Genomic DNA, 288,358 nt, shown 5'->3' on the forward strand with positions numbered 1-288,358 from the left:
TGATTTTTTATTTTTTTTTACCAATAATTAGTTGATATGTTTTTTTAACCAAATTGATATTTAGTATAACCAAGTTGATGATTTGGACATTTCGTATTACTCTTAATATGTGAATCTACATTGGCTTATTGATCAATGGGTGTACTTCACCTTCCTTACAACCAACCGCTCACTACTTTTGTTTTCATTTATAACAATTACATGACAATTTTCTTGTCACTAGTCACCGGTCACTGGGTCAATGGGACTCGAATAGGGACTTCATGGGTGTTTAGGTGTATAATGAACTGACCTCACTAGGGAGCGTGACAAAGAAGGCCTACTTCTACTCCCATCAAAATTGTACCCTGAAAGGGAGTTTCGCCAATGGTCTCTTGAACTGTTGTTGAGTGTTTGTGCAGTGAGGCATTTCGCGATGTTCTTGTTGCGTTGTATTATGGTTGTATCGTTCCCAGAAGACTAAACACACGCCCATTGAAATGACTGTCAACCAGTCTATACAAAGTTGTGGAAGGTAGTTTCCCTTTACTGCACCGTGACACGTAGATTTAAATCAAGGAAAACTGCATCAAGGATATGTCACGTTCGTTTTTGCTGTCACAATTTAAGCAGGCACTATATGATATTTAACACGGATGCCGACTTGGTACCAATGCCGCAGAACGTTAGAATTAGTTCTACTACTTGTCCCTTTGAAAGAGTGTCACGATAGCTGCAAACCTCTACCAACGAGATGAATGGTAACGGACTGTTGCCAACATTATGTCAAAAGGTGAGTTTAGAGTTTTCGTAAAAGGGTGAGTGTGTGGGGCGTGGGTGGGGTGAGTTCAACCTTTTGGGAAACACTATTTTAAAGGATGGCTTCCAAATCCGCCTTATTCCCAGTGCGTTAATGAACAGTTTCCGTATTGCCACCACGTTTGCAGTTGCTGTGAAATAAACTGGTATAGGCCCTATCTATTAGTATCTACAAATTGACATGTGAACAGGTTCGTTTTTAAGTAGATTTGAATGGTGTGGATGCATAGGAAGAAACTATGAATAAATAGTAAACGTGCAGCTGGTACAGCAATGTGTAAATCTCTTTTTCTGGTGAAGTGTTGATCTCTACGTTTGGAACAGTGTTTTAATTATACTCTTCTCTGAAGACGAGCAGCGTGTAATGTTCGAAACGTCAAGACACACCTTTTTTTTTTTTTTTTTTTTTTTTTTTACAGAGCCAAAACTCCCACAAAAGAAACACTTCCACAAAACAACCAGATCTTCAAATAAATCCCTGCTGACCCCCCAACCCCTGTTATCAAAACCAAGGCGTACGGTTCCCACTCTTTCCAATATGCATCGGTTCAGTTCTGGAACAGTCTTTCAGGGGTTGTTAAACAGGCTGAGACATCAGAACACGTTAAAACCCGGTTCAAATCTTTGTACAATAATTGTTGATTTCCTTTTAAAGCGCATATGGACCTCACGGTGATATGTGCTATATAAGAATGGTTTTATTTAAGAGATTTAGACTTGGTCGAACCCGCAAATTCATTATTCATTTACTGTTTTGAGTTTTTGCCTATGGTTCATTTTCAACTATAGTTTAGGTTCATTTTCAATGTTTACTTTCTCACTTTATTGTTTAAATATAATGGCAACTTATTCGTAGTTTGTTTTTAAAATGTTGAAAATGTGCCTTAGGGGAAGATGCTAGAAGAAACAAACCGTTGCTTTAAAATCCTTGTTTCGGTATACATTTTTTTGACCATTTTATGCTGTAATTGTTTGGGTTTTTTTTAATAAAAAATATGAATAAACTATGAATAAATAGTAAACGTGTAGGTACGACCATGTGCAAATCTCTTCTTTTCTTTTGAGTGTTGGTCTCCACGTTTCGAACATGCTTTTAAAATGTTGAAAATGTACTGGCGGGAAGATGTGAAAATAGAATTAGCTGTTGCAAACAACTTACCAACCAAATGGACCGAGAGTATAAATGCAAAAAATAGTTAATGGCCTGACGTTTCGACCCTAGCAGAGTCTTTCTCGAAGGCTAAATGACAACACAACAAACATGAACAGGTAACTAAGTGAAACATAAGCAGTGAAGTGGAAATACATGAATGGGGTTAGAGGGGAAGATGTAATACAAGAAGAAAAAACCGTTGCTCCAAAATCCTTGTTTCGGTAGCAATTATGATCGTTTTATCCTGTAAAGGAAAAAAAAACATGTATTGTAGAGACACGGGAAGGAGAGCCGATCCTTTAATAAAGGATGAGCATTCGCCAAAGTACAATCAATAATAACGAAATGCCAATCAATGACGTCTGAGATGCATTAACGTATTAATTAGCATATATTTTGTTTTGTTATCCGTTTGTTGCTGCATAAAAGCACATATATATATATATAATAATAATAAAAGTCAATTGTATATCATTTTTTTTCCCGGTAACATAGAGCAGCTTTTCTTTGAATTGTTTTTAAAAACGAAAAAATTTTGCTGTTTTCTCCATAAAATACTTCTGGAAGAACTAAGTAAAGAATCGCGTGCACAAACCCAGCTAAATGGAGGAGGAGATGGAATTGCCTATCCCGGTGCTCACGCAAAACCGGAAAGTGAGGAGGGTTATATTTGGTTGTCCCTTGAAACTCAAAAAAGGAAAACCTGTGCGTTATATTGCAAACAATATGGAACTTATCAATTTTCTTAAATGTTAGCCAAGAAGGTTAGATTAGTTTGTAAGATCTAGAGACTGTTTCTGTTTCACCTTGTTGGAGAAGAATTGTTTTATCTCTTTTTTTTTTTTTTTTTTAATACGGAAGTCCATTAGCGCCAGTAAAATATAAATTTCAAATCCGTTATTTACGGATTCGCAATCCGTTATCACGGATTAGCAATCCGTTATTACGGATTTGAAATCCGTTATTACGGATAATCGCAATCCGTTATTACGGATTTGTAATCCGTTATTACGGATTCGTTATAATCCGTTATTACGGATTCGTTATAATCCGTTATTACGGATTCGCAATTTGGACAGGGAACTGTCCGCCGTCTTTTTAGGAATCTTAGATCCCGACGGAGTTAAGTGTAAGGAAGATGCTTCAGAGAAGGTCTTCGTTTATATAACTGTCATAAGAACAATGGTTAGAAGACAGTGTTGTAGTTCCATTAATTCTGGGTGACCCAATGACTTTCTAAGTCCCCAGAGTGAAATAATTAAAAGGATACAAATTAAATTAATTAACATCACTTGGTTGGCAAAATTTACATTGATTATATCTGAGTAGTTTTAATGAAATACATCAAGTACAGTCTCCACCGTGAAGCATTTTTTTGTCATGATATATCTACATGTATCCATGCATACCCTTCAAATTTCCGAAAACGCTCGTTATTTGCTTAAAGGCAGTGGACACTATTGGTAATTACTCAAAATAATTATAAGCATAAAACCTTTCTTGGTGATGAGCAATGGGGAGAGGTTGATGGTATAAAACATTGTGAGAAACGGCTCCCTCTGAAGTGCCATCGTTTTCGAGAAAGAAGTCATTTTTTGAAGTGCCATCGTTTTCGAGAAAGAAGTCATTTTCCACGAATTTGATTTCGAGACCTCAGATTTAGAACTTGAGGTCTCGAAATCAACCATCTAAACGCACACAACTTCGTGTGACAAGAACGTTTTTTCTTTCATTATTATCTCGCAACTTCGTTGACCGATTGAGCTCAAATTTTCACAGGTTTGTTATTTTATGCATATGTTGAGATGCACCAACTGTGAAGGCTAGTCTGTGACAATTATTAATAGTGTCCACTGCCTTTAACAGAAAAACTATGATTTCAAGTCCACTAAATCATGATGAAAACATGGCAGTTGTTTTATTATTGTTTTTTTGTTGAACATTTAACATTTAACATGTAACATTGCAGAAATCGGTCCCTAAAAACGGTACACATTGCCCTGGATTTGGCGAATGTTATGATATGAAATAAATTTAAATGGTTGGAAGGATGTTTTGAAAGTATAATGTTATGACCGCACACAATGCCATTTGTGTGATTTTCTCTATACACGTGTAAAACTGTCGATAGCTCTCGTCAATCAAACCACTGCACTCTAGGCTGAATAACCAGCAAGTAGCGCTCTCGGGGGATCCTCGAGGGAATCCGTAATTTCGGATTATAAATCCGTAATAACAGATTGCAAATCCGTTAATAACGGATTGCGAATCCGTAATAACGGATTTGATTTTTTTTTTTTTTTTTTTTTGCTGGCACTAATGGGCCATCGTAGTTTAAGTAGTGAACTAGTGGTGACATTAAATTCGGAGAGTTCTTGACATTCCTCCACGGGCGTTGTTAACATGTTTTGAGTGCGTGGCACAATCTGAACTATTTTTGTTGTTTGATCTAGACGGTCTTTGTTGCCAGCTGATGAAGCATAGCATGAGTGCATTTTGTTTCGGGTCGTGGAAATGGACTTACGTGTATGAGAAGGCCTACACAAAACGTTTTTTTTTGTCACCCCTTTGAGGAGCGATCAACTTTTTTTCTCACCGTCTCATAATTCTTATGTTTCTCAGCGGAGTTTGGGTTACAGTCAAAGTCTTGACATTGATTCCTTGAAGCAATTCAACCCATTGTTATGATGTGACGTAAAGCTGTAGGTCCCGTGTGTTGTGTAACACATGTTAAATAGCCTATAGTTACTTTAGTAACTAAAGTTATAACTTGTTGGACTTAAAGCATATGATAATGCGTTTTACCCTTATGTTTGTGTGGTAGTGCTTTTTGCTTACCATGCTCCATGGCTTTACCGGCCAGGCTTCGGATTGATGACACCCAATCCTACATCCGTATGGACTGTAAAACGGGTAATCCTGTTTCCATCACCTTGAAGTTGGCAAGTCTGGCGATTTGCGTAAAAAAATAAATATATATATACGGCCCGTGTACGTAGTTCAAAGGCATCCCATGACTATGAATGTCTTTATAGTTCAGAGGATGGGTACATGCAAATTATGAATTTATGCATTGCGCCCATCTTGAAAATCCAAGATAGTTGCCTTTCTCAGTAATTGTTTGTAAAACGAAAGAAAGCACAGCTGGTGTCTAAAATAAATAGTAGAGTTGTATTCCTTGACAGGATCCTCATATAAGTGAGGTTAGGGAGAATTGACGAGAAAATATGGATATGTGAATAAAATGTACGAGCGGAAGGCGAGCACTGTAATCACGAATGTACACTTCAGAGTTGATTGGTTGTGTAAACGTTTCAATGAATTGGATTTCTCAACAATACCAACACTGGTTTATTAGTCTATCTAATTCCGTAAACCTTGTCAAACGACGCGTCGTCGCGACGGTTGGTCACATACAAGTTTTGTACAAAATATAGGCATACTTAAAGTCACCTGGAAGTGGTGTTTTTTCAAAATAAAGCTTTTGTCACTAATATATGTGTTTTGATGAGCTGAATGTGAATAAACAGTTAACTAAGGTTTACAAAAATCAGTTCTTATGTTATTTACAAATTTGAGAGTAGACCCCGACCCGAGAGGGCGCTGTTCGTGACGTCAATCGAGGCAGACTTTGCCTGTAATGCGTAGAGTAAACACAATTGCAAAGTACATGTACGGACCAAGTCGTGAGTTTGTACGTTTCAAAAAAAAAAAAAAAGTTTTTTTCCGGCAATGCCGACCAGGTGTTTTGCTGCTGAATGCAGAAAAATGTACCAACTCACGACTTGGACGTACATGTACTTTGCACGTGTGTTTACTATACGCATTGCAGGCAAAGTCTGCCTTGAATGACGTCACAAAAGGGGTAGGCGGAGTCAGCCCCCAAAACAACTTTATATATTTTTTAAACATATAAATCGTGACAAACAATTACTAAACAAATTGTTTTATTGTTCGTAAGCATATACTCTTATGTTTGAAAGAAGAAAAAAATCTACTTCCAGGTGACTTTAAGTGCTTGATGCAACATATAAAGTTCAACGTCAGTTTGCTCAGCTCGCAATAAATTGTTGTACTACAGTGCACTGCAGTGATTTTCTTTCAAATGAAAATGTTTTTTGTTTGTAGATTGAAAAACTTTTTATCAGCTTTGTTTGCACTTCATGAAAGTAATTTTGAAGTTGAACTTTGTACCTAAGTTTGTAAATGGCTCTACACTCAACTTAAGATTATTTTACGAATCTACACTTCTACACGAAAAATAAAGAAAAAAGTGCAGACTCGTATGAATAATCTGCACTTTTAACAATGGAGTGACGTCACAGATAGTTCAAAATTATAAAAACAACTGGTTGTCTGTCGCGTAGTCAGCGACCGTATTAACCGTGGTAAACAACATTTTGTTAAACATCACGAATTATGTCCAGATTCCTAAATTATGGAACACAGCCGGAAAATAGCATGGCCAGCAAAATAAACTTGGGCAAGCCTTTGCCCTTTAGAGTTACCATTTACTTCAAAGCACCATAGAAAGTGAACACAATGCCAACCACGCAATAATTATTCACGTTCTGAGACATAATGCCGCAAGTTGGATTTGGGTTATTTTATTTTTGTATGGACTGAGTGAGCTAACCCAATACATAAAAGCATTCTTGTGGCTTTGGTAGTGAACCTTTTGAAGTTTATGCAGACTGTGTATGACCATGGGTTGAGGTGAATATAATTATTGGCATCGTCCACAGGTTAAATGGCTGCCAAAATGTAACATGAAGAAGTGATTCCTATTAAAAATGCTAAGCTTGGGTATTCTTAGCATGTGGAAAGACGTTCCACTGCACGATAGTATATACATTATCTCTAATGTTGGTCATAAGAATAAAATTGTGTACATAAACAAGTTATTAGGTTTCATTATTATTAAACAAACTATAAAAAAAAAACAAGTTATCTTCAAATGTTTAATTTTTTTTCAAACGCCGTACCTTGGCCCAACTCCATAGAGCTGAATAGATGTTAAATTTGCATCGGGGTTACAGGAAGTTATATTATGGTTTCCATTCGTTTGAAGTACCCGCTACTAAAACATAGGATTCGAACTGACTCTAGTCACCGGGCAATCTCGGTGGTCTTTTTGGTATTAATCTGCTCTAGAACTACAAAGGTTGTATTTATTTATTTTATTTATTTATTTATTTCGAGTTCGAGTCCCCGCCCGAGTAATAAGCCTGTGATTATTATACTATTAGAGAAACAACTTTTGGTTAACAATGAGCAGAAATTAACAGGATATCAGCAATTAATTTGTGCGTGTGACATGGTAGTTCGGTTGGACAATTTAATCTTGTAGTTGTGCTACCTTTTGTGCCTAAAGGGACACGTTGCCTTTGATCGGTCGAGTTGGTCTTTAAAAAGCATTTGTAACCACTTGTATGAAACAAAAATCCACATGATTAGAAAGATACTTCAAAAGCAGAATATAATGATCCTCAGTATGCCTCGAAATTTACGTGGTTTCCCGTCTACCTCGTCGACAAACGCGGTCGGCCATTTTATGGGAGTCAAATGCATTTTATGGGAGTCAAATGTTTGACTCCCATAAATGGCCGACCGTGATAGTTCGCAGAGTAAAAGGAAAACCACGTCATTTCAAGGCAAATGTGTGTGGATCATTGTATTCTTCTTCAACACCATCTTTCCAACCATATCATTTTATAACAAACGGTTACAAACGCTTTTCGAAGACCAACTCGACCGATCCAAGGCAACGTGCTCTTTTAAGCAACTGTTTAAAATTGGGTCCGTATTAGATACCTGCGATAAGACTATTGTTTAAAACCAATCTCAACTTGTCTGCTATTAATTGTCTTTATCCAACAGGTATACATAGCTATTACATTAGCATTTCTGCTTCGTGATGTGAATGGACTACCGTCTGGTCCCCCCGTTACCAACTACTCGGGGTTGTGTTTAGACATGAAACCCTCTGGGCACGGAGGCCAACCGAGCGATAGTGCGCCGCCTTACACCTTGTATTTCAACGAATCCGAATATTCGCCAGGAAAACATCTACAGGGTAAGCCGGTGTCCCGGGGAATTCTGTTCCCCGGGGAATTCTGTTCCCCGGGGATTCGGTCCCCCAGTAATGGGAAATTCCGTCTTTCGTCTATGTTAAAGGCAGTAGACACTATTGGTAAATTACTCAAATAATTATCGGCATACAACCTTTCTTGGTGACGAGTAATGGGGAGAGGTTAGTGGTACAAAACATTGTGAGAAACGGCTCCCTCTGAAGTGCCATAGTTTTCGAGAAAGAAGTAATTTTCCACGAATTTGATTTCGAGACATCGAAATCAACCATCTAAACGCACATAACTTCGTGTGACAAGGGTTATTTTTCTTTCATTATTATCACGCAACCTCGATGACCAATTGAGCTCAAATTTACACAGGCTTGTTATTGTATGCTTATGTTGAGACACACCGAGTGGGAACACTGATCTTTGACAATTACCAAACGTGCCTTTAGCATCACCACTGAGTACATCCTTGGTTTGAATTACACTAAGTTAGATAGTAGGTAAAACAAGTCATTTGGTGCTAAGTTGCCTCTTCTTCCCTGGGGAAAAAATATGCTTAGCATTTTTTTACCGTCCCCTCCCTCCTCCCGACCCGAATCGAAAACTACCTTTTGACATGGGCTAGAGGAGAACGATTCAAAAGAGGGCGCTATCAGAAGAAGGGTGGGGGGGGGAATCCGGGGGACAGAAATTCCTGCTACACTTGAGGCATTTGTTGTGTATCCACTACGAAACTGACACTGTCGTAGCGCTTCAACGGGGAAAGGTTTTTTCTTCTCAGTCAATGCAAAAAGGGAACCTTAAAATCAAAACATTAATACATTTTTTGAGGATTGCAATTAGGATTTGGGTGTATACAGAATGTCTTACCCAAAACACATAATGTTATAGTATGTGTCCACAATAACTATCTCAACATGACTTGTTTTATAGCGCCCTCTTTGGGCACAACTTCCTTTAGCCCATTAATTTACCGTGGGACACACCGAAGAACAAACATAACCCTACGACACACGCACAATTATCTTTAATCATTTTTATCGAAGTTCTTGTCCCCATACAGTCTATCTTTCTTTAGACATTCTACATTTGAATTGTTAACAACATTAATGACAGTGCCTTTTCTATCTCATTACACTTAATCAACTTGAATGATCGAGCTAATGAGAGACTTTTGGGACGCTTGGTGGCAGCAGACTTACCAGGTAAAATCCATTGTTCTCGGGCATGTGCGCACGCTCAGAACTACGTAAACAATGGGAACTTCCTGGTAAGTCTGCTGCCACCTAGCGCCTCAAAGTATCCCATTGTTACACAGTTTTCAACATTTTTTTCTTTTGCAGTGACGCTTGAAACCAGACAGAATGGAAGTGGACAAACAGAACACTTTAAAGGTTTTTTCATCCTCATCGACAACCTCGACGAGACCATAGTTCCACATGGCACCTTTGGTGAAGTAAGTGTAGGAACGCAGGTTCTCAACTGCTCAGGGAAAGGACAGGTAAAGAACGATTTTGTTGATATCATTCGAATTACAGAACACTCTAACACTGTAGACAAATAATGGAAGTTAAGTTAATCAATAATAAACAAAAGCAAAGAGGGAAAATCGGTGGAAAATACACTCTCAAAAGTTCCGGGTCAGAAATTTGACCAAGACTCCGGGTCAGAGTGTGTTGACCCTTTCCGGGTCATCGTGAACCGGAAAAGGGTCATCTCGTTTGACCCGTTTCCGGGTCATCGTGACCCGGACACAGGTAACCTTGTTTGACCTGGTGCCGGGTTGGCCTTAGTTGACCCATTTCCGGGTCATCAGGACCCGGAAATGGGTCAAATCTGACCCGGGATTTTTTAGAGTGTAATGTATGTTATTCCATCAATCGCTCACTACCATGAGTACGCAAGCCAGAATCGAATTAAAGCTGCATATGCTTACGCCTGGTTTAGCTTTAGTTTCAGGTTAGCTGAAATTCATGAGAATCTGTTATTATAACTGTTTTATTTTGTGATACTTCATTTCCGCAATTTTTCGAAGTTCATATTACGCACATCTGGGACCTTTGGTATCAAATTTGCAAACGTAACAGTTAAGCACATAGGCCTACATAAATAATTGAGAGGGAAACAAAATTAAATTGGGAAATTGGGAAATACCATCGGAAATAATTATGAAAGTTTACATTGTCCGATTTTCGCCGAAAGAACGTTGCCTGATTTTGTCTGAAGTTGTTTGGGCACGGCTGATGAATGTGAGAAAAGTAAATATAATAAAAACAACTATTTTGTATTATGACCATGCCAATGTCGGTAGGGCTATTGTTTACATTTGCTCCTTATATAAAAAAAAAACCCAAAACCGACGAATTGTTATCATTCCCTTTTTTTATTTTTTTTTATTTTTAGGGGGGGGGGTGGGGGGTCCAACACCTTAGATGTAGGGTAGACTACTCTTACGTTGTGTATCCCTTTATGCATAAAATAACACACTTGTGAACAGTAGGCTCAGTTTTGGTTCTCGAAGTTGCAAGACCGAAAAGAAAGATAAAAACACTTCTTTTTGCAAAGAATAGTGTGACCTCTTTGTTTTTCTACATTATCTCACTTGAGTCGATACAATATTTTGTTGTTTTCCTGAGTATCACCGCTCTCCATTTCTCTTTACTAGGTATAATGATATTGTTTTGATATGGTCATTAATTGTTAAAGGCAGTGGACACTATTGGTTATTACTCAAAATAATTATTAGCATAAAACCTTTCTTGATTACGAGTAATGGGGAGAGGTTGATGGTATAAAACATTGTGAGAAACGGCTCTCTCTGAATTGAAGTGCCATAGTTTTCGAGAAAGAAGTAATTTTCCACGAATTTGATTTCGGGTTCTCGAAATCAACCATCTAAACGCACACAACTTCGTGTAACAGGGGTGTTTTTTCTTTGTTTTATATCTCGCAACTTCGATGACCGATTGAGCTCAAATTTTCACAGGTTTGTTAATATTTTATGCATATGTTGAGATGCACCAACTGTGAAGGCTAGTCTTTGACAATTACCAATAGTGTCCACTGACTTTAAAGATGGCTGTAGTTGCTTGGAATTGTTATCTTTAACATTTTCATTTTGTTTCAGTTTTAACATTACTTTTTCAAATTGTATTAGTTTACACATTTCTCTCATTACTTCAGGATGCATGGGGACATACAAACAGCGAGCCGAAGACCAATGTCACTGCTTTATGGATGCCACCGATGACATGGACAGGCCCTCTCGTGGCAAGGTAGGTTGACTTTATAAAGCGTCAATAAGGGTGCACCAGACCACATAAAGTCACACAACTACAGCATAAACTCCCGCAATAACATGTACTGTGAAAAAATGTTGTCAAAATAATAATTTGTGAATACAATTGTTAACAGTCAACAAGTTAGCAGTAACTCTAAAAAAAGTATACATGATTTACAGGCAGAAGTTATTGCCAAGTTACAAATTCAACTGCTTACAGAATATGCAAATCACGAGTTCAAATCACTCGTCGTGTAAGCTGTTACTATTTCTAAACAGCCGTTGGAACAGCCACGGAAGATGCTGATAGGTTAAACCTTTTTAAGCGACACTCTTTCGAAATCTGGTATTGTTTTTTTAAAACACTATAGCGTAGTTAACAGTAAGGTTAGTTGTGGATTGTTTGCAGCAATAACAGCGATATTAGAACTAAAACCACGAAATTTCAGCACTTGGGTAATGGACTGACACTAGCCATGGCTCTCTTTAACATCGGTCTTGTAAAAATGGCGATTATGTTAAAACCGATGTTTAAAAACAAACAAACAAAAAAGGAGGGCTAGGACTAACAAATGATGGAGTCCAATTACTCGATGGGATCGACACACAACCTGGGAGCGAGGTTGACAAACTACACACGACAATACCCCGTGTTGCTGCTTTGTTTTCGTTTCGTTGTCTTCCTATTTTGTTTATGCTTATACTGTTTTGTTTGCTATTGCTCACTAGAAGATGGGGCAACGAATGTGTATATTATTTTTAAAATGCAGTGATTTTGGTTTTGTACATTTTACAGAGCAACAGTGGTATATTCGTTTGCGGTTTATTGGCAGAACATCACATCTGATATCATCACATTTAAAAATCATTCGGGTATGTCATAACTAATAAATATTTTACCATTAACGAGAAACATACGATACATTACATTACTGTTTTGCGTTTCTTGACTGCTCAGATTTTCTCCCATTCTTTTACGTTTTGTGGTGTCCCCCCCCCCCCCACCACCGAGAACACCCTTTCCATGTCACTGCCGATGGGTGGTAAGGAATAGTTTGAAGTACAGCCAATATTCGCAAAACGTAATGCCATCCATTGGTGGTCGGTCGTTTTAAAATTGCATTTTCCGAATTATTGTCTGTACTTCAAACTACGAGATAATATGCTTAATTATGCACCCGATAGAGCAGGCAACTATAGGGCAATGCTTATTATGCAATAAAGTGTTTTTTGGGACGCTTGGTGACAGCAGACTTACCAGGTAAAATCATTTGTTCTCGGTAATGCGCGCGTTCTCAGAACAACGTAAAGAATGAAAATTTACCTGGTGAGTCTGCTGCCACCTAGCGTTCCAAAGTCTCCCATTGGTTTGTATTCCCATGTAACATTTAAATGGGTTCGTCAATAATATGTTAACCAAAAGCTTATTAACACCAAAATCAGTTTTTGAGTGGAGGATTTGGTTTAATATTTATTACAGACAATGAATCTCCAGTAATTGACTGCCCTGTTGTTGATGCTGTTAACGTAACTAAAGGAACCAGTGGCAGCATGGTCAATTTCATGGTTACAGCACATGATGCCGACGATGGTGAGATAAGTCCAACTTGCTGGATAGAAGATGCCCTTGGTACTGAGACGCTCTATCCAAGTTACATCTTCCAAGTTGGAGACACAATTGTAACATGTAACGCAACTGATACATCAGGCAACACTGCTACTTGCTCATTGACCATAACTGTCTTAGGTAAGTTCTAATTTTTTTTTGTGAGATGGCAAATCCTTTACCAATTAACTTTAACTGTGGAAATTAAAGACATACAAATATTTACTGATAACAAACGGCAATTCAAAGCGGTTTTTTCCTTCTTCTTGATTTGCAGACAATGAAGAGCCCAATATGATCTGCCCACCAATTTATAATGATGCTGTCAATGTAATGAAGGGAGTTAATGGAAGTACGGTAAACCTGAATGTGGCGGCACATGACGTTGTGGATGGTGAAATCAGTCCATTTTGTTTGACACTCTATACATTGGAGACAGTATCTCAAGAGTACATTTTCCCCGTTGGCGAAACAGTAGTACTATGTGTAGCTACGGATCGATCAAACAACACGGCATTTTGTTTTTTTTACGTTTACGTATCGGGTATGTACAATGTATTCAATCATACGGTTAACAAATTATGAGGTTTTCAAAATGCCATTTTGTGTGTAAGATTTGAATGATGTTTGTTACAATGACGTGCTTGATCACAGGTGACCACTTATGTTTGAATTCCGAAGACTATCGAGACAGTTGCTAGATCACATAAAAAAGCCGCAATAGTTTGCGTAGTTACGTAAGAGACGATGAACACCCTCATATAATGGGAGACTTTTGGGACGCTTGGTGGCAGCAGACTTACCAGGTAAAATCCACTGTCTCGATCATGTGCGCACGCTCAGAACTACGTAAACAATAGAAATTTACCTGGTAAGTCTGCTGCCACCTAGCGTCCAAAAGTCTCCCATTCTTAAATGAATACATATGACACAATGGTACCAGGGTCTACCCATCTGGAGGTTGCTACACAAAAACTTGCCCCGAAGCATTTTACAAAGGAACTGTCTCTATTGTTCGAGGTCAAAAATGTAAGCGGTAATTGTGACTAAGCAAGTCATTGTGCAACCCATTATTCGAATCTAACTTGCAAACAAAATGGCTTATTTTGGCAATACAACAATTAACGTTTCTAAGCTTTAAAATAAAACCCAGTAAAGTTCACCATACAAACATATACTTTTTTATATAATGGATTACGTCACCTTTTTGCAGACAACGAAAGTCCAGTAATTAACTGCCCTGCTGTTGCTGCTGTCAATGTTAGTAGCGAAACCAATGGAAGTACCGTCAACCTCAATGCGACAGCAAATGATATCGTCGATGGTCGGATCAATACAACTTGCTGGATAGACGATACATTCGGTATTCATAGAGTATCACCAGATTACATCTTCCCGGTTGGAGAAACAACTGTGACATGTAACGCATCCGATGCATCAGGCAACAGAGACACGTGTTCTTTTGGCGTAACAGTTTTAGGTAAGATGTGATGTCATTTGTTTTCCAATTGGCCCTTTTTGTTGACAGTTCAAAAGATAGACAAGTCCCTAGACCGATCCAGTAGGCTCCAGATGTTATCTTCCCCGTTGGAGACACATCTGTGAACTGTGAAGCGTATGATGAATCAGGCAATAGAGACACGTGTACTTTTCACGTAATCGTTTCAGGTAAGAGCTTTTGACCAGGTTGTCCACTTGCAAAATTTCAAGCAAAATTTGCCTTTACACTTCAACAGATAGACAAGTCCCTGAGTTCAATGGGTTAATGTACCATGTAACGCGACGGATTCTTTCAATGTAAACGTAATGAAGCTATACGAAACTTCATCCGTGAGATTTTCAACCAAATACACAGTAAACGCTTTGTAAACTTGCAGCAAAAAGGCCTCAATCTCTTGAACCCAAATTGGCTTTAACAACGAAGGTTTTTGTTTAATTTTGCAGACAATGAGATTCCAGTTATTGACTGTCCAGCTGATGATTCTGTTACAATAAATAACGGAACCAGTGGAAGCACAGTAAACCTCATGGTGACAGCAGCAGATGTTGTCGATGGTCAGGTCAAGACAACTTGCTGGATAGAAGATGACCTCGGTACTAAGATATACTATCCAGGGTACATCTTCCAAGTAGGAGATACGATTGTGACATGTAACGCTTCTGATGCATCAGGCAACACTGCAACTTGCTCATTTAACGTAGCTGTTGTAGGTAAGTTCTTAAGGAGTGGGTATCCTTAACTGATAGTGACATGCTGAATCCAGACTCAATTTGTTTTACAGTGGAAAATAAAGACGAACACTATTCGTTAAAAACAAATAAGACTTTCAAAGCATTTTTGTCATTTTTTTCAGACGATGAAAATCCATTCATCAATTGCCCACTTGTCGACGCTGTCAACGTAAAGAACGGAACCAATGGAAGTACAGTCAACCTAATGGTGACAGCAAACGATATCGTCGATGGTCGGATCAATACAACTTGCTGGATAGACGATAAATTCGGTAGTCAGAGAGTTTCTCCAGATTACATCTTCCCCGTTGGAGAAACAACTGTGACATGTATCGCATCCGATGCATCAGGCAACAGAGACACGTGTTCTTTTGACGTAACAGTTTTAGGTAAGATCTGATGATGTCATTTATTTTTCAACAGCAAAATGTTCAAGCCCTTTTTATTGTGTTTAAAAGATAGACAAGTCCCTCATTACAAAGGGATCTTTAATTATTCATACAGGTGTTTGCACAGATCATGAAGTACCTGTTATCAACTGCGGTAAATAAAGACTTTCAAAGCATTTTTTGTCATTTTTTTCAGACGATGAAAATCCATTCATCAATTGCCCACTTGTCGATGATGTCAACGTAAAGAACGGAACCAATGGAAGTACAATCAACCTAATGGTGACAGCAAACGATATCGTCGATGGTCGGATCAATACAACTTGCTGGATAGACGATGCATTCGGTATTCAGAGAGTTTCTCCAGATGTTATCTTCCCCGTCGGAGAAACAACTGTGACATGTATCGCATCGGATGCATCAGGCAACAGAGACACGTGTTCTTTTGACGTTACCGTTTTAGGTAAGATCTGATGTTGTCATTTATGTTTCAATTGCAAAAGGTTAAGGTCCTTTTTATTGACTAGTTAAAAGACTAATAGGCAAGTCCCTCATTATAAAGTGATCTTTAATTGTTCATACAACTGTTTCCACAGATCATGAAATACCTGTTATTAACTGCCCAGCTGTTGATGCCGTCAACATAAAGAACGGAGCCAATTGAAGTACAGTACACCTAATGGTGACTGCATTTGATGTTGTCGATGGTCAAATCAGTCCAAGTTGTTGGGCACTTGGTATATTCGGTACCGACAGAGTAACTCCAGAGTTTGTTTTCCCTGTCGGTGATACCATAGTACAATGTAACGCTACGGACACGTCTGGTAACACGGCGACGTGTTCTTTCAACGTAAACGTATCAGATCTGTAACCGAACAAAAGTTCATCCGTGATTTTGTCAACCTCTGATACACAACCTATCATACACTCAACCCCAGTGACCATTTTTAATATATTTTGTAATTTTTAGCCAAAGACCTCAAGCTCTTAACCAAGATTTATTGAGAAACGATGATTTGTTTTGTTTACTTCTGCAGACAATGAGATTCCAGTTATTGACTGCCCAGCTGATGATGTTGTAACCATAAATAACGGATCCAATGGAAGCACAGTAAACCTCACGGTGACAGCAACAGATGTTGTCGATGGTCAGGTCCAGACAACTTGCTGGATAAAAGATAACCTCGTTACTAAGATATACTATCCAGGGTGCATCTTCCAAGTAGGAGATACGATTGTGACATGTAACGCTTCTGATGCATCAGGCAACACTGCAACTTGCTCATTTAACGTAGCTGTTGTAGGTAAGTTCTTACGGAGTGGCTATCCTTAACTGTTAAAGATATGCTGAATCAACGTTCAATTTGTTTTACAGTGGAAAAAAAGACTAACATTGTTGGTTTATTCAAACAAACCTTTAAAGCAATTTTGTTGTTTAACAGACGATGAAAATCCATTCATCAATTGCCCACTTGTCGATGCTGTCAACGTAAAGAACGGAACCAATGGAAGTACAGTCAACCTAATGGTGACAGCAAACGATATCGTCGATGGTCGGATCAATACAACTTGCTGGATAGATGATACATTCGGTATTCAAAGAGTTTCTCCAGATTACATCTTCCCGGTTGGAGAAACAACTGTGACATGTAACGCATCAGATGCATCAGGCAATACAGACACGTGTTCTTTTGACGTTACCGTTTTAGGTAAGATATTATTATGTCATTTATTTTCCAATTGGCCCATTTTGTTGACAGTTCAAAAGATAGACAAGTCCCTGAATTACAAAGATCTTTAAATGTTTTCTGTTACCATTGTTTCACAGATCATGAAATACCTGTTATCAACTGCCCAGTTGTTGATTCCGTCAACGTAAAGAACGGAACCAATGGAAGCACAGTAAACCTAATGGTGACAGCAACAGATGTTGTCGATGGTCAGGTCGAGACAACTTGCTGGATAGAAGATGACCTCGGTACTAAGATATACTATCCAGGGTACATCTTCCAAGTAGGAGATACGACTGTGACATGTCACGCTTCTGATGCATCAGGCAACACTGCAACGTGCTCTTTTAACGTAGCAGTTGTAGGTAAGTTCTTACGGAGTGGGTCTCCTTAACTGATGGTGAGATGCTGAATCTGTGTTTAAGTTGGAAAATAAAGACAAACACTATTCGTTAAAAACAAATAAAACTTTCAAAGCATTTTTGTCATTTTTTCAGACGATGAAAATCCATTCATCAATTGCCCACTTGTTGATGCCGTCAGCGTAAAGAACGGTCTCCCATTGGTTTTGTATACCCATGTAACATTTAAATGGGTTTGTCAATAATATGTTAAAAAAAAACTTATTAACACCAAGATCAGATTTTGAGTGGAGGATTTGGTTTAATATTTATTACAGACAATGAAATTCCAGTAATTGACTGCCCTGTTGTTGATGCTGTTAACGTAACTAAAGGAACCAGTGGCAGCATGGTCAACTTCATGGTTACAGCACATGATGCCGACGATGGTGAGATAAGTCCAACTTGCTGGATAGAAGATGCCCTTGGTACTGAGACGCTCTATCCAAGTTACATCTTCCAAGTTGGAGACACAACTGTAACATGTAACGCAACTGATACATCAGGCAACACTGCTACTTGCTCATTGACCATAACTGTCTTAGGTAAGTTCTAATTTTTTTTGTGAGATGGCAAATCCTTTACCAATTAACTTTAACTGTGGATATTAAAGACATACAAACATTTACTGATAACAAACGGCAATTCAAAGCGGTTTTTTCCTTCTTCTTGATTTGCAGACAATGAAGAGCCCATTATGAACTGCCCACCACTTTATAGTGATGCTGTCAATGTAATGAAGGGAGTTAATGGAAGTACGGTAAACCTGAATGTGACGGCCCATGACGTTGTGGATGGTCAAATCAGTCCATTTTGTTTGACACTCTATACATTGGAGACAGTATCTCAAGAGTACATTTTCCCTGTTGGCGAAACAATAGTACTATGTGTAGCTACGGATCGATCAAACAACACGGCATTTTGTTTTTTTTACGTTTACGTATCGGGTATGTACAATGTATTCAATCATACGGTTAACAAATTATGAGGTTTTCAAAATGCCATTTTGTGTGTAAGATTTGAATGATGTTTGTTACAATGACGTGCTTGATCACAGGTGACCACTTATGTTTGAATTCCGAAGACTATTGAGACAGTTGCTAGATCACATAAAAAAGCCGCAATAGTTTGCGTAGTTACGTAAGAGACGATGAACACCCTCATATAATGGGAGACTTTTGGGACGCTTGGTGGCAGCAGACTTACCAGGTAAAATCCACTGTCTCGATCATGTGCGCACGCTCAGAACTACGTAAACAATAGAAATTTACCTGGTAAGTCTGCTGCCACCTAGCGTCCAAAAGTCTCCCATTCTTAAATGAATACATATGACACAATGGTACCAGGGTCTACCCATCTGGAGGTTGCTACACAAAAGCTTGCCCCGAAGCATTTTACAAAGGAACTGTCTCTATTGTTCGAGGTCAAAAATGTAAGCGGTAATTGTGACTAAGCAAGTCATTGTGCAACCCATTATTCGAATCTAACTTGCAAACAAAATGGCTTATTTTGGCAATACAACAATTAACGTTTCTAAGCTTTAAAATAAAACCCAGTAAAGTTCACCATACAAACATATACTTTTTTATATAATGGATTACGTCACCTTTTTGCAGACAACGAAAGTCCAGTAATTAACTGCCCTGCTGTTGCTGCTGTCAATGTTAGTAGCGAAACCAATGGAAGTACCGTCAACCTCAATGTGACAGCAAATGATATCGTCGATGGTCGGATCAATACAACTTGCTGGATAGACGATACATTCGGTATTCATAGAGTATCACCAGATTACATCTTCCCGGTTGGAGAAACAACTGTGACATGTAACGCATCCGATGCATCAGGCAACAGAGACACGTGTTCTTTTGGCGTAACAGTTTTAGGTAAGATGTGATGTCATTTGTTTTCCAATTGGCCCTTTTTGTTGACAGTTCAAAAGATAGACAAGTCCCTAGACCGATCCAGTAGGCTCCAGATGTTATCTTCCCCGTTGGAGACACATCTGTGAACTGTGAAGCGTATGATGAATCAGGCAATAGAGACACGTGTACTTTTCACGTAATCGTTTCAGGTAAGAGCTTTTGACCAGGTTGTCCACTTGCAAAATTTCAAGCAAAATTTGCCTTTACACTTCAACAGATAGACAAGTCCCTGAGTTCAATGGGTTAATGTACCATGTAACGCGACGGATTCTTTCAATGTAAACGTAATGAAGCTATACGAAACTTCATCCGTGAGATTTTCAACCAAATACACAGTAAACGCTTTGTAAACTTGCAGCAAAAAGGCCTCAATCTCTTGAACCCAAATTGGCTTTAACAACGAAGATTTTTGTTTAATTTTGCAGACAATGAGATTCCAGTTATTGACTGTCCAGCTGATGATTCTGTTACAATAAATAACGGAACCAGTGGAAGCACAGTAAACCTCATGGTGACAGCAGCAGATGTTGTCGATGGTCAGGTCAAGACAACTTGCTGGATAGAAGATGACCTCGGTACTAAGATATACTATCCAGGGTACATCTTCCAAGTAGGAGATACGATTGTGACATGTAACGCTTCTGATGCATCAGGCAACACTGCAACTTGCTCATTTAACGTAGCTGTTGTAGGTAAGTTCTTACGGAGTGGGTATCCTTAACTGATAGTGACATGCTGAATCCAGCCTCAATTTGTTTTACAGTGGAAAATAAAGACGAACACTATTCGTTAAAAACAAATAAGACTTTCAAAGCATTTTTGTCATTTTTTTCAGACGATGAAAATCCATTCATCAATTGCCCACTTGTCGATGCTGTCAACGTAAAGAACGGAACCAATGGAAGTACAGTCAACCTAATGGTGACAGCAAACGATATCGTCGATGGTCGGATCAATACAACTTGCTGGATAGACGATAAATTCGGTAGCCAGAGAGTTTCTCCAGATTACATCTTCCCCGTTGGAGAAACAACTGTGACATGTATCGCATCCGATGCATCAGGCAACAGAGACACGTGTTCTTTTGACGTAACAGTTTTAGGTAAGATCTGATGATGTCATTTATTTTTCAACTGCAAAATGTTCAAGCCATTTTTATTGTGTTTAAAAGATAGACAAGTCCCTCATTACAAAGGGATCTTTAATTATTCATACAGATGTTTGCACAGATCATGAAGTACCTGTTATCAACTGCGGTAAATAAAGACTTTCAAAGCATTTTTTGTCATTTTTTTCAGACGATGAAAATCCATTCATCAATTGCCCACTTGTCGATGATGTCAACGTAAAGAACGGAACCAATGGAAGTACAATCAACCTAATGGTGACAGCAAACGATATCGTCGATGGTCGGATCAATACAACTTGCTGGATAGACGATGCATTCGGTATTCAGAGAGTTTCTCCAGATGTTATCTTCCCCGTCGGAGAAACAACTGTGACATGTATCGCATCGGATGCATCAGGCAACAGAGACACGTGTTCTTTTGACGTTACCGTTTTAGGTAAGATCTGATGTTGTCATTTATGTTTCAATTGCAAAAGGTTAAGGTCCTTTTTATTGACTAGTTAAAAGACTAATAGGCAAGTCCCTCATTATAAAGTGATCTTTAATTGTTCATACAACTGTTTCCACAGATCATGAAATACCTGTTATTAACTGCCCAGCTGTTGATGCCGTCAACATAAAGAACGGAGCCAATTGAAGTACAGTCAACCTAATGGTGACTGCATTTGATGTTGTCGATGGTCAAATCAGTCCAACTTGTTGGGCACTTGGTATATTCGGTACCGACAGAGTAACTCCAGAGTATGTTTTCCCTGTCGGTGATACCATAGTACAATGTAACGCTACGGATACGTCTGGTAACACGGCGACGTGTTCTTTCAACGTAAACGTATCAGATCTGTAACCGAACAAAAGTTCATCCGTGATTTTGTCAACCTCTGATACACAACCTATCATACACTCAACCCCAGTGGCCATTTAATATATTTTGTAATTTTTAGCCAAAGACCTCAAGCTCTTAACCAAGATTTATTGAGAAACGATGATTTGTTTTGTTTACTTCTGCAGACAGGGAGATTCCAGTTATTGACTGCCCAGCTGACGATGTTGTAACCATAAATAACGGATCCAATGGAAGCACAGTAAACCTCATGGTGACAGCAACAGATGTTGTCGATGGTCAGGTCAATACAACTTGCTGGATAGACGATAAATTCGGTAGTCAGAGAGTTTCTCCTGATTACATCTTCCCGGTTGGAGAAACAACTGTGACATGTATTGCATCCGATGCATCAGGCAACACAGACACGTGTTCTTTTGACGTTACCGTTTTAGGTAAGATCTGATGTTGTCATTTATGTTTCAATTGCAAAAGGTTAAGGTCCTTTTTTATTGACTAGTTAAAAGACTAATAGGCAAGTCCCTCATTATAAAGTGATCTTTAATTGTTCATACAACTGTTTCCACAGATCATGAAATACCTGTTATTAACTGCCCAGCTGTTGATGCCGTCAACATAAAGAACGGAACCAATGGAAGTACAGTAAACCTAATGGTGACTGCATTTGATATTGTCGATGGTCAAATCAGTACAACTTGTTGGGCTCTTGGTGAATTCGGTACCGACAGAGTAACTCCAGAGTATGTTTTCCTTGCCGGTGATACCATAGTACAATGTAACGCTACGGATACGTCTGGTAACACGGCAACGTGTTCTTTCATCGTAAACGTATCAGGTTTGTAACCGAACAAAAGTTCATCCGTGATGTTTACTGACCTACAACGGTTCCCACGGGATAAACAATTTCGTTTTTAAACTTGTATCAAAACAAATTTGAGCTCTTAAAACCGAACTTGGTTTTTTAATCAAGGGTTCAGACAATGTAGTTCTTGTGTATGTTTTTAATGTACACAGTGGAACCGATTGAAACCTTAATGTTGCCAAATCATTGCAACTTGTCGTTCAAACGTGTAATTATTTGTCTGCAGTGTTCACTTTCCAATGTTGTAATTTGAACATTATATTGTTACACGACTGTGAAAATGTAACGTAATTGACATAACAGTCATTACTGCATTGATAAGCTTATGGGTGTTTTAGCTTAGTTTCAGGTTAAATGAAACTCATGATTGTTTCTATTTTGTTTTACTTCATTTCCGCTATTTTTGTGTTATGCAGATAACGCAATTCCTGTATTGGACTGCCCTTCTCACATTAGCGAAGTTACTGAAACCAACGGAGCCGTGGTTGACGTCATCGTGACGGCATATGATGACGTCGACGGCCACGTCAATTCAACATGTTGGATTGCAGAGAACGAAGTAGTGCCAGGGTACATCTTCCCAGTTGGTGACTCAATGGTAACTTGTACCGCAATGGACGCAGCGGGTAATACTGCATTGTGCAATATTCTTATCACAGTTTCAGGTGAGTTTATTGTTTTGGGGGAAGATACGTTGGTTTGTAAGTATTGTGTAGTTACGTAATGGATCAGATACTTTTCAAACTGCCATTTCAGTGATTACGTTTACACCACAAAAATCAACGATGTTGATTTTGATCATAATTATTTCACAGATTTGAGCGGAGAATGTTATTATCTTTTCTGACACTTTTTGGGAGTAATATATTCCCTAAAGGCACCCGACACTATTGGTAATAACCCAAAAAACTTAGTAGCATAAAAACTTACCTGGTAATTAGCAATGGAAAGCTGTTGATATTAATATAACAAATTGTAAAAAACGGCTTCTTCTGAAGTAGCTTAGCTTTGGAGAATTTAATTAGTAATTTATCACTAGAGCTCTGGTGCTTCTGTTCAGCAGAGTGTGGGTTCGAATCCCGGTCGTGACACATGTGTCCCTGAGCAAGACACTTTACTATAGTTGCTTCTCTCCACCCAGGGGTAAATGGGTACCTGTGAGAGAGATGGTTCTTGTGATTGATTTAGCCGAGTAGCGCAAATTAATGTTGCACAGGCTGCATACTCCCCAGGGAGCTGAGATGGTTTAAGGAGTGATTTAAGGCCCAGTGACCAGGGGTAATAATGTCGAAAGCGCTTTGAGACACCCCTCGGGCGTGAAAAGCGCTATATAAAAACGGTCTATTATTAGAGTATTTTTGGTGAATTGAATTCGAGACTGCAGCCGAGAAATCGAATTCAAGCATTTGAAGGCACACAACGAGTGCGACAAGGGTGTTTTTTGTCCATTATTATCTCGCAACTTCGACGACAAAGTGAGGTTAAATGTTCACAGATTTGATTTTTTTTTTCTTTTCTTGTTGTGCCAAGTGAGCATGTTATAGCACACTAAGTGATACGCCAAGTGAGAAGACTGGTCTTTGGCAATTACATAGCGTTCAGTGGATTAAACGAATGCATGTGTCAAGCTTGCTTTCATTATAAACATTTGTGTAGGCCCTACTTTGAGTTTAAACGAATAGAGTACGCTTAACGTGTATGTCGGCCTGATGCACATTTACCTGGTGCAGGAACATCGCTTAACGTTGAAGATGTGGTTTGGAGTTGTTCATTAGAGACCGCTTGCATTGGCCGCAATACGCCTTTCTTAATATTTATGAATGAGGTACGTCACAATGCTAATCCAAAACGAGACGATGGGCGCATTCACTGCAAGTGGTGGCGGACGTGCCCCCATAGCCTCATTTTGGGTAAGAACTATGACGTCATGCATAAATGTTAAGAGAGGCGTACATACAGTGGATAAAATATGCACACAGTCCACTCGTCATTGCCGACAAATTGTCCCCATTTTGAAATGGTTTTAAATTAAACTGTATCCATCCTTGTTATGTTTTGCAGATATAGCAGAGCCTGTTATTGAATGTCCAACCCATGAGGCTGTTGACGTAACTTCAGGAAAGAACGGCAGTACCATCAACTTAATGGTTACAGCAAATGACATTGTTGATGGACAAGTCAGTGTAACTTGTTACATAATAGATACGTTTGGAATTCAAACTGTGGCTTCGGGATACTTTTTCCAAGTTGGGGACACTACAGTTAGTTGTATCGCGTCTGATGAAGCAGGCAACGTTGCATCGTGTACATTTGACGTCACTGTCTCGGGTAAGTTGTGAAGATATTCAAATTTCCAATCTTCATTTCCTTCTCCTTTTTGGGGGATGGGTTTTAAATTTACGAATTATTGTAGAATGAAGTTTCGAACCTGTCGCTAGTATTTCCTAAACCGAACCACAGCTTTCGTTCAATTGACAGCTTTGCCAGGTATTTATAACCATTTTTGGTTCTGTTTCATTATACCTCACACTTTCAATAAGTTATAAGCATTGTTGTTGTTAGTAAGTTGTTTCTTTTCCTTATTCGTACTTCCCCTATTTGATTGTCTCTTTCTGTCCACATGCTGATATTTGACTGTAAAACACCTTTAATGCCCGGTCCCACTGCAGCGATTACGAGAACGATAACAATAACGACGCCAGGAGAACGCATTGTATTGGTTGAATATGAGCGTATGCGTATTCTGCGTTGAGCAATTCAACCAATAGGTTCTCTTTGCGTCGTGATCGTTATCGTTCTCGTTATCGCTGCAGTGGGGCCGGGCCTTTATTACCTTTTGAGTTGATAACTCTTTGTTTCTAAATGAAAACTTTCCGTTTTTCCCCGTTCAGATAGAGAAATACCAGTCATCGATTGCCCACCCGTTGATTATGTTAACGTAACTAAAGGAACCAATGGAATTACGGTTCCCTTAACGATAACTGCGCATGACATTGTCGACGGTCAACTCAGTACGATATGTTGGGTAGTGGATACGTTTGGAATTGAACCAGTGTCTCCAGCCTACGTCTTTCACGCTGGTGTCACTATGGTAACATGTAACTCGTCCGATTCATCCGGTAACATCGCACTCTGTACCTTTGACGTCACTGTTATAGGCAAGTACAATGTATCAACTGTTTCAGTATTGGTTTATGATGTGTTACACCCTGGTTTGATTTACTCGTTACGAGATACTTGATGCAGATTTACTTCCTTAAACCAAGTTCTAAAAACCGTTTGTATAACTTGTGTGTATTCGTTCAATTCCCTTTACGTTTCCTTGCAAAACGGTTTCCCTTTTAGTAAGACTTGTGTTTGTATGTAGAGAGCTTTATCATGGTAGAGCCATCATGATTTTTTGTTCCCAATGGTATCGATACAATCTACCCGAGGCTAAATAACAATAATAGTGATTAATGATTATTATCTGTTACTATTGTTATTCGATACAAGGAACACGACCACTCATTCCCATATTGGTCAACCAAGGGATAATAATATACAAATTGTGTACAAATATTCAAGTCAAGACAGTCGGAAGCATACCTAGATAATGATTAATGAAAGTTAAAGGCAGTGGACACTATTGGTAATTAATTATCAAAGACTAGCCTTCACAGTTGGTGTGTCTCAACATATGCATAAAATAACAAACCTGTGAAAATTTGAGCTAAATCGGTCACCGAAGTTGCGAGATAATAATGATAGAAAAATAACCCTTGTCACACGAAGTTGTGTACGTTTAGGTGGTTGATTTCGATACCTCAAGTTCTAAATTTGAGGTCTCGAAATCAAATTCGTGGAAAATTACTTCTTTCTCGAAAACTATGGCACTTAAGAGGGAGCCGTTTCTCACAATGATTTTTACCATCAACCTCTCCCCATTTCTCGTCACCAAGAAAGGTTTTATGCTAATAATTATTTTGAGTAATTACCAATAGTGTCCACTGCCTTTAACTAAAACCAACCAATGGATAACTTATTGTGGTATTAATTAACTTTCAAGCCGATCTATAAATCAGTTTGTAAGAATTTAACCCATTTTTTCCCCATGTTTCCAGACAATGAAATTCCTGTTATTGACTGCCCTTCGGGTGTTAATGCTGCTACAAAAACAAATGGAACGACCGCTGAGTTAATGGTTGCTGCATTTGATATTGTCGATGGCCAAGTCGACACGACTTGTTGGATTGGTGAGGCGTCTGTACTCATGAGAACCATATCACCGGCGTACGTTTTCCAACTTGGCGACACATTAGTGACATGTACAGCATCGGATACATCTGGTAACACTGCCACGTGTTCATTTGTGGTAACAATAACAGGTAGGTATTGTTTGCAGCTCTGCATGGTGTGAATAAATAGGAAGAAACTCAAAGTAATTCGTAAACTTGCGGGTACAACCTATTTATTTTTTTATTTTATTTTATTTTATTTTTTTTGGGGGGGAATGACCATCAAATCAAAGTGTAAGTTTTTATATGAAAGTTAACTTGTTATGGAGACGGTGATTGGTAAGGACCACCTGCGAAAGTTTTTGTTCTGAAATGTTCCTGTTGATGTGAAAACAAAAAAAAAACATTTAAATTTTCCTGAGAAATGATTACATTCATCAATCGTGTCTTGGATTTCGGTTTTTGAATGCTGCAGTTTGTAACCGCTGTCGCCTAGCTAAACCTGTTTGTATTCGACGGTTTTTTTTTTTTCACACAACTTTGTCTATCTTTTCTCATCAATTAGAAAAGTTGTTGTTGTATCTTTGCATGACGTTAGAAAAAAAAATCTGCCGTGTGTCTTAACAACAATTTATACACCTTTAAAATGCTTGCTGACTAGAAAATATGTCGGTGTATGGGTACAAAAAAAATAATATTATCTATCCCCGGTGCAAATTTAACATCTTTTATTATCGTTGCGGTACCCGCTGCCAAAACATAGGATTCGAACTGCCTCTAGCTGCCGGGCAACCTCGGTGGTCTAGTTGGTAAGACACTGCTCTAGAATTGCAAGGGTCGTGGGTTCAAATCCCTCCGAGTAACATGCCTGTGATATATTTTTTTTCTCAGGACACGGGAAAGTGGTGAGTATACAGTGCTAACACAACATCGGTGTATGGGTAAAAAAACAATAAATTAATACTCTTTATCCCCGATGCAAATTTGATATCTCTTAATAAAAAATGAATGTTTCTTGGGGAAGATGTTTATATGTATGGATAGCTTATGTACTCAACTTTCATATGAAACCGCCATGTCCGAAATTAATCCATGAATGTGTGAGCACTGCTCACTTTTGTAAAGGATATGAAAGTTAGGTTGCACTGTAATTAGCCTCCCAATATGTGAGAGTTGGGTACTTTGGAGCTTACAAGACTCACTCCAAGACGTCAGCTACTTCTGAGAAGTGCTCACCCAAGCGTGAATTATTTTCGAACTTGTTGGTGTCATATTAACGTTGATTCCATAAGGTATCCATCCATCTAAACCTTTTCCCCAGAATCGTATTGAACTGACTGTATAACACATATTATGCGTATTATGTGTTATTTTTTGTTTTACCTCAGACGAAAATGAGTGTTTAGAAGCTCCCTGCCCAGATAATATTATGTGTGCCAACCTTCTTGATGGATTCACCTGCCTCTGCTCTGCTGGCTATATCTGGAATGGAACTCATTGTGATGGTAAGATACACATTTCCAACAAAGGTAAATGTCGTTGTTTTAGGCAAGCGTACATTTTGGGCATGCGCATATCAGTCGCCCATGAATCAACGCGTGAGGCTTGTTCAAACGCGTATTATTATGGACTCTTGCACTCACACACAAATCAATTGAATCGGTATTGAACGATGCCAAAGAGTGTAATATATCTGGGCCCAATTTCATAGAGCCGCTTAATCCGAAAAAAGTGCTTTAAAATGTTCTGCTTATAGAAAAAGTTGGCAGGATAACAGTCAAAGATTGTACACAAAGCATGCTTTTGGCTGGTAACCTTATTCTGGTAAGCAGAATTGTGTTCAGCTATTTTTTTGTGCGCAAGCATCTCTGTGACATTTTGACCAATATATAACACCAATGCCAACAGAAAACCTTCCCATCTCCTCCGGTGTCGCTCCTTCACACATTGATTGTGATGTCATTTCCGCAAAACTTGCTCAAACAGACATGGGCCCATTTTCACAGAGCTGATAAGCACAACAATTTGCTCACTATGAAGGTTTGCCTATTGGCGTGGGTGTTATTTAACCAGGGTCTAATTTAATTGATGAGGCATACGAGTTAGCTGAGCACATTAAAATTATGCTTACCAGAATTAGATAAAAACAGGATTACCTAACGAACTTCTGCGTGATTTTCAGGATGAGCAAACGTCAAGCAATATGCAACAAGTGGAAATTTTGTTGATAATCTTGTTTTGTATCAAGGAACACATGTCACGCTAAGCAAATGTTTGTGCTTAGCAGCTCTATGAAATTGGGCCCAGAATCCAGACTACACATCAGTACCCTCAATCTTTGATTGACCAATCGGCAGACGGTTAAAAACCGCAAGCACGTTGCATCATAAGTACTCTTCATCATCGCCCTTAAAGCCAGTGGACACTATTGGTAATTGTCAAAAACTAGCCTTCACAGTTGGTGTATCTCAACATATGCATACAATAACAAACCTTTGAAAATATGAGCTCAATCGGTCATCAAAGTTGCGAGATAATAATGAAAGAAAAAACACCCTTGTCACACGAAGTTGTGTGCATTTAGATGGTTGATTTCGAGACCTCAGAGTTCTAAATCTGAGGTCTCGAAATCAAATTCGTGGAAAATTACTTCTTTCTCGAAAACTATGGCACTTCAGAGGGTGCCGTTTCTCACAATGTTTTATTCTATCAACCTCTCCCTATTACTATTTACCAAGTAAGGTTTTATGCTAATAATTATTTTGAGTAATTACCAATAGTGTCCACTGCCTTTAATCGAAGGGAGTAGAATTCCTCTGCAAAATCCTCAATCATCCATGACCTCATTCCGACTTCATTCTTCAGACTTAGGGCCTAAGATCTTCCTCGTAGGACCTGGGTCCAACTCAATCGTTTTAGAACTGGATGGGGCTGTAACACCTCACTCCTCCGCGATATAAAACCTAAATATGTGTCAGAATGGCAGACCACAAACAACAAACAGCATCATCTGTGACTAACCAGACTTTAGAACAAACAGAATGCAAGCAGGGACAGAAAAAGAAAAGGAAAACAAGAGGACACATTCAAATACCAAATAACTTATACAATGTTCACCCTATTTAGATCACGGATAAAAAGAAGAAGATAAGTTGTTGTGTCATAGCGTTTGCTTTGTAACTATTATGTAATACTGTTTCGTTAAAGCTATGCCTGTCTTTGAAATAGTCTCATGTATTTAAAATGTACTTTAGGATCATACTTTTTTATATCAAATATTTCATCCACTTTTCATTTCAGATGTTGATGAATGTATAAATGTGCAATCACCCAGCTGTCCGGTGTTATCCACGTGCGTCAATTCCATGGGTTCATTCCAGTGTCTGTGTCAAGGTGGCTATACATTAACCAGCCAATCGGAAACCGGGTTACTCTTCTGTTTGGATATCGACGAATGTCTGGATGAAGGCTTAGTTGATTGCCATAGCAACGCTGGATGTTTCAACCAACTTGGTGGCTACACATGTTTATGTTTAGAATCACAGGGTTACAGTGGCAACGGAACATTTTGCGCAGGTAACTATCCGCGTAGGCACATGGGGGCCTTTTGGGGCATTTGCTGTGTGAAATCACTCTCTGAATATTTCGTTTGTAATTCTGTATGTTCACTGAACGAAAACTCAGAAAAAAAGTTCAAAATTAGCGTTAGTACAAAATACAAATGTTTAACTCTTGTGTTATTTAGTTGTTCACACTTTCCATTCCCGTAGCATATGACCTGTGTGAAAGCTCGCCATGTTTGAATCAAGGCATCTGCAGCTCCACGCTAGGGACTGGTGTCTACAATTGTGCATGCACGGGTGAATTTACAGGAACCAACTGCGGACTCTATGTTGAACCTTTAGGTAAAAAAAAAATGTCATTATTTTAACCCAAGAGAATGTCTATCACCAATGAATCTGATGTTTGTAATTTTAAAGGCTCTGGACGTGACACGTTTGTAAATATTGTCAAATACCAGCATTGTCATTTGGTATATCACAACGAATGCAATAAAAACACTTCTTATTGTGGTGGTTTAACCATAAATATTTACACATTACTTTTGATATTAATACATGTATTTGTATTGTTTATAATAACACTATAGTACGGTCCCGCGTAATTTTGTTTTTAAAGGTTGTTGAAGGCACTGGACACGTGTGTGTTTATGGTCAAAGACCAGTTTTAACACTTAAGCAGTAGCCCGACCTATGCACAGAACAATAAATCTGTGAACATTGTGCTCAAATGCTCATCGAAGTTGCAAGAAAATAATGACAGCAAAATAATCTTGTTTACACAGCAAGTGTGCTTTCAGATACCTGATAAAGGTTTCAGGCCCAATGTCTCTCTCAGATACCTATATTTGAGTGAGAAATTACCAGTGAGTCCTCTTTCTCAAAAACTACGTTATTTTCTCAAAATACTGTAAACTCACATCAACAGCTAACCAGCTGGAAGTCCTCATTATTCCTTGTTGCCATCTTAACTCATACGTTGTGAGGATCGACAAAATCATTTACTATTTTTTTTTTTTTTTTTTGCAAAACAGGTCAGCCAGCAGTTCTGAAACACCCTCGACCAGATGTCACAGTAAATCAATACGAACCAGTAACGTTGCAGTGTAGTTTTGATAATGTGCAAAGTTTCGCCTGGTCTAGAAATGGCGAGATTATCCCTGGGTCCGCCGGTAAATCATTCCTCACCATTGGTGGGGCTACATTATCTGACAGAGGATATTATAAGTGCATTGGGACCGGTCTTCAAGATGTAGCGATCGAAACAAACTCTTCTCTACTGCTGATTGCAGGTAAACAAAACAAATTATAATAGCCTAGTCAATTAAACCCTAGTTTTTTTGTATACTTTAATTTGCTACATGTTGCAACTCGAGACAACATTTTCCCAAGAAAAATATGTAAAATTGAAACAAGTTGGAACATGTGTCTGCAAAATTGATGCGTATTTATTAGTAGAAGTTCGCATTATCATTGACTGTTTTTTGCATGCAAATGTCAATCTTTGCTGTCACACAGTGAGTTGACATAAGAACGTTTTGAACAGCAAACAAAAACGTTTCAAAAGCCCACCATAGACCTTACTCATGGTGTGGTCACCTTGATTTTACTCAATTCCAACTCATTGTAACCAAACTGAGGCTGGACGAAATAATAGTATGGTGCCATCCACAATGGACGTACCATTTATTACTGTACATGGAAACAGGGAACATGATCAAGATGGTGATAGCGTGATAAAGGTCTAGGGGAGACTTTGGAACGCTAGGTGGCAGCAGACTTACCAGGTAAATTGCCATTGTTTTTTACGTAGTTCTGAGCATGCGCACATTCCCGAGACCAATGGATTTTACCTGGTAAGCCTGCTGCCACCAAGCGTCCAAAAAGTCTCCCATTTGTCTCACTACGCCATCTGTTGAAAAAACTAACTAATATTGTATGTCAATAATAGTATATAAGGGAAACGTTTAGTACCACACCTGTCATGTAACCTGTCTCCCTTTCTTACCACCAGGTGTGTCTTCATTCACAACGTTTAGTACCACACCTGTCATGTAACCTGTCTCCCTTTCTTACCACCAGGTGTGTCTTCATTCACAACGTTTAGTACCACACCTGTCATGTAACCTGTCTCCCTTTCTTACCACCAGGTGTGTCTTCATTCACAACGTTTAGTACCACACCTGTCATGTAACCTGTCTCCCTTTCTTACCACCAGGTGTGTCTTCATTCATAACGTCTAGTACCACACCTGTCATGTAACCTGTCTCCCTTTCTTACCACCAGGTGTGTCTTCATTCACAACGTCTAGTACCACACCTGTCATGTAACCTGTCTCCCTTTCTTACCACCAGGTGTGTCTTCATTCACAACAATTACTAGATATCCAACACTGACATTTAACGAGAGGTTCTCGGATAAAACCTCATCGGAATTCCAACAAGCATCTGCACAAATTACAAGCTTTGTAAGTGTATCATCTCTTTGTAGTATAGAAATTTAGATCAAATAATATATCGGCAACACGAATAATTTTAAATGACGCTCAGAGGGTATTGCTAATAGTGGATAACGATATATTTTCTTATAAACAATAAAACTGTCCATGAAGTTAAATCGTTTCCCTCGTGCTGAACATTTTTCCATTAAATTGACCACTTTGGGTTGACTTTCCATTTCACTTTGAAAAAAAAATATAAAACAACAATAAACTGTAACTTTTTATTTGTGTTTGTTTGTTGTATAATGTTGTATGTTTGTTTGTTATTTTGTTTGTTTGTTAGTTTTTTTTTTTTGGGGGGGTTAGTTTGTCTGTGTGTTTGCTTGTTTTTTTTTTTGTTTTTTTTTTGTGGGGGGGGGGGGGCAGGGTAGGGTGTGGCAGTACCCGCAAAGACAAACCCTATGACCAATATATTCGACTTCAAATGTTCCTTTTCTCTAACAATTGTAGCTCACTGAAGGTGTACAGTCTGCCGTTGCTTCACCGACTGTGGTCGTTGAAGCACTCCAAAGTGGGAGTGTGATTGCCACTTCCAACATTCTTACTCTGGACCAGACTATGACATCTGACCTGGAGAAGCTAAATGCCATCTTGGAGACGTTGTTGGCGCTTGCAATGGCCTCAAATGGATTTCTGGATCCGTCGTCTATATCGATCCAAAGCACGGGTAAGAGTGTAGTAAGCCGTTGAGGGCTATGGCTGAAACATGGTGGATGTTTAGCAACACCCTTTGGCAACAGTCGTAGCCGCCATGTTGGATTTGGCCAAGGTCATGTTATGGATGTATTATAATAGTATTATTCATAAATTCCGCACTCAAGCTGCCTGCCCTACCATTGGCTTGTTGGTGAGGCATTTGCATACTTTGGGTAACCAAAGTAAAATTGTAACAATCCGGGCACATATACATCACACTATTAAATACACTTTAACCAACTCAAATATTGGGCAACTTTTATGAGGAACATCATCATAATTATTAAAGACCTGCTTGAACGAAAAAGTCAAGTCGTGAACTTGAATTCCACTTAAAATGTTTTCGATGAATAAGGAAATCGAGTCATATGATTATAAATAGGTTTCAATTGTGTAAAAAAAAACAATCATTTTGTATGCCCTTGTCCAGAGCTTTTCTGCTAGATTTGCAAAAAGCCCCATTACGTAATCACTCTCAAAACGTCATAAGTAGATAAAGCCGCTTTGTTGCAGCGTGGAAACTCCCACAAATGACGTCAGCGGCATTGTCCTTTTAGTTTTTCAAAAAACCTTTAGGTAGGGGCCTGATTTTTTACTCGATAATTACGAAAGGTTCAGAAGTGTACACATATCAAAATTACATTAAAATGGTGAACAAGTGCATCATAAACAAGTAAAAATACCATTTCTGTTGAAAACATTCCGCTCAGGTAGCTGTTTAAGTTATGTCATACACCCATTTGTTTCAATATACAGAGTTATACTAAAAATGGGGGGAAGTTACAAGCTTTTAACCTCACGTTAACATCGTGTAAAAATCATTTCATTGCGAAAATTGTTAACATCATCACAGCATTATGACGTCTTAATTCGAAGATATCTGCTTACCGGTAGTTGTATTTGACCCTTTGTTTGATAAAGAAAAAAAACAACGTGTGGATTACGCAGACACACTTCGTGTTGATATTCAGCACAAATTTTCGCTCTCTGTTAGAATATTGAACACAACAGAATGTTACACCTTTTCAGCAAAGTGTTAGAGAATGGTAACGTAAGTTTACCCGTTTTCATGAAGATGATCTAATGCAAAAGGAGTACATCACAAAAACTGTTTTACACTAACGTTCCCCTTGAATTCCCTCCTCTTTCCGAAGGCAACTTTGTTATATATGTTAAAGGAACACGTTGCCTTTGATCGGACGAGTTGGTCTATGAAAAGCGTTTGAAACCGTTTGTTATGAAATGCACATGGTTAGAAAGATGTTTTAAAAGTAGAATATAATGATCCACACAAGTATCACTCAAAATGCACGAGTTTCATTTTACGTCGCGAACTAACACGGTCGGCCATTTATGGGAGTCAAAGTTTTGACTCCCATATGGCCGACCGTGTTTGTCGACGAGGTAAAACGAAAACCACGCAATTTCGAGGCATATTTGTGTAGATCATTGTATTCTACTTTTACAACATCTTTCTAACCATATCGATTTTATAACAAACGGTCACAGGACGCTTTTCAAAGACCGACTCGACCGATCCAAGGCAACGTGTTGCTTTAAAGACACTGGACACCGGTAATTGTCAAAGATCAGTCTTCTCACTTGGTGTATCTCAATATAGCCTATAACAACAAACCTATGAAAATTGTTCGTTATACTATATACATGTACATCTCCCCATTACTCGTTACCGAGTCAGGTTTTATGCTAATAATTACTTTGAGCAATTATAGTGTCATCAACTGCCATTAATTATTAGCATGATTGTTTTTAAATCATTTTATCATTACATGTATTTTCCCTTGACCACTTGGCAATGCTGCTTCAAACGTTGTTGTTAACTTTATACTTTGGTGAATTTGTTTTACAGGAAGTTGTGTGGAAACCACGTGGTCGTCAATTTACGGAACGATTACGTTCCCGCCTAGAAAATTGGGAAGTATTGCTGATTCTGAACCAGATCTTCTGTGCCCCGACTACACACTCAATGGTACGTATCATCAGTAAATTGACCGTTAACACTGTAACACGGGTGTGCGGCACCACAATGTAACCCGAGCCCTTAATGTAGCCTGACCTAAATGTAGCCCCAAACATGTACCTAGGTCTGGGCTACATTTAGGTCAGGCTACATTTAGGGCTCGGGCTACATTATGGTGCCGCACACACGGGTCTTCGTTGATAATTTGTACCGTCAAGTCATGACTCGCGTTACGTTAAGTAAATGGAATTAGAAATCTGGTTATTAACTCCCGGACGTTTTTTTTTTTTTTTTTTTTTTGGTGATGTTAGATGTGAAGGTGTGTTCCGATTCTAAATCACTACCGGTGTAATTAAACTGTAGTCTATACTGACTGGAATGATTCGAGCGCTATGGACAAAACTGACTCACGAGGTGCGTTTTTGTTTTGTTTCCGGAGCCGAAGTAAAGGGAAAACAGATCGCTTACCAAGGTTTTAGCCATAATGTAGTGACAGGTGATAGATGATAGGTGTATTTTGATATACATGGATCTACTATTTTTCCTCCATCCTCTGTGATTTAGTATTTTGATTATCTGGGTAATAATATATATCGTTTATGTTATTATCTTGAGACGAGTTGTGTGAAATAAAAGTTGACAGGTTTTGAAATGAATTGTGATTTGTAGCCGGGATGGTCATCGGAACTGCTGTATGTGTTGGCGACGGGTTCTCGGTGGCAAGATGGAGTCCAGCCAACCAGCCTGAGTTAAACTGTGGACGGAACCTAACGACTGATGAAAAACTGGAAATCTTAAACCAGGTATAATTTAGATCAACCTCTCCCCATTACTCGTTACCGAGTGAGGTTTTGTGCTGATAATTATTTTGAGTAATTACCAATAGTGTCCACTGCCTTTAACTACTTATTATTACACACCTGCTTATAATTGTGTGCTGTGTTGTCTTAGCCTTCGAGGAAGACTCTGCTAGGAGCGAAACGCCAGACCATTAATTTGTTTTGAATATACTTTTTCTTCTTCCAGGTCGTTGTTACAGAAACGAATGTAATGGAAGTCGCAACTCAAGTCGTAGCTCTTACGGAGGACGCAGCATCAATGACTGACAATGGCGTCTCGTCTACTGCGGATATCATGGAAAAAGTAGCCAGTGTCGATTCAGTTACTTCAGAGGTAAACAAGTGACGGGAAAACAAACTTATTTTTAGTGTTGTTCTTCGAGGACAAAACTTAAACGCTTGATTAATTTGTAATGCACAGTTCCGTCTTTAAGTGAACGAAGTTAGGTTTAAACAAGTGTTCACGCAGATGCGAGGGCACTTGGCAGAGCAGTGACACGTAAATCTACATATCCCATGTTCTGCTCTGTAATACAATTTTCTTTGTTCAACCCCAACATTTGTACTCGCAGGTAACGGTTACTATTGTGGATGCCGTCGGAAATCTTATCGATGTCAACGACGAAGCCTTGAAACAAGCTGAAGCTACTACAAGAGGTCCGAGCAGGGTCGTCAAAGTCCTGGAAAAACAACTGGAGAATGTGCAAGTCTCCATGAATTCATCTTTCCGTGAAGTACATCCCAACATTGCCGTTGAGGTCCGGAGAGTGGCCGATTCGACCCTCCTGAGCGGGTTGGGGTTTGCGAGTGCAGCTGCATCGTCGGAGGAGGGGAGTTTTGACAACTCCAGCCTGGTGGTCATGGAAGGAAATGAAATGAGCAACCACGATGAGATGACAGCTGTGCTTATTCTTCCTCCTGAAGTCAATATCTTAGCGCGAGGTTTGTCCTAGTTTTGATTTCGGTCCTTTGTATACAATGTTATGTACTGAGCTCTGGAAATGCCATCTAAAAATAGTTTGCGGGAAAGTTTCCCCTGAGTTTATCATCTGCTGTTAACAGTGCCACGTAAACTCAACTGTTGTACTTGAATGTCGTTGCTATTAACAGAAGTATGGACATACATTTTTTTACCAGTGAATTGAATTTAATTTAATTTGCATTGGATAAAACATGTCAGTATAAATAGTGGGTGACAAAATTCAGCTATACAGTCGTTTTTTGGCAGTAACATCAGGTTTCACTGAACATGAACACAGCAAATACATGTACATTTGGAAAGCATGTCAAATTTGTATTACGGGTGCACAGTGTTATAAAAGCCTATCTATTGTTTAACCTCTAAAGGAACATTACATAATTGTTTTTCTTTCTTTTTTCTTTTATTTTCGACGTCATGCAAAAATAATGTGTAATCGCGGTTTGACTATTTTTATCTTAACCCAGATGACCGATCGATCTCAAACCTCTACTTGTTTTTCAGTTAACGTGTATGCTGGATGTTACAAGAAGTACTCACACTGCCAGCAACTGTTTTTTTTTTGCGGAACCACTTTCTGTAATGTTCCTTTATAATGTGTTTGTCTTTGAACATTTTCAGATGACGAGGATGAGGGAACTCGTGTTTCTTTCACCGTCTTCAGAAAAAGAAACTTATTCCAGTCAAGTAGGCTTACAGACTTCAACCAAAATGAAAACAATTTCAACCGCACGATTAACACTCGTGTCATGTCGGCCACTGTGGGAACTCAACCGATCAGGAACCTCAACGAACCGGTGACAATAATACTAAACAGGCTCGATGTAAGTCAATTATGAAACATTGTCAGTATATTATATATTATATTATTATCGGTGTATGGGTAAAAACCAAAATTAATATTCTTTATCCCCGATGCAAATTTAACATCTATTATATCGTTGCGGTACCCGCTGCCAAAACATAGGATTCGGACTGCCTGTAGCTGCCGGGCAACCTCGGTAGTCTAGTTGGTAAGACACTGCTCTGGAATCCCAAGGGTCGTGGGTTCGAATCCCACCCGAGTAACATGCCTGTGATATTTTTTTCACAGGACTCGGGAAAGTACCGAGTATACAGTGCTAAACACATCGGTGTATGGGTAAAAAACAAAATGAATATTTTTTATCTCCGATGCAAATTTAACATCTAGTATTATCATTATAATTATCATTAGTACTATTAATTGGTTATCATTATTTTTATCATTTTCATAATTATTATTCAATATCGTTATCGTTATCATTATCGTTATCGCTTGAATATCGTTATCGTTATATACCTATACCCATGCCTCAACTTGTGTAGTGTGTCCGTCAATGCTTGATCGCGTGATTATCAAGCCACCGCCACCAAATTGAGAAAGAAGCCATTGGAATACAAAATATGAATTATAAAACTCGCAGTCTACAAAGAATATTCTCTACGTGACAGATATATGGAAACAAATGTGTAATGATTAAACATTTGCGAAAACTCGTTGCGATGGAACTGGACACAGTTTAGTATAGGGGTGTAGAGCAATGTATTCAATTATGTTTTGAACGTTTCCAGAGAAACAATTTTTACTGATAACAGTGCCTATTTTTTGTTTTCCAAAGCCAAGTTCCAATGAGTGAAAAGGGCCGGTCAATAATTTAGTTCCAACATTGTCTAATGCCGATTTCAAGTTGTTTTAAAATTAAATCAGACAAAGTTCACTGGTTTCTCAAACATGGCAGTATTTCGGATCCAAACAAAATTAAGTTCTCATAATTTGAGACTATAAATCCACGTTTTATTGTTTTAAAATCAATCGGTATTCTAAACGACATTATTCCATTGGTTTGTTTTCCTTCTCAGAACGGGTCCTTTGTGAACAACACGGCTTGTGTTTTCTGGGATTTCGATTTTGGAATCTGGTCATCCGAAGGATGTACATTGCGTGAGAACTACGGGACAGACCAACAGGTTGCTTGCAGGTGCGATCATCTCACCAACTTTGCAGCTCTCATGGTAAGGCGAACCATTGACATTCTGTGAGATAAAGTTAGAGACGACACGGACACCAAGGATTTTTATTATTGGTTAAAGGCAGTGGACACTATTGGTAATTGTCAAGATCCAGTATTCTCTCTTGGTGTATCTCAACACGTACATAACATAACAAACCTGTGAAAATTTGAGCTCGATTGGTCGTCGGAGTTGCGAGATAACTATGAAAGAAAAAACATCCTTGTCACACGAAGTTGTGTACTTTCAGATGCTTGATTTCGAGACCTCAAGTTCTAAACTTGAGGTCTCGAAATCAAATTCGTGGAAAATTACTTCTTTATCGAAAACTACATCTCTTCAGAGGGAGCCGTTTCTCACAAGGTTTTATACCTCTCCCTGTTACTACTTACCAATTAAGGTTGTATGCTAACAATTATTTTGAGTAACAACCAATAGTGTCCACTGCCTTTAAGGGTGCCCTATGAGGAATTTGCAAATCTCTACTGGACAATTTCAAGGGCACCACTGCAATGGTCAGGCGGCTTGGAAACAATAATTGCTTTCGTTGCCTCCGTGAAGTATCAGGCCTGATATTGTCAACGAGATTTAAACAAATCTCGGAATTTCGTTAGGGGCAAAGAAAAACGTAAATGAATGTTTAAATTAATAGGAGACTTTGGAACCTTGTGTGGCAGCAGAATGGACCCTTCCCATGAAATATGCTAATCACATTCACGCATGCGTACAGACCTTGTTGGTTGGCAAACGCCATAGAGTTGTGCACTAAGCAGACGCGCAATCGCATCTGCGTCACGCACCATTAGCCGTGTACAAAACAGCGCGTTGTTCCCTCAATTTGCCAACCAAAACGTTAATGCGCACGCGCTATGTGTAATTTACATATTTCATGGGAAGGGTCTACCAGACAGATTTCCATTGTTTTGCATAGTTCTGAGCATGCCAGCAATCGTGTAAACAATAGATCTGGTAAGTCTGCTGTCACATCGTTAATATTCATTATTTTTATGAGTTTTAGTATTCGATATATAAATTGTAGGATTTAATCATTTCTTTGATAATTTAGATTACACAATGTGTCTGTTCTTAAAAGCAGTCAGTGGTGGGTCTAAACAAAACTATAAAAAAGCAAGTGCGTCTGTTTTCTTAAAGTTTTAGTATATTACCAATCCGCACTATAGTAACATCCTACATAGCGTCTATGTACTTTTTGTAGAACAAAAAAAAAAACACAATGTCCACAGATTTACATTAAAATTAAACAAATTGAATAATATTGATAGTAGAAAGCTTCCCTAAAAATATTTCACGCTGGAGTGCTGTAGTTTTTGAGACATGAGTTAAACAATGTCATTAAAATAATTTTCGTCTCAGTGATCATGAGACGAAAATTATTTTAGCATGTAAAAACGTATTTTCATGACATTGTTTTACCCATTTTTTTAAAACCTACAGCACCCCAGCAAATAATTGTTTTAAGTTGTGCTTTATCAATATCTTCAAACGGTGTAAGTTTAATGTTAATCAGCGGACATTGTGTTTTGTGTGACAAAAAGTACCCAAATCCTTTTAAGCCACCACTGTTCTGTTCAATGAGGTGTTGTGTTTCTGGAATACATTTTGTTTTCTAACATACTATTTTGTTATTGTAACAACTATTTACGGGTTAATAATTCACAGGATATTTATCCAGAGTCTTCGTTGACCGAGACGCAAGAGTTTATTCTCAAGTTACTCAGCCTTATTGGGTGTGGAATGTCCATCCTTGGTCTGAGTGTTACCATGGTTACCTACATCAGTCACAGGTAATTTATTGAGGCCATGTGTGTCTTCATATATGTTTAGGCTAGATTTTACTTAGCACTGAGAATTATCTAAAAGATGAGTAGTCGGTATTAAAGGGAAGGTACACCTTTGGTAATTGTCGAAGACCAGTCTTCTCACTTGGCGTATCCCATCATGACCATAAAATAACAAGCCTGTGAACATTCGGGCTCAATTGGTCATCGAAGTTGCGAGAAAATGATAAAAGAAAAAATACCCTTGTTGGACGAAATTGTGTGCTTTCAGATAAGAACACAAGACTTCTAGCTCGAAGTCTTTTATTATTTTAGTGAGAAATTACCTCTTTCTCAAAAACTACGTTATTTCAGAGGGAGTCGTTTCCCACAATGTTTTATACTATCAACAGCTCTCCAATGCTTGTTACCAAGTCAGTTTTTAAGTTAATACATGTACTTGTTTTGAGTAATCACCAAACGTGTACCTTCCCTTTTAGCGTGGTGTAACTAGTATTGTGGCATCATATTTTGCTCAACAAGAAAACACAAATCGCACTTCAATAACCAACTAAGCTCTACGGGTGAAATGGACCACTAATTCATCTTTAGTCAGCCTCTGTCCTTTATACAAGCATGTTCAATGTAAATGTGCCACAAATGTGCCCCACCTGGTTCATCCCACCAAGAGGTTTGAGCTTGAAACTAGACTTGCTGCTTCTTCTCACCCTTACACTCTTGATCTGGGTCCAACTTCATAGAGCTGCTAAGCACAAACATTTGCTTAGCATAAAATGTTTGTATTGATAAAAACAGGATTTCCCAACCAAATGTCTACGTGATTTTCAAAATAACCACACAGTAGCTGAATAGGAAATGCAACAAAATGGTAATTTGGTTGGTAATCCTGTTTTTACCAAGGAAGAAATTTCATGCTAAGCAATTTGTTGTGCTTAGCAGCTCTATGAAATTGGGCCCTGCTGAGATGTAGACAAAGGGAACAAGTCCAGCAGCTAGCGTCAGCCTACTGCATCTCTTTGGAACTACTTGCCTTAATATCAACTCATACCTTTAGCTCCCCATAGTAATTTTCATCGTGTTTTCTTCTAGTAACTCCGTACCAAAAGTATGTCAAGCCTAGTTGGGTCAGAACTTGCATTAAAGGCAGTGGACACTATTGGTAATTACTGAATATAATATTAGCACAACACCTTAGGTACGAGTAATGGGGAGAGGTTGGTATTATTATACAAATATTGTGAGAAACGGCTCCCTCTGAAGTGACGTAGTTTTTGAGAAAGACGTAATTTTTCGCGGATTTGATTTCGAGACCTCAGATTTAGATTTTGAGGTCTCGATATCAAGCATCTGAACGCAAACAACTTTTTTTTCTTTCATTATTATGTCGCAACTTCGACGACCAATTGAGCTCAAACTTTCAAAGGTTTGTTATTTTATGCATATGTTGAGATACACCAAGTAAGAAGACTGGTCTTTGACAATTACCAGTAGTGTCCAGTGTCTTTAACCATGTATTTTGTATTCCTTTGTCAACTTTCAGGAAACTTCGTGAGAAGAGCCCAAACCAGATCCTTCTTAATCTCTGCTCATCTCTGTTGGGTTTATACATCACCTTCGTAGTTGCCACGGTTTTGGATTCACAACAAGGCGTGGCCGAGGTAGACGTGTTACCATGCTGTATTCTCGCTGGTCTCCTGCATTACTTCACTCTGACGTCACTATGTTGGATGGGCGTGGAAGGGTTCAACATGTACCTACTTTTCATAAGAATAGTCAATGTATACATCCCAAAATTCATGTTGAAAGCAGCCCTCGTAGCTTGGGGTAAGTAAAGTTGTAAATTGTAATAAAGTAGCACACGATATAACAATGGCCATCGGTTATGGTATCGTTGGATTCAGATCATTTAACAAGCTTCTTAAAACACAAATGTTTTTCTTTGTTCATGTTTGGAGTGTAAAAGTCACGTTTGATCATTCACATGAGCACTTTCCTAAATGACACAATTTTGTATGTGCATGATAATAATGATATTGCCATGACACACAATTACTTATCACATGATTTTAACATTTTTTTTTGTTAAAGATTCCTGTCCGAAAAACAAGGATCCTAGTTATTGTTTAACAAGGGTAGCTTTCACACGACTGTATTTTCTATTTGTCTAATGTTGATGTGATTTAGTAGATGTGTCCTATAGTGAAAGAAATTATCTCGTGTGAAAGCACCTCTGCAAGACTACATCCCTTTTTTTTTTAAAGCCATTATACACTTCCGGTTTCAGAAAAAAAAGTTCACAGATGTACAAATAACTTACAGGGTTTACGCAAGGTAATGGTGAAAAAATTCTCTTGAAATATTGTTCCATGAGATGCTTTACTTTTTGAGAAAACATTAAAACAATATCAATTCTCGATATCGAGAATAACGGATTTATTTTAAACACATGTCATGACACGGTGAAACGTGCGGAAACAAGGGTGGGTTTTCCGTTATTTTCTCCCGACTCCAACGACCGCTTGAGCCTAAATTATCACAGGTTTGTTATTTGTATATAGAAGTTGTGATACTCGAAGTGTGGGCCTTGGACAATACTGTTTACCGAAAGCTTTGTTCAATGGCTTTAAGAGTCGTTTCTCTGTAGGTCGTCTGTGCGGCACCTAAATGTAGCCCGAGCCCTAAATGTAGCCTGATCTAAATGTAGACCCAAACATTTAGGTGCCGCACAGTCGTCACATCAGTTTTCAACTCAGTACAAGTCGATATTTGGACAAGCTGGCATGTATATATACACCCTGTTCGCCTTGGATCGAAGACGATACCACAGATTCTCAGACTTCACGAATACTGTCATAAATGATAGCATTATTTTCGAGTTGGTGGTGTTTCTCAGAAAATTACGTTGACAACTTTGCCATTATGTTCTTATTAATTTTTAGTAAACCACAAGTGCCCCGCTGCCGCTTCCCTGGTCGATTCGTAAACTTTAAGTGTAATCCATGGCTGATGGCCATCTTGATTTACTCCATTCCAAGTAACCAAACTGACTACGAAATAACAGTCTGGTGAATGTTTAGCATTCATTACTGTTATAAAAACAGGCAGCATGACCAAGATGGTGACATCGTGATTGAGGTATATAGGCAATCATAAGTTGAATGGCTTCTGACTGAAGACATTGACAAAATGGAGAGATAAGCTGGCATTGCGCCGGCACGTCATACAGGTCGCAAGTTTCAAATTCCACTCTAGTCATGTTTTCTCTATTTAATCCAAATTATTAAAACATTCAACTTTTGTTGCAGGTGTCCCGATGCTGATCGTATCTATCACTGTTGGAGTAACCAGAGAGGACTATGTCGAAACAGACTTGTAAGTTAAACTTTAGATCTGTTTTGGGGCAGCTTTTCATGTTTAGTTTAATATTGTTTTAAATTAATCTATGGATAAAATTAAATGCACGGGAAACCCTTGGCTATTGTCGAAAACCAGTATGGTCACTTGGTGTATTCCAACATATGCATCAAATAACAATTCTGTGAAAAGTTTGACTAAATTAATTATTCATCTCAGTGGCAAGACAATAATGGAAGAAAACAACCCTAATTATTGCACAAAATGATGTGTGTGCTTTCAGATGTCTAAAGGCTTCAAAGTTTAGACCTGAAGTATTTTAATGTTTGACTGAGAAAAAACTATGTTACTTCAGAGGGAGCTATTTTCACAATGTTTCAAGAGCTATCCATTGCTCATTGCCAAGTAAGTTTTTATGCTAACAGTTATTTTTAGCAATAGTGTTCAGTGCCTATAATGGTCACGAATAGTTTATATTCTTCATCCCCGATGCAAAACGAAAATAAATTAAATATATTTGTGTTGTTTCTCAGTTGTTTCTTAAAGACTACCCCGATGATTGCTTCTCTCCTGGTCCCAATTGGACTCATCATCGTCTTCAACCTCGTCATCTTTTCCATGGTCGTCCGGAAATTTATCATCACAACGTCAGACAAATCAGCTCTAAGGACCAGTGAGAAGCGACTCTCGAAGCGCAAACTGCACAAGCAGCGTTTACAGAACGCCCTCACCGTCATGACCCTGATAGGATTAACGTGGTCAATAGGATATCTTAATCTCGTCCAACCAATCAGCTTCCCCATCCAGCTAATCTTCTGTCTACTCAATACACTGCAAGGATATTTCATCTTCATGCTGTACGGTGTACGCCAACCCGAAGTCCGGAGACACTGGAAGCACTGTTGTGCGCTTCAGCCATCGAACTCGTGGTCCGGTAGGACTTATTCAGACCAACAATCGTCATCAGCTAAAACACAACTAAGGACACCATTTGACCCTAAGAGTGTACCCCAGCCAACATCGCAGATATATCGTAGAGGCTTTCATAATTAAAGGAAGTAGATTGTTGCCAAAAATAACTGAAACTACTCAATCTTGATGCAGCACGGTAACCTATAATAGTTACTGTAACTGGCTCTTTAAAGGCAGTGGACACTATTGGTAATTACTCTAAATAATTATTAGCATAAAACCTTTCTTGGTAACGAGTAATGGGGAGAGGTTGATGGTATAAAACATTGTGAGAAACGGCACCCTCTGAAAAACTAAATTTTTCACAGTGCTGACACACATCGGTGCATAAGTAAAAACAAAAAAGTAATGATCTATTATAGTTGGTATTTGTGTACTTAAAATTATTTGGTATTTTCAAGTATTTAACATTTACTAGTAGTTTGTTCGTTACCATTTTTTTTTTTTTCATTGTGTTTCTTTTGAATATTTGTTATTGTTGATGTTCAGACGAGGGCTGGCTGGACCAGTGATCGATGATTAGTATTGTATGGCTATATTTCTTTTGTATTGTAATTCAGTAACTTTTAAAGGCAGTGGACACTATTGGTAATTACTCAAAATAATTATTAGCATAAAACCTTACTTGGTAACGAGTAACGGAGAGAGGTTGATGGTATGAAACATTGTGAGAAACGGCTCCCTCTGAAGTGCCATAGTTTTCGAGAAAGAAGTAATTTTCCACGAATTTGATTTCGAGACCTCAGATTTAGAACTTGAGGTCTCGAAATCAACCATCTAAACGCACACAACTTTGTGTGACATGGGTGTTTTTTCTTTCATTATTATCTTGCAACTTCGATGACCGATTGATCTCAAATTTTCTCATGTTTGTTATTTTATGTTTATGATGAGATACACCAAGTGAGAAGACTGGTCTTTGACAATTACCAATAGTGTCCACTGTCTTGAACTTGGTGTCGAAGACAAACATATTGACCAGAGCGGGATTTGGACCATCGTCCTCCAGCTCCAATCCCACTCAGGCCAATTTGATGTCTTCGTTCTCCCAAAATTATTTCACAAGTGTTCTTTTTGTGTAGGCGCCTTGATCGGTTTTCTGGAGAAGTGCGCAATAATCCATTATTATTATTATTGAAATATTATACCCAGTCAGAGTCAGTATTTCTTGTCGTTTACTTTTCGTAACTTTTTACAACCATAACTTGTTTACACATGCCGTCTGTTTTTGTGCATGACGCTCTCTTGTCGTTATTAATGCGACCCTTGCTGCAATTTATATTATTCATGATTAGTATTATAATTATTTGCCGAATGTATTTAGCCCTATAACTTCAGTTTAATTGATTCGTAAAGGGCAAAACTTGATTTTTCCTTTGTTTATTTCCTTCTCAATATTACATGTTCACATTGGTTGACTTGTGTTAACCTAAGTGATTGAACAATTAAAGTTATCGTTCGAAAGAAGAACAAGTAAAGCAGTTCGATTGTTTTGGTAAAAGAGTGCCAGGTCATTAACAAATTGTCATCCACGCCGCTATTTCGGGGACCGCCCCCCCCCCCCCCCCAATTTACAATAAACAATGTTTAGGAGTGGTAATGAGCAGATTGCAGATTCGCAAACATTGACTATGACAAATAACATGACCTCTGTCAATATGTTTTTACATGACACTGTTTGTCCGCTAGGGTTGCAAATTGTACTGCTTCCCCTAAATCCCCTCAATTTATTTCGCCTTTTGGTTTCTGAAGGTCATAATTATGCTTTCCCTCCGTCACTCTCAAAAACTAAATACTTTAGTATACAGAACGTAAATTAAAAGTTTATGAAAATTAAAGTAAATTTTGTGCAGAAAGTTAGTCGGAGTGAAGACCAGGCATTTAGGAGACTCAAAGTCTAGTCGAAACCAGCGTGGTGATCACCCATAAGAACCTTTAAGGGGTGGCTATTTCCGATCCCTCCTTTACTTTCCCAACCTGAATAATCACCCTTTCCTAGTTTGGGGGGAGACATGACGGACCCCAATCACTTACTGGTGCCAGCAGTAAAAGTCATGTCCCTTTGGTACGGGAATAGGATTCGAACCGGATGTCCCAGCTCTGGAAAGCCCGCAATTAAACTATCCAGTGCACCGTTGCCAGTGCCCGTTGGTGTTTGAAGCTGGTTTTTATAAGCAAAATATACAGAAAAGAAACACAACCGGGTATTGACATCAGGTCTCGGAGCTTCGAGCTAATTCGCACCTCATGTAGCTACGGCGCGATCTGGCTGTAAATGATAAAAATAAAATAATAATATACTTGAACAAAATTTCAATACCAAACCAACCTAAACACGCAACTATAGACAAAAAAATACAAGTGGGGGTTGTTAACCCCCACCCATGGTTTATAATGTGAAGTATTAAAAGGTTTGTTATCGTGGAAGCAGTTTTAAATTGTACAAATTGACCAAATAAATCTTGAGAAATCGAAAAGGTAACGGTGGGACTTTCTCTCTGCTCTTCAACGTTTTATGAAGCCCCATTATAGTGCCACTTGACAAGTGCATATATGTTTCACTGAATGAGATGTATTTCACAGCACCGCCACTTATTATCTTGCGGTCGCCACTTATTATCTTGCGGCCGCAACTTAGTATCTTGCGGCCGCAACTTAGTATCTTGCGGCCGCCACTTATTGTCTCGAGGCCGCCACTTAGTATCTTGCGGCCGCCACTTTTTATCTAGCGGCCGCCACTTAGGCCTAAATGATTTGTAAACATTCCCCTTACGCGAAATGCCATGGTTTCATCATTTACTCCCGAACGTTGCAACTTAAACAAATTGACACACTTGACCAGCAACTCCAGAAAGAAGGTTAGTTATTTCTTTCGAGTAGGTCTACGCCATCAGTTCGAAAGTCGCCTTTAATAATGACGTATAAAAACAGGACCGATACCGTAGGATATCATTGCATTATTTTTCACTTATTCTTAAGAAGCGAACCGTAGCCTGTATGGTAAGTGTTGGGCTTTCATTGGTAAAGTCCCGAGTTCAATTCCCGCTGCCACCAGTATTTTTTCTTTTTCTAAGTGATAATACAATTCATTATTTAAGTAGTGTTTAAAATCACCTCCTAACACCAACGGGCACTGTGGCGACACAGTGCACTGGATCGTTCGCTTGCGTGCGTTCCAGAGCTGGGAGACCCGGTTCGAATCCCGCCCCGTACCAAAGGGACATGACTTTTACTGCTGGCACCAGTAAGTGATTGGGGTCCGTCATGTCTCTCCCCAAATTAGGGTAGGATGATTATTCCGGGTCGGAAAGTAAAGGAGGGGCCGGGACTAGCCATCCCTGAAGGGTTCTAATGGGTGATCACCACGCTGGTTTCGATCAGACTTTGAGTCCCCTGAATGCCTGGTCGTCACTCTGACTAACTTTCTGCACAAATTTGTTTTAACTTCAAAATGCTTTTAAACATATTGACTGTTTATTATTTTAAGGTTTCCTTTCCGCTTATTTTAATGCCAGGCGGTCGTAACAATTTCAAGGCTGAAAACAACTAATGAAAAGATGTGTTTGAAAATGTTGCCGAATTCTTTATTTTACCAATTCACGTGGTATTTGAGGGGAGCCATAAATAGGGTCCGAGGAGACAAACATTATTTCCTTGAGTCAACTTTTATCCGTAAGCTTCAATATGAAGAACATTGAAGTTCCAACAACCCCGTAAAAAATGCAAGGCTTACCCCTTGCGATTTTATCAAATTTTAGCACAGATTCATAAAAAATGCAAGGCTTACCCTTTGCGATTTTATCAAATGTTAGCCCAGATTTATCAAAAATGCAAGGCTAACCCTTTGCGATTTTATCAAGTTTGTCATCAAAAATGCAAGGCTTACCCCTTTCGATTTTATCTTTTTTAGCCCAGATTTATTAAAAATGCAAGGCTTACCCTTTGCGATTTTATCAAATGTTAGCCCAGATTCATCAAAAATGCAAGGCTTACCCCTTGCGATTTTATCAAATGTTAGCACAGATTCATAAAAAATGCAAGGCTTACCCTTTGCGATTTTATCAAATGTTAGCCCAGATTTATCAAAAATGCAAGGCTAACCCTTTGCGATTTTATCAAGTTTGTCATCAAAATGCAAGGCTTACCCCTTTCGATTTTATCTTTTTTAGCCCAGATTTATTAAAAATGCAAGGCTTACCCTTTGCGATTTTATCAAATGTTAGCCCAGATTCATCAAAATGCAAGGCTTACCCCCTTGCGATTTTATCTAATTTTAGCCCAGATTCATCAAAATGCAAGGCTTACCCCTTGCGATTTTATCTAATTTTCGCCCAGATTCGTCAAAAATGCAAGGCTTACCCCTTGCGATTTTATGTAATTATAGCCCAGATTCTTCAAAAACGCAAGGCTTACCCCTTGCGATTTTATCTAATTTTAGCCCAGATTCATCAAAAATGCAAGGCTTACCCCTTGCGATTTAATCAAATTCGTCATCAAAATGCAAAGCTTACCCCTTGCGATTTTATCTAACTTTCGCCCAGATTCGTCAAAAATGCAAGGCTTACCCCTTGCGATTTTATGTAATTATAGACCAGATTCTTCAAAAACGCAAGGCTTACCCCTTGCGATTTTATCTAATTTTAGCCCAGATTCATCAAAAATGCAAGGCTTACCCCTTGCGATTTTATCAAATTCGTCATCAAAAATGCAAAGCTTACCCCTTGCGATTTTATCTAATTTTTGCCCAGATTCGTCAAAAATGCAAAGCTTACCCCTTGCGATTTTATGTAATTTTCGGCCAGATTCGTCAAAAATGCAAGGCTTACCCCTTGCGATTTTATCAAATTTGTCATCAAAAGTGCAAGGCTTACCCCTTGCGATTTTATCTTTTTTAGCCCAGATTTATTAAAAATGCAAGGCTTACCCCTTGCGATTTTATCAAATTCGTCATCAAAAATGCAAGCCTTACCCCTTGCGATTTTATCTAATTGCATCCCAGATTCGTCAAAAATGCAAGGCTTACCCCTTGCGATTTTATCAAATTTTCGCCTAGATTCATCAAAAATGCAAGGCTAACCCCTTGCGATTTTATCTAATTATAGCCCAGATTCGTCAAAAATGCAAGGGTTACCCCTTGCGATTTTATATAATTTTAGCCCAGATTTGACAAAAATGCAAGGCTTACCCCTTGCGATTTTATCTAATTTTCGCCCAGATTCATCAAAAATGCAAGGCTTACCCCTTGCGATTTTATCTAATTATAGCCCAGATTCGTCTAAAATGCAAGGCTTACCCCTTGCGATTTTATCAAATGTTAGCCCAGATTCATCAAAAATGCAGGGCTTACACCTTGCGATTTTATCAAATTTGTCATCAAAAATGCAAGGCTTACCCCTTGCGATTTTATGTAATTATAGCCCAGATTCTTCAAAAATGCAAGGCTTACCCCTTGCGATTTTATCTAATTTTAGCCCAGATTCATCAAAAATGCAAGGCTTACCCCTTGCGATTTTATCAAATTCGTCATCAAAAATGCAAAGCTTACCCCTTGCGATTTTATCTAATTTTCGCCCAGATTCGTCAAAAATGCAAGGCTAACCCCTTGCGATTTTATCTAATTATAGCCCAGATTCGTCAAAAATGCAAGGGTTACCCCTTGCGATTTTATATAATTTTAGCGCAGATTTATCAAAAATGCAAGGCTTACCCCTTGCGATTTTATCAAATGTTACCCCAGATTCATCAAAAAGGCAAGGCTTACCCCTTGCGATTTTATCAAATTCGTCATCAAAAATGCAAAGCTTACCCCTTGCAATTTTATCTAATTTTCGCCCAGATTCATCAAAAATGCAAGGCTTACCCCTTGCGATTTTATCTAATTATAGCCCAGATTCGTCAAAAATGCAAGGCTTACCCCTTGCGATTTTATCAAATTTGTCATCAAAAATGCAAGGCTTACCCCTTTCGATTTTATCTTTTTTAGCCCAGATTTATTAAAAATGCAAGGCTTACCCTTTGCGATTTTATCAGATGTTAGCCCAGATTCATCAAAAATGCAAGGCTTACACCTTGCGATTTTATCAACTTTGTCATCAAAAATGCAAGGCTTACCCCTTGCGATTTTATCTAATTTTAGCCCAGATTCGTTAAAAATGCAAGGTTTACCCCTTGCGATTTTATCAAATTTTCGCCCAGATTCATCAAAAATGCAAGGCTTACCCCGTGCGATTTTATCTAATTTTCGCCCAGATTCATCAAAAATGCAAGGCTTACCCCTTGCGATTTTATCTAATTATAGCCCAGATTCTTCAAAAATGCAAGGCTTACCCCTTGCGATTTTATCTAATTTTAGCCCAGATTCGTCAAAAATGCAAGGCTTACCCCTTGCGATTTTATCAAATTTTCGCCCAGATTCATCAAAAATGCAAGGCTAACCCCTTGCGATTTTATCTAATTATAGCCCAGATTCGTCAACTAGGCCTAAATGTTTTGTAAACATTCCCCTTCCGCGAAATGCCATGGTTTCATCATTTACTCCCGAAAACAAAGGAAGGGAAGCGAACGTTGCAACTTAAACAAATTGACACACTTGACCAGCAACTCCAGAAAAAAGGTTAGTTATTTCTTTCGAATAGGCCTACGTCATCAGTTCGAAAGTCGCCTTTAATAATGACGTATACAAATAGGACCGATACCGATGGATATCATTGCATTATTTATTTTTCACTTATTTTTAAGAAGCGAACCGTAGCCTGTGTGGTAAGTGTTGGGCCTTCATTGGTAAAGTCCCGAGTTCGATTCCCGCTGCCACCAGTATTTTTTTTCTTTTTCTAAGTCATAATACAATTCATTATTTTAGTAGTGTTTAAAATCACCTCCTAACACCAACGGGCACTGTGGCGACACAGTGCACTGGATCGTTCGCTTGCGTGCGTTCCAGAGCTGGGAGACCCGGTTCGAATCCCGCCCCGTACCAAAGGGACATGACTTTTACTGCTAGCACCAGTAAGTGATTGGGGTCCGTCATGTCTCTCCCCAAATTAGGGTAGGATGATTATTCCGGGTCGGAAAGTAAAGGAGGGGCCGGGACTAGCCATCCCTGAAGGGTTCTAATGGGTGATCACCACGCTGGTTTCGATCAGACTTTGAGTCCCCTGAATGCCTGGTCTTCACTCTGACTAACTTTCTGCACAAATTTGTTTTAACTTCAAAATGCTTTTTAAACATATTGACTGTTTATTATTTTAAGGTTTCCTTTCCGCTTATTTTAATGCCAGGCGGTCGTAACAATTTCAAGGCTGAAAACAACTAATGAAAAGATGTGTTTGAAGATGTTGCCGAATTCTTTATTTTACCAATTCACGTGGTATTTGAGGGGAGCCATAAAAGGGGTCCGAGGACACAAACATTATTTCTCTGAGTCAACTTTTATCCGTAAGCTTCAAGATGAAGAACATATGGAAGTTCCAACAACCCCGTAAAAAATGCAAGGCTTACCCCTTGCGAGTTTATGAAAGTTAAGCATAGACTCATCAAAAATGCAAGGCTTACCCCTTGCGATTTAATCAAATTTGTCATCAAAAATGCAAGGCTTACCTCTTTCGATGTTATATTTTTTAGCCCAGATTTATTAAAAATGCAAGGCTTACCCCTTGCGATTTTATCTAATTCGTCATCAAAAATGCAAAGCTCACCCCTTGCGATTTTATCTAATTTTAGCCCAGATTCATCAAAAATGCAAGGCTTACCCCATGCGATTTTATCTAATTATAGCCCAGATTCGATTTTATTTAATTTTAGCCCAGATTCATCAAAAATGCAAGGCTTACCCCTTGCGATTTTATAAAATGTTTTGCCCAGATTCATCAAAAATGCAAGGCTTACCCCTTGCGATTTTATCAAATTTTAGCCCAGATTCATCAAAAAATAAAATGCAAGGTTAACCCCTTGCGATTTCATCTAATTTTATCACAGATTCGTCAAAATTGCAAGGCTAACCCTTTGCGATTTTATCAAATTTGTCATCAAAAATGCAAAGCTTACACCTTTCGATTTTATCTTTTTTCGCCCAGATTTATTAAAAATGCAAGGCTTACCCCTTGCGATGTTATCAAATTCATCATCAAAAATGCAAGGCTTGCGATTTTATCTAATTTTAGCCCAGATTCGTCAAAAATGCAAGGCTTACCCCTTGCGATTTTATCTAATTTTCGCCCAGATTCATCAAAAATGCAAGGATCTACCCCTTGCGATTTTATCCAATTATAGCCCAGATTCGTCAAAAATGCAAGGCTTACCCCTTGCGATTTTATCTAATTTTAGCCCATATTTGTCAAAAATGCAAGGCTTACCCCTTGCGATTTTATCTAATGTTAGCCAAGAATTATCAAAAATGCAAGGCGATTTTATCAAATTTGTCATCAAAAATGCAAGGCTTTCTCCTTTCGATTTTATCTTTTTTAGCCCAGATTCATCAAAAATCCAAGGCTTGCAATTTAATCTAATTTTAGCCCAGATTCATCAAAAATGCAAGGCTAACCCCTTGCGATTTTATCAAATTTGTCATCAAAAGTGCAAGGCTTTCTCCTTTCGATTTTATCTTTTTTAGCCCAGATTTATTAAAAATGCAAGGCTTACCCCTTGCGATTTTATCAAATTTGTTCATCAAAAATGCAAGGCTTACCCCTTGCGATTTTATCTTTTTTAGCCCAGATTTATTAAAAATGCAAGGCTTACCCCTTGCGATTTTATCTAATTTTAGCCCAGTCTCATCAAAAATGCAAGGCTTACCCCTTGCGATTTTATCAAATTTGTTCATCAAAAATGCAAGGCTTACCCCTTGCGATTTTATCTTTTTTAGCCCAGATTTATTAAAATGCAAGGCTTACCCCTTGCGATTTTATCTAATTTTAGCCCAGTCTCATCAAAAATGCAAGGCTTACCCCTTGCGATTTTATCTTTTTTAGCCCAGATTTATTAAAAATGCAAGGCTAACCCCTTGCGATTTTATCAAATTTGTCATCAAAAATGCAAGGCTTACCCCTTGCGATTTTTGATGAATCTTGGCTAAAATTAGATAAAATCGCAAGGGGTAAGCCTTGCATTTTTTATGACGAATTTGATAAAATCGCAAGGGGTAAGCCTTGCATTTTTAATAAACCTGGGCTAAAAAAGATAAAATCGCAAGGGGTAAGCCTTGCATTTTTGATGACAAATTTGATAAAATCGCAAGAGGTAAGCCTTGCATTTTTGATGAATCTGGGCTAACATTTGATAAAATCGTAAAGGGTAAATCTTGCATTTTTAATAAATCTGGGCTAAAAAAGATAAAATCGAAAGGGGTAAGCCTTGCATTTTTGATGACAAATTTGATAAAATCGCAAGGGGTTAGCCTTGCATTTTTGATAAATCTTGGCTAACATTTGATAAAATCGCAAGGGGTAAGCCTTGCATTTTTGATGACGAATTTGATAAAATCGCAAGGGGTAAGCCTTGCATTTTAATAAACCTGGGTTAAAAAAGATAAAATCGCAAGGGGTAAGCCTTGCATTTTTGATGACAAATTTGATAAAATCGCAAGGGGTAAGCCTTGCATTTTTGATGAATCTGGGCTAACATTTGATAAAATCGTAAAGGGTAAGTCTTGCATTTTTAATAAATCTGGGCTAAAAAAGATAAAATCGAAAGGAGAAAGCCTTGCTTTTTTGATGACAAATTTGATGAAATCGCAAGGGGTAAGCCTTGCATTTTTAATAAATCTTGGCTAAAAAAGATAAAATCGCAAGGGGTTAGCTTTGCATTTTTGATAAGACTGAGCTAACATTTGATAAAATCGCAAGGGGTAAGCCTTGCATTTTTGATGAATCTGTGCTAAACTTTCAAAAACTCGCAAGGGGTAAGCCTTGCATTTTTTACGGGGGTTGTTGGAACTTCAATATGTTCTTCATCTTGAAGCTTACGGATAAAAGTTGACTCAGAGAAATAAAGTTTGTCTACTCGGACCCCATTCATGGCTCCCCTCAAATACCACGTGAATTGGTAAAATAAAGAATTCGGCAACATCTTCAAACACATCTTTTCATTAGTTGTTTTCAGCCTTGAAATTGTTACGACCGCCTGGCATTAAAATAAGCGGAAAGGAAACCTTAAAATAATAAACAGTCAATATGTTTAAAAAGCATTTTGAAGTTAAAACAAATTTGTGCAGAAAGTTAGTTAGAGTGAAGACCAGGCATTCAGGGGACTCAAAGTCTGATCGAAACCAGCGTGGTGATCACCCATTAGAACCCTTCAGGGATGGCTAGTCCCGGCCCCTCCTTTACTTTCCGACCCGGAATAATCATCCTACCCTAATTTGGGGAGAGACATGACGGACCCCAATCACTTACTGGTGCTAGCAGTAAAAGTCATGTCCCTTTGGTACGGGGCGGGATTCGAACCGGGTCTCCCAGCTCTGGAACGCACGCAAGCGAACGATCCAGTGCACTGTGTCGCCACAGTGCCCGTTGGTGTTAGGAGGTGATTTTAAACACTACTTAAATAATGAATTGCATTATGACTTAGAAAAAGAAAAAAAATACTGGTGGCAGCGGGAATCGAACTCGGGACTTTACCAATGAAGGCCCAACACTTACCACACAGGCTACGGTTCGCTTCTTAAGAATAAGAGAAAAATAATGCAATGATATCCATCGGTATCGGTCCTGTTTTTAATACGTCATTATTAAAGGCGACTTTCGAACTGATGGTGTAGGCCTACTCGAAAGAAATAACTAACCTTTTTTCTGGAGTTGCTGGTCAAGTATGTCAATTTGTTTAAGTTGCAACGTTCACTTCCCTTCCTATGAAGCCCCATTAGTGCCGCTTGACAAGTGCATATATGTTTCACTGAATGAGATGTATTTCACAGCACCGCCACTTATTATCTTGCGGTCGCCACTTATTATCTTGCGGCTGCAACTTATTATCTTGCGCGGCCGCCACTTATTAAATTGCGGCAGCCACTTAGTATCTTGCGGCCGCCACTTATTGTCTCGAGGCCGCCACTTAGTATCTTACGGCCGCCACTTATTATCTAGCGGCCGCCACTTAGTATCTCGCGGCCGCCACTTAGTATCTTGCGGTCGCCACTTAGTATATTGCGGCCACAACTTACTAAGTTGCGGCCGCCACTTATTAACTTGCGGCCGCCACTTAGTATCTTGCGGCCACCACTTATTGTCTCGAGGCCGCCACTTAGTATCTTGCGGCCGCAACTTATTATCTAGCGGCCGCCACTTAGTATCTCGCGGCCGTCACTTAGTATCTTGCGGTCGCCACTTAGTATCTTGTGGCCGTCACTTATTATCTTGCGGTCGCCACTTATTATCTTGCGGCCGCCACTTAGTATCTCGCGGCCGCCACTTATTATCTTGCGGCCGCCACTTAGTATCTCGCGGCCGCCACTTATTATCTTGCGGCCGCCACTTATTATCTTGCGACCGCCACTTAGTATATTGCGGCCGCCACTTATTATCTTGCGGCCGCCACTTAGTATCTTGCGGCCGCCACTTAGTATCTTGCGGCCGCCACTTATTATCTTGCGGCCGCCACTTATTATCTTGCGGCCACAACTTACTAAGTTGCGGCCGCCACTTATTATCTTGCTTCATAACGGTCAGCCCAGCTTGGACACATTTCGAATGCAGCCGTCTGTTTGAGTTTTAACAATAAACATGGCAACATCTAACAAGTCAGATTTGTGTTTTCTTCTGAAAAGTCCAAGCTTTCTCAATTCACGCGTTAGGGTCCGCATACTGATTATGATTCTATGATTGGCTGCTAAAGAGCACAGTATTTCCCTGCAATTTAAAGGAACACGTTGCCTTCGATCGGACGAAATTGGACTCCCATAAATGGCCGACCGTGTTAGTCGACGAGGTAAAAGGAAAGTCGTGCAATTTAGATGCAAATTACTGGTGCGTTATTTTGGTTGAGACTTTCCAGAAAAGGCCGAAAAAGACTGAATTTCAGAAGCCCTTTGTACTAGTTAGTATTCAAACCGAGGTCACGCATGAAAAATCACGGGGGCTACTCGCGCAGATAAATGGCAAAGGGGACTTATTAAATCGAGTGTTCTGCGGGTGGACTGCGCATGGGCGCCATTTCAAAAAGTGAATGTTTTGTTTCCCATTGATAGGAATGGTCATTGTCTGCACTGATCTGCTCAGGTCTATTGTTGTATCAAAATAGTTACTTGCCGAAATGGCGTCCAGTGGGATTTCACATTCCAGCCCCGAGTTCCGCATCTTGCGCCTTGTGGCGCTATATAGTCTTTGGTTTCTACCCTTCCATATCAAATTTAAAGCAAAACACTACACAAAACACAATTACTCCGACACCTGTATCCAATTTGAACCCAAAATTGGAAGAAGAAAAATCACAAGGGAACGCACAAGACTGTGCAACAATGAGGAGAACCAACGTTTAAATGGGCAGGAGGGGGTGGGGGGAAACGACAATGGCCGGGAAGCGTGCAGCCGGGAATGTCTGAAATTTTTCATCGTGGACTTTGTTTAAAACATTTCAAAATAAGGCTTTAACAAGACTGTAAGATTTGATCGAAAAATATAAAAAAAAATCCTCAGTAGAAGGCCATAGTCCAGCAAATTTATCAAACAAATTTGAACCCATAATTGAAAAATCACAAGAGGTAAGTCCAGCAACAGTGTGAGCCGAATTAAAGAAAAACACAAGGGGTTAGGCAAATTTGTTTGTCCAATGTTGACTACAATTTTAAACAATCAAAAAGGGAGGGGGCGGGGGTAAGTCTAGCATTTTTATCCAATTTGGACCAAAATTTCAGAAAAACAGTAGGAGTTAGTCTACTTCCAAATTTAGGCCGAACACTAAGGAAACCACAACCGGTCAGGCATTTGTTGTCCAATTTTGACCCAAAATTGAAAGAAATAACAAACAATCACTAGGGGTAGGTCCAACATTTTATACAATTTGAGGCGAAAATTTCAAAATCATGAGGGGAAGACCGTGCAACAATGAAAACCAACATTGAAAGGGGGCCTAAGGAGATGACCGGTGTCATGACAAAAACTGTCCGCTGGCAATAAGTGTCCGCTCATTAGCATATATTGCGTTCTGATTGGTCAAGCGACTATGACGTCTATGGTATGGCCGGGATTGTAGCTTAGAAACCACTTACAGCTTCCGTCATGTCCGTAGTCGAGACAACTCAGAGAGAACAAAACGATTGATATTTTTCTTATGAATTTTATTTGATTTTTTTATTGGACGTCTATAATATTTCATACAGGTATGAGAAAAAAAGGTTCAGTTCTTCAGTGAAGAATGGCAAACAGCAAAACATTGTTCATTACACACTAAAGAATATTGTAATTTAATAAATAATCTCAAAACACCATTTATTAACAACAGTGGTGGAACTTTATAAACTAAATACATCATTAATTTTTCTGGCAATTATAAATCTGTAAAACTATTCCCGAAAATTATACCGTTTTTTTTTTTTTTTCTTTTTTCTTTTTGGCACAAGCCCTTCTGTTTGAAGGTATTGTACTTATAGTTGTCAAAGACCAGTCTGCTCACTTGGTGTATCTCAACAAACCTGTACAAATTTGATTTCAATTTGCCATCAAGGTTGCGAGAGAATAATGAAAGCTGTGTGCTTTCGAAGCTTGAATTCAATTCCGCAAATAATTTAGCGAGAAATTACTTTTTTTTTCTCAATAACTATGTTACTTCAGAGGGAGCCATTTCACACAATGTCAACAGCCCCCCCCCCCCCCGGTTGCTCGTTACCAAGTAAGTTTTATGCTAACAACTATGTTGAGTAATTACCAATAGTGTCCACTGCCTTTAATTACAGACTTATTAACAGATAGGATTACAGCGTATTATTAACCATCTAAATCAATTCTGTACTGACTATAAAGATCAAAACACTTCAAACACGGTACAAAGTAACTAAAATTGTTAAAATTGCAGTTAATTTATTTGAACAGTTAGGTAATATCAAGAACTAAAAGACTAAAAGCAATGTTAATTTGTTTTTTAACGGATGTGAAATAAATCTATGAAGTTATCACGGCACATATTTTACAAAAGGTTGCCCGCTGTCTTGAGCTACTTTTTTACAAAAAAATACACACTCATGATAAAATGCAAGCTAACATACATGCTTCATCTGAGCTAACTATACATTGGCTTCATAAAATAGGGCGAAAATCCAGGGGAATAAACATAACAAATTACCAAGCAAATCAAATCAATATTTATCAAGAGCATAAAGTTACAGATTTAGGGCACTGTATATGTTTGGTAATTTTCAAGACCAGTGTTCCCACTTGATGTATCCCATCATATGACTAAAATGACAAGCCTGTGAAAATCAACAGCTCTCCAATGCTCGTTACCAAGTCAGTTGTTAAGTTTTTAATATTTGTTTGAGTAATTACCAAACGTGTACCTTCCCTTGAACTACGAAATATTTATTAAAATTTAAAATAATATAACCACAAGTGAAACTGCCTGAGTAATAATTTCAAATGATTTTGAAAAACTTGACTGAAAAAGTTTTTGCTCTGAAAAAGTCTAAAAGTATTTACAATGTAGACCAAACCAGAAGATATTCCAAGGCAAAAAGAAATGAATCAAAGATCATATTTAAAAACACTGAACTGTTCTAGGAAAAGTATACTGAGAACATTGTAACTAGCCAACTAACAACAAAAAAAGCAACCACAACAAAATATAATAGGATTTGAGGTATTGCACGGTGAGGTACATTATGTTTGGTTTGCGGTAACACCATGTGACTGACGATGACTAGAGCAAGCTAATCGAAACGTTGAGACAACTTTAGGAACTGACTCCGCTGTAGTAAGCTAAAGTACCCCCAGCCTATTTTCTATACCATTCTCCCAGGTAATAGTTAAAAAGCAGGACATTTCTTCTCAGAACTGAGAAGTCTCCTGGATGAATACCCGACCACCCAAACAATCTACCGCGATAGTAGAATAAAGAAAGACAGAATTCATGTAAGAACAAACGCTACCATGGCAAGTAGATACACACATGGTGTTTTAACAGTTACTGCAAACCAAAGAACAACAACATAACCATAGAGATAGGTCTATGGACATACCACACCTTCGAAGAAATCAGTCTATTACTGAGATTGACACATTATATCTACTATTATGTATAATGTACAATGTTCATGCAACTACTAATTATACGTACATGCCACTAAAAACTGCATGCAACTACAATACAGAAATACAACTACATAAATGCAACTACTAACAGAAATGCAACTATGAACTACAGATAATGCAACTATATTACACAATAATACGCACACCACACTCATGGGTCTACAACTGTTTGAAAACCAATGATGCATTTAGTTTAAATCTCAATGTCGTTTCAATTAACACTCTCTGCGTCGATGTTTAAAAAGTCTTGTCAAATACAAGACCTCCAAAGAGTTGTTCAATAGATATGGGTTGTTCATGTGGTGTCTTTGTATAAACAAAAGTTGTAACCATGATTGTGGATGTGCACCAATTCAATCTTTGAAGAAATCAGTCATTAACTGAGATTAACACATTATAATTACCAATCTATACATGGTACTACTAACTACTGAACTGTAACTACTCTATGTAATGAATGTACATGTATATTAATGTTTGGTTTTTACCCTTATACCCTTATTCCTTATAACCTTATGCAAGTTTACATCTAATGGATGTACATTTGTACATGTACATGTACTTCCTCGATAAACAACTTTCAATTAGACCCTAGGTCTACATTTCCTTTTCGGGTGGTAATACCCTATTACTTGAAACAGTTAACCAGGAAAGTATCAACTTTCTCATCTATCTATAATAATAAAAAATAAAAACATCAAAAACTGAAACCAAAAACAAATTGGGGTTTTTCCTTTTTCTTTGCAACATTGCAATGTCATCTAAGCCCAATTTCTTGGCGATGCTTATAAGCAAATAATCTGTGCTTACGGAAGCACGGTTACGTCAAGCCTAATTCCTGGGTAGCAAGAAACTTTTCCTAGTTCCAGTGCGTACTCAATGTTACTTAGGTATATCTCTTTGCTTACACGGGTTTTACAGTAGGCGGAGATAGACGATTGTGAGCGCAGAATTTGGCGGTAAGCAGAGCCATGAAATTGGGCCCCATTGGACAAAACAGAAAAACTTCTTCAATACTATAATCTGATTGGACTAGCCATGAACATCATCATCAATACCGTCATCTGATTGGACTAGCCATGAACCTAACATCAATACTGATCTGATTTGACTAGCCGTGAACCTCATCATCAACACCGTCATCTGATTGGACTAGCCATGAACCTCATCATCAACACCGTCATCTGATTGGACTAGCCATGAACCTCATCTGATTGGACTAGCCATGAACCTCATCATCAAAACCGTCATCTGACTTGACTAGCCATGAACCTCATCATCAAAACCGTCATCTGATTGGACTAGCCATGAACCTTACAATTAATACTATCATCTCATTGGACAAGCCACTGACCTTACAATTAATACTATCATCTCATTGGACTAGCCATGCACATCATCATCAATACCTTCATCTGATTGGACTAGCCACAAACCTCATCAGCGATACCGACATCTGATTAGACTAGCCACAAACATCATCATCAATACTGTCTTCTGATTGGACTAGCCACGATCCTCATCATCAATACTGTTATCTGATTGGACTAGCCAAAACCCTCATCATCGATACTGGCTTCTGATTGGACTAGCTAAGATCATTTTCAGTTGCCAATCAACTCAAATGTCAAGCCATAGAATCATAGGCCCTTTTCGACAGCTTCGGCTTGGATTCGGCTCAAGGCTAGCATTGCCTCGCTGATTGATTTTACAATTGTGCGTATATATACATACTCGCTCAGGGCTTCATGGGAGAGAATGGAGCCTCATAAGCTGAGTCCAAAGTCGAAGATGTGGTTTAGAAAAGGGCCATAGCAAAATGATGCAGACACCAATCATAATTAGCTTCTCACATCATTTATTTCCACCCAAATATTTGTCCATCTATACAAGATCCGAACCTAACGTTTATTTGGTCCTTACACTTCAACTACATGTACAAAACACCGTCGGTATTCCGGCAAATCACGCCACACAATGCCCCCCCCCCCCTTTACAAACTTTGTACAAAACTGAAACCAGTTACTTTCATCTCCCTTACATGTATGTAATTCCCCGAAAGTCAAACATTTCTGGGTAAAGAGAGTATCATCTACAACAACGTCACTTCCTCATTATTTCCAGAGCGAAATCTTCTACCTGCTTTCTGGACAACGCTTCAGGCCTGGAATTTCATCTTGGAGGGGCAAGGCTATTTTTATTTTTTAAAAGGGCACTTCCATCTTAAAGTCTATGGGAAACTTTGAAGGGGCACCAAGGCCAAGACAAGAGCAACGGAGGCCATGGCCTTTAAGGCCATGGCTTCCATGGCCTTCGTGAAAATCCAGACCTGACATCTTCTAAACCCTTTCAGTAGTTATAAGGCAGTTGCATAGACCCATGTCCCGTACTCGGCTATCCACTTAGTGCGCTTTCAGTACATCGTACTTTGCGCTTCCTCATTTGTTTGAGCTTATAGCTCAGCCTCCTGTTGGTATATCCTGAGCTAACGAAAACAATCATGAAATCTTTATATTTTATCTGTGGACAATTATTCCCGCTGTTGATGTGTCGCATTCACTTACTCCTTCTACACAATGGGGCTAAATAAATGGCTTCTGTAACTTCCCCCTAACTTCAGTTTTTCTTTTTGGTAAAAGAAAATTCGCCCCAAATATTTCACATGGCATAGCTGCCTATTCAACATTTAATTTGTAAATTATCCAGATATTGAACCATGATTGCTTTTCTCTATCCAGGAATCCTGGTTACCGTAGACTGATTTCAAGTACTCATTGTAATCCCAAGTAACAAAACCCTGAGTAAAACCCTTAGTGAGTATTTTACTATTTGACAATATCATATGTGTATAGTGATTATACGATACATGCACACCAAGGTAAATGTAATCTTTGGGTATACATGTAACATGTCTAAGTGACTGGTTAAATAAAAGATTTAATGACCAAGTAATTTATTTGACATTATTAAAACGTCTCCGGATTATAAACTGGGGGTTATTTTCTTTTTCTTCTTTCGCTCCATCTTTTCCCTCACTACCTCCCTATCCTAGAGACCCAACAATTTCCTCCGTGAAACAGAAATCCCTTAGACCAACAACCCTTCCAGATCCCGATGGGTAAAGCTTTCACTTTCAGGAACTGTCAAAGCATTTTCCTACATGGTCTCGGTACTGCTTCGTCTTGTCCGCTGAAAACTCACGTTTGCATCGAGGGCACTCTTGTACCTTGTCTTGCGATAAGCTCTTTGAGGACGATGAAGCACCCGCACCATTCGATGTCGCACCATTCGATGGTGATTCATTGTCTCCGTCGATGCAGTCCACTTCGACAAAGGCCGGGAGAGGCTGTTGGGGTGACCCGAACCATGGTACACTAACGGAACAGGCTCTTGGCGGTGGGGTGCCAGCAGCGCCAAGGCTAGCAGCCATAGGCACCTGGTGGCGTGGCTTGGCTTGGTTCATCTGTTGTTGAAGTCTCTGTCTCAACTCGCGCTCTCTCTGGAGGTCTCCCATCAACAAATCAACCTGTAGGTGTGGATGGTAAGGTTTAAATAAACTGTTCACTTTAGAGACAGTGGACACTATTGGTAAGCGTCAAAGACCAGTCTTCTCACTTGGTGTATATCAACATATGCAAAAAATATCAAACCTGTGAAAATTTGAAATCGATTGGTCATCGGAGTTGCGAGATAACTTTGAAAGAAAAAAACACCCTTGTCACACGAAGTTGTGTGCTTTCAGATGCTTGATTTCGAGACCTCAAGTTCTAAACTTGAAGTCTCGAAATCAAATTTGTGGAAAATTACTTCTTTCTCAAACATTATGGCGCTTCAGAGGGAGCCGTTTCTCACAATGTTTTATACTGTCAACCTCTCCCCATTACTCGTTACCAAGTTAGGTTTTATGCTGATAATTATTTTGAGTAATTACCAATAGTGTCCACTGCCTCAAACAATTCTTATCTCTCCAACAATTGTCTCTTGTTTGACCTATCCTAAAGAAAAATGTATGTTTCTTGTGAAGAAAAGAAAGTAAGGGTTCCTCTAATATAAAGGAACTTGCATGGGACAACAAGGAGTAAAATTATCACTTTTTAGATGTTTATGGCAACATTTTATTCTGGCATTTAATTAATCCCGTTAAGATTAAAACAGCTGGTTTGAGTATCGGTCTTGACACTTGTAGACAACCTAACCATTAATGTTTCTTTCTTTGGGTGGGACGTATAAAGCCATAGGCCCTGTGTGTTGTATAATGCACTTAAAAGACTCCAGTACATCAGCAAGGGGGGTTTGACCTGAAGTTTTCTGGTATGGTTGGCTGTAGATTGTGCCACAGCACCTAAACCGCTACATGGTAAGCAGCTACATGGTGCTATGTTAATGACTTTAATAGTACGAGTCGATTCAATGGTGGCTCACTTTTTTGTATATTGTTGGTACACCTACATTTGCTTGTTATCCCTTGGCTTTGTCTTTGTGAGTCTTATATTCAGTGTTAGTCTGTCAATAGGTTAGGGTACAAAAGCCAAAGCTTCACCCAATCCTAAGTATTGCTCTAATGCTAACTTGCTTATATAATATTGGCTACTATTTATAACAGTCACTGTTAATATCATAAAACACGAATTAAGTATTTTATCATGTGAGGCTATTACAAAACCAATGTTTTAATGAATTAATGTTTTTTTTTTTTCAAACATAGCTCTGTATACCTAGCAAAATAATGAGTGCTTTGAGACACTCTTAGGTGTTATAAAGTTTGTGGTTGGGGTACAAAAGCCAAGGCTTCACCCATGCAATCCTAAGATTTGCCATTCTGAATTTGTATAATGTTAGCTTCTATTTAACTGTCATTGTTAATATCATAAAACACAAATTATGTATTTTATCATGTGAGGGTATTACCAAAACAATTTTGTTAATGAATTAATGGGTCGTAACGTAGCTCTCTGTATACCTAGCAAAATAATGAGTGCGTTGAGACTATTAAGGTGTGGAACTATTATTACAAAGAAATCACAATAAGAGGGTATCTTGAAAAAGCTGCAAAAGAAATGAGAACAAATGGTGACAGGATGCAAAATTAGGGGAGGACCAATTAAGTGTTTTTTTGTGTTTACCTGTTGCCCCATTTTCTGGCAATTCCTCTTCCACTGCTCAATGTGGAAAGTGTTCTTCAACTTGAGATTCTCCATGTCTAACTGTTCTTGTCTCAGATCTTCCTCGAAGAACTTCATCTATGGGAGGGAGATGTCAAACAGTACAATAATAATATTAAATTCTTATAAGCGCACGCATCTACCAAACAAGGTACTCAAGGCGCTGAGTTATACAAACTTTCAGAAAGACGAACTATGTAGCACCTTATAAGGGTTTACAAAGTGCTATACAGTGCATATAGCAGCCACAGCCAGGAACACCGGGGCAAACCCCTTCTCTTTTCGATAAGTGCACTTTAACATGTGTTACTTTTTCCTTCCTCTGTAATTAAATTGCTCTTTGCTGTAATTTAAAAATGTTGTAAAAAAATTACTTCCATACCTGAGCAGAGACAAGTTCATTGACCTCTTTAAGGTCAGCAAACTCAACTTTGACCTTCGCTAGCTCCTGTTCCAGGGTGCGACAGTTAGAACACTGGTGCTGCCGTTGCTGAACAGCCTGCAAGGTCTCCATAAGCTTGTTGTAGCGATCCTCAAAAATCTAGAGATAAGACAAGATTAATTATTGATTATCAAATATGTAACAGCCACGATCAAAAGGAAAAATGAAGGTTCTAAGTCAAAGTGTAAGGTTTGCTTCGTAAAAGTTTAGGAAAGTTTTGCATTTTGCTCTATCAACCAGGCGCCTACATCCTTCTGGACTGTGAAGAGGTAACACTGTTTTAGCCCCAGGGCAACATGCCCCTGGTGACAGTTGATTTTGGCCGACAGCGCAGATTAGTGAAGTGTAGCCCTCACCTTAAAGACATTGGACACTATTGGTAACTGTCAAAGACCAGTCTTCTAGAGGAGAAAGACCTGGGGCCGATTTCACAACGGGCTAAGATTGATCATAACTGCAAAGCAATCGTAGTTGCTTAGTAAAGCGTGATGTCACAATGCAAATCACTACGATAATACTGACAATTTGTCTTACGATGAATTTTGTTACTTTTATCGAGGCAAAAATTTAATGCTAAGCAAATTGTTTTGCTTAGCAGCTCTATGAAATTGGGCCTTGATGTGCTTGGAGGGGGGGGGAGGGAACATTGATCCCTACCTCTCTCTGCCTCTCCGTTGCTTGGCGATCCTTAAACAGCTGTTTGTTCTCGACCATGACTTGATCCATCTGAATGGAGTAGAGTTGAAGTTCCTCCTCCAGACGCTGGACTTGCTGTCGGTGTTTCTTACGCTCATTGGAGAGAAATTGGCTGCTAATCTGTAAAGGAGCAAGATATTTTTATTATTATTATTATTAATTTCTCATTATGAAACCCAGGCTACAATGTTTAAAGGCACTGGGCACCTTTCGTCAAAGACCAGTCTTCTCACTTGGTGTAGCTAAAAAAATGCATTAAAAAAAACTGTGAAAATTAGAACTCAATTGGTCGTCAAAGTTGCAAGAGAATAAGGGAAGAAAAGTTGTGTGCTTTCAGATGCCTAGAATTCGAGACCTCAGCAGAGGTCTCAAACAATACTGTTTCGGGTCTTCTTGTATTTGTGACAATACTAGGCTTCCTAAAGAAAGAGACTATTTGCTTGTTCACCATGTACCTTTTTCAAATAATCTTTTTGTTGTTAAAGGAACGTTAAAGAATTAGTAAGAAAACAAAATCTTGAAGATCACAGATTCACATCAATCTTACAGGGTCTAATGATGATGCAAGCCTAAAGTGTCATATTTGATGAGAAATAAAAAAAATTAACTTTGCGTTTGGAGTTTATCGCAAAAATGTGTAATCGATCTTTCACTTTTTTTCTTGTGACCCAGATGGCCGATCAATCTCAAACTTCTACAGGTTTGTCAGTTTTTGTATCTATGGTGGATTACATAAAGTGATTACACTGCCAGCAACTGTTTGGTTGGCAAGAACCAATTCTGTAATGTTCTTTTAAAAACTCTGATAACTTTACCTGATCTTCAGTCTTGACGGGGCTTTTGCTGCCATTTTGTTTTTTTGTATCTTCCATGAGACCAGAGACTTTAGAGCCATCGGTTGTATCGAAGTTTGGTTTCTGCGCCAACTTGACTTGGGCTTCCAGCTCCTCACAGCGTTTGGACAGCGTGTCAATCATGACTTGACCAAGGTTGAGCCTCTTCTGAAGTTTATCTTTCTACAAAAAGATAAAATCGAGCAGAAACGGGGTCAGTAAAGCGTGCTATTTCACTTGTCCTCATACTCACACAGAGCTGTCACCATTCACATCTTGCAATCAAAGACAATTCACAATTCTATGAGATATTTAGAATTTACATTCGACACAACAGGGACAAAGTTTCCATAATCAGGGAGATTTACTTTGTCCATCAGAACATGAAAAGATTGGTTTATTTTCAGGGCACTTTCTGCAGAATCAAGGAGAGTTGGCAACTCGGACCCAGAGCTGTATTACATAAAGAGAGTTTCAACAATTTCCAATTAGAAGCCAACTTGTGTCCCCAAAAACGCATTGGCGAATACAGGACACCAGACTAGTCTGCCAATAGAAGACCCTTGAGATGCTGGCGGCAGCAGACATAACGGTCCTATTCTGCAGCTCTATGCGCGCATGCTCAGTATTATGCGCGTAGGTCTGAGCACGCACACTACTGTGAAAAAGGACCGTTTAAAAATCTCCCATTGGGTTGTGATGCATTAAGACCAAAAATGGCGTCCATCAACTCTCTGACCAAAGAACACTGGTCCCTTAAATGTTGCAACTCTGTCAAGACACAGCTCTGCACTTGCACTGTACCTAGCCAGCTGCAAGCCTGGAATAACACGGAGGCAATGGCCTCCGTTACCCCTGGGCCCAATTTCATAGAGCTGCTTAAGCACAAAATTTTGCTTAAGCGAAAAATTCCTAGCTTAGAAAAATCAGCTTACCGGCAAAAACTCCGTTCAATTGTTATGCTTAGTAAACAACAGCTAAATACCAGTTATAAGCAATGTATACATATGGCATGACATTTTGGTCAGTAACATAAAATAAGCAAGCTATTTTCTTGCTCAAGCAAATTTTTTGCTTAAGCAGCTCTATGAAATGGGCCCCTAGTCTTAGCCTTAGTGCCAAAACTTTCCCATAGACTTTTTGATTCTCCTATAATATGCAAGTGCCCTGCTGCAAAATCACAATCGCCATGCCCTCTCAGAGTTGAAATTCCAGGCCAGCAGCTGGATTCCATTGCAATAATTATGACTGGTCGTCAGGTGATTTAACTTGCAACTAGCGGACAAGTACGGGAGAGCACTTCAAAATAGCTTTTCTTTTTACAGTACGTAATTTTAAGCTCATTAAAAAAAAAGCGAAAAATAGTCCAAGCATACGAAGAAGAATAACTGCTAATTTGCAAAACAGTTGGATTGAATTAAGTACACTTGAATACAAAGTAAAAATGACTTAAAAACTGCTCTAAAAACTTTAATAAATAAATATTTTAAAATTGGACTAACCTGAAACTGAAGCTCGGTGACTCGACTTCCTTCCTCTGAGTCCTGAGAGCAAAGCTCTTTTATTCTCTCAACAAGTACTTCATTCTGATCAACTTTCTCCTGGACGTCTTTTTGTAAATTCTTGATGATTTGGTTATACTCTGCTGTCTCCTGTGTGGATAATAATAATAATAATAATAATAGTAATTTGGGGGGCTAATCATCCTTACACACAGCTAAGAGCTGGGCCCAATAGACCGATCCAGTAGGCTCCGCCCACAACGCACGTGTGAGCAAGAACACGTGGGGCTCTCCAATGCCTTTCTGCACAACTCTGCCGCGCGCGCCAAGCATACGCGCACGCATGTCGGACCTTAGTGTCGGACCTTCGTTGCGTTGTGATTGGTCAATACGCAATGGGGCGGAGGTAATGGATCGGTCTATTTCATAGCGCTGCTTAGCTCAACAATTTGCTTAGCACAAAAATGTCTTCCTTGATAACAACAGGATTACCAACCAGATTTCCATTTGTTGCATATTGCTTGTTACAGGTATTCAGCTGTTGTTTGCTTATCCTGAAAATCATGTGGAAATCTGGTTGGTAATTCTGTTTTTATCAAGGCAAAAAATGTCATGCTGAGCAAATTTTTGTGCTTAGCAGCTCTATGAAATTGGCCCCTGAACTGCGAAGGACACGGCTACAATGTATACGAGAAGCAGGCTCGCAAGAAACCTTAGGGCTGCCAGCCACATCAACCCAATTCACAGCCCTGGCCGGGAATAGAACCGGGGTCACCTTGGGGAGAGGCGAGTGCTTTACTCACACGCCAACCATGGAGAGACATGAAGGAGAGACACTTTGTCGTTAACATTTTCAACAACTAGCAAGAAGAATGTTCGTGAGACTTCTCAGTTCTGAAAAAGAACTGTCCTGCTTTTGAAAACTAATACTAAAGGTGGGAGGTATAGAACATTGGCTGGGACTACTACTTTAGCTTATAACTACCGCAGAGTCAATTCCTGACGATGACAAGAGCAAGCTAGTCGAAATGTTGAGACCAATTTCAAGAACTGACCCGCGGTAGTGCAGTTACAAGTACGATCATCCGATAAATCTACTCCGCCCGCTATAGTAGAATAAAGAAAGAAACCAAATGTATCCCAACATAATGAATGAAAAATAATTCTGTGAAAATTTGTACTCAATTGGTCATCGAAGTTACAAGAGACTAATGCAAGAAAAAACACCCTTGTTACCCATATTTGCGTTCAGATGCCTAATAAAAGTCTTCAGGCCTGCCTGAGTCGTTTAATATTTGAAAGCTCCCAATGGGAAACTATCTGCCAATCACCAAGAGAGGGCGCTCTTCACCAGGTAATGTCAACAACTTAGGAATAGGAGAAGCATGAGTGACGGTCACTGACAGCAAATACCTTGTGTTTTGCTTGTTTTTGATTTTGTATTTTAGATTTAGCCAAACTGTATTTTGTTTTTCGTAACACATTGCCAGCATAAACCAAACTGTTCTGAAACAGGACGTACTGGACACGAGTTCCCCAAGAATAACAAGCGATGTGCATGAGTTTTGGGGAGTGTTTCTTCTAGGGTAATTAGCAAAAATTCCAAAATGCTGACCTACCAAAACTTGAGAAAAAATCTGAAGTTTAGTTGTATGACAATGTATCCGATTTAATTTTCAAGAGGCTGAGAGACTTCTATATATTTTTTGAGTATTTTTGAATGTTTAGTATTTACCATTGTTTGCTATAGTAGTTGTGCACCCTTACCTGGTAGGTCTGCTGCCCTCTAGTGGCAGAGCTTTCAAAAAGTCTCCCATTGCTCAGTAGCGAGTAAGTTTTTATGCTAACGAGAAATCATGTACACATATGTATTTTATGTAATGTCTCATGCCAAAATAAAGGCAATTCTCAGAAATTTAGTGGAAAATAAAAGAAATAAAAGTGAAGGCACTGTGACCGATGTGATGTGATGCCCCAAACAATGGCCTTTATTACTCATTTCTTGCTGGTCCAGATTTTATTAGTTTTATTTATTTTTCAAATAAGGATCCAGGATAGGATTAAGGATGCACCATTACTCATAGTTCACATATAAAATTGTACAACCTTTTATTAAATGAGGAACTTGATTATCATCCAAAATACAATAAGCCTTTTTGAGATATGGCGGACACAATGCTACAACACTAAGGTTTGGGTAAATCTGTCTGTGTGTACCCAAACCACCTCCATGCCCAAACCAGACAGTACACCCCTAATCACGTCCGCCATACCTCAAAAAGGCTTATACTTTGCCTCACTGTAGCGTTATTGCCTCAAAGTCATTGTCCCCATCTGCAATCAGGTTATTGTGAAAATTTTCTTAATGAGTCATGTGAGAATTCCCCTAAAAAGCACCGCAGATGAAGAAAGAAAAACTGTAATCAATAGATTTTAATTACAAAGGTTGTTTTTGGCTCCCAGCCACGATGCTGATTAAACAATATGGGGATAACAAAGAGTACACAATGGACTCTGACAAGTTAAGCTTTGTGGTTTGTTTATGTGGCTAGGATTGTGAAATGTAGGCCTATTAGGGAAACCCCCTCAGTCTGCGCAGTATACAAAGTGAAGTGTTCCACATACATGTATCAGCAGTTTCACCCAGAACAAATAGGTTGAATCATACATTTTATGACTGCCTGCAGTTTCATTGCTACAGTATAAACCCTGCTCTTTATAGATCGAAATGTGAACTCTGTTCAACGGGAACCTCCCCCACCCCACCCCATAACAAAACAAAACAAAAAACTCACTAAAAATTGATAATAATACTAACAATAACTAGTTCTTATAGTGCCCTGGTCATTGGGCAAGTATCATTCCATTAATAATAATTTAGGGGGGCAAATCATCCTTACTTGCAGCATGTAAGAGCTGAGTTGCAAAGGACGCGGCTACAACGTGTTCGAGAAGCAGGCATGCAAGGGCGCCTTTGGCTGCCAGCCACATCAACCCATTATAACCACGGAGCACAGCCAAGATCGAAAGTGTTTGATTTTTCCCAAGCGAGGAAAATCGGATGGTCTGGAAAACCCTCGTGGCACAGCAAAGAACCAATGCACAACTCAACTCACATATGGCCCCGGCCGGGAATCGAACCGGGGTCACCTTGGTGAGAGGTGAGCGCTTTACGCACACGCCAACCATTAATCCTTCCTATGCTCTCTTGTGAGTTGTTGTACAGTCCCAGGCTGCTTTTGTGTGCTTAATTAAGCAGCTCTATGAAATTTGGCCCAGTGGGTTTCACAAAGAGTCAGGACCAGTCTTATCTCTAGTTAGGACGAGTTAGGACTAGCCATACGTTTTTAATTTCCCCTAGGACTACTCCTAACTCTTCGTGAAATCGAGTCATCGACCCAAGGTTTCATAACCCACACCCTGATGACTTAACCACCAGAATTGAATTTGATGCTTGGCCCTGACACTAAATTGATGACAAATTTAAGAAATATTTTCATCATTCCTCAAAGGCGTCATCGACATAATTAGAAATGACGGATGAAGGGCAAAGCTAGTGATTGGTTGATTCAGAAACTGTAATTAAAGGGAAGTACACGTTTGGTAATTACTCAAAACAAATATTAACTTAAAAATTTACTTGGTAACGAGCATTGGAGAGCTGTTGATATTATAAAACATTGTGGGAAACGACTCCCTCTGAAGTAATGTAGTTTTTGAGAAAGAGGTAATTTCTCACTAAAATTCGTACAACAAGGGTGTTCTTTCTTTCATCATTTTCTCGCAACTTCGATGACCGATTGAGCCCAAAATTTTCACAGGCTTGTTATTTTATGCTTATGATGGGATACACCAAGTGAGAACACTGGTCTTTGACAGATACCAAACGTGTACAGTGCCTTTAAAGACTTGTCATAAGTTTTCTGTTTCATAGCAATTTGGATTGATTGCAAAATATGAAAATGCAAGCACAGTGTAAATGAAAATTAATTCTCGAATATCACCAATTTACATTGACAGTTGTAATATAAGAAGTTCTCAAGCTGTTAAAAAAACTGTTATTGTTATTTTATGCTTATGATGGGATACACCAAGTGAGAACACTGGTCTTTGACAATTACCAATAGTGTACAGTGTCTTTAAGTGAGAAATGGAGATTTTAAATTTAAAGTGTGGTTGTTCATTCTATCATTCTGAGAAAATATCTTACCAAAATTGTGTCCACACTCATCGATTTCTCCTTGGCCAGAAGCGTTAGCTGCTCTTTGTAAAACACTGCTTCTCGAATCAGAAGTTCATGTTCTTCGTGCGGGACGCCACCTGTTCTTTTGCCCTCAGTTCCTTGCTGTGTTTGACTTTTATCTTGGTTCATCATGGATGATATTGCCTCCTGAATCAAAATCATAAATTGAAAACAAAAACTTAGGCCATATTTCCACACAAGGTTCAAAAAGAAGTAATCCCTGATTTATTTCAATTTCACAACATAAAGATTTTAGAATGAAAAGACCAGCGAAATATTCAACTTTAGCAGCCAACCTTTTTGATGTTATTCTTATAAATGTTGAGTACGTCTGTGTTTAGATTGTTTTTCCGACAGTGTGAGGAAACACTTGTGGGGACAAATCAACTTCTAAAGCAATAACAAAACAAAGCAAAATCTTGATACATGGGTTTAGACATCTCTATTTTTAGTTACTTACAAAGTCATTCAAGAGGAAATTGTTGTGGAGAAATTAACAGTACAAATGAAAAGCGATAATAAAAAAAACCAATTGAAATCCTGGAAAGCATTTCGACACCTACCGTACTCAGTTATTTACAGAATATCGCAAGAGGAAATGCTAACTTTGAACCCCGCCCCCCCGCCCCCCCCCCCCCCCACCGTACTAAAAAATAACCATGCATGGTTGAGCAAACCTACGTGGACCCTTTGTGCAACACAAGGTGTAGTGTACACATTTGTATAGTCTGTTGTGATGTTGACAACACAAGGTGTACACTGTATTTACAACAACACATTTCTACACCCTCTGTTGTGATGTTGTAATATTTTCTCATTTTGGACTGCCCCAAGTCTCGAAATCCCACCAAAATACAATCCAGGGTAACAGGGTTTCCTGTTGTGCATGTTAACTGCCCAGATCCCTGGATAGTTGCAAAAGGGCGGAAGCTCAGTCAGTCAATTTATTTATAAAGGGTTGTTAGATTGGTACTGTAGTTTCTCACATTGTGAACTTCACCCTGATGAGAAATGTGTGCACGCCTCTTAACACTTTCACCAAAAAGGGAAAGATATCAAGTATCAAGTAAGGCACCCGACACTATTGGTTATTACTCCAAATAATTGTTAGCATAAAAACTTATTTGGTAATGAGCAGTATAAAACATTGTGAGAAATGGCTCCCTCTGAAGAACTATTTTTTGAGAAAGAAGTGAATCGGAGATCTCAGCTGAGGTCTCAAATTCAAGCATCTAAAAGCACACAACTTTTCAACTAAGTGTTTGTTTCCCCATTATTCTCTTGAAACTTTGACGACCAAATGAGTTCAAAATTTCACAGGTTTGTTATTTTGTGCATTCTATGTCAAGATATACCAAGTGAGAAGACTGGTCTTTGACAACTACCAAAAGTGTCCGGCGTCTTTCCTAGATCCCTTAGTGTTGCAAAAAGTAGTAAACGTTGACTGAGCACTCAGGCACTCAGGGTTGTTTGATTTTTGAGCTGGTATAGTTCCTCACATTCTGAACTTCACCATAATGAGAAATGTTTGCCCGCGTCTTAACACTTTCACCGAAATGGGAAAGATATTTATTATTATGAAGAGTAATGAAACACTTGGAAACTGTCTGGGTAAACTTGAACAAATGAGAAAACAACTTTTATTTGTACCTTCTTCTGAGTTGAAACATCAGACTGCGGTAACCGTCTCTGAGCCTTCTTAAATCCTCTCATTGCTTCTCCGCCCTCTCCAGACGAATATCTCTCATCCTCTTCATTTGCATCCCCAAGACACTTCTCACAAATAACATGACCTTTCTCCATTTTTCCCAGCAACTCTGCATTTTTTCTCTGCTCTTTCGTCAGAGAGTCCCTCGTTCTTGATAACTGAGCGTACACTCTTGTTACGTCAAGCTCAAGATGTTTTGCCCTCTCATTATCCCGTTCGGAATTCTTCTTCATTTCATGGAACTCGTCTACGACCTTCTTAAAGGCATTGCTCCTCCTGTTTATAACAACTTCCGAACGACTTTTCTGGTCGATCATCAGTGCTACCTGACTCGGAGATAGCTGATCTGAAATTCTTGTGAGTAAATCTGCCATGATAAGGTGAATCACACCAAACGTAAAACACAAAGCGAAGTATGAGCAGAAGCTATTTTGACTCTTTAACCTCTTCGTTCTAACTTTAAGCTTTTCTGTAGTTGGAAATGTGGAGTAAAGCATGTAGCACCAGTGAACCATTATTCAGTTCCAAGAAAGAATGTAACATTCTGAAGAAGAAAAAAAAGGGACAACAAATTCAAATTTGGTCGCATATAATTGTACAGTATCATCATGGATTACTCCACAGAAATCGATTAGGAATATTAATTTGTAAATTATAATGTATTACAAATTGAAACAATAGTGAAGAACCTCAAATATGCACTACAGGAGAAACACTATAGATGCTCTTGAAAGCTACAACCCAGAGCTCAATTTCGTATGTAAGCATGTAACTGTTAAAGGAACACGTTGCCTCGAATCAGGCGAACTGGTCTTTGAAAAGCTTTTGGTAACCGTTTGTTATCAAATCGATGGTTGAAAGATGTTGTAAAAGTAGAATATTATGATCCACACAAGTGTCACTCAAAATAATATTGTCGACTAACAATAATGGTGGGCCATTTATAGGAGTCAAATATATTTGACTCCCATAAATGGTCGATCTTGCTAGTTCGCGACGTAAAATGAATACCGTGCAATTTTGAGTGATAGGCCTACTTGTGTGGATCATTATTATAATAAAAAATTCTACTTTTAGAATGTCTTTCTAACCATGCATTTCATAAAACAACGGTTTCAAATGCTTTTTATAGTCCAACTCGTCCGATCCAAGGCAATGTGTTGTTTTAAATGTAAGTAAGCACAAACACTTGATGTGCACAGAAAAATATTGCTTTTATGAAAACAGTTAGGCCTACCGAACCCAAGTTTACATTTGTTAAATGCAGATTGCAAGTCAGATGGTATTGGATGCCCTACTCCTAGAACTATGTATGCAGTTTCGATCCACTATCGTCTCCCGTTACAGGAGACGATAGCGGATACTGGATGCCCAATTATCCTATAAGCAAAGAAATTTTCTAAGCAATACTTTTTGCAAGTAACAGCTTTATGAAATTAGGTCCATGACAAATGAACATGGAGGTAGATATGGGCCCGTCCTTACAACCTTCCGGTAGGGTACGTCGGCATCACTCGTCGGCGGGGCATGAGAAAGGGAAAGGACGGGGAGGATCTAGTTAATTCGGTCGGCCATTATGGGAGTCACTCCTTGAACTATTTCGGTTTCGTACGCTATCGTCTCCCGATAATAGTATTAACAGACGATAGCGGACAAAACCGAACTAGGAGTAGGAGTCACCCATAATTAAATGGCTGACCGTGTCAGACAATCAGATAAAAAGAAAATCACGCAATTCAATTTTCAATTCAATTCAATTTCAATTCAAGAATACATTTACTTCCATACTCTCATAAAAGAATAAACAGCAGTTACATGTATGACGGAGTAAAGCAAGACATTTCTTCGAGGCATTTGTGTAGATCATTGTTGTATTCTACTTTTAGTACAACATCTTTTCTACCCATACATGACATGCATTTTGTAACAAACGGTTACAGAACGCTTTTCAAACACCAACTCGACCTACTTCTAGAAACTATAAGGCTCCCCTGTGCCTTATAGTTTCCTCTAGAAGTAAACTCGTGTTCCTTTAAAATGATTCAGTCTGGCAAATACTGCTGGACCCCAAAACGCTTTCTATATATATAAATACTAGGGGGCCTATATAATAATTAGGCCTACACTATTGATATTGTATTACATTAGCAAACAAATTGGAGTGATATTTGTAGCAGGATTACGAATACTATGACGATTATGATGCTTATTGTTTAGCCAACAATAATTTAGATTCACGCTCAGTAGAGTCAATCAAAAGTGCTTGTTTGTCATTTTGTGGTGTTCGAACATTCGAACTTCGAATGTCATGGATCATGGATGGGATGGGATGTCCAAAATCATATCGTTCCCAGAGTTACTCAGCTTACCTTCGTCGTTCTCATTGTCGTCGTGGGGTTGTTGAGTCGAATGTTGGACCAGGAGACGTTCCTTCACTTTTAAACAATAATAGAACAAAAAAAAAAAACTTTGCATCAGTTACAAAAACAACACCGAGGCATCACGTAAGATCGTGACCACAAAACATGTCTGATATGGGGATTTCCCTTTTGAAGAGGCAGTCTTGCTCAATATCATTAATTATTTTGCGCAATCACCTTATTCTTGGAAAATTCGCTGATGTCGCAATATTGCAAGAGCGCCCTCTAGTGGTGATTGCATTTCGCGTTGTATGACCATGGAGCAATAAACTAGTTTATTGCTCCATGGTATGACAAATCAATGAAGAAAACACTGTTTTGTTTGTGGTTATAATAATGTGTTTTCTTAAAAATATAAATATAAAGAAAGGAAACGAAAGAAAAACAACAAGGGAGAACATAATCGCATCAGTTTATTCCTGGTCCTGCCGCTGACGAATATTGATAGTACACCAATTATTTAAAAAAAATATGTTAATAACTATTTTGCGTGACTTGCTGCTCATCGGTAGGACTCAGAAATATTATTTTGTTTCACTTGTCTATGATATTAAAGGCAGTGGACACTATTGGTATTTGTCAAAGACTAGCCTTCACAGTTGGTGTATCTCAACATATGCATAAAATAACAAACGTGTGAAAATTTGAGCTCAATCGGTCATCGAAGTTGCGAGATAATCTATCAAAGTCTTTCTTACCAGTCTAACATGTCTAATTGTTTGCAGGCTTGATATGCATAAAATAACAAACCCGTGAAAATTTGAGCTCAATTGGTCGTTTAAGTTGCGAGATAATATTGAAAGAAAAAACACCCTTGTCGCACGAAGTTGTGTGCGCTTAGATGGCTGATTTTGAGACCTCAAGTTCTATCTGAGGTCTCGAAATCAAATTCATGAAAAAATTACTTCTTTCTCGAAAACTATGGCACAATTCAGAGGGAGCCGTTTCTCACAATATTTTATACTACCAACCTCTCCACATTACTCGTTACCAAGTAAGGTTTTATGCTAATAAATATTTTGAGTAATTACCAATAGTGTCCACTGCCTTTAATGAGTGCACCCCCACCAACGCTCATTGACGATTGATGATTGCGGACTGAGCTTTTACAAAAGTCCCCCCCCCCCCCCGGCCCAAAATAGTCTGTGCGGTTATTTTGAAGAACTATTTTTAACGGCTGTTCTAAAATTTGAACTTTCGGTCAGGAAATAGTGCACAGCTTGACAAACAAACAGTTGTGTTTGGTAACTATAAAAAAAGTTTCCCAAAAACAACCGCATATTGGGTAGGGATTCAAGTTATTTTGAGATTTTGTAAAAGTTTTCGCAATATATATATTTATTTTTTCTCTCTCCTGTTGTCATTAATTTTGTATTTTTTTATATTGTGGGTTAATGGTTCTTTGATGAAGTATTTTCTAAAATCATTCGTCAAATCGTTAAAAATACATAATGAGAAAAGTGTAAAGCACGCAGCGTTTTTAAAAAGAATTAATTGTCGCAATCATTGGTTCGAGTAATGCCCTTTCCGTGGATATGAAGGTGAACTAAAAACCAAGACATGCTACAAAACAAAAAGCGATAGAAGACAACGGATTGTTAAGTTATAATTTTACTGGTTTATTTATTAGAATCCACAGAGTTTATAGTCAGTAAATATTTTAATTCACTTTTAAATTGAAGCAAACTATTACACATTCATCAGATGGAATGTAATTATAAGTAAACACTCCTAATGGAATACAATTTGGCAGTGGAATACACTGTTATTGGTAAACTTAGAATTATTAGTAAGTATGTATAATGTATGTTAATAAGTACATGGGTGTACTACAATACCACTAAACTCTCAACCAAGATTCATTTCCGTATAATGGGGACCGTACGGGTGAGGGGGCGGGGACACACATTACCTGGAAAAATCCCCAATGACATCAGCCATAGGGATTGTAGCATAATACGCCTCTCTTTATTTGTAACGAGTGCGTCACTGATTCTAACCGAAAACGAGGCCATAGGCGCATGCAGTGCAGGTGGGTGGCGGACGTGCGCTTATATCATCTTTAGTTATTATTATTATTGTTCTTATTATTATTATTATTATTATGACGTCATGCATGGATATAGAGAGCTGTATAAAGTTAATAGTGACCTTGGAAATTAATGTGTCACATTTTGGGGCCGAGTTTCCATTGAGTGTGCAACATTTTGCCCCACGCGGAGGAAAATAGCACAACAATCAATCAACAACATTTATTTCCATACAAACACAATACACAAATACAAACAATAGGATGTTACAAGACTGAAAACAGTATGGAGGCATGGCCCATTAAAGCAAAGCTTGTAAGCTGGGATGCCTTTTACAAAACAAAGGAAGGTAATAAGATCATTTAAATTATAAAACAAAGCGTATAGTAATAACAATATTATCAAAACGAGACGGATAAACGAAACGCAAAAAAACAAAACACCCAACCAGACAAACAAACACCTCAAACTAACACCTCAAACTAACACCTCAAACAAACAACAATACAAATACCACAAGACAATGTTCAGTGTTGGAATCACCTGTTTTAGTCATTTTATTTCATTCAAGTTTCAACACGTACACTATTGACCAAGCTCAGATGACGTCATCACACGATATGCTTGCACCCTTTTGGGGAGATTATGCATTGTACTATTGTGCAATAAGATGACCCGTCCAGATGTACTTTTCTCAACGATGAAGGGACACGTGTCGTTGTGTGGATTTTCAATCGGGGCTAAAATAAAAAGCGTAAAGCGTTTTGAAATGAGTATGGTTGACCAGAAGTTTTAGAGACTCTGGACTCTATTGGTAATATTGTCAAAGACTAGTCTGCTCACCTGGTGTATCTCGACATAATTATGCGTAAAATAAGAAACCTGTGCAAATTTGAGCTCGATTGGTAGTAGGAGTTGCGAGATAACTATCAACGAAAAAACACCCTTGTCACACAAAGTTCTGTGCTTTCAGATGCTTGATTTCGAGACCTCAAATTCTAAATCTGAGGTCTCGAGATCAAATTCGTGTAATGATTACTTCTTTCTTGAAAACTACGTCACTTCAGAGGGAGCCGTTTCTCACAATGTTTTATACTATCAACCTCTCCCCATTACTTGTTACCCGAGTGAGGTTTTATGCTAAAAATTATTTTGAGTAATTACCAAAAGTGTCCACTGCCTTTAAAAGTAGAATAATAATACTGATCTAAGTTTGTGACTCCACAAAATGGCGGATTGTGATAGTTCACGAAATAATGAGAAAAATACACACTTACGAGGCATTTTTATGAAAATTAAATTATCAATAATATGAAGGGAAACTGACTGGGTAAATTTTGAAATGATTTTTGGTGTTCAACAAAGAATTGAGATATTGACAAAATAGGGACACTGCCAATTTAGGGCTAGATAGCTCAGTTGGTAGAGCGCCGGCACGTTAACATCCGGAGGTCGTTGGTTCGAATCCCACTTTAGTCAATTATTTGCTCAACCCCAAATAACAAGAAAATTAAATTAGTTAAATCTTTCCATATTCATTTCATAACGAACGCTCCTTGATCATCAATGCAACTCCCTTGCTCCATTCACTTTAATTGTCTTACTTCTGCAGTTATTCGTTATGGCATTATTTATAATAATATTATATAATTACGTTTAATAATCCATGACGCATGATATCATTAATTTGCTTTTTTATAATACAGCTGGTGTTTGAATAATTATTAGAAAGATAATCGTCCAATTTACAAAAATGAAAATTTCGCAACTTGCTTAGCCTTTTTTGGGAAACAGCTGTTTTTTGTTCTTTTTTTTGTTTGTTTTTTACTTGAGAGACGTATTAACTTTACAAATGTGAATAAATAATTGGGGACTTTTATGACTCTAGTGACAGCAGACATATAATAAATAGTGTTATTAACTTCTATATATATTATTTATTTATTTATTTTATATGGTACCTATAAATGGTGAATAATACGCTATGAAAAGAAAAAAAAACAATTTCATAATATAAAATAGAAGAAGATAGTACCCTAAAAAAAAAAAAAAAAAAATCAGAATCATTCAATCAATCAACCAACCAACTTATAATCAAGGAATGAGTAAAATCAAGTAATGCACAATCAATCAGCAAACTTTGTTGTACTTAAGAAAGCAACACTTACCATAAAAAGTATGACTCTTACAATGTTAACTATACAACTTATTTTTAGCTCACTTTGTGACGAAACTGATGCTTACATTAAGTTTTGGTAGTTATATATAACTATAATATAGGCATAAAATAGTTGAAAACTTCTTCAGGTTATTATTTCATTCATCTCATTTTGAACAAGTGTCCTATTTAGTCACAGGGTAGTTTGGACGGCATATAAGGGCTGACAAAATGTGACGTTGACTTCTTCACCTTTTTTTTTCTTTCTTTGGCGGTTAGACTCATATAACTATATTAGAGGCATATACAATAGTTGATTATTTATGTGAAAACTTCTTCAGGTTATTATTTCATTCATCTTATTTTGAACAAGTGTCTTATTTATTCACAGGGTGGTTTGGACGGCATAAGGGCTGACAAGATGTGACGTTGACTTCTTCACCTTTTTCTTTGCCTTCTTTGGCGGTCGGACGCAGAGCGTCCTCCTAAACTTTCTCTTAAAGTTCTCATTGAGAAAGGCGTACACTATGGGATTATTGAAGCTATTACTGAAACCAATGAGCTGGACAATCGCGAGCATCATGCGATTTTGCTCACTGTCAAGAAGTCGAAAGAAATCTCTGATGATGCTGACCACGTGGAAGGGCAACCAGCTTGCAGCGAAGAGGACTACGACCACGATCAGCATCTTAGTGGCACGCCTCTTGTTACGGAGTGACGAGGCGTTTGCCAGACTACCCGGGGCTTCAACTGGCGTGATGGCCTTGCGTATCCATAGTCGGTGCACCACACGGAGATACAGGATCGTCATAGTGAGAACGGGGATGATGTACAGGAATATGACCAGAAGGAGAGTGAAGGTTTTCTTCTGGTCGTGGTGCGGCCAGGTCTCACGGCAGAATTTGTACGTGGTGCCGCTTAAGAGGACCATCTCGACCTCCACCTCCATGACGAATAGCAGAGGGGACACTAGGATCATTGAGAAGATCCACAGCCCGGCGATCAAAATGGCGGCACGGGTTGGGGTCTGGATGATACGCGCACGTAAGGGGTGGCATATCGCATGGTGGCGCTCTACTGCGATGGTTGTCAGGGTGAGGACGCTGGATACAACTGCAACCATGGTGATGTAGTTAAGCAGCTTACACATGAACGTCCCCAGGACCCAGTCTACGGTGATGACCTCCACCAGGGTGAAAGGGATGCAGAAGATGGTGACGAGGAGGTCGGACGTTGCCAGGGAAACGATGAAGGAATTGATGACCGTGCGCATGCTCCGTTTGGACGCAACTGCGATGACGACGAGGAGGTTGCCAACGAGCGACATGATGAATATCAACGTATAGGACGTGATGAGAAACGCATCAGCCCCCGGGGACAGATCCGTGGGGTCTAGACCAACATCGTACACCTCTAAGAACTCTTTCAGAGAGGAGAAGTTTAAACAGGCTAGAAGCTCATCGATAGATTTGTTCTTTAAGTGAGTGATGTCGTAGGGGATCAGATGATCGGAATCCATGCCTGCTTGATCCATGACGACCTGCCAAAAAAAAAAAGAATTTTCTTAATTTAGTCATCTTCATAAAATAATGAAGCCTTTCCTTTAATTGAAGTGCGTCCAGGGTGAAATTAAGGACATTTAAACTCAAAAAGCAGTAAATTCTACTTTGTACCTGTAGAAATAAATTTGAGAAAATAGAAATTGCTATCTAACTGCCGCTACTTACAAACCGAAATGACAGAATGATATAAATCAAAATGAAATCAACAATCAACGGCCTGACATTTCGACCCCAGCCGTTGTCTTTCTCGAAGGCTATATAATATTAATTTATAAAATTTGTATTTTTTCCCCCATTAACACACTTTACTGAATTGTACACTCACGCCAGATTATCTTTTAATAAAAATAGATAAAGTGGAATGGCAAGTGCTCTAACTAGCCGTTAGACCAAAGGCTCATGACCATCCCGGAGACATCTCCTCTGTAGGCTACCTCCCACACGTGTGGAATTATTCAAGAGGCTTTATGAAGAAAACAACGTCTTATCAAAGTAAGGAATTAGTCTAGATGTATCCTTTTATCTATAGTCTTTTTTTTCTTCTTCTTTTTTTGCGAGTTTAAGAAATTGTGATTACGATTAACCTGTTTTTCCCCGGTGTTGCGGTTTCAGTCTTCCGCCGTGTTCAGTTTTCCGGGTGACGTAGTCGGACATATCAGCACGTTGTTCGAACGGTTTTAGCTTTCCGGCGTGTTCAGTTTTCCGGGTGACCTATCAGATACCGCCGCGAGTACCCTGGCGAGTACTGTAGTTCTCTCAGCAGTGACCCCCAAATTGTTTATGTTACGATTCTTTTCTGTGTAGTCACATGATCTCTTGCCCCATCTTTACATGTATTCATGGGTACAACTTTAGGCAGGTCACACTCTGCTTGCATAAAAAACAACTCATACGATCCACGCGTTTGCCGCTAGTTGTACTCGACTCGTGGACGCCGCCATGACAGCTACCAGAGGGTAATGGATGACTCAATACGGCACTAAAAATGGACTACTTTCGCTTACTGTGCGCAGGCATCGCATGACGTAATGCTACCGTATTTGGTCATTCGGAAAACTGAACACAGCGGAAAGTTGAAACCGCCACACCGGCCTTAAAACATGTTCAAAGTTCATACATTGACGTTGACTGAGCCGATCCAGATTAAACAATATTTTTCCCCTCCTCTTTAACCCTCAGGATATCAGTGATGAGCGGTCGAAAAAAAATGTCAGATTTTGCAATCAAGGAAATGCAACAACATAATTCGCCAAAGGGCTGAGCTATTTTTACTGGGTTGCGTGTATAGACAAACATGATTGTGTTTGCAAATCGGCAAGGGGAACTATAGAACATGTGTGGTAAATCTAAACCAACAATGCTTCGCCTTTGGATGGTGTTTGTCCCTGTGGTCATGGAATTATATGAACAGCCGGATATGGCTGTTATGAAAGCATGATTGTGTTTGAAGAAAATTATTGTCTAGTCGCACCTTACTCGACTGAACAAGGGGGACTTTTGGCCGACGCTAGGTGTGTTGCGTAAGGGTCATGACACGCGAGGCAATTTACAGGCAACCAGTTCCAGGCAATCTCCAAGAAGATAATTCAGTCATATTTGAGTGTCTACATACATTCCTTGGGAATCGTAAGACATTGTTTGCAAAATTACTTATGTGCTACCAAGGTGGTCCTGTGGCATTGCACTGCAGTTGGTTGCATCCAAGTTGCCTGAAAAAGTTGCCTCGTGTGACAAGGCTTTTAACAGCAAGCAGCAATAACAAAAGTTGTTTTCATTTTTTTTTCCATCAAAAACAAAAAAAATAGGAAGGTAAGTAGAGACTCAAGAGAGAAAAATTATTAAATGCCTGTTTTTTTTTTTTTTTTTTTTTTTTTTTTTTCCCAATCAATCGGAAAACTAAATTATTAGCCGCCCATTTTGCTTTGGTTGTCCTTAGATTCGGCACAATACCGTTTCGTCTGTTTGTATTGATTAATATTGTTTTATGTAAGTTTCCAGACAAGGCTAAAAGCTAAAATTAAGTCACTCTCCGTGAGAGACCCAGGGGAAGCAGAAAGCTTGGTTCCGCGCTCAAATATGAGGATCTGAAAAACAAACCTTTCATATGTAATGATTAACTAACGAACTCTTTGAAAAGGAATTGATATTTCGTTGAAAGTGTAATTTGATCCTTGATGTAAACCTTTCCTTAAATCTAATAGCATCGTAAAATAAAGTCAACGACTGACACTGGCGCCTATATAAATTATTCCGCTCTCGGGAAACAAATTTGGCTAATTTGAAAATCTAAAGGGCTTTAGATAATATAGGTCGAACTGAACACGAGATAAGGCTGTGAAATATTTCATGTTGTGTTGAGTGTCTGGTCGTGGGGGGGGGGGGGGGGGGGGTAGCTATACCAATCAAACCGTGACAATGGGTCCCTGGTTGGTTGAAGCTCCCCAATTGGAGAGTGTGTACAAAACCAATGGGAGTTGTTGCCAAAATAATCGAGTACAAACAACATAAAGACACTATGAGGTTATCAGATTGCTAGTGGTTTTAAACAAATCACTTTATACGGATCCGGTTAGATCGGGGTCTTTCTTTTTGTTTTACCTTTTCTAAAAAAAAATCCCTTTTGGGGTCCAGGTTAAACAAAGAATTAAATTGTGGTGTCCTTTATTCCATTGTATAAAAGACCCCGCAAGGGCACGCTCTAGAGCACACTGCAACCTTATGGATCTGGTTGGGGTCTTTCTTTTGTTGCTCTATTATTCCCTTTTCTAAAGAATTCCCTTGTGGGGTCCAGGTTGAACAAAATATTGGGAGACTTTTGGGACGCTTGTCGGCAGCAAGCTTACTAGGTAAACACCATTGTTTTTAGTAGTGTGCGCATGCTCAGGACTTTGTAAACAATGGACATTTACCTGGTAAGTCTGCTGCCACCTAGCGTTCCAAAGTCACCCATTCCTTGTGTGGTCCATTGTTCCATTGTGTAAAAGACCACACAAGGGCATGCTCGTAAGCACACTAGAATATTTTGATATTGTTGGAATCTTGCCAGTGTTGTTCTATTATTCTATTTTCAAAAGAATTCCCTTGTGGGGTCCAAGTTGAACAAAGAATTCCCATTGTGTAATCCATTGTTTCATTGTGCAAAAGACCACACATGGGCACTCCTCCCCTATGTCTGTTAGCAGTTTTCTCTCCGAATGTTTAACACCCATACTACTACAGTGCGTATAGTTCATCCGCACTCTTTGTTACTGTCTGCATGCGGAGGCCGCCAGGGAGTCCTCATATGGATGGATGGATTGCACATGACGTCATTGGCCACCATCATTGATGAAACGTACACACGCGTGCAAGGCTATCATCGGCTGAGAGTTCTACGCAGCGCGTACTCGTGTGTCATCACCACACAAGCATCGCGTGCATGTGCGTATACAGTGATAACATGACATTATCTAGCTAGGTTTGGTATCGCAAATCGCTCAAAGGGAAAACAAATAAAACACACAATAAATAAATTAAATTAAAATAAATGAACGCCTTGAAGCTTGGTCGTCAACGCTATGTGTCCGATGAATAGTACAAGTAAGCTGCTCCATATCTCGAATCTGATCTTTATATCAAACTGCATGAATTTAGGCGAATGTCCCCTCTCTAAGTTAGATGTAGAGATTTTTTTAAATCTCGGACGTGTGTCTCTCATCGTGAATTACTTGCCCTTATGAGAAGTCTTCTAAAAGCCCTTGAGCACTATACCGTGAACTGTATAACTAGATAACGAGCTTAAAAGCTTCCTGTCAGCTTTTAATAACAGTATCAAATATCGGTCTCTGGTGATGATGGACTCTGCCAAGAAATTCTCTCTGTTTTTTTTTCTTGTTTTTTTTTTTTTTTTTTTTTTTTTTTACCAGTTGGATGTTGAAAGCACGGATGAATAATCCATACTCGTTCATCATAAGATATACTTTCGAAAATGAAGTCAAATTTAGTGCGAATGAAATTTCTGCAACAATTTTTTTTTTTTTTTCTTGCCATCCTGTGCACATTTGTTACTATCCGAACCCTGCAGCTATGCCAGCACAAGCAAGCAGCAACATTTAATGGACAAAAAACATGACGTCGCAAGAGCTGTTTTTTTACTAGAGTAGCGCGCCCTCACGTATCAAAAAGGGTTGATCATCATAGACATTTATCTCTATTATATAATAGAGATACATGATCATAGACCTATTCGCAAATACCCATTGCGCAAGCGCTGAATGTTGAACCAGGTGCATGCTGGTCTAGCTAGCGATCAAACTTGATCGCTACTTAGACCAGCATGCACTTCATTCCATTCCTAATGCGCGCGTACCGAGTATTTACGATAAGGTTACATGTCATAGTTTTGCATGCGAACTCAAACGGGGGACATTCTATCCAAATGTTAACGACTGCTGGGTCTCCCAGCTCGCGTGGTAGCCTGAAAGTAACGTGACTCTTCGAGGCTCTTTATTTACGCCAGATACCAGTCTTGAGCCTGCTACGTCATCACTTCCAAAAGCACCTTTGACCTGGCATCAATTTCATATGGAGATTCGCAGTCAAATCCAACGTCAGGCTGTATACGGTCATGTAAAACAAAGTTACACGCAAGTTCAAGTACACTATGCATGCCGCTGTATATGTACATGCAGACGACCGAAAGTGCAGCTGATAAGCATCACCTCGGACCAATCAAAATACCGATAATGACAGCTTATATATTTTACGATTGCATGTTTATCCAATGAAAATTATGGTATCCAAATAAATGTCTGGTTTGGTAAAACTAATACCTGATCCTTGCGGACAAAGACAGTGGAAACAATTTAGGTCACCGTCAGCAGACACCAGCTCCCCATTTCTAATAACATCGACCTCAAAATTGCGGCAGCATGACGTCAATGCCAATGGGAGACTTTCTGGGACGATAGAGGGCAGCAGACTTACCGGGTAAATCCATTGTTCTCAGAATTATGCGCATGTTCAGAACTACGTAAACAATGGAAATTTACCCGGTATGTCTGCTGCCGCCTAGCGTTGGAAAGTCTCCTATTGCATTCAAAAGACTGACCCTCGTGTGTTGACGACCGACCCCTGTCTTTATATACGACCCTCGAGGTGTGACGTCAGATGTTCAGGCTACAGTTGACCTTATGCGCTTGACGTAGTTTAGGGCGCCCTCGCATAATATGTCAACGATGGGGTTGTCCCATACCATTGGGGGACAGAATCCACACTGGCACACATGGGCCAATGAAAAACCTTCTTTTCCTATCGAGCTGTGGGCGTTCTAATCTTGACGAGTCATCTGTTTAAATCCTTGATTTGCCTCATCTTTTGTTGGGATTATCAAAGATATTGCAAGCAATTCACCATTTAAAGTAAAGATCGTACATAAAATAAATAAGAAAATAAACTTCCCACTGTTTATCTCAGGAACAACAATGGACGTCACAAAACAAAATGTGCATGAGGTGATTTGAAATGTCTTCTCGGGGCCACCGTAGGGAAAAAGCCGCCGTTATCAAGGTCTGCTATATCTACACACGTACTATGAGAGTTAATATTCAGAGTAATTGATACGGAAAATATATCTTACCTCAACGACTGAACACCTTATACATCCTTCAATATACAAATTATTTTCTGAGAATAGCTATCTGTGGGTATAATGAGTATTACAGAACATCTCAAGACAGTAAAGACAAAAAGCTCAAAGCAAAACAAAGTAACTATACATAAATCACAGTACAAAGGACAGGCCGGCGGGCAAATAATTTGTATCACTCGAATTCATGATTTATGACTATCTCTTGTATGGCTTAAAGGCACTGGACACTATTGGTAATTTATTTGAAATAAGTATTAGCATGAAACCTTACTTGACAACGAGTATTAATGGTCGATTGAGAGCTGTTGACAGATAAACATTTTGAGAAACGGCTCCCTCTGAAGTCACGTAGTTTTAGAGAAAGAAGTAATTTTCCACAAATTTTATTTCGAGGCCTTATAATTACATTTTGAGGTCTCGAAATCAACCATCTAAAACCACACAACTTCGTATGACAATGGTGTTTTTTTCTTTCGTTACTATCTCGCAACTTCGACGACCAAATTGAGCTCAAATTTTCACAGGTTTGTTATTTTATGCATAATATGTTGAGATACACAAAGTGAGAAGACCGGTCTTTGACAATCACCAATGGTGTCCATCACTGTCTCTAATTCTTGTTCTCTAAACAGAGCCCAATTTCATAGAGCTGCTAAGCACAAAAATTTGGCTTAGCATGAAATATTTTCCTTGATAAAAACAGGATTACCAACCAAACTTCAACGGGATTTCCAGGATAAGCAAAAAAACAGATTAAATCTTCATATGCAACAAACGAAAATTTGGTTCGTAACCCTGTTTTTATCAATGAAGAAATTTCATGCTAAGCACATTTGTGTGCTAAGCAGCTCTATGAAATTGGCCAGATCTTCTTGCCCAGTGATGGTAAAACTATAACAACAAGCTGACAAACAAACAACAGGAAATTACGCGGCAAAAGACCGAAGAATATAATACAGTGGGCGGTGAGTAGATCCGAAACCCGAGCCCTTTTGCCGCGACCGACGAAGACCGCTACTCGACGGCGGGAGAAGAGAGAACCAAACATTACAAACGAATGAACGTCTGTATTGGGATTTGGCTCTGCCTTGTAGCAAACATACAAATACATCTTTCTATTGCAAAATTACAGATCGAGTTTTTGCCTACCGAAGTTCCAAAATATTAATTAACAATCTGTATAGCCCAATCTTTAATATATACAAATGGAAAATGCATATTGTCTAAAACCGACAAAAGCACTAGAACGGGACAGTAAACATCTTCAAGAAAGAAATATAAAAACAGGATTTAAGACAACAACAATATTCTAGACAGTGCATTACAACTTACAAATTTCCAATAATAAACACCTCAGAACATAACCCTGTACCCCCCCCCCCCCCCAAACATCGTGATTGGAGACACGACATACTTTAGTTATTAACAGCTATTTAAAAACTATGGAAAGTGAAAGTCGAAAACAGATGGCTACTGTTTGTAAGACAGTATTGAACAGTATAGTGTTGAGTTTGTTGGGAAACAAAGCAACCAATCATGGGATGTATTTTCTTTTACAAAACATATTGTAGAAATGTTGAAATTTGACACAACATAATTTTTGTTTTGTAATCAACAATTAAATATATTTATAAAAGGAGAACTAGCCCGGCTCCTTTTTGGTACAACGGATGCTATGATAGCACTCGTCACTGTTGCTGGATACCAGGAACGTGACCAAGTTGGTGCCAGCGCGACACTGATAGTAGTGGACTATTACATCGATGAGCAAACATGAGCAAGGGCAGGAGAAGACTAACATTAATAGATCAGAAGAAGGACGCAACACAACAAGAAACAACTGAGCTTATGGGACGCTGATGCTGGACCGGGATGTGTGGAAGACGACCACCAGAGTATCCCCCAAGAAGGCTGAACAACCTCTCGCTCAACTATACAAACTGACAGGCTGTCTGACTGACTGGACTATCACTGGGTTCAATGTACGGCTTGAACTAGATTGATTAGAAATGGGGGCGAGTTTACATTAACCAAACTGCGGTATATGTAAAGCCAACGGGCAGATTTTGAGACATGTTGACACGCTAGAGTAATGCCTGAAAACATGCGAACAGACTCGTTTAGACTTGTAGACAAGCCGTAAAATGTTTGTCAATGAAGGGTTAATAAAACAGCTTTCTTGAAACTACGGTCTCTCGAGACTGCTGCATGCTCCGGGCGAGGCTACTGCTCTCGCGACTGCGAACGGAGCCAGCAATGTCGTTAGGACGGTCTATTTGCGTGAGCAGTGCACCGAGACAAACAGTTTACGACTTGTTTACAAGTCTACACTTTAGTGGGGGGGGGGGGGTGTTACCGCCCAGGGAGACAGGGTGGGGGTCTCTGCTGATCAAGTTAGGCGTTAATATGATGCTGCGATGAAATTATCTCACACACCAAACCTCTAAGGGGACGTTATAATTTTCCCGCCAGTCTTTTTATATTAATTCTCTCTCTAAATGTTTTGCACTTCATTGCTTTCCCTGTTGGGTATTTAGTTGTTGCCTCTTTATTCAGTTCCCATCGTGTTCCTTTAGGGACACCTTAGACCATTCAACATTCTTCAACTATAATCGGGCCACATATTATTTGAATCAATCAATCAAAAAGGTGATTGGCAACCGGGCGGCTAGAGACGAAGTCCAGAAAGGGAAATGAGCAAATATTGGTACATTGCTAACAGAAATCTATGTTCAGCAAAATACTTCCACAGAGCAAATTGACATAAAGTTTGCGCATTACACGCACATCTGATTTTGTTTGATTTGTGCAAAGCCAAACACCAAGCATTCCTATGGCCCGGCGCAACTTCATATTAACGAAGGATTCGCAATTATAACAAGTCCTCTTAGAACACCTTACAACTGGGCCAGGTTGTCGGATGATCGACCGCTCTATTTTTTTTTAACAAGCTCTTACAAATCTTGGCGGTCATTTTCTGCCGTCTAGTTACCATGGAAACTCTTCACTTCACTTGTCTGCAAAACGATGACATCTCGGATTATTTTGTTTTTGTTTTTGGGGGATTTTTTTTTTCACGGCGACGTGATGGAAAATCAACAAGATGAGTGTTCGAATTGTATGTCTGTTGTTGTGAACTACTGACAACCCGTCGAGCTCCTTCGTCTGCATAAACCCAGCAAAATGTCACAAAAGTGCATCAAGCGTGTTGCTCATATGAGATTTGGGCCACTTTGACGTAAAACACCTATAGAGTCGAATTACACGAGCAAAAATAAAGACAATCATTGAGCAGTATTCCCTGTAGATGTCAAGTATTTTGTTATCCGAGAAAGAGGAAAAAAAGAAAGAGCGTGTTCCAAGTGAAACAAAAACACTACCACTCAAACAGCTTGATGGACTTCATGTTTCACTCTTTATCTCAAGTACCGGTAAAAAAGACCTTTGTCTCACTGGCGCCATCTTGGTCACGTACCTTGTACCCAAATACAAGCATGCAATAGTAACAATTACAGAACCAGACTGTTTTTCTTTCAAGCCTCGGTTTGGTTTAACAGATCGCTTGCATGATTCATGGAGCCTTCATCCATTTTCATTGTGTGCACACTAAACTGTGATCATAGACCTTTTCGCAAATACCCATTGCGCAAGCGCTAACTGTTGAATGAGGTGCATGCTGGTCTAGCTAGCAATCAAACTTGATCGCTAGCTAGACCAGCATGCACCTCATTCCACGCCTAACGTGTGCGTTCCGAGTATGTTTGCGAGAAGGTATATGCGTCTTAGGCTGAACAGTTAAATTCGTACACGCTCATAGTCCATCCCAGCGTTTCTAGTTGAGACAGGTGGGGTCGAGAGAAACACATTGTTTGTCACTTATTATTATTTGTGTTGTCTATCTTGAGCCACACCAACTACGGCTTCGGCTCCAGATTCAGCTTAGGCTATAGATTGATTTGACATTTTCAGCGTGCTTTGAGTATATACGTGATCAGGGCTCCAGACGGCCTGAAGCCGAATTCAAAGACGAAGCCGTGGTTTCGAAAAGGCCCATGGAAAGGAAAACACAAGGGAATGCCTTCTGTTGGTGAAAACCCCCACCAAAAAAGACACATGTCACATGCACCAAGACCTCAACTAGGTAGACTGGTACCCTGTCTTTGACCATAACGATGAAGACATGTATGATTTCTTTATAATGTGTTATGATTATTTGTCCGAGGTGACGTTTTGGCAGCTGCACTTTCGGTCGTCTGCATATGAATGTAGGTTAAGGTGATTAAAGGATTCGGATACTTTTTCAAAATGTCCACAGAATTACATTAAACTTACAGGATTTGAAGATAATGATAGTGGAAAGCTTCCCTTCAAATATTACTAACTAAGGTTGAATGTGTAGTTTTTGAGAAATGAGTGAAATAAGTCACAAAATAGTTTTGGTCTCATGAAACCAAAACTATTTTAGCATGTAAAATCCCCTTAACCAGTTATGATATTATACCAAAACCATAGCATAACTGGTTAATACGTTTTTACATGCTAAAACTGAGACGAAAATTATTACTTTTACTCGTTTCTCAAAAACTACAGCACCTCAGTAAGTAAAATTTCAAGGGAAGCTTTCTACTATCATAATCTTCAAACTGTGTAAGTTTAATATAAATCTGTTGACACTGTGTTTTTTGTTAGGAAAAAGTACAATCCTGTGATTAAGGATGGTGATTGGCCTACCTTTGAGGTCACTCTCCGGCGTAATTCACGAGCCTCGAAGCGTGACGTCAGATAACAGGCTACAGTCTTATTTCCACCATGCAAAGTTTCAAATCCTACTTATAGGCTACAGTTGTACACTCCCACCAGCTTGAACATCTGACGTCACACTCCCAGGCTCGTGAATAACGCCAGAGAGTGACGTGGACCACAATGTCTTCTTCCAAATGTCACCTCGGACCAATCAAAACACAGATATAGAAATACTAAATCACTGCGCGTCTATCCAATGAAATCATTGTATCAAATGAAATCGCTGGTTCTGAAAGGCAAAAGACAGGGTACCAGTTTAATGGGGACCACAATACCGGTTCCCACGTGCAGGTCCAGTCCCAACATTGTTGGTTGGTAATTCTACGTCTTTCCCCATACTGTGGGAATTCAAAAAATCAAACAAACAACAAACCCCCAACAAACAAACAAACTTAAAGGCAGTGACACAATTGGTAATTACTCAAAATAAGTATTATCATAAAACCTCTCTTGATTATGAGTAATGGGGAGAGGTTGATAGTATAACATCTTGTGAGAAACAGCTCCCTCTGAAGTGACGTAGTTTTCGAAAAGAAGGTAATTGTCCACGAATTTGATTTCGAGACCTGAGATTTAGAATTTGAGGTCTCAACGCACACAACTTCGTGTGGCCATGGTGCAACAGTGGTATCTTGTTTTCTTTCATTAATATCTCGCTACTTCGACGACCGATTAAGCTCAAATGTTCACAGGTTTGTTATTTTATGCACAATATGAGACACACCAACTGTGAAGACTAGTCTTTGACAATTACCAATAGTGTCCACTGTCTTTAAACAACCCAACTTAAACTTTAGAGCAGCAGACTAAAACAACAACATGGGAAGCGGTACCAGGAACAATAAGCTCATAACATTCCCTTGACTGACACTGTTTCACACTCTCAAATCGCCTTGGCAATGGGGTGATTTCGACTCTTCCTTGTTACATATAGTTGCCAATATTTATTTCAGATTTATACGCCGTGTCGTGAAACTAACGTAGTACAGTAGCATTTACTTAGGAATTAAGATTCAAAGCTTGTAAGGATATATCCAAACTACTTCTACTAGATGTAAAAACAAAATCGAACTCCCTCGTCTATCCCGGAAAAACAATGCCGAGTGCAAAGCTTGACATAGCCTATCGTCAATATTCATCTTGAATCAAAGTCCTTCAATATTGTGTATAATTATACCGGTCAATTAAGTATAACAAATTTGTCATTTTGATAACTGGCGCTCCCAATGCGCACACAAAAGACGTGGTCAAAATAAATCCGGTCCCATGGGTCAAAACCCGTTTCTGGGTTAGGCTGGCTAGAAAATTGGCTGAATATCTGGATTTTGAAGATTTCTTTTTAATGCATTTCACTTCGAGGTAATTTGGTCAATTTGTATCAACCAACTGAACCGCTCACAATTAATTGTGTTTATTAGTTTTATTTTATATATTTATAGGATTAAGACAATCACACGGTTCCAAAAACCAAAGGTATAATTTAAACGCACTGGACACTATTGGTAAATCTCAAAATAATTGTTAGCAACATATCAAAACTTACTTTGGTAACAAGCAATGGAGAGCTGTTGATAATATACAACATGTGAGAAACGACTCCCTCTGAAGTAACACAGTTTTTGAGAAAGAAGTAATTTCTCACTCAAACATTAAAAAGACTGCAGGCCTGAAACCCTTTTTAATCATCTGTGTTTTTTCTTTTTACAACTTCGATGACCAATTGAGTCCACATTTTCACAGATTTGTTAGTTAATTATGCATAATGTTTGGGATACACCAAGTAAGAATACTGGTGTTTGACAATTACCAAACGTTTCCAGTGCCTTCAAATAAAGGCTTACATTTTTGCGATTCTTAATTATTTTGTTCATTATAGAAGCAGACACTTCACGTTGAAGGTAATTACTCAAAATAAAGTTTAGCATAAAATTTTTAATTGGTAACACATAATGGAGAGCTGTTGATAGATTCATATTGTGAGAAACGGCTCCCTCCGAAGTAACGTTTGAGCAAGTTGTAATTTCGTAACACAAAACAAATTTGTGCTTCCAACAAGGTTTTTTCTTCTTCATTATTCTCTTGCAGCTTCGATGACCAATTGAGCTCAATTTTAAAGTTGTTATTGTATGTATACAATATTATGTTTGGATACACCAAATAAGAATACTGGTCTTTGACATCAACCAAACGTGCCCAGTGCCTTTAATAAAGGGTCAACTCTTTGCGATTCTAAATTATTTTGTTCATACGAAAAGCAGACACGCTCATTAATTTTCAATACAAAGGATCTTTGTTTATTTTCAAATACGGAGGAAGGCGCTCGTTTATTTATTTTTGTCTGAGGTTGATGATGAGAAAATCAGACACTCGACATTCAGAGACAACTATATTTGTTGGTGATCAAAAATAATAAACACGACGTGATACAGTTGACTTCTTCAAGTTAATTGATACTTCGATGAAAGACACTAAAATCCTTCACGGTGATAATTGAAACTGAGTTGAAACTGTCCGTTTGCTTATACATGGGTTTGTTTAAAACAGAGTAAGGGATTTTGGCTCCGGAGATAAAAGGGTGATCTGTCACGCCAGATTTAAAGCACGTAAGCATACAACTTTCCGGAATTGCTTAAAAGAAACTGGTCATAAAGCAGCCTAAATTGCATGAAGTTAACATGTGCCACTGGTGCCTCCTTCTCGTTGTGCTTAAAAAAGACATTTGCTAAGCAATAGTTTCTGCTTAACAGATTCATGAAATTGGGCTCTGATCCCTAGCATGCTCTGACTGGGGCTCATTGAATATAGCGGGAAATTTCACGCGTGAACGTCACACCACGGCCATAATATCATCTTGCTGCTTTAAAGCATAAAAAGTAGCTTACAAGAATAAGATTACCAGCCAAAATACCATCTCACATTATACTATCTGTGGCTGGTATCCTACCTAAAGTTGCTAAGCTCAAACAGCTAGCACAGAAATAGACCCTTCCCATGAAATATTATGTAAATTGCACATAGCGCGTGCGCACTAACGGTTTGGTTGGCAAAATGAGGGGAAATCGCGCTGTTTTGTACACGGCTAATGGGTGCGTGACGCACACGCGATTGCGCGTCTGCTTAGTGCACAACTCTATGGCGTTTGCCAACCAACAGGGTCTGTACGCATGCGTGAATGTAATTAGTATATTTCATGGGAAGGGTCCATTGAGCACCACTGAAAGCAGATCAGAATGACCATGGAGAAATATTATAAGCTTGAAGAATTGGACAGTTGCTCATAACTTCTCAACTCACAATTTTACTTTGAAATTGTATCAGTGTTGTCAATAAATTGTTATGCAATTATTACTTGCGATGTAAGTGCAGAATTCATTAAATATTGGGAGCTTGGAAGTTTGGACAATCAGAAACAAACAACTTCTCAACTTACCAATTATAAAATTGTATCAGTTTACAGCTCATAATGTTAATATGCATTTATTACGTGTGGCTTTGTGACCTCCGATCTCTGCTTTTAATATAAGGTTTCATTCAATCAGGTCCATAAAAAGATGGATGCATATGAAAGTTGAGACCCCAAACAAATTGGTTGACATTAGACCTTGAATAAGCCATTATAAATTAAAAACCAATAACGATTTATACTTTTATCCCCTAACCCTAACCCTAACCCTAACCCTAACCCTAACCCTAACCCTAAACCTAACCCTAACCCTAACCCTAACCCTAACCCTAACCCTAACCCTAACCCTAACCCTAACCCTTTTAACCGAAGTCAACTTTCCTAACATCTGCTATTTACATAATTGAATCTAAATACAAATCTGTTCTGACTCGACTAAGCCAATTTACATGTATGCACAAACAATACTTATTTCCCATTAAACGTCGCTATTTTAACTATAAAAAATGAATACGGGTTTTCTATTGAAAGCTGCGCTGCAACTACCCCCCCCCCCCCCGCCCCATCAGCGCACGTTGATGCAATTTCCTCAAAAGATATAGAATATCTTTTTTAATTTTCGCATCTGTCCCAAAATAGATTTATGTGAAGCCAAGAGGGAAAACGGATATGCAATTTGGAATTTCTCAGAAAGAAGAGATTTTTTTCATATAAATCTCTACAGCAGCGCGTATCATTGACAGTTACCCAATACAACATTTCTCGGGGTTTATATTGACGAATGTCTTTCATGGAACATCCATATCAAAGAATTAGAAAACAAAATATCAAAAAGTATTGGTATCATGATAGATTGAAGTAATACACTCCCGGATTAACGTGCCGGCGCTCCCTGTAACTGACTCAAAGATATCTTTGTTTTGTCACGTTCTAATCGTTTCTATTGTGATGCATCCCGACTCAAGGCTCTCGGTTCGCAAAGCTGAAAATGTCGACGAACCGAAGTCAACTTTCCTAACATCTGCTATTTACATAATTGAATCTAAACACAAATCTGTTCTGACTTGACTCAGCCAATTTACATACATGCACAAACAATACTTAATACGGAACGGGTTAGGATGACGGGGTACACTAACTTCTCGGAAGACCTCAGTTATTTTAGGACTTTTGAGCCAGCTCTAAAAGAAACAAGGGATTATTGTGTTCATTCTTGGTTTGTTTTTGATGGGGACTGCTTAGATAGGTAAGCATGACTTTGTTTAAAATCCCTCGTATGGAAGCCGAGAGGCGCAGGCGGAAGGACTAGCTTCACTAGAGAGGTTTAGCTGCACGTTACGCGAGCAAAAACGTGAACGTGAACGTCAGACAAGTTTGTTGTAAAAAATAAGCGTTTTAAGCATACGAGTGAATTTACCACTTTCTCACGTCAGGTACGTATATGTACGTGCAGACGTCATACGTGAGCATGCTTTAAGTGGTGACGTCACCTAGAAACGACACAATTTTCTGACGTTCACACGTTCACGTTTTAGCTTTTCTAATAAAGATGTATACTATGCGGACTTGAACTCACATTGATCAGAAACACCAGAGCTTGAGTCCGTTGCTCTTAACCGCTCTGTCACGACACACCACAAAGATGAGTAAAGCTCAAGATTTTAGAGTATTATGGAGGTTTAGCTGCTCGCAGAAAATTGTGTCGTTTCTAGGTGACGTCACAACTTTGGGCTTATGCTCACGTATGACGTATAATGCACGTATACGAACCTGACGTGAAAAATTGTATTAACTTCACGTATGGCTTAAAGTAAACCATTAAATTACTCACCCAAACATTTCAGTTGAATTCGAGTCTCAAATTCAAGCCTTCGAAAGCGCACAAAATAAATGTGACAAGGGTGTTCTTTCTTCCATTATTCTCTCGCAACTTCGACGACCCATTGAGTTCAAATGTTCACAGGTTTTGTTATGTTATGCAATATGTTGAGATACATCAAGTGAGAAGAGTGGTCTTTGACAATTACCAGGGGTGTCCAGTGTCTTTAAAACATGAAACTCATACAAAAAGGCGGCTCAAAATGTCTTGCAACTCAATAATATTGTTGCGACATTCAATACTGTATCAAGTGACTATCTCTTCAATACTAATCCTGTTGAAGCCGTGAAAGGTTGAACATACAAAAAAACCTCTACTTTCTCTAGCCTTATTATAGCACAAATCTCTTGGGTAATTGTGAATGTTAGTTTCGCCCTATTTTGTCGTCTCGTGTTCCCTAAGCTTCATATTATTTTTGCCCGTAGAGTATTTGCATTTGATTGCGACTTGTCTTGCAAAACATCCGCACGCTGATACGGAAAGTCAAAACGTGAGCTAAAGACCCTTGGGCCCTTTAAAGGCACTGGACTATCGTTAAATAATTGTTGCATAAAAAAAACTTACTTGGTAGCAAGCAATGGTGAGTCAGCTATTGATAGTAGGCCTGTAGAACATTATCATCAACGCGGCCCCCTCTGAAGATAACGTAGCTTTCGAGAAAAAAGATTTATTGTCCACGAATTTGATTTCGAGACCTCAGAGTTAGATTGTAAAGGTCCAAACATCAAGCATCTGAACGCACACAACTTCGTGCAACAAGGGTGTTTTTTTCATGATTCTCTTGATGGCCAATTATTGTATGGATATGTTGAGATACACCAAGCAAGAAGACTGGGCCCAATTTCATGGCTCTGCTTACAGCCGAGTTCTACGCTTACGATCCCGATTCCCCGCTTGCGTGCAAGCGCCGACTTTCTGCGCTAGCCTTGTAAGCGTAGAATGCCTAGTTAAGTAGAGGAAGCATGCGCAGAAGCCAAAAATACCCGTGAAATACGCTTGCCGTAAGCACATATAGTTTCCTGCTTCCGTAAGCGCTGATTCTGTGTTTACGGTAAGCAGAGCCATGACATTGAGCCCTGGTCTTTGACCGTTACCAAAGGTGTAGTCTACTACAGTGCCTTTAAATCTAGACTCTGCCTTGATGGCCATTAGGGCTTCATCTATCGGGTTACCTTCATAGGCTCCAAGTTGAGGCACCGTTTTGGTTCCGGCCAACTAATAGCTCGGGCTACATTAGTGCAGTGAGTCAAGCCCCAGCCTCTTCTACAACTGGGCCAAATATCATGGCTATGCTAACCGTAAGCATAGAATCGGCGCTTACGGAAGCAGTGAATTATTTGTTACGCAAGCGTATTTCACGGGTTAGCGGCGATTTTTGGCGCTTGCACGTAAAGCGGGGAATCGTGATCGTAAGAGCCGAATTCGGCAGTAAGCAGGGCCTTGAAATTGGGCCCAGATCATAACACCCCTTACAAAAATTCTGCTTTTTCACTGGTTTAGAGCGCGTTATATGGTTATGTCTTTGCTAGAAACCCAGTGCCCGTCCGTGCAATCGGTTGTGCATATTATCTGTGTATCTGAAACGCGCGTACGAACGTTAACGTGTACGACGTTGCCCCCTGCACCGTTCCATTTTCCCTCGGCGGCTGCGCCTCTGGAAAATAGAACGCTCCGGGGATCACCTCGGGAGTCGTAGTTTTAACCTTCGCTCTCGAAGCAGTCAATACTTGTATAATATTGATCTGTCTGTATCCATCACCTAAAAAGCCAGTCCTGTGCCCCCCCCCCCCCCCCCGTGCAGGATCGATACCAATCTTTTTTGACAAGGTGATCAACATAGAAATGGGGGTTATTGCACTATTCCTTAGCCGCGAATCAAAAAGGTGATAACTCTCTATTCCTAAGTTCACACATTACAGAGATCAGATTTTCAAGTGAGGAGAGGCGACAGTTTGACCTGACAAAACACCAAGTCAGGAAATTTAAGCGCAACTCTGGAATTTGAGATTGCACTTTAGCTCCGACCGTTCCCTTGAAGAGGTTTTTTTTATTTCCCCGTTGGTTTCGACTGCTTGAGTTCTGACAGGGATCTGAAGTACTTTAAATGCATACGTACTAAATGATGCAGAGAACAAACAACGTCAAATGTGAGCATTTCTTCCGGAAGCGGTTTCTGGCTCAAGAATAGTTCCTTGGGACTTCTTAAAATGCTTTTAGGGATTATGGTTGTACGGATATTTGGGAAATCTAGGTTTTAGAAAGTACGTGTAAGTGCTTGCTTTGGGAATAAACTCGACAGAAAAATTTCTGAAAATGTATGTTTTGACAGATGGCCAGACGTGTTTATCAAAGTGCGCCAAAATGTTTTGATGTATAGTCGTCTAATCGGGATCATTTTTATTTTTTACAGATGTTATTATTCGATTTCAATTGATGTGGAGTCAATTTGATAGGTGGAGTTACCACAAGTCCAGCTCCTATTTAAAATAAGTACACGTTTTTAAGGTAAATAACAAACTAATAGTAGGTTCAAAATTATCATAACCGTGAACAATTTCTTAAGATACTAAAAGTTAACGTAAAATGCAATTAGAACGACAGAGATGCTCTTTCGTGACTTTTTGATTACTTTCTGCCGCTATTTGCCACGAACATTTTTTTTTACTAGAATGGGACTCAAATATTAAACGTTAAACTGACCCTTTTAAAGGCAGTGGACACTATTGGTAATTACTCAAAATAATTATTATCATTAAACCTTTCTTAATTACGAGTAATGGGGGGAGTAATGGAGAGCTGTTGATAGTATACAAATATTGACTGCTTCGAGTGCTATGGTTAAAACTATGACTCCCGAGGTGATCCCCGGAGCGTTCTATTTTCCCGAGGCGAAGCCGAGGGAAAATAGAACGCTACGGGGATCACCGAGGGGGTCATAGTTTTTAACCATTGCACGAGTAAAAGCAGTCAATATTTGTTTTATAACACCCCAAACATTTCTAAGTACTGTACTATTATTATTAAGTTACAGACCTGAATGCTACAATCCACGGACGACGCGAATACAGATTGCAAACACTTTTACTGTGCTGCATGTAGTGTCGTGCAATCCGAATGGTTACAGACTATTTTTATTATCCTCGTGCACGCAACGGACGTCTGGGTTCGCCACGCCATGTGCTAGTCTTCCGACTAGCGCACGGCAAACCGACGCACTATCACACGGCCGTCGTCTAGCAAAACTAAGACATGTCATGTGACGCGCTCTAAACCAATGAGCAGGCAGAATACTTGCAAGGGGTGTTATAATATAAAATATTGTGATAAACAGCTCCCTCTGAAGTAACTTAGTTTTCGAGAAAGAAGTAATTTTCCAGGAATTTGATTTCGAGACCTCATATTTTGAATTTGAGGTCTCTGGAAATCAAGCATCTGAATACACACAACTTCGTGTAACCATGGTGCGACAATGGTGTTTTTTCTTTCATTATCTCGCAACTTCGACGACCGATTGAGCTAAAATTTTCACAGGTTTGTTATTTTAGATACACCAACTGTGAAGACTAGTCTTTGACAATTACCAATAGTGTCCATTGTCTTACAATGAAAACTTACAATATGAAACAAGGCGGTCTCATCACATTGGCACGTTCCCCTCCCCTGTGCCCTCATTGGAAATCTGGACGTTTTGATTTTAAAGGATTTGGGTACCTTTTCAAAATGTCCATATATTTTCATTAAACTTACAGGGTTTAAAGATTATGATAGTGGAAAGCTTCCCTTCAAATACTTCTTACGGGGGTGCTGTAGTTTTGAGAAACATCGACATGAAAATACGTTTGTAAAATGATTAAAATAATTTTCGTCTCATGAGAAGACAATTATTTTCATGACATTGTTTTCCCAAAAACTACTGCACCTCAGCGGGTAATATTTTCAGTGAAGCTTTCTACTATCATTATTTTCAAACTGTGTAAGTTTAGTGTAAATATGTGGACATTGTGTTTTTTGTCGTACAAAAATTACATAGACCCTTTAATGCAGAGAGTAAAACATTATATTTTTCCACATTTACACGCATTCGATGTAATTGTTTTGACATTTTCGTCATAATTATCTCATAGCAAATGACACAATAAGAACTTTAAAAGGGGTTCGTTTAATATTAATTGCAAAGTATGCCTTAGTGTTTTTTTTTCGGAAACGTTTGATTGTTTTTATATTTAGTGTATAGGTTGTATACAATAAAACACAAAGATTACATTTTTGTGGGGGAATAAAAACAGATATACTTTTCACACAACATATATAACTTCTAAGTGAAATGTTTCTCAAAATGCGTTAAACAATCGGAAGCTGCAGTATGACCAATAGTTTGTATTGCTACTAATTTAAGAATTATCTCAACGTATACATTCCCTTCTGAAATCTATAACACCAAATATTTGTTTCAAACTTACCTCGGGTGAGTAGCAGGATACAGAACAAATCGTTTACGAGAAGTTAAGCCTCAGGCCCCTATAGTCAGCCTAGTCGTAGGCATTGTCGTCTAATGAAGAAATACCCCAGGACTTTAACAGAGGGCCCCAGAACGACATCAGCAAAATTACCTTAACAAGTCATAATATTGTGTAGGCTGTCGTGGGCATCACACCACAGAAACATCTACTACTACGCATGCAGTCCGGTCTCTGTGGTCAGGTCTGGTCAGAAAATGTGCGGGAAACGACTTTAAAGGCGCGACTGCAAATCAAGCGGCTGTGGGCTAAGGCTGTGTTAGGAAGCAACAGCGAAAACGTCATAGGACTTTTGGGCATTCGGCCGTAGCCAATGCTAGAAGCCGTTATTTTGGACACAGCCTATCACAATCAGAGTATTGTGTGCAAAGGGATGTTGTCGCAGCCACGTGATGAACATTGGGATCGAGTTTCTTTTATTTCACGTGATGAATTAACTACGGAAGCTTAAAGCTGTCAAATCACTTTCCATTTTTCCAGTATTTTACCGTTGAAAGACTTGGCTTCGAATGGCTGAACCTTGGCCCAATTTCACGGCTCTGCTTATCGTAAGCAAATAATCTGCGCTTGCGGAAGCAGGGAATTCTGTGCCTTTGTCAAGCGTATCTCACGGGCTAGGGCGGGGAATGCGAGCGGAGAATGGTGATCGACAAGTGCAGAGTTCGGCGGTAAGCAGATCCATGAACTTGGGCACTGTCTCCGCGATCAACGGCCCCTGGGGAAGCCAAATACATTGCAAACCGGAATATGTATTTTTTGGGTGTGAGTTTTATGCAATTTCTGTCATTTGTTTGGCCCGGCAACATGGATATGTAGATGCCCACTAATTTAAGAAAAAAAAACCACTTGTCACACGAGTGTGCTTTTAGATGCTAGATGCAGCAAAGGCAGTGGACACTATTGGCAATTTATTTAAAATAATTATTAGCATAAAAACCTTACTGTAATGGGGAGAGGTTGATAGTATAAAACATTGTGAGAAACATTGTGAAGTAACGTAGGTTTCGAGAAAGAAGTAATTTCCCACGAATTTGATTTCGAGACCTCTGAATCAAGCATCTGAACGCACACAACTTCGTGTGACAAGGATGTTTTTTATTCACTATTATCTCGCAACCTCGACGACCAAATGGGCTCGTCGACGACCAATTGAGCTCATTCTTTCACAGGTTTGATATAGTTTATGCAAATTATGTTGAGATACACCAAGTGAGAAGACTGGTCTTTAAAAAAATACCAATAGTGTCCAGTGTCTTTAAAGGGAAGGAAGGTACGCGTTTGGTAAATGTCGAAGACCAGTCTTACCACTTGGTGTATCCCATCATAACCATAAAATAACAAGCCTGTGAACATTTTGGCTAAATTGGTCATCGAAGTTACGAGAAAAACGATGAAAGAAAAATCATCCTTGTTATACGAATTTGTGTGCTTTCAGATAAGAATAAAAATTACCTCTAGCTAGAAGTCTGTATTATTTTAGTGAGAAATTGCCTCTTTCAAAAAAAAAACTACGTTACTTCAGAGGGAGCCGTTTCTCACAATGTTTTATACTATCAACAGCTCTCCAATGCTCGTTACCAAGTCAGTTTTTAAGTTAATATTTGTTAGGAGTAATTACCAAACGTGTACCTTCCCTTTTAACCAACGTATGAGAGAGATTGGATGTTACCAGCTTAGTGTTTTTATACCCTTTTGTGATTTTCCCGAGTTCCCTTGACGGGAAGAGCAGCTTTAAACGAAATACTGTTTTATTTTTTGCTGACAAAGAGAGCATTTCGCTTTTTTTGCCTTTTCTTAACGGTAACCACCTCTTTTAAAAACGGGGTTCTTACCCTTACCACGGTGCACCCCTCCCCCCCCCCCCCGCGGACTGCACAATACAAAATGTTGCATGTTAAAGGAACACGTTGCCTTGGATCGGTCGAGTTGGTCTATAAAAAGCGTTTGAAACCGTTTGTTATGAAATGCATATGGTTAGAAAGATGTTTTAAAAGTAGAATACAATGATCCACACAAATATCACTCGAAATTGCACGGTTTTCCTTTTACGTCGCGATCAACTATCACGGTCGGCCATTTATGGGAGTCAAAATTTTGACTCCAATAATGGCCGACCGTGTTAGTCGACAGGGTAAAAAGAAAACCACGCAATTTCGAGGCATATTTGTGTAGATAATTGTATTCTACTTTTACAATTTCTTTCTAACCATAAACATTTTACAACAAACGGTTACAGAACGATTTTCAAAGACCAACTCGACCGATCCAAGGCAACGTGTTCCTTTAATGATGCATACAAATAATCAAAAACAACGGCCATGAAAATCCACATACTATGTGGAGCAAATAAACATCGCGCAGGCTTTTTGTTAAGGTTTTTGCAACGCACTTTCCATGGGAGCTGCACCCGCAACAAGTCGTATCTAATGCATGAGTGCAGACGCTGTGAGTGTCTATATGATTAAATGTAGTGCTTGGTTGTGTACAAACCTCACCATTACACACTCGTAGTACGATAGCATTAAACGCGGCAAGTCACCACTAAACCTCAAACAAAAATGGCGAAAAACAAGCTGTATTACATTTGGAATTTCATTGAGAAACCCGGCAAGCCGAAAAGTCCCTTTAATTCCTTTCTGGAGATGTGGACGGAAACCACAAACTACGTGAAGAAGAATCCACAGTTTTTGTCGACTCAGCTTCACCGAAACCTCAATCCAACTGGTGGTAAGTCTGACGACTCGATTACGAGTGTAGGCTGGGTTGGGTGTAATGGCGGAGGGGTATAGTTTAGACATAATAAGTTTAGAGAACTGAAATGAAGTTGTGGTGATTAAAGTGATCGAAGTGTGGGTTCGAATCCCGGTCATGACACTCGTGTGTCCTTGAGCAAGATACTTTACTATAATTAGTTGATGTTCTTCACCCATGGGTATAAATGGGTGCCTGCGAGGGTGTGAGATGTGAAAAAGCCTTTGGGCTGCTACAGATACCCACAACAGGTTGTGTATTCTCCCTAGGGAGCTTTAAGGATTGCAAGAATGTTAATATTGGTCCAATGACCACCAGCCGTCGATTTCACAAAAAGTTAGGACACATCTTATCTCTTAGGACGAATAACTCGTCCTAACTTAGGACGAGTAACTCGTCCTAACTTAGGATTAATATTAAGGTATGCATGCTACAGTGCAGGGTTGGGACTCGTCCTAAGTCATAATCCTAAGTTAGGAAGAGTTTTGCGAAACCGACGGCAGGGCACCATTGCAAAGCGCATTGATACGGTTATTGTAAAATGCGCTATATGTACGAATTTGCTATAACTTATTCGCATCTTACGCAAACAGCACACTAAACAACGAAGAAGTTTTAGTATGGACCTTGTCATACAAGGTATTTGTTAGGCAGCGTGTAAGTTGCAGGGCAACTTCAGTGCATGACACAGGACCAATTTGGTAGCACATGATCATTTTTTCAAACTGCCTTCACGACCCCCAAGAAAAAGGAAGACTCCGCCCCTACATTCAAATGTGATTGCCTTTTCTTCTTGAAGGTTACCTTGGGAACTGGTTGCCTGTTAATTGCCCGATCGTCTTAAAAAAAAGAATAAACACACACAACATATCATATAGGGACTCAAAACTCAATTTACTAGAGTATGGGAATTGACCACAACCTGTAAAAACATTTTAAGGCGGGGGGGGGGGGGTAGGCGCGGGGGGTCACAAGGGTGTGCGTCATTTTTGTATAGGGTGTGAAATCTGGAGGTGTTTTTTTCAAGTTGGTGGAAGAATTTGTGAAGAAAAATATTCTTGCTTTAAAATCCCGTTGTAATAGTAATGTTCGGATAATAAATGATTTCAAACTAGTGTGACATCTTTTAACTGTTCTTCATATTCCATTTTACAGGAGCATTCCCTTGCGTGAACCACGCTGCCTTTGACGGGACAGACTTTGAAGGGTTCGGCAAGCCGACTCCAAAATGGTTTGAAGTCCTCAAAGCCACGACAGGGGACACTGTTGCTCACCCAGGTACGTGTGAACTTCCAGATAATAGCATCTAGGTTCCGTAGGTCAGCGTAAAAGTAACAACTCCCTACGTCTTATGTTCAACTGCACAATATTACAAGCTGAAACATTTTGCGAAACACTGGCTGTAAAAATAACTGAGTAAAAAAACAATTATCCACTCATTACAGTACAATAAACAAATTGTCAAGCATTAATGTTGAGCAAGTCATACTTGAAACTTTGCATGAAGATATAATCCAGTGATGCTATCTCTTTAAGTGATATGGTGGTTCTGAGAAGATCCATTGCTTTATAACCAACTCGACAAATTTGACTAAAGACCATTGCATCAATTTTTTTTTTCCTCGTCGTGTCCTTGTCTGTCTCAGGGAAATATACAAAAGCATTATGCTTAAAAAATGTCCCTGCATGTTGACTAATGTAAATTGTTGTAGTTATTATCTTCAAATTCTATGCATTGCATCTGTCCTTCGTTATTACGTTCATCGATATTTGTTTTCTAGTGTATGCTTAAATTGCTATTGTTGACATGAAAATAAATGTTCATTGAATTGGATTGAACATTGAAACAAACTAATTGTCAACCATCAATGTTGGGCAAGTCATACCTGAAACTTTGCAAGTTTAAGGTACAATCATGTGATGCACGCTCTTTGTGGTGGATTTGAGAAGAGTCGGTGCTGTAATAACCCGACCTTTCGTCTAAAGACCATCAAAGCATACTGATCGAAAGGTCGGGTGTAGTAACAACCCTCCACTTGTCATTGCAATATAAAAAAATATATATATATAAAGTGTTACCGGAAAATTTGAAACTTAAATGTTCTTATGTTAATGTTTGTGCTTATACTTTCCTGAGCTCTGTGAAAATAAAAATCATAGGAATATTACTCAGGTGGGATTCAAACCCACGCAGTTTCTTACCAACTGGACCACCGAGATTGCCCGGCAGCTATAGTAAATACAGAGGCAGTAAGACTGCTATACTTTCAGAAGCAGGTATACGCAAAGATGAAACGTTCTTTTGCTTTGTTTTTCCTTTGATGATTTGTAAAAACTTACAGGCGGTTATCTTGAGTTTGGGACCACCACTGGGAAACCTCTTGGCCCATGGTTACCCAAGGATGATAAGACCACGTTCATCGTGACTGCATTTAAGGTAAGATTAAACGAAAACGAAGTAGTCAGTTGGGTGTTTCGTTTTATTGAGAAGTAGATTATGCTCAAACAAAGACATCTTAATTCGCCTAGCTCTTTCTCCCTTTTTGTTGTGCCAAAAATCCGCTATTCAACGTTTGCAGAGAGAACTTTCTCTGTAAATGGCCCCAAAATGTGAAATAAGCTTCCTGTTCAAATCAGAAATGCCAGCTCACTTACCTCGTTCAAGAAATTAAAGCTGATTTGTTTCAGCCGGCTTACAAATAAATCACCTGCACTAGTGGAAGTGTCGTGGCCGAGTGGAAGAGCACCGAATTCAAACTCTGGTGTTTCTGATGATCAGCAGAGTGTGGGTACGAATCCCCAGCCGTGACACTTAATGTGTCCTTAAGCAAGACACTTAAACATTGCTTCTTCCTTCGGATGGGACGTAAAGCCGATGGTCCAATGTGTTGTGTAACGCATGTAAAAGAACCCAGTGCACTTTTCGAAAAAAGAATGGGTTCGCCCCGGTGTTCCTGGCTGTGGCTGCTGTATGCGCCGTAGCACCTTGTAAACCCTTATAAGGTGCTGAATAAATGGGTCTCAAAATTCATCACTGCATCTTTCTGAAAGTTTGTATATAGACGATGTGACCTGTGACATCACATGTTTACAAAAGAGACACAGAGCAAGGACTTCCTGCAGGCATGCTTTGTATACAACTCAATGGAAGAAAACATAAAATCTTATATTTTATGGAGATTGCACTGTCTAATTCTTATCAACTTTTGATGTGGTGAAAGGGGGCACATCTCAAAACTTGACCAGCTTTTACTTCACAACTCTTGGTTTTATGTGAAAATTATGACACAAAAATATGTCAACATTCCCATAGGACCGGTGTAAGCAGCTTGCCTGCCAGAATACTCAAAGAATGTACAAGGTCACACTTATTGTAAACAAGGTTCACATGGTCTAAACTCAGCGCCTTGAGTACCTTGTTTGTTAGATACGCACGGTGCGCTATAATATAAGACTTCGATATCAGTGCATCCGCGCCTTTTAGAGCAAACCTTTGACTTTGCGCTCTATAAATTGATTGATTGATTGATTGGTTGATTGATTGATTGATTGGTTGATTAATTGATTGATTGATTGATCTGTCCTTTCTAAAACCATCAGAGTAATTTATCTTTTTCTCTGTCACTCTCTCTCTCTCTCTTTGTAATTGTATTAACTCCGTGAGAGACAAACGTGTCTGTCAAATGGTCGTTAGAGCTCGCCATTTTGTTCTGCATATTGTTTACGGTATCAATAATGAGAAAACGTCTTATCCAACACCATCCCAAAACCAACATCATTTAGTATCACTCTTTATATAGGCAGGTGACGAGAAGGACGCCAAAGCACAGGAAGCATTCGAGAAAGATTGGAAGGAATCTTCAGGAACCAACTTCATCCTCAAGAATGCTCCCAAGGAGCTCGGCATCTCTTACTGCGGCCTGTATAAGAAGTTTACTGAGCGTCCCGGGATACTCTACGTCCTCAGAGCTGAGCTGACCGGGGCTGGTGAGGACTCTGAGCCGGCCAAGACCTTCCTGGCACAACTCAAGGAGTTCAAGTATCCGGACTATTTCCAGAAGGTGGACACCGATCTCTTCAAGCCGGACCAAGAAAATATTCATTTTTCCGAGGGTGGGGTGAGGGAGCTTCCGGCAGGCTTCGTGTGGAAGCCATAAGCTCTGATAGAAACGCAGCAAACAAACCTGACCCGGTTTCAAAGAGCTGGTAATAGCAGAGAATATTGCTTGTAAAATTTCTGCTCACCAGAAATGAGCAGGTTTCCATTCACACGAAGTTGTGTGCTTTCAGATGCTTGAGTTCGGGACCTTAAAATCTAATTCTGAGGTCTCGAAGTCAAATTCAAATAATTATATTCAAGTAGAAAATTACTTATTTCTCGAAAATGACATTACTTCAGAGGGAGCCGTTTTTTCCAAATGTTTTATACTATCAACAACTCTCGGGTTTTATGCTCACAAGTTTAGTGTTTGTGTATAATGAAGAGAAGCAGCGCAGTTTAAACCAGAAGCTTTTAACTTATTGCCAAGAGATAATCAAACCTTTAAAGACACCGGACGCTATTGGTAATTGTCAAAGACCAGTCTTCACAGCTGGTGTATCTCAACATATGTAAAATATAACAAACTTGTGAAATTTTGTGCTCAATTGGTCGTCAAAGTTGCAAGAAAACAATAAAAGAAAAAATACCCTGGTCATCCGAAGTTGTGTGCTTTCAGATGCTTGATTTCGAGACCTTCCGAAAACTATGTCACTTCACAGGGAGCCGTTTCTCACAATGGTTTAAACTTATCAACCCCTCCTCATTATTCATTACCAAGTGAGGTTTTATGCTAATAAATATTTTGAGTAATAACCAATAGTGTCCACTGCCTTTAAACCAGAAGCTTTCAACTCATTGCCAAGAGATAAACAAACCTTTAAGTTTAAGACAACTATTTTTAACCTGTCGTTATAGGTAAATATATTTTCTATGATGTTGATATAAGATGCATTGAGTTATTAGAATAAAAAGTTGTTATGTAAAGACAATAAAAACAGTTTACGGTAACTGTAGATTTTAGGGTCTTTCGGATAGTCGTAAAGCCATTGGACACTTTCGGAACAGAAGAAAAAGTTCACAGATTTACTTATGTCATGACACGGCGAAACGTGCGGAAACAAGGGTGGGTTTTACCTTTATTTTTTCCCGACTCCGATGACCGATTGAGCCTAAATTTTCACTGGTTTGTGATGCACGAAGTGTGGGCCTTTGAATAATACTGTTTCCCGAAAGTGTCCAATGGCTTTAAATGAACACATTGCCTTGGATAGGGAGAGTTGGTCTTTATAAAAAGTGTTTGAAACCGTTTGTTGTTAAATGTATAATGGTTGGAAAGATGTTTTAAAAGTAGAATACAATGATCCGCACAAATGCCTTAAAATTGCGTGGTTTTCCTCTTTAGTTGTGAACCACAGTCGGCCATTTTGTTGACTCGAAATTTTGACTCAAAAAATGGCCGACCTTATTGGTTCGCGACGTAAAACGAAAACCGTGCAATTTCGAGGGATATTTATGTGGATCATTATATTCTATTTCAAACATCTTTCCGATCATTTTGATTTCTTAACAAACGGTTTCAAATTTTTTCATGGACCAGCTCGACCGATCCAAGGCAACGTGCTCCTTTAATATTTTCTTTTTTTGCACAGGCAAGCTGTGGTCTGTATTGTTGCACTAATACCAGATTTGTATGATGGTGTAATTCACACAATGCATTCGCTAGGTGCTGTCAAAGAGTGTCTTATAATAAATCTGCAATTGAATTGCACTGGCAAAGAAACCAATTTTAGAGTGTCTAAGGTATTTGTTGACTGAATTGAATTTAGAAATTAATGTTAACTTTATGTGTTTAAAAAAAAGAGTCACTGTTAAGAATTATCTTTCTGATTCGGAGTGGAAAATTCTACAAAATAACGGGCCGTGCATCTGTCATTACATTACATGAAACCACATACTTTCAAGGGATGCTAACGTGATTATTATATTCTGCTTTTAAAATCGTATTTCCCTAAACATTCATACACCGGGGGCTTGTTAGCCCTAAAACGCCCAAACCAGGAGGCTTTGTATCACTTTAAAGCGCAGGTATTCCGCCGGAAAGTAGAACCTTGACATTGGTCCTTGACATCCCGTGACTTACCCATATATTGAGCACAAAGGACCGTGTATAAAGTAAATAGCTGCAATGACTGGACGTTTTTGAAGTTATTAGCATGATAATGAATATTGAACTTTCCTGACCCAAAGCACTTTGCTAAAAAGGTTTTGTTTACATTTTGTAGTTTAAGTGTTTAGGCCATGCCATGAATCCCACTGTGAATGAAGATGTACGTAATATAGTTTACCTGTAGAAGTTTCCGCCTGATTGTCTCAAGAGTTTGAGAGAAAAGTGAAAATCACAGAACGATGTTGTCAGGAGAGTCGCGTATAATACCAGCAATGGTAAATACGTTGTAACTGCTATAAAACAATTTGTCTCCCGAAATTAGTTTAGTATGTAGGCCTAATAACGTTGGTATAATGGCGCGACATAATTTATTTTCGTCACATTTGTTACTTATTATTTATCAAAAACTACAGCAAGTATAATTTGAGGGACTTAAAGCTTTCTACCATAATTGTCTTCAAAACGTAACAAAAAGTACCCACATCCTCCCCTTAAAAAGGGGGTTTGGGGAACAGGGAACTATTGGTACGGCATAAAACACAAACGTCGCAGATTTACATTCCACACCAGGGCCCAATTTCATAGCGCTGCTAAGCAAAACAAATTTGCTTAGCATGAAATTTCGTCCTTGATAAAAACAGGATTACCAACTGAATTTCTACGTGATTTTCAGGATAAGCGAACAACATCTGAATACCAGTAGCAATCAATATTGAACAAATGAAAATTTGGTTGGTCATCCTGTTTTAGTCAAGAAAGAAATTTCATGCTTAGCAAATTGTTGTGCTTAGCAGCTCTATGACATTGGGCACAGATGGTATAGAACCCTATATCGAACAATTAAAATACTACTAGCTCCTCATGTACCGTGCGGTGCTCCTGTATTCCTTGCTGGTGAGGTGTTGTTTATAGTTTTGGGAAGCTACAGGTAAATTACATTACATGCATCTTCATTCATAGTAAGTGGGGACTCATGTCATGCGCTAAAAACTTACAAACTAAGGATATCAAAACTCTGTTAAGCCAGATGGTGGTTTGCAAAGTGCCTTAGGTCATGAAAGTTTAAAATTCAGTATTGTGCAAAAACGTCCAGTCATTGCTGCTTGTTATTATTATTATATTTATTTAGGTCATAAAAGTTCGATATATATTATTATGCTAATATTTACAAAAAGGTCAAGTCATTGCAGCCAACACAGACCATTGTGCCACCACAAGGCGAGGATGCAGGTACGAATATTTCGGTTATTAAGCACAACGCAGTTTCATTTCACAAGTATTGAGAGGGACGCCCGTCCTCAAAGTCGACGTATGCGCAGATTACTCAATGTGTAATATTAACCGTCGCAAAACCATCAAAAACGAAAAGCTCCCTAATAGACTGAGCAACTAGCCACCGCAAGCAAAACTAACACAACAAAAATGGCAAAAAACGAGCTGTATTTCGTTTACAACTTCATCGAGAAACCTGTCGTGGTCCCTCCATTTAGATCCTACGTAGAGTCGTGGTTCCAGACGGTGCTCTACGTGAGAAAGAACCCACAGTTTCTGTCTACCCAGCTTCACCGAAACTTGAACCCGAAGGGTAAGTCGATCCTAATGACTCCAAAGCTGCAGTGGTTATTAATGTTCTACGTGGTCAGGGTCCCTCGCTGCAGACTTAACACAGCAGTGGTGCAAGTCAGAAAAAAGAATAAGGAAGGGGTGTTAAAAAGTACAAGTATTTAGTGATGATAATGATACAGAATGTTTTATGCAGACAAACAAAATGTCCCCCTGCAAGGGGGGGGGGGGGCTCCAATCCCTTGTGTCAGGCTAGTAGACCCTCATACACTCGCCATTGTCCACGCTTTAATTGGATTGATGAGCATTCGCTGATAATTTTCCATTTTAGTTGGGCACGCGCGTTGGCAATTTGATGATACTTAAATAGGGCCGTAGGGATGATGTGTGTGTGTGTGTGGGGGGGGGGGGGGGGGGGGGGTGGGGGTGGGGGTGGGGTGGGGGTGGGGGACATTATGGGAACAACCAAGAGGCAGTGGGAATTTGCCATGTACCATAAAATGAGCTACCCTGGATCATGGGAATGGGCTACCCTGGATCATGTGAATAAGCTTCCATGGATCATCGGAATGAGCTAGATCATAGACTGATTTTTACTTAGTATCTTGTTCTACCTCTAAAGAGTATTTTTCAATCTTCCATAACCGACAGGGAAATACCCCCTCGTGAACTATGCTGCCTTTGACGGGACAGACTTTGAAGGCTTTGGCAAGCCATCTGAAACCTGGGATAACGTACGTAAAACATCCGTGGGGTCGACTACTATGCATCCAGGTAAGTCTGGAATAAACGAGCGTGAACAAAAATTATTCAGTTTTACTTCCCTCGATCTTTAAAGGCAGTGGACACTATTGGTAATAACTAAAAATAATTAGTAGCATAAAACCTTACTTGGTAAAGAGTAATGGGGAGAGGTTGATAGTAGAAAACATTGTGAGAAACGGCTCCCTCTGAAGTGACGTAGTTTTCGAGAAAGAAGTAATTTTCCACGAATTTGATTTCGAGACCTCAGGTTTAGAATTTGAGGTCTCGAAATAAAGCATCTGAAAGCACACAACTTCGTGTGACAAGAGTGTTTTTTTTTTTTCATTATTATCTCGCAACTTCGATGACCAACTGAGGTCAAATTTTCACAGGTTTGTTATTTTATTACATTTTTTTTGTTGAGATACACTAAGTGGGAAGACTTGTCTTTGACAATTATCAATGGTGTCAAGGGTCTTTAAAACATCACGATGGTACCACTGGCAAACGCATAATCTCCCCGCCCCTTTAGAATTCGAACATGAAACGCTCCATACAGTCCATAAATTGTCCGTGGGTATATACCAGCTCTTATAATATTTTAATAATTTGTCAACTTACAGGCGGTTATCTTGAGTTTGGGACCACCACTGGGAAACCTCTTGGCCCATGGTTACCCAAGGATGATAAGACCACGTTCATTGTGACTGCATTTAAGGTTGGTATTTATAAATATAACAGTTAATAAACTGTCACTTTTATCATTAACATCTTTAAACAAATTCAAGGGATTACAATATTTTTAAACTCGTGGAATTTTGTCCGCCTGTTTTTTTTTTATTATAGTTATAGCTCGTTTGTTTTTAACTGCTTTTACTTTTTATTTAATGAGAGACAATTTAAATGTTATTGTTTTAACTGTCATCAAATCACGGTTTATATCAAAATTGAGACTAGGATGTGTATGCCTCATGATAGTTTTGTTTGCACTTGTTTAGGCAAGTGACGAGAAGGACACCAAACTCCAGGAGGCATTCGAGAAAGATTGGAAGGAATCTTCAGGAACAAACTTCATCCTCAAGAATGCTTCCAAGGAGCTCGGCATCTCTAACTGCAGCCTGTATAAGAAGTTTACCGAGCGTCCCGGGTTGCTGTACGTCCTCAGAGCTGAGCTGACCGGGGCTGGAGTGGACTCTGAGCCGGCCAAGACCTTCCTGGCGCAACTCAAGGAGTTCAAGTATCCGGACTACTTCGAGAGTGTGGACACGGATCTCTTCATGCCGGACCCAGGAAATATTCAATTTCCTGAAAGTGGGAAGAAGGAACTTCCAGCAGGATTCACATGGAAGCCATAGACATAGCTTGGCAAGGAAACGCAGCAGCGGTCGATTTCACTAAAAATTTTATAGGATTAATCTTAGGACTTAGGACGAGTAAAGTTCCGTATCCAAATACGTAGGACGCATTGAACCCATCCTAAGTTAGGACGGGTTTCTCGTCCACACTCGAGATAGGATTAATTATAGCGTTTCTCGGAAATGGCTGTATGAATCATAAGGTAGCTACTCTAGTACAAATACCTCAGAAAGATTTGTCTTTTTAAATGTTTGCCTATGGAAGAATTAGATTGATTCGTTAAATCTTGAACAATCACATTTTGGAAGAGAAAATTGTATGACAATTTCTAGCTGTAAATTTAGAAATGAATAACCAAAGGTGAAAAGAATGAAAAAAATTGTTCCTGATCGTCAACCTTTTAAAAATGCGTAGCAGTAGTTTTAAATAGAATTAAAGTAGACGTTGTTTTTCAAAATGTACTGGATATAGGCCTACAACTTTGGTAATTTTCAAAGACCAGTCTTCTTATTTTGTGTATCCCAACATGCATAAAGTAACAAACATGTGAACAATTTGAACTCAGTCGGTCATCAAAGTTGCGAGATAACAATGAAAGAGAAAACACCATTGTCGCATCCCAGTTCTGTGCTTTTGTATGATGCATTGAATTAGAGACCTCAGCTGAAGTCTCGAATTCAATTCAAATAATTTAGTGGGAAAACAATTCTTTCTCAAAAACTACGTTACTTCAGAGGGAGCCGTTTCTCACAATAAAACCAAACAATAATACGGTCAAATCTTGATTTTGTTAACAAACTATACTATAGAGGTTTTCATCAACAGGCTTAGTGACAAAAGTAGGCCTACTATAGGTGTTATATAACATTGAAATCTATATTTTCAGTTATCATTGATAGACAAAACCAAAATATTTCAAAACCATTTCGCTCTTAAAGGCAGTGGACACTATTGGTAACTGTCAAAGACTAGCTTTACAGTTGGTGTATCTCTCTAAAATGCATAAAATAACTAACCTGTGAAAATTTGAGCTCAATCGATCATCAAAGTTGCGAGATAATGTAAGAAGAAAACACCCATGTCACACGAAGTTGTGTGCGTTTAGATGCTTGATTTCGGGACCTCAAGTTGTAAACGTGAGGTCTCGAAATCAAATTCGTGGAAAATTACTTCTTTCTCAAAAACTATGGCACTTCAGAGGGAGCTGTTTCCCACAATGTTTTATACAACCAACCTCTCCCCATTACTGGTCACCAAGAAAGGTTTTATGCTAATAATTATTTTGAGTAATTACCAATAGTGTCCACTGCCTTTAAAGGGAAACATTGCATTGGATCATGCGAGTTGGTCTATGGAAAGCGTTTGATGGTTGAATAGATTAAAAGTAAGAATGAAATTATCTACAAAAAACAACCTCAAAATTTCACGGTTTTCCTTAACGTCGTGGAACACGGCGCGCCATTTTGTGAACTCAAGATAATTTGACTCCACAAAATGGCCGATCGTATACGTTCGGAAAATGAAAGGAAAATCATGCATTTTCTAGGCATGTTTATGTTGATCATCATATTCTACTTTTCCGCATTTCATAATAAATGTTTTCAACCGCTATCATAGTTCAACTCGCACAATCCAATGTGTACGTATTCCTTTAATCTCTATTTTTGTGCCAAAGTGTAAATGAGTATGTTATTTTCATTACCCGGAGGTAGAATAAATACACATTCATGAAAGTCACATTGAGTTTTAGAAGCAGTACCGTATCAGTTTGTTACCGCGTCTGGGTTCATGATGAATTATTCACGATTTGGACTTGGTGAATACATTTTGAGATTATCACAATCCGATGATCCCTATACTAAAAGCGATAAGGAGTTGTTGATAGCGACGTCCACTGACCTTGGATTAAATTTAAATAAATATAATTTTCAAAATAATTAATATGAAACAATATTCAACCAAGCTTGTTATACCGTAAAAAATGTACACCTCAAATTATGCACTGCATCTTCTAATATGTTAAAAGATACACCATATTCCTTCAGTAACATTTAAAATTTATTTTAATGCTGTCACACAGAATATCAATGCACATTATGTCGAAATTATAGATACACACAATGGTTCAAAAATAAGCAGCAATTTAAAGACAACTTTTAGATTATAAGGAAAGCGAGATGCTTTTGTTCACTAAGCGGTTATACCTTTCGAGCCAGTGGACACTACTGGTAATTGCCACAGACTAGCCTTCACAGTTGGTGTCTCTCAACATATGCATAAAATAACAAACCTGTGAAAATTTGAGCTCAATCGGTCATCGAACTTGCGAGATAATAATGAAAGAAAAAAACACCCTTGTCACATAAAGTTTGTGTGCGTTTAGATGGTTGATTTGGAGACCTCAAGTTTTAAAACTGAGGTCTTGAAATCAAGTTCGTGGAAACTTCCTTCTTTCTATGGCCTTTCAGAGGGAGCCCTTTTTCACAGTTTTTTATACCATCAACCTCTCCCCATTACTCGTTACCAAGTAAGGTTAAATGCTAATAATTATTTTAAGTAATTACCGGTATACCAATAGTGTCCACTGCCTTCAAATATAGACCTGCGAACCCCTGTAACAGTGGGCGTGACTTTCTGTGGATTTTATCATGATTGACATAATCCTTCAATTCATGCAGGATTGCTCCAAACATTAGTAATATCAAGGTCACATGAAGAATGATATCTACAAGCGTATAGGTCATTGTATACAAAACTAACCCAATTGCACAAACAGTCGGTTTATTGACACAATTTCGGCTTCGCACGCTAGGATTAAAGAGGCCCTTTGGTGACCTCGGTTGGTAAAATATTTTAATGGTAGTATAAACTGCTAGAGCAGAACCGACGACGTGGATCATTGCACTTCAACATGGCCGCCAGCAAGCCAAATCTGTTTTACATTTGGAACTTCTTCGAGAAGACCGGGGGCTATAGCTCTCGTTTTTCGTCTTTCGTAGATTATTGGACGTTCGCCGCCAACGTCGTGAGGAAGAATGATGACTACATAGCGACTCAGCTGCACCGAAACCTCGACCCAAAAGGTAAAAACGTATACTGAGGGTATTCGAATTAGAGCTAAATTATAGCCTGAACTCAAACCGTGTTAACTGTTACGTTTTTGACATGTAGCTTTACTATGAGAGCTATACCACCATGCATAATGTGTGTGTACCACTCATAGATCACTGGGTCCTTCGTCTGGTGATACACTAGTATGTGTTCAAGACTCTCCTGCTATTAATACCTGAACCAATGCCACAAGAGGGCGTGCTCACCCTTGACAGCTGGAAATTAACCGCATGAGATAGTAAGATAACAAACATCCAAAAGTGTCTTGAACAAAGGCTAGTGGTCTACCCGACGTTCACGTTTTTAGAGTACCAACGTACTGTTAAATTAGCCCAGGCTGGACTCACAGTGGCACTGACTGACGTCCAACAAGGCTACTATACAACTGCATAGACCTATATTAGTGGGCGTGACTGTCTGTGGATTTTATCATGATTGACACATCAGGAGTCTGGCTCTTTGATTGTGTAATAATGTAAGTAGGATTTGAAACTGTGCATGGTGGAAATACGACATGGAAAGGTTTTCAGTAACACTATATATGTACTGACTATCTCTAATGAGTTGGGGTGGTTCTGAAAAGAACCGTTGATTTCAACTCGACGTTTTGATCAGAGCATACTGATCGAAACGTCGAGCTCCAGAAGGCGATCAGAGCATCTGAGTGAAACGTCGAGTTGAAACCAACGGTTCTCAGAACCACCCCAACTCATTAGAGATAGTCATTACATGGTGTTACCGCAAACTTTTTCATAATGGTAACAATGTACTTTAGCTATCTCCAGAAGAGGATCAGAAGAATACTTTTTGCAACGTCGAGTTGAAACCAACGGGAAGCCAACTCATTTAGAGATTATCATTACAGGGTGTGTGACCACAAACATTTCTCTACTTTAAACGCGTTTAACTAAACTTTTAGACTTACAACTCAAGTAATAGGATAATAAATGATGATAAGTTTGAAAACTGCTTGGAAATTCCTTTAAAAAACTTTTTTTTGTAAACGTAGCCCCTACATTGAGCTTGGTTAATTTTGTTTTCAAACAATTACCGATTAATCTATAATATTGTGAAACAGATAGAAATGACAATGAGCACAGATACTTGTATCAATAGAACATAAACAAATTATTTTTGTTGTATACCCAAGAACTTGCTTTTTATCGTGAAATGCAGTGCCTCAAAATTGAACCAAAGTGTTTAAGTTCATTTCCAGCTTTCTCATAATAATAAAGGTTTTAAGGAGGGTGGTGATAAGGGCTAAAACTCTGCCTTCTTGCTACTCGAAAGGTCCTGAATGGTGACCAACCAAGTAGATGGTACTTAAGACAAACCTAAATCATAAACAGTGCTAAAAACGAGGCCGAAAATAAAAGGTTAAACGTATGACCGGACACAACAACAAGATACTCGTGAGGTTGTGTTTTTGGTGAAATAAGTCAGTATTTGAAATAAGTCAGTATTTGAAGCGGTTATTACGTGCGTCATCAGTTTTGTTTTGTCGAAGAATCACAACCTACTTGCCATGTTTTTGTCGTAACTGTAATTGACTGTGATGAACTTAAAACAGCTGTGATGCCTGCTGTAATTCCCTGTTTGTTCCGCTCCCCAAAAAATTCAACATATGTTTTTATTTGGGGTGAAGCGGGTCCTTTATATATGTCACCTTTCTTGAGGATAAGAGTCTTACACTTTTTGTCTCATCAGGCTGAACTTATTATCACAAACATTCATCTATTCGATCGTACGGAGCCCCTAAAGGGACAGGTAAAAAGAAAGTTGAAAAGGTATAACAAAAATAGCAAAAAAAAATCGTCCCCTCGAGATACTATTTCATTACCTCGAAATCATTTTGTTCACTCGAAATATAATTTCGTTTCCATCAAAGTAATATCGTTACCTCAAAATACTATTTCATGGGAAGAAATAACATTTCGAGGTAACGAAATAACAGTGTTTTAATTACAATTTCAATGTTGTATTCCCGATCGGGAACAATTCTGTTAAGAAAGTTAGTTTGCAAGTTTTCAAAACTTTTACCAACAGCTACCTTCCCATACGTGAATCATGCTGCGTTTGATGGAACGACCTTTGCAGCTTTCGGGCAAAGCAAACCAACAGCGGAATGGATGGAAGTCGCGAAAGAAGGACGTGGCGGCACGGGCACCACGGTAGCCTACCCGGGTAAGTCGTCAAAAAAACACGGCCTATTAAAAGTCCAAGTCACGCTGCAAAAATATTTCACATGGCACTGGACAATATTGGTATTTACTCAATATTGTTAGCATAAAAAATTACTAGGTAACGAGCAATGAAGAGCTGTTGATAGTATAACACACTGTGAGAAACGGTTCCCTCTGAAGTAACGTAATTTTTGAAAAAGGATGAGATTCTCACTAAAATATTTGAATTGAATAGCTGAACTCGCATTCAAGCATCTGTACAACAAGTAGCGTGTTTTAGTACAGCAAGGGTGTTTTTACCTAATCCATTACTCTCCCGCAACTTCGACGACCAACTGAGTTAAAATGTTCACAGCTGGGTTTGCATATGTTGAGATACATCAAGTGAGAAGACTGGTCTTATGTTGAGATACATTAAGTGAGAAGACTGGTCTTTTGACAATATTATTATCAAGGGTGTCCAGTGTCTTTAACCTAAACAAAACTTCAACGTTGTGGTCCGTTATATAAAATACATAAGCCCCGAGCGAGTTGACATACAGATGTTTTTACACAATCGAGTCATTAATTATCTCAAGTATACTGAATATTAATTAACCCCTTCTCCCGTTTAACGTTACAGGTGGATACAAGGAGATCGAGTCTACCACCGGCAAACCACTAGGTCCTTGGCTGCCCAAGGGTGATAACATCTTTCTCGTGTCAGCTTTTAAGGTACGGTTGACGACATCACATATCTATTCGTTCAAACATTTTAAACACGGAAAACGAATCGATAAAGTTAAGCAATCGATGTTTCGTTTCGAGCCAGTGTTGTTGACTCCAGTAAGTGTTGTTGACTGGAGTCGTTGTCTTGGACTCGAGTCGTGACTTCACTGGCTTGCGACCTGACTTGACTTTTGAAGAAAAACAAATGACTTATGACTTATCTTGACTTGAGCAAGAATGCATTGTCGCTTGACTTGAGCAAAACTTACTTGACTTGGTTTGAGCAAAAATGACTTGTTGCGACTTGACTTGATTTGAGAAAAAAAATTACTTGGCCAAAAACTGGCTATACAGTTCTCGTGTTGGCAAGGATTTTCACGTGGGATGTTAAACTTTGCATTGTTGGTGAGGTTTGCGGTAGTATCTATCGTAATCTCTTTTGAGAATATTGTTGCTCTGGAGTTGAGTACCACGGGTTCTTTTCAGAACGAACTATAAAATATCTCACTTGAATTTCACGTGGTGCTTTATTTTTGTTCGTGATAACAGGTAGCTGATGAGAAGGACACCAAACTCCAAGAGGCATTCGAAAAGGACTGGAAGGAATCTTCAGGAACCAACTTTATCCTCAAGAATGCTCCCAAGGAGCTCGGCATCTCTAACTGCGGCCTGTATAAGAAGTTTACCGAGCGTCCCGGGTTGATGTACGTCCTCAGAGCTGAGCTGACCGGGGCTAGGGTGGACTCTGAGCCGGCCAAGACCTTCCTGGCGCAACTCAAGGAGTTCAAGTACCCGGACTATTTCCAGAAAGTGGACAATGAGCTTTACATGGCGGATCCAGAAAACATAATTTTCCCTCAAGCGGGGAAGAAAGATCTCCCGGAAGGCTTGGCGTACAAACCAGAGTAAATACGCCACCCAATGGAAAAGAAAACCGTCATTCATACGGATTTGCTTCTTATCGCGAACATTTTTACTCTAAGATCGTCAACATACAGTGTCAAAATTTCCTCGAATTTGACCGAAGCTTTTTTTGGATGGACTCTTCCCTCCTTTTGGTCAATTGGTGGTGGGGGAGGGGGAGGGGGGTCCGACACGCCCTTTTTTAGTAACGGTCCTGCTTCAGTAAATACGTCACACAATGGAAAGAAAACCATGTCGGTCAAATAGTAGGGTCATATCTTTGGATTCCGTGACCATTCTTTTGCTGCCTTTTTTTTTTCGATGGATTTGACTTCAGGAACCATTTAAAGAAAAAGTTAGCCCTATGAACCTCTGAAATTTGATAGGAACTTTTTTTATAGCGCTATATTCAAAATGGCCGCCGACGCCATCTTGAAAAACATAAAATGTAATAGCTCTGGCACCAGATGACCTAAACGGACAAATGAGATGTCCTGTTCCACTATATCTGGCATGACAAATACACTGGAATGGTAATTGTAAGGTTTGGGGACCATCTTGACCTCTAAATCCAATATGGCCGCCGACGCCATCTTGAAAAACATAAATTGTAATAGCTCTGGCACCAGATGACCTAGATGGACAAATGAGATGTCCTTTTCCACTATATCTGGCATGAAAAATACACTGGAATGGTAATTGTAAGATATGACCCTACTAAAACGGACGACCCGTGCTTCTTATCGTGAGCTTACTAACAAACGTCAGTGTTATGTAATATTAAAATAAACAACCAGTTATCAACGCGACAGACACATTACACTTTATTTTAAGGCTTAAAGGCACTGGATACTATTGGTATTAGAAAAAGGGGGAAAGCACCCAAAGGTAAAACGATAAAAATTTACATTAAATGTTGTACTTTGTGCCAACGTGTAAAATGAGTATTTTATTTTGTTCATAACCTGGAAGATAGTATGTAGAGTTACATTATTTAAAGTGTGTACCGTATTTTTTGTTACCCGCGGATGCCGGCGCCTACTGTTCACGATGAATTATTCATGATCTGGATATTTGTGACAAATATAACTTTGATATTAACATAATCCGATGATCACTGCATCTTTAATGTGGTGTAGACCTAAAATGTTGCGATGTTGGACAAGATTTTACAGGGGACCCTCCCCACTCCAAGATTATCGTCCTTTCACACGAGATACATTTTGTTAACTTGTACAACAATGCTACAATTAAGCAAGGGACTCGTGCTAAATCGCTCTCGTGTGAAAGGGGATTTTAAGGTCCGGTCACACAGGCCCTGATAACGAGAACGAAAACGAGAATGTCAACAATGCACAGCCACGATTGGTTAAATAAAGCGTTGGCGTATTCTGCGTGGAGCAATTCAACCAATAGAATGCGTTCTCTTTGGGTCGTTTATCGTTGACGTTTGCGTTACCGCTGCGGTGTGACTCCGTACGTCTTTCATATGATTGCTCAAAATAATGGAGAACAACCTATCTACTTAGTGTTTCGTCATTGTTTATATAAAGTGACGCAATTTTACAAACACGAAGCTTATTTCCCAGTGTTTGTAAAATTGCGTCACTTTGTTGACACAATGACGAAACATTTGTACATCACATCGGCTTTGAAAAAAGGGCCCTGCTGACCTCGGGTGGAAAACATTTTTAACGGTTAAGAACTGCTGAAGGACAGCCGACAGTGACCATCGCTCTTCAACATGGCCGCCGACAAGCAAAATTTGTTTTACATATGGAATTTCTTCGAGAAGACCGGGGGCTATAGCACTCGTTTTTCGTCTTTCGTAGATAATTGGAAATTCGCCGCAGAGGTGGTGAAAAAGAACGAAGAATACATAGCGACACAGCTGCACCGAAACCTCGACCCAAAAGGTAAAAACGTACGAGGCTGTTCGGACTAGGAAGCCTAATGGTCTAACCAAACCGTGTATAAAAACGTTTACATTAAATTGTGTGTACATAGGTCTACCATGAGAGTTCATAGGTCTACACCTCCACGCATAGTGTACGTGTGGCCTACATAATACACATCTATAGCCCTTTTCACACTGAAGAGCAATTTCCCGGGAAATAAACTCCAGATGTTCCCTTCTAACAACATCAACAGTGCTGTTTTCCCATTGTGCAAAGAAAGAACACTGAATAGGCTTTAACCCTATATTGGCTAGCATGTTTTCATGGTTTCATAAAGACTTTTAAATGTATGTTTCTTCTGAAAAAAAAATTGCAGGGGAACACTTATGCAATAGAAAATATTTAGGCCTTGAAAAACAAAACTATTATCCTACCGACCTATAGTCTTTTTCCAAAGGTTTTCAGTTTTTATCTGCAATGGGCAGGGGTCCGTTCATATTCAGGTTAACGCAGGCAGTCAGCCAATTTTGAGAAAACTGTCCCGTGTCTTGTAGGCCTATATGCCCATCTAGCTGTTTTTGGACTGCATCGTCGGCCAAAAATGCAACTAGTTTCAAAGTGTTATCATCACTCCATCGGTCACTTCTACCCATCGTAAGAAATTGAGCAACAAATTGAACTAAAGTAAATTACTGTCAGGTGGTACACAGCAATGTCGATCGAAGAACTCAAATCTGACTCTGGACAACAAAAGTCTACCAACGGCCGAATACATGTATAAATAAGAAATACCATACACACATGGCGTGTGTACGAGAAGGAAGCTTGTTCACGTCAACTATTTATTCTATTCCGATTCCATTCACGTGCTATTTTTTTTTAAATTCATTATTTATTTGTATATTACAGATGTAATTTACTTTTAATTTCGTACCTAAACGTATACACTTTCAGAAGGAGAAAACAAAAAAGGGCTATTGTTACCACGCGAATTATTTAGCGCGCTATTTTTGACGTCTGTGACCTTTCGAGATTAATGACGTCTCAACACAGTGGAAGCAAAAGGTGGGGTAAGTTAAACCCGCTTTCGTTCTCACTAGATGCTTTTCCCGGGAAAAACGTTTTTCCCAGGGGTTAACTCCTTTAACCCTACCCCTTAACTGGGTAAATTATTTTCCGGGAAAATGTTATTTCCCGGGAATTAGTTTGTAGTGTGAACAGATCGACTAACATTTCCCGGGAATTTCCCGGGAAATACCTGTAGTGTGAAAAGGGCTTTTGTGGTGTGTTCAGTTAGCTTCCCGGGTCTACCCCGATCTGCCACCGGTACGTTCGAATAACTTTGACGCCTTTTCAGGGGCTCAACCTGCTTAGCCCCACACCATGCTTCGGGTCATTTGGGTCTAGCCCGAGGTGCATGACGTCACCACGAGAGAGTGAATGATCGTTCGATTAGCTCTTGTCGTATGATGTCCCAAATGAGCACCGCGGTGTCGAACGCAACCAATGATTCTAAATCGCGTGGCGCCGCCATCTTAACACATGCCGCCGCCATGTTATTTCTCACGCTTTCAGGGCGCCGCCATGTTTTTTCGTCAACCGGCGCCCGCACCCTGCTGAAGCGATGCGTATCAATGTGTCCATTGCGGGGTACCAGTGTGTTGAGGTCTGCGTTGCACAAGGTTATTATAACAATGGAGGTAGAACAAACACTATTTCGTAATCTCAAATTTTTTATTTTGTTCCCTTCTCGAAATCACCTCGAAATACCATTTATTGGGAACGAAATATTATTTTGATGTAACGAAGGTGTCGACACCAGTTTCAGTATTTTTAAAATACATTTTCCAAAGTTTTACCTTTCCCTTAATGGGGACCAATTATCCAGAAAGTATTCGCGCTGGAAGTTTTCAAAATTATTGTAATTATTTTGTTTTTACCAACAGCCACCTTTCAATACGTGAATCATGCGGTATTTGATGGAACGTCATTTTCAGCTTTCGGGCTAAGCAAACCAGAACCGGAATGGGTGGAGGTCATGAAAGAAGGACTAAGTGGTCCGGGCACTACGGTAGCCTACCCGGGTAAGTCGTCAAAAACACGGCCTATTTAAACTCACAATTACGCTGCAGAAGCTTCCCCTGGTCTCAATAAATAGAACATCGAAGTCTTATCTAGCGCACGTATCTACCAAACAAGGTACTCAAGGCGCTGAGATACAAACTTTCAGAAAAATAGGTTGTTGCAGTGATGGATTCTGAGACGCATTTAGCAGCCACAGCCAGGAACACCGGGGCGAACCCCTTCTCTTTTCGATAAAGCGCACTGGGTTATTTTACATGCGTTACACAACACTTGGAACCGACGGTCTTACGTCCCATCCGAAGGACGAAGCAATGGTTATAAGTGTCTTGCTTAAGGACACGGCCGGGGATTGTAACCCACACTCTGCTGATCAGAAACACCACAGTTCGAATCCGGTGCTCTTACACCACTCGGCCTCGACACTTCCACAAACCAAAAACTAGTTTATTTGCCTTTAATCTTCTTCTTCTTTTAAACATGGCAGCCAAGTTGGTAGGGAGTCTTGCGTTTCTGCAGCGACACAAAAGTATTGTTACATTATTAATTACCCCCCCCCCCCCCCCCATTTGACATACAGGTGGATACAAGGAGATCGAGACTACCACCGGCAAACCACTAGGTCCTTGGCTGCCCAAAGGTGATAACATCTTCCTCGTGTCAGGATTTAAGGTAGGGTTATTGTACATCTCATTATTTTTCTTTCAAAACATTTTAAACACAAACATAATAATAATATAGTACCTAAATAGTGTTGTTTTTAAGTTCTCGTGATTTTCATGTGGGATTTGACACTTTGCAAGTAAGGTATGTGAGGTCGGCGGTAGCACCACGTGAAAATCTCTGGTGATGAGTATAGAACTTTATCACGCTGTCACCATCTTGGTCGTGTACCCTGTTTTCAGTTACGGTATTCATGAATGCTAACATTCATTGCGCAAACATGACACATAGTATTATTTCGTCCAGCCTCAGTTTGGTTATATTGAGTTGGAACGGGGTAAAATCAAGATGGTCACAAGGTCTAAAGTGGTGGGGTTATGAAGTTGTCAACCACTAGTTCTTTTTGGAGGGAGTTGTCAACCACCAGTTCGTTTTGTAGGGAGTTTTCAACCATCGGTTCTCTTTGGAACGAACTTAAGAAGTTTACGCAATAACGTAAACCTCACTCGATTATCGAGTGGTGCTTTTACTGTCATCCTTGTTCGTAATAACAGGTAGCTGATGAGAAGGACGCCAAACTCCAAGATACTTTCGAGAAGGATTGGAAGGAATCTTCAGGAACCAACTTCATCCTCAAGAATGCTCCCAAGGAGCTCGGCATCTCTAACTGCGGCCTGTATAAGAAGTTTACCGAGCCTCCCGGGATGCTGTACGTCCTCAGAGCCGAGCTGACTGGGGCTGGGGTGGACTCTGAGCCGGCCAAGACCTTCCTGGCGCAACTCAAGGAGTTCAAGTACCCGGACTATATCCAGAAGGTGGACAGTGAGCTTTACATGGCGGATCCAGAAAACATCATTTTCCCTCCAGCGGGGAAGAAAGATCTCCCGGAAGGCTTTGCGTACAAACCAGAGTAAACACGTCGCCCGATCGGAAAGAAAGAAAACCTTGTCATTCAAACGGACTTGCTTTTTATTTGAGGCCCTTTACTCTGATCATCAATATGCAATCTCAAAATTCCATCGAATTAGACCGAAACACATTTTTGGTGGACTGTTCCCTCCCCCTTTTGTAAAGTTTAGAGTTTGTTCGATGGGCGGGGTGGAGGGGGGGGGGTCCGCCACACCTTGCTTGATGCATGAGACCGAAACACTTCTCCGGAGATGGACAATGAATAATAGATTTTGAGACTGAACTTTTAGTGAGACTCTACTTTCAATCTCAAAATATTGAAAACATACACAGTTTTTGTTTTACCCCTTTTTCCTATTTTTTTTTTCACACATACAATAATCACAGGGTTTGTGATATCACAATATTGGTTTTTGGCCACATTTAAATCGGATACCTGGCGGCGCGATTGGCTGTTGTTACCGGTGTTTTCTGAACGTATACCTTTGGTTATGGGACTGTTATTCCTTATTTTGCTGGAAAACGTAATGTTAATCTTTGAGTTGGGGTGGATCTGAAAATTGGTTTCAACTCGACGTTTCGATCAGTATGCTCTGATCCTCTTCTGGTGATTATACAATAAAACTAATCTGTGAAAATTTAAATTCAAAATGGTGTAAGCGTTTTTGAGATATCTCGGAAATCTGGTTTAGAGAAAAAGAAACAATTTGTTGTTATTTGTTATTTAGAAACGAGTTTATCACTTGTGCAAAAGTGTGAATTGGTATTTTGTTTTGAAGTAGAATAAATATAGCCTATGGAAATTATTGACAGTCACATTGAGTATCCGTGTTTTGTTACCCGCAGGATGTCCGCGTCTAAAGTTCACGATGAATTATTTATGATTGGAGAATCATTCCTGAAAACAATTTGAGTGTATCATAATCCGATGATTCCTCCTAAAAACTGAATGTTTCAATAGCGACGTCCACCGATCTTGGACTAATTTTTACAATGTTCTCAACTACATTGAACCCAGTTAATTTTACTGGATAAAAGGTGCACAAGTTGTGCATTTTTTTTTCACAGAAGGCCTCCTAATGTGACACAGTGCTTGTTGCATGCCTCAGGGATGATAGACTTGTGGACAAGTCGTTAATGGTCTGCCGCAGTGAGATAGTCGAGTTGTGGCGGTGCTCTCGCGCGAACTGCTGGTTGCCGACCTCTATACACACCATTTTAAACTGGGACGTAGTCGTGAGAGCAGTAGTCTCGCGGGGCCAGCAGTCTCACGAGAACACCGCGGGAATCGCGGGGATATTCAGAATAGAGTCGGAACGCTACCGCTCCGACTCTACATTACATTAACGACTTGTCCGCAAGTCTACGTGTGGATGACTGCTCCAAATATGAGAACAATCAAGACAGACGTCATTATTATACAAACTGACGCAACTCTTCAAACATTATAGGCTAGCTAGGCTTCTTTACAAACAGGCTTAAATTGATTGCACGCTGGCCTATAGAAAGGGACCTGGTGGTGACCTCGGGGTGGAAGGTGTTCCAGCCGCGTACAGATAGTTCATCATGGCCGCCCGTAGCAAGAGTCTTCTCTACTTCTGGAACTTCTTCGAGAAGACCGGCGGCTATTCCTCTCGTTTTCCGTCTTTCTTAGACTTTTGGAAGTTTGCCGCCAACATAGCGATAAAGGACGGTGACTACCTAGTGACCCAACTGCACCGAAACCTCAACCCAAAAGGTAAACACGTAGTGAGGGTGTTCGAACTACACTATAAGAACTCCCGGTGTGGCGGTTTCAGTCTTCCGCCGTGTTCAGTTTTCCGGGTGACGTAGCCGGACATTTCACCACATTGTTGGAACGGTTTAAGCTTTCCGGCGTGTTCAGTTTTCCGGGTGACGTAGCCAGACAAAAATACAGCCGCGAGTACCCTGGCGAGTACTGTAGTTCTCTCAGTGACCCCAAAATTGTTTATTATTACGATTCTTTTCTTGCCCCATCTTTAGTCACATTCTCTTGCCCCATCTTTACACGTATTCATGCGTACAACTGTAAGCAGGTCACACTGCTTGTGCCACACCAAATTCTCTCAGACGATCCACGCGTTCGCTGCTCGTTGTACTCGTGGACGCCGCCATGACAGCTACCGGAGAGTAACACGGATGACTCAATACAGCACTAAAAATTGACTACTTTTGCTTTCTGTGCGCAGGCATCGCATGACGTAATGTTACCGTATTTGGTCATTCGGAAAACTGAACACGGCGGAAAGTTGAAACCGCCACATCGGGTCCGGGTCACATTTTTGCCCGAAATTCCGTGGGCTGAAGGAGGAGGATTCAAAAGAGGGCGCTATCAGAAGAAGTTTGTACATAATTTTCGCCATATGGGGGACCAAATCTCCGGGGCGGGGGGGGGGGGGGGGAGGGGGACACCAGGATCTCCTACCGGGTCCAATATTACATAACCAAGTCCGGGTGAAAGTGACCCGGGAAGCAATAATCAACATTGTGATAATTGTTGTTATTCAAGAAATGCCAAGTACCCCAAATCGATAAAGTCATTTCCAGACTTTTCATAATAGGCCTACAAAGATTTTACTGAGAACGGACGCCCGATGTGGCAGAAGTTCTGCTACCCCCACCCCCCCCCCCCAAAAAAAAAAAAAGCTTCTCCTGACAGTGCCTCTATTGAAACAACCTCCTCCAACCCTCATTAGAAATTCCGGGGACAGATTTTCCAATGATACCGTAACACTGCATTATTGCTGCTCGAAAGGCTCTATGGTTACCAGATGGTACTTGGTAAAATCGTAATAATTTTTTTAATTTCATTATTAATCGTAAACAGCGTTAAAAAGTTTCATTTCTTCAGTCTTTTTATTAACCAACAGCTTTCTATCCATACGTGAATCATGCGGCATTTGATGGGATGGACTCTCGAGTTTTCGGGAGCAAACCCTCAACAGAATGGATTGAAGCCATGAAAGAAGGACTTACAGGCCCCGGCACCCTGCTAGCCTACCCGGGTAAGTTGTTAAAAAACACAGCCTATTTAAAGTCCGAAGCACGCTGCAAAAGCTTTCCTTTCTCAAAAAAAAGACTACTCAGGTGGTACCCGAGGGTGAGTCTTTTATTTCCACAGATGAGCATGACACAAAAACTATTTTTCTTGACACGTAAATAATGTAAGATAGGATTTGAAACTTTGCATGATGGTGGAAATAAGATATAGAAGGGTTTGCGGTAACACCATCTAATGACTATCTCTAAATGAGTTGGGGTGGTTCTGAAAAGAACCGTTGATTAACTCGACGTTTCGATCAGTATGCTCTGATCGTCTTCTGGATAATGTATCAAGCATTGCATATTAATAGACACTAAATCTATGGACCATCCCCCCTTTTGACGTAACACAGGTGGGTACAATGAGATCGAGACTACCACCGGCAAACCACTAGGTCCTTGGCTGCCCAAGGGTGATAACATCTTTCTCGTGTCAGCTTTTAAGGTAGGTTTGGGATTACATCTCATATATTATTCGTTCAAAAATCTTTAGAACGACCCCCCCCCCATGAAAAATATACTTTGTTTTGCTCGATTCGTCCTATTCGTGCTGTCAAAGATTTCCACACGGTGCTATAACTGTTATTCTTGTTCTTAGTAACAGGTAGCTGATGAGAAGGACGCCAAACTCCAGGAGACGTTCGAGAAGGTTTGGAAGGAATCTTCAGGAACCAACTTCATCCTCAAGAATGCTCCCAAGGCGCTCGGCATCTCTAACTGCGGCCTGTATAAGAAGTTTACCGAGCCTCCCGGGATGCTGTACGTCCTCAGAGCCGAGCTGACTGGGGCTGGGGTGGACTCTGAGCCGGCCAAGACCTTCCTGGCGCAACTCAAGGAGTTCAAGTACCCGGACTATTTGCAGAAAGTGGACAATGAGCTTTACATGGCGGATTCAGAAAACATCATTTTCCCTCCAGCGGGGAAGAAAGATCTCCCGGAAGGCTTTGCGTACAAACCGGACTAAAGATTGATAAAACAACAACCATTGTCATTGAAACGGGCGTGTTCTTATTGTGAGTCTTTTTGTATAACTTATTTGTGTTTATTTGTAGTTCTTATACGCTCGGCCATTCGGCCACTTGGTTGTTGGGCTCGCCGCAATTCAGCATCATATGCATAATATTTGATAGATTGAGATTATTCCTGCGCCAACAAACAGGGATATCAACACGGGGGTACCGCCAACGAAACTCATTTTGCATAGCGGCTGGGCCCAATTTCATATAGAGCTGCGAAGCACCAAAATGTGCTTCGCATGAAATGTCTTCCTTCATAAAACAGGATTATCGACTAAATTCCATTTGTTGCATATTGCTTGTTACTGGCATTCAGCTGTTGTTTGCTTATCCTGAAAATCACGTGGAAATTTGGCTGGTTATCCTGTTTTTATCAAGGAAGAAATTTCATACTTAGGAAATTGTTGTGCTTAGAAACTCTATGAAGTTGGGCCCTGGTCTGGATGTCGCAGGTTCAAATCCCACTGTACTCAAATTTACTTTACAACCTCAAGAACTAACCTCAGAGCCTAATAAAAGGCTTCAGTCTTGAAGTCTTTAAATATTTGAGTGAGAAATTACCTAATTTTTTAAAACTACGTTAACTTCAGAGGTAGCCGTTTCTCAATGTTTTGCAACTCTCCGTTGATTGTTGCCAAGTAAGTTTGTATGCTAAAAATTATTGTTTTGTAATATCGACAGTGTCCCGTACCTTAATATTGATTTGGTATTCTTTACAAAATGCATCTTGACAACTTTACGCGGTAAGAAGAACAGAAGGGTGGAAAATGAGTTCCCGGGGGTGGCCGATCTGTGGTAGGGAATGGAATCCCCTGCATCCATAATGCATGTCGGTTGCGTGTCTTAAATCTCGGAAGATAACTGGAGTGAGTGTTGACAAAGACCAGTCTTCTCACTTGCTGTATATCAAACATGTGCAAACAATAACAAACCTGTGAAAGTTGAGCTCAAGCGGTCGTCGAAGTTGCGAGATAATAATGAAAGAAACAAATGTGCGTTCAGATGCTTGCTCGAAATCAAATTCGGGGAATTACTTCTTTCTCGAAAACTACTCAACTTCAGAGGGAGCCGTTTCTCACAATCATTAATTTTATTCTACCAACCTATCCCCATTACTCGTTACCAAGTAAAGGTTTTATGCTAATAAATAGTTTGAGTGCTCCCCAATAGTATCCACTTTCTTTAAAACCAACTTTGAAACTCAAAGGAACTTCTTTGTTAGAATGTTTCTCTCCAGGTTTCGAGGGAAGCCGACTGTTTTGTAAAGTGTCAGCCTATACTACACCATGTTATTTCTTTCTACAGGGGCTGATTTCACAAAATTGGCAGTATTACCGTAGAGTGACATTTTTACCTAGTTACAGCTCTATGTGAAATACTTATGGACCCGGGCCCGATTTCCCAAAAGCAATACAAAAAGTCATCGCAAGACACAAACTTGTCAGTATTAGGCTACTAAAATGATTTGCATTGTGACATCGCACTTTACTTATCAACTACGACTGATTTGCAGTTAAGATCAATCTTAGCTCTACGGTGAAATTTGCCCCAGGGTCAAGTAGCGTTAATCCGGTTAGGAAATAATAACACATTAGGTCTATATACACTCGGAAGAAAAGCTCGAACACAAAACACTGTTGCCGTAGAGAAAAACAACGCACACGTAATCATTTCTTTGCATCAAATTTCCCTCTCGACTTTCGGAGTGGCAGGAGAGTCACTCTGTCCCCCTGAGATTATATCCCAACGGTGAATGGTGTGCAGCGCCCTCTATTGAATCATTTTCCTTCAGCCAATGTTAATTTCCCATGGCGGCAGAATTTCCTGTGGCCATAATTCCCTATTGACATCGGATCAACCATAATATTTTCCCTTCGGCTGTGATCTGAACAATATATCTTTGAGGAGTAAACGCATTTATAAATGAGATACAATGATTACACTGGACAAAAACATGAGGCCGTTCAACCTCATACAAAAACTCCGTCTTGAGCGTAAAGGGAACAAACTGAACAGATTTAGGTTTCAAAGAAAATGTACACAAAATAATTGTCAGCAATTTCGGGGTTAACTGTTTGGAACAATCGTGCAGTGTTGGACATACGGTATTTCTAAAAATGTATACTTTTTTCTACCAATTGAATATTTCTGCAAAGTGTCATCATAGTGGTCGTTGGTCATCTTTAAAAAATAAATTACGTCTCCTCTTTCTGACGTCAGAGCTGAGCGCCCCCGTTCGTCAAGCCCATAATTACTACCAAACAACCTGAAGAGAAAAAAATAAAACAGTCAACCGTTTCATTAAACCAAACTGCAAATATTTCACTTCGTGTATTATTATCAGCTGTCCAGAAAGTAACAGGTGAAGCCTCAACATTTAAAACTTCAGTGTACAGAAGTTGTTATCCTTATTGGCAATTTTTATTGTATCGAAATTTTATGATAATTTTGTCTGGTGACATTATTTCTGCTTTGCAACAATTTTGTGCGCTAATCATTTTCATTCTCAAGAATGCTCCCAATGAGCTCGGCATCTGTAACTGCGGCTTGTATAAGATGTTTACCTAACGATACGTCCTCAGAGCCGAGCTGACCGGGGCTGGGGTGGACTCTGAGCCGGCAAAGACTTTCTTGGCGCAACTCCAGGAATTTAAGTACACTATGTCTAGAGGTGGACAGTGGGGGGCTTCTAATCCAGACAACATCATTCCTCCAGCGGGGGAAAAAGATCCGGAGTGGCTTAACTCTTCGTTCGTTCACGAATGTCCTGTATCCTCACTTATCAGAAAAAGAAAAGAAGAAAAAAAAGAATCTTCCTCAAAGTAGGCCACAGCCACGCCATGTGATTTACTTTCGACTGATGGTGAAGTGCAATCTTCAACATATTATTTCTTGCTGCAGGCCTACACGTAAGTAGGGTAATCCGGTTTGGAAATAGAACATCATTATCCCCTATCTTGGATGAAAAGCTAAGCCCGAATGCAAAACACTTTCCCGTTGCCCTTAGCAAAAAATAAAAGCAAAACAAAAACATTGCGATATTATTTCTTTACATCTATAATCCCCTCCATGAAACGGTCAAAGGTAGCCTAGTTTTACCATACAAAAACGTCCTTTCTGTTAATGGTTTCTCCAGAGAAAACGAGCAAAGTATACTGTTCGAAACGTTTAGACCAAACCGGCTCTTTTCAGAGCCAACACTCACTCAAAAGAGATTAACACATGGTTGTTCCTTCAAGTTTACTATTAATTATTTAGAGTTTCTTCCCATTACTGTTTTGCACGGTGTCAGTCTATTATTTCTAGCCGCAGGCCTAAGTAGCATAATCCGGTTTGGAAATACAACATAACATTCCCTACTCAGAAGTACGCAAGCTAAACCCGAACACAAAACACTTTCGCGATGCCCTAAGGAAACAAAACTACTCACCTCTTGAAATAATTTCTTTACATCAATAATAATCCTCTCCAAGGTAACGATCGAAGAAAGCCTAGTTTGACCATAGAAAAAGTTTCATTCTCCATGGTTTAACAGTCAAAGTGTTACAGGACTTTTTTTCCCCCAAGGAGAGTCTGTGAGTTGTCCAGAAAGTCTTAAAGGACGAGATAAGAATCTAAAATTAAAACATAAGTTTACACCAAATCATACCTACCTAGCATAAAATGAACAATTTGTTTTGAATTTTGAATTTTCAACACCATCCACTCCCTCCAAAGGGTTGGGGTGGGGGGGGTGTAAAGTTCATTATCTTTTAAATCAAGATCCACACAATTATTCTTTAAGTATTGATCATTTTATTTTCTATTGTTAGAAACTTTCAATACATCTTCGGCACAAAGGTCATGTGACTAAAACTAAACCATATTTAACATAATTTAGTCAAAGAAACTTATTGTAGCTAAAATACTAAGAAAGTTGCATTGGTTGCATGGCTTAAAGGCACTGGACACTGTTGGGTGTAATTGTCAAAGGCCAGTATTCTCACTTGGTGTATCTCAACATATGCAGAAAATAACAAACCTGCAAAAAATTTGGACTCAATTAGTCATTGAAGATGCAAGTGAGAACAATGAAAGGAAAATCATCCTTGTTGCACAAGTGTGTGTGCTTTCAGATGCATAACAAAAGGCTTCAGCTGAAGTATTTTTATTATTTGAGTGAGAAGTTACCTCTTTCTCAAAAACCATGTTACTTCAGAGGGAGCCGTTTATCACAATGTTTTATACTGTCAACAGCTCCCCATTGCTTGTTACCAAGTAAGTTTTTATGGCAACAATTATTTTGAGTAATTACCAATAGTGTCCAATGCCTTCACATATATCATAAAACAAATATTTCTTCGTTTTCAAATTATTTTTTTTTTTTATCTGTTATTCTAGAATTGGAAGTAGAAGTACTAAGAATAAATTAATACTTAGTACTAAGAATAAATTAATACTTAGTACTAAGAATAAATTAATACTTAGTACTAAGAATAAATTAATACTTAGTACTAAGAATAAATTAATACTTAGTACTAAGAATAAATTTGTAATACTTTTCACAATTAGACCTGGCATATAGAAGCATAAAACGACATGTGGTGGGATAAACATTGTCATTAATTTGTTATTTTAAAAAATAGGGCTCATCAAAAACGGCCATTATAATAATAGTATCAAAAATCACATACAAAACATCTGGAAATGCACAGAATAAAGTTTGTGAAAAGCACCATTTTTAAAAACGAAGGGGGAAGAGTAGATAATGCCAAATCAAAAACCTCCGTTCTTTCAAACAATGATGCAATTTCACTCACAACAAATACATATAAAATTATTTATGTCTTAATAAATCAAGGCATGATTTGGTGGCTTACTGTCAAAAAGAGTCAAGTTAGTTATTTTTAAGAGCATCGTTTCTTCAGGAGCTGAACTTTCCTAATTATATGAAAGGTTTTAATGGTGTTTTATGGGATTGGTAGACCTGACAAAAACAATCACAGACAAGATTCATATTTGTGTGTTCAACCACACATGAAATATCAAACCTGTAGACATTTTGGGCTTAATCCGAAGTGTGAGTCAAGAGAAAAAATAGTAAAATCACACCCAGTTTTCAGCATGTCAACACATTGTGGGTGTGTTTCTTTAGCTTCACTGGGTCGACCCCAGTCATTCCCCCCGGTGCGTTCAAATAGCTTTGACGTCATTCAAGGGGCACACCTGGGTCAGCCCCCATAGTGCCCTGCTTGTGGAGTGGGTCACTTAGGGCTGGCCCCAGGTGCATAACGTCACTACGAGGGTGGTGAGTGATCGTTTCGTTTAGCTTTTATCAGGGGCTCACCCGAGTTAACACAGCAGGATAGACCCAGGGAAGCTAATCGAACGCACCCTGTACTTCTCGTTGTAACCACCAAAATCAGCTGTGGCCATTTCATAGGTTTTCAGATACAGTGTTCTTGAATATGACTTCATTTCAGAGTGAAGTGAGTGTTTGTGTGAACTTCATAATCATTAAGCTGTCAAACTAAAAATTTGACAATATTTTTATCCTTACCAATCCAGCTTAATACCTTTAAAACAAAAGATCACTCCAAATGGTTATGAGGCAATAGGTCAACTTGCTATTTTATACAGCGGTGATTTCATCTGCGAAGATGATTTCATGTACAGCTCCTTCACAAACTAAAAACAAATAGGAAATTGTTAACCTTTGAGTGCATCTGTCAAAAGGTACCGAAAGAAAAAGGGCAGAAGAGATTCATTCTTGAGAGCTCTGGCTACAACATCTACCACCAGCCCCCTTCTTCTTCTTCCTCTTCCTTGCCAAACATCTCATAGCATGGCTGGGTGTTCCTATCAAAGAGCTTAAAGGATTGCTCTAAGATCCTGAACCGCCTTCTCTCCTCAGACTCGTATTTCCTCTCGGTTCTTTCAAGCTGCTCATATTTTCTTACGTCATTTCTGGCGAAACGAAAACGGAGGTCAAACAAAAGTTACTATCAGGAGTTTCGGTGTAAATATATCAACAGTTAAGGTCACTGGGTCATTTTTGCGAAGAGATGTTTGAAGGAATTTTCGACATTTCTATAGAGGACTGAGTTTGTACTTACATATAAATAAGAGGTTCAGTCATGAGCTGTAGGCATGACAGAGGTGGAAGAGATGAGAACTGAACTGACGTGACGAAGTCAAACCTCGTCGCTCCCTTGCCAGAGAAGTTAATCCCAGTTCTGATGAACGGCGTGTTGATTTGGGTAGAGCCTTTAATACCCACTGATCCACTATTAACAAGATGGAAGAAACACTGGCTGTTAAGGGGTCTGAGTTGGAGAACTCCATGATCAAATAGAGGACGTAGATCTATCAACTACATCGACACGATCGGTAGAGATACAGAGCCTGAAATGAGGACCTTCCAAACATGATCAGGGATAAACTCCTCTGGCTTGACGCTGTGAATTGAATCTTGGTTACGCCGTTAAAAATGATGATGATGGGTTGGTGTAGAGGTATCTTTAAATACTTTCTATTCCTGGAGCCACGGTTCGAATCTCGTCGGGTGCAATATGTCGCTTTGGTTTTCATTATCTACTTAATAATTGTGCGGGTTTTTCCCTAGAACAGTTTTATGAGGTGTTCCTCACACATCTAAAACTGAAACTTCCTTCCTCGTCTTCTCGTCACTAGTGGGGTTCTTGACAAGAGTAGACTCCTTGGCTTCACAACCAAAGTTCATCAATGAAATAAAGAAATCGCTTTTCAACAATGGCAGAAATCTTCAATCTTTGATTATAACATCAAACAAAATCATGTAAAATTATAGAACTTGGGGAGAGGTGAAGAACACAGCCCCCACCCACCACCCCTGGTATAACCAAAGCATGTCACAAGGCCAAATAAAAAACAAACATGTTTAGCGTATCGTCGCTTCCTTTTCAGAGAATACATTCGAACAATCTCAAACAAGTTTTTGGTTATTCACAAACAGCACAGCCAGTAAAAAAAAAAAAAAAAACTCCTTCCCTTTTTTCAAAAAGAAAGGACGCTAAACATGTTTTTGTGGGGCTTAGGTGTATGTACAGTGGATAAAAAAACTGTTACCTACCCAGTTGATACAATCGTAGTTGACGACCTGTCCCATAAACTGAACTCAAGAGTTCCTCCGAGATCTAGAGATAAACTTCCTTGAATGCCGACATCGACGTCGAACCCTGATTGCAAGTTGAGTTTCTGCTCATGAGATCGCCATTGAGAGAAAAGACGGCGAGGTTATTTAAATAAAATAATATCAAGCAATTCTTGTGACTCTTAATTGCTTATTTTGGTCAAGAATTCCAAGATCAAAACTTTAATAAGAGACCAATTAAGAACTCACTCCACGGAAGTGAAGTTAATAACAAGAAGTCCCCTTGATCCACTAAGCGCAAGTAGTGGTCCCAGCCAACTTTCTACCTTTAGCCCCGGCACTTTTTCTAGAACTGATATGTTTCAGAATTCTGAAAAATCTACTCTGCAGCAGTAATATAAATAGCAACATAAATTGAAAATATACATGGTGTTACCGCAAACTAAACAAACACCCAAGCATAATTGTACCCTTTCCTTTAGGCTATCAAAACTTTAAACGCTACCTGCCTAAGGTGTTAGTCAAGCACAACCGCATAATAATTGGCACTTCGCTTGCCCTCCTGGACGTAGAGGAGCAATTTAAGTGTCTTTCAAGAACAGTTTTAGACAGTGGCATTTGGCTCAATCCAATGAGATAAAAAAAAACTCCTGAGACGTATTTCTGAAGATTGTAGCATAACTACGAAAAAAGGTCATGCACCAAGACCCCTTAGTGTACAATACTAACCTGAGAGTGATCTTGCACCAGTCCAATCACCCTCATATGAGGCATAGGTCCGTCTGATGATCCCATATTCCACGCCATGCTCATCAACTCGCCGGAACCGGTGAAGAATACCAGCATACGAAGCTTCATGTCCATACACTCAATGTTGAGACCGGCAGTCGCTTCACCGGTATCGCCGGAATCCTCTCCGAAGAAATATTCAAGACCACGAGAGAAGATGCCAACCTGTATCAGGGTTGATGAAGACAAAGAACGATATTGGTAACTATTGTTTGAAGCTTTGCATGGTGTGGAGAAATAGGAAGAAACTATAAATAAATAGTAAATTTGCGGGCACAACCAAGTGTAAAATCTCTTTTGAGTGAGTGTTGGCTCTGAGAAGAGCTGGTTTGGTCTTAACGTTTTGAACAGGTATACTCTGCTCATCTTCAGGAGAAATGAGAGAAATTGGTTATTGAGAGATTGGTAACCTTGAAACAAAACTTGTAAAGCTTCAATCTTTTCATACTACATGTAGTACCAATACTCCAGAAAAAATTCGTCCTCAACTTTTTGGTTTATCTACAAAACATAAAAACTGAATTTGACAAAAATAATGTTTACTGTGGATATAAGTTATTAAAAACTAGATAGGAGTTTAGTTATTGTCGTTAAGTCACATCTTGGTAAAAACCTTCAAAGATGATGATAAAATGGCATGTGTCCCATATTGCATTGCAACCCAATATGTTCATACCATCAATGTCTTGAGGAAAAGGAAAAACTCATCCGAGAATGTTTTTTCCAAATTTAATGAGAGCAAGAGTAACAATGCGATTTTACTTTTTGTTTTACACTTACATTCATCAAGAGAAGCGATTCATTTTTCAAGTCCAGCCCAACGTGGAAGTCACTTTTTCTGAGGAGACCACTCGGGGTCATCTGAAGATCAAGTCCAAAGTTTATCGATACATCTTCGGTGTCTATGAACGATGGCGAGAGAAAGTAAAAATCAGTGAAGTAAAAATGGTTTGACAGAATATGCATAAAAAACAATTATCAAATTATGATGTTAGAAATTACGCCTAACTGCCTAAAGTTTTCTTGAAAGAAAGAGACCTTTAATATATTGTCAATGTTGTCTTAACATTTAGTGCCTACACTATTTCCTAGAGCTGCTTCATTATTGCTCAGGCGCCGTATTTCCAAATCAATTTTAGATAACCCAAAAGGAGAGAAAAATTAATTTGAAAAAGATAGAGGGAGTTGGTCAAATTTCAAATACCAGTAAATGTACATTAATAATATTAATATTAATCAAAAAATACATTAAAGGCCTATATAGCTAAAATACTCCCAAGCACTTAACAATAAAAATGAGAAAAATAACATTTTAACAAAAAAAGTAAAATTATCAACAAAGTCAAAGATTTACAAATGTGATCAATATAAAGCTGGAAAGGATAAAGTGTACAAGTATATAAGCATTCAATCACAACCGTAAAAAAACACAGAAAAATCCTGAAAAATTTACCACTAACTTCCGCTAAAGAAAAAATATTTTAAACAAAATTACCAGAGAAAAAAAATAAAAACAACTTGATTGCAATAAGAGTAAATTACAAAATGCCTCTTGTGTAAACAGTAACAGTAGGAGAAAACATAGTTGTAGCACTAGAACAAGTTTTACAAGAGAAATAAAAGTGCCAATATTATTGCAATATTCCACTTAACATTCCCTAATTTACAAGTTATAAATTGCATACAGATTCATTACAAAATCAAAAACATTATGACAAATATGGAGAAAAATGGAATGTAAAGAACATGGAGTATATAGATACATGTAATACATAAAATATAAACAAATTGTAAAAAGAGAAGAGCAATTAAAAATGAGAATATTGCAAATTTCATATGAACAAACGCCAAACAATTTGTACCTTCATTTATGCAACCTGCATACAGAATGATTACAAAATCACAAAAAATTATGACAGAAATGAAAAAAAAGAATTATATGTAAAGAACATGGAATATAGAACGTATTTAGTATGAAACACAAAAGTCATATATCTAACAATGATATTAATTTAAAAAATATTCCAGTGAAAATCATAACTCAGAAAAAATTTGATTTCAGGTGATGGAAAATGACGAACTTACCAAGAAATAAGCTGTCAAAAGCTACCGACTGCCCTTGCAGGGATATCGAGTCGTAATTCCAAATGCTTGAATCGGATAAAGCTATTCGGATAGTTTCACTGTGGATTTCAAGAGAAAAGAATGACAAAGTCATCATCAAATAATGAAAAAAAGAGTGTGCCGACAAGTCTCAATGGGTCAAAGGTGAAGAAATTAGTCAAATGATGTCACCTTGCTTCTAAAGAACAAACTCTACCTGGCAAGTAGATACACACATGGTGTTACCACAAACCAATATTGATACCTCATCATGCAATGCCTCAAATCATATATATTTCACCTTGCTTCCGACGAACCCTTTGAAAGTGCGATGACCTTCTGTAAGACAAAGACAGCCATCTCCACCTGTTTGCTGCCCCCTAGTGACTGGATGATGTTGACGACATCTGACTCGGAAGGTGTCTTGCTTAGCAACAGGGTGGCCGCTAGAATCCGTGTGACGGTTGAATATTGTCTGCTGCCCTCATGAAAGATGTTGTTGAGAGCGTTGTTGACCTGAAATGAGGGAAACAAAAGGAGGACCTTAAGTTGGGAAGGTTTAGGACACAGTTCTTATTTTCACTTGAGGGCGTCTCAAAGTGATTATTATGTCTCGTTACAAGTATGCGGAGTTTTGTTTAAATTACATGGCCAATTTATTTTCGTAGCACCGTCTAATAATGGTTTACAAGGTGCTGTGCATAATCTGCAGCCAATCAAACCGGGAACACAGGGTAAAACCTCTTCAGTTAATGACAAGTGTACCAGGTTCTTTTACACGCATTACCTAACACATGGGACCTAAGACTTGATGTCCCATCTGGAGGATGAAACAATAATGGCTAAAAGTTTCAAGACTGGGACTCAAGCCCAGACTTTAAAAAAACAACCAAGAAATTTTAGTTAATATGGTTGTTTTCAGTCATGTTTAAATGGGTTACTTTGACAATAACCATAAAAATTCTGTTTGTCAATGATTTTACCTTTGGAGTGAAATACTTGGGCTCGAACTTGAGGAGAGCATCTAAAGCAACCTCGACAACGTCCATGTCAGAGTCCGACTCCGCAACAGTTAGAAGAGTAGCGATGCTGCCGGGCTGAACGGCATTCTTCAAGGCGTTGATACAAAGAATCTTCTGGAATCGATCTTCGGAGGTGACGCCCACAAGAAGCCAGTTCGTTGCGTCAGTCACAACCTAAAGAAGAATAAAATGTATTAGTCGATTGTTGTCCTCCTTGAGGAGGAGAGTCAGAGAGGAGGGGATCGGTATTGTACTGAGGAGTCACAGGCTGAGTTGGTTTGGCCATGTGGAGAGAAAGGAGGATGCAAACTGGGTCAAGAGGTGTGCCAAAGTAATTGTGAGTGGGCGCACACCCATGGCAGAACTCTGTGTCGAAAGAAATGCAACTGCTTGGAGATGCTGCACAAGACGCGATGGACAGGGCCAAGTGGAGGAGAGCAAGTGAAAAAGCAGGCCATCCATGAAAAGACTGGACAACGACCTTAAAACCGACATAATGATGATGACGTTCAACTAGTAACGAGAAGGATTGAGACTCTAGTGAAAGTTCTCTTATAACCCTGTTCCACGGGGTGGATCAACTTTTGTTAGCCCGCATAAAAAGGCATCAAGCGAAAGAGCAATTCAGCCCTTCCTTGGCATAACAGCCCAACTCGAACATTTTGTTCTTCTATAGGCCTATAAGATATTTGGTATGTTATGAGGGTGCTTTTCACATTTCAAAATTTCAAAGCTTATCTCTTAACTTGCTTTTCTCAAAATGTAATTTTTTTTTTAGTTAGGCTGTTACGTCATTGAAGAGCCAAATTGACCCCCTCTCATCTTTTTTGATCTTGTGATATGCCTAACTGTGTGCAGTTTAGGACGACCGTGTAAAAACATGATTCAGTTGAAATGGGATAGCTTCACAATGATTGAAACACATGAACTTTGCATCCAACAAGCACCGTACAAGTGCTCAAAGTTTTGTAACAAGTGTGAAGGCAAATCAGTCTTCGTAAGGAGCTCAACAGCACTTGTCTTCAGTACATCCCTACCAAGGGTTAGTGACGAGAGGTATCGATACAACACGTTGTCTAAGAAAAGATAATCCTCTTCATACCTGATCATTACATTGCTCAGATCCCAGATAGCAGTAAGAGTTGACAAGTTTAGCGACAGTTAAAGCCATCATCGCACGGACGTCTTGACTTCCAACTTTGTCTTCTTTCAACATCCCCTTTTGAACAAAATAAACAAATATATTATGGTTAACTGCAGACAGCAAATCGATATAAAAACAGAGTATGAGTTTAACAACTGTCAGGAAGCTGAAGCCCGGACACAATTTTGTTTTACTCCATTTTAAAACAGTAAAACAAAACTAAGGGAAAAAATAGTCTGGCCCCTCATTCATGTATTCATTTATTTCTTTTATTTTATTTTATGCAAGTCGCCAGACACACAAGGCCAGAAGTTGTGGGTTACAATTTCTTATTCCAGAGTCCGTTGCCACCTACTCCTAGGGCTGAAACAGGGCTACTCCCTTTACAGTCAATACGGATGTAGGCTTGGGTAACGTCAGTCTGAAGCCTGCCCGGTAGAGCAGAAAGCACTACCTCCCAAAATTTTGCGTAGCAAGTGTCACAACCGGGATTCGAACCCACACTCTACTGATCAAACAGCAGAGCTTGAATCCGGCACTCTTAACCGCTTGGCCATGACACACCACAAAGACTGATTAGTAGAGATTAGTAATCCTTCTCCCCTGATTAGCGGAGATAAGTCCCCTACACTAAATCCGTAAATCTTACCCAGTATCTGGCACATTTTAGTTTTTTATTCAATCTTGCGCAGGGAAAGGTCAAGGACAGAAATTTGTTTTTCGAGTGGATTAAAGAAACTCTGTGGCAGTTGGGTTGGCGTAGTGCACTAAAGTGGTGTCTTTTCTCGCCTTCCATCTCAAGACCCCTGGTTCGAATCCTGCGGCAAGAACTAAACGGATTGGGTTTTCAGTCCCTACTTGAAAGCTGAGGTTTCCCTGAATTAATACTCTGGGTCTTTTTTTTTTCAATATAAAAAACTGAAAGTACCTTCCTTGCCTTCTCTCAGTGGGGTTCTTGGCTAGTATAAAGGTACACTTTTCTGTGAGAACTTGGCTTCACAACTAGAATAAATAAATGATGTGAAAATGAAAATGTTCTCACCATTAACCATGAGATTTGCTCCTTGACGGGATGGTTATTATAAGCCATCGTCAGGAGGAATCTCTCCAACATCTCGCCGCTTTCTCCGCTGGAGAAGTCGACTACCTCCTGGATGACCTCCCAGGCAGGAAGGGTCTGTGTGGCTGCAAGGACGTCAAATAACTGTGGCCTGTCCAATAAATAAAAGAAAAACGATTGCCATAAATTACTTCCCTGGTCATTGGGCCAATAACATTCCAGTAACTTTTCTCCAGCTCCCTGAGGAGTATACAGCACTGGGGTGGATTTCACAAAGAGTTAAGACTACTCTTATCTCGAGTTAGGACGAGTTACTGTTAGGAGCTAAGGACTAGCCTTAAAGGCAGTGGGCACTATTGGTAAATACTCAGAATAATTATTAGCATAAAACCTTACTTGGTAACGAGTAATGGGGAGAGGTTGATGGTATAAAACAGTGTGAGAAACAGCTATCTCTGAAGAGATGTAGTTTTCAAGAAAGAATTTTTTTTTTTACACAAATTTGATTTTGAGACCTTAGGTTTAGAATTTGAGGTCTCGATATCAAGCATCTGAAAGCACACAACTTGGTGTGACAAGGGTGTTTTTTCTTTCATAATTATCTCGCAACTTTGAAGACTAATTGAGCTCAAATTTTCACAGGTTTGTTATTTCATGCATATGCTGAGAAACACCAAGTGAGAACACTGGTCTTTGACAATTACTAATGGTGTCCAGTGTCTTTAAGTTTCTTGATAACTCCAAGGACTAATCCTAAGTAAGGACTCTCTCTCTCTCTCTCTCCTGGGCTGCCTATCCCTAGCAGGTATCCATTTATAAACGGGTTTGAAAAGAAGCAGCAATAGTACAGCATCTTGGTCAAGTATCCTGACCAGGATTCGAACGAACACTCCGATAACTTAAGACCGAGTGACACTGCAGCAGTACCGAAAACGACAAAAATCACGACGCATTCTATTGGTTGAATTGCTCCACGCAGAATACGCACACGCTCATTCAACCAATCGAGGGCATGCATTGTTAACATTCTCGTTTTCGTTCTTGTTATCGAGGCCTGTGTGACCGGGCCTTTAGCCTCCAGCTAGAGCCTGAATTTCAGAAAGAAAGAAAGAAACAACTTACATGATGGCAACATTGTCTGGAGAAACTAGAGCTTGAAGAATGGCGTCTTTTCCTGCCGAGCGGAATGCTTGAAGGACGTCCAGGTACGCCATGACAGACTTAGTTTTACCAATAGCCCTCTCCGTAAGACTGCCCCTTGCGTCTGCTACAACCTCGGAAAGCTACGGGAACAATAGTTGTTAGATTGTTAAGAATTTGGCGATACCCACTCTGAATTGTAATGACTTGACTTATAGATTGATAAAGTCAAAGCGTATATGAACATTGAAACCTGTTTAAATGTGGGAGATTGTTTCATTCGAGCATGAACAGGGCTTGAATTGTACGCTGAACTGAAGGCTCGAGGCCATTAGTTTTAGTGTCAGGTAAGTAAACTCATGACTGGACAAGCCCAGCAGTATTGTGTTTATGAAATGGAATATTATTAATTTTGGTTGTTTACCCATACACCGATGTGTTAGCACTGTACATGTATACTCAGTACTTTCCCGAGTCCTGTGAAAAAAATATCACAGGCATGTTACTCGGGTGGGATTCGAACCCACGACCCTTGCAATTCTAGAGTAGTGTCTACCAACTAGACTGCCGAGGTGTATGGGTGATGGGTAAACAACCAAAATTAATATTCTTTATCCCCGATGCAAATTTAAAATCTCTTAAATTGAATATTACTATAATAATTATATAGTTTCTCACTGTTTAATACCTTGAACAAAAAACAATTTATTTACAAATACACCAATGTTGTATCATTTCCACTCCGATAACAAAAATTGACTTGAGCAGGATTTGAACTAACAAACGGCGCTCTACGAACAGAACTATCCAGCCCTTTGTCGGTGGTCTCCCTATGTTATGCAATTGCTTGCAGTGTCCTGCTACAGGAAAAACAAAAATACTTTGTGTTCCTGGAAGAAGGACATAAAGCCTTACGCCGTTCTTCCAAGCACACAATGAATTAAAGAATGTCTGAGAAGAATCTTACCGGCCTGCATCCCTCCCCACACTGCTGGTTCATTTCATCGCTGTTCCACTCTGCTCGCTGGAAAGTACCAGACCCCATGATAGCGCCCTCTGCTGTTGACCCCGAGAGAGTCGGGGCAACACCATCACTGCTGATCAGGGCAAGGCTTTGGCTGAGAGATGAATAAATACAGAACATTATCACCAGCCAAAATGCCATTTCTCATGTACAATCTATGACTAGTGTCCTGCTTACTTTTGCTGCGCAGAGTTAGTAAGCAATATTTTTTGTGCTCTATGTAACTGGGCCAAGGAAGGGAAAAACTTATCTGAATTAAAAAAACTTACCTTGATGTGACTGATGTTGAAAGCTCGCTTCTAATATTCACATACGTCCTCCAGCGTTCAAAGGTCACGCCTGATTTGATAACTTTCTTGTCAGCTGACAGACTGCATGACATCGAGGCTTCTGATTGGGTGTCGATACCGAAGCCCTTTTTCTGGTGGGAGAACCCGCCTGATTGGACGGTTTTACAGGAGCTGAGGTCTTTCAGTTTCAGGATTTTGTTATCGACCAGGGCATATGTGACCGTGCATTCTCCAGAGGCATCAGTCTAAAGAAAAAGGAGGAGAGATTTTGTTTTAAAGAGCTTGAAGTCAACAGAACTTTGTTCATTACTATTTTTATGCAAGATGCCAGACACAAGGACTGCAGATCTGAAGGTCACTTCAAGGTGTGTACTACAATCTATTTTGGTCCAGTGGCTGTTGCCACCAACTCCTGGGGCTGGAAAAGGATTACCAAATTTACAGTCCATATGGATGTAGGCTTGGGTATCATCCATCATAAGCCTGGCTGGTAGAGCAGAAAGCACTGCCTCCCCAACTTTCTAAAGCAATAGTTAAGTGTTTTGCTTAAGGACACAAGTGTCTTGGGTATCATCCATCAGAAGCCTGGCTGGTAGAGCAGAAAGCACTACCTCCCCAACTTTCTGAAGCAATAGTTAAGCTTAAGGGTCTTACTGAAGGACACAAGTGTCATGACCGGGACTCGAAGCCACACTATGGTGATCACACACCAGAGCTTGAACCCAGTCCTCTGTAATAGTAAAGTATTTATCAGGTAACAAAACCAAGGACCACTCAATTTTCTGATTCATTCTATTCACAATCTTTTTCAGAAGAATACAAAAATGAAAACAATATTTAACAAAGTACTCAGCACCACGGCTGGACTGGCAGATACATTGTACATGTACAATCATGACAATGTAGGAACAAACTCCAGTGGTGGAGGTGCACTTAAAGTCACCTGGGAATAAAAAAAAAATTCTTTCAAACATAAGAGTATATGCTTACGAACAATAAAACAATTTTTTTTAGTAATTGTTTGTCACCTTTTATGTTTAAAAAATATATAAAGTTGTTTGGGGGGCTGACTCCGCCTACCCCTTTTGTGACGTCAATCGAGGCAGACTTTGCCTGCAATGCGTATAGTAAACACACGTGCAAAGTGAGTTGGTACATTTCAAAAAGTGTTTTTCTGCATTCAGCAGCAATACACCTGGTCGGCATTGCCGGAAAAAAAAACAAAAAAAATTGTTTATGAAACGTACAAACTCACGACTTGGTCCGTACATGTACTTTGCAATTGTGTTTACTCTACGCATTACAGGCAAAGTCTGCCTCGATTTACGTCACGAACAGCGCCCTCTCGGGTCGGGGTCTACTCTTAAATTTGTAAATAACATAAGAACTAATTTTTTAAAACCTTAGTTAACTGTTTATTCACATTCCACTCATCAAAACACATATATTAGTGACAAAAGCTTCATTTTGAAAAAATACCACTTCCAGAGCTGATTATTTGGTTCTCAAAACCACTCAGAAAATAAAAGACAAAAAAAAAACAAAAAACAGGATAGATGTACATTACTCACCATCAAGCCAAGCAAGGCCACTCAGAAAAACGGTACTATGAATTTTTAACAAGAACCTAAATTCATGTAAAACAGAAAAACCAGTTAACTCTGGACCTGCCTGCCATCTTTATGTAACTATTTGAGGGTCACATAGACTTGTCGCACAGTCAACGCCAATCAGAAAAAAAGGTTTCAGTTTTCTTTGACTTGTGTGGTGGGCATTCCTTGCAAAAAAAGTTTGTATAGGCCTACGTTTAAACTTTGAGGGAGTACTGGGTTTTGGGTCAACCAGCATCTGGAGCAGATCAACTTTATAATTTGCATGATCTCCTTGGGGGAATCTGACTTTAAAACCTTGAAAACTTTCGCATGAAGCCATTCCCGAAAAAGGGGTAAAATTACCTCTGTAATGGTCCCTTCAATCTTCTGCATCTGAAATTGACTGATCACGCCTTTCTTGATGTCTGCCGAGCCTTCAGGTTCGCTGTCGCTAACGTAAAGCTGGGTGACCTTGCCCTCGGTCCAGACGAAGTAGGCAGGCTGGGACGAGACAACCATGAGAGTCGTTGGAGGGGCACTGAAAGTGTTCTGATCGTCTGACCTGTCGGCGATGTTTGAAAGACTCACATCCCGAAGCTGTGGAAGAAATAACGATAATAATAGAGGCTTCTTATATAGCGTGCATATTCGTCACTCAGTGATTCTCAATGCGCTTCAACCACATTAAAGTATTTTCCTGCAAGGCATGTGGGAGTCTGTGTGGGATTACGTTTGAATTAGAGACCTACATTACTCCTTATTCATAGCGCAATACGCTACCAATCAAACCAGGAACACCGGGGTGAAACCCCTTTGAGAAAGAACAACGAATAACCTCCTGAATGTTCCGGTTGAAAAGCGTTGTCTTTAAAATCACAAAAGACAAAGTCTCAAGTCCAAGTAAAAAAGTAACTCAATGCCTGTCCGATACCCAATGACCCTGTGGTGGCATAGAGTACCGTGGGGCCCCAGTTGAAAATGCCTAAAAATCTGTTGCAATACAAGCTAATTGTACCGCGGGGGTATAATTCTAACAAATAGTCTGGCCCCTGTCTCTGTAGTAAACACGTTGGAATTAAGATCTTACTGGTATTCACGTGACACCCAACATAATTGCAGCCTCACTGCACATCAGGGCCAAATTTCATGGCTCTGTTTGCCGTAAGCAGAGAATCTGAGCTTGCTTCTGCTTATGCCAAGCGTATTTCATGAGTTAAGCGGAAAATTTTGGCTTGTGCACGTGAGTACTTCTAGACATTCAGCGCTTACACAGCTAGCGAAGAAGTTTGGCGCTTACCATGCAAGCAAAGAATGGTGATGGTACATGTAAGTGCAAAATTCGATGGTAAGCAGAGCAATGAAATTGGGCCCTGTTCAAAACACTTTAATGGAACCTACGCTTATCTTAGCCACTTGCTCCGAACCACTCTGCCAGACGATTGAAAGGTCAACTACTGATGAGAGCTTGAAACCAACGTCACTTCCAGATGGATCTGCCTCGTTAATATGCACCTCAGTCACATAGTTGTAGCTGTATGTTTTGCCCAAGTCATAGCTAAAACAAAGACCTGAAAGCAAGAACAAGATACAGGGTTAAGCGTCAAATGAAATATTCTATAGCCACAAATTGGTAACTGGGCATGCCCCATTAAAAGGTTGTCGTTTCTAACAATGTTTTATAAAATCAACAGCTCTCCAGTGCTCTTTACCAAGTAACAACTTTAGGCCATACATTTTTATAGTAATTAACGAAGGTGCATATTTTGTATGTATGTATCTCCCTTTTTCTTTAAAAACATGACAACCAAATCGTTCGCTTCTTTTTTACTTGTTAGAATTTTTTAATATGACAGCCAATTTCATAAACCTGTTAACCTGCGTGTAACCTGTCTGTTAATAATAAAACTAATAATTTATTGCAGAAAAAAATAGAGAGAATTTATAGAGAAAATAATAGAGAAACTTTTTGATTTAATTTTGCCAAATTTTGTTTGCAGCCAGACATTTCACCAAGTATACATTGCATCATTTTTCTAGCAGACTTTGACCCCACCAGAAAATATTTAACCAAATAATTTTAAGATAATTCGTACTTTAACCCTTAGCAAACATTGCTTAATTGTGTTGTTTGATACACTGCGATACAAGCAAAACAAGGTGGGTATTTTTAACGTGTGTAAATGGCAAATAAATCCACTGATAAATATCAAAACCTGAAGCCAGTGATCTCACGACAACCCCGTATTGGCAAAAAAAATGTAATTTTATCTTCAACAAACAAAGATTACAGCTCTTGAGTTAACCACAAAACAATCTCTGACATTATATCAAATCCGATCCACCAACAGTGAAATGCCACGTGTTCGTATCGAAGGCCTGCACAGATTGAAAAACTAAGATTTTCATCCTGCTCAAATTTGCGCTACCTATAAAAATATTATTGGTTAGAAATTTGAAACAGGTTGAAAGGAATTTAAAACAAGTTTAAAGAAAGGAATTCAGAGAAGATACCCTGTTTTAAAGGCATTGGTCACTATTGGTAATTGCTCAAAATAATTGTTAGCATAAAAACCTACTTGGTAACAAGCTGCGGAGAGCTGTTGATAGTATACAAAACATTGTGAGAAACGCCTTCCTCTAAAGTAAAGTTAGTTTTTCTAGAGAGAAGTCATTTTCAAAAAAATATATTTTAATTTCATTTTCGAGACCTCAGAATTAGATTTGAGGTCCCGAAATCAAGCATACTGAAAAGCATGTGGCAAGGGTGCTTTTTCTTCCATTGTTATCTCGCAACTCCGGCATCCAATTGAGTTAAAATGTTCACAGGTTTGTTATTTTGTGCATAGGCCTATGTTGAGAAGACTTGTTTTTGACAATCACCAATTGTTTCCGGTGCCTTACTCAACCAATCATTTATTCTACTCACCTATACATGAGGTACAGAGTACCACAAGAAGAAGTATAAAAGCTCTCATTGTGAAGACAGTTTCCTGTGGTTTGTAGTAAACGTCTTGCAATTTGTGACGTCTGAAACAGAACATATCAAGGGAAGAAAGCATACATACCATGAAGCTGTGAAAACCATGTTACCTCTGTTTACAAAAAGAATTACTCACATTCTTGAGGGCTTTTTTTGGCAGGCAAGATACTTCACAGGTTATTTATTAGACTTGGTTCCAAGTCTTTGATTGTGGCTTTTCGTCCTGATAGCCGCTACAAGATCACTAGAGCTTGGTTTGGTCAAGTTATTGCAGACTGACACTGACACGAAGCCTTCTGACATTATTTTCATAAACACGCAGAGTATATTATTATTTGTATTTCCTTCCTCATCCATGTTGAATCTACAACCATGTTGTGTTGAATACAACCTCAAACTTGTCAGTAGGGGTATAACTTGTAGTTTTATAAATTTGTCAAAACGAGTGACAAACTGGTTGTCTTGTTTCTTAGTCAAGAGTTTGAAGACACAGGACACTATTGGTAAATTGCCAACGACCAGTTTTCTCATTTGGTGTACAATGGTGTAGGGCTCATCTCAACACATGCATAAAATAACAAACCTGTGAAAACTTGAGCTCATGAATTGGTCTTCGAAGTTGTGAGATAATAATGAAAGAAAAAGCACTCTTGTCACACAAAGTTGTGTGTTTTAAAGTGTAGATGGTTGATTTCGAGACCTCAAATTCTAAATCTGAAGTCTCAAAATCAAATTCGTGGAAAATTACTTCTTTCTCAAAAACTATGTCACTTCAGAGGGAGCCATTTCTCACAATGTTTTATACTATCAATATCTCCCCATTGCTCGTTACCAAGTAAGGTTTAATGCAATAATTATTTTGAGTAATTATCAATAGTGTCCACTGCCTTTAAAAGGACTACAAAGCACTATCATATTTTTGCCTCCAAACCTCGCCCACCAAATCAGACTCACCCAGCCTTTGTTTTTCTCTTTGGAGCGTAGAGACTGTGTGATTAATGTGCCATACATGTACAGGTACGGGAAAAGTGTAATCAGAAATGTCACACCAACTAAGTTTTTACAAAAAGTTTATGACAACTTTTAATTATGTCAGCTTGGTCAGGGACAGGGTCAGTGCAAAGTACAAAATTCAGTGTGAGATACAACCGAATGAATCATGTTATTACGATTCATTTATGATAAAGAAAAAAAAAAACATTTATGTCAATAATTATGTCTGAAACACATGCATGTGCGAAAATTCAAAAATAAACACTGTCTGTGGTTAAAAAAAAAAGGCAGTTGCCACTATTGGTAATTATTACTCAAAATAAATATTATCATCAAACCTTTCTTGATTTCGAGTAATTGGGAGAGGTTGATATTATAAAACATTGTGAGAAACAGCTCCCTCTGAAGTGACGCCAACTGTGAAGATTAGTCTTTGACAGTTACAGTACCAATAGTGTCCAGTGTCTTTAATGTTTAATACTTGTTAGGCTACTCCTGGAACTATGACGTTCATTCCGCGTTCAGAGACCGCAATAGAGTAGGCCTCAGCTAGACCCGGTAACTTGGAAACTGTTCTCCATTTTTTTGATTACGCTTTCAATCGTACTCTAGCTAGCAGAGTGTTGCACAAACGAGTGTATCAAAATTGCGAGAAAAAAAAATTACAGCGCCCCTGGCCAGTAGGCCTTCCTGGCACTTGCCTTTAGCGTTCCTTCCTCCCTCCCTTGGGGTCGGGCTAAGCACAGAACAAAGGGCATTCGGAGGTTTGACATCTTTTTTCCTCAACCAATTACTAAATTAGGCCTGATTTGCACCTCCATGTGTCATGACTGGACTCTGGAGCTCCACCAACAATAACAATAAAATCATTGTTGAATTTCACTTGTGTCTGTTTATTTTTCCTTCCACCTTAAAGGCAGTGCACTAGTACTCAAAATAATTATTATCATAAAACCTTACTTGGTATAAAACGAGTATATGGGGAGAGGTTGATGGTATACGTGTGAGAAACGGCTCCCTCTGAAGTGACGTAGTTTTCGAGAAAGAAGTACTTTTCCACGAATTTGATTTCGAGACCTCAGATTCAGAATCAGATTGATTTTTGAGGTCACGAAATCAAGCATCTGAAAGCACACAACTTCATGTGACCAGGGTGTTTTTTTCTTTCGTTGTTATCTCGCAACTTCGACCAATTGAGCTCAAGTTTTCACAGGTTCGTTATTTTATGCATATTGTGTTAAGATACACCAACCAAGTCAAGTGAGAAGACTGGTCTTTGACAACTACCAATTTCTTAGTGTACATTAATTTAATCTTTAACATGCTTAACCCACAAAATGCATTCTCATCTGCTCATGAAGCCATTTCAAAACGTATTGTCATTATTCCAAGTTATCGTCCACCGCTGTTAAAAACCTAGCTTAGCACTCATAGCCCAGGCCAGCAGGGCGTTCATTTAAAAGGTGCATCCATCAGCCATCAAGTCAAGAAAGTTAAAAACAAAACTTCATTTCCGACCTCTACTACTACTACTAAAGTACTAGTACTACTAAAAAGTCAAACAAAATAAATCTAATAATTTTTACCTCCCTACCTCCTCAAAGTCAGAATAACCCTAAACACCGTCCTTTCTCTACAGTTTAATCTGAGTCGAAGAACAACACCTCGTCTTTGATGACCTCTGCAGTTTCCCTCTTCAGCTTGTCAATGTCATTCCGTCCCTGATCACCACTGTGTGTAGGATATTGAGCAATCTTTGCATACAAAAGCGATCAGCTGGGTACCTGTTATTGTATGTAAATTGTGCGGTGTGGATTGCCTAATAATCCGATGTGTGTTGAAGTGCGCCCTCTATAATTGATTGTTTGTTTTCACCATCAAAAAGGCTAGGCGTGGTTATGGGGGAGGGGGAGGGGGATTGAGTTGACACTTTTATCTCTTGTTCAGGCAACTATTATGACATAGTTATGTAAATAAATTAAATTTGACGTGTTATGCTGTAATTATATCGAAAATGTAACGCGCGAAAGAAAACAAGCTTTATTTTCACTCTGCTGGCCTTTTTTTTTTTTTTATAATGGTTTACTTTTTATTGTTCATTGCGCTTTTTATCTGTGTTGCTAGACCCAGTGACTGGGGCGCTAGATTCCTTTTTTTCGAAAATTTTGACATTGCAAAATATTTCGACAAAAAGAATCTAGCGCCCCAGTACTGGGTCTACTGTGTTGCATTCCCACACTTGAGCCTTGAATTTTTGCCTTTTTTTTTGGTCTCTTTTTCTAATTGTATGGATCTCTGCATTTTAACACTGTGTATTATTTTTTATATTATTTTTATTGTTTACTTCCTAGATACCGTTCATTGTCATCATTCATACGCCTTTGAACAGGTTTAGCCTGGAGTTGGCGCAGTAGTATTATTTTTTTTTTAAAGAGTTATAATGACAACCGGCCTCGGACTATTATTAGGAGGGTCGCCCGATGTTGCATGCTTATTGAAAAATGCAAAACGGTAAAATATGGCTAATAAAATGTAAAACTGTACTGAGACAATTTTGGTAAACAGAAGAAAAAACCCCCAATTTAATGTCCCGGCAGAAAAGCGCGTCAAAAAATCAAAATAAAAACTACACCGTGTACCCAAAAGCCCGCCCTCTGTATCGAAACTAGATCCAAACAACCCGAGTGACCTTTGACATACAAGCGGTAGTTCTTGTGTTTTGTTTTGTTGGATTGGAAAAGAGCGAGTAGAAACACTTCTTCTAAAGACTGTTTTGTGAGTATTTCTTCTAAATTGCTTTAAAATAATTGCTGCCAAAGGCTGAGAATTGTGGCATGTTACAAAGCAAAGGAGTTCAAAATCAGAAGTGTTGTTTTCTTTGTATAGTAGTACAGTAGCGGTCCTACTTGCCGTCAACTCGCCGACTTGCCGTCAACTCGCCGTCAACTCATTTTCGTGCCGTCAACTCATTAAATTTACATGAAAAATCTATAAAAAGGGGCACGGAAGTGTTAAGTCTGGGCTAAACTACATATTTCTCATGGTTTTCGGTAAAAATTCATTCACAAAAACGACTTTGTGTTGATAAAAAAAAGTACCAATCATTGACATCTTGGGCCAAGACTAATCATTGTGAAAAAGCAAGATGGCGGCCGACGGTTTTTCGGCTTCGAGAATTTTTTTTTCACGAGAATTTTTATTCCGAAATATGACCTAAAACTTACGCAAATTCTCTATGAGCTGATACTTTACAGTTCTATGCTTCTTTTGTTTGTGGATTTTAAATGTATATTGGAGGAGTTGACGGCGAGTTGACGGCGCAAGTGAGTTGACGGCGAGTTGACGGCAAGTAGTAGGACCCAGTAGTAGTAGATCTGCCCCCGATTTTGCGACGCGTCGCAAGTGCAAGTTGCGACCGGTTAAATCGCGTATAAATCGATTTCAACAAAGTTACGATTCGTCGGATACGTCGCAAGTTCCTTGACAATGAGGAAGAACACGTCGTAAGTTACGACGACCCATGGGTCGTCGTAAGAATGCTATGTTTAATTTGTTTACGCACAAAATGCATGAAAGGACATAACAATTACCACACGTAACTTCCGTGAACCAATCGGGAAGACACTAGACAACAAATTTTACCCTCCCCCCCCAAAAAAAAAAGGACGGGTAAATGAAAAGAAAACAAACACACGCATAACAAACGAACAAACGAACACACACAAACTAAAACAACTAAGAAAATAAATAATTATAAACCCCCCCCCCAAAAAAAAACCCCTAAACACTAGTCCGAAACGGTTGAGTGTCTGCCATCTTGAATGAACTATAATTAATACACGACTGTTTCATGACCAGCCGCGACATGTCTTAGGTCTGTGACGCATCGCAAACCCTACGATGCGTCGCTTCTTGCGATGAGTTTCGTGAAATCTGGGGCTGATCTGATTATTCCGATTCTGAGAAAGTGAGAATGAGACATTGATTGATTTGATGAGAAGTGGGTGACATGAGTAAGTCAAGTGAGATTGATCTAATTTATTCCTCCATGATGAGACAATCAAGTTCAATGTCGGCTTTTTTAAATCCACATCCCATGTAGAATCAGATGGTGATTACTGAGAATTCAATTGATGGACGTGTTCTGTTTTATTATGCTCTTTATTTCATATCGAATGAAAAATTGATGGCGCCATACGGAAACTTTTCCCTCATCCCTGACTAAAAATTAATCATTGTCATTATGATTTAATCCTCAAACTAAAAATTAATCGTTGTCATTATGATTTAATCCTCAATTTGAGGATTAAATCATAATGACAATGATTAATTTTTAGTCAGGGATGAGGGAAAAGTTTCCGTATGGCGCCACCACTTTTTCATTCGATATGAAATAATATATAGTATCTAATTTACCTCAATGAGATATCCCTTTTTGTAAAAATGAGTGAAAAAGTGCTAGCGCTATATGGAAAATTATCCGGGATGAGATTGTTCAGACTTTTGGCTTAATTAACTCAGACTGTTCATGGACTGTTTACATGTATGTCTGCTGCCCGGCCCCGGTGAAGAAAACCAGACAATATCATACTTTGTCCATAATAATTAAAATATAAAATATATAATAAAGAAATCCTGCTCATTGGTCTACCGCTCTACTGCTTTGGATACTGTTTCCTTTTAGTAGTACCTTTAAAGTTTAAAAGTTATACAAAGCAAAGAATAATTTATTCCCCCCCCTTTTTTTATTAAAGAAAACTTTATTGTGTAGTTTTACATACATGTAGCTAGTCTCTTCTCAAGCCACTAGGCCTATCTCATGGAGAATGAGTCATCAGTCTGAAGAAGAATCAGGCAAGAAACGGCTGCGACAGACTAGTCTCGAGGATTGCTTCAGCTCAGTCATTAAGCGCCAAAGAAGGCTACAGGAAGGTAGTGCATCTTTCTTTTTTGATATGAGATTTGACAAATGTTTGAAGACACTGCACTCTGTTGGTAATTGTCAAAGACCAGTGTTCTCACTTGGTGTGCTCAACATATCCATAAAATAACAATCCTGTGAAAATTTGAGCTTGATTGGTCGTCAAAGTTGCAAGTAATAATGAAAGAAAAAAACATGCTTGTCACACGAAGTTGTGTGCTTTCAGATGCTTGATTTCGAGACTTCAAAATGTAATTCTGAAGAAAATTAATTCTTTCTTGAAAACTATATTACTGCAGAGGGGGCCGTTTCTCACAATGTTTTATACTACAGTGTATCAACCTCTCCCCATTACTCATTACCAAGTAAGGTTTTATGCTAATAATTATTTTGAGTAATTATCAAATAGTGTCCAGTGCCTTTAAATGTAACAAAACACAATCCCCTCTCTCTTGTTGATGCTCAGCAGAAGAATCCATCCTGGATGACATTGAGACGAGTGAGATGAATGTCAAACCTTCAGAGGTTTTCTCAGAGAAGCAGAGGATGATGCGAGAGCAGATGGCGGCTGCCGCGGAGAGGAGAAGGTATTACAGTCAACTCTCGTTTTATATGAAGCGCTTTATCACATCACATCTCAGTTCGTAGAGCATCGGCATGTTAATCCGTAGGTCGTTGGTTCGAATCCCACTCTAGTCAATTCTTTGTTCAACCCCAAAACTTATTTAAAATTTGTGAGAGTACATAGTGTCTTTCTCTCTTCAAGTTCTGCTCTCTTTTTCTTTCCATTAGGGAGTCGCAATCTCCGTACTCGACCCCGCCCCATGACGAGCCGCCCTCACCAGAGAGCGACCCGAACATTGACGCTAAACTAAACGAATCATGCCCAACCACATCTCACAATCAACCAAAGCCCAAGGGCAGTGATGGCTTGAACGTCGACAAACCATCAACAAGCACAACAGGAAATAAACTCAAAGACACAGCAAACAGCAGTAGCAGCTACAGGAAATCAACAGGAAACGGTAGCAGGAACTTTGAGTCGGTGTTCTCTTATCTGGAAGACAGTGATAATGATGATATTGGAGGGTCATCTTCTTATCCATCTAATAGAACAAGGAGTGGAGCTAAGGACTCCATCCCTTCTCCCGCCTCGGTTAGAGACAGTCCCAAAAAACCATCGCCCCGAAAGGTTAACTTGTCCCCAGTTTCTAAGAACACATTGCAGAAGAAACCTAAGATAGTTGATTCCAAGGATGAGGAGGATTCAATTGAAGATGAGAAAGATGACGGGAATATCTCGCCAACGTTGGAATATAACTCATCGATGCCGTTATTCACAGAGTAAGTGAAACTTGTGAAAGTAGTGTACGCTTTTATACCAGAATAGTGTAGTAAATGTACATGAGCATCATCCTTAAAGCCATTGGGCCATTGGACCCTTTCGGTAAACAGTGTTGTCCAAGGCCCACACTTTGTGTACCACAACTTCTATACCAAATAACAAACCTTTGAAAATTTAGGCTCAATCAGTCATCGGAGTCGGGAGAAAAAAACGGAAAAACCCACCCTTGTTTCCGCGCGTTTCGCCGTGTCATGACATGTGTTTAAAATAAATCCGTAATTCTCGTTAACGAGAATTTATATTGTTTTGCTGTTTTCTCAAAAAGTAAAGCACTTTATGGAATAATATTTCAAGAGAAGTCTTTCACCATTGCCTTCTGCAAACCCTGAAAGTTATTTGTAAATCTGTGAACTTTTTCTTTTTTTTTTTTTAACCGAAAGGGTCCAATGGCTTTTAAAAAGCATGTTTGTGTAATATGATTTATTTTTACCCTTTCACTGAACCTGTATTAAGGGCTGTATACTCGATGAATTTCTGTGAAGAAAAAAAATCCACAGGCAAATCACTCAGGTGGGATTCGAACCCACTACCATGACTACCTTTGCATTTGGTAAAGCAGATATCTTACCACTAGACCACCGAGCTAGCCCGACGGCTAGAGGCAGATCGAATCCTTCTTATTTGCTATATTTGCCTAAATTGTATTACTCCTTTATCTCTCAGTTCTGAGCCGCAATCGTCTCAAGACGTTGATGTATCGACAAACAAAGATGCTGAAAGGATAGTATGGAGAGGAGTCAACATCTCTGAGATGAACCGAGCACCTGATTGTCGGACTCCGCTACCTCAGCTCAAACCAAACAACGAACATACCGTACTCTTCAGGGTAAGTTTGATAATAATAATATTAACAAACTCTTACACTATATACATGTTGCGCATTTCACCATTACCGTATCAATGCGCTTTACATACGTGCACAAATAAAATCCATTTAATCTTACTCAGCTCTCTGGGGAGAATATAGCCCTGAGCTGCCGTGGCGCTCCCAAGGCTTTTTCATACACAATATCAACATCTACCCTTGCAGGTACACATGCCCAAGCGCTTCACATTATTACCCCTGGTCACTGGGCCTCAAATCACTCCTTAAACCATCTCAGCTCCCTGGTGGGGAGTATGTAGCCTGTGCAACATTAATAGGCACTACTCGGCTAAATCAATCACAAGAACCATCTCTGCCCTCACAGGTACCCATTTACCCCTGGGTGGAGAGAAGCAATAGTAGTAGAAGTAGTAAATTTCACTACTCGCCGAGGCTCAGTGCTTACTTTCCTCAAAATTTAGCAAGGCTGTTCGAATGAGGCTGTTTGAATAAGGCTGTTCTGCCAAAGCAGGGCAGAATTGCTTAGGCAGGATTGCTGGAAAGGCCTCTCTTCGATGTTGTGGATGCATGCTGCCAACGGCAACAGCCGTAGCCGAATACACTTGGCTCAGATACTGACTTCTATGTTTTCCTCTTTGACTCTAGCCATATATACGGACTGGCACCCCACCTCGTCCGTATCCAGATGGATACCGTGATACATGGGACACAAACCATGTCAGGATGCCATGCTCCTTGGAAAACCTCTACCCTGTAGATGGCAAGGTGAGTTTTTTTTTTTTGCGTTTTTATTTTTTGAATGAGATACTGCCACATATCACAAGGCCGGACTGCTGCTTCAAGGGTGAGGGCTGCACGTAAAGGCACTGGACACTATTGGTAATCACTCAAAATAATTGTTAGCATCAAAACTTACTTGGTAACGAGCAATGGAGAGAGGTTGATAATATAAAACATTGTGAGAAATGGCTACCTCTGAAGTAAAGTAGAAAGAAGTAATTTCTTACTAAAATATTTGACCTGAATTTGAGACCTCATCAGCTGAGGTCTGGAATTCAATCATCTGAAACCACACAACTTGTGCGACTTGTGCGTTTTTTTTTCTTCAGTCGTTCTCTCGCAACTTTGACAACCAATTGAGTTCAAATTTTCACAGGTTTGTTATTTTATACATAATGTTGAGATACACCAAGTGAGAAAACTGGTCTTTGACAATTACCAAAGGTGTCCATTTCCTTTTTAGGCTGGTGACCATAAAACTGTCAACCATTGTCACTTACTCCTGAGACTGAAACAGGGTTAAACCCTTTCCACAGTCTATACGGATTATAGGCATGGGAGTCACCCACTAGGAGCCTGGCTGGTAGAGCGGAATGCACTACCCCTCCCAACTTTTTACGAAGCATTTATGGTTGAGTGCCTTGCTCAAGGGCACAAGTGTCATGACCGAGTTTCGAACCCACACTCTGCTGCTGACAACACCAAGGCTTGAACTATACGGCTCGGCCACAACACGCCACAGAATGACTATCAATAAGCCATTTGCGAGTTAAATTTGAAGAATGTCTGGTACAATGACTTGCTTAGTTACATTGCACCCTTTACATTTGAATTACTCAGACTATTGAGACAGTTGCTACGCCATGTGATTAGGGGAAACCTCCTGGATGAGCCAACCCTGGTACCAATGGGTGCTATACACATCCATTTAGAATTGTGTATGGGTGTTCACTCTCTCTTACGTAACTACACAAAAGCTTGCCCCTGATCATGCGGCGTAGCAACTGTTTTGATAGTCTGAGGAATTCAAGTGCAAAGCGAGTCACTGTACCAGACATTATTCAAATCTAACTTGCGAATGGCTTATTGATTATTGATTACTTAAACTTAGTGACCTTGACTTACCACGGCCAAGCTACATAAAGCTGTTATTAAAGCAGAAATAAATGCTTAGCAAAAATGGAAAGTACGAGCATTCCGAGCATACCATGGAAGAATATCAGTCTTTATTTATGGTTAAAGTTTTGCGACTCTGGATAATGATTCTTTTTTTTACAAGAAATCATTATGTTTCATTATGAGAAACTTTAATGCATTTTCTTTGTCAAGTCAGGTTTTCGTTGTGACAAAAATATTTTCAAAAGAAATAGATCACTCCAGAAGCTCCAAAAAGTGCCGAAAAGTAACATCGTGCAGAGGCATGGATTCAGTTTTGGAAAACCAACACAAATAGGTGAAAGAGGTCTGTTTATTTCTTGCAGAACGGCGAAAAGACTGTTCAGAGTCGCTGGGAGCTGATCGAGCAAACACTACTCTGTCCAATCACAAACTCCTTAGAACTGGAGGTAAGTTATTACCATATCTCATGAATATTCATCCATACTCTGATTGGACAAATCTGTGTCAGGCCCCCTCCTGCAATCATTGTTTAATATCCAATCAGAGTTAAGGAGTATCATTCATATTACACATATTTGTTTATATTTGTTTTATTTCTTATTGATTTTCATCAGCGGATAGCCGTCACTTACAGTTATCATTAAAAAAAGATAAAACTTCCAATCACGTTCCAACCTATATAATTCAGATGTCGTTCAGAATTGATTGATTAAATTAACATTCTGAGTGCACTTTTTATATTTTGAAGGACAAAAAAGACGTATGGGCTATGTGCAAAAAAATTGTTAATGGTCTGAAGACAACACAACACAAACAAGTATACTGGCTACATTGTACATGTATTAGTCTAGATAAAATAAAAAAAAAATGGCAGAATTAGCTGTTGCAAACTGCTTACCAACCAAATGATATAAACGCAATTAAATTGGTAGTGGCCTGACAGTTCAACCCTAAAGGCAGGTTTAAAGTCGGTCTCGTGATGGTCATGCAACGGAAATCTTGTGCGCAATCCTAAGACTGAGGCCTAAAAACCGTGTCTTTTTATGATCGCGTGTCTAGATTTCCGACGCTCGAACGTCGCGCGACCGACTATAACTCGGCCTTAACAGAGTCTTTCCGAAAGTCTAGAAAAAATTGAAAAAGATTTATGATTGCTTTTGTTTTCCAGGAGGCCATCTTGACGTACAATGCTCGCTACTGCACCAAGTGGAACTTCTCAGGATTGCATCATTTCTTCACAGAGGCGGTGGATCTGAATGAGACTCAACATTTCTTCAGTTACCTTCTCCCCAAGATTGTCAAGCTGGCGTTAATGCTTCCAAAGATATGTACACAGGTGAACAACAAACTTTCGATATTTGTGGGGGGGGGGGAGGTTGAATTTTTTTAGAGCAGGATTTGAACCAAGGCCCCGGATTTACATCCCGGCGCTCTACCATCTGATCTGTCTAGCCCAAATGTTGACAGAATGATATTAACAAAAAAAGAAGAAATACTTATATAGCGCAATTCAGTACTGCAAAACAAACAAATTTATACAAGAGAAAGCAACAAATTAATTAAACAATATAAGATTACAAAAAAGATTGAGTGAACAGGTGGGTCTTGGGTTGTAATTTGAAGAGGTCCAGGATTTATCTGAGAACGGAGGGTAGCAGGAAGAGATTTCCAAAGGGTTCGCTGAATGCGCTGAATGCAATAGGCTCTTTTACCGTATGTTTTTGATTAGTTTCTATTGTAAAAACGCCTTTGAATGATGACATTACTTACTGTGGTAAAACTACAGCCAGATCTACATGTGTGATAGCTTAGATGCTACAGGTAGCCCAAACCTTAAAGACAATGTATGTCTTGGTGTTTGGAACCCATCAACTGTTGTAATCTTTTGCCGTACGTTTTTTGATCAGTTTCTATTGTAAAAACGCCTTTAAATAATGACATTACTTACTGTGGTAAAACTACAGCCAGATCTACATGTGTGATAGCTTAGGTGCTACTGGTAGCCCAAACCTTAAGGGCAATGTATGTCTTGGTATTTGGAACCCTTCAATTGTTCTAATCTGATATAAATGTATATATTGATATCTGAAACAAAAAGTTGCATCCCCTTAAGGTGATCCCCTGGCTGCCGCTTCCCAGGTTGTATCGTAATTTGGGTGTGATCCCTGGCTACACGACAGTTAAAGGTTGTATGGCTTCTGACTGGCACCCCCGAACAAAGATATTGACAAAATAGGGACACCGCCAATATAGGGCTAGATAGCTCAGTTGGTAGAGCGCCGGCACGTTAATCCGGAGGTCGTTGGTTCGAATCCCACTCGAGTCGTTTCTTTGTTCAACCCAAAAATCATTTCAAAATTTACCCAGTCAGTTTCCCTTGTGGTTTATATTGATATCTGATATATAAATGTACAAAGATACAATAAAACTAAACCTTTGAAAAATTAGTTTCAAAAGGTGGTAGCGTTTTTGAGATATCGCCGAAAATCTAGAATGGTTATGCGCTCACAGGAAGAATATTCTGTAACAAGAATAAGAATCATGCCGGAACGTTTTAGAGATTGAAATGTTTTGACTCTCTCTCCCTACAACCACATCAAAATCTTCTACATTATCAATAACTGCTATGGTCATTCTTTTTTGAAATAATTACCAAAGGTACACCCTCCCTTTAAAGACAGTGGACACTATTGGTAATTGTCAAAGACCAGTCTTCTCACTTGGTGTATCTCAACTTATGCATAAAATAACAAACCTGTGAAAATTTGAGCTCGATAGGTCATCGGAGTTGCGAGATAACTATGAAAGACCCTTTCAGATGCTTGATTTCGAGACCTCAAACTCTAAACTTGAGGTCTTGAAATCAAATTTGTGGAAAATTACTTCTTTCTTGAAAACTACGTCACTTCAGCGGGAGCCGTTTCTCACAATGTTTTATACTATCAACCTCTCTTCATTTCTCGTTACCAAGTGAGGTTTTTTGCTGATAGTTATTTTGAGTAATTACCAATAGTGTCCACTGCCTTTAAAAACAGACATGCACAAAGTTTTGATTTTGTGGTTTTCCAATATAGTTTTTATCAAGAGACTTGTTTATGTGATGTGAAGGATATTTTTTTTTTCAACATCTGAAATGCTTTCCAGGCGATACCTCTTCTGAGGCAGCAACAGACCCATACCATCACCCTCACCCAGCTTCAGCTTGCCTCCCTCCTCGCCAATGCATTCTTCTGTACCTTCCCAAGACGCAACGCTCAACAAAAGAAATCGGAATACTCAAGATTCCCGGACATCAACTTCAACAGGTAGGGGTCGCCTCCAGAAATCTGAGAAAAGCTGCTTAGCACATATACACGTTATGCTTAGCAGAAACAGGTTACAGACCAGACTAGCATTATAATACACATTGATTGTGACTTACTGGTCTGGGGTTCTCCTCAAACACAAGTTAGCGTATCAGGACGATAATGCGCAAATTGCTTTCCGATTCCTGCAATTTTCTGTCAAATGTGTGAACTCTTACTTGACCAGTAATCTGTTTTCCCTTTTCCCCCTGAAGATTCCCCACCCAAACCTCCGTCATCCTGACTTGTTTTTTGTTCCAAACAATGAAAGTCAATGCCACTATTAAAGATGGGTTTATTCATCGTGTTTCCTCTAGTTACAACAGAATTACCCTTTCGTATCCCAGTATTGACATATTCCACCCCACCCTTCCTGCCTTCAAACATAAACTCAATGAAATGCTGTGATTTTTGTGTACCGTTTTCTACAAAACAGAATTTGTTTGAATTCGTTGTCAGGTTATTTGAAGGATCACAAAGGAAGTCTTTGGGAGTCAATCAACGCAAAGCGGAGAAACTCCGCTGCATTATCAACTACTTCAGAAGAATAGACTTGCAAGGTAAATATCTTGGATCTTCGAATATTTTAAATACAGCTGTATAGTACTGGATGCGAACAATGGTCCAGGGGAAAAACTCTGAAGCTAACCTGGACCCAATGTCATACTGGTGCACAAGTAGCAAATATTGCCCAATGATGTTTTCTGCTTAGCGGCGTACTAGTCACAAATGGTATGGTATTACTTGTGATAACCTTATCTTGGTAAGCATACTTTTGTTGTGCTTAGCTACCTTTTGTGCTTTAGCAGCTCAATGAAACTGGGTCCAGCAGCCAATTTTCAGAGCTCTGCTTAACAGTTAGCAAAGTTTTGTTCTAACTATAACAGAACAAGTATCTTTAAAGTGTGAGCGTTTTTCACAGGTTAGCATGATGTGAAGACTGGATTGAATTGAAAATCAGTGGTTTTGGTTCTCTCCTCTCAGTCCCAGCTGGTACCGTCTCATTCACACGGAAAGCTCTTGATACAATGCCGAGATGGGAGAAGAGTTCTAACACATTAACGAAGGTTCACGGTAACGTGACTGGAATGATTGAAGATGAGGGAGAGGGAATGCTGCAGGTAAGACCTTCCGGAAATACTTAATCGTTGAATAAAGATCATCTGAAAGCACGCAACTTCGTGTGTCAAGGGTGTTTTTTCTTCCATTTATTATCTCGCAACTTCAACGACCAATTGAGTTCAAATTTTCACAGGTTTGTTATTTTGTGCATTTGTTGAGATACACCAAGTGAAAAGACTGGTCTTTGACAACAAATATCAAATGATCATTGTTTTCGTAAAGAGTCAATTTGGCCTCTGGGATAGCACTCCGCAATAATGAAGACTCTTTTGCACTAAATTTCCTTCTATTAAATCATTGTGGTACCCACTGCTAAAATATAGGATTCGCACTGCCTCTAGGTGCAGGGCAATCTCTGTGGTCTAGCTGGTAAGACACTGCTCTAGAATTGCAAAGGTTGTGGGTTTGAATGCCACTCGAGTAAGATGCCTGTGATTTTTTTCACAGAGCTCGAGAAAGTACTGAGTATACAGTGCTAACCCACATCAGTGTACGTGTATATGGGAACAACCAAAATATGTATTCTTTATCCCCGATGCAAATTCCCATCTATTAAACTTTTGATTTTGTCATACCATAGATGGATTTTGCCAACATGTACATCGGTGGCGGAGCTTTGGGCAACGGCTTGGTGCAAGAGGAGATAAGATTCATGATTTGTCCGGAGCTTATCGTCTCCAGACTGTTCACGGAGGTCCTAGATCCCAACGAGTGCCTCGTCATCAAAGGTAGGTGTGGCTTTTAAAGGTACTGGGCACTATTGGTAATTACTCAAAATTGTAAGCAAAGAAACTTACTTGGTAGCGAGCGATGGTGAGCTGTTGATAGTATAAAACATTGTGAGAAACAGCTGTCTCTGAAGTAAAGTAGTTTTCGAGAAAGAAGTAATTTTTCACTTAAATATTTGAATTGAATTCGAAGACCTCAGCTGAGGTCTTGAATTCAAGCATCAAGGGTGCAACAAAGTTGTTTTTATCTGACATTATTCTCTCGCAACTTCAACGACCAAATTGTATGCATATGTTGATACATGCCAAGTGAGAAGATTTGTCTTTGACAATTAACAATAGTGTACAGTGTCTTTAACAACAGATTTGGCATGGTACTGTTCAGGGACCATCTGTATAGCTACTTTGCTTGTCTGTCTGACTGTCTGTCTGTCCTACCGTCTTTCTGTGTGATCTGATTCACTCCATTGTCGGACGTAGTCTTTGCGGTATTCAACAATGCCATGTTCTTCTTCTCACTCCATTGTATAAGGGACGGTTTCTTTGTCAATCTTGTAACTTCCCGATCACATAGTCTACTCCCACATTATGCTACAGACCTTTCGTTTTGTAAGTTATTAGGGCAGAAACATTTCAAGGGGCACCAAGGCATGAACCAAGGGCATGGAGGCAAATGCCTCTGAAGTATCAGGCCTGATACTGGAACATTTTAAGTGGCACCAAGGCACCGACTAGAGGCATGGAGGCAGTTTCATCTGTGAAATTTTAGGCATGATACTGGAATATTTCAAGAGGCACCAAGACAATGAGTGGGGGCATTGAGGCATTGTTTTCTGTGAAATTTCATACCTGATATTGGAACATTTAAGGGGGCACCAAGGCAGTGACCAGGGGCATGGGGGCAATTTCCTGTTCGATGTATCAGGGTCTAATACTGTGGCATTTCAGAGGGCACCAAGGCAATGACCAAGGGGCATGGATGCAAATGCCTCTGTTCAGGCCTAATGCTGTAGCATTTCAGAGGGCACCAAGGCAATGATCAAGGGGCATGGATGCAAATGCCTCTGTTCAGGCCTAATACTGTAGCATTTCAGAGGGCACCAAGGCAATGATCAAGGGGCATGGATGCAAATGCCTCTGTTCAGGCCTAACACTGTAGCATTTCAGAGGGCACCAAGGCAATGATCAAGGGGCATGGATGCAAATGCCTCTGTTCAGGCCTAACACTGTAGCATTTCAGGGTGCACCAAGGCAATGACCAAGGGGCATAGACAATAGAGGCACATGCCCTGTTTCCTCTGTAAGGTTTCAGTCTCATTGCTAATTAATCAAGCTCTTAATTAATTGCTGATCTTAACACAGGTGTAGAGAGGTTCAATGACTACACAGGGTATGCTAATACATTCCAATGGACTGGTGACTTTCAAGACAACATCCCCAGGTAGGTGTTCTCTTTGATCTCAAATGTTTTTTGTTACTACATTTTTTGCCTCAAAACAACCTTTTGCCAGAGGCAGCTGATGATCAATGATGTTGAAAGACATTCCTTGATTTCCAAGAAGGCCTTGTCAAAATTTGTCCGACCAGCGGATAAGTACCGTCAAGGACGGGGATTTTTACCCGATGTTAATTCACCTTGTTTTAAAGAACCTTTCGCTGGAGGCAGTCGATCATCAATGATATTGAAAGACATTCCTTGATTTCCCAGAAGCTGTTTCATTGTCACTTTGATCCAAGTGTCATTTTGGGCCTTGTCAAAATTTGTCCAGGACAACCAGCGGATAAGTACTGTCAAGGACAAGAATTTGTACCTGGTATTAAGTCACCTTGTTTGAAATTGTGTGTTGGTGAAATCATGGGAGAAGTTCACAGTGCCTGGGGGTTTCATCTGTTTACAAACCACAGAGATTGACACCTATTTCAGACAGGCGCGCCAGTGTTGCGCTGAACTAAACAAGTATAGGAGCGACTCTAGGTCAACCCAAAGAAATTTTGGTTTCAGACAGGCGATTTTAATATAACATTTAAATAAGGTTTTGGTGTCAGACAAGCGATTTTAATATAACATTTAAATAAGGTTCATCTCATAACAAGATCAACGTCTGAAACTAAGGTGTTTCGAAAACAGCTAACTGTTCAGACGTCAAACTTCTCTTGTACTTAATTCAGATTTGCGACTCTGGAGTGCCTGTCTGAAACGTTTGTTAGATTGCTGTCTACTGGAAAACAAGCAGGGGGGGGGGTCTCTGTATGGCTCAATAAAATCAACTCCTCAACACTAAATAGCGCTTTGAGATACCTGCGGGTTTTGAAAAGTGCTATAATGTAAAAACTGTTTACTATTATTATCTGTCCTAGATTAATTTTGATAAGACCCCTTATTGAATCAGAACAATAAAATTTTCTTACAGAGATTCTTGGGGCCGCAAGGAAACTGAAATAGTCGCTCTCGACGCTCTTGTCTTCCGTAATTTCTCAGACCAGTTCAAACCGCAGCTTCTTCGCAGAGAACTCAATAAGGTAAAGATAAAAAAAGACTAAAGAAGTTCTCCTTTTGGTTTTCAAGAGCATCAATCATTTAACTCACACTGATATCTCCCCACCTCAACAAATGGACCATGGTTAACTAAGAGAGTTTTGCGGTAACACCATGTGAATATCTCTTTTGAGCGGTGTTGGTTCTGAAAAGAACCAGTGGTTAACGACTCAATGTTTCGATCAGTATACTCAACGTTTCGATCAGTATACTCTGATCGTCTTCAGTATGCTCTGATGAGCTTCTCCTGAGGACAATCAGAACATACTGATCGAAACGTTGCACCGATAACCACTGGATCGTTTCGGAACCAAAAATACTCAACTTATCGAACGTTGCACCATTAGCCACCGGCTCTTTTCAGAACCAACAATACTCAAAAGAGATATTCACATGGTGTTACCTCATACACCTCTGTTGTTTATACTTCTACCATGCAAAGTTTCAAACCCTACTGAGTGAGTTCATGGTTTCAATACTAGAGCCAACGCCAAAGGTAAATTTACTACCTAGCTTGAAATTAAAGAACACCCAAAGAATGTTAAGTAACAGAGGGATACGAATCTATAGAATGAGCTTCCAGTTACTGCTAGAAACCACTGGGATTTGATTAGATTAAATTAGATTTGTCTTGATTTATTTATTCTTCATGTAAACATGAAAAGTGTTTTCCCAGTCACAAAAACACACTTTGAAAACAGCCACAGAATACAAAAATATTCAGATTTTTATTTTAAATTTTATACTTTATTTTCTCCTTTTTATTTATGTGCAATCCACTTATCTAAATTCCAAATGTCTTTACCTTCATCATTGTTTTATTGAACACTTTTGTAAATATTGTAAAGTATTGTATGTTCTAAGTGGTCCAACTGGAAAAACACCTTTCATGCTAAGTTTTTTTGTTTACATAGTTTCAATAAAGACAAAACTAAATAATACAGTTGAGCGTTGGGTTGTCTTCAGCCAACGCCTTCTGTAATGGTTGCCTTCCATGGTCATCCCGGTCCAGCATCAGTGTCCTAAGCACAGTTGTTTATTGTTGTGTTGCGTCCATAGAGTGGTTGCGTCCTTCTAAATTATAACAAATTTGATCTCTTTCATTGGAAGGCGTTTTGTGGTTTCTACGAGAATGGTACACCAGTGGCAAACCTTACAGCCATTGCAACGGGCAACTGGGGATGTGGAGCATTTGGAGGGGACGCTCGACTCAAAGGTTAGATAAATCTTTAAAGGGTTCGTGTACTTTTCTTGCAGGACATAGGACACAAACACCCACAGATTTACATTAAGGTTAAACGGTTTAAAAATAACAATAGTAGAAAGCTTCCTTTAAAGGCAGTGGACACTGTTGGTAATTACTCAAAATAATTATTAGCATAAAACCTTTCTTGGTGACGAGTAATGAGGAGAGGTTGATGGTATAAAACATTGTGAGAAACGGGACCCTCTGAAGTGCCATAGTTTTCGAGAAAGAAGTAATTTTCCACGAATTTGATTTCGAGACCTCAGATTTAGAACTTGAGGTCTCGAAATCAACCATATAAACGCACACACCTTCGTGTGACAAGGGTGTTTTTTTTCTTTCATTCATATCTCGCAAGTTCGATGATCGATTGAGGTCAAATTTTCACAGGTTCATTATTTTATGCATATGTTGAGATTCACCAACTGTGGAGGCTAGTCTTTGACAATTACCAATAGTGTCCACGGCCTTTAACCCTTAGCACGCTACGAGGCTGTACACACAGTATTCCCCTGGCGCTGAATTTCCTGTGTGGGGCTACTAAAATGCACATACATTTTCCTCAAGACCTTTACTCTGTGAAAAAAGTGTTTTGGGCTAAATTGCAAAATAAGTTTTATACTCTGTATTTTATTTCCCATCTAATGCAGTAAACATTATGTTTTTTGGATAAAGAATAACCGAGATACGCTTGTTTCATTACCACTATTCTATCACCGGCCGCCAAGCCTAGTTGCTGTCGATTTTTATCGGGGCAATCGTCCGATCCAGACCCATCGTTGCTGCCATCCGACTCATTGTCGTGTTCATGTACATCGTTATCGTTGACATATACACAGTACACATACACAGTACACGTACAGCATTCTCAACACATCAGAATCTCTCGAAAAAAGCTCTTCAAAGTCTGATTCTCCGGAGTCTGAGTCCTTAAAATTTTCCAGAAATGCTGCATGGACGTCCATTGTGTCCCCATTTTGTCTTAGCGTACAGCATTTTGATCGGAAATTGTGAAAAATTTGGGACAAAAGATCGTTTTTTCCAGATGAAATATCGTTGCATACATGTACAGCTAGATACATGCAGCTGGATGAGGGTCAGGGGTCAATAGTTTCCCAGAAATCCTCATCTATTTACTTGCAGTACTGCTGGGCGACTTGAGTCGCCGACAGCGCGCAGGGAATAAATACGCTCGGCGACTGTGGTCGCCGATAGCGTGCAAAGGGTTAAGCATTCTAAGGATAACTGTATGTGGAAATGTAGTTTAATGGTATTTCCTTTTGTTTCCTTTTTAATGTTGTGTCCACCGTTTGTTTTTTTTCCCCCTTTTTTTCCAATGCTGCTTTCACAATTCCTGGTTGACTGTTTCACTCCAGTATATCTTTATAGTGAATTTAATATAATTATACATGTACATGTATTTGATTTAATTTTATTGAGAGACATTCCCTAAGTCTTCAGCATTTTATTTGTCATGTATTTTTGCAAAATAAACTAATAGTGATTTAAAAATGTAATTAACTATGAGTTTTTTGTTATGTGTTTTTGTTCAGGTCTCTTACAGATGATGGCTGCAGCTGAGTGTCATCGTGACGTGGCCTACTTTACTTTCGGGGATGCGAAGCTGTGCTTTGAGCTTTGCAAGATGAATGAGTTCCTTGTGTCACAAGGTGTGACAGTTGGTGAGTACATGTAGTAAATGAGTTATCAGACTAAATTGTGTAACAAGTAGGGTGAGGTATCTGTAGAGTGAGTTATCTGTAGAATGAGTAATCTTTAGAATGAGTAACCATTAGAATGTTTAATTAATAGAGTGAGTGATAAGTAGAGTGAGCTATCAGTTAAAAAAAGAATCGGTCGAGTCAGTCATCAATCAAATTAATAATCAGTAGGATGAGTAATCAGTAAATTGAGTAATCAGTAGTTAATGAGAAATCAGTACAGTGAGTAATCAATAGAGTCAGCCATCTGTTAAAAAAGCAATAGGTTGAGATCAGTATAAAGTGAATACCAAGTAGAATGAGTATCAGTGGATTGAGTAATAAGTTGAATGAGTTATCTGTAGAATGAGTTATCAGTAGATCGAGTAATCAGTTGAATGAGTAATTAGTTGAATGAGTGAGTGGAGGAGTAGGTAAGCAGTGGAGTGAGTAAGCAGCGAAATGAGTAATAAGTAGAGTGAGTAATCTGTAGAGTGAGTAATAAGTGAATGAGTTATCTGTAGAATGAGTTATCAGTAGAATGAGTTATCAGTAGAATGAGTAGTCATTCAATTAATGAATCATAGACTGAGTAATCGGTAGAATGAGTACACTGAAATCGAGTACCTTTAAAACAAAGAGCAGATCTTTACATCGTCACTATTTTTACCCAATGTCTAAGGTGACCTCTGGCTGGTGTTGCAGCGCTACCGAGAGGAAGTCCTCAGTAAAACTAAAAGAAACTTTGCCAATCTGTACACCTTCATCTACCAGGTGTACAACGACTTTGAGTCGTCCACTGATAACGAAGAAGATGAGGAGGAGGAGAAGGAAGCAGGAAAAGGGGTTGATGGAGAAGATGCTGCGAGTGCTAGCCCAGATTACAGAATTGATACTCCGTAGAGTAAAACCACTTTGTTAACTATCACTGCTGTCGATTTCACAAAATTGTTTGTCACTTATTATTAATCTTAGGACTAAGGACGAGTTCAGTTCCTTGTCCATAGACTTTAGACTTTTTTCATGTCTGCCTGGTGACAAAACAATGCTGATTTTTAAACTCAAGATAAAAGAAAGACACTGTGGATACCCAGAAGCTCCTTTGAATCTTCTCAAGGGGTTATCAAAAGGTGGAAGTGCTCTCAGTTTAAAGGAAAGGTACACTGCTGGTAATTGTCAAAGACCAGTGTTCTTACTTGGTGTATCTCAGTATTATGCATAAAGTTACAAACCTGTGAAAATTTGAGCTCAATTGGTCATCGGAGTTGGGAGAAAATGATTTAAAGAAAAAAAAACACCCTTGTTAGACGAATTTGTGTGCTTTCAGATAGGTATAATAGACTTCTAGAAGTCTTTTATTATTTTAGTGAGAAATTACCTCCGTTTCAAAATCTATGCTACTTTAGAGGGAGCCGTTTCTGAACAATGATTTTTACTATCAACAGCTCTCCAAGGCTCGTTACCAAGTCAGTTTTTAAGTTAATATTTGTTTTGAGTAGTTACCAAACATGTACCTTCCCTTTAACTGACCGCCCAAGATCTGGATAAAATTGTTGATTTTTTTTCTCAGCAATAACTGTCATCCCTGAATACGTTAACTTCACCAAGAATAAGCCTGTTTTTCGAATTTGCATCTACAGCTACGGCTACAGCTGTCGCTTGCTAAGGGTGTCTCTAAAGTCGTTCTATACCTTAAAGCATGATGACGCGGTTATCTACAATCCCGGCCGAAAATGCTTGGGCCACCCATTCCCAGCAGTACATCAAACCATTCTATGTCCACGTCCCCTGACAATAAACATTCTCTCCCTCATCCCAGTTACCCGTCCTAACTCGAGATACGATTAATCCTAGCATTTTGTGAATTGGCTGCAGGGCACTAATGTAAAGCGCATTGATACGGTTATTTTGAAATGTGCTGTATAAGAATTAGTGTTTTTACCTGTGTGAGGGTACATGTATACACTGCTGATTTGAAAGATAACTGACCTGTGTGCCATTTCGGTTGTCGGTGCTGCATACTCTTAAGGAGTTGAGATGGTTTTAGGAATGCTTAAAGGTGTAATACTGTTAATTGTGTATGCTTTGATGGGGCATACTTTATTTGAAAAAAATGTTTAATTTATTTATTTTATTTTATTCTATTCAACATCCAAACTGCGCAAGTGAAAATAACAGGATGGACAATAATATTGAATAATAAAATAATATACATATTAATTGTTATAATTATTAAATTCAACAACTGAAAAGTTTGTACACAAATGTTGTGAGCCTTATGCTCTCTTTTTGAAATGGCAGGGGCACCAAGATTTTTATATTCAGTAAATGGCACCTGTAATAAGGAAATTTTAAATTTCTATTGGAACAGTTCAATGGGCACCAATGCATAACTAGGGGCATGGATCAATTGCCTGTGTGAAGTATTAGGATTGATATTGGAGCATTTTCAGAAGGGGCATCAAGGCAATGATCTGGGCAATGGAGGCATTTACCTCTACTGTGAAGTATCATGCCTTTGGATGCCCTTGTATTAATAATAAATAATAACATGCGTTTATATAGCGCTTAATACGAGGCAAACTACTGCATTAAATGCATATTATAGTCTACATGTTTAAACAAATATTTTATTTTATCTTGCTTTGTAAATACTATAAAAATGTTTCATGGATCTACAGATGCTGAGAGTACAATTAATTTCTTGAAGTCAGAAAATAAAATATTGAAATTCCTAACATTTATAATTCTGTTATCATAATAATTTTTCGCCGTTCTTGATCCATTTGCTGCAAAGGCAACGTGTCCCTTTATTGTCGAGTCCGAGTCGGAGTCGTGCCGACGTGACTCGAGTCACGTCGGCACCGAAATGATGGTCTTGAGTCGTACAGAATTCCAATATACATGTACAAGGTAAACAAAACTGCAGCTAATAGAAAACTGAAATATCTATATATTTGAGATCATTCTTTGTTGGCTGTTTAATAACGCAATTTCTATACCAAGGCTCAGGGCCAAATTACACAGAGCTGCTAAGCACAAAAATTTGCTTAGCATGAAATTTCTTCCTCGATAAAAACAGGATTACCAATCAAATTGCCATTTAATGCGCATGCTTGTTACTGGTATTTAGCTGTTTGCTTATCCTGAAAATCACGTGGAAATTTGGTTGGGATTCCTATTTTTATTTCATGCTAAGCAAATTTGTTGTGCTTAGGAGCTCTATGAAATTGGCCCTGATGTTCTCATGGGTTTTTGGTTGCATTCTCCCTAGCGCTTTTGTATCCTTTGGGAAAAGTCTGTAATATAAATACGTGTTTATTATACACCAACCGTGACACAACAATGAAGATTAAAACGGGTTCGCACAACTTCCACATCGATACCTATTTCCACAAGGCATATCACATCAAAGCGTATAACCCCGTTGTCCAACCCCGTTTTCCAGATTTCAAGGGCGGGGCACCCCTTAACACTTAGGCCTGTGTAGTTATCGTGGTGATACTTCAGCAATAATTTGTTGACGGTTAAAACAAATGCCATAAAAAATGCTTTACCTTTAAAAGCAGTGGACACTATTGGTAATTACTCAAAATAATGATCATCATTAAACCTTTCTTGATTACGAGTAATGGGGAGAGGTTGATATCAAACATTGTGAGAAACAGCTCTCTCTGAAGTGACGTAGTTTTCGAGAAAGAAGTAATTTTCCACGAATTTGATTTCGAGACCTAAAGTTCAGAAATTTGAGGTCTCGAAATCAAGCATCAGAAAGCACACAACTTCGTGTGACAAGTTTTTTTTTTTTTTTCATTATTATCTCGCAACTTCGACGACCGATTGAGCTGAAATTTTCACAGGTTTGTTATTTTATGCATAGGCCTATGATGAGATACACCAACTGCGAAGACAATAAATTACCAATAGTGTCCACTGTCTTTAAGGGGTCCTTGGCGCTTAAAAGGGTTTACCAAGAAACCAATTTGCTTTGTTGGAGGGCAGATCGGTGTGTTTTTGGTGTCCTTCGAGGACTGCGTGTTCAACTACCAATACCACAATAACCGAGGATTTCAGCAGGCATTTAGGGCGCCAGCAGGGGTTTCTTTTCGGTGGACGTATCGAAGTGGAAGATGTGCAAACTGTGGTGAGCAGGTGAGCGGTCACTTCACAAATACTCATTGTTGCGTCACGGTTGGTGTCTTCTAGTCGGTATAGAATTTACCACTTTTACATTTTTTTATTTTGGAACTCGGCCGGTGGAGGTTTATAACATTTGAGTTGAAGTTTTCATCGGGTTTCAGCATTTAACAAGACCTGTTTTTTTTATACCGGTAAGTTTATTTCATAGTTCTTAACATAACTCTTATAACATATAGTTCGTAAAGCCGTTGGACACTTTCGGTACACAATATTATCCAAGGCCCACACTTCGTGTATCACAACTAATATATAACATAACAAACCTGTGAACATTTAGGCTCAATCGGTCATCGGAGTCAGGAGAAATAACGGGAAAACCCACCCTTGTTTCCGCACGTTTCGCCGTGTCATGACATGTGTTTAAAATAAATCCGTTATTCTCGATATCCAGAATTGATATTGTTGAAAAAAAAATCAAAAAGTAAAGTATTTCATGGAATAATATTTCAAGAGAAGTCTTTCACCATTACCTTCTTTAAACCATGTAAGTTATTTTGTAATTCTGTGAACTTTTAATTTGTTTCTGTTCCGAAAGTGTCCAATGGCTTAAGGCAATGTACACTTTTGGTAATTGTCAAAGACCAGTGTTCTCACTTGGTGTATCCCATCATGAGCTTAAAATAACAAGCCTGTGAAGATTTGGGCTCAGTCGGTCATCGAAGTTGCGAGTAAATGATGAAAGAAAAAACACCCTTGTTGGAGGAATTTGTGTGAAGTCTTTTATTATTTTAGTGAGAAATTACCCCTTTCTCGAAAACAACGTTACTTCAGAGGGAGTCGTTTCCCACAATGTTTATACTATCAACAGCTCTACAATGCTCGTTACCAAGTCAGCCTTTAAAGGCAGTGGACACTATTGGTAATTACTCAAAATTAGCATAAAACTTTTCTTGGTGACGAGTAATGGGGAGAGGTTGGTGGTATCAAACATTGTGAGAAACGGCTCCCTCTGAAGTGCCATAGTTTTCGAGACAGAAGTAATTTTTCACGAATTTGATTTCGAGACCTCAGATTTAGAACTTGAGGTCTCGAAATCAACCATCTAAACGCACACAACTTCGTGTGACAAGGGTGTTTTTTTCTTTCATTATATCTCGCAACTTCGATGACCGATTGAGCTCAAATTTTCACAGGTTTGTTATTTTATGCATATGTTGAGATACACCAACTGTGCAGGCTAGTCTTTGACAATTACCAATAGTGTCCACTGCCTTTAAGTAAATTTGTTTTGTGTAATTACCAAACGTGTGTCTTCCCGTTAACATAACTTCAATAGCTGTATTTTATGTGAACGTCATTGTCTTTGAATCGTAGCCGAATCTTGGATTTTTTACTATTGCTGTCCAATGCACTGGACACTATTGGCATACAAGTTTATACTTGGTAGCGAGTAATGAAGAGCTGTTGATTAGTTTAAAACATTGTGGGAAATGGCTCCCTCTGAAGTTACGTATATTTTTGAGACGGGTAATTTCTCACTCAAATGTAAAGACTTCACATGCCTGAAGCCCTTTTGGGCATCTGAAAGCATACAAATTAAGGTGCAACATGTGTGTTTTTCCTATATTATTCTCTTGCAGCTTCGTTTACCAAATCGATGATGAGTCAAAATGTTCACAATCTGAATTGTTATTGTATGCAACGGTTGGGATACACACTGAGTGAGAATCTTTAACAATACCAAAGGTGTCCAGTGCCTTTAATTATTAGCTCAAGGTTTTCATATTCGGTGTGAGACATGATTTTGTCCTAAACCTATAGCAGCTGATTGTTGGTAACTATAATATCGGTCTTATTTCTTAACAACCAATCCGGAACTCACGGTTTCTCGAGCTTCCAAAAGTAAAAACTATTTCATTCACTTCTTTTATTAATTACATGAAACAGAGAACCACAATGGTAAAATATTATTTCAGGCAAAAAACAAACAAACCATCAAACAAACAAACAAACAAAAACCACCCTTTTCCAGTTTAGTGTAGTGTATGAGCAAGTTTGCTATCGAATTGTTTCACGGTTTATGTCAAGTTTAAAAAAAAAAAAATCACCAGTAGAATATTTGAACTTGGCTTTTATATGAGATTTGCTTGTTCTATTTGCGAAATATGCATGGTAAGACCTATACTCTCGTAAAAAGATGTGGATGACGATTGAAAAAGTAGAAAAGAAAAACTATGCAACACCTGTCGATTGTATGACCTCAGAGGGGTGCCACTTGGAGGCAGATGAAAAGCCAGGTGTCGCGTAGCGTACACAATGCGAAACGTTGCCTTATTTGTATGAATAGATCTAATTCTTGGAAAACTATAAAGTAAACAGTGTTAAACAAAATAATCTGACTGTTTTCTCAATATTCTTGAAATGACTTTCTTAAAGGCAGTGGACACTATTGGTAATTGTCAAAGACTAGCCTTTCACAGTTGGTGTATCTCAACATAAGCATAAAATAACAAACCTGTGAAAATTTGAGCTCAATCAGTCATCGAACTTGCGATATAATAGTGAAAGAAAAAAACACCCTTGTAACACAAAGTTGTGTGCGTTTAGATGGTTGATTTCGAGACCTCAAGTTCTCAATTTGAGGTCTCGAAATCAAATTTGCGGAAAATTTCGTCTTTCTCTAAAGCTATGGCACTTCAGAGGGAGCTGTTTCTCACAATGGTTTATACCATCAACCTCTCCCCATTACTCGTCACCAAGTAAGGTTTTATGCCAATAATTATTTTGAGTAATTACAAATAGTGTCCACTGCCTTTAAGGGATTAGTAATTGGAACATAGTTTATTTATTGTAGATATATCCATGAAACTATGGTTTTGAGAAGCTGCATGTCAACTGAAATCTGGAGCGGTAATTTCCACGCTGAATATTCTGTTAGTGGAATACAATATCTGAGAAGCATTACAGCGGTAACGAAGCCAACTTGGTCTTTTTTTTTCATGTCAAATTGTTCCCAAGTCAACTCGGTCTGGAGCCAACTCGGCCCGAATTCAACCTTATCCGAAGTCTAGGTATAGAGCTAACTCGCGAACAAAATTAATAAAATATTGGCGGGCAAGTAAAATTTGCTATATCGTACCGATGTTTTATTGGAATGTTTGATTATACAATGTACAAACATAATCTTATAAATTAAATTAGAATGATCTATCTGTGAGACATCTTTCATAACTTCTGTTATTCCGAAAACAAGAGATAACCGTTCCACCAAACTAATTAATACACAAAATATAAAACAATAATGATTATATTAAATGATGTTAATAAAGCTAGCCATAATGTTTTTGCAAAATATATTCTGTCGTTCACGTTCACGTTCACGTTCACGTGTTAATAGACCGATCCATTAAGCTCCACCCATATTGCGTATTGACCAATCACAACGCAACGAAGGTCCGACACTAAGGTCCGACATGCGTGCGCGTATGCTTGTCAATACATATTTTATGCTCTATGGCAGAAAGGCATTGGGCGGAGCGGAGTGGGCGGAGCCTACTGGATCGGTCTAAAAGACCTTTATTCACGTAACGTGTAGTTAAACCGATCCCTTCTGGTGAGCGTGAACGTTAAAAAATGTGTTGTTTCTAGGTGACGTCACCACCTTGGGCTTATTGCATGTTCACGTATGACGTCTGCACGTACGGAAATGACATGGAAAAAAAATGGAACTTCACGTTTACTATGCTTAAAACGTTAGATTTTCTGTTTCCGTGAAAATGTTCAGTGTTATTAACGCAGTAGCGTGAAGGCAATTTAAAGGAACACGTTGCCTTGGATCGGACGAGTTGGTCTTTAAAATGCCGCCCGTTTTGTTGTAAATTGCACATGGTTGGAAAGATGTTTTAAAAGTAGAATACAATGATCCACACAAATTTGCCTCGAAACTGCGTGGTTTTCATTTTACTTTGCGAACTTAAACGGTCGGCCATTTATGGGAGTCAAAAATTTGACTCCCATAAATGGCCGACCGTGTTCGTCGACGAGGTAAAGGGAAAACCGTGCAATTTCGAGGCGTGTTTGTGTGGATCATTGTATTCTACTTTTAAAACATCTTTTCAACCATATGCATTTTTATCAAACGGTTACAAACGCTTTTCAAGGACAAACTCGACCGAAGCTAATAGAGGCTGGGCCTCTAGGGAACAGGTTTGTTCTCGCGTGTTGGAATGTGAACATTGGGTTTTCCCATGGAGCAATAAACTAGTTTATTGCTCCATGGTTTTCCGCTGTTCCGAAAGAAAAGAACCCAGATGGTTTACAGGTTAGGGTTGGATGGCATGTTACGGGTTAGGAGTTAGGGTTAAAATACACTTTGGGTATCGGAACAGAGGGGTGTCGGAACATGTTAGGTCTACGGTTATACCTGCTAGAAGGAATTTTACAAAAAATAAACGTTCAACATTGGAATAATTGTTTCTTGCAGTCTGACTAATTGATTGGTTCAAGACTGCACCACAAGAGCCAGCCGGATTTAAGATGAAATTGTTACTGTTAGTCCTCGTTGCTGTGTTGCTTCTTGTACCCGACACTGGTAAGTCATTGAGTCTTATCTATTTTCTCCCTCCATGAGTCTTACTAGTGTTCATAGGTTTTGGAGGTACGTCGGCCGGTCGACCACGTCAGAGCCAATGAACAGCCCTCCCTGGGTAGCTCCACCCACAATTACACATAATAATTATGTACATTCACGACAAACGTTCCTTTATTGTGAGCCATTAGCATGGTGAATATTCATGCATCGGCCTCTGTGATGACGAAAAACTGGTAAGCTTACCCGAGCTATTTGAAGGCAACTGAATAGATGCGCTTTTGACAAATAACACAAAGAGTCGCCTCTATTAAAAACGCACCACTGATGAGACCATTAAGTCTTTATTGCTTCATATAGTCCAGTGCAGGACTGTCTCCACTCATCCGTTGGCTGTTTTTGGAACTCTTTGTTTCACCATGGAGGTTTATTTCTACCTCCATGGTTTCACTCGGTATGTCACAAGCACACATTATATTCATTCGCCTTTGAATAGCGCGGGTAAGCATATTACCAGGGCCCAATTTCATAGAGCTGCTAAGCACAAAAAATTGCTTAGCATGAAATTTCTTCCTTGATAAAAACAGGATTACCAACCAAATGTCCATTTGTTGCATATGTCCAAGTGTTGCATATTGCTTGTTACTGGTATTCAACTGTTGTTTGCTTATCCTGAAAATCACGTGGAAATTTGGTTGGTAATCCTGTTTTTATCAAGGAAGCAATTTCATGCTAAGCAAATTTTTATGCTAAGCAGCTCTATGAAATTGGGCCCAGGTGTTTCGTCGTCGCAGAGGCAGATGTATGAATATTCACCTTGTAAATTACTTACAATAAAGGAACCTTGTGCAACGTTCGTCATGTATGTTAATTGTGGGTGGAGCTACCCAGGGAGAGCTGTTCATTGGCTCTGACGTGGTCGACCGACCGACGTACCTCCAAAACCTATGAACACTAGTAAGTAAAGTAAATCCCTATACAGCTCACGTAGGAAGCCACACTTGGATGGTATGCTGGTGACGTCGTTGGTCGACGGTGCAAGGTGCGAAGAGAAACAAAAGAAAAAGAACGGAACAGTTTTATTTGAAGCAGGGAGGTAGTATGGAAACTGTTTATGAACAAAATCGGTACAGTGTGCCATGTGACATTGCTCTGGGTTAATCTTGAGTTAGTGATGTGTGTAGATTTTGCTTTTTTGCGTAGAATAATAGTTGCGGGTACAATTAACCATGGTAAAATCCCTTTGAGGAGGAGCGTTGGCTCGGAAAATGAGTCGGTGTGGTCTCAACGTTTCGAACAGTATACTCTGCTCGTCTTCAGGAGAGCTCCACTCGTCTTGAGCAGTTGTAGCCTACAGCTGAGCTATTACTTTTTGTTTTTTACTGATTTAAATGGATTATTTTCTTCAGGGGCGTGGCTTAGACGAAGAAGAAGGAGGCGGCCAGCTGTCTCATCGGCCTCCATCGCCCGCTTCTCTAAGCTAGGTATGTCAGCAGAGTGCCAGTATTGTAGTCGAGACCTCCTAAATAGCGTAACTAGTTTGTGCGTCTATTATAAAAATGTATTGTTCTTTTTCATAGATAGGTTTCATTATCTGTACACAAATTCGGGGGCTCCATCCAACAATGATGCTTTAAGAAGACCCCCCCCCCCCTCCCCAACACACACACACACACAAAGGCGCTGGACACCTTTGGTTTTTGTCAAAGACCTGGGGTCGATTACACAAAGAGTTAGGACTAGCCTAACTTAGGACTGGTCCTATAGGAGATATACAAATTGCATGGATAGTCCTAATAGGACGAGTAACTGGTCCTAACTCGAGATAAGACTTGTCCTAACTCTTTGTGAAATCCACCCCAGGGCCCAATTTCATGGCTCTGCTTCCGCCGAATTCTGCGCTTACGATCACGATTCCCTGCTTACGTGCAAGCGCCGAATTTCTGCGCTACCTTGTAAGCGTAGAATGCCTAGTGTAACATGGAGTACGCACGCGCAGAATTCGCCGCTAACCCGTGAAATACGCTTGCCGTAAGCACAGAATTACCTACTTCGGTAGGCGCCGATTCTGTGCTTACGGTTAAAGCAGAGCCATGAAATTGGGCCCCGTATTCTCATTTGGTGTATTTCCAGAAATATTTTGCTTAAAATAACAAATCTGTGAAAATTTGAACTCAATTGTTCATCGAAGTGGCGAGAGAGGACAATATAAGAAAAACACCTTTGTCGCACCAAGTTGTGTGCTTTCAGATGCTTGAATTTGAGACCTCAGCTGATAACAGTGCAATATTTTTTTTATAACTATCTTTTTATATAAATTACATAATATTCAGAGTCAATGGCCGAAGGCGTTGTCAGCCCTGATGGAAAACTGACTGTTGACCAGCCTAAAAAGACAACGAATAACAAGATCGATACTAGTCCTGCTGGTTATTTTGCAGTTCTGCAAAATGTTGTGGGTAAGTGAATATTAAAGCCAGATTACGGGAAACATTTCAAATCCTGTAGTTGCTGGTGTCCCAGGGAATTCTAGTGTCTCCGCCCGGGAAATTCGGCCACCCATTATGGGAAATTAACATGTGGGCTGGATGAGGATGATTCAAATGAGGGCGCTATCAGAAGAAGTTTTGCCGTACGGGGTGTGGGGGGGGGGGGGGACTGAACCTCTGGGTACAGAATCTCCTGCCACACCGACCAGCACAAAATACAGTAACGAACGCGATCAAATTAATTGTCATTCAACCGTTTATTTGACGTGGCTCTATTGATGAAACTGTAGATTTTGAATACACTCAACTGTAGATTCGTAAACATTTTGCAGTAATCGAAATTTTGGGCAATGATTATGACGTCATCAGGGGACGAAAAAGTTGGCACTCAAAAAGTATTGCGAAGTGGTAATGTCTCGATCACTGAAAATTTGCTCAGGGGACCCTATGAATTGATCAATCTGCACACAGTCAAAACGCACTAATTTCAAGAGTCACTATGAAATCCAAAATGGCTGCTTTCCCCTGCCCTGCCCGAACGAATGTACACTTACTGGTAGATTCGTTACAAACTAAAAAGTGAAATAGTTCAACCATGGAGGAATAATACACATGTATTATTCCTCCATGGTTCAACTAATTGAAAATAACCGTCTTTCCAAATTGAAAGATTACTGATTGATGTGCAACAAAACACTGTCTGAAAACATGTTACCTTTCAATTGGAAGGTTTTCGGTAGCACCATGTCACTATGATGATCTCTATATGAGTTGGGGTGTTCTGAAAAGAACCGTTGGTTTCAACTCGACGTTTTGTATGATTTTTTTAAATTTCATTTATTTGCTTTAAATCTTCGGACATAATTCTTTGTTGGCAGGGGCCGTCCAGGGTAAGGCAATATTGTTAAAAACTGTCATTAAAGCGATGTGCCCTCCCAGACCCCTCCAACAAAAAACATACATGTTTATAAAAATACAGAAAATAAAAGCATGAATTTTAATGTAGGTAATAACATATAAAAGTACAAAACGCCACATTAAATTAAAGTCATTAAACACCGAGCTGGCACAAACATTAAGGCAAGATAATGACAATAGACCAAAACTGAACGCTGGTAGATAAAACAAAATATCACCCATTACATTATTAAGAAACAAACCAAGCAAAGTATATACCTGTACAACAAATATGGGACGAATGTCAAAATAGAGCGACATTATAAGAACAAAAACACTATATAGCAGATGTGGAAGATTGGCAATAACAGATTAACCATAAGAACTAAAATGGTATGCTCTGAAGGCGATCCAGAAGATGATCAGAGCGTTGAAACCAACGGTTCTTTTCAGAACCTCCCGAACTCATTTAGAGATTATCATTATGCCATGGTGTTACCGAAAACCTTTCTATATCGGGTTGCCACAATGCAGAGTTTCAAATCCTATCTTTCAATATTATTCAACAACACTCAAAACCCAGATTTTTAACTAACTTTTGCAGAAGGCTATCGTGAGTCAAAGATGCATGTCAACGACGGTGGTTTGGACGTCAATGTGGATCTTCTGCCTGAAGAGTAAAACAAAAATCCAGCCCCCAATTTCATAAAGCTGTTAAAGGCACTGGACAATTTTGGTAATTACTCAAAATAATTGTTAGCATCAAACCTTATTTGGTAACAAGCAACTACCTGTTGATAGTATAAAACATTGTGAGAAACGGCTCCCTCTGGATCGAATATCGTAGTTTTTGCAAAAGAAGTAACTTCTCAGTAAAATATTTGAATTAAATTCGAGACCTCAACTGAGGTATCGAATTCAAACATCTGAAAGCGCACAACTTGTGCAACTATAGGGTGTTTTTTCTTCCGTTACTCTCTCGCAACTTCGGTGACCAATCTTGAGACCAAATTTTCACAGGATTGTTATTGTTATCATTTTGTTCAGATACACCAAGTGAGAAGACTGGTCTATGAAAATTACCAAAGGTGTCCATCAGTGCCTTTAAGCAAAAAATACTGCTTGACAAATTTCTTTGCTAATCAAAAAATGAGTAGAAAAGTTAAAGTTTCGGAGGGTGAAACTTGAGTCGGTTGATCTTTTAAATGCTAAGCAGACCGATCTTGTTGCTCTCCGTAAAGCTAAGATGGAGGGTGTTCTAATTAGGTCTAAGACTCGTTGGATGGAGGGTGGTGAAAAACCCTCAAAGTACTTTTTAAATTTGGAGAAGCGTAACTTCGTCAACAAAGCGATGAAATGTGTTATTAATGACGCTAATTGTAAACTTACTAGTTCCAATGACATTTTACAGGAGGCTAGGAATTTCTACCAAAAACTTTATTCTACTCGGAGAGTTGATGATAATATTGATTTAAACTCTATTTTTGCTGCGGCTGACAAGAGTATTCTTTCTGACAACATGCGTGATAGCATTGAGGGGCCCCTGTCCCATGAAGAACTAATGCGAGTGTTAAAAAGGGCGAAAGGGGGGAAGTCCCCAGGCTCAGACGGTTTTAGTTTTGAATTTTATAATTTTTTTGCTCCCGACCTTTCATGGTACCTTTTACGTTCATTAAATGGTGCCTATGTTTCAGGTCAACTTTCGGTCACTTAGAAATACGGGATTATTACTCTCCTGCCAAAAGGGACATCTTGATAGAACACTCGCATCTTAATTTTCCTTTTTTACCTTTCAACCTTGAAGTCCTTTTAAGGGACAAAAAGGGGTCACAAAGAATCTATCATGTTCTAGTCCTATCTAAACAGGTCAAAAGGAAATTTATTGACAAGTGGAACGTCAAACTTAATACCAACCTCGATTCTTCGAAGTGGTCTTTGATTTTTAACATTCCCTACTCATGTACTGTGGACACTAAACTAAGATGGTTTCAATTTAGATTAATCCATCGGATCCTGGGCACTAATTCATTTTTGTTTAAAATCAATAAGACCGACACTAATCTCTGTACATTCTGCAAAAAAAGAAGAAGAGACCATTTTCCATCTTTTCTGTTCCTGCACCCATACTATTTCTTTTTGGTCCTCAGTGTTTTCATGGATAAAAGAACAGACTAATTTCTCCCTTGCAATGGATAACGAAGTCTTTCTTTTTGGTAATACCAAAAATAGCAATGTGGTTAACTTGATCCTGTTGATATGTAGATTTCATGTGTATACAATGAAAATGATCGGGAAACGCCCATCACTTTTAGTTTTAAAACGAGAGGTGAAAAAGTACTATTCAATGGAAAATTTTCGTTTTTTACTAATGGAGTAAACGTCAAGTTTTATCAGAAATGGGACTCATTTTTGATCTTAGGCCTAGGTTAACTTGCTTTTATTGTTAATGGTATTGTATATTGTATTTGTCATGTAAGAACTGTTTGTAAGAATATTGAGACAAGAGACAGTGGAAAATAAATGAGAATCTCTGGGATTATATTTTAAAAAAAAAAATTTAAAAAAATGAGTAGGACATGCAGTCGCAACAATGTAAACTTAATCTAATTGTGGATGGTATAATTATCTGTTTTTGTAATAAGCAATACTTTTCTGTGCTCAGCGAGTTTTTGTGCTTAGCAGGCTATAAGACATGTAAGCAAGTAGACCTCTCGCGTAGTTAATTTGTGCTGCACTGTGTGTGAAAGGAAAACGTGTTGCACCAAGACTACACGCGAACGGAGCCGGAAACTGTCGGAAATAGGCGTCTCGGTCATCTGTGCAATTTCGAGGCATATTAGTGTGAATCATTGTATTCTACTTTTAAAACATCTTCCTAACATATGCATTTCATAACAGACGGTTCCAAACGTTTTGGTAGACCAACTCGCCCTTTATAGGGCAACGTGCCCCTTTAATGTGCATTTCCCCGCCCTGTTTTGCACGCGGGACCACAATTTAGCTACAATTTTGACGGCGAGTGGGCACTGCTATACGGCTTGTTTGCTAGTTAGGGACCTCTTACACGAGAACGGGCTTGAATCAAGTCTAAGCACGACTTACTCGTAACATGTCATGCCCCAAGAAATTAATTAATTATGGATTGGGGACTAAGATTGTACATGTGTATACGTACTTGTTTTTATTAGTCTTTGTTGCATTATAAGTTAAAATGTTGTTGTTGCTGTTGTTGTAACCCTTCCCCAGGGTACGGGGCTTGTTCGTATTTTGGAAATAAAATTCAATACAATGCAAGTAATTGTTTTTGTGGTGGATTTTCTTTTTTGTTTTACGGAAGTGTAATAATAAAGACATCGTTTAAAAGGCTATTTTGCCACGGGTGTATTCGCCCAGACGGATCAGTAGAGTGGTACCTGGATATTTCCGGAGTTATGATCAATAAATCATAACAGCAAATCTTTGAAATTGTTACATGTCAGGGAAGTAAATAATTATAACTCATACCAGGCGCGGATCCAGGAGGGGAGGCAAAAATAAAATTAAAAAAAGGAGGGGAAAAAAAGAGAGAGAGAAAAAGGCGGGGAGGAGGGGGACGACACAAAATAAACTACATACCTGGGTATTTTTTTTTTTTTTTTTATCAAAAAAGCTATTATTAACCCGTCGTAGGCCTACCTCATGTACACTGTTTCATTGTTGGCCACTATTATCACTCACAGACATTGTCTCATGGGGAATTTAACGTGAATCTGGGCGTGTGGAAAGCGTGTTTCTCAAATGAACTTCAGCGCGAAACACCTGGGCCCAATTTCAGCTCTGTTTGCCGCCGTGAATTCGTCGACCAGCCCCGATTTTGAGGAGGATCCCCTGCGTGCGAATAAAATCACACGCCTGATTCCTCTTGAAAATGCACGCCCTGGCATACATTTAGGGTGTAACATTCGTCGTAAAAACTGTGTTTTTTTTTTCTTCTTCAGTAATTCATATTAATAACCCTGTTAACAAATTTTAGGTCTGAAAATGCAAGTATTTTGATACCGCAATTATAAATTATACAGGGTCAGCAAATTGGGGAAAAACTAGCCCCCAAATCGGTCCAATCCACTCCGTATCCTTGGCCCAAGCACCTTTGATATAAAATTCTTCCGCTTTTTTAAAGAAATAAAAAAAAAACGATCTGCATCATAAAACATTCCGTGTAATGCTTCTAAATTTGTAGATAGCCCAACGCCTAGATTTTGTTTAAAAAAACACATCACACGCGTTGGGTAAAAATCAAACGATTTTTAAGTGTGAACTTTCTCAAAGATCTTGAGAACTGCTCGTTTTCGGCGAAACACGCACACGGCAATCTTATCTAGTCGGGTTCCTTCAATTGTAGCAGTTAATTGTACCATAATTGATAAGTGGTTATGGGTAGCCGACAGAAAACCCGAAAGAATTGTTTATTGAAATGTGCTGGGGCCAAGGATACGGAGTGGATTGGTTTTCAAAAGACTGAGACTGAGGGCCTGTAAATATTTTGTAGTATTTTTAAGTACTATTTAGCATTATTTTTTAGCATTATTTTTTTTAGCCAAGTAGGCATGGGTTGCTAAATATTGCACCCGTCAGAACCCGTCCCGTCGAGTCAGAGAGTGGAGTAGTCGCCGTATAATAGAAATGGCGCCCTCTGTTGAATAGATTCTCTCACTGTAGACATTACGTCACTTACCGAAAGGTTATTGCCACTTCGTCCTCAAGCTGTTTTTTTTCTTCGAGCCCACCACGTAGCAGCACACCAACAACTGTGATACTTTGGACACGAGTCTGATAGCATACATGCAATAATTATTTTTGCGTTTCATGCTAAATACAACACATGCTCTGTGTGCTTGAACTCCGTACGTGAGAAAATTTTATATGAAATGATGGATCAACAAAATTCAGGAATATTTGGTTCTTTTGGCACAGTGGATCCGAGGTTAAATGTTTCAGGTTGGTATATTATTTCCTATTTATTACATTTGATTTATCATTGTAGGGCCTAGATAGTTGTTATGTTATTTTGAGACCAACCAACCAAGCCGTTTCCGTTGCGTTGGTTCTTGGTTGGTGTCGAAAAAGGATTGCCAGTCATCTCGCCCCTGGCAAAGTCGCCCCCTGCAAAGTCGCCCCCTACAAAGTCGCCCCCCAGCTAGCTCGATCCCTCCGAGTACAAACTCGCCCCCTCCGGGTACAAACTCGGGGGGCTGGGGACATGGGAGGGGTGGTCGGAACTGACTTAAAAGAAGCATGCATCCCCCCACTGTTTTTGGATGGGCAGGTTTTTCTGGGCTACGTACTCCTGTCCTGGGCTGGGGAGTCCTGGGGTGTGTTCCACTCGCGCAAACGTTCCCAACACAACAGTTCTGCACACGTTTGCCTAGGTCAAGTTGCGATAACGTAACCCTCCTCCCGACGGCCGCCAGGCTGGAGGGTTACGAGACCGGTTCGAGCGGCAACGGTTAATCTGGTCCAACACGTACAATTTTGACAGCTAGTCACCAGATTTGCCCCCTTTTTACCACTTTCAAAAATCATGACACAAATTCTAAGGGCACGAACTTAATCCTCAATGTCTAATGATCACTCAAAACACCATTGAGAAAATATTTTTGAAGAAAAAGGACAAAAACTTACCAGATCCTGGAGCGAATTCCCAGGTTTATATTTTGAACCTGTTTCATCGCTTTGCAAACGCAATATTTTGTTGTTGGGCTAAACCATTCTGTGAAAGGGGTGTTACAATGTTGCAGTGCGTGTGCGCGCTGTCCGTTTGCATTGCACGCCGTTCACTCATAATGGCGCGCACGCAGTGCAGCACTGCAACATTGTAACACCCCTTTTACAGAATGGTTTTTTATTAGCAAATATTTTTTTATTAGCAAATAATTATTGCATAAAACCTTGGTAACGAGTAAAGGGATAGAGGTTGGTGTAGTATAAAATACTGCGAGAAACGGCTCCCTCTGAAATGGAGTATTTTTCGAGAAAGAAGTAATTTTCCACGAATTTGATTTTGAGACCTCAAGTTAAGAATTTGAGGTCTCGAAATCAAACATCTGAAAGCACACAACTTCGTAGTTGCGATAATCGTAACCCTCCATCCTCCCGACGGTCGGAGACCGGAGGGTTACGACACAAGACTGATATTATCGGTGTAACTAGCAGTTTTGACCAGTTTTTGCCAGACTCGTGATCAGATTCGTCCTTTTTTTCCACTTTCCAAAATCATGACAGACATTCTAAACACATGGAGTTGATCTTTGTTGTATGACAACGTCATCTGGAACCCTTAAAACAACATCATGAAAATATTTGGCAGAAAAAACGACAAAAACTTACCAAAAGACTGACCGAATATATCCATAATCCATAGCGGAGCCAACTAGTGATTTTGAACGTCGCACTTGCTTGGCAACAACCAATCAGCGTGACCCAACCAAACACGATGTTCATACAGTACATGTACATGCCTGCATGCTGCGCACTCGGTGCGGGGGATCGGTGCTTACACACACAGGCGGTGACAGCATATGACAGCCATGGCTCGTCCAGATGCGTGTTTGGTTGGGTCACGCTGATTGGTTGTTGCCAAGCAAGTGCGACGACCAATTAAACTCAGATTTTCACAGTTTTGTTATTTTATGCATTTTATGTTGAGATACAGCAAGTGAGAAGACTGGTCTTTGACACTTACCGATAGTGTCCACTGGCTTTAACTTACACAGTTTGAAGACAATGATAGTAGAAAGCTTCCCTTGAAATTTTACTTACTGAGTTGCTGTAGTTTTTGAGAAATGAGTAAAGCAAATAAATTTCGTCTCAGTTTTAGCATGAAAAACGTATATAAACCAATTATGCTATGGTATAATATCATAACTGGTTAATTGGATTTTACCATGTTTACATGCTAAAATAATTTTCGTCTCACTCTTAGACGAAAATTATTTTGTGATTCGTTTTACTCATTTCTAAAAAACTACAGAACCTCAGTTAGCAATAATTTGAAGGGAAGCTTTCCACTATCATTATCTTCAAACCCTGTAAGTTTTAAAATGTAAATCTGTGGACATTTTTAAAAAGTACCCAAATCCTTGAAGGTGAGCGCATGGGCTGCTGTGCCAGGGTTCTCCCTGCTGCTGCAGATTGGGCCGACACATATATATACAAATTGTGTGCCAATGCGCCAATCCAGCCTATAGGCAAACAAAATTATAAACCAAAATATTTACTAATTTCAAAAATATTTATATTTTATAATGCTTCTTAAAATAAAGGAAAAAACATGTAGAAAACATTCCGAAGACCTTCAGCATCATTTTTGGCAGTACAGTATGTGCATTGGACCAATGCAAGCCTGTGTAACAAGGGCACCAAGGCGTCGTGCGTATCCTACGTGTAGGTCAGTTAGTAAAGGGCACCTGTGGACAGCCTGATACTTCACTTCATGGGAGGCAACAAAGGCGATTGCTTTCATGCCCCTGGTCATTGCTGTGGTGCCCTTGAAATGCTACTAGAAATTAACAATGTCCTCATAGGGGGGGGGGGGCAAACATAGGGTGCCCATTACCGAGGAGAAAATGCCTTGGTGCCCTTTCCCTTTCAAAAACAAAGCATACAAGCCTGAAAGAAATTGTAAAATTTTACTGTAGCATTTCATGGGCACCTACATGTACATGTACATGAACGTGTCGCCTTTATGCCTCCATGACTTATTGTATTACTTGTAGGCCTGCCACTTCGACTTCCCCTATCCTCATATTACCTCGCTAATTTTACTGTCCGAGTAGGTCTGAAGAAATTCATCTAATGTTTTTTTAATTTTTTATTCCTTCCCATGCAGTACCGTCAGGAGCTGGTGCATCAATATCTCCATATCTAAATGTTGACCCCTACTACTTGAACCAGGTGAGACCGAGTTTGTTTGTGTTTTTAAAAGGGACACATTGCCTTGGATCGGGCGAGTTGGTCCATGAAAAGTGTGTTTGTTATAACTGTCAAAGACCAGGGCCCAGTTTCATGGCTCTGCTTACCATCGAATTCTGGGCTTACGATCATGATTCCCCGCTTACATGCAAGCGCCGAATTTCTGTGCTAGCCTTGTAAGCGTAGAATGCCTACAAGTAGTAATGTGGAGTAGCACGCGCAGAAGCCAAAATTCGCCGCTAACCCGTGAAATGCCCTTGCCGTTAGCACAGAATTCCCTGCGCCTGTGCTTACGGTTTAGCAGAGCCATAAAATTGGACCCAGTATTCTCATTTGGTGTAACCCAGTATGCATGATGCAACATTATAACAAATGTGTGGAAATTGGTCAGTGGAGTTGGGCAGTTCCATAGAAATGTAAACCTCAGTGCCAAAATTTCAAAATGGCACTAATGTGGCAAATGAGGCATCATTTTGTAGCTAATTGTATGAATTTGAATAAAATATAATTTGTTACTGAAAATATTCAGCGGCTCAAGTGCTATTTTCGACTAAAAAAATACTTTAAAAATAGTGAAATTGGCTCAAAAATAATGTTTTGCCAAATTAATCAAAATTTTTACTGTGGTTAAATAGTGTTTGTTTTGGTTTTGCACCTGTTTGAGTTTGCTATGGTAACAACACAATGATGGAAAAAAAATTAAAAATTTCTTTCAAAATTTTATGATATTCAATATTTTAGGAAACTTACTTTTCCGATGTACGTCCGACACCAAAATAGTGAATATTTTAATCTCCCTATTTCAACCGTGGGCAGAAAATTTTCAAATTTACACTACAAAGCACAATTGATGCCCTCTATCTAACCATGGAATTATTTCTTTAAAAACATATTCTTAATAGTACAAAATCCTGGTGTCGGACGTGCATTTTGTTCGTACGTCCGACACCAGTACGTCCGACACCTCCAAAATAATTATGTGAAAGCCTTTTTGAATGCCTTTAAAATATCATACAAAGCTATAAACTGGTACCTAGGGTAACTCTCACCCAAATCACTCAAATCTTGCCTCAAAACAAGTGTATTTCATTCCCCTTTTTTCTACTGGCTGCTAAAAACACAATAATTTTAATCCGCATAAAACTTTAATTTCCATTTCCAAAACCCACTGGTACTTATAATTAATATAAGAAAAGCTTGGTTTTTGCAGCATATTTGTTAAATTCAAGTACATGTGGTAACCCCCAAGCAAAGATAGAGTTCTCATTCATTTAGTAAACTGTTGACAATGCTCTAAAGTTGGTTCTTGAGAGAAAATATCAAAACATTTAACACCAAAATTCTTGGTGACCTTTGACCTTGAAAACAGTTACCCACCAAGAACTTTAAACTTTAATTTTTTTAAACACAAGTCCAATCTACAATATATTTGGACCAAATGTTATTTTGCAGACTCATATCTTTCATTGTTAGGCAACATTTTGAAACTTGGGTCTTTTGCCAGTTTTGGTTGCCACAGCAATGCATAAGGATACGAATGTACAAGTTGCATTACACATGCACATTGTTTCTATTGATCTCAAAACGTGGTATAATTTGACAATTAAACCACTTTTTTTCAACAAATAATGATTTAATCTGATATTACAACACCAAATTGGTAGATTAAATCATTATTTTATAACAAAAGTGAAAAGTTGAACTGATTGTTACCTATTTTTGAATGCAATTTCGGACAAGTACGTCCGACACTGTGAAATGTACGTCCGACACCAATATATTAAATGCCGTTCCTTAAAATTCAAATTTAAAAACCAAATGTCTTATGGTAAAGTGTAATGACAGAGGTCTGATGAATCCATAAATAAGAAAAAATTGCATTAAAGTTCAAACACATCACAGAGTTTGAACTACAAATATTGATTTTCATATAAAGGGGTTTCTCCGAGTACGTCCGACACCATGGTGTTTTGGGCGAATGGCGTCCATATCCAAAGACATGGATGAATAACTTTTTGATAAAATAACTTAAGTGACTGCCTTATACCTCTATCCAGAATAAAAATTCCTTTTATTTATACCTCTGTAATAATACACTCTGTTAAAGTGTCTGAAATGTACGTCCGACCCCGTGGAACTGCCCAGTTGTGAGATTATGATGAGAGAAAAAAAACCACCCATATTTCAGATGCCTAATAAAAGGCTTCATTCCTGAAGTCTTATGTGAGTGATAAATTACCTCTTTCTCAAGGTACAATTACATTACCTCAGAGGGAGCCGTTTCTAACACTGTTTTTTTTACTATCAACAGCTTTCCATTGCTTGTTACCAAGTAATTTTGTTATAATACTAATAATTACATGTACCTACATGGTTTGTCCACTGTCCAGGGCCTTTAAGTGACATGATGCCCCTGGGCCCCCCAGCCTGTCAAGGTTTTTTGCTTAAGTTCAACCATGTGGTAGATTATTTTGCTGCATTCATATGAAATAGACAGATAGAAGAGCTTTCAGAATGTCGAGGGGAAGATGATGGAAAGGTTCAAGTGAGATTAGAAGATCCGATTACATAAGCTGATTGCATCAATTGCCTCAGGCTTTTAATTAACAGATCATTTCTGATTTTGTTTAATTTTTTTTCCTTTTTTTTCTTCTTGACAGGGTGGGCCTCAGTTCATCGTTCCCACGGGTCAGGCCCGTGCTAGAGGAAGATTTGAATTGGCGTTTTCGCAAATTGGAAGTTCAGTTATGGCAGGTATGAGCAAACATTTCAACTGATCTTGGAAAAACAGTTTGTTTTCTGATGACTTATTTTTTGTAGATTATTACTATTTTTTTTCCCCTCTTGGCATGCTTAAAGTGACTGGACACACCTTTGGTATTTGTCAAAGACCAGTCTTCTCACTAGCAGGGTTCTCCACAGGCATGACAGGGTTAAAATTTGTCTGGGCGCTAAACCAATCCTGTACTATTGTCAAATTGCGCAAACCATTCCTGCACTGTTGTCAAATTGCGCAAATAATTCATGCACAATCTCCAAATACCGCAAATTGTTCCTGTACTATCGGCATATAGCGCAAATTATTCCTGCACTATCGGCAAATTGCGCAAACTATTCATGCTCAATAGATAAGTCGATTGCACAAACCACAAACCATTCCTGCTCAATCGGCAATTGCACAAACTATTCCTGCAAGATCGACTGATTGTGCAAACATTTTTGTGCAAGTCATTTCAGCATGAACAACACAACCACTGATCTTATACTAAAATCCACTTTGAACTTTTATTTTTGTTTCTGTTCCGAAAGTGTATAATGTATGGTGTTCCATAGAGGACAGCCTCCGTCGTAGTTGTGAGTTGTCCGTCGGAGTTGTGAGTTGGGGCGTCGGAGTTGTGAGTTGGGGCGTCGGAGTTGTGAGTTGGGGCGTCGGAGTTGTGAGTTGGTCGTCGGAGTTGTGAGTTGGGGCGTCGGAGTTGTGAGTTGGGGCGTCGGAGTTGTGAGTTGGGCCGTCGGAGTTGTGAGTTGGCCGTCGTAGTTGTGAGTTGTCCGTCGGAGTTGTGAGTTGGGCCGTCGTAGTTGTGAGTTGTCCGTCGGAGTTGTGAGTTGGGCCGTCGTAGTTGTGAGTTGTCCGTCGGAGTTGTGAGTTGGCCGTCGTAGTTGTGAGTTGTCCGTCGGAGTTGTGAGTTGGGCCGTCGGAGTTGTGAGTTGGCCGTCGTAGTTGTGAGTTGGCCGTCGTAGTTGTGAGTTGTCCGTCGGAGTTGTGAGTTGTGCCGTCGTAGTTGTGAGTTGGCCGTCGGAGTTGTGAGTTGGCCGTCGTAGTTGTGAGTTGTCCGTCGGAGTTGTGAGTTGGCCGTCGTAGTTGTGAGTTGGCCGTCGTAGTTGTGAGTTGTCCGTCGGAGTTGTGAGTTGTGCCGTCGTAGTTGTGAGTTGGCCGTCGGAGTTGTGAGTTGGCCGTCGTAGTTGTGAGTTGTCCGTCGGAGTTGTGAGTTGGCCGTCGTAGTTGTGAGTTGGCCGTCGTAGTTGTGAGTTGTCCGTCGGAGTTGTGAGTTGTGCCGTCGTAGTTGTGAGTTGGCCGTCTGAGTTGTGAGTTGGCCGTCGTAGTTGTGAGTTGTGCCGTCGTAGTTGTGAGTTGGCCGTCGGAGTTGTGAGTTGGCCGTCGTAGTTGTGAGTTGTCCGTCGGAGTTGTGAGTTGGCCGTCGTAGTTGTGAGTTGTCCGTCGGAGTTGTGAGTTGGCCGTCGTAGTTGTGAGTTATTTGACATTCTATCATTTTTTGTTAATAGTGAAAACGCCCATTCCTATTTTCATTTATTTTATAACATCGTAGAGAACACGTTTTTTAAAGATACCTTACAGTTTAGGCCGGTTCGCAGGAATTAAAGATGATGGTTAGCCCGTATTCCTCAACAAAATGAAAGAACAAAATATTTATATATTTTTAACGCCAGGAACTGTAGGTAGAACGATTTTTATCCAGACCATTTCATTCTGATTGGTTGAGCTCCGGTCAATCAGGAGAATGTGCAACTTACTGAATATTCATGACTGTTCGTTTCGCGCACACTGCGAAATTGTCAGCTATAATGTGTCACTTTGTGTACAGAAGTACATAATATTCAAGCACCAGACTGCTGCCCAATGTAAATTATTGAAATTGACGTCATAATACAGGAAAATGAAAAGGCTGATCCAGCTATTCACTGTATTTTGTAATCTTTGAAGTATATATAAAGTAAGTGGCAACAACTCTATATCCTGGGATAATTGCAATTTAACATATTTTGGCTTTCAGATCGTCTAAAAATCTGGCAATGCATCTGTAAATTGCTACTAGTTTCCCGGGGGATCCATAAGAAGTATAGTTTTTGTTTTTGTTTGAACAGCAAATAAACCCACCAAGGATACAAGTCAACAAAACAAACTCAAGGCATCGTCAGATTTATGTCTATAATTTGTTATTTGGAAGCACAGCTTGCATACACACAGGTCACAGCTCGGGTATCAGGAAAATTTGCATAGTTCCGTTGGCTTATGCGTTCATGCGTTCGTATTACCGTTTACAACAAACAACAAATAAATTATTTCAAGTTAACCAATTAAAACACTATTCATCCATACCTAGTCAATCCAACTTACATAACACTTTCAAATACTAAAGTTTTAGTATGTGTTTGTATTTGTTTGTTTGTTTGTTGGGGTGTTTGTTTGTTAACCTGTTCGTTGAGTGAAATTGTTTGTCCTTTTGTTTCTTGGTTGGACTGACACACCTCTTGGTGACAGTGCAGGCACTATTGTCAGTCCTGGCAAACCTGTAGTGTTGATGTCTTTCTGTTGTCCTCAGTCGTGTAGTACTTTTTTCTTTCTTTTTTTTCTTTTACTGCCTGCCATCCTTTTTATATATCTTGATGTATCCCCCTTGTTACTGTTTTCCAATACAGATGTATGTTTTTATATAATTAATGTTTTAAAGAGTTGTTTCCTTTTCGTATAAATTTTTGTAATTTTTTGTATTTTATGTGAATTGCCAAATAATAATAATAATAATAAATAATAATAAAGGATGATTTGACCATCTTTGGACTAATTTAATGATAGGCATACACTTTAAATTTTATTTAATTTTTATTTAATGTTAAATTGCTATCGGGGTGTAAAAACATATAACGCTTTCATGGTGCCTTGAACGAAAAAGAATTTAGTGAAAGATTAATGCTAGTTCGTTATAAGGCCCGCATCCTACTTGCAGTTATTAAAGAATATGTTACAATTCATAAACAACATTTCGAAGGGGCGTAGATAAATATAAAATATCAGATCTGCAACTGACAACATAGTGCTGTGCGAACAAAACATAGGCCTAATTTCCCAATAAAAGCATCGAACACATGGGTCCATCCATTTCATGTAGGCATAGGCAAGCAAAAGCGACAACTCAAAAGGATTTTGCCTTCTCGGTGACGAATCGATGGATTCAGCAAGGTATAATTCATCACAATCGGAACTCAATCACATGTGTAGAAGAACCCGGAAGTAGGCATACGCCACCTATTGACCATTGCAGTTTAGTAAACAAAATAAAAAGTCCGACGGCCAACTCACAACTCCGACGGCCCAACTCACAACTCCGACGGCTCTACTCACAACTACGACGGACAACCCCCAACTCCGACGGACAACTCACAACTCCGACGGCCCAACTCACAACTCCGACGGACAGCCCACAACTACGACGCACAACTCACAACTCCGACGGACCAACTCACAACTACGACGCACAACTCACAACTCCGACGGCCCAACTCACAACTCCGACGGCCCAACTCACAACTCCGACGCCCCAACTCACAACTCCGACGGACCAACTCACAACTACGACGCACAACTCACAACTCCGACGGCCCAACTCACAACTCCGACGCCCAAACTCACAACTCCGACGGCCCAACTCACAACTCCGACGCCCCAACTCACAACTCCGACGGACCAACTCACAACTACGACGCACAACTCACAACTCCGACGGACCAACTCACAACTACGACGCACAACTCACAACTCCGACGGCCCAACTCACAACTCCGACGGCCCAACTCACAACTCCGACGCCCCAACTCACAACTCCGACGGACCAACTCACAACTACGACGCACAACTCACAACTCCGACGGACCAACTCACAACTACGACGCACAACTCACAACTCCGACGGCCCAACTCACAACTCCGACGGCCCAACTCACAACTCCGACGCCCCAACTCACAACTCCGACGGACCAACTCACAACTACGACGGAGGCTGTCCTCTATGGAACACCATAATAATGGCTTTAAGATAGATTGGTTTGTACTTTAATCAGTTGAAGGCAGAAATTATCAAGGAACTTTCAGGAAGTCTTGCGTCCCTAAAAAGGAAATTAACTTTCAAAGATTGAAAGTCACAGAACAGTTAGCCTTTGATTTGGGCACCAAAAGATGATCTTATTGAATATGAAGGGAATAAATGTAGGAAATGAACATTTGAAAAACCTGTCATCTTTGTTGCCGGCAAATCTTACCTAAATTTTCCCTTTTTACAAAATGTGAGTCCCAGAACAAAGCAGGTGTGAAATGGTAACTCTTATCGTCCCTATCAAAAGAGATGGATGCTTTAAATTGATCTGGACTTAGGAAATGAGTTTCAGTTTTAAATTCGGTTTATTTTAGTGAATTCTTTTAGTAGAATTGTGATCAGATTCCAGATGGTCCTGCGGGGAGTTTTATTTTTTCATTCCCCACAAGGAAATGCAATGTTCCACAGGAGGAGAATTGGTTTTTTTTGCAAGGCAAAATGTTTCTCCTATTACTATGATTGATTACGACAATTATTTTATGGTGATTTATGACTTCACAGGTGCTGTGTACGGTGCGCTAAACGGTGTTAGGATATCGACCAAAGAAACACGGGAGTTGAGCGGTAAAGTCAGAGTCTCACAGTAAGTGTTACAACATAGGCTACAGTACACATTCCCGGTACAATGTACATGTATGTAGATCAACATCAGCCGAGGTCTTGAATTCAAGCATCTGAAAGCACACAACTTGTGTGACAAGGGTGTTTTTTTTTTCTTCCATTAGTTTCTCGCAACTTTGACGACCATTGAGCTCAAATTTCCACAGATTTGTTATTTTATGGACAATGCATACCATCTGTATGGACACCAAGCGTGAAGACTGGTCTTTGACATTGACCAAAGGTGTCCCGTGCCTTTAAACAAAGTGTGCCGTCTTAGATTGAGCCATTATGCATTGTACATTGTGAGGCTAATCCACAATCTCAATTGATGAAGTTACAAAGCTAAGCCAAGCCGGATATCGACCCATGAATGTATTAATACAAACGATAACTTGGATGACTTTATGGGAGGATTATTCTATGCCTGGCTAAATTATCATTTAAATTGATTGGTGGCATTTACATCTAGACCGGAAATTTAGGCTTATTGAGTTTGATTTACAGCGGATTAAGCAGGGCTGAGTTTATTCAGATGTTACAAAATGTATGTTTTACAGATTTTTTATTTAATGAACAAATACATTTATAACCCTTTTTTTTTTTGTAACTTGATGTTTTTCAAAATGCATTCAGTAGATTCTTCAAATATTCCTAGAATTTTGTGATCGTCTTTTTGCGGGTTGTTTTATTTTCCTGGACAGACTTGAGTGGCCATTTCTTTAATCCGCTCTTTACGCCTACACTTAATGTCTTAGATTACTGCAATTTGAAAGATAAGTCATTCTAAATCCCCAGAGATGGTCTCCGTAATTGGTCTTGTTAAGATTTATTACCAATTTTCTTGCATACACGTACTATACATGTACATTTAGTTCTAGTTTAAAGACACTAGACACTATTGGTCATTGTCAAAGAGCAGTCTTCTCACTTGCTGTATGTCAACATATGCGTAAATAAACAAACCTGTGAAAATTTGAGCTCAATCGGTCCTCGAAGTTGCGAAATAAGAATGAAAGAAAAAACACTATTGTCACACGACGTTGTGTGCCTTCAGATGCTTGATTTCGAGACCTCAAATTCTAAATCTGAGGTATCGAAATCAAATTCGTGGAAAATTACTTCTTTCTCGAAAACTACGTCTCTTTAGAGGGAGCCATTTCTCACAGTGTTTTATACCATCGACCTCTCCCCATTACTCTTTACCAAATAAGGTTTTATGCTAATAATTGTTTTGAGTAATTACCAATAGTGTGCCTTTAATGTATCCCAGTTTAATGTATGATCAAAACCCCCCTCTTATTTGTCTTCTGAGGCTGCTTTCTGATTGTTGATGTCTTTTAAAATTGGACTGATTTAAAAGCAAAAAAGGAGGCAGGAGTAAACAATCTGAAAAGCGTTCATAAAAATTGACAACTTCTTTCTCCAGAAGACGATCAGAGCATACTGGTCGAAACGTCGAGTTGGAACCAACAGTTCTTTTTAGAACCACCCCAACTCATTAGAGATAGTCATTAAATGGTGTTACCGCAAACCTTTCAATATCGTATTTCCTCCATGCAAAGTTTCAAATCCTACTTAACTTTTAACATCTTTCTCAATGTGCAAGTACTGTGAGTGTATTCAGTGCTAGACACATGTACCTTGGTGTATGGGTAAAACTAAATATTGTTCTTTATGATTGTCGATGCAAATTTACACATTCATTAAGTTTTGCCTGTTTCTTTTTTGGCTTATATTGAACTGTGCTCTCATCATTTCAGGATGCTGAACTTGGTAACTAAGCAAGGGGCTTCTTCTGCTAACGTTGTAGGCGTGATCGGTAAGCTGATTTTAAGGATACCAATTGTTTTCTGAAGCCTGGTTCATACTTCCTGCGAATACAAAGTTATGCAAAGCGCTTTTTTCAGCCATATGGCTGTTTTCACAGCAACAAATGTTTGGTTGCAAATTATTTGTTGGGATTTTGTGAACGCCAAAATTCGTATTGCATTCGCATCGCATTCACATTCCCAGGAAGTATGAACCGGGTGCTAAGTACGTACATGTATATACAAACTTTCAGAAAGAAAGGTAATTGCAGTGATGAGTTTTGCGACCCAATTATTTAGCACCTTTAAGCAAATTAGCCTGAAAGGGCAACCCTTCAAAATCCTGAACAAGACTTGTATGTACTTTGTACATTGTATGTGTAGGTCAGTCCTTTTAACCTATAGATACCTTGCAATACCCGTAGCGTACTCACATGTGAGTATACAAACATGCGCAAAAGAGAGTTAATACCCAAAATTACATGTATTGTTTGGAGGCGCGTTCTGTATTGTGTAGGTAGCTCCACCTTGCATAACGCGAAACGCTACAGGTAGACTGAGTTCGCGCGCACGTTTTTAGGCATAGAGAACAGCAGCTATTGTCCAATGATTTGCCTCCTTTTTGAGAGTGTGACGTCACATGCAATTGGTCTATTCAAGTTTTCTATCAACAAGACCAAATTGTATACATCCAGTTCACAAAAAATGGATAATTTACAAAAAGTTGGTAAATCTGCTGCCAGCGACATGTACCCAAAAGTCTCTTTCTGACCCAAAGAGAAACACAGCGAAACCATGATTGGTTTAAAAAATGAGTAAAACCTCCTACATGCACATGCAGGTGTGTGTAGTTTGCTAGTTTCCCCTTCACATTGTAGTCCATCATACACTTCCAAGACTATGGCCTATTGGGTAAATCTGCCACCAGCGACATGTAGAGTCCCAAAAAAACTCTTTCTGACCAAAGAAAAACACAGCGAAACCATGATTGGTTTTTAAAAAAATGAGACTAATTTTTAACCTCCTAGTTCGCTAGTTTCCCCTTCACATTGTAGTCCATCATTCTCTCCCAAGAAAGGGGATTTATTGGGTAAATCTGCCACCAGCGACATGTAGAGTCCCAAAAAAACTCTTTCCGACCAAAAAACCCCACAGCGAAACCATGATTGGTTTTTAAAAAAATGAGAGTAAAACCTCCTAGTTCGCTAGTTTCCCCTTCACATTGTACATGTAGTACATTTCACACTTCCATGAATATGGATTTATCGGGTAAATCTAAAGTCTCTTTGTGACCAAAGAAAAACACGGGCAAACCATGATTGGTTAAAAAGAAATGAGGGTCAAACCTCCGTGCTAGTTTTCTTGTCTTTCTCTACCGGATATTGAACTACCTCTGCAACAAGGCGGTGTTTGTTTGGAACTCATATTATAAGATTCACCTGGTGTATTGAAGGCTCAATCTTCAAATCATCCTGGGGCGATCTTGGCAATCATTCTAGAAGTACACACCTTGCACTTAAAGGGACACTTTGCCTTGGATCGGGCGAGTTGGTCTATGAAAAGCATTTGAAATCGTTTGTTATAAAATCCATATGGTTTGAAAGATGTTTTAAAAGTAGAATATAATGATCCACACAAACATGCCTCGAAAATGCATGGTTTTCCTTTATATACGTCAGGAACTAACACGGCGCGCAATTTTGCGAAGTCAAGGAAGTGTTTGACTCCTAAAAAGGCTGATTAAATGTTAGTTCGCTTAGTTAAAGGAAAACCACGCAATCTCGTGGCATGTTTGTGTGGATCTTTATATTCTACTTTTAAAACATCTTTCTAACCATTATGCGTTTCATAACAAACGGTTTTAAATGCTTTTTATTGACCAACTCGACCGATCCAAGGCAAAGTCACTGTCCCTTTAACACGATTTGCTGAGATTTTCCTCATAAAGTTAGAGCATGAATTTGCCATTTTATTTAACCCCCGCAAGATGCTCCCAGCAACCAGACACAAATTTGCCGTCTGTGCCAATTTACGGGGGAATAGATTAAGACCTACCCTTGAGTCCCGATGGGGTGATACATACGCATTGATACTCACATACATTGTAGGTAATGGAAGTTACAGTGTACAGATTGTTTTCAACAAGTGTGGATGTCGGTTAGGAAGATTACAGGTTACTTTCCGTCTGGAGAAATGTGTTTGTGCTGCTGGGAGGAGAGGGAGGCAGGAGGGGGAGGCAGGAGGGGGAGGCAGGAGGGGGAGGCAGAAGGGGGAGGCAGGAGGGGGAGGCAGGAGGGGGAATGTAAAGGAAGGGTTTGGTGAAGCTTTGGGTTTCCATCAATGTCATATGAAGGTTGTAGTAATTATACCGTGGCTTGCTGGTAGCAAGACGTCTGGCTCTATCTAGCGTCCAAATGAAACATTAAACCACAAGGGATAAGTACATTGAATTAATCGGAAACCCTGTTTTTGTAAAGAAGACAAAAAAGGGATGGCTTTGGGTAGATCTACAGAGCTGTACCAACTCCTTGATTACGCGTAAAGTTCCCTGAAAAATAAACCAATCAATCATTTGAAAATCTCTCTTTTATAATGGAATTTTTATCCCCATGCCCATCATCAGGCAGGCAACTTTTCAGCCAATCAGCTGATTTCCTCTTTTTTTTTTTCAAAACAGTGCCTTAGAAAACTGGAAAAAAAAAAAATGTACAAAAGTAAAGTGTGATCGGCCATTTCCTCTTTTTGGGGGGCAAATGGCAAGTTGCACCTGTATCATGTTGAATGTACACGTACATATCTCCCTGGTTGTATGAAATTTCCAGTGATTGCAAGATGCAAATGCTGGCAGCTCTAGGTCTGTCCTGTCATTGATTGATTGATTGTTGAATCAAATTGAATTAAAAATTGGTTGGCAGAAGTAGGGTGCCCTGTGGTGCACTTACCCACTTGTGTCTACATGTACAATAATAACTGCAATAAATTAACAAATTTATAGCGCGCTTAAAGCCATTGGACCCTTTCGGTTCAGAAAAAAAAAATCACAGATTTACAAATAACTTACAGGGTTTACAGAAGGCAATGGTGAAAGACTTCTCTTGAAATATTATTCCATGAAATGCTTTACTTTTTGAGAAAACAGCAAAACAATATAAATTCTCGTTAACGAGAATTACAGATTTATTTGAAACACATGTCATGACACGGCGAAACGCGCGGAAACAAGGGTCGGTTTTTCCGCTGTTTTCTCCCGACTCCGATGACCGATTGAGCCTAAATTTTCACAGGTTTGTTATTTGATATAGAAGTTGTGGTACACAAAGTGTGGGCCTTGGACAACACTGTTTACCGAAAGGGTCCAATGGCTTTAATGCCATGTTTCTAAGCGCATGATGCTGGTGTCCTGGTAAAAAGACTGTAATGTACATGTAGTAAACCAGGGAAACAGCACCAAAAACAAAGAATGAACATGTATAACAATTTTTTAGAAGGGAGGGGGGCTCTTGAAAAGTGTACCATTTGTACTCTTGTGAAAATGTTGACATTGTGAAGGGCCCCTCAGCCACCTACTTATGTACACGTATGAATGGTCCTGCTATAATGAACACTGGACTGGAGAGCTGTTGATTGTTAAAAAACATTGTGAGGAAAAAACAAAACATCAGGCCTGAAGCCTTTTAATTATTAGACATCTGAATGCACACAAATTTGTGCAACAAGGGTGTTTTTTTCTTTCATTATTCTCTTGCAATTTCGATGACCAACTGAGTCCAAATTTTCACAGGTTTGTTAGTGTATGCATAATGTTGAAACATACCAAGTGAGAAGACTGGTCTTAGACAATTACCAAAGGTGTTCAGTGTCTTTAACCTCAAAACGCATTGCTTTTCCGAGTGCTGTCTGTCTGTGAAAAAAAAAAAATCGACGGGCAAATCACTTTGGGGAATTCAAACCCACAACCTTTTCTTAGAGCAACGTCTTACCACTAGACCACCGAGCCAGCCCAGCGGTTAGAGGCAAAGGCAGCTTGTACCATAATGATCCAATAGATGGGGAAAAAAAAAATTATTATTATTATTATTACTATTTTTTTTTTTTTTTTTTTACCAATCATGCCCCTGTAGTCTTTAAATCTATGTGCGAGGGCCTGTCTGCTGACCGTTTTCATTCTTTGTGTTCCGCAGCGCTTATGTACAGTATTCTTGGTCTGGGGTTATCGTGGGGTCGCGGAACGGAAGACGAGTTGAATACCCTCGGAGCTGCCACGGCAACGGGACTTCTTTACAAGTCGTCAGGTGAGTTGGTTTTTTTACCTGTTGTAGTTCTGAAGACACTATTAGTTATGACTAAACACACATTTCTTCGTTTAGCAGTTTAGTAAGGAGTAACAATGGAAAGTGTTTAAAAGAAGGATAATAGCTGTTAGTGTTTTCAATTTACATTGTGTATATTGTTTAGAGTGACTAATGAGATTGTAAGAAGATGGAGAAGTTTTTTAGAGTAGAGTCGAAGTGAGAAGGCATTTGAACCTCAAAGCTTCATCATTCTGGAGACACTATTAGTTAAATGGCTAAACACACATTTCTTCGTTTAGTAAGAGGTGACAATGGAAAGTGTTTTAAAGAAGGATAATGGCTGTTAGTGTTTTCAATTTATATTGTTTAGAGTGACTAATGAGACTGTAAGAAAATGGAGAAGTTTTTTAATTCTAAAGAGTAGAGTCGAAGTCGGAAGGGATTTGAACCTCAAAGCTTTATCATCCAGTCCACTCACTATGCCTGTGTGCAACAGCACCAAGGCATTTTCTCCTTGGTATGGTAAAGGGCACCCTGTGAGGAAATTGAAAATATCTACTTGAGCATTTCAAGGGCACCAAGGCGATGACCAGGGGGCACATACATGTAAGCAATCGACCGTCAAGTATCAGGGCTGCATAATTACAGTCATGATTTTATTTCATTTTATTAATATCACATTTTGTGGCCCACAGGCCAAATTGGACGTGATTTACAATAGTTAAAAAGCAATAAATAGTAAAGACATTATGAAAATTGCAAGTAGGATTAAGACACGTTATTAAAAAACACACATATACAGGACTGGAGGAAGAATGCAATCAATAAAACAGGCACACGGGCCAAATTGGACGTGATTCACATTAATTAAATGGCAATACATGTACATGTTCGTACATGTACATGTAAGTAGTAAAAAACATTGACTCTGCCATGAAATGGTCGACTGTTTTACTTCGCGCCATTGAAGGAAAACTGCAATTCTGAGGCATGTTTGTGTGGATCATTATATTCTACTTTTAAAATATCTTTCTAGCCATATGCATTTCATAACAAACGGTTTCAAACGCTTTTCAATGACCAACACGACCGATCCAAGGCAGCATGTTTCTTTAAGAAAATTGCAGGAAGGATTAAAACACGTTAATCAAATCCTCTCTCTTTGAAACGCTTCCTTGCGGTTGATTCATTCTCAAACACATCTTTGCGTCTAGCTTCTGAAAACCATATACCAAGAAAGGTATCATTTTTCCAGAATGATTGATCAAATAATTGCATAATTTAATTGCCTGCTGGAGGAAGGATGTATTTTTTGGATTGTTTATGAATAGTATTGGTAAGTATTGGCAGTACTTGTAGGGTGCAATCCTGTATGCCTCGTTTATTGCAAGGGCAAGGACACCAAGGCAATTTCTTGTTAGTAAAGGGAACCCACCCAATGTGTAAATTTCTACTGTAGCATTTCAAGGGCACTTTAGACTAGTTTAACTTGTGTATTTTGCAGCCTTGGATGGCCAATAATCACATGTCCCTAATGTATTTTGATTTTTTGTATTTTCAGCCTTGTTAGGTCTATTAAATAAAATAGTTTAACTTGCGTATTTTTCAGCATTGTTTAGGCCAATAGCTACAGTTCAACTTGTGTTATCGCAGCCTTGGCCAAGTTCGAGCAGCATGCAATACATCGGGGGTACCAGGCAAAATCACTCAATGGTCGACAACAGTCTCCCTTGTTAAAACTTGCTCCTTTTTAGGTCAATAACAAGTTAAACTTGTGTAGTTTGCGGCCGGGTTGAAGATAATGGTCAAGGGAGCTGGTCGTACTGTTTGAACTTGTTAAACCAATAACTAGTGGGAATTAATTTATTAATCCAGATTAGTTAAACTTGTCAGGCCAAACTAGTTTGAGCTTGTGTATTTTGCAGCCATATTAGGCCAGTGTTTTTTGCTGTCTTGTTACGCCGCCAATAACTAGTTAAACTTGTGTTATTTGCAGCCGGGTTGAAGACGATGGCAAAGGGAGGAGCAGCTGGTCTAGGGATAGCAACGATTTGGTGTTTGTGGCAGAATAAAGACAGACTGAAATCGTGGAATGTTCAAAGCTTATAAAGACAATTCATTGTTATCGGATGGACACTGGAAACAGGTGTTTTTTATCAAAACAGTTATTGAAAGGAGGTAGACTCTCAGCAGAATTAAGGAGTCCTCGCCATCTTGAAGGGATTGCAATCTATTTCAGAAGAATAAGAAGAGTTATTGGTTGAATCTAGTTTTGTCAACGGAGTCACTTCACCCTCAAGTCTGTATCACCTGGCGATGAAAGGGACGCGGATCAATGGCGTCAATATTAAGAATCTCTGTAAATGTTTGGATTGTCCAGAAAGGGACTCATTGATTTTGACGAGTGTGAAACCTTTATTATTGTCCTCTAAACTGAGTAGGTATTTAAAGTGGTGGTACTTAAAAAGGAAATAACCTTAATCTGACAAGGGGAAGTCGATCGAGATGTCAAGGCATCTCTGATGTCAAGACGTCTTTGGGACACCCGGTTTGAAATTTCACTCTACATGTACTTTCCCCATACTGTATAAGTACTGTAAGTTTTACTCTTAAATGCAGTGGACACTTTTGGTAATTACTCAAAATATTTATTGGCATAAAACCTTACTTGGTAACGAGTAATGGGGAGATGTAGTATAAAACATTGTGAGAAACGGCTCCCTCTCTTAAAGTGGAGAAGATTTTGAGAAAGAAGTAATTTTCCACGATTTTGACTTCAAGACCACGGATTTAGAACTTAGTTGAGGTCTCGAAATCAAGCATCTGAACGCAGACAACTTTGTGTGACAAGGGTGTTTTTTCTTTCTTTATTATCTCGCAACTTCAACGACTGATTGAGCTCAAATTTTCACAGGTTTGTTATTTTATGCATATTTTGAGATACATGTACACCAGGTGAGAAGACTGGTCTTTGATAAAAAATTTACCAATAGTGTCCAGTGTCTTTAATGTAAGTAAGTAAATTGCATGATTCGATTTTGTAACTAGTGTGAAAACCTGTTATCTAATTGCCTATTGGTCAATCCTGTTCATGTGACACTATATAAGCCACACCCTGTTTACATTAACTGGCTCCACTGATTATCACAAGAGGAGTTGTATTTTTCTTTGGGTGATTTATTCCAGAAAAAAAGACCAAAACAGAGGATTTGGCATTTGAAACGGTTGATTTTTGGTAAAATTACTTTGGCGTTTATCAAAGTATGTGTGTGTGGTACACTAACTTACCAATTTATTTCCAATTTCATAAGGCCGCTTAGCAGAAAATGCTGCTTTTTGCTAAGCAAAAAAAAATAGTGCTGCACCAGTGGCACCAACGTAATATAAACTTAATGGAATGTTGGCTGGTAACCCTCAGATTTAGATCTTGAGGTCCCGAAATCAAACATCTGAACGCACACAACTTCGTGTGACAAGGGTGTTTCTTTTTCTTGAGTAATTACCAATCTCGCAACTTCGACGACCAATTGAGCTCAAATTTTCACAGGTTGGTTATTTTATTCATATTATGTTGAGATACAGCAAGTGTGAAGACTGGTCTTTGACACTTACCAATAGTGCCCAGTGTCTTTAAAGGAACACGTTGCCTTGGATGGGACGAGTTGGCCTATTAAAAAGCGTTTGTAACGGTTTGTTATGAAATGTATATGGTTAGAAAGATGTTTTAAAAGTAGAATATAATGATCCACACAAGTATCACTCGAAACTGCACGGTTTTCTTTTTACGCCGCGAACTATCACGGTCGGCCATTTATGGGAGTCAAAATTTTGACTCCCATAAATGGCCGACCGTGTTATGTGACGAGGTAAAAAGAAAACCATGCAATTTCGAGGCATATTTGTGTAGATGATTGTATTTTACTTTTACATCCTCTTTCTAACCATATGCATTTTATAACAAACTGTCACAAATTGAGATCTACACAAAATTAATAGTTTGACATTGAATAGACACTCCAACCCTCAAGAATGTGTGTATTTGATCACACTTCCTCCAGTTGCCCCCCCCCCCCCCCCCTCCCCCCAAAAAAAACAAAAAACAAAAAAATGCTTGCGGTAACACAATGTAATGATAATCTCGAAATGAGTTGGGATGATTATGAAAAGAACCATTGGATTAAACTCAAGAGGTCATCATTACATGGTGTTACCTCAAATCTTTACTATAAAGGAAATTATATGTTTACACCACTCTTCGTGCATGGAGTGGCTTGCTCAACAATAGCAAACTCTAACCGTTTGTAAAAACTGGTTCCACCATTTTTCAGATTTGCAAAAACTGCAGTAAACATTTCTGAATCAATAATTGAAGTAAAAATAATATGTGAGGTCACTGACCGGTAGGTCATTCACAGGAAGACCGAATCACATGATATTACATTGTGGTTCATTATGTATTCATGGCTTTCCCCTTCAGACATTCTGATATTTAATTCCTTACAACTTTAAGTGACTGGGACCCACAGAGGAGCCTGGACATGGTTTTGATTACACTTCCAGGCTTATTAATTCCCAGGGTCTCTAGTTTCATTAATTGTTTTTTTTTTTCTTAAAAATATTCTGTCTTTTTACGAAACTGCGCGCGTGTATATTGGTTACCGGTACAACAACTATAAGTGTAAAATTCACAGATTTACTCGTATGACTTTATGGTATAAACAGGCTGTTCCAAATGGTCGACACAGTAGTCAACCATTGGTCGAATAGGGGTGTATTTCACAAAGAGTTACGATCTCGAGTTAGGAATGGCTATTCGTCCTGAATTAGGACTAGCGTACATGTAAGTAGGAATTCCTATTAATAGTCTAGTCCTAACTCTTTGTGAAATCGACTCAAGGCCTCGGTTCATAGTCAACATTTAGTTAATAATGGGTGCACATCTCGAACTTGCTCTTTATGGCGTTTGCCAACCTAAAGTGTTTAACATTCACCTAAAGTGTTTAAAAGTGAATGTTAAAGGCAGTGGACACTATTGGTAATTGTCAAAGGCTAGCCTTCACAGTTGGTGTATCTCAACATATGCATAAAATAACAAACCCGTGAAAATTTGAGCTCAATCAGTCATCGAAGTTGCGAGATAATAACCAAAGAAAAAACACCCTTGTTACACGAAGTTGTGTGCGTTTAGATGGTTGATTTCGAGACCTCAAATTCTAAACTTGAGGTCTTGAAATCAAATTCGTGGAAAATTACTTCTTTCTCAAAAACTATGACACTTCAGAGGGAGCCGTTTCTCCCATTGTTTAATACCATCAACCTCTCCCCATTACTCGTCACCAAGAAATGTTTTATGCTAATAATTAATTTGAGTAATTACCAATAGTGTCCACTGCCTTTAATGAACATATCTTTCGGGAAAGACGTATTGCATTGAGCCGCTTTGCTGATTTTTTGCCCCAGAATTCTGGATTGTGTATCTGTGTCCACCGTTTTAATCATACATTTGTTACAATGTTATGTTATGTTTTATTATGTACTTTATTTTACCTCAAATTTGAAGAGAAACAAAATATAATAACAAGGCGGAAGTTAGTAATTCATGGAGTTGGAAATGTTTGGTCTCAGAATCGTTTGTACATTTATTTCTTGCTATAAACGCAGATAAAGACACGCGATTGTGTCTGCTTAGCAGTCACGTGTTGGTCAGCAACAGTCGTGTAAGGCAGAGGGCTTGTCCTGAACCTGTAAGTGCTACACCTGTATGGTTTGAATGTAGGTTGATTTCTTAGAGACATTGAAGACCTGACATGTGTTAAATGTAGCTTTAAAGGCACTGAACACTGTTGGTTATTGCTTAAAATAAAAACTTACTTTTTACAAGCAATCGGGAGCTGTTGATAACAATAAAACATTGTGAGAAACAGCTCCATCTGAAGTAACGTAGTTTTTGAGAAAGAAGTAATTTCTCACTAAAATGATATTTGAATTGATTTTGATACCTCGCGCATCTGAAAGCACACAACTTGTGCAACAATGATATTTTCGTCCATTATTCTCTCGCAACTTCGAGATGTCTGAAATGTCTCCTTGATGTTTTTTTCGCATTGATTTGATACCTAATAAAGAAACTTGGGTTATTGAGCAATTGAGCATTAGTTGCTTTCAGGCGCTTCCGCTGCGATTGATGAATGTTTTATTAATTTTGTGATGAATTATTGCGAAGCGAAGAGTTTTGGCGCCAAATTTCACATAATCCGTCCACAGTTTCTCCTTCCGGGCTCTCAAACCGGGCTTCCGGTTTGAGCTCTTCTACTTGGTACCTCTTTAATTAAAACCCCCGGTTGTGTTGGGTTTTTTTAATCTGAATGTTTCTACTGTCTTCTTAAACACATCGTACACACTGGTCAGCTCATTAATAAAACACTAATATAATAGTATTAAGTTTTTATATAGCGCTTTTTCACATGACGAAGGATGTCCCAAAGCGCTTCAAATTGTTACCACTGCAGACGATTACACGAAACGCTAGGATTAATCCTATCTCGAGTTAATTTTTAGGACGAGTATGGACCGTTCCGGCTTTCCACTAAGCTCCGCCCACCGCGCACGTGAGCAAGACACGTGTACGAGCACTCCCAATGACATTCTGCACGATTCTGCCGCGCGTGCCAAATATACGCGCACGCATGACCGAGTTTGTCGGACGACAATCATTGCTGTGATTGGTCAAATGGGTGAACGCGCACAGTTTGACTGATAGGCCGGATCGGTCCATTATATTAAAACCCACCCTTACTTAGGATGCGTCCTAATGTCTTTGAACACGGAACTGAACTCGTCCTAAGTCCTAAGACTATTTTTATTAAAATATTGAGTTGAATAACAGCTATAGCACTAAGCTGAGTTTTCGAATTCGGGGCATCTGAAAGCTCACAACTTGTCGATTCTAAACGTATAAAAAGACAATGGACACTATTGGTAATTGTCAAAGACCAGTCTTCTTACTTGCTGTATCTCAACATATGCATTAAAAAAACAAACCTGTGAAAATTTGAGCTCAATCGGTCAACGAAGTTGAGATAACCGAAAGGGTCCAATGGCTTTAAAGGCCATTATACACTTTCGGTACAGAAACAAAACACAAGAGTGGGTTTTCCCATTATTTTCTACCGACTCCGATGACCGATTGAGCCTAAATTTTCACAGGTTTGTTATTTTATATATAAGTTGTGATACACGAAGTGTGGGACTTGGACAATACTGTTTACCGAAAGTGTATATTAATGGCTTCAAACGAACGACTGCAAGGATATACGGAGAACGGCAAGAATTTGTATCCGAATCAAATGCAACAAGGCTATCACGTAAACAAGACAGTATAGAAGCCTTCAGCACGGGACCTGCTATAGTTAAGGGCCATCGTCACTGTGTGACAATAAAGTTTTAATCGCCCCCTATCAATATTATGACACTTTTTTGTTGGCCAAGTCGGGGCTATAGAGGTTTTGAGAGATTTATCTCCCATCTTGAAGGCATGCATTAATGCCATCAGATACACTACCACCTGGGACCTTTACAAAGTGAAAACGTGGGTCCGTATCTCACGTACACCTGCCTTGCTTACTCTCACCAGGCAAAAACAAAAAAAAAAGGCCCTGGGGTCCCTTCTTCACAGTTGAGGACACAACCAAGGGGCAAGAGCATGACGAAGGAAACGCAAGAATGCAAGTGTCACGCAACACTGGGACTTGATTCAGAGCTCTATTGAAAGAGTGGCGAAAATCAATCAGTCAATCAAATCAAAGGTCATCAGAGCGCCAAAATCAAAAGTTTGTTTCAAGGCGCTGAGGCACAGCTGAACGGTTAGTAAGCCTGCTGGAGCAGGTGAGCTTTAAACATTCATATTCTCAAGATATTCGCCCAAGTGTGAGAGTAGCTTAAGGATTGTCTTGAATGAAGCGAGTGAGCTGGCGTTTCTGATCTGTATAGAAGGATACTCTGTGACCAGAAGCCAATTTTGGTCCAAAAAACGCAAAATTAATGCGCGATGTTTCCAAACTTTTGCCAACAGGCCGTGTCTAAATAGTGCGCACGCGCGATTTGCAGTTTTTTCCCCATAATTTTCCATTTAATGAACCGGTTGTGAATGTCCATATTTTACTATATGCGCGATTTGCAGTTTTCATGATTTTTCATTAATTTTTTGATGAACCAGTTTTGAATGTCCATATTTATATATAAACTATACTTCTAAGGCATTTTATAAACGCTCTTACAACAACATGTATCACAGTGCTTTACAAGGAAAGAAAAATAGCAAAAAAAAAATATTAAAAATACAACAAGATTTCCAGTCATATAACAAGGTTTTCAGAGCTTCTCTGTATGTGCTAATAAGATGAATGACGTATAGGGGGGGGGCCTATATGGTTATCGGTTCCTTTACCGTAACAAGGGGGGGGTGGGGGTTCGAATCTAGTCTTCAACTTTACTACACCTCGTCAAATGCTTAGGAAATCGTCGGCATGGTAAACAATAAAACAAAAGTAGACCAGGTCAATATCTCCGATGAGATGAATATTGACTTAGGCTGCCCTGTTCATATCAAATCTATATTTATTAATGTGTTTTTATGTACTCATATAACAAAACATCCCAACAAAATCAAAACAAATCCATGGCTATTTTTGCTTTGTATTTGTATTGCTCGTTTATATAAATTCTGCCAGGGCTTAATTAAGCGACAGGGGATTATTGCTCCAATGGCCTTTTTGTGAGCGAAGCAAGTACAGGGGCTAATAATTCTGAAACAATTCTCTATGATAGATTTTCATTTACAACGCGCATAAATTAAAGTGCGGGCTCCGGTTTTGTTAAACACACGTTGTGTTCGTTATTCACTGCTGATTAACGGCACTGGTGGCACTATTTGTAATTACTCAAAACAAAATTGTTGGTAGCATACAAACTTTCTTGATAGTGAGCAATTGAGAGTTGTTGATAGTATAACACATTGTAAGAAATGGCTCCCTCTTAAGTACATGCAAACGTAGTAGCTGAGGTAACGAATTCAAGCACTGAAAGCACACAACTTATGCAACAAGGGTGCTTTTTCTTGTATTATAATCTTGCAACTTCGATGACCAATCGAGTCAAAATGTTCACAGGTTTGTTCTTGTATGCATCTTGTATACATCAGGTGAGAACACTGGTCTATATGATACCATAGGTGTCTAGTGCATTTAAGACCGTTCATTACATCAACAAAAATATAGACAGATCACTGACAAATCCGTTCACCATTTGTTTTTTGTTGTTTTACCAAACAATAGGACAAACAAAACGTCGCATACACCAAATATCCGAACAATATTGGAAATAATGTCACTTTCTGTGCTTGTGTGGAGTTTCCTGATGTTGTTTATTGCCCACTGCAACGAAATTTAGCAAAAACGTTTTATTTTAGTTGTGCATTGCATGTGTAATTAAAGGCACGATGGACATAATATTGGTAATTGTCACAGACCAGTCTTCTCACTTGGTGTATCTCAGCATGCATAAAATAACAAACCTGTGGAAATTTGAACTCAATAGGAGACTTTCCAACGCTAGGCGGCAGCAGACATAGCGGGTAAATTTCCATTGTTTACGTAGTTCTGAACATGCGCGTAATTCTGAGAACAATGGATTTACCCGGTAAGTCTGCTGCCCTCTATCGTCCCAGAAAGTCTCCCATTGGTCGTAAAGTTGTGAGAGAATAATGGAAGAAAAAACACCCTTGTCACACAATTCTTTCAGATGCCTCGAATTCGAAAACTCAGCTGAGTTCTGTTATTCAATTCAATATTTTAATAAAAAAATAACTTCTTACTCAAAAACTACGTTACTCCAGAGGGAGCCGTTTCCCACAATATTGTTATTCCCATCAACAACAGCTCTCCATTATTGCTATAGCTACTTAAGTTTGTTTTTATGCTAACAATTATTTTGAGTAATATTACCAAAAGTGTTCAGTACCTTTAAAAAAACTGATTAGCCAGGTCATCTTCTTAACAGACGGATGTATTGTATTACTGTCAGATAGCGTTACAATAGGAGACTTTCCAACGCTAGGTGGCAGCAGACATACCGGGTAAATTTCCATTGTTTACGTAGTTCTGAACATGCGCATAATTCTGAGAACAATGGATTTACCCGGTAAGTCTGCTGCCCTCTATCGTACCAGAAAGTCTCCCATTCGATTCCCTGGAAACTTATGATTTTATCGAGGAAAAAAACACGACAACAATCATGGTTGCGACGATACAAACAAGGCTCAAGGCGATTCATTATTAGACATTTTAATTAAAAAGCGGTGAAATGGTCATCTATACTGCAGCATAGACAAACTTAAACCAAAAGGAATTGTACCTTTCGATTTCAAAATGTAACTAGAGAGTGCTTTGTTATTATCCGCCGGAAATAATCCATTATTGATTGACAATGACGTCACCGAAGAAGGGAGCCATCTCTGACCCTTCCCATTGAATTTTTAAAATGCTCTTCGCGCGTGCGGGAACGTTGCAGCCTCGCTATCGAAGACGTCACTTTTTTATACTCTTAATATAATATAATATAATTAACTTTGAGGTAATGTGGTTATATGGAAAAAGATAACATTTGTTATCCCCAAAAAAATGAAACTGAGAAACGGTACTGTCAGAAAGGTTTCTGAGATTGTGTAGGCCTACTTTATGCGGATTATTTACGAAGGAATGAGGGGGGGGGGGCAAAGGATAGAATCACTAGAACTCAATCAATCAAAGAGAACAATGTTCACATGCTTTATACAATATTGTACATTATTATTTGCCATTTTATTATATATGTTTAACAGTACAATTATTTTAACGATCAAATATGATATATACATGCATGTAAATTAACAGTAAAAGTCTATTATTTATAAATTTCATTCGTAACGTGCATTGAAATGTTGAGTATTGTTCATACGTGACTAAGTAATGCACTTGAAAAAATACAATGTATTTTTATTGGATTACTTTTCACTGACGACGCCCTCATTTTTTCACTTAAATTATAATGAGTAAGTCATTTGTTTCAACAATAAGTCAGGCCACTGGCGTAATTCTTAGCCTACACTCACAGACAAACAATCAAATAAAAATCTATAATAACGACTAGTCTATTTAAAATATTACAAGGGGGGAAATAACAACTACAACAAAACACACAGAAACATAAACTTGTGCTGAACTTCTGTATGGATTGTGAACTTTATAAGTAAATCACAGTAATGGTATAGTTATGCCCGGGCTCGGTAAAAATTGAACAAATTGCGTGCGCGATCGGAATTTGTAGTACTTCCTGTTTGTTTGTAAGTGTTCCAACGTTTATGTTGTTTATAATTCGTAATACATCAGCCAACTGGCTGAAATAAAGTCAGGTATAAACACTGGTGAATGGTCACATTGGCGTTACAGCCCGCCAAATGAAAAGAACAAAATCCAAAATAATCATGTTTAACATCTATATCGTTGAGGTACCCGTGTGGTGCCTATACATGTTGCACGGGCTGTGTACAATCATGATTAATAATGTTGGAAGCACCTCGAGACGTGCTTTGAGGCGCTCTTCGGGTGTGAACAGCGCTAAATAAAAACTGTTTTATATTATTTTTAACTGGTCATTATTAAAACAAAAACAAAAAATAAAAATCTCCTGTAATACCATTGAATGAGGCGATAGTCCCATGCCTTTACGGTGGGGGAATTTGAAGACTATCGGTGTTCACGACGGGAACAAAATTAATATTGCACGTATCACATATTCACACATATTACAAATTAGTAAACGTAAGTTCACCTTGACGGGTCCCTAAAAGGTTAAAATGAACATTACAAAAATTTGTAGGAAAAAACTTCGTCTAGGGTCATAGATTTACAAGGTCTAATGATGATGACAGGAGAAAACATCCCTTAAAATATTTCTGCCTGAAATGTCATATTTTGATCATAAATAAATAAAACTGATTCTGCGTTTGGAGTTTATTACCGCTCAGAAAGCGTTTAATTCATTTTTTTTAAGTCCATGTCATGCAAAATGTGTAGTCGGGTTTTCACTATTTTCTCGTGACCGAGATAGCTGACCAATCTCAAACTTCTACTTGTCAGTTTATGTGGTGGATTACATAAAGTGTTCATACTGCCAACAACTGCTTTAGCAAAAAACAATTCTGTAACGTTCCTTTAAAGGCAATGGGCACTTGGTAAGTACTAAAAATAGTAGACAAACTTACTTTGTAGCGAGCAATGATGGAGAGCTGTTGATAGTATCAAACATTGTGAGAAACGGCGGGCTTTGAAGTAATTTTCAACATTTCGATACCTCAGAATTATATTTGAGGCCGCGAAATCAAGCATCTGAAAGCACACAACTTCGCTGTACATGGGCTGATTTTTTTTAATTATCTCGCAACTTCGACGACCAATAATGGGTTCAACTTTTCTCAGGTTTGTTATTTTGTGCATATGTTGAGATGCACTAAGTGAGAAGACTGGTCTTTGACAACCAAAGGTGTCCAGTGTCTTTAACTAAAAAGTAAATCAATGATGATTCCATTTGATTGTTTCCCTCACTGACCAGCAGCAGGAGTGTGAAAAACTTGTGTGCCCACAAAATAAACATCGAAAATGTGTAACTACGTGAGAATGTGATCAGACGAATTTAAATTATCGGCATTACACAATTCCTTGGGACAGTGCGTAGTCTAAGGTCATGTATCAAAGAAGAGAATCTATTAATACTTGAATGTTCACATCTTTGAAATTGTTTAAAATAATGCTTAAGGAGTGGGTCCCGTAGCAGGCACTGAAGTCGGTTGCCTCCAAAGTTGCCCGTAAAAGTTGTCTCGTGTATTAAACAAAGCCTAGTTAGTAGATTTGGAGAATTAATAACATAACTTTTACGCGACAAACGCGTGAGTAGCGAAGCCGTTAGCTGGCTGGCCATTTTGGCCATGAACCTTGGTGGTATACACTCTAAACAATTCCGGGTCAGAACTGGGACCTGCCCGGTTTCTGGGTCATTAATGACCCCAGACTCAGGGTCAAAAATGCCCCAAAAAGGGGTCAAACTGACGCAAAATCCCAGGTTGAGGTCGCATTTGATAACAACAGTTTCCAGGTCAGTCCGAACCGCAAATGGTTCAATCTACTGGGAACAAGAACCAGGGCCCAATTTCATGGCTCTGCTTACCGTAGGCACAGAATCGGCGCTTACGGAAGCAGTGAATTCTGTGCTTACGGCAAGCCCATTTCACGGGTTAGCGGCGAATTTTGGCTTCTGCGCGTGCGTACTCCACGTTACTAGGCATTCTATGCTTACAAGGCTAGCGCAGAATTTCGGCGCTTTCAAGTAAGCGGGGAATCGAGATCGTAAGTGCAGAATTCGGCGGTAAGCAGAGCCATGAAATTGGGCCCTGGTCGGGTCAATTTAGACCTGGGAGTTTTTAGAGTATTAAATAAATCATACATTCTGAATGGCTGGTTTTGCCGCCAGTTTTGGTTTTGTTTTGCCTCTGGTGAGTAAAGCGACACGCCCATTTTCCAGGGTCGCGATTTCTAGTGATACAAGTTGTTATTTTATCACTGATAACTAATATTTTTTACAAAACTATTCAATAGCGTACAAAGTCAATACTATTAATTAAGGTATGCTCTTAAATAAACAACTCTATGCAATTATTCCAATATTAAAAAATATAGATAATAATAAGCAGTAGTTTATTTAAACCCCTAGGGCGCCACCCTCTGTCCATGCACCTATTATAGGTTGCTAGAAATCAAAATGACGTCGAAATGCGCAATAGCACTGGCCTTTATCAACACTAGACAATCTGTATTCCAACATGGCGCCCTTACAGGCTTTTCCCCTGATTTGTATATTATCTTATTTTTTTTATTTTTTTTTATTTTTTATGTGCACATCAAGTAGTTGAACTTAGTTACTACCTAACCATACAGGAATAAAAATATAAATACTATTGTGAAATACATTCTAAATACATATTGGCGAACTTGACCCAGATTACCAGTTCCGGGTCAACCCAACTCGAGTTAGCATTGGTCCGGATAAACTTGTCTGGAACAGGATCAACCGTGTCGACCCAGATTGATTCAAGACTAAATTTGAGTCACAATAATTGGTCCCAGTTCTGGACTTGGAGGCCTGTTGGGATCGTGAGTCAATTCTGATCCCGATACTGACCCACGGTTGCGTGGCCTGGTCCATATTGAGGTCTCAAGTCAGGTCCAATCAGGAACTCAGACCCAGTGTTTTGTGGCCTGGTCCATACTGGGGTTCTGGATCAAATCTTATGAGGAATTTGGACCCAGTGTTGTTGTGTGCGCTGGTCCATATTGGGATCCTTGGTCAGATATGATCAGTAACTCAGAGCCACTGTTATTGCGGTCCTGGGTATTGGGTCTATTCAAAATTCAGACCACTTGTTGTGACTGGTCCATTTGGGGGTCCAGGGCAGATCTGATCAGAAGATCAGACCGACTGTTGTGAGGCCTGGTCCAGATTATGGTCCATAGGTCAAAGGTCGACCTGATTAGGAATTTAGACCAATGTTGCGTGCCCTGGTCCAACAGGGTCCTGGGTTAGATCTGGTCCACATTTGGGGTCATGGGTCAGCCTGGTCCATTATGGGGTCTTGTGTCAGATCTGATCCGGAATACACACCAGTGTTGTGTGACCTGGGCCCAATTTCATAGCGCTGCTTAGCGGTAAGCAAATTTACGTGCTTACTGAGAAAAAAATCCTTAAGCCTTAGCGTATTTCACTGGTTAGCAGAACAATTGGGCGGCCATGTTGCGTGTTTACCGTGGATTTGTATTGTGACGTCATTTATTTTCGTGCGGTAACACCGGAAGGTTACCATGCCTTTTCGTGTGCTTACGATTAGCAGCGCTATTAAATGGAAATTGCACAGTAAGCACAAAATCGGCCGCTAAGCAGCGCTATGAAATTGTGCCCTGGTCCTTGTTAAGGTACTGGGTCAGGTCTATTTGGAATCCGTTTGTCAGATCTGAATAGGAATTCACACCCACTGTTATGTGGCCTGCTCCAAATTGGGTCCGAGGTCAGGCTGATCCAGAATCCGTACCCACTGTTATGCAACCTGGTCATTAATTGGGGTCCTGGGTCAGAATGATCAGGAACACAGACTCACTGTTTTGTGGCCTGGTCCATAACTGGGTCAGCTCTGCTCTGGAATTCAGACCCACTGTTGCGGTGATGTGGACCGTATCTATTTTTGTGAACTATAAAAACCAAACCTCATTCTGTGGATCAGATACAATATATTGTTACCGATGTGTCAGTATAATTATGATGATAATGTGCTAAGTGGTTTGATTCGTGTTGTAAAGCTTCTCTTCTCATAACTTGGTCAGCTCTTCTTTCTCATTGAGAACAGCTGCCGGGTTATCATACGCTGCATACGAGTCTTGTCCCCTGCCTCCTTCTCTTGACTTATTGGCCATAACCAGGTTGACGTTGCCCGTGTCACCCGATGGTGACGTATCTGGTAGTGAGCTTCGCCTCTGGTCGCCCTTTGCCGCATTGTTGTTGTTATTATTGCTATTTTGCGCTCTATCTCGGCCACCCTTCAAAGAGCTCCTTCCTGGTCTTTTCTGCTGGCCAGAATCCAGCTCGATTTCGGTGGTTCGTGAAGATACTGTCGACATGACTGTGTTGGTCCGCTCCCGTCTGTCCGGCTCCGATATGACCGAGCGAACGCTGGTGGCCCGCGAGTCGGTGTTCCCGCGGTTGTCGCTTGACATTGACCGCGTGGTGGAGGGGTGACGTTTGGGTTCCATACCACCACAGCAGTACTTCATGAAGCGGTTTCGGAGTGCCTCCTTGAAGCGGTGGTGAGAGATAGCGTACACCAACGGGTTCCAACTGGCGGAACTCTTAGCGAGCACAACTGGTATCACCTGGATCATTGGCGTCACTAACTTAACATCGATGAACTCTCCAACAAAAGCCACTGACGCGTACGGCATCCAAGACGCACAGAATAAGACGGTGAGCATGATGCCTATCTTAGCAATCTGCCACTCCATCTTATCATTCTTGACCTTCCTGATCGCGGCAGCCTGCGCCTTGTCGTTACCGGAGCCCCTCAGGTCGTTCTGGACACTCAAGAGCTGTAGACGGTGCACGCGGAGGGTGTAAGCGATGTGAGCGTAACAGCCGATGATGATAGTCAACGGGAGGAAGAAGCCGAAAATAAAGATCGTCCCCACGTAGATTCTATTCTTCAGGGATTGATCGATATAATCAAAGGTGCAGTTCACGCCGTAGCCTTCTAAGACGTACGCCCCGAGGCCGAAGAAAGGCAAAAGGGACCAGATACTGCTGTAGATCCACACTAGTATGATCTTGTAGAGGGACCTCCGTTTAGTTACTGTGCGCATGGCCTCCATGGAGTGACAAATCACATAGTGTCTGTTGAAAAGAATAGCATGCCTGCATGTATTATAAAAAACAAGAGAGGTGAACGGTTACACAAATGTAAAGTGAGGTGCCGACTTGAACTATTTTTGTACACTACACTACAATGTGACTGGCGTGCAGAGCGGTTTAGTGGTGCACTGGTATCACGACGTCATGATGTATCGCTATGCCATAAAACATCCCACATGAACGTGATGGCGCGAACTCTGACGACGTCATCACTTCATCTGATGGCCGGTTCTCTCGTGACTCGTTAGCAACGAAGTCGTATTTTGGAATGGGTGATTTAGTAAAGGATTTTGCCGAGCAGAACGATGTACTTAATCGTCTCCTCGTTCTGTCTAATCCAAACGGAACCGGGGTATGGGAACACGACCAAAAACTCACACTTAAAGTCAATGTAACCTAATGCCAGGCTCGTTGGAGTCATAGTCTGGTTTCCTTTCGGATATGATGACAAGCTGTAATGTTTCTCAATTATTGAAAACGGATAGTTTTGCAAAGCAGTGGTGCACAGTGCCATCCGTGGAAGAAAACAAATGTACAAACATAAAACAGTATCTCTTGAAACGGGAAGGTTTAAAAACAATCCCCGTGCTCAAGTAGGATTTGAAACTTTGCATCCTTGTGCTAAAATAGGATTTAAAACTTTGCATGATGGGAGGTATAATTAGGTGAGGTTTGTGGTAGCACCATGTGTACGGCGGCGTGTAACTCTAATTGATAGTAGTTTTCAATTAACTCTAAAAAGAACCGTGTTGGTTCAGAAAAGAACTTGTGGTTGACAACTTTCACTTTCACTCGTATACTGGCTGGACTCGATGAGAGTATGATGCCAGGCTTGTGCGAGGGTATGAGATTTTATTGGAGCAGTTGCTTGAAGTTATTCAAGCTCAGTGCATTCACTTATGAGTCTCCTGTATTTGGGACCGCTTGTAAACTATTATTCACACCATTGTTTGTTTTGGTCTATATACGAACCTGCTAGATGGAAAGTCTCCTCGTATAATAGAAGTGACTGCAAGTCTGGGATACAGGGGCAATAGATATAAATAATCCTAATTCTAATAGGAGACTTTGCGACGCTAGGTGGCAGCAGACTTTCAAGGTAAATTGTCATTATTTACGTAGGTCTGAGCATGCGCACATTACCAAGACCAATGGATTTTACCTGAAAGTCTGCTGCCACCAAGCGTCCCGAAAGTCGCCCATTCTAATTATAATTCGTATTCTACTTCCAAACACACTTCGTGTTCATTTCCATGAATTGATCATTAACTCAATACAAAAACTTACTTTCACAATCTTAGGAAAACCAAAGCCGACTAGACGCAAATATTAAAACCCAGGGGTGGATTTCACAAAGAGTTAGGACTAGTCTTATTTTGAGTTAGGACGAGTTACTAGTCCTAACTTAGGACTAGCTGTACGTTTTTGATATCTCTTAGGACTGGTCCTAAGTTAGGACCAGTCCTAAGTCTTTGTGAAATCGACCCCAGAACTTGTTGTTTGACAAGTTTGTGCAAACTATTATATGTGGACTAAGTGAACATTACATTTTACATCAATAGCCAAAAACTTCCATGCAATTAGTGTCGACACCAAGATATTGTTCCTATGGTTACTCACCTATCAAGCGCTATGGCTGTCATGGTTGTTATGGACATAAACCCGAACAGGGCTCCACAGAAAGCGTAGATGTCGCAAGCTGCACATGGAGTAAGCAGGGATTCATATTTAGTTTAATTAAACTTTCACTGCGTCAAATATTGACTGAGGTTACGTAACTGTTTGGTGATCGTATATATGAAGATCACATGTGTGTATATGGCCCTGGATCTTCTTTTAAGTTAGAGACGGTCTTTCTTAGAAAGACAGCAGTGAAAAGGGGAAGATTGTCTCAACGTTTGGTGTTCGATAATAACTCTGTAAGTGCATTTTACAATGACGTTTGTTTGAATTGCCCAGGGCTCAGTTATTGATAATTTAGCTTGATTTGTACTGCGACTCAATCGTAGTTACTAAAGCAAAGTGTGACGTCACAAGACACATACCAATACGGTGATATTGACAACCCATCTTTAGATGAGTGCTTTGTGAAATCCCGCCCTTGCCAATGTGCCAACAACGTTTCTGTTATCCTTCTCAGCTCTCTTGGGACCACACTACAAAATGAATGCCCCATTTTCAGCCACAAAATCAAACTCTACATAGGCCTACTCCCACCTAAAGGCCTTAGATACAGTAGAGAGGCAAATAAAAAATAATCTGGCTCAAGGGCACATGACCGGGATTCGAACCCATAAGCTCGATGACATGATCGTCATCGAGCTTGTGGGTTCTGCTTATGCCGCCGAATTCCGCACTTACGATCACAATTCTCCGCTTAAAGGGAAGGTACACCTTTGGTAATTGTCAAAGACCAGTCTTCTCACTTGGTGTATCCCATCATAAGCATAAAATAACAATCCTGTGAAAATTTGGGCTCAATTGGTCATCGAAGTTGCGAGAAAATGATGAGAGAAAAACACCCTTGTTGGACGAATTTGTGTGCTTTCTGATAGGAATAAAAGACTTCTAGCTAAGAAGTCTTTTATTATTTTATTGAGAAATTACCTCTTTCTCAAAATCTATGCTACTTCAGAGGAAGCCGTTTCTCACAATGTTTTATACTATCAACAGCTCTCCAGTGCTCGTTACCAAGTCAGTTTTTACGTTAATATTTGTTTTGAGTAATTACCAAACGTGTACCTTCCCTCTAAACGCCGAATTTATTTCTGCGCTAGCTGTGTAAGCGTAGAATGTATATGTAACGTGGAGTACATGTATACGCACTTGACGTAAAGCACATAATTCTCTGCGCCCGTAAGCGCCGATTCTTTCCTTACGTTGACGGAGCCATGACATTGGGCCCAGAACTTAAAGGAACGTTACAGAATTGGTAAGAAACAAAAATTGTGAAGATCACAGATTTACATAAAACTTACACGGTCTAATGAGGATGATAGTAGAAAGCATCCCTTGAAATATTTCTGTCTGAAATTTCATATTTTGATGAGAAATAAATAATCTAATATCGCGTTTGGAGTTTATCGCTCAGTCAGCGTTTTATTCATTTTTGTTTTGGCATTGATGCAATGCAAAATTTGTGATCGGTTTTTCACTACTCTCTCGTGATCAAGATGGCCGATCGATCTCAAACTTCTGCAGGTTTGTCAGTTTATGTATATGGTGGATTACATAAAGTGCTAATACTGCCAGCAACTGTTTTGCTAGCAAAAACAATTATGTAATGTTCCTTTAAGCCCGGTGCATTACACGCTTCAATGTAGTTGATTGACAACAATAATATATTTTTTCGAAGATAGTTTCTGGCAAAAACGTTAACGAAGTTGACACATTATTTTTTGAATACTGTGATGGGTTTGCCACAAGGAAGGGTGTAACAGTTAACAGTCTCTGGCAGTTTGTGGCGAATCAGGGAAAATAATTATATCCAGGGGCCTATGAATTGTGGTTGATGTTTTAAACAATCAGATGTGATTGAACTCGACGTTTCGATCAATATGCTAGATCGGTCTTCAGGTGTCCAGCGCCTTTAAGTTAAAGGCAGTGGACACTATTGGTAATTTTTCAAAATAATTATCATCATAAAACCTTTCTTGATTACGAGTATTGGGGAGAGGTTGATAGTATAAACATGGTGAGAAACAGCTCCCTCTGAAGTGACGTAGTTTTTGAGAAAGAAGCAATTTCCCTCGAATTTGATCTCGAGACCTCAAGTTTAGAATTTGATAGTGTTGTTTCTTTCATTAATATCTCGCAAATTCGACAACCGATTGATCTCAAATTTGCACAGGTTTGTTTTTTATGCATATGTTGAGATACACCAAGTGAGAAGACTGGTCTTTGACAATTACCAATATTATCTACTGTCTTGAATGATCTCGTAAAAACCGTGAAGAATTTGTGTTAAGGTTGGGATACTCACTCATTTGTCCGAATGTCCACCTCCCTTGGAGAGTTGAAGCAAACATGAGGGGAAAGTTTGTAAGTACCATGGCAACGTCACTAAAGGCTAAATTGACAATCAGCATGTTGGGCGGTGTTCGGAGGGATTTCGTCCTGCATAAAAAGAAAAGTGTAACATTTTGGTTAAAGGCACTGGACACTATTATTTAGTAATAGGAAACTGGAAACTACTCAAAAAAAAAAAGATTATACTTACTTGGTAACAAGCAATGGAGAGCCGTTTTTGATAGTAAAAAAAAACATTGTGAGAAACGACTCCCTCTGAAGAAATGCAGTTTTTGAGAAAGAAGTTATTTCTCAATAAGTTTTTGAGAAAGAAGTTATTTCTCAATAAAATATTTGAATTGAATAAGAGACCTCAGCTGAGGTCTCGAAATCTAGGCATCTGAAAGCACACAATTTGTGCGCCAATGGTGTTTTTCTTCCAGTATTCGACGACCAATTGAGTGTTGATATTATGCATTTGTTGAGATACACCAAGTGAGAAGACTGATCTTTGACAATTACCAAAGGTGTCTAGGGCCTTTAATAAAAAGGGGAGAAACAAACATTCTAAGTTATGTTTCAATTAGATGGCCTAATCCCTTTCAATTAAGTTTTGGAATTGGATTGCAAAGGGCCCGCCATACGATATGTTTTGTTTATTATTCGTCACTTGTTTTATGCATATTAGTTGTGTGGGTAGGTTTGATGGCCGAGTCTGAAGACATTTTAATTGAAACCGAAGCCAAGAGTTGTTTGTGTATAGTAGCCTATTCTTGTTGTTGATTGTTGGTAAGTTCAAATTTTGTGGGACTAAAACACCAACTGCAAGTTGTCTGTTTTTTTGTGTGTAAAATTAATTGATTGTGTAACATTCTTATTGGTGATTGTTGTTGTTTTTTCAATAGAAAGTTCAAATTTGGCGGGACTAAAACACCAATTGCAAGTTGTTGTTTTTTCTGTAAAATTAATCTGTCATGTAATAATTCTTTTTTTTGTGTGTTTTTAATGTGTTGGTTATGGGGGGGGGTTCGATGAAAAGTTCAAATTAGTTGGACTAAAACAGCAATTGCAATTTGTCTGTGTTTTTGTGTAACATTTTTTTATTTAATTTTTTTTATTTTTATTTTTTCCTGGAGAGTAGATTGAAACTCCGTGTGATTAAAGTTTGAATCACAAAAACAAATTTTTAATTAATTTTTGGGTCTATCCAAAACGGATCACACGTGGCTTACTACTTGTTGTGAGTATTTCAAATCGTAATTTGAGATTGCTATGGTTTAAAAATAATAATTATTAAGCTGCAAGGTCGAAGGCTGGCGATGCTAAAACCATACTTCTCGTACAGGGTTAGAAGGCTTAGGGTTTTTGTTAGGGATTTGTCGACACACAAAGGTGAAACCCCAAAAAGGCATATGGTGTCACCGCAATGCAGTCGTCCTGTTTATACCAGTAAGATTTGAAATGTTTCAAGGTTAAGCTGAAAAGGGCTTGCTCGTAGTGTCTGAGTTGTACCAGGCAAAGAAATACAGTACGTGGAGTAGAACAACAATAGTTGTGAATGGATGTTTGTTCTACATCTCAGCAAGAGTGTTTGGGTGAGAAGCAGCAGAAAGCCTGATTTCACGTTAGTGATTTATTTCGCACTTTATACACCTTCTATACCTCTCAATAAAAACATTTTTTTTCTCAGATGGCCCGAACAGATAATATGCTCCGTCGTGTGGCGAGAACAGTATTTGGTATTAAATTGGTAATTGTCAAAGTCCAGTATTCTCACTTTGGGGATCCCAACAGACGCATAACTTAAAGGAACACGGTGCCTTGGATCGGTCGAGTTGGTCTTTGAAAAGCGTCCTGTAACCGTTTGTTATAAAATCAATATGGTTAGAAAGATGTTGTAAAAGTAGAATACAATGATCTACACATAATACGCCTCGAAATTGCGTGGTTTTCGTTTTACCTCGTCGACAAACACGGTCGGCCATTTATGGGAGTCAAAACTTTGACTCCCATAAATGGCCGACCGTGTTAGTTCGCGACGTAAAATGAAAACCGTGCAATTTTGAGTGATACTTGTGTGGATCATTATATTCTACTTTTAAAACATCTTTCTAACCATATGCATTTCATAACAAACGGTTTCAAACGCTTTTCATATACCAACTCGTCCGATCCAAGGCAACGTGTTCCTTTAACACAGCTGTGAATTTGTTTACTCAATTGGTCGTCAAAGTTGCAAGAGAACATTGAAAACAAAAAAAACACCCTTGTTGCACATGTGTGTGGTTTCAGATGCCCAGTAAAAGGCTTTAGGCCTGCAGCCGATTTCACCAAACGCTAGGATTAACCCTATCTTGAGTAACACCTCCTAGCTTAGAATGGGTTCAATGCGTCCTCATGTCTATGAGGATGGAACTTAACTCGTCCTAAGTCCTAAGATTAATCCTTAGTTAGGAAGAGTTTGATGAAAACGACGGCAGAAGTATTAGCATATTTGAGTGAGAAACCCTCTTTCTCAAAAACGATACGTTACTTGAGAGGGAGCTGTTTCTCACACTGTTTTACAGCTCCCCGTTGCACGCTCGTAACCAAGTAGTTTCCAGTGCATTTAAAGTGTTTCTTACCTGAGGAAAATCCAGATAGTAACCCCGTTCCCAGTTACTCCGAAGATGAAGGCGATGAAGAGGAAGAAAGCCAGGCCGTAGTCCAAGAAAGGCGGCATCCGAATGGGGGCTTCCGTGGGGAACCCCTCGGTGGTGTTGAGGTCTATAAACGTCTCCATGCTGGCTCAACGAAGTGAAGACAGACGTCTTCAGATTGAAGATGATGGAAGGAGTCTACCCGCACTGATGACACGGAAAGAGAGATGGAAGGTCAGAAGAGTGGGTGTAGGTGATCCGGGCGGCGGAAACATGCTGTAAATCAATCATATTTTCGATATAAGTCAATCGGGGATGGTATTTCTCGTTCTTGACATAAGTACTTCGCTAGATTTGTTGACAAGTCGTTAATGGTTTGTCGCGGTGATAGTCGAGTCGTAATGGTGGAGTGTAATGATTCAGGTCTCCGCGATCTCATACTGCTCTCGCGAGAACGAGAGTGGGAGTCTGCACAGCGCTACAGTATAGTCTCGCAGGGGCCAGAGAACATCGCCAGTGTCGCGGGTATCGCGGAGAGAGTATCAACGCTACCACCGAGAAAGGCTTTTAAGGGCTTGTCCACAAGTCTAGTATGCAATCAGTCTTCTGTTTTTACCCCCATGGAGAAACAGAGTATGATGTAATCCGTTTGTTTGCATGTGTTTAAAGGGTAGAAATTATTTTTATTAGGGCAGACTTTGTGTTCACAGGCAGAGCTAGAGGCGCGTGCAGTGCTTTACTTCACACATTGTTGGCGTCAATTGCAGCGCGACTGTATGAGGAAAACGGATGCTGTGTGACGAGCAAAAACTGGCAACAAAATCAGTATGTATTGAAGAGATTTCAATCACAATGGCCAGCCAACTGAGCCAATGGTAACTAAAATGTATATCATCGCTAGAAATTTTTGTGTGCGACCTCCCAAGACTTCAACCTACTTTCATTCAGTCTTTAGTCCATTTTCTCTTTGTCATCCTTAAATCTCTGCTTTGCATACTACCTTCCAATGTCCAATGTCTATACGTGATTGTAATTATTGGGTGCGTTCGTTTAGCTTCCCTGGGTCGACCCCGTCGTGTGTCGTTTTTTCTTTCCAGGACGAACGTGTGCAGATAATTACCCACGTTAGTCCTGGGGGAAAAAAACGCCACACACCGGGGTAGACCCAGGGAAGCAAAACGAACGCACCCATTATGACGAGAGGGTTTAGTGGCGACAGAGTGCCTACTTTAACAGCTGGTCACAGAGTTCACGCCGAGAAACAGACATTGTGATCGGTGGGCTTCAAATGGCGCGGCAAGTTTACCCTGGCCCTGCGAGTCCAGTTTCTCATTTTGTTAATATAAGTATCCACGTGAAACTAAACACTAGGTAGCAGACTGGTTAGATGTTAACAACGCCGCCACCTTTCAAGAAGGCAACTTTTGTAATCTACCTTGTTCTAACAATGAACCCTCCCTTGATTTAAAGGAACTGGACACTATTGGTAATTACTCAAAGTAATTGTTAGCCAGAAAACCTTAATTGGTAACAAGATATGGAGAGCTGTTGATAGTATAATAATATTGTGAGAAACGGCTCCCTCTAGAGCAGCGTAGTTTTTGAGAAAGAAGTAATTTCTCACTAAAATGTTTGAATTGAATAAGAGGTCTCGAATTCAAGGCATCTGAAAGCACACAACTTGTGCGACAAGGGTGGTTGTTCTTCCATTATTCTCTCGCAAGTTCCACGACCAATGTAGTCAAACTTTTCACAGGTTTGTTATTTTATGTTGAGAAAGTGAGAAGGCTGGTCTTTGACAAACCAAAGGTGCCCAGTGCCTTTAAAGGGATTGTATACGTTTGGTAATTGGAACCCACTGTTTGTTTTAATTCTTTATATATAAAGTTGAAGATTTGTACCACAAAACTAACATGTGAAAATTTAATTTCAAAAGGAGGATAACTTTTTCGAGATAATGCCGAAAATCTGAAGCGGTTATTATATTTTGTCTACGAAAAGACGAATGATCTGCAAATTTAAGTACACTATCCGAGAAACGTTTACTACTGTAACGCTTCTCAGATTCAAATTTTAGGGGGGATGAAGAAGTGATGATCTTTTTCAAAGTGAAATGTTTCTCTAAAACATTTTACTGTATATCCACAGCTCATGTTTGTATATACCAAGTGAGTTTTGTTTGCATTCATGTTCAGGGTCCTTAATACCAAACGTACACAGACCCTTATTCTAATTCTACCTCCATGAAGACGAGCAGAGTATACTGTTCGAAACGTCGAGACTACACCGGCTCTTTTCAAAACCAGAGCCAACACTCACTCAAAATGAGATACTGTACATGGTTGTCCTCGCAACTTTACTATATTAGTATCTATATATACATGTATACATGTAGTTACTTCTACCTCAATGCCTTGACCCGACCTCCTTCTCAAAATGCTCCAGTCACCTCAATTGATGCAGCTTTTTCATAATGGCTTCCCTTTGGCTCGCTCGTCCCCATGGCGATGATGAGAGGAGGCATGTGAAATATTCTCACGCAGATTCCTCCAAGGTCGGACGGTTTTCTCGATAAATTATGCCCCCCCCCCCTTCTCTCTCTACATCTCTCTATAGGTCTGGGACAGTCATAAAGTAGACGTTTGATTTGTAACCTTTGTGACTTGTGTCTTTTGCAAACCGAGCCACTGTTCACAGTTATGGCCTTTTCGAAACTACGATGAGGGCTTATGGCTTTGACTATAAGACTCCGCCTGTTGTTTTGAGAATGTGCACTTTCGTTGCGGGGTTTCTACTAGGAGAACGGAGCCGAAGCCGGGGTTTCTGGAATTTTCGAAATGGCGAGTCTGGCTGTGGACTGTATATCTACTCTTCGCTCCAAACGCCTTTGACACAATTTGTGACAATTGGAGTGGTCTGATGGTTGACATAATTTATTGTTTATGACACGTGGTTCGCTTATTATAGTTTGAAACCGTGGAAATTAGGACGGACTCGGTCACCTCCCCTTAAAGGCAGTGGGCACTATTGGTAATTACTCAAAATAATTATTAGCATAAAACCTTTCTTGGTGACGAGTAATGGGGAGAGGTTGATAATAGGTTGAAAAACGGCTCCCTCTGAAGTGACTTAGTTTTTGAGAAAGAAGTAATTTTCCGCGAATTTGACTTCGAGACCCTCAGATTTAGAACTTGAGGTCTCGAAATCAAGCATCTGAAAGCACACAACTTCGTGTGACAATGGTGTTTTTTTCTTTCATAGTTATCTCGCAACTTCGATGACCGATTGAGCTCAAATTTTCACAGGTTTGTTATTGTATGCATATGTTGAGATACACCAAGTAACAAGACTTGTCTTTGACAATTACCAATCGTGTCCAATGTCTTTAAAGCTGGTAAGAAAACATGGCCCGTGGAGGCAGATTGCGTTGGCATTTAAAAGTTCTACCTAACACAGATTGCAGAAGAAAGAAATACATTTACCCCATCATAGAGCAGACCCCATCAATACTTACAGGCACTGGACACTATTGGTAGTTACTTAAAATAGTTGTTAGCACAAAAACTTACTTGGTAAAGAGCAATGTATAGAGTTGTTGTTATAGTATGAAACATTGTGAGAAACGGCTCTCACTGAAGTAACGTAGATTTGGCGATTTTTTCATTATTCTCTTGCAAGTTCGATGACCAATTGAGTCCACATTTTCATGTGTTTAAAGGGTAGAAACTATTAGAGAATACATGACCAAATTTCATAGAGCTGCTTAAGGAGCTCTTTAAAGTTGGGCACTTGTCTTTGCAATTACCAAAAGTGTCAAACAGTGCCTTTAATCACACCGCGTTTGTCAGAATAGATATACACTAAATGATAATACTAGTATTTGACACTTAACCAAATGGGTCCAGGGGTCGATTTCACAAAGATTTAGGACTAGTCCTAAATGTGGACTAGGAGATATACAAGTTGCATGGGTAGTCCCAAGTTAGGACGAGTAACTGGTCCTAACTCGAGATAAGACTAGTCCTAACTCTTTGTGAAATCCACCCCAGTGCCTTTAAATCAAAGTAAACCAAAACGAATAGCATTGACTCTTCTTTATGGTGATAATATTCAAGGATGCAAGCGCTAGCTTTATACCCGGTGTAGCAGACAATCAGCGGGGATTAGTTTTAGTATTTCGCGCCCATTTTAATGCATTATAGATCAGTCCGAACCACAGATGCAATGGCATCTCACACCTTTTCAAAAACCGAGTACAACCTTCTGATTATGGTTTTGTGCAAATTCAAGCCTTGATTTAAATTTACGTTTTCAGAAGATTTGTTTTGTAATGTCAATTTACGGTGGCTCTGGAAAAAAATATTATGTTATAGGCCTATTATACTGTATCGCAAAAATTCATTTGAAACATTTCAACGGCTAATTTTCAAACTTTAATCAACACTGACAAAATAGTTATAAATATTCGTTGATTTTGTGTTTGTGCATACAATTATTAAAGATTGTACGATTTTGAGCGAAATAATCTTCTTTAAAAAAAGACACGGTAAGTTTGACCTTTTGAGCGATTCTTACTATTCGACCGAAAGGAGAGTCGATAACAAAATGTTTGGCTTATTTCTTAAAGCCATTGGACCCTTTCGGTAAACAGTGTTGTCCAAGGCCCACACTTTGTGTACCCCAACTTCTATATCAAAATAACAAACCTGTGAAAATTTAGGCTCAATCGGTCATCGGAGTCGGGAGAAAACAACGGAAAAACCCACCCTTGTTTCCGCGCGTTTCGCCGTGTCATGACATGTGTTTCAAATAAATCCGTAATTCTCGTTAACGAGAATTTATATTGTTTTGCTGTTTTCTCAAAAAGTAAAGCATTTCATGGAATAATATTTCAAGAGAAGTCTTTCACCATTGCCTTCTGTAAACCCTGTAAGTTATTTGTAAATCTGTGAACTTTTTTTTTTTTTCTGAACCGAAAGGGTCCAATGGCTAGCATTGTCTTTGAGTTAGGGTCAAATTACTTTTTAGAGTCAAATTAGTTCAGTGTCTAACGTTGAGAAAACAGTCGTCAAAGTATGGACGACGTACTTTTTTTTCCAAATAAGAACCTCAAATTCGTGCAAGTTTTAAGTTGCAGTGAGAGCGGATACCAACCGCATCTCACAAATGAACGTCACGGAAATTCAAATCTCCTGTGAGTTTTTGAGGTTCAAACATTTCTACCTGTTTTCAGACGAAATAATTTCGCAAGATGCTTACCGGAAACCTGTTTTCGCTCTGAGTTGCCCCAATCTTACAGGTATACCATTACAAATCTTAAAGACTAATAAGTGATGGTTTAATTGATTTTGTTACATAACAAATCTCAACCCACACTCCGAAAACAAGTGTTTTTGTTTTAACACTAAATTAAACGCCTGGTTAAACACACTTAAATTCGCTCATGTGTTTAAAGGCACTGGGTACAATTGGTAGTTACTCAAAAATGATTATTAGCATAAAAACTTACTAGGTTATGAGCAATGGATGGAGAGCTGTTGATAGTATAAAATATTGTCAGAAACGGCTTCCTCTGAAGTAACGTCAACGACAATGCTCTTCTCTACAGTCTTCCTAACAACCAGATTTCTCGACTTCAACGGCTCCAAAATACTGCTGCCCGCATTGTGACACTGTCTAGAAAATCCTGTTCTATCACCCCCATTCTGAAACAACTACACTGGCTCCCTATCTCTCAACGAATCATCTTCAAGCTGATGCTCATTGTCCACAAAGCTCTAAATGACAAGGCTACCCACTATATTTCTGAACTGCTTCAAGTTTACACTCCATCAAGGAATCTTCGATCAAGTTCCATGCTTCTCCTCATTGGACCCAAGTCTCGACACTCATGGGGTGACAGGTCTTTTCTTCAGCCGCGCCACGCATCTGGAACTCTCTACCACTTAATCTTCGATCTTGTCTTTGTACCGCAAAATTCAAGTCTCTTCTCAAAACTTATCTTATGTCACAGGTTTTCAATGACTAATTTTGTTGTGTCTGTTTTTCTTTGTGTTGTGTTTTGTTTTTGTTTTGTTTTTGGTTTTACTGCGCCTTGAACACCCAGCAGGGTGGATATGTGCGCATTACAAGTATTATTATTATTATTATTATTATTAACGTAGTTTTTGAGAAAGAAGTAATTTCTCAATAAAATATCTGAATTGAATTCGAGACCTCAGCTGATTTGTTTCCGTCTCACATAACTCGGGGAAAGTACTGACTGTACAGTGCTAAAACACATCGATGTAAGGATAAAACCAAAACCAATATTCTTTATCCCCGATTAAAAGGACGTTAAAGACACTGGACACTATTGGTATAATTAATGTCAAAGACCAGCCTTCGCACTTGTTGAATCTCAACATATGCGTAAAACAACAAACCTGTGAAAATTTGAGCTCAATATTGGGCGTTGAAGTTGCGAGATGAAAGAAAAACACGCTGGTCACACAAAGTTGTGTGCTTTAAGATGCTTGATTTCGAGACCTCAAAATCTCACTCTAAGGTCTCGAAATCAAACTCGTGGAAAATTACTTCTTTATGGAAAACTTGACTTCAAAGGGAGCCGTTTCTCACATTGTTGTATACTATCAACAGCTTCCCATTACTCGTTACCAAGTAAGGTTTTATGCTAATAATTATTTTGAGTAATTACCAATAGTGTCCATTGCCTTTAAGTATGTTTCTCTTCTAAAATTGTAATGTACTTTTACACTCAGCCTGCCATTTAAAAAGCAGTCTACCCTGCACACAACTTGTCATATTGAATAATGAAAACTTACCACTACAAACAGATGCATAAGTCCAAAACATAAACAGCAGTATCCACGTAAGAGTGTCGGAGATTCCCCAACGTCTTAGATGACATAGCGAGATGGTTTAGAAGAATGTCAACATGTCGTCAATCCAACATCATCGTCTCAGCTTCCTCATCAGTCTTCTTTCCGGGTTCGTCACCTCTGCCTCCCTCATCGAAAACCAGCCAACTTCCTGAGAGAAGAGACAGTTATATACCCTTCGGCTCTCTTGTCGTTATCTTTAAGATGCTTTTAACTCTAAGCGGTCGCAGCTGGTTCGACTGGCCCGGCTGATGAGACCGCTTCACAGCAGACACTTTTGATCAAAGACAAGCGGTGTTCATCTTCACCACACCTGTGCACAGATTTTAAACACATTAGAGAGTCGACGGTGCACACGGTATACTGTTACAATGTTTGTAGTCGTGATTGCGGCTTTTTTTTGTCTGATGACTACACGCGGTTTTAATTTAATTTAATTTTTGATTTCGAGACCTCAGATTTAGAACTTGAGGTCTCGAAATCAAGCATCTGAAAGCACACAACTTCGTGTGACAAGGGGGTTTCTTCTTTCATTATTATCTCGCAACTTCGACGACCGATTGAGCTAAAGTTTTCACAGGTTTGTTATTTTATGCATAATGTTGAGATACACCAAGTGAGTAGACTGTTCTTTGGCCATTTACCTTTAGTGTCCAGTGTCTTTAAAGCTCCCGTTTCATTCGTTCAAAGTTAGAGGCTCAAAGGTGAGAACCCATATGATTACTAACTTAGAGAGGAGAGGTTTGCGTTGACACCATGTAAATATCTATTTATGGTTAGTGATTAGTGTCGGTTCTGGGGAAAAACAGTGGGGAAACTACTCCTGAAAAATTATGCCGAAAGTAATTAAATTCAAATTAAACATAACATTTCCCACAAAAGGGGCACATTTACTATGCAATTATTCCCCTTTAAGTGTAAACTAAAAACAACTAATTAAACAACCCTGTATCTTTTTAGAAGGAGAGTAAACAAGCCTTTACTGCCGTTTGAGTTGCCATTCTAAAAGGTGGGTATTTGTTGTATCTATTATTTCCCCAGGGGTGGATTTCACAAAGGTAGTCCTAACTTAGGACTAGTCCTAGGCAATGCTAAGAGATAGGACCAGTCCTAAGTTAGGATGAGTTCTGGTCCTTTGTGTAGGCTTTGAGCATCATATAATACCATTGCCGTAGTGCTTTTTAGAGGGAATTGTCCTCCTTAGAAATCGATTAAAAAAAGGGAATTCTGAAGAAGAAAACAAAGTCAATTTTTTTTTAGGATGATGGCAATATTCTTTACTGCAAAAAAACAAAATTGCGTCCGGCTGCGGATCAGTGTGTTGTATAACCAACAACTGGTTCACATCAATTCAATTCAATTCGATTCGATTCGATTCGATTCGATTCAATCCATACCCTCATAAAAGAATAACGACAATTACATGTATTACGGAGTAAAGCCAATTAACATATCTTTAAAGACACTGGACACTATTGGTAATTGTCCAAGACCAGTCTTCTCACTTGGTGTATCTCAAAGTATGCATCAAATAACAAACCTGTGAATATTAATTGAGCTAGATTGGTCGTCGGAGTTGCGCGATAACTATGAACGGGGAAAAAACACCCTTGTCACACGAAGTTGTGTTCTTCCCAGATGCTTGATTTCGAGACCTCAAAATCAAATTAATTCTAAACTTGAGGCCTCGAAGCCAAATTCGTGGAAAATTACTTCTTTCTCGAAGACTACGTCACTTCAAAGGGAGCCGTTTTTCACAATGTGTTATACTATCAACCTCTCCCCATTACTCGTTACCAATAAATTGAGGTTTTATGCTGATAATTATTTTTGAGAAATTACCAATAGTGTCCACTGCCTTTAAGTAAGAGTAAACATAAATAAATAGAGTACGGGCCGTTTTGGTAAGCATGAGCTTGTAAAAAAAACAGCCAGACAGACAAGAAAACAAGACAACCAGATAGACAGACAAAATGACAGATGACACAATGAGTTCGTAATAAAAGCGACAAGGTGGAAGAACAGTTTAAGCTGCAAATAAATAAACAAGACAAGTATTGAAGAGGTGGCTGTGGTCCAATTACTTCTGTCTTCGCGCCTGTTATAATGTCCTGTCTTTTCATGTATATGTCTGTCTTTTCGTAAGTCTTAAGGCTGTGGAACAAAATATGTTGCTTCTCCCGGACTTAGATGTTGACATTTGTTTAAAGTTCACCCTTTTTATTTAATGAGCGTTCTGTATTATTCACTTTGTGCAACATTGAATAAACGTATTATGATTGATTGATTACGGCCTACTGTTATCAACCAATGGCCAAGAATACGAAACAGTTGTTGGTTTACGGCCTCGAATAAAACCCACATCTTCAGCGTTGAAAAAACATCCCAGCATTTATGGCATGCAACGGCAGTATGACGTCACTCTGCAGAAAATTATGTTAGTGTGAAATTCGTGCTTACTTTGATTGCATAATATTATTACCAAAGCAGGGTTATGCAAGTGCACAAAAAAAGTTATGCAAGTGATGGGGAGGGGGCGTTGTTCGTCTGGAAATCAGCTCTACTCAACTCTGAAATCACACATACCTGCTAGGGTAGGTATAAACGTTTGGTAATAACTCTTAAAATTAATGGAAATAAACACATTCTTTGGTTAATTCTAATGACACAGAGTTAGGACTAGTCTTATCTCGAGTTAGGACCAGTTACTCGTTCTTCTTACTCAGGACTATCCATGTATCTCCTAGCACTACGTCCTACTGTTAGCACTATTAGTCCTAACTCTTTGTAAAAAACGACCCCAGGCCCCAATTTCAAAGACCTGCCAAGCAAACAAAAAATGCTGAGCATGAAATGTCTTCCTTGATATGTCTTCCACAATATTGTCTTCCACAATGTTTTATACTATCAACAGCTCTTCATTGCTCGTTACCAACTACTTTGTTATGCTAACAATTGTTTGGGAGTAATTATCAATGGTGTCCACAGTGCCTTTAATAATAAAACCGGGGCCAATTTACCTGTCAACTGTAACCAATTTAAAGGTAAAGTATATTGATTTCGGGAACCAGTTCCTCAGAGCATAGAGCTAGGACCTAGTGTGCTCTATGCTTAGAGACAGCGAAACCATGAAGGTAGAAATAATTATTATGTCTACCCCCGTTATGGTAAAACCAACATGTTTTTAAGATCGCCGAGATTCTAGAGCGAATTGTCCACACTCCAAGTAGGATGGATTTAGAGGTTTGACAAATCCATTTATAGAATTTAAAGTTGTATCTTTAAGATTTGCACTTTAGAATGCTGATGACTTATTTCTTAAGCTTAAAATGGAGTTGTCCCTAATTTCAATCATTTGGATGAAGCTTTTAATCCCTCCCATAATAGAGTGCATGCATACAGCGGGAAGAATAATCCCCATAGGAAAAGACAATCTGATAACAGTTACTGCAGTCGCGTCTCAGATTCTCAATTTTAAAGCTTGTATTTTTTTAAATAACAACTATAGGCCTATTTAAAAGTGGAAAAATGTCCTTAATGCTTTATTATCTTTGACCACTGTCACCACAGCTATTGTCATGGATATTATTGTTATTATTATTATTTTTTTTTTAAGCGTACTGAGTGTATTAAAATGCCAATATTATTTTCTGCATTAAAAGCAATTTTGCAATGCTAATTTTAAGCTTTTCAAACATTTTAAAGGAAGTTATTTATTTAAACCAGAGCTAGCTTTGTTCAAGCCAAAAAATAAACACAACTTCAACTGTTGCGGTTATAGCTAACATTTGATTTGGTAAGTTAAAAAAATATCCTTATTTTGTTTTCAAATTATTCATTTTAAATCTACGCCTTGCTAAGGAACACTAAGCCAAAAAATAAACGAACTTTTAATGGTAAAGCTCGCTTAGTGATTTTATAAACAAAAGATGACCCGGCCCGTTTAGTTAGTTGATAAAGCAAGGTCTTTAAATAAAGTTGTATCTTTAAGATTTGCACTTTAAAATGCTTATGACTTATTTCTTAAGCTTAAAATGGAGTTGTCCCTAATTTCAATCATTTGGATGAAGCTTTTAATCCCTCCCATAATAGAGTGCATGCATACAGCGGGAAGAATAATCCTCATAGGAAAAGACAATCTGATAACAGTTACTGCAGTCGCGTCTCAGATTCTCAATTTTAAAGCTTGTATTTTTTTAAATAACAACTATAGGCCTATTTAAAAGTGGAAAAATATCCTTAATGCTTTATTATCTTGACCACTGTCACCACAGCTATTGTCATGGATATTATTGTTATTATTATTATTTTTTTTTTTAAGCGTACTGAGTGTATTAATGCCAATTTTATTTTCTGCATTAAAAGCAATTTTGCAATGCTAATTTTAAGCTTTTCAAACATTTTAAGAAGTTATTTATTTAAACCAGAGCTAGCTTTGTTCAAGCCAAAAAATAAACACAGCTTAAACTATTGCGGTTATAGCTAACATTTGATTTGGTAAGTTAAAAAAATATCCTTATTTTGTTTTCAAATTATTCAAATTATCTAAGCCTTGCTAAGGAACACTAAGCCAAAAAATAAACGAACTTTTAATGGTAAAGCTCGCTTAGTGATTTTATAAACAAAAGATGACCCGGCCCGTTTAGTTAGTTGATAAAGCAAGGTCTTTAAACGTAACCGCAAAAGCTGTATAGCGCCCCCACTTGACTTCAAAGCTCTAAACAAAGATTGAGGGCGCTGTACAACAAACTTATTAGAACCTTGAGTAAGCAAAACGCACGAATTGCAAGGTTAATTAAACTTCCAGATTAAAAGTCAACTTCTCATATTTATTTGTACATTTTTAATCCTTTATTCACAATGAAAGTCACTGTAACAACCTTGGCCGGCGATGTCTTCACACTGGATGTGAGTCCAGACTTAGAGTTGGTAAATTTCAAGGCTTTGTGTGAGTTCGAGTGTGGCGTTTCGAGTGAACAGTGTTTGGTCCATCATGAAGGACGGTTACTGCAAGATCCACAGAAGACGCTGGGTGGTTTCGGAGTGAAAGACGGCGACATGTTGCTCCTGCAGCAGCGGTCTACTGCTCCTCCGCAAGCACAGCAAGGTTTGATGTTAGAAAATAATTACTTAATTCAGTCATTTTATTATGCCTCCTAATCCAATGAAATGATGTACATTACTTTCACTTTTTCAGACCTAGTTAGTTTTATCATTCATAAAAAAAATAATAATACTATAATACTAATAGGGCCTACACATAACAAACACATGTTTGTTTTTGTTTTCAACAAATGTCAATGTGACGAACATATGACGAGGCTCCCTGAGCAGTGAGTGAGTCACTTGTCAGAGTCACACGTCACACGCTCGGCTGACAGTGACATGGCTGAGGATGATGACTCAGACTGACTTCATCTTCAAAACAAGACACAGACCTTGCCACATTCAAAAGTGTTTACAGTTGTTTAGGAAACGTTTCCGCATGGCGCCACCACTTTTTCATTCGATATGAAATAATATAGTATCTAATTTACCTCATTGATATATCCCTTTTTGTAAAAATGAGTGAAAAAGTGGTGGCGCCATACGGAAAGTTATCCGTTGTTTACCTGGACTGTTAGTGTTACTTTTTTTTAACGTGCTGTTAAGCATTAGGCCCAGGAGACCAACCTATAATTTAAGACGGTAATCCCTCATAGATTCCAAATCCCACCAAATCTTCAAAAGCAATTGCAGTCACAACTGACACTGAAGTTTCAGGAGGATAACTACCAAGTACCAAAGTTCTATTGCTAACTTTCAAGATTTATTTTGATTATCTTTGTAGGAGGAGCTCCAAGTATGCTGAATATGGACTTCAGTCAAATCCAGATACCGGGAGCGGCCGGGCCTTCCGTGGTGTCCCAACGACCGACGGTGCCTTCAAGCGAGCAGCAGCAACGAGTGCCTCCAGTACAGGTCAATGAGAACGATCCAGCTCATCTTAGACAAATGTTCCTTAATGATCCACATCAGCTTTCACTTCTCAAGGAACGCAATCGTCCTCTCGCTGATGCACTCTTAAGCGGGGACCTTGGTAAGAAATCTCGACTGGAAAGTCATTTAAATAATTAATACTGTCTGTGAGTTCAGGGACTCAAAAAGCTCTTTTCAATAAAGGCCGGCCCTTTCACACGTTACCGCTTTCCTACCTTGGCAAGGGGTATACCCCATTGAGTAGCCACGCTTGCTCTGGAGTAGGGTAAGCCGTAAAACCCATGGGGTGTTCTTGAAACGTGCAATCGTGTGAAAGGGACACAGTGTAAAAATTACCTGGGGTAGACGTGGGGTAAAAAAAACCTTGTGTATATGTGTATAAGGGGAGAGCAAAATCATTTAAAACCTTGCAGAGGGCACCACAGCAAAAGCACAGTGCACCAGGCTGTTTGGTTTGGGTGCATTCACACAAATACCAAAACGTTATAGTCAGTGCTGCTTATATTGTTGTTATAGCATTGTTGCTGTGGTGCTGTGGTTCTCTGGTTTGTTTCAAGGCCTGCAAGAGAACTTGTGTAGCGCTTCACACAGCAGTCTCGAAGGGCTTTACACAATTGATGAGTGGCCATAGTGGCCATTAAGCGGTGGCCATTACTTAGTGAGTGATGTATGGGACTAGTCGAGAGGTAGGTAGAGCTGGAACGCATGGTCTGATGTAGTACATATGTATGAAGGAGTTTCTTGAAGATAATGAGGTGCTGATTGGGTGAAAGATTTGTAAGTCAGCAGGAGTAGTTTGAATTCTATTTTTGCCAAAGTGAGATGCAACATTTTCAAACTGTCGTGATGATAAATTCCCCACCTTGACTGAGGTTTTTTTCTTTTCTGTCAGGTAAATTTGCCGAAGTGCTAGATAAACAGAGGAGGGAAAGAGTTGAGAAAGAATTGATGCAGATACGAATGATGAACGCTAATCCATTTGATGCAAGCGCACAACAACAGATAGAAGAGACCATCAGGTAAGAGCCTGGACTTTCTCAACTCTCCGGGGAGTATACAGCCCTGAGCTGCCCTGTGGTGCTAGTGGATTTATCATACACAATATCAACCTCTACCAATGGGTGAAGAGAAGCAATTAAAGTAACGCATCTTGCTCAAGGACACAAGTGCCATGACAGGGATTCGAAACCCACCCTCCAATGACTTAAATAGCCAATAAAGGAGGATCTCAATATTTCAACTATTACCTTTTTTGTGGCCAAATAGACATCGTAGATACCGGTTAATAACCATTTTACTCTCAAAATTTGCATTTAGTAATAAATAACTCGAGTCAAAAATGCACTCGGTCACGCGGCTTTTTCAGCCGAGAGTCAAAAACGGCTTATCTATTATAATAACCCCTTGACGCCAGTGACGATTTCCCCTAATTGGGTTTGAACACAGTTCTCCAGCTTTGGCAAACTGAGGGCGCTATTTTCCACATCAAATAGCCGCCACTGACGTCACGATTCCTTTGTCGCGCGGGTTTTGTTTGACACCGCGTTTTTCAGAAATTTGGCTTGGAGCGTTCTGTAGAAAAACCCATTTTTACCATGTTTTAACGTGAGGTCAGAGACTCGTTATTTTTTTTTTAATGTTTCCTATGGACTGCAGCTGTTAGAAAACCGTAATATTTATATATTTGAGATCATCCTTTATTGGCTGTTTAAACACTTGAATGTTCGCTCTGAACCACTCGGCAGTGACACCCCTATGTCTATGTTGTTTTAACATTTGATCTGATTTCTTGGTAATATTTAGATTGAAGAACGTCGATGCGAACATGGAGACGGCGATGGAGCATTCTCCCGAGAGCTTTGGGCAGGTACTCATGCTGTACATCGACTGTAAAGTTAACTTTCATCCAGTCAAAGCATTCGTTGATTCTGGTGAGTCATTATTTTCCAATCATTGCATCCTCCTCAAAATGTTCGTTTTTCTGTCCGATCTCATCTTCCGTTTAAAAGATCTTAAAAACTATTCCTAGATTTTCAACCATGTTTCACAGAAGTGTCTATTTCATACGCGTAGTCAAAGTTTAGTACGAGATAAAGCTTGTATCAAAATGCCTGCAGTGGCTGAATTATTAATATTAGAATAATAATAAGAATAAACAGTTTTTTATAGAGTGCAGAATTACAGTGAAGTCTCGAGAGCACTTTTGGAAAGTCATGAGTGAAAAACCAAGACTGTTGAATACAAAAATTACGGAAAATTACGGATAGTGAATGAAAAAAACACCCTTCTTGCACAACTTTGTTAGCTTTTAAATGCATAACAACAGGCTTGAGTTGAGTAAGATATTACCTCTTTCTCAAAAACTGTGTTACTTCACTGGGAGCTGTTTCTCACAATGTTTTATACTATCAACAGCTCTCCATTGCTCGTTACTAAGTAAGTTTTTATGCTATAACTACCAATAGTGTCCAGGGGTGGATTTCACAAAGAGTTAGGACTAGTCTTATCTCGAGTTAGGACCAGTTACTCGTCCTAACTTAGGACTATCCATGCAATTTGTATATCTCCTAGGACTAGTCCTAGTTAGGACTAGTCCTAACTCTTTGTGAAATCGACCCCATAGCCTTTAAAGATAGATAGAATGTCCTCTAATATAATTTTTTTTTCCTTTTCCAAACAGGTGCTCAGATGACGATTATGAGCCAGGCATGTGCGGAGCGTTGTAACATTATGCGTCTAGTCGACAAGAGGTGGGCCGGTGTAGCCAAAGGCGTCGGCACACAAAAAATCATAGGCAGAGTTCATTTAGGTAAATCAAAAATTTGTTCTTTTAACTCAAAATTTTCGAAGTAACTCAACATCTAGTAGATGATGGTTTTTAGGTGGTGGTTCGGTGTCTAGAATGACGGCATTTGCTGATGGTGTTGACATTTTCAGCAGTCATTTTTGGGGGTACTAGCTCTTAAATCCTCAATAAGGTTTATCGAGGTTCAGAACCGCAATGCGTTGTGGGTAGGCAGATGGGGCAGTTTGCTATGCGGTGTATGTTGTCATGCACAACTCTTGCACGTATAACCTATATCTTTGTGGGGGTTCAACAGCGCCCTCTCTTGATATTTTGCTATTCGCGATCCTCTACAATCCTCTGCTCTGTAGTACTTTGTACGTGTACTTAATCCCATAACCTTGTTGACTTATTAACGATTGCGCGCCATCCAATGCTGTCCTCCACAAATCTCTGCGAGACACTGAATGTCGGGCTTGTCTCCTCCTGTATGTTGACTTTCTTTCAAGCATTTCCTTTGTCTTCCTTGTTTCTTTTTCCCAGGGACTGTGCCTTGTAGTTATGGTCTTTTAAGGGTCCTGTTGATGGTATGATGTGATCATACCACCTCAAGTTAAAAACAAAATTTGATTGATTTATTAGGTCAAATCCAGATTGGGCCGGTGTGGCGGTTTCAGTCTTCCGCCGTGTTCAGTTTTCCGGGTGACGTAGTCGGACATATCAAAACGCCGTTCGAACGGTTTTAGCTTTCCGGCGTGTTCAGTTTTCCGGGTGACCTGTCAGATACCGCCGCGAGTACCCTGGCGAGTACTGTAGTTCTCTCAGCAGTGACCCCCAAATTTTTTATATTACGATTCTTTTCTGTGTAGTCACATAATCTCTTGCCCCATCTTTACATGTATTCATGGGTACAACTTTAGGCAGGTCACACTCTGCTTGCATAAAAAACAACTCATACGATCCACGCGTTTGCCGCTAGTTGTACTCGACTCGTGGACGCCGCCATGACAGCTACCGGAGGGTAATGGATAACTCAATACGGCACTAAAAATGGACTACTTTCGCTTGCTGTGCGCAGGCATCGCATGACACCGTATTTGGTCATTCGGAAAACTGAACACAGCGGAAAGTTGAAACCGCCACACCGGTTCTCTTGCAGTCGTCGTTTGCAATCTTGGAAGATGACTTTCCATCATTTCCTTTGTCTTCCTTTGTCTTCCTTAATTCTTTGTCCCAGGGACTGTGCCTTGTAACTATGGTCTTTTAAGGGTCCTGTTGATCGTGTGATGTGATCATACCACCTCAAGTTAAAAACATAATTTGATTGATTTATTAGGTCAAATCCAGATTGGGCCAGCTTTCTTGCAGTCGTCGTTTGCAATCTTGGAAGATCAACCGATGGATATGCTTCTTGGGCTGGACATGCTCAAACGTCATCAGGTAAAACAATTTTTGGTGTAGTGAGAGTTTTGCGCAACAAGACTGGGGCTAAATATTACAAAGCACTCAAAGATATTATACAAGACTCATCCTAAAGAGACGGTATACGTTTGGTAATCACTCTTAAATTTATTGTAATAAATTCTTACTTGGTAGTAAGTGCAGCAGCTTTCGATAAATAAAGCTACATGAGAACCATCTTAATTTGGAGTCATGTGGTTATGGACAAATATGTATAAGTTTGTTATCCAAAGAAATTTTAAATTGGGAAGCATTTCCGTCAGAATTTTTTTCTTCAGATTTTGTATTCCAATTGCGGATTATTCTTCCTAGGTTGACATAACTGCCCCGGATTTACAGCAATATCTTAAAAACATGTCTACATTTGTATAGGATTAAAACAATTGAACGATTCAAAAAACCAAAGGTATATTCCATTTAAGGGAAGCCATGTTTTGTTTTTTTAGCAATTTTTTTTTATCTCAATGTCTCTGTCCTCGTTTCAGTGTTGCATAGACCTCAAGAATAATTTATTACGAATCGGGACCACGGGTACCGAGACAGCTTTTCTAGGGGAGGCCGATGTGCCGATATGCGCTCGATTGAATCGAACTGAGTCAATGGAACATACAGCGTTGGAATCAGAGGATAAACAGCTAGCTGAAGCATTACAACGATCCGCACAAGATACTGCAGGTTGGTACCCTCATGGACAAGTGCATTTTAGAATGGGACGGGGGATAGGGATCCATACCTACTTCATATTGAGAAATATGGAATTAACAACAGGGCTCATTTTTTTTTAAGCTGCTTAAAGGCACTGGACACTATTGGTAAATGTCAAAGACCAGTCTTCTCACTTGGTGCATCCCAACATATGCGAAACCTGTGAAATTTTTTAGCTCAATTGGTCGTCGAAGTTGCGGGATAATAATGAAAGAAAAAGCACCCTTGTCACCCGAAGTTGTGTGCATTCAGATGCTTGATTTAGGGACCTCAAAATGTAACTCTGAGGTCACAAAATCAAATTCGTGGAAATTTACTTCTTTCTCAAAAACTGCATTTCTTCAGAGGGAGCTGTTTCTCACAATGTTTTATACTATCAACAGCTCTCCATTGCTCGTTACATTATTTTGAGTAATAACCAATAGTGTCCACTGCCTAGGCTTTAAGCTGTTTAGCTGAAAAATGTTGCTTAAAAAGTTTCTGCTGAGCAAAAAAAAAGGAGGGTAAAAGTCACTTACTGTACATTTGAGATAGCATTTGGCTGGTAGTCTTATTCTGGTAAGTATATATTTTGTTGTGCGTAGCTGCTTTTGGTGCTTCAGCAGCTCTAAGAAAATTGGGCCGAGAAGAGCAAGGAAGATACTCCACACTTCTCTCTTCTGGAAGGCTTCTCCCACCAAGATTTTAAAAAAGCTGAATGTCCGTTTGTTTTTTTTTTTTAAGATGATTTTCCTGTCAAGGGAACTTCGACAAACTCACACAAGGGGATATAAAAGCCAAGTTGGCTACGACCAAACTCTCTCATACAAACATTAACTTAACGTCTATATGATTATGAATTACACAAAACAATACATTTTTACTAGTCAACAAACAGTACTTATTCTAGTCATTGTGAAATCAGCAGTTAACTTGGGGGATTCGAACCCACAACATTGTAATTGCAAGTCCTGCAGTCCAACTGCTGGACCACAATGAAATGATGTTGCTTACATTTGACAGTAGAAATTCTTTTGATTCGAACTGTCTCTAGCTACCGTGCACTCTCGGTGTTCTAGTTGGTATGACACTGCTCTAGAATTGCCAAGGTTGTAGGTTCGAATCCCACCCAAGTAATATGCCTGTGATTTTTGTTTCCACTCAACTCAGGTAAGTACTGAGTATACAGTGATGACACAACCGACGTCGTCAGTGTATATGGGTTAAAAACAAATTGAACATTCGCAGAGATTCTTACTAATGTTGTTATTTTTATTTTTTTAACAGGGCCAAGCGGTTCAACAGTGGGTTCTAACCCATCACAACAATCTAGTTTTCCAGAGGCAACGGTAAGCGAGCTTGTAGCAATGGGATTCCAACGTGATGATGTCATAACTGAGCTTCAACGACACAACGGGGACAAGCAAACGGCGGTAGCGTCTCTCTTTGCAAAGAACTTCAAAATTCCTGGACAGAAATAACGGCGATTGAAACAAGGAAGCTTCTCAGGATGTTGTAGTGGCGCATTAAGGGACCTTGTCAAAATTAGTCTAGGACAACCAGCGGATATGTATTGTCCAGGACAAGGTTTTTACTTGCCGTAAAGTCACCTTGTTTGAAATTGGGTGTCAGGAGAAGTTCACAGTGCCTGGGTTTGCATTTGTTTTCAAACGGCAGACTTGGATTGCTATCTACTGGAAAACAAGTCTCTACATCATAAACAAAGATAATAATAACCAACTTTTATATATAGCGCTTTTCACACCTGAAAGGGCCTCTCAAAGCACTTCCAGCATTTCACTGGGCCTTAAATCATTCTTAAAATCATCTCAGGTCCCTGGGGAGTAAACAACCTGTGCAACAAATATGCGCTACTCGGCTAAATCAATCACAAGAACCATCTCTGCCCTCACAGGTACCCATTTACCTCTAGGAACCCTGAGTGAAGAGAAGCATGTAGTTAAAGGCAGTGGACACTATTGGTAATTGTCAAAGACTAGCCTTCACAGTTGGTGTATCTCAACATATGCATAAAATAACTAACCTATGAAAATTTGAGCTCAATCGGTCATCGAAGTTGAGACATAATAATGAATAAAAAATCACACTTGTCACATGAAGTTGTGTGCGTTTAGATGGTTGATTTTGAGACCTCAAGTTCTAAACTTGAGGTCTCGAAATCAAATTCGTGGAAAATTGCTTCTTTCTCAAAAACTATGGCACTTCAGAGGGAGCCGTTTCTCACGTTGTTTTATACCATCAACGTCTCCCCATTACTCATCACCAAGATAGGTTTTATGCTAATAATTATTTTGAGTAATTACCAATAGTGTCCACTGGCTTTAAGTGTCTTGCTCAGGGACACAAGTGTCACGACTCCCGAACCCACACTCTTCTGAACAGAATCACAAGAGCTCGAGTTCGGTGCTCTTATCCGCTAGCCTACGACACCCTACATGGCTCGGTATAATCAACTCCTCTACACTTCACATCTTAGTTAAATAGAATGACCTCCTAAACTTTCCAGATCACTGCAAGTTTGTTGGTACTACATTTCATCAGCCAGTCAAACGGCAGAGTGCTCAATGGGTTACATTAGCATGGGGCTTGTCTTTGAGAACTGTGTGCCTTTCAGCGAGTAAAACCATAGAAGAACAGTCTGACGAAAATCCAAACGAATTAATCGACTACCTGTCCTGGATTGATTTTGGCAAGACCCCCTAAGCTTTGGCATGTTTGTGTTCAGAGTCTTCGTACTGTGAATCATGCTTAGAAAACTTCGTGATTTGTCCTACTACAGTCCGAGCCGTTTGTTTATATTAGAACAAAAAAGATTTTATGGACCAATTTATGCCCACCTTATTTGCAGAATGTTTATCAAACAAAAGTGATGTCGTGCTTGTCCTCATAATGAACAAGTGTTTTGTTCCGTTTGTGGAATTGTTCAACTTTTTAAACTAAAAAACATGTGCATGTGTACAGTGCATGTAGAACAGGCATACATGTACATGTTTTAGACTTTGACCTCATTTGATAACATTGACTCACCTACTGTACTGTCTGACCAATTAATGTTTAATATTGTCCCAAGTGGTTTTGAATTCAAGGTAAACTTCGGCATCAAGGCCCAACTTCATAAAGCTGTGTTGCAGAAAATGCTGCTCAACAAATTTCTTTGCTGATGTAAGAAATGAGTGGCAACTTAATAAACTTATGGAATGTTGGCTGGTTATCTGTTTCTGAAAGCAGAATTTTTCCGTGTTAAGCAAGATTTTGTGCCTTACAGGCTTTATGATATTGGCAATTGGGCCCAGATTGGCTCAGTGGTTTCTTTCCCTGCCTTTCCCCTCTGTGGTCCCTGGTTTGCATCCCATCTCAGACCGGAGCAAGCTTACCGTACATCTAAGATGCGTGTAGGGTTTTATCGGCGAGTAGGAGTGTGTGTAGGGTTTCTTTAACACTGTGTCTTATGGAGTAGGGTTGTAGGGTCTACAAAACGACAGGGGAATGAAAAAGCCTTTTTTTTTTCATTCACGTGGCACATAAGATGCGTGTTGGGTTATCAGTTCCAGCCTACATGTGGTTCAGACTGATGGATACAAATTGCCAGCCTATAGTTTTCATGTCACATTTGTTGCTTTTGCATCTGTACAATACAGGGTGCGTTCGTTTAGCTTCCCTGGGTCGACCCCGGTGTGTGGCGGGTTTTTTCCCCAGGACAAGTGTGTGCAGATAATTGCCCACGTTCGTCCTGGTAAAAAAAAAAAAACGCCACGCACCGGGGTCGACCCAGGGGAGCTAAACGAACGCACCCATAGTGTAGTTTCTTCTGTGTATAAATAGTTGTGGTGCCATACACAACCTACACAGTTGAAGTTTTCAATTGGTGCTCAATTTGCTGGAAAATGGCACCAAGAGTAGGAGGGTTACACTAAACCGGTTAATTTTAAGAAAAGGGAATGTGGGAAGTGGTTGTCTAGTTATTAGAAACATTTATGTGTTGCTGCATGTTGTGTACTCTCAATTTTGTGTGCCTTAATATTTGTTTATAAATCTTAATTAGGCATTAATTAAAACAAACTCATTAAAACATTCCTGATTACATGTATCTAAAGTTGTTTATAAAATGGGTATTATGGGAGTGAAGATATTGCTTGATGAAAAAAAGACTCAATATGACTGATGAACCTTTTCAGAAAACTTGATTTTTTATTTTATTTACAAGAATAAACTTCTTGGAAGACGGTGGTACATTAGTAAAAGCATATAAGTGTAAATAAAGTTACTGATCAATTTTAATAAGGACCTGTTAAGGCTCAGTTATTTTGCCTCAGTTTATTAACACAAGGCAGCGAGTGCTTAAACTTTTGACAAGAAGTAAAAACAAATGAACTTTTACTTAAAAGCAAAGTTTACATTTGGTTTTTGGTAACATACAATGGGTTAATCCTTTGTACTTTTAAGTAAAAAAAGTTTTGTAAAAAGTAAAAAAAAAAAAAAAAAAAAAAATAACTGTAAAAAGTTGTGACAACATACAGAAATCTTTCTGAACTTTTCAGGGGAGCAATAAGGCTATACAATGTCATGAAGGCATGCTGCCTGTGTAAAGAATCAGGCCTCGACCTAGAAAGGCACATTTGTTTATGGTTTCTGATCGCTTTTGAAAGATTTCTGTATCTTGCCACCACTTTTCACTCATTTTTAACCAAAAGGAATATATAATTTTTAAGTAAATTAGATACTAATTATTTATTTCATAATGAATGAATTTGTGGTGGCAGGATATGGACATTTCCATCAACCAAAGTTTACATCAACTACTTTCCGTTTTGATATTCGTCTTTTCCAAAGTTTCTTGAGGTTTCAAACTCAAAGGCAACGCAGGTACAAAGGCATCGTGTAAAAAAAAGTCACATTAAACTATTGCCATTCGTTGAGAATACAATAAAGAAAAAGACACTCTGGTACAAAATTTGACATAACCAAAACTTGTTCACAGGGTTTTCACTTTGCCCACCTTGTTTGGCTGTCGTGGCTCTCTTAAGTTTTAACATCAGTGGTACTATTTTTATAGTTGCCATTGCAGACTATATAACAGCTGTCGATTTCACAAAGAGTTAGGACTCGTCCTAACTTATGATTAATTTTAAGGTCTGCATGCTACAGTGCATGCCAGGGTTGGGACTCGTCCCAAGTCATTAGATTAATCCTAAGTTAGGAAGAGTTTTGTGAAATCAACGGCAGGTCTGATGTTAAAAGAGAGTCAAGGTTTATTAAACGACTGGCCAGTGTCTTCAATTGTTTCACTAGTCATTATTTCAAATGAAATAGGAAGCTTTTTTGTTAACACTGAACTAGCCAGCCGGACCACTTGGGAGTAAAAAATGTTGACTGATGGTCCTCCAGTGTTTTAACAAGCATTTGGCCAGCGGACCACAGGTTACGGCAGAATGCTGCTTAAAGAACTTCGCATTCAGTCTTGGCAGAACAGGGAAATGAAATTCTAGCTTTGTAAGACGCCTTTAGATATTCAAGTGGTCTACAGTATGAATGCTCTCTGAGAGGAACAGTATAATTCAGGCAGTACGAATGATCTTCAGTTGTTTGCAACCATTTATGGGGCTCGTCTCTCTGCATGCTTGCTTCCACTGTGCTTTTCCTCAACGGAGCTTCAAGTTCAAGTTCTTGTATTTTACGACAACAGTAAGAATGTTCTTCAAATGGAAAGGGATCAACATTCTGCTGTCTGATATAAATCACTGGACCCTGCGACCCAACGCTGCTGGTTGAAGCTTCTACTTGTACCGGTTTCCGTAGTTTACAGTACAAATGCTCCAAGTATAACGGAGGTGGTGGTATTGATGGTGCAGAATTCTTAATGTTTTGCATTCTACTGTAAGAATGATCATGTTGATGGACAAACTCAAGAGGTTGTGAATCCATCAGGCTCGTTCCCACCAGTCGTGGCATGAAAGGCAGAAGTCTCCGTGGTTGCTTGGTGGAGACATTGGTGGTGGTGGTGGTAGGAATGGAGGTGGTAGGCATGACGGTAGGCAAATTGAACATGCTGTATTACACGAGTCTTACTTACAGCCAACAGTCAGCACTGTGTAACCATTGAGGTAGATAGGCCACAACTTTTAGCTACGAAGTTTGGTCCGTCTCTATCTAGTCATGATCTAGTGCTCCTCTGCTTGGCTTGTGGGTTGTGTGTTGTGTGTGGTGGTGATGACACGGGTATTCGATGACACTGCAAAAGCCAAAAAGAATCGTCACTCCTTCTGAAATTCCTTCTTTTGCCGTGTAAGTAAGTCTTTTGCTTCAGCCCCAGTAGATTTTGCTGCAACACAATGATGCTAGACACAGAGTTATATTTGTCTGCCAGAAGTCCCCGAACAGCAACACTTTATCGACGATATTGGAACGCATGCGACGGCGAATGAAGAAATAAATAAAGATCGGGAAATAGAATTCTGATGTAATAAAGACTGCCCTCTATCGATATAGACGCAAAGATGGATATTTTTAAAGCACGTGACAATAACGTGATGCAGTATGTTGATGAAAAAAAAAACTTTGTTTGAGTTTGACTCCCAGACTCACCAAACGATAAACACACACTAGCGCTTATATTTTGTTTGACCTACCAGACTAAACATTGGCACGTAAAGCAGACGTGCAACAATTTTGTCAAAATGCAGAACGATTTCATGGCTGCTGCTGTTCAAAGTCTCTTGAACAGTTCCTCTCATTTCTAAGTCCATGGCCTGAGATTAGCAATTACGGGGTAGTAGTAGCTAGCCAAGAAACAATGACAGACCCCCTCGATGACTCTCCACCGAGTACGAGCTCTGCAGTTTCTGCTGGGGAGGCCGTTAGTAGAGACAGAATGGCGGCACTGGCTGACGACACGACATTTGAGATGGAGATGGAGTCGTCGTTTCAAATGGACAAAATTCCACCACAAGGTGAGGCTGCTAGATTAATTGGCGGTCAGAGAGGTTCTATTTTTTTCTTCATTTTTCTTTCAATGAATTTATTTAATTAATATTAAAGATAAATAACGGACTATTCTTCACATTATTAATTTATATTTTAAAATTTACCAAGCAAGTTTTTGCAACTTTTTAATTATAAAATATATTATTATTAATTACTGTGTATTTGGTTTTGTTATTATTGTTATTTTTTATTTCATTTTTTGTGTTTTTTATTTCATTTTTGTGCTTTGCTGTTTTTTTTTTTTTTTTTTTTCATGTTGCAATTTTGGGGGTAATTTACTCCAAAAAAGAATGACCATAAAAAATTGGCAAGAAGCACTGCAGCTGTTGATAGAACCACCTTTTGAACTATTTTTTTCACTGAGCAGTTTTGTTTTAAATTAACTTTATTTTGTGTTGTTCCTGAATAAATAATTATCCTATTTAACTATTTCTCTTTTTTTCTTCTAATCAAAGCCCCTCCACCAAATGGAACTCTTCCTTCAGATTCAAAGGAGGGAGCTTTCACTTCGTCTTGCACCGTCTCAGAGATGAGTGCAGGGTCAGGAAGCGTTAGACAGAGAAGACGAGTCAGGACTGTGGATGAGATGGAGGATGGTTTTGTTTTCTTAGAAGCCACCACCCCAGATAATGAGATTGAAGCTCATAAGATTACACAGAACTATATGGTAAGATGGATACGCCTCCTTGAGTTCAAACACTCGAGGGTGTGTTCATCTTGGGACAGCCCCTAAAACATGAGCATCAACTTCCCCAAGCATTCATAGCCATCGATCTTGGGACAGCCAACCGGAACTATACTTTCATTGTGTGCATTTTATGTGTGAAACTATTTTTGTGGGTTCATGCTAAGAAACAAAAAAATTTATAAATTATTTTATTATAAGAGTATGAGTCTACAAGTTTTAAGTTTTATAAGGCCAAATAAAAAAAACTACCAGTTAATCATCCAGATTTTTCCAAAAATAGGAAGATGAGGGCCTTTTTTTTTTTTTTTTTTTTTTCCAAAGATGGCTGCTTCGTATTTCAAATCAAACAGGCCACCAATTCTTCAGTTTGAACCCACTTATTTTACTATTTGTTGCATGAGGACCCGGGTTAACAGGATCGGATTATTACACTAAAAAGATTTGCTGGTAGGCACTCGCTAATTTTGTTTTATGAAACAGACGGTCACACGTGTTCGAGAGCATCACGTTTAGATTTAGGAAAAGCTCCACGGCCAGTCCTTGTGAGAGGATGTATTATTTAAAACAAAAACAAAAAGATGCGGCCCCATAAAGGATGTGGGCGGGGACTATCAACTAACCCCTACACTGACTTTTCCTAGTGTTCTTGGTTCACTTAGAATGTGCACTGCCAATCCTAGTACACGGGACCTACATATACGTGTGTACAGCTTACATCCAAAGGACAAAGCAATTTTCGCTTAGTGTCTTGCTTTGGAGACCGTGTACCAAGACCGGGACTCAAAAAAAAACACTCTGCTTGGCCATGGAATGCCACTACGATGTGTTCTTGTTAATTTCCGGTCACCCAAAAAGTGGTTCCTCATTCAACCTCCTTTGCTGTTCATTGTGGTGTATTCAACATTTGCAAGTGAAGAACACACATTGCTGCAAGTGCTGTTTTGCCAATGTTGTTATACCTGTCTTAACCAAAATGTCACTCGGATGTTTTTTTTTTATATTTTGTTTCCCTTTCTAGTTTGGGTTTAAGAAATGGAAGAGTCATGTCACAAAGCGCCCTCTGGATGAACGGTCGGACATTGTGAAGACGCTTTATGAACAACCAAAACAAGTTAAGCCATCAGAAAAACGTAGGTTGAAGAAAAGTATTTGTGTAATGATATGTTTTTCATTGTGGTATATGATGCAAACATTTTTAACAGCCTCATGTTTTGATCATATCACGGTCAGGTCTGTATGCTGCCTTTTTGAAAGGCAAGGGCACCAAGGCATTTTCTCCTTGGTAAAGGGCACCTTATAAGGAAAGTGTAAATTTCTACTTGAGCAAGTCAAGGGCACCAAGGCAAGAAGCCTTTTTGACATATGGCGGACACAGTGCTACATAATAATAATAATTGTGGCTTCTTATATAGCGCACATGTACGTCACTCAGTGACGCTCCTGGCGCTGTGACATACAGTATTTCCTGCAAGATGTGGGACTACGTTTTGAATTATGAGACCTAATTCTGATAGCACCATGTAATGTTATACAAGGTGCTGTGGCGCAGTTTGCTGCCGATCGGACCAGGAACACCGGGGCGAACCCCTTCTCTTTTCGATAAGTGCGCACTGGGTTCTTTTACATGCGTTACGTAACACATGGGACCAACGGCTTAACGTCCCATCCGAAGGACGAAGCAATGGTGAAGTGTCTTGCTTAAGGAAACAAGTGTCATGGCTTGGGATTCGAACCCACACTCTGCTGATCAGAAACACCAGAGTTTGAATTCGGTGCTCTTAACCGCTCGGCCACGACACTTCAACATATAGGTTTGGATAAATTAGTGTGTACATGTATACCCCCAAATCAAACAGTACACTCCTATAAGCTTGGGCGATATCGATTTATTTTATTCGCGATATATCGCCGACAATATATCGCGATATTTGATATAATCGCGATTAATGAAATTTGACATCATCAGTCTTCAAACTCCAAGTGAAAGTTGTAGAAGAGACAGTCCTAGCATAAGAGAGGTGTTCTAATGACCTATTCTTCTGGTTTTACTCCAAACCTATGGGGTGAAAGATGTATCAGCTAGCAAATACATCGCGATATTTAAGCGATATATCGATATATCGCGGTATATCGATATTTCGATTCAAACCAAATCCATCCGATATCGAAATCGTGTCCAAATTAATATCGCGATATTCGATAATATCGTGATATCGCCCAAGCTTACTTCAAAAAGGCTTATGACCAGGGGGCATGGAGGCAACGTCCTTTGTTGCCTCCGTTAAGTGTCAGGCCTGCAGAGTGTCTATACAAATCAATCATTCATTCACAGAGCATCGTTATTCTAGATGTCTATTTCAATGCGTTTAGCAAAATGACAAATTTAGGTCAAAAAAAGTTAACAGAATTTCATGTGGAGATGACAAGTGTAATGGACTTAATGTAAGCAGTTTCAAAGAGATAAGTCTTAAAGACAATGGACACTATTGGTAATTGTCAAAGACTAGCCTGCACAGTTGGTGAATCTCAACATATGCATAAAATAACAAACCTGTGAAAAATTGAGCTCAATCGGTCATCGAACATGCGAGATAATAATGAAGAAAAAAACACCCTTGTCACAAGAAGTTGTGTGCGTTTAGATGGTTGATTTTGAGACCTCAAGTTCTAAATCTGAGGTCTCGAAATCAAATTTGTGGAAATTTGCTTCTTTCTCGAAAACTATGGCACTTCAGAGCTTGCCGTTTCTCACAATGTGTTATACCATCAACCTCTCCCCATTACTCGTCACCAAGAAAGGTTTAATGCTAATAATTATTTTGAGTGATTACCAATAGTGTCCACTGCCGTTAGACTGGCTTGTGAAGATTAGTATAAAGTCAAGTGTACGAAGTTAACTGGTGCACATGAAACAAAGCTTCCATCACCTGATGAAGATAAAAATTTAGGAATGTTCAATGATTGTTTGTTTGATGATCTATGAGTGCATGGAGTGGGTTGTAGATGGTATATGTGCACTAAGCCTGGACGGCTAGTGAAATTTACTATTCGACTAGTTGCGCCTAAATAGTTGCGACTTCGACACTAGTCGGCAACTAATTTTTTCATTCTCAAGATGCATTGCGACATAATCTTAGCCCCAGGCGCAAAAGTAAAATTCATGCTGAAAGGATTGAAGGATTGTGTCACTGATGTCTGTCTGTGTTTTAGTTTTGTAGTAGTCTTGGCGGCACGGTCGTCGCAACTCGACTAAACAATCAATATTCACGACTACGACACTAGTAACACTAGTCGCCCAGGCTTTCTCAACATGTCTCTTTTAAAAAAACACGTTGCCTTGGATCGGTCGAGTTGGTCTTTGAAATGCTTATGTAACCGTTTGTTATAGAATGCAAATGATTAGAAAGATATTTTAAAAGTAGAATATAATGATCCACACAAGTATCACTCAAAATTGCATGGTCGGCCATTTATGGAAGTCAAATTTTTGACTCTCATATATGGCCGACCGTGTTAGTTTCGCAGAGTAAAAGGAAAACCACGCAATTTCGAGGCAAATGTGTGTGGATCATTGTTTTCTACTTTTAAAACATCTTTCTAACATGCATTTTATAACAAACGGTTACAAACGCTTTTCAAAGACCAACTCGACCGATTCAAGGCAACGTACGTTCCTTTTTTAAGTAATAATTCTTAGACAAATCATTAAATGTCATTTTGTTTCTATCCACAGACTCCACACTCTCTTTTGGAAACGTCTTCTATGCAATCTTTATTGGATGGTGGCTGTCTCTAATCTACTTACTTGTTGCTCTTCTAATGCTTATTACAATTGTTGGACGACACCATGGTAAGTCATTTTCACTTTTTAAACCTCCCCTAGAATTGAACAACTTCCTCACCATATATTTGCAATAAATGCAACTGTCAAACCCGCCTCTCTCCAAACATCCCCCCCCCACCTTCGACAGTTTTTTTTTTTTTACTTTAGTAACAAAATTATAACAATTATACCATGCACGGGCCCCCATAAAAATAGGGAGAAATTTGCAAATTTAAATAATAATTTCTGTGTCACAAAATTGCAAATTTCCAGCCATGGTGTTATGTCCCAAAATTAAAAATAATAATAATAATATATTTGATTTATATAGCGCCCAATCATTGTTTGAGTATTTTCAACATAAGTCAAACGATGGTTGGGATTCGTAGGTAATGACAATGATGGTCTTTTAAAAATTAATCGATGCAATTTATCAATTGTGTGCCTATTTACAAGTTCTATCTAAAACAGTTTTTTTCTGTCCCCTTTTCAGCAAAATTTTGCGTCGCTTTAGCTCAATACTTCCTGTGGCCATTTGGGAAATTTGTCAAAGAGAAGACGTATTACGAACTGGAAGATAGCGACGATAAAAACGAAGAGGGACAATTTCTCCTCGGAAACGAAATCGGTAGCGATTCTCACAGAGACTCAACCTATTCCAACTCATTGCCATCCTATGTAAAGAAATCCAACAGTGATTACTGGGTAAGGCAGTCACGACCAGTTCTTTCCAGTTCATTCTAAACCAAACCAGTCCAAACTAGTTATGGTGCATCATTGTTTACATTCACAAAATATCAAATTCACAGACATTGTCTTTCTGAACGCTAAAAATCTGGTAGTCCATTTTAATTCATCCTTATCCTATGTGAAGAATTATAACAGTGATTACTCTCTGTGAGGCAGTCAGTACCAGTTCTATCCAGTTCATTTTAAACCAAACCAGTCGGAACCAGTTACGGTATAGTGCATCATTGGTGACATTCACAAAAATATATAAAACTCACATACATTAATATCTTAGAAGAAAAGATAAAATTCTGTACGCTATAACTCTGGTAATATTCCAGCTCATCCTTAATGTCCTATTTGAAGAATTACAACACTGTGAGGCAGTCTAAACCAAACCAGTCTGAACCAGTTATGATGCATCATTCATCATATTCACACAAAAAATTATAAAAAGAAAAAATTCAAAAACATAACTTGAAAAAATAAAAATAAATAAACTCAGATAATCAGTTGTCATCTAGAAAGTGCACCAATTGTCTTAATTTTTTGGAAAATTTGAACAGGTTCATTACATATTATAATTTTTCTCTAAACTTTAAATTTTTATAGGGTAGACTCACACTTCACCAACAGCTGCACTGCAACATGTACAATGGTTAATTAACATACAAAATAACTGATACATTGATTTTTTCCTCTTGAAAACGCGAAAAATATGAATAATTTATGAACAATTTCTCCTGCCTTTCCTGTTCGTAAGTGTGACGTAATACGTAATTTCACTTTAAGCGAAGTCCACTTAACATAAATTGGCTCCTCTGTTCGAATTACATTGATCTAGTTTTTGTATTAAGATTTAAAATGAGGGTATCTATTTGGTTATTAATCTTAAAATTAAAGGCAATAATAAGTTTTTGTTAAAAGCCTTTGGCAGCTTTCAAAAGAAAATGGCAGCTTTCTGAAGATTTCACTCGAAAATAATATGGTATGTTAACAGAGATAAGTTTTTATCCCCCCACAATTTGAATCTGAGAAGCATTACTGTCAGTATTGTTTCTCAAGTTTTGTTTTGGGATTATTCCTCCTGTGTGGACATATTCGCTCTGAATTTGTTGGTTATTTCAAAAACACCTTTTGAAGCGAAATTTTCACAATTTATTTTGAGTGTCTACATTTAATGTATTTATAAAGGATAAAAACAATCAAGCGCCGCCAAAAAGCCAAAGGTATACATTGCCTTTGAGCATTTATCACAAATTTTTGTCAAAAGAAATGCTTTTTCAAATGATGAAATGGGTGATTTGGGGTAAATTTACAAACAATATGTCGGCTTGGAAGCACGAAATAGAAAAAACTCTGGGCTTGCAGCAGATTTGCATGTGTGGCCGATGATTTAGCAACAATGATAGTGACTCTGGGCATGCTAATGCTAATGTAGTAACAAAGTATCTAACACTAACACCAACAGATGCTTCAAAAAGATGAAAAGTAACTGCAGCTTTACTTTGAACTGATGTTTAATTAATTAATTATTGCGTATTCCAACCTTGAGGTTTGGCAAACGACAAACAAAACAAATCTCATTTTAATTTCAAGTCTACTTTTTAACTAGCCTTAGCATTTAACAATTTGGTTTAATTATTTTAATCAGAACTTCCTTCATCAAAACAACAAAATTACTTTTAAAGGCACTGGACACTGTTGGTAATTACTCAAAATAATTTTGACCACCAAATGAGACCAAATTTTTACAGGTTTGTTATTCTATGCATATGTTGAGATACAATGTACACCAAGTGAGAAGACTGATCTTTGACAAATTTTACCAAAGGTGTCCAGTGCCTTTAAGGTGCGAAAGCATTGTGTTTTGTGGGGAATTGTGTTTTTAGTGATGCGGTTGGGCAAACGTTTAGATTTTGACAAACAGATGTTGCAGAATATTCATCCAAGTGCTTTGGGGAACCAACAATTAGCATTTTAAGTTGAATTCATCACAATTGTGGAAAAATGGTGACACATCGATCACTTTCATTTCATACACTGCACTCAAATCACTTTCATTTTTATGAATCATCAAACAAAATCAAAGATGGACAAGTTTAAAGAGAGATCCTCTAACAACATCTAGGAGAGGGCTACACAAAACTGATGGGCCATATCGACCTACATTTAAAATGTGAAACAACTGCTACCAGGGGCATGTTGCCAGCTACTCTTGGGGCTGAAACAGAGTATACCCCTCCCCTCCCCTTCATCACCAGTCTGTAATGGTGTACATGTAGGCATGGGTGTCATTCACTAGGAGCCTGGCTGGTAGAGCAGAATGCACTACCTTTTCGACTTGTTTTACGAAGCAGTTATATTTAAGTGCCTTACTACATGTAGTTCAGCCGCCTAGCATGCCTAGAGCATGTCAATATGATTAAGACTCTAGATAAGTGTCGTGGCTGAGCGGTCAAGAGCACCGAATTCAAACTCTGGTGTTTCTGATCAGCAGAGTGTGGGTTCGAATCCCAGCCGTGATACTTGTGTCCTTAAGCAAGACACATCACCATTTCTTCGTCCTTCAGATTGGACGTAAAGCTGTTGGTCCCATGTGTTAGTGTAAACGCATGTAAAAGAACCCAGTGCACTTATCATAAACAGAAAGGGCTCACCCCGATGTTCCTGGCTGGATTGGCAGCATATTTCGCCACAGCATCTTGTAAACCACTAAATGGTGCTTAGGATTAGGTCTTATATCTCATATTTTGTCCCACTCCTTGCAGTAATAATACCTGCCACTTTGTAACCTTTGGGAAAAGGCGCATTATAACTATGGTTATTATTATTATTATTATATTGTCATAACTGGGATTCAGAGTCATTCCATTATTACAGCACCAGTTTTTTTAATTTCATTATTTTTCATTTCATTATGTTGTTTTCCACTTCATATCATTTTCATATCACAATAGGACCAGGAGGATGGTGCTCCCGTCAACTCCACCAAAAACAGGTTTAGAAGACTAGACAGCACGGGAACTTGGGTAAGACTTGGTAAACTATTAATCAATCGATCATGAATCATTCAATTAATCAATCAATCAAAAAAGTCAATCAGCATCTTGTTTAGTACATGTACCATCATTCTACATGTGACATGTATGTATGTCTCACACTGTTGAGTCTCCTGACGATGGCTAGAGCGAGCATGTCGAAACGTTGAGACCAATGGGCTCACTCCGAGGCAAGGAAAATTAAGTAATCAATCAGTCAATCAATCAATCAATCAATCAATCAATCAATCAATCAATCATTCATTCATTCAGCAACTTGTTCAGTACCATCATGCTTTGTCTCACACTCAGCGATCTCCTGACGATGGCTTGAGAGCGAGCTAGTCGAAAAATTGAGACCAGTTAACTCACTCCACGGCAGGGAAGATGATACTGAGAAGTCCCCTCGATCCCCCAGGCGAATAGTCAGACAGTAGTCCAGGCCAATTTCCGACCTTCTGCCCAGGTAGCAGTTAGTACGCAAAGGCACCTCTTTTCAGAACTGAAAAGTCTCCCCAGTTCTGGGAAATCTACCCCCCAAATTAGAGAAGTGTCCTGAACTTAAAAAATCTACTGTATGAGAAAATAAAGCAAGACAAGTTCTCAAAAGAACATAATCAACCTACGTAGCAAGTAGATGTATACACAGATGGTGTAACCGCAAACCAAATATACGTTGATGCCATTCATGCTTATTCTGAGGTGCTGAGCAAGGGGAAAGAAACGTCATGAAAAACAACCGCAAAAGATGTCAATAGTCTCTTCTAATCAGGGGAATTTATTGAAATATTTGTTAATTTGATGTAAAGGCCGAAATGATTTTCTCATCGAGGATAATCAAGTGAAACAGAATTGAATATTGACACATTTATTATCAATCATTCTAAAAACCCATGCATGGGAAAGGTCGGACAGTAGGAGTGTTAAATATTTGTTTATCTTGCAATGGAGGAAGGAAGTAGAACATTTAAATTACTAAAAAATAGTGGCAGCTTGGCAGATGGTTTGGCAGAATGCTGGATGCATTTCCTGCTCAAGACAATGTGGTTTCTGTTTATAGTTGTTTTTTGTTTGTTTACTATTCCAAACACATAGTTTTAGTTATGTTGAAATTGCCTGTTTGTTTCAGCAACTTAAAGGCACTGGACACCTTTGGTATATTGTCAAAGACCAGTATTCTCACTTGGTGTATCCCAACATATGCATTTAAAATAAAAAAAACTTTGAAAATTTGGACTCAATTGGTAATCGAACTTGCAAGAACATAATGAAAGAAAAACACCATTGTTGCATAAATTGTTTAGCTTTTTGAAGCCTAATAAAAGGGCTTCAGTCCTGAAGTCTATTCTCAGATTCAATTTTTTTACTGAGAATTTACTTCTTTCACAAAAACTACATTACTTCAGAGGGAGTCATTTCTCGTTTTATACTTTTAACAGCTCTCTGTTGCTCATAACCCAGTAAGTTTTATGCTAATATATTTTGAGTAATTACCAATTGTGTTCAGTGCCTTTAAAGAGGGGTTCAAAGGTCATTGTTTTGTGATGCCCTTATCTATCTATCGCTTTTTGACTCAGAACTTGGCCTCGGAATCCACTTTTCAAAAGTATACCTTTTCAGTTCAAAGTGCAAAGATTATTTTCACTTACATGCTGACATGTACTGACTGACCAAAAACTGAATAGTGGGCTATTATCAGACAGTAATATCCAAAGTGTTTTTTGGCATACCTCACTTAGTGATAACCAGTGAACGATATTCCTCGCATAGCATTGCAAAATGCCACGCAAAATGTACGAGTTGTGACTCAAAAGTTATCATTTGCTAGTAAATATTGGCATTTTTAATGAGTGTGTACAAAAAATTTCAGTCAGAATAATTTGCTTGGCGAAATCGTTGACTGATAACAATATTATTATTAACCATTTCCTGCACCATTTATTTTAGTGATTGTTTCCTCATACTTTAACATACTTGGCAGAAAACAGGGCCCAATTTCATGGCTCTGCTTACATGTACCGCCAAATTCTGCGCTTACGATCATGATTCCCCGCTTACGTGCAAACGCCAAATTTCTGCGCTAGCCTTGTAAGCGTAGAATGCTGGGTGTGTTGAGTACGCATGCGCAGAAGCCAAGTTTCGCCGCTAACCTGTGAAATACGCTTGCCGCAAGCACAGAATTCCCTGCTTCCGTAAGCGTCGATTCTGTGCTTACGGTAAGCAGAGCCATGGAATTGGGCCCTGGTTGTACAAATTTAAAACAGGGTATCCAAAAAGACACCCCTCTGGCTAATACATAGAACATACATACTGAACTGATGGAATTCAATTTGTGAGGGATCGGTAGTCGGTCTGTTGTCTTGAGCATAGTCCCAATTTCATAAAGCCTGTAAGCTCAAAAATTTGCTAAGCACAGAATAGTTTTGCTTAGTAGACACAGGTTTCGCAGCCAAAAGATTGTTGTGACTGGTGCCCCACTAATTTTTTTACTGAGCAAATTAATTTTGTCAAGCAGTATTTTGTGCTGACATTCAGCTTTGTGAAAGTGGGCCCAGGCTTGTGACTGTGTACATGATATGATGAACTGTCACCCAGTTACTCATGCATGCTGGCCGACACATCACCTGATCACTATAGAAAAATGACAATTCCCTTTGTGATGTGTTGATCAGTGAGCATGCATGCAACTGGGTTAGAGTTCATGCATTGCTATGATTTATAAAGACAGTCCCCTTTAAAGGCACAGCCGTCGATTTCACAAAACTCTTCCTAACTTAAGACTAAACTTAGGACGAGTCCCAACCCTGCACTGTAGCATGCAGACCTTAAGATTAATCCTAAGTTAAGACGAGTTACTCGTCCTAACTCGAGTTAAGACGAGTCCTAACTCTTTGTGAAATCGACAGCTGGACACTATTGGTAGTAATTACTCAAAATAATTGTTAGCATACAAACTTACTTGGTAACAAGCAACGAAAAGCTGTTAATAATAAAAAAGTTGTGAGAAACGGTTACCTCCGAGGTAATGTAGTTTTTGAGAAAGAAGTAATTTCTCACTAAAATATTTGAATTGAATTAGTCGAGACCTCAGCTGAGATCTCAAATTCAAGCATCTGAAGCACACCATGACAACTTGTGCGACAAGGGCGTTTTTTCTTCCATTATTCTTCCTGTTATTTTATGAATACATGTATGTTGAGATACACAAAGTGAGAAGACTGATCTTTGACAATTACCAAAGGTGTCCAGCTGTGAAAATTGGTATAAAAGAATTAGCAAAGAAAAGAGGTGTCTGGATAATAAACATGGGAAAATGTAATCCATGTTAATTTTGTCAACCAACCTCAATATGAAGAACTAGAAATTTTCAGTTTTATTATTATTATGACTGACTCTATCCCCTGGTGTTTTTGCTAGTGTGTAAATCTCTGTTTAATGTGATCTTAGTTACATCCTCAATATGCTTTGATAATCTAATAAGTCTCTTGTAATGTATTCTTTTATTTTAATTTGACTTTTTATTTCCAGTGCCGCAGAATATGTTTGTTAATTAGATGGCGCTTTACAAATGTTTTTATTTTTATAATTATTAAAACTAATCTCAAATGAAATGCTTTGGTGCAGATGAAGATATAATAGCGGATGTTCTGTTTTTTAATTTTCTTAATGCTTACCCCAGAAGCGACCGTCTACTTACGTTTGGCTCATCTTAGGATGTCCCTTGCTCATCCTTGCTCATTCCTTGGTGATCGTCTTGACTTGGTTGGCTGTCATCTTCATCCCAATCTCAAAGGTACAATGTAATTGCATCTTCAAGATAACATATTTGTCACCTGGTTATATTTGGTTAGGTAATAAACCACAAGGGAACTCGACTGGCACCTCCAAACAAATTGAACAATACGTACATAGACTGCCAACATACAACTGGATCTAGCTCAGTTGGTAGAGTGTCAATACGATAATTCAGAGGTCTCTGGTTCAAGTTCCGCTTCAGTTGTCAGTCAATTTTTCTTTGTTCGAACCCAAACTGGTAAATTTTCATCTTATTTTGCAGCTAAACATGATCGCTGTGAGGAAAGTTCTCCTCCTACCCCCAGAGAGGCTAAGAATTAACAAGACGAGCACCTTCAAGGTAAGCGGCTTGTCAACTTTGTGCATTCTTAAAATATTTTGTAATATTTTTTTTTCTCTAGCCCTTTTTTGTAAAGAAAGCCCTTTATTACCACACTCAAAATTTCTTAACTATTTGATTTTTTCAGTTTAGACAGATCTGTTGTCATAATTCTGTTCATGATTGACTTTGATTTGAACTTTGTTAACTCTTTCCATGTGAATTGGCTACATCTACCTAGTGTTGCTGGATTGACAGCGCCCTCGCGCACTAAAAAACACAGTCGTATAGCCATATCTGTAGTCGCCAAATTTTGGATACCACCTTAGTCTTTGCATTAGTGTGTACTGTGTAAAGGCATTTTGTCAACTTATATGCATCTATGTTTTGTTTAAAGACACTAGACACTATTGGTAATTGTTAAAGATTAGTCTTCACATTTAATGTATCTCAACATATGCATAAAATAACAAACCTGTGAAAATTTGAGCTCAATCGGTCGCCGAAGTTGCGAGATATTAAAGAAAGAAAAAAACACCCCTGTCGCACCATGGTCACACGAAGTTGTGTGCTTTCAGATGCTTGATTTTGAGACATCACTTCAGAGGGAGCTGTTTCTCACAATGTTTTATACTCTCAACCTCTCCCCATTACTCGTGATCAAGAAAGGTTTTATGATAGTAATTATTTTGAGTAATTACCAATAGTGTCCAGACTGCCTTTAAACCCTTATTTTTTAAACCTCATCTTTTAACACTGTCCATCTTCTTCAGAGCGATGACCACACCCATTCCTTTGAAGTCATCATGTGCTCCTATCAAAGTGTGAACCTCTATTATTATAAATACACCGTTGATGGAATGAACGTTATCCTCGTCAGTATCCTTTTACCGCTGGATGTGGGAGGAGAGGAGGAAAGGGGAGGGGACTTGAAGTGGGAGGGGACTGGAAGGGGGTGGACAGGAAGGGGGTGGACTGGACTATAGGAATAAACATTACCTTAGTATTCAAGTTTTTTTGGAAAAAATTCTACATTTTTCCATAACTGCAGTACCTTGAAGTGAGGTTTTTCTCAAAGTGGATTATACTATCCAAAGCTGCTGTACTCTAAATTTATACAGACTCTTTGTGGCACAGGCCTTTTTGAAATCTCATTAATTAAAATGCATCAAAGTCAATTGATATTGTAAGTAGCACAAGAGTCATGATTTATCCTTAAGCTTTTTGTACAGATTTGCTGATTTTTGTCGCAGTGACGATTGTTCTTGGCTATGCAGACGAAGATAATAAAGTGACTCAGCCCATCGTGGTATGTTTTACAATATATTTCTATGATTGAAAGGATTTTATTTTCGTTTGACTCAGTTTGTCTGGATTTCTTTCGGCATTACAAAAAGAACAATCTATTTACTGCAGAGTTTTGCCTTGTACATTTCACTGACTAGCCATTAGGACTTGGGTAATAACAACAAATAATAACTGGTTCCTTTATCATGTTTATAGCGCATTTTACAATAACCTATCGATGCACTTCACTTTAGTGCCCCGGTCTAGGGCCAATAACATTCCTTCAATCTTTCTCAGCTCATGGGGAGTAACCAGCCCCTAGCTGCCGTGGCCCTCCAAAGGCTTTTTCAAACACAATATCAGAATATCAACTTATACCCACCCCTGTACCCATTTATACCCCTGGGTGGAGAGAAGCAATTATGGTGAACTGTCTTGTTTAAAGACACAAGTTCCTAGTTCACTGGTAGTTGTTTTCAATTCATGAGTCTACAAGCTCTTTCACTGTTATCATACCTTGGTTGTGTTAAACTAAATGTTTGTCTGTCCATAGGTTAGGGAACAAAAGCATCTTGCTATAATCTTATACCTAAATGTTGTCTTTAAATTGTACTATACCTATTATACCATACCTCATACTATATTGCTTTTGTAATTTCGACATAATTGTATATTATTGTATTAGTGTATTGTGTGACAGCATTGAAATAAATCCATATTTTATTTCACTTTTTTCTCGATTATTTAGAAGTTTGTCATGGGACTTCTTGCTATCATTCCTCTTGCTTACTACATTGGAATGGGAATAACAAGGTAAGAGTTTTGTGTCTAAGACTTTTTAGGATTCATAAGTTTGTTAAGTTTTGTTTTCCCCTGCTGACTTTTCTTTGCCAACTTTAAGCCATCTATTTAAACCCTGTCTGATATTAGTTTATTCATGGTGTGTTGCGACTGAGCGGTTTAAGAGCACTGGATTCAAATTTCGGCCCTGGTATTTTTTTCTTGTTCTTTCTCTACAGCATATCGGCCCAGAGTTCCAATGCAGTCGGTGCCGTTCTGAACGCAACGTTTGGATCTATTGTTGAGTTGATTCTTTACGTCTCCATGCTAGTCAAGATGAAAGACGACACCAAGATCTGTTACAATACTCTGGTCAAGTCAGCGCTGGTCGGAACACTCCTGGTCACCATGCTTTTTATTCCGGTAAGTTTTTTGTTTTTGTTCCAGTAATTAATTTTGTCATTTTTAAGGGCGAAAAACATCTTGATTAGTTTACTATCATTTGCCTACTTCCCTTCTGTTATGGTTCATTTGAAGAACTTGGTCAAGCGGATTTTGTGCAATATTCTTGGATTTATGGATTTTAATGTATTTTTTTACAGATTTTATAATTGTAATTTTCAATTTTTATGTTGTGTTTTCTCTTGTGGTTTGATATACCTTTGTAGGGTGTTTTCGTTTGGATCGCCTTTAGATAGTGATTATTTTTGCTTTTTGGTTAGCCACAGGCTTGTGTGTTTTCTTTGTCTGTGCTGTTTGTGTGATGCCCGACAGTAATTAAATATATCAAGGGCAGGGTATACTTTTGGCAAGTTTTAAAGACCAAACAAATGGGTTGGGCACCAGTTGCAACATTGTAAATTTATGGAATGTCGGCTGGTAACCTGTTTCTGCTAAGCAATGTTTTATGCTTACAGGATTTATGGACTCGCTGTGTTATTTTTCACTATTACTGTTATTGTTATTTACGTTTTAATTTGGCTTGTACCACCACCCATCATGTATGCGTATTTTTATGCATTTTTGTAAACCAAATTATTGTTGTTTGTGTTTATATTTACATATTTTTATATTTCAATTGATTGTTGTGCTCTTTAAAGGACCAGCTGGAGAGGGGAGCCCCTAGACAGGAACTTTGTTTCTTTTAGCCAACCCTTCGGGCTCCAGCGTTTCACTCTTTCCTTCCTCTGTATTTTAATTGCTCTTTGCTTTATCTTTTAAGGTTTTTACCAACGAAGGCAGTGGACACTATTGGTAATGCTCAAAATAATTATTGGCATAAAACCTTACTTGGTGACGAGTGGGGAGAGTTTGATAGTATAAACATTGTAAGAAACGGCTCCCTCTGAAGTGACGTAGTTTTCGAGAAAGAAGTAGTTTTTTACGAACTTGATTTGTGTGACAAGGGTGTTTTTTTCTTTCATTGTTATCTCTCAACTTCGTCGACCAATTGAGCTCAAGTTTTCACAGGTTTGTTATTTTATGCATAATGTGGAGATACACCAAGTGAGAGGACTGGTCTTTGACATTTACCAATAGTGTCCAGTGTCTTTATTCTACCCGGAAAATGAAACAAATAAACATTATATAATTCAGGGCTAATGTGATGCATAGATTGTGACAATGATTTCTGCTTACTGTGATTAAGGGACTTAGCATGGTTGTGGGTGGTATCAAGCATAGTGTGCAGAAGTTCAATCTGAAGTCTGCTGCCGTCAGTTCTACTCTACTCTTCATCTCTATTGTTGGGATGTTCTCCCCGTCCGTCTTCAACACTGTCTATGGCCTCTTTGTCTGCCAGGTAGGTGTGACTGTTGGAGAGACTGTGCAAGTCTAGTGTGTATTTGGAGGGCACGGACCCATCGACCTCTAGATCAGAGACGTGTCTTTAGAGATTTGCGACATAGAGGGACCAGTTTTCTTTGGTCACATGGTTGCTGGCACCTTTTTTAGTCCAAATGCAACACAACCCAATGGGCAGACTAGTCTAGCATCCTGTATTCCCCGCATGGTTTTTGTTGCTGGCACCTTTTTCAGTCTAAAGCAGCACAACCCAATGGGCAGACTAGTCCAGCCCCCTGTATTCCCAGCAAGGTTTTCGTTGACGCAAAATGGCTTCAAATCGCAACTTGTCGCAACTCTCTTAATACACAGCCCAAATCCTTCTATTGACCCCCTTGCACGCGCGTCACACGCGGTGACTGATGCCACGCTCACTATGTTGGTGGGCAGTTAGGTTTACGCGTATTAACGCCGCATCGCATAGAATGCACACTTCACTGCACAACGCACGGCATAGAGTTATATATGAAAACGCACAGTGAAATTGCCCACCAGTATGGCGTATTCAAGATTTTTTTGATGATGACGTCAGGTGAAATGGGTCAATATTCTCTTTGCCAAATAGAAGGTTTTAGGACTGAGGGCCGAATAAAAGCTGCTTAGCATTTGGTCAGGCATTCCAATCTTGTCCGTTTCAATTAAATTTAGTGTGGAGTGATGTCACTAGATTAAACAGCGCCCTGGCATTGATACCAATGAAGACCTTTCATTGGAAAAGAGGCTGTGTTCGGTGTGTACAAGCATGCACTTTTTCATTGTTTACCCTCGGGAGATGGCAGGAAATGATCTTGCAATCAAATTTATTTTGAGGTCTGATTTTTTTTTTTTTTAGAACTGCACCCAGAATATGACGACTGGGAATGATCTCCAATGCAGTGAATGCAGTCAAACGGTAAGCAACCACAACCTGTACAAAAAAGGTATTTCATTTTTCAATTTCATTAAAAAAAACGCAAAATGTTAGGAAATTCAGAAAAATATCAAAAGAAATTAAATTGAGCATAGTTTTTAGAATATAGAATAGATGTTCTATAAAAACATTTTATTTAGATCAATTTAATTATAAAAGTAAAAGCAAATGAAATTTTAGGAAATTCACAAAAATATAGAATGTTTTTCAAGAACTAGTAAACTTGCGGGTACAACCATTGTTAATCACTTTTGGAGGAGTGTTGGCTCTCAATTAGCCGATGTGGTCACAAGGTTTCAGAACAGTGTACTCTACTTGAATGTAGCTGTATGTCCTGTGTGTTGTGTAATAATGCAGGTAAAAGAACCCAGTGCACTTATCTTAAAGGCAGTGGACACTATTGGTAACTGTCAAAGACTAGTCTCCACAGTTGGTGTATCTCAACATATGGATAAAATAACAAACCTGTGCAAATTTGAGCTCAATCGGTCATCGAACTTGCGAGATAATAATGAAAGAAAAAATACCCCAGTCACACGAAGTTGTGTGCGTTTAGATAGTTGATTTTCAAGTTCTAAACTCAAATTCGCGGAAAATTACTTCTTTCTCGAAAACTATGGCACTTCAGAGGGAGCCATAATTTCTCACAATGTTTTATACCATCAACCTCTCTGCCCATTACTCGTCACCAAGAAAGGTTTTACGCTACTAATTATTTTGAGTAATTACCAATAGCATCCACTGCCTTTAAGGGATGGTGTTTGCCCTGGTGTTACTGGATTGATTGGCTTTATATTTCGTCACAGCACCCTGTAAACCGTTACATGGTGCTGTGTAAAGGAAAAGCTCTCATAAACATACATGTAGCTCTGCATACCTTGCACAAAAAAAATACTGAGCGCTTTGAGACACCCATTGAGTGTGATAAAGCACTGTATAAGAACTCAATATATTACTCGTCTTGACGAGAATTTTGTTCTTCCGCTATCCAGTTTGATCCAGACTCTAGTTTCTACACCTCCAAAGTGCGCCCTCTTGTGTACATCTGTGCAGTTTTCCAGCTCTTAGCGTATGTCGTTGGTCTCATCTTCACCTTGAAGACTCATTCTCACATCATTCAAGAACAACTCCACTTACCAGGCAAGAAATTTATTTTATTGATGTTTTGTAAATGATATTTGTTTTGATCATGATGTTCTTCTACTTTAGTCTGATTTGTTGGCCCTTGGGAATTTTGTTTTAAAATGTGATGAAAAAGCATGAATGTGTATTACTTCTACTTCTACTTCCATATTTCTATATTCCTCCTTCTGTATTCTTATATTCTTTCTTTTTTCCAAGGACCAAATATTATGCCTGTTTTTGCAGTTGACTGTTTTTGCTGTTGAGTTTTAGAAATAATTGAAAGTTGGTAATTTTTCCTTATTATGCAGTTTACTCTTTGTACGCATTGTTTTATAATTTGTAACCACGAATGGTGCGTACATGGACAGCATTATGTGACTTAACCTCCACCTTTGGCCTCGTTCTTTTGCGCTCTATCAGTGCTCCGTTATTTCTCACAAATGGCGTGATAGTGTTTAAAGGTACCCATCGCACCATTCTTGCGAATTTATGGAACGATTGAACAATAACATGATTTCTCAGATGGAGTTTAATAAGAAGACTTAAATTTTATTAGTGATTTAACTGACTGTTTGCTTTTGAATTTATTAATAAATGACAGTTGATTATTTTTCTATTTTATGCTGTTCACTATTTGTACACATTGTTTTATAACTGTTCTTTCTCTTTTAAACAGTGTTAATTGCTGATGACTAATTGCATAACAGAAAAGTTTTTGAAGAAATTGCATCTGTATTTTCTCTTCATTATAAAATTTGTCTTTGCTTTTTGCTTGTTCTCATCCTTATACTGTGGCTGTGCGGAGATGTAGAACAAAGAACTACCCCAGTAGCTTTTTCCCTCGTACTGCATCTCTTTGTAACTCCTTGCCTGGTGCATGTTTCCCTTCATCCTATGATCTGTCATCTTTGAAGAGGAATATCAATTCCTACCTTCAGCTCCACTGAGTTTCTGCATGTCTATGTTTTCTTTTTTGTAGCCCTTTACCTAGAGTGGCTTTTAGCCTTGTTTTGGCCGGCGAACTTTTAAAGTGTATTTGTGTTTGTATTTATTTGATTTAAACCACTTTGTTTAATCTCGCCTAGATGTGTAACTGGTCTATTTGTCTTATTGTGTGTGGTTCCCCCTCCTGTGCGCCTTGAGCACCTCATTTTGGTGGATTTTGGCGCCCTATAAATGTTCTTTATTATATATATATTGTATTATTATATAATGAATAGGGTAGATGGCCTTAGCTTTCGATCCAATCCGGACCTTCTTCAGAGGCATAAAACAAGTACAAACAAATACATATCCATTTATAGAAAAAGAGAGGGGGAAAGGGATTAAGGAAAGGATCCAGAAAGAAGCGGGAAAATAACAGCCAATCAAAGTTCCTATTTCAGAAACAATATTGGTGGCTATGAACCAATAGGAGTGGAGTGGCGAGGACAAAGGATGTTTAGAATGAAAGGAAGGGTTACTGGACCATAAAAGTGGTAAAAAAGTATTGTTCGACAACAATGCAGGGAGACATGAAAGGGTAGGATTAGAGAGCAAGTTGCATCATGATGCAACTAACAATGGTCAATTAATAAGAATAGCAAGATCAAATGTTCTTTATTATATATATATTGTATTATTATATTGTACTATTCATTATCAATATTGTATTATTATTATAAAACTTGTGTTGCATTTTTGTGTTTTTATCTGATATCAGACTATTCTTTTCCATTTTTTCTGTGTTTTATAACTTGTGAAATGTGTTCAACTTTTATATCTTATGTTGCCTCAAATTTGTGTATGAATCATTGGAAACAATTCAGTGTAAACTATTATATAATCATATTTCTTGTGATTTGCTTTGAATTTTTAAAATGCTTAAAATCTGTGTCATTGCAAGTTTTACTGCTGTATGCTTTTGGCTTTGAAAGAAAAACTAGATAGAACATTTAAAACATTGTTTTTGTTGTTGAAATTGTATTTGTAGCGAGCTCTCAGGAGCATGCCACGATGCATTGGGGTTGTATAAAAAGCGCCGTCATCCTACTATTTGCGGTCGTGTTGATGTCACTGTGTGCTGAGGTCGTAGTTCAAAACATCCAACCAGTCCTTATTAGTCTCAACCTTCCACATGTAAGTTCTAAATGTTGGAAACTCACTTATTCCTACATGCAGTTGGTGTCTTTGGCAAGCCTAAAAAACATTAAGGCATTTCCCTGAATCATTAACTTAATTGATGTAATAACTGCATCAGTGATAAAGAATATTTTTGTTAGATTTTCTTCCCACAAAACTCCTAGGGAAAGCAATGAGTGTAGGGGTAAAACATATAAAGAATAATTTAATCAACATAGTTCATCTATCTTTTTACAGATTTTCTTTGGCGTCACAATTCTTGCCATCGTACCCGACATCCCAGAGATGGTAAACGGAGTTCAGTTTGCCCTGAAGAATAACGTCAATCTCAGGTTTGTAAAGAAGTCATTGTCCATGCTAAATGATTTTAATTTAAATAAGTTTAATTGAAGAAGCATTGAATTTATTTTTTGAGAAAGAACCTACAATTTTGGTACTTAAAGCAATAGTGTTTTGTTTGTTCTTTGAAGCATTGAGATTGGGAGCTCAGTGGCCGTCCAAGTCACCCTTCTACAGGTTCCCATATTGATATTAGCTGATGCTATTTATGTAAGTACAGCTCTGTTTTCTCTCTTATGATGAACACTGACAGATTGTTTTTGTAAACATTTTTAGTGGCTGCATTTTTCAACTCTAGAAGTTACTTAATACTTTTGTTGTTGTGTTTACAGATCAATGTAAAATTGGCAAAATAATGTGTAAAATGTGAATGTTCAACTGTATAAAACGTTTATTTGTTTAACAGTTTGTTGTGCAAATTAATTTGTTTTGTTGGATTAAATGTTGGATGAGTCCAATAGCTGTTTTATTATACGAGTACCTTTGTGAACCAATTGTTTTTTGGTTTTCCTAGTGCATTTGACCCTAATCCCTCCAACCCCCCGAGTCTATTTAAAATGTCAAAATCAAAAATTGAAATTGTAAAAGATGGTCAGGATTTTCATTGCAAAAACTTTTTCACTGGTTTTCCTGTGTTTATTATTTGTATTTGTATTATTTTTATCATATTTTATTTACCCAATCCTGAGTTTACTTGGGCATTGGTTAAGAAACAGTGTTTTAAATTGTTTCCACTTTTACCTTATCTTAATCTCTTTCTACCCCCACCCCACCTCCCGAATCTATTAAAAATCAAATATGGTTTTTATAAAAGATGGTTTCAGTTTTCATTTTAAAAACATTATTTATATTCTTGTGTATGAAGACATTTTGTTGTTATTTTGATCATATTTTATTTACCCAATCCATAAAACTTACATGACTGAGGAGTTTGTAAAGAAACAGTGTGTTTGATTTTTCTCATTATACATTGTCTCCCCTTTCTTGCCGCCCTCTATCTGTTCCACATCAAATTGTTTTTGTAAAAGCTGGTCACAGTTTTCATTCTTTTGTATGAGGTTTTTTTGTTCTTATTGTGATCATAATTTCTTAAACCAATCCTACGTTGACTTTAATGTGACTGATCACCCACCACTGATTCTTAACTAAGTATTTTGTATAATTTTAATTATTGCCTTTTAATGAATTATTGTTTTCATACAGCAATGAATGATTAAAAGTGGCATTAGGCCATTAGGTGTTTATAGTCAGTGAATTTGTTAAACTGTTCCTGTCTTGCCTTGCATTGATGTTGACAAATACCGTCCTTTCACAGTCTTCTTAAAACAATATAGTTGAAAGCAGGCCTAATTGTAAGTAACTTATTATATAAATATTGTATTTCTTATTATACCAACTACCAACAGTATACTTGCTCATGGTTGTCCTTTTTTCATTGTCTTCTAAAACAGTAGGCCTAATTGAAAGTAACTTATTATATAAATATTGTATTTCTTTTTATACCAACCATCAACAGTATACTTGCCCATGGTTGTCCTTTTTTCATTGTCTTCTAAAACAGTAGGCCTAATTGAAAATAACTTATTATATAAATATTGTATTTCTTATTATACCAACCATCAACAGTATACTTGCCCATGGTTGTCCTTTTTTCATTGTCTTCTAAAACAGTAGGCCTAATTGAAAGTAACTTATTATATAAATATTGTATTTCTTATTATACCAACCATCAACAGTATACTTGCCCATGGTTGTCCTTTTTTCATTGTCTTCTAAAACAGTAGGCCTAATTGAAAATAACTTATTATATAAATACTGTATTTCTTTTTATACCAACCTTAAGCAGTATATTGCCCATGGTTGTCCTTCTTTCACCATCTTCTTAAACAATATGATTGCAAGTAGGCCTAATTGAAAGTAACTTATTATATTTGTATTGTATTTTTTTGTCACCAACCACCTGCAGTAAACCTAACAATGATACATGTAGGATAGGATTAAAGCAATGCATACATCAAAACTTTGTTTTTGTTTATTACAAAAATTATTTTGGAATCTTACAATTGCATCATCTGATTATTGGACTTCTGTTTCTTTGTTACCGACAGCCGTTACATTTCTACATGATTTTCTCTGATGTTCACATATGGTCTGTGATAATTAGTGCAATTATCATGAATTATATCTTCATTGATGGGAAGAGTAACTACTTCCAAGGTTAGTAAATTGAAGCATCTGATTTTTCCCCCTCAGTGATTTTATGTTGTCCCCCTTATAGGTAGGGTGTACTTTTGGTAATTGTCAATGAATAGTATCCTCACTGGGCGTATCCCAACATGTAATAATAATAATAATAATAATAATAACCGTATTTATAATGCGCCTTTTGCCAAAGGATACAAAGCGCCAGGGTATTACTCCAAGGAGTGGGGCGAATTATGAGATATAAGACCTAATCCTTAAGCACCATGTAATGGTTTACAAGGTGCTGTGGCACAATATGCTACCAATCCAGCCAGGAACACCGGTGCGAACCGCTTCTCTTTTCGATAAGTGCACTGGGTTCTTTTACATGCGTTTACACAACACATGGGACCAACGGCTTTACGCCCCATCTGAAGGACGAAGCAATGGTTATGTGTCTTGCTTAAGGACACAAGTGTCACGGCTGGGGATTCGAACCCACACTCTGCTGATCAGAAACACCAGAGTTTGAATTCGGTGCTCTTAACCGCTCGGCCACGACACTCCCATGTGCATAAAACAACAAATTAGGCTGAATTGGTTGCAAAGTCAGCATGGAATCTCTTTATGGTCTCACTAAACATGACCTCCAGATTGCTTAAAGTATGTTTTTAAAATATTTAATCAACCAGTCAAACTGCAAAGCGCACAGTTGGGGTGCATGGGCATAAGGCTTAGGAGTGTGTGCTTTTAAAGACACTGGGCACTATTGGTAATTGTCAAAGACCAGTCTTCTCACTTGGTGTATCTCAACATTATGCATAAAATATGAAACCAGTGAAAATTTGAACTCAGTCATGTCATTTGGTCGCCGAGGAATGTGAGAGAATAATGGAAGAAAAAACAATCTTGTCGCATAAGTTGTACGCTTTCAGGTGCTTGCAATCAATTTGCAAATCTATGTTACTTCAGGAGCCGTTTCTCACAATATTTTATACTATAAACAGCTCTTCATTGCTTGTTTTAATACCAAGTAATTTTTCATGCTCACAATTATTTTGAGTAATCACCCAAAGTGTCTAGTGCATATTGAAGGGTAGAGTATACTTTTTTGGTAATTGTCAACGACCAGTATCCTCATTTGGTGTATCCCAACATATGCATACAATATCAAATGTGTACATTTGAGCTTAATTGGTCATCAAAGTTTCCATACAAAACAAAATCACACATGGCCTCCTGTCCAATTTAACCTTCTAGATCACATCAAAACTGCAAGTTTGTTTTTACAACATTCACATAGTGGGGCACATTGGCAGAAGGGTTGTATTTAGAGAAAAACTTTCTCTGGTAGAAATACAATCCGATAAAAATCCAACTAAAATCTAACACCAGAGATTTGTTCTCCAACTACCTGTCCGCACCCTTAAAGGAAAAACTCTTAAAAAAAAAAAAAGATCCTCAATCTGACTCCTATTTGAATATTTTGTGAATTTTCAGGAGCGATGTTGTGCATCGTGTACTTCATGCTCCTGTCGATGTACTTCTTCGCAGTGGACAATACCACCGGTAGCTGCATCCCAGGTTGAGTTAATCTAGTTGCCATAGTAACCAGAAAGATGGCCACAGGTATGCGTGTCTTTTTAATGGTTTCCATGGCAGCCATGACATCTTAATAACGCTGATCACTGCCATGCTAGTGGATCAGTTGTACTTATTGGGCATTGTAAATGTTAAACTACGGAGCTTATTGTGTGTATATATTTTTTTTAGTGATACTTAACTTTAAAAGAAAAAGGGACAAGATTGTCTATTAATTTCCACTTAGTACTTAAAAGCAACCGGCCAAAAAGTGGTGTCAAGTTGAAGCATAAGCAAACAATTTGATTGTATTATTTAGGAGACATTGAGTGAAGACCGAGCAAGTCTTGTGGGGATTTTGGTCTTGCTCATATTACTTTAACTTCTGAGGAAACAAAATCGCGCACTTTAACGGACACGTCCGGAAATATGCGCGATACTCTACAGACTATTCGCAGATGCAGCGTTTGTGATGTCCTCGTACAAATATTTATAAAATCCAGGCCTGATACGTCCCTGCACAGAGGCAATTGCCTCAATGCCCCTGGTCATTGCCTTGGTGCCCCATGAAATGTTCCAGTACGAGGCCTGATACAGTACTTCATAGAGGCAAGAGGTCATTGACTTATTGCCCCTTGAAATTTTCCAGTGTCAGGTTTGATACTTCACAGAGGCAATTGCCTCCATGCCCCTGGTCATTGACTTGTTGCCCCTTGAAATGTTCCAGTGTCAGGTTTGATGCTTCACTAAGGTAATTGCCTCCATGCCCCAGGTCTTTGCCTTGGTGCCCCATGAAATGTTCCAGTGTCAGGTTTGATACTTCACAAAGGTAATTGCCTCCATGCCCCAGGTCTTTGCCTTGGTGCCCAATGAAATGTTCCAGTGTCAGGTTTGATGCTTCACTAAGGTAATTGCCTCCATGCCCCTGGTCTTTGCCTTGGTGCCCAATGAAATGTTCCAGTGTCAGGTTTGATGCTTCACTAAGGTAATTGCATCCATGCCCAAGGTCTTTGCCTTGGTGCCCAATGAAATGTTCCAGTGTCAGGTTTGATGCTTCACTAATGTAATTGCCTCCATGCCCCAGGTCTTTGCCTTGGTGCCCCATGAAATATTCCAGTACTTTTTTATTTTTTCCTCACAGAGGTGCCAATTTTGCCATTACAAGACGACATTCAAAGCCTGTATTCCATACTTAAATTAGCCACTAACAAGATGTCAAGCCTGTAGTCAATACATCTCTATTAACTTTTACTTCTCTTTTGTTGTCGTCTCAAAGCGCATAGAGAAGTCTCAAAGCGCATAGAGACTTCTCTGTGATTGTGATATGCGCTACACAAGAATGGTTCATTAGCCTATATGTATTTTTATTATTACACAGCATGAGCCACCAACACTATGTAGATACTGAAATAATATTTGACTGTTCTATTTAAGAAGCTCAGAGTTAAATAATAAAGTTTTTGTTGATTAGGATACGTAAATAACAATGCTTGGAAGAGTTGAGATGGAAAAAAGATAAAGACAGAATTGATCTTTTCACAGTACTTTGGATATTGGTGCTTGGTTTATTAAAAAAAAATTCCCATCTCATTTTAGTTTGTTTTGTACGTTTTTTCAAATTCTTTCTCTAATATTTCCAGTTTTTGTTTCACAGTATGTTTAAAGTCATGGATAATTTTAAAATTATGCAACTAATATTATATGATATAAGTATTTATTAATGATATTTTTTGTCTTTAAGCAAAGGAAGATTTTTGTCTAAAATTTTGTCTTTATTTTTCAAAAACAAATTAAGTAAAATTATATGAAGTATAGCTATAATTTCATGTCATGGAACATATTGGTGCTTCACTATGAAAATGTGTTTTAATTTGATAGGACTCCCACCCACTGTCTTACATGTACCATTCAATATCATCCACTATGGTTTTGAATAGTAGATAAACTACACACACACTTTATGCCAGCCTGCATCATGATATTATTTGGTGAATGCATTTACTCAGTACACAGTCAACCCTCTCACTGTTTGACCATTCAATATCATCCAATGATGTTTTGGATGATGAACTACATTTGTATGCCAGCCTGCAATGTGATACCATTTGGTGAATACATCTACACAGTACATAGTCAACCCTCTTACTGGTTTTGAATGATAAACTATTCCAGGCTGCAATGATATCTTGTGGTGAAAGCATTAACACAGTATACAGTCAACCCTCTTACTGTTTGACCATTCAAATATTATCCACTGTGATTTTTGAATGATAAACTGTTCAAGCCTGCCTTGTGGTGAATGCATCTACACAGTACACAGTCAACCCTCTTACTGTTTGACTTTTTAATATTAACCACTATGGTTTTGAATGATAAACTATTCCAGGCTGCAATGATATCATGTGTTGAATGCATGTACACAGTACACAGTCAACCCACTTACTAGCTGACCATTTAATATCATCCAATGCTGTTTTGCATGATAAACTATGCTCGCTTGCAATACGGTATCATGTGGTGAAAGCATTAACACAGTACACAGTCAACCCTCTAACTGTCATCCACTGTGGTTTTGAATGATAAACTATTCCAGGCTGCAATGATATCATGTGTTGAATGCATGTACACTGTACACAGTACACAGTCAACCCACTTACTGGCTGACCATTTAATATCAGCCAATGCTGTTTTGCATGATAAACTATGCTCGCTTGCAATACGGTATCATGTGGTGAAAGCATTAACACAGTACACAGTCAACCCTCCAACTGTTTGACCATTCAGTATCATCCACTGTGGTTTTGAATTATAAACTATGCCAGCCTGCAATTATGATATCAATATATGTGAATTGATCTACACAGTACACAGTTGCCAGCTAATGTAAACATTGTTCATCACTGAAAAAAGTGTACCATGCAGGTTTTTTGGTTTGTTTTTTTCACTATTTACTCATTATAGTCCTTCGATGTAATAAGATTTGTATATTTAATTTATATTTAGTTGAATTTATTTAAAGGTACCGTCCCTATAAAATTTGTCTTCATTCAACTTTTGGTTTGAAATAATTGAGGCAAAGTAGGAGGGTTTGTACGCCTTTAAACTTAGGCACGTGACTTATTGCCAACTTAATTAAGGTAATGTGTCACAATCATGAGATGGAATAAGGTCACAATGTTGAATGTATGTATTAAACTCTTTTAAAAGGTGCCATTTGTTTATCGTGTTTAATTTCAGGTGTACTTATTTATGCATTCTCTCAAAATTGCTAAGAGTTGGTCAATAAAAATATTCGCCCATTTACAATTTTTACCGTGATTTGTGGATTTATTTATTTATTTTAACAGGAGATATTAATTGTCCATGGCTCAAACTTTCCCGCTTGTGTTGAGATCTTTGGAATCATCCCACGAAACTTAATTTCAAGTTATGCGTTTTTCACAATAAGCGCAATTTTACGGGTCACAAATTAACCAAAGCATGTGACCTGCGCGTGGCATTCAAATTCATTGGCATTAAAAGCTGACTGAAACCTTTAAAGTTTTCCGTAAACATTTTCACGGGCGTAATGCGTCATGTAAATATTTAAATTTTGTAAATAAAATAATGTTTGACTTGTCAATATTTAAATTTTGTAAATAACATTAGGTTTTGTGCATACAATAACAAATAGATTTACATCATGTTTGGAGAGATTGTTGAACCGACATCAGTTTTTTCTGAGCCTCGTGCAAAAGTCTTTCGGCTGACATGGTCCGCGGTTGTTCCGGATTTATCCCGGAAAATTGACCGGGGGATTGGACCCCTGGCTGCCCCATGGGGTACAGCCCCAAATTCGGCACTGAACTGCGCTTTTCTTGTTCACCTCTGCTTTTAGTCCTGAAGTCAGTGGTGGATTTCCTTCGGTTTGAGTTGTATTTTAACTGATCGAGTTTTTGGTCTTCCTCGCGAAGCATTGTTAATAGAGTGTTTTCACGATGTTCCACTTTAGGCGCGGATGATTTTCTTCTCTTTTTGGCACTTTTCGGGACCGGTGTGCCAGAGGATGGTGCTGCGCCGAGTTGAGCTAACAAACGACTAAGTTCGTCTTCTTCGGTTAGGGGTACTTTTCCGTTGGTGTTACTGGTGTCCGGGCGAGATTCTTGACCGTCCTCGGCGGGTTCTTCTCTACCGGGCTCAGGTGGCTCCTGCCCCGTCTCAATCAATGACAACAACCCGGTGAGGTCAATGTCTGGTGGGGGTGGAGATGGAGTCCGGGGTTTAGATTTCCTCTCCACTTCTCGTTCGCGTTCTCGCTCGTCTTCGTCTTGCCGCCGCCTCTCCCTCTCAGTCCTTTTCTCTTCCTTTGCCCTCCTCTTTTTCCTCTTGATCCTTCTTTGTTCCGCGCTGTAAAAATTATCGTCGGAATCCGAGTCTTCGAATTCGTCTTCGGGAACTTTCGGGCGTCGTCTTTCTGCTTCCAACGCTGCGTCAAGTTTCTCGACAATGTGTAATGGTTCATTGTTATTGATTGTTTGCTGGACTTGATGACCACTTGGGGTGTACGAGTTCGCGCCTGTTGTGGGTTGAGTATAACTTATCTGGTTGGCTCGTTGTTGAACCAATGGCTGCTGTTGTTGGATTGACATGGCTTGTTGGACAGGTTGTGGCTGCTGCTGTTGGTAGACCATGTTTTGCTGTTGGGGAAACATTGGGTTATTAACCGGTGGCATGGACATATTGAACTGTGGGAAAGCGCCCGGATAGCCGCCCGGGTATCCACCGTAGCCCGGCATCATTTGAGGGGGATACATGTACGGATTGGGTTGGCCGTAAAACGGCTGCGGAGGCTGGAACATCGGATATGGGACCACCTGAGGGGAGAGTCCGGTGTACGCAATGTTGGGAGGTACTCCTTGGGGCTGCTGGGGTATTTGAGGCTGCTGTGGCTGCTGTGGTGATTGAGGCTGCTCTGGTTGTATCTCCTTGGGTTGTGTTTGTTCTGGTTCGTCGGTTGTTGAGACGTTCCCTCTTAGGGCTTCGATTAGCGTCCTCTGGAATGACCCGTCATTTGCACTTGTGTTGATGATAACAACTGGTCGGTTTGAGGCGGTGGACGTTTCTTGTTTCGGTTCGGGAGGGGGTGGTGGGGGTGGGGGCGTTGGCGATTTAACTACCGGTGGTGGAGGGGTTGGTGGCTTGACAGTGACCACCGGTTCATTCTTAGGACTGTTGCCCGTCTCTGAGGAAGGCTGAAGTGACACCCTACTCCGGTTGAGACTGACTCTTGACGCCCTCATTGACTCGTCATCATCTGATTTCTTGCGTCCGAAGAGCCCCTTCAAGAAGCCCTTCTTGGCTTTCTCTTCTTGAGAGTCCGAGCCGATACTCTGGAGGCTTGTGCGAGAAGCCCGGACTGCCGGTGCTAGCGTCGTCTTGCGTCTGCCAAATAGAGAGCCGAGGATCCCCCTCGCCTTCTCCTTGTCCTCTTCGGTCATTTCATCATCTTGTGGAGGAGGTTCAGGTGTCTTGATCTTCTCTTCCTCTTTGACTTCCTCTTTGACTTCCTCCTTGATGCTGACAAGACTCTTTCGCTCAGCTCCTTCCTCCTCCGCTATAGCTGGAGACTCTGGCTTTGGTTCTGGTGTTTTTTCCTCCTCTTCTTCCTTCTTCGGTTCCGTTTCGGCCTCCGGTTCCTTGGGTTCGGGTGAGGGACTTTTAGGCGGTGGAGGGGGTGGAGGTGGGACCTCTTCTTCTTCGTCCTTCTTTTCTTCTTCTTCGTCCTTCTTTTCTTCTTCTTCGCCCTTCTTTTCTTCTTCATCCTCCTGTTTAGCTGCCTCCTCTTCGCCTTCTTTCTTCTCCTCAGGTTTTTCCTCTTCTTCCCTTTCTTCCTCTTTCTTCTCAGGTTCCGGTTCGGGTTCAGGCTCTTCTTGTTTCTTTTTCCCGAAGAAGGATCGCATGAAAATGCTCGCTCTGACTGCCGCTCCGAATTTCTTCTTTTTAACTGGTTGGGGTTCTGGTACAGGTTGTTCTTGAGGTTCCTCTTTCTGTTCGTCCTTCTTTGGTTCTTCCTCCTTCGGTTCTTCCTTCTTCGGTTCTTCCTCTTTTACGTTTGGTTCTTCTGGTGGCGGTTTTTCCTTGGGCTCTGCATGGTTAGACTGAGCAGTTATTGGACGTTTGGATTGCGATGTCTCCGGTCTCAGAGACTGTGACGTCACGGGGCGCAGTGACTGTCTAGATTGCACTCTTGAAGGACCTGCGTTGTAAGCAGGTCTCCCCCTTCCTCTACCACGCCCTCTTGCGGATGGTGCCTTGCTCGTTGCAGCCGAAGCCAACCTGCTCTCGCTCCCCTCATCGATGTTTTCTAGCGGCTCCGGTCTGCTGTCTTGACGCCGTTGTTGAACCGCAGCCGATGGTGGTGCTCTCCTCTGTCCACCTCCTCGACCTCTACCTCTCCCGCGACCTCTTCCCTGGGCTGCTCTCTTTCTTTCTTCGATAATTTTGGCTCTTCGAACAGATTCTTCCCGTCTCTTCCTCTCTTTAATGAGGTCTTCATCTTCTCCTTCGTCTACAGCCGAGCTGCCCGAACTGTAGCTGAAAGAGACGGCCTGCGCATAGTCGATCTTTCCCATGGCGTTTCCAGGACAATTCGTTTTCACGAACCCTGAAAGAAAAATATCACAAAGTGAAAAAATAATTAGTAATATTATACCCTTTTGTTATTGTTGTATACATTTCTGTAATGAGATCAATGATGCCTATAATGTGACCTTATTTACTGAATACGTAGCTTCAAAGAGACAGAGGGATGTTTGCAATAATAATGTGGACCAGAAACACCGAGGTTAACCCCCTACTTTTCCACGCATGTTCCGTGTTCTTTTGTGCTGTACCAATCCTAGTAATAGAAAACACATGGCCTACGGCTTAGTGTCCCATCCGATAGACACAAATTTGTTTAAAAGATCCTCAAGGACACGAGTGCTTCGACCGGGACTCGAACTCAGACTCTGTCGGATCAAAAACATCAGAGCTCGAGTATGGTGCTCTTAAAAGGAAAGAATTTACCTTTGGTTTTGGGAACCGTTGTTTTGTAATCCTATAAAAGTAGATAATATCAATCAAACTGACCAGTAAAACAAACAAAAATTCAAAAGGTGATCGCGTTTTTTAGATGTTGCCGAAAATCCGGAGCGATTTTGTCCACGCAAAACGAATAATCCGTAAATGGAATACACAATCTGAGAGACGTTACTCTCTGTAACGCTTCTCAGATTAAAATTTTGAAGATTAAACTGATAATTTGTTTCATAATCGCATTACCTCAAAGTGCAATGATTGTCAAATGCTTTCGATTTACTTATAATCATATTTTGTTTGTTTTGTCATTAGTTTTAAAAGGCAGTGGACACTATTGGTAATAATACTCAAAATAATTATTAGCATAAAACCTTTCTTGGCAGCGAGTAATGGGGAGAGGTTACAATATAAAACATTGTGGGAAACGGCTCCCTCTGAAGTGACATAGTTTTTGAGAAAGAATTAATTTTCCACGAATTTGGTTTCGAGACCTCAGAATTAGATTTTTAGGTCTCCAAATCAAGCATATCTGAAAGCACAACATTTTTGTGACAATGGTGTTTTTTCTTGCATTTGCAACTTCGACGACCAATTGAGCTCAAATTTTCACAGGTTCATTATTTTGTGCATATGTTGAGATACACCAAGTGAGAAGACTGGTCTTTGACAATTACCAAAGGTGTGCACTGTCTTTAAGATTGGTTCCCAAAGGTGAACATTCTCTAACTGGTCAACCAAAACACGATCCACAAACCTTAAATTATAGAACACAGTACATGCAGTATTGGTAGACCCTAATAAATCAAAGCTAAGGTCGTATAAACACACAATTAATTGGTCAAGGAAATAGCGCGCGAAGACCTCAAAATCACCGGTTGTGCACTTGATTATTATGAGCATAATCCCTTCAGAGTTTACTAGTAAACCGTTCCGACGTCTGTACTCAAATTTGATGGCATTTTCAGTTGTTGTTTGGAAAGCCTTTTATAGGATTTTGGGTACTTTTTGTAACCCAAAACACAATGTCCACAGATTTACATTAAACTTACACCGTTTGAAGATAATGATTATAGTAGAAAGCGTACCTTAAAATATTAGTTGCTGAGGTGCTGTAATTTTTGAGAAATGAATAAAACAATGTAATGAAAATACGTTTTTACATGCTTAAATAATGTTCGTCTCATGATCACTAGCCCTGCGACAAAAATTATTTTCATGACACTGTTTTACTCATTTCTCAAAAACTACAGCACTTCAGCAGCTAATATTTTCAGGGAAGCTTTCTACTATCATTATCTTCAGACTGTGTAAATTTGTATATATTCATTGTGTTTTTTTGTCCTACAAAAAGTACATAGACCCTTTAACTATAGAGGATGGAAACTAAGTTGTTCT

At 39.2% G+C, this 288,358-nt stretch overlaps 16 protein-coding genes across 24 annotated transcripts; 11 read left to right on the forward strand and 5 right to left on the reverse strand.

Moving 5' to 3' along the window:
• Positions 1-472: 472 nt before the first annotated feature.
• Positions 473-45,450, forward strand: LOC117303623. The gene is made up of 41 exons (XM_033787838.1): positions 473-772; positions 7,832-8,027; positions 9,375-9,532; positions 11,215-11,306; positions 12,108-12,184; positions 12,792-13,058; positions 13,195-13,461; positions 14,131-14,397; positions 14,862-15,128; positions 15,735-16,001; positions 16,576-16,842; positions 16,981-17,247; positions 17,367-17,633; positions 17,948-18,214; positions 18,350-18,616; positions 19,286-19,552; positions 20,017-20,283; positions 20,427-20,693; positions 20,890-21,156; positions 21,729-21,995; positions 22,130-22,396; positions 22,840-23,088; positions 24,485-24,751; positions 25,315-25,581; positions 26,527-26,790; positions 28,029-28,145; positions 29,941-30,216; positions 30,411-30,545; positions 31,235-31,492; positions 32,555-32,667; positions 33,151-33,367; positions 35,267-35,386; positions 36,047-36,180; positions 36,404-36,550; positions 36,789-37,158; positions 37,817-38,019; positions 39,077-39,229; positions 40,907-41,031; positions 42,566-42,849; positions 44,331-44,397; positions 44,913-45,450. Exons 1-41 carry the CDS (start codon positions 734-736, stop codon positions 45,430-45,432), a joined length of 9,120 nt encoding a protein of 3,039 aa, XP_033643729.1. The 5' UTR covers positions 473-733; the 3' UTR covers positions 45,433-45,450.
• Positions 45,451-59,803: 14,353 nt separating this feature from the next.
• LOC117303665 (myosin-J heavy chain-like) lies at positions 59,804-77,727 on the reverse strand. Of its 4 annotated transcripts, none has more exons than XR_004520525.1 (10): positions 77,540-77,627; positions 75,113-75,714; positions 73,430-73,609; positions 69,220-69,369; positions 67,700-67,900; positions 66,846-67,004; positions 66,129-66,287; positions 65,708-65,824; positions 62,062-64,110; positions 59,804-61,789 (listed from the first exon to the last, which is right to left on the reverse strand). XR_004520525.1 is itself a non-coding variant. In XM_033787921.1 (9 exons), the coding sequence occupies exons 1-9, from the start codon at positions 77,643-77,645 to the stop codon at positions 63,718-63,720; spliced, it is 1,890 nt and encodes a 629-aa protein (XP_033643812.1). In that variant the 5' UTR covers positions 77,646-77,727; the 3' UTR covers positions 61,732-63,717. The 4 variants fall into 4 exon arrangements, 2 of the variants coding, with proteins under 2 accessions (XP_033643812.1, XP_033643811.1); XR_004520524.1 differs by having other exon boundaries at positions 61,857-64,110; XM_033787921.1 differs by having other exon boundaries at positions 61,732-64,110; positions 75,113-75,537; positions 77,540-77,727.
• Positions 77,728-81,040: 3,313 nt separating this feature from the next.
• Positions 81,041-103,751, reverse strand: LOC117303599 (QRFP-like peptide receptor). Of its 2 annotated transcripts, none has more exons than XM_033787806.1 (2): positions 103,515-103,751; positions 81,041-83,318 (listed from the first exon to the last, which is right to left on the reverse strand). In XM_033787806.1, exon 2 carries the CDS (start codon positions 83,310-83,312, stop codon positions 82,164-82,166), a length of 1,149 nt encoding a protein of 382 aa, XP_033643697.1. In that variant the 5' UTR covers positions 83,313-83,318; positions 103,515-103,751; the 3' UTR covers positions 81,041-82,163. The 2 variants fall into 2 exon arrangements, with proteins under 2 accessions (XP_033643697.1, XP_033643698.1); XM_033787807.1 differs by lacking the exon at positions 103,515-103,751 and adding an exon at positions 83,925-84,007.
• A 2,202-nt stretch (positions 103,752-105,953) lies between these two features.
• LOC117303850 lies at positions 105,954-110,663 on the forward strand. Its single transcript, XM_033788241.1, has 4 exons — positions 105,954-106,298; positions 107,478-107,600; positions 108,665-108,759; positions 110,123-110,663. Exons 1-4 carry the CDS (start codon positions 106,130-106,132, stop codon positions 110,477-110,479), a joined length of 744 nt encoding a protein of 247 aa, XP_033644132.1. The 5' UTR covers positions 105,954-106,129; the 3' UTR covers positions 110,480-110,663.
• A 3,086-nt stretch (positions 110,664-113,749) lies between these two features.
• LOC117303629 lies at positions 113,750-116,687 on the forward strand. The gene is made up of 4 exons (XM_033787844.1): positions 113,750-114,116; positions 114,746-114,868; positions 115,462-115,556; positions 115,837-116,687. The coding sequence occupies exons 1-4, from the start codon at positions 113,954-113,956 to the stop codon at positions 116,191-116,193; spliced, it is 738 nt and encodes a 245-aa protein (XP_033643735.1). The 5' UTR covers positions 113,750-113,953; the 3' UTR covers positions 116,194-116,687.
• Positions 116,688-118,963: 2,276 nt separating this feature from the next.
• Positions 118,964-123,447, forward strand: LOC117303873. The gene is made up of 4 exons (XM_033788275.1): positions 118,964-119,277; positions 121,352-121,489; positions 122,111-122,202; positions 122,746-123,447. Exons 1-4 carry the CDS (start codon positions 119,106-119,108, stop codon positions 123,103-123,105), a joined length of 762 nt encoding a protein of 253 aa, XP_033644166.1. The 5' UTR covers positions 118,964-119,105; the 3' UTR covers positions 123,106-123,447.
• Positions 123,448-126,691: 3,244 nt separating this feature from the next.
• Positions 126,692-128,791, forward strand: LOC117303984. The gene is made up of 4 exons (XM_033788454.1): positions 126,692-126,697; positions 126,886-127,081; positions 127,660-127,751; positions 128,297-128,791. Exons 1-4 carry the CDS (start codon positions 126,692-126,694, stop codon positions 128,654-128,656), a joined length of 654 nt encoding a protein of 217 aa, XP_033644345.1. The 3' UTR covers positions 128,657-128,791.
• Positions 128,792-130,217: 1,426 nt separating this feature from the next.
• LOC117303985 lies at positions 130,218-132,744 on the forward strand. Its single transcript, XM_033788456.1, has 4 exons — positions 130,218-130,389; positions 131,543-131,677; positions 132,068-132,159; positions 132,319-132,744. Exons 1-4 carry the CDS (start codon positions 130,218-130,220, stop codon positions 132,676-132,678), a joined length of 759 nt encoding a protein of 252 aa, XP_033644347.1. The 3' UTR covers positions 132,679-132,744.
• A 5,182-nt stretch (positions 132,745-137,926) lies between these two features.
• Positions 137,927-155,620, reverse strand: LOC117303892 (microsomal triglyceride transfer protein large subunit-like). 2 transcript variants are annotated; one of them, XM_033788334.1, is made up of 17 exons: positions 155,565-155,620; positions 152,932-153,032; positions 151,404-151,573; positions 150,369-150,602; positions 148,393-148,658; positions 148,067-148,217; positions 147,082-147,242; positions 145,942-146,110; positions 144,858-144,974; positions 143,717-143,929; positions 143,035-143,249; positions 142,716-142,813; positions 141,411-141,532; positions 140,571-140,795; positions 139,821-139,945; positions 138,826-138,996; positions 137,927-138,676 (listed from the first exon to the last, which is right to left on the reverse strand). In XM_033788334.1, the coding sequence occupies exons 2-17, from the start codon at positions 152,978-152,980 to the stop codon at positions 138,502-138,504; spliced, it is 2,661 nt and encodes an 886-aa protein (XP_033644225.1). In that variant the 5' UTR covers positions 152,981-153,032; positions 155,565-155,620; the 3' UTR covers positions 137,927-138,501. The 2 variants fall into 2 exon arrangements, with proteins under 2 accessions (XP_033644225.1, XP_033644226.1); XM_033788335.1 differs by having other exon boundaries at positions 155,573-155,614.
• A 1,049-nt stretch (positions 155,621-156,669) lies between these two features.
• LOC117304065 (poly(ADP-ribose) glycohydrolase-like) lies at positions 156,670-174,881 on the forward strand. 4 transcript variants are annotated; one of them, XM_033788554.1, is made up of 17 exons: positions 156,670-156,753; positions 158,750-158,910; positions 159,366-159,486; positions 159,692-160,243; positions 160,968-161,130; positions 161,776-161,895; positions 163,392-163,475; positions 164,198-164,365; positions 166,174-166,334; positions 166,833-166,933; positions 167,358-167,494; positions 168,076-168,223; positions 169,586-169,664; positions 170,635-170,743; positions 171,870-171,975; positions 173,559-173,687; positions 174,388-174,881. In XM_033788554.1, the coding sequence occupies exons 2-17, from the start codon at positions 158,805-158,807 to the stop codon at positions 174,606-174,608; spliced, it is 2,505 nt and encodes an 834-aa protein (XP_033644445.1). In that variant the 5' UTR covers positions 156,670-156,753; positions 158,750-158,804; the 3' UTR covers positions 174,609-174,881. The 4 variants fall into 4 exon arrangements, with proteins under 4 accessions (XP_033644445.1, XP_033644448.1, XP_033644446.1 ...); XM_033788557.1 differs by having other exon boundaries at positions 159,369-159,486; XM_033788555.1 differs by having other exon boundaries at positions 158,766-158,910.
• Positions 174,882-177,040: 2,159 nt separating this feature from the next.
• LOC117303586 lies at positions 177,041-186,542 on the forward strand. Its single transcript, XM_033787788.1, has 6 exons — positions 177,041-177,286; positions 177,708-178,036; positions 182,329-182,436; positions 183,843-183,917; positions 184,767-184,892; positions 186,424-186,542. Exons 3-6 carry the CDS (start codon positions 182,382-182,384, stop codon positions 186,498-186,500), a joined length of 333 nt encoding a protein of 110 aa, XP_033643679.1. The 5' UTR covers positions 177,041-177,286; positions 177,708-178,036; positions 182,329-182,381; the 3' UTR covers positions 186,501-186,542.
• A 4,033-nt stretch (positions 186,543-190,575) lies between these two features.
• LOC117303895 (mitochondrial import inner membrane translocase subunit Tim23-like) lies at positions 190,576-210,045 on the forward strand. Its single transcript, XM_033788340.1, has 7 exons — positions 190,576-190,796; positions 193,687-193,751; positions 196,430-196,523; positions 201,161-201,242; positions 203,023-203,081; positions 207,252-207,362; positions 209,359-210,045. Exons 1-7 carry the CDS (start codon positions 190,727-190,729, stop codon positions 209,469-209,471), a joined length of 594 nt encoding a protein of 197 aa, XP_033644231.1. The 5' UTR covers positions 190,576-190,726; the 3' UTR covers positions 209,472-210,045.
• An 11,961-nt stretch (positions 210,046-222,006) lies between these two features.
• Positions 222,007-230,634, reverse strand: LOC117304040 (rhodopsin, GQ-coupled-like). Its single transcript, XM_033788517.1, has 4 exons — positions 230,534-230,634; positions 227,884-228,017; positions 225,522-225,600; positions 222,007-223,883 (listed from the first exon to the last, which is right to left on the reverse strand). The coding sequence occupies exons 1-4, from the start codon at positions 230,629-230,631 to the stop codon at positions 222,809-222,811; spliced, it is 1,386 nt and encodes a 461-aa protein (XP_033644408.1). The 5' UTR covers positions 230,632-230,634; the 3' UTR covers positions 222,007-222,808.
• An 11,560-nt stretch (positions 230,635-242,194) lies between these two features.
• LOC117303612 (protein DDI1 homolog 2-like) lies at positions 242,195-250,134 on the forward strand. Its single transcript, XM_033787827.1, has 8 exons — positions 242,195-242,536; positions 243,260-243,508; positions 244,301-244,427; positions 245,212-245,339; positions 246,089-246,217; positions 247,530-247,633; positions 248,140-248,329; positions 249,626-250,134. The coding sequence occupies exons 1-8, from the start codon at positions 242,290-242,292 to the stop codon at positions 249,817-249,819; spliced, it is 1,368 nt and encodes a 455-aa protein (XP_033643718.1). The 5' UTR covers positions 242,195-242,289; the 3' UTR covers positions 249,820-250,134.
• Positions 250,135-255,011: 4,877 nt separating this feature from the next.
• On the forward strand, positions 255,012-282,113 carry LOC117303773 (putative cation exchanger C521.04c). Its single transcript, XM_033788122.1, has 20 exons — positions 255,012-255,306; positions 255,796-256,007; positions 257,047-257,158; positions 259,762-259,878; positions 260,345-260,556; positions 263,541-263,612; positions 267,301-267,414; positions 267,679-267,756; positions 268,509-268,614; positions 268,968-269,044; positions 269,771-269,835; positions 270,042-270,225; positions 271,451-271,603; positions 272,477-272,536; positions 273,547-273,694; positions 275,652-275,797; positions 276,038-276,132; positions 276,271-276,349; positions 278,248-278,356; positions 279,824-282,113. The coding sequence occupies exons 1-20, from the start codon at positions 255,150-255,152 to the stop codon at positions 279,910-279,912; spliced, it is 2,385 nt and encodes a 794-aa protein (XP_033644013.1). The 5' UTR covers positions 255,012-255,149; the 3' UTR covers positions 279,913-282,113.
• A 1,471-nt stretch (positions 282,114-283,584) lies between these two features.
• On the reverse strand, positions 283,585-286,515 carry LOC117303987 (histone-lysine N-methyltransferase 2B-like). The gene has a single exon (XM_033788458.1). It carries the CDS (start codon positions 286,513-286,515, stop codon positions 283,585-283,587), a length of 2,931 nt encoding a protein of 976 aa, XP_033644349.1.
• Positions 286,516-288,358: the final 1,843 nt, after the last annotated feature.

The sequence above is a fragment of the Asterias rubens genome, chromosome 20 (genome assembly GCF_902459465.1).
Source record: "Asterias rubens chromosome 20, eAstRub1.3, whole genome shotgun sequence".
Taxonomy (NCBI): Eukaryota; Metazoa; Echinodermata; class Asteroidea; order Forcipulatida; family Asteriidae; genus Asterias; species Asterias rubens.

What these genes read in the sequence shown, in the direction of transcription:
- LOC117303623 (XM_033787838.1), top strand. Translation starts at nt 734, where the DNA reads ATGAATGGTAACGGACTGTTGCCAACATTATGTCAAAAG. An exon ending in ACAGGCCCTCTCGTGGCAAG is followed by an intron (nt 11,307 to 12,107) that starts GTAGGTTGACTT and finishes TACATTTTACAG; the next exon opens with AGCAACAGTGGTATATTCGT. An exon ending in TTCTCTACTGCTGATTGCAG is followed by an intron (nt 31,493 to 32,554) that starts GTAAACAAAACA and finishes TCTTACCACCAG; the next exon opens with GTGTGTCTTCATTCACAACA.
- LOC117303665 (XM_033787920.1), bottom strand. Translation starts at nt 75,685, where the DNA reads ATGGTTCACTGGTGCTACATGCTTTACTCCACATTTCCAACTACAGAA. An exon ending in TCACCGAGCTTCAGTTTCAG is followed by an intron (nt 67,901 to 69,219) that starts GTTAGTCCAATT and finishes ATCTTTTTGTAG; the next exon opens with AAAGATAAACTTCAGAAGAG. An exon ending in CAACGGAGAGGCAGAGAGAG is followed by an intron (nt 66,288 to 66,845) that starts GTAGGGATCAAT and finishes TCTTATCTCTAG; the next exon opens with ATTTTTGAGGATCGCTACAA.
- LOC117303599 (XM_033787806.1), bottom strand. Translation starts at nt 83,312, where the DNA reads ATGGATCAAGCAGGCATGGATTCCGATCATCTGATCCCCTACGACATC.
- LOC117303850 (XM_033788241.1), top strand. Translation starts at nt 106,130, where the DNA reads ATGGCGAAAAACAAGCTGTATTACATTTGGAATTTCATTGAGAAACCC. An exon ending in AAACCTCAATCCAACTGGTG is followed by an intron (nt 106,299 to 107,477) that starts GTAAGTCTGACG and finishes TCCATTTTACAG; the next exon opens with GAGCATTCCCTTGCGTGAAC. An exon ending in TCATCGTGACTGCATTTAAG is followed by an intron (nt 108,760 to 110,122) that starts GTAAGATTAAAC and finishes CTCTTTATATAG; the next exon opens with GCAGGTGACGAGAAGGACGC.
- LOC117303629 (XM_033787844.1), top strand. Translation starts at nt 113,954, where the DNA reads ATGGCAAAAAACGAGCTGTATTTCGTTTACAACTTCATCGAGAAACCT. An exon ending in CCGAAACTTGAACCCGAAGG is followed by an intron (nt 114,117 to 114,745) that starts GTAAGTCGATCC and finishes CATAACCGACAG; the next exon opens with GGAAATACCCCCTCGTGAAC. An exon ending in TCATTGTGACTGCATTTAAG is followed by an intron (nt 115,557 to 115,836) that starts GTTGGTATTTAT and finishes GCACTTGTTTAG; the next exon opens with GCAAGTGACGAGAAGGACAC.
- LOC117303873 (XM_033788275.1), top strand. Translation starts at nt 119,106, where the DNA reads ATGGCCGCCAGCAAGCCAAATCTGTTTTACATTTGGAACTTCTTCGAG. An exon ending in CCGAAACCTCGACCCAAAAG is followed by an intron (nt 119,278 to 121,351) that starts GTAAAAACGTAT and finishes TTTTACCAACAG; the next exon opens with CTACCTTCCCATACGTGAAT. An exon ending in TTCTCGTGTCAGCTTTTAAG is followed by an intron (nt 122,203 to 122,745) that starts GTACGGTTGACG and finishes TCGTGATAACAG; the next exon opens with GTAGCTGATGAGAAGGACAC.
- LOC117303984 (XM_033788454.1), top strand. An exon ending in CACTACGGTAGCCTACCCGG is followed by an intron (nt 127,082 to 127,659) that starts GTAAGTCGTCAA and finishes TTTGACATACAG; the next exon opens with GTGGATACAAGGAGATCGAG. An exon ending in TCCTCGTGTCAGGATTTAAG is followed by an intron (nt 127,752 to 128,296) that starts GTAGGGTTATTG and finishes TCGTAATAACAG; the next exon opens with GTAGCTGATGAGAAGGACGC.
- LOC117303985 (XM_033788456.1), top strand. Translation starts at nt 130,218, where the DNA reads ATGGCCGCCCGTAGCAAGAGTCTTCTCTACTTCTGGAACTTCTTCGAG. An exon ending in CACCCTGCTAGCCTACCCGG is followed by an intron (nt 131,678 to 132,067) that starts GTAAGTTGTTAA and finishes GACGTAACACAG; the next exon opens with GTGGGTACAATGAGATCGAG. An exon ending in TTCTCGTGTCAGCTTTTAAG is followed by an intron (nt 132,160 to 132,318) that starts GTAGGTTTGGGA and finishes TCTTAGTAACAG; the next exon opens with GTAGCTGATGAGAAGGACGC.
- LOC117303892 (XM_033788334.1), bottom strand. Translation starts at nt 152,980, where the DNA reads ATGAGAGCTTTTATACTTCTTCTTGTGGTACTCTGTACCTCATGTATA. An exon ending in AGCAAGTGGCTAAGATAAGC is followed by an intron (nt 150,603 to 151,403) that starts GTAGGTTCCATT and finishes TTTCTTCCACAG; the next exon opens with CTTCGGGATGTGAGTCTTTC. An exon ending in CCAAGTATTTCACTCCAAAG is followed by an intron (nt 143,250 to 143,716) that starts GTAAAATCATTG and finishes CCCTCATTTCAG; the next exon opens with GTCAACAACGCTCTCAACAA.
- LOC117304065 (XM_033788554.1), top strand. Translation starts at nt 158,805, where the DNA reads ATGAGTCATCAGTCTGAAGAAGAATCAGGCAAGAAACGGCTGCGACAG. An exon ending in AACATACCGTACTCTTCAGG is followed by an intron (nt 161,131 to 161,775) that starts GTAAGTTTGATA and finishes CTTTGACTCTAG; the next exon opens with CCATATATACGGACTGGCAC. An exon ending in TTCCAAAGATATGTACACAG is followed by an intron (nt 164,366 to 166,173) that starts GTGAACAACAAA and finishes AATGCTTTCCAG; the next exon opens with GCGATACCTCTTCTGAGGCA.
- LOC117303586 (XM_033787788.1), top strand. Translation starts at nt 182,382, where the DNA reads ATGAAATTGTTACTGTTAGTCCTCGTTGCTGTGTTGCTTCTTGTACCC. An exon ending in CGCCCGCTTCTCTAAGCTAG is followed by an intron (nt 183,918 to 184,766) that starts GTATGTCAGCAG and finishes CATAATATTCAG; the next exon opens with AGTCAATGGCCGAAGGCGTT. An exon ending in AGTTCTGCAAAATGTTGTGG is followed by an intron (nt 184,893 to 186,423) that starts GTAAGTGAATAT and finishes TAACTTTTGCAG; the next exon opens with AAGGCTATCGTGAGTCAAAG.
- LOC117303895 (XM_033788340.1), top strand. Translation starts at nt 190,727, where the DNA reads ATGATGGATCAACAAAATTCAGGAATATTTGGTTCTTTTGGCACAGTG. An exon ending in TGGAAGTTCAGTTATGGCAG is followed by an intron (nt 196,524 to 201,160) that starts GTATGAGCAAAC and finishes ATGACTTCACAG; the next exon opens with GTGCTGTGTACGGTGCGCTA. An exon ending in GGTAAAGTCAGAGTCTCACA is followed by an intron (nt 201,243 to 203,022) that starts GTAAGTGTTACA and finishes TCATCATTTCAG; the next exon opens with GATGCTGAACTTGGTAACTA.
- LOC117304040 (XM_033788517.1), bottom strand. Translation starts at nt 230,631, where the DNA reads ATGCCGCCTTTCTTGGACTACGGCCTGGCTTTCTTCCTCTTCATCGCC. An exon ending in GTGGACATTCGGACAAATGA is followed by an intron (nt 225,601 to 227,883) that starts GTGAGTATCCCA and finishes CTCCATGTGCAG; the next exon opens with CTTGCGACATCTACGCTTTC. An exon ending in ACAGCCATAGCGCTTGATAG is followed by an intron (nt 223,884 to 225,521) that starts GTGAGTAACCAT and finishes TCTTTTCAACAG; the next exon opens with ACACTATGTGATTTGTCACT.
- LOC117303612 (XM_033787827.1), top strand. Translation starts at nt 242,290, where the DNA reads ATGAAAGTCACTGTAACAACCTTGGCCGGCGATGTCTTCACACTGGAT. An exon ending in ACTCTTAAGCGGGGACCTTG is followed by an intron (nt 243,509 to 244,300) that starts GTAAGAAATCTC and finishes CTTTTCTGTCAG; the next exon opens with GTAAATTTGCCGAAGTGCTA. An exon ending in CAAAGCATTCGTTGATTCTG is followed by an intron (nt 245,340 to 246,088) that starts GTGAGTCATTAT and finishes TTTTCCAAACAG; the next exon opens with GTGCTCAGATGACGATTATG.
- LOC117303773 (XM_033788122.1), top strand. Translation starts at nt 255,150, where the DNA reads ATGACAGACCCCCTCGATGACTCTCCACCGAGTACGAGCTCTGCAGTT. An exon ending in TTAGTCTCAACCTTCCACAT is followed by an intron (nt 275,798 to 276,037) that starts GTAAGTTCTAAA and finishes ATCTTTTTACAG; the next exon opens with ATTTTCTTTGGCGTCACAAT. An exon ending in GAAGAGTAACTACTTCCAAG is followed by an intron (nt 278,357 to 279,823) that starts GTTAGTAAATTG and finishes GTGAATTTTCAG; the next exon opens with GAGCGATGTTGTGCATCGTG.
- LOC117303987 (XM_033788458.1), bottom strand. Translation starts at nt 286,515, where the DNA reads ATGGGAAAGATCGACTATGCGCAGGCCGTCTCTTTCAGCTACAGTTCG.